General features: G+C 40.2%; 9 protein-coding genes and 1 pseudogene across 14 annotated transcripts; 7 read left to right on the forward strand and 3 right to left on the reverse strand.

Annotated features, from left to right (window-relative positions):
- Positions 1-4,290: 4,290 nt before the first annotated feature.
- LOC124863988 (importin subunit alpha-1-like) lies at positions 4,291-8,354 on the forward strand. The gene is made up of 11 exons (XM_047358588.1): positions 4,291-4,422; positions 4,650-4,755; positions 4,839-4,979; positions 5,696-5,784; positions 5,872-6,140; positions 6,232-6,326; positions 6,502-6,765; positions 6,967-7,200; positions 7,579-7,761; positions 7,860-8,009; positions 8,094-8,354. Exons 2-11 carry the CDS (start codon positions 4,699-4,701, stop codon positions 8,181-8,183), a joined length of 1,572 nt encoding a protein of 523 aa, XP_047214544.1. The 5' UTR covers positions 4,291-4,422; positions 4,650-4,698; the 3' UTR covers positions 8,184-8,354.
- A 2,615-nt stretch (positions 8,355-10,969) lies between these two features.
- On the forward strand, positions 10,970-76,379 carry LOC124864966 (E3 ubiquitin-protein ligase SMURF2-like). The gene is made up of 20 exons (XM_047359912.1): positions 10,970-11,157; positions 11,377-11,473; positions 38,299-38,337; positions 40,320-40,428; positions 45,602-45,735; positions 50,987-51,052; positions 52,774-52,858; positions 53,058-53,141; positions 53,589-53,797; positions 56,607-56,691; positions 61,198-61,356; positions 61,462-61,509; positions 65,015-65,216; positions 67,718-67,821; positions 68,350-68,464; positions 68,918-69,096; positions 69,222-69,480; positions 69,565-69,766; positions 71,858-71,933; positions 74,016-76,379. The coding sequence occupies exons 2-20, from the start codon at positions 11,422-11,424 to the stop codon at positions 74,113-74,115; spliced, it is 2,307 nt and encodes a 768-aa protein (XP_047215868.1). The 5' UTR covers positions 10,970-11,157; positions 11,377-11,421; the 3' UTR covers positions 74,116-76,379.
- Positions 76,380-77,881: 1,502 nt separating this feature from the next.
- LOC124864700 (probable ATP-dependent RNA helicase DDX5) lies at positions 77,882-83,397 on the forward strand. Of its 2 annotated transcripts, none has more exons than XM_047359574.1 (13): positions 77,882-78,083; positions 79,082-79,247; positions 79,332-79,428; positions 79,512-79,645; positions 79,738-79,803; positions 79,979-80,120; positions 80,209-80,369; positions 80,462-80,634; positions 80,715-80,825; positions 80,913-80,974; positions 81,063-81,122; positions 82,282-82,516; positions 82,641-82,819. In XM_047359574.1, exons 1-13 carry the CDS (start codon positions 78,037-78,039, stop codon positions 82,672-82,674), a joined length of 1,488 nt encoding a protein of 495 aa, XP_047215530.1. In that variant the 5' UTR covers positions 77,882-78,036; the 3' UTR covers positions 82,675-82,819. The 2 variants fall into 2 exon arrangements, with proteins under 2 accessions (XP_047215530.1, XP_047215529.1); XM_047359573.1 differs by having other exon boundaries at positions 77,926-78,083; positions 82,282-82,503; positions 82,641-83,397.
- Positions 83,398-89,545: 6,148 nt separating this feature from the next.
- On the forward strand, positions 89,546-104,148 carry LOC124864629 (envoplakin-like). Its single transcript, XM_047359477.1, has 22 exons — positions 89,546-89,689; positions 93,084-93,183; positions 93,290-93,444; positions 93,584-93,707; positions 93,824-93,955; positions 94,042-94,083; positions 94,173-94,334; positions 94,486-94,593; positions 94,710-94,805; positions 94,901-95,011; positions 95,742-95,888; positions 95,989-96,143; positions 96,237-96,334; positions 96,429-96,601; positions 97,474-97,652; positions 97,747-97,885; positions 97,979-98,172; positions 98,257-98,407; positions 98,526-98,609; positions 99,978-100,127; positions 100,231-100,323; positions 100,431-104,148. Exons 1-22 carry the CDS (start codon positions 89,649-89,651, stop codon positions 103,890-103,892), a joined length of 6,096 nt encoding a protein of 2,031 aa, XP_047215433.1. The 5' UTR covers positions 89,546-89,648; the 3' UTR covers positions 103,893-104,148.
- Positions 104,149-110,173: 6,025 nt separating this feature from the next.
- On the reverse strand, positions 110,174-112,826 carry LOC124864628 (serotonin N-acetyltransferase-like). The gene is made up of 3 exons (XM_047359476.1): positions 112,328-112,826; positions 111,226-111,380; positions 110,174-110,939 (listed from the first exon to the last, which is right to left on the reverse strand). Exons 1-3 carry the CDS (start codon positions 112,482-112,484, stop codon positions 110,571-110,573), a joined length of 681 nt encoding a protein of 226 aa, XP_047215432.1. The 5' UTR covers positions 112,485-112,826; the 3' UTR covers positions 110,174-110,570.
- A 4,442-nt stretch (positions 112,827-117,268) lies between these two features.
- Positions 117,269-124,087, forward strand: LOC124863903 (WW domain-binding protein 11-like). The gene is made up of 12 exons (XM_047358458.1): positions 117,269-117,453; positions 118,727-118,813; positions 118,943-118,974; positions 119,059-119,152; positions 119,290-119,486; positions 119,782-119,915; positions 120,729-120,883; positions 120,974-121,198; positions 121,326-121,451; positions 121,541-121,822; positions 121,938-122,123; positions 123,044-124,087. The coding sequence occupies exons 2-12, from the start codon at positions 118,750-118,752 to the stop codon at positions 123,697-123,699; spliced, it is 2,151 nt and encodes a 716-aa protein (XP_047214414.1). The 5' UTR covers positions 117,269-117,453; positions 118,727-118,749; the 3' UTR covers positions 123,700-124,087.
- A 159-nt stretch (positions 124,088-124,246) lies between these two features.
- On the forward strand, positions 124,247-132,068 carry LOC124864512 (probable ATP-dependent RNA helicase DDX47). The gene is made up of 12 exons (XM_047359319.1): positions 124,247-124,435; positions 124,643-124,736; positions 127,658-127,846; positions 127,928-127,999; positions 128,203-128,321; positions 129,537-129,608; positions 129,705-129,821; positions 129,920-130,066; positions 130,170-130,307; positions 130,398-130,468; positions 130,579-130,708; positions 131,715-132,068. The coding sequence occupies exons 1-12, from the start codon at positions 124,313-124,315 to the stop codon at positions 131,868-131,870; spliced, it is 1,428 nt and encodes a 475-aa protein (XP_047215275.1). The 5' UTR covers positions 124,247-124,312; the 3' UTR covers positions 131,871-132,068.
- A 3,469-nt stretch (positions 132,069-135,537) lies between these two features.
- Positions 135,538-228,396, forward strand: LOC124864239 (myosin-10-like). 2 transcript variants are annotated; one of them, XM_047358927.1, is made up of 43 exons: positions 135,538-136,972; positions 139,904-140,281; positions 148,616-148,772; positions 187,406-187,433; positions 191,250-191,352; positions 192,871-192,900; positions 198,327-198,419; positions 199,984-200,047; positions 202,768-202,866; positions 203,311-203,454; positions 203,564-203,659; positions 204,388-204,506; positions 205,281-205,433; positions 205,572-205,745; positions 205,826-205,999; positions 208,347-208,461; positions 208,836-208,898; positions 212,226-212,419; positions 212,891-213,012; positions 213,703-213,772; positions 213,916-214,076; positions 214,182-214,290; positions 214,374-214,505; positions 215,251-215,457; positions 215,604-215,741; positions 215,910-216,033; positions 216,120-216,291; positions 217,791-218,003; positions 218,081-218,225; positions 218,315-218,521; positions 221,727-221,831; positions 221,923-222,075; positions 222,158-222,406; positions 223,253-223,465; positions 223,555-223,767; positions 223,887-224,048; positions 224,133-224,261; positions 224,391-224,479; positions 224,749-224,872; positions 225,030-225,238; positions 225,322-225,430; positions 225,531-225,703; positions 226,078-228,396. In XM_047358927.1, the coding sequence occupies exons 2-43, from the start codon at positions 139,937-139,939 to the stop codon at positions 226,229-226,231; spliced, it is 6,033 nt and encodes a 2,010-aa protein (XP_047214883.1). In that variant the 5' UTR covers positions 135,538-136,972; positions 139,904-139,936; the 3' UTR covers positions 226,232-228,396. The 2 variants fall into 2 exon arrangements, with proteins under 2 accessions (XP_047214883.1, XP_047214884.1); XM_047358928.1 differs by lacking the exon at positions 208,836-208,898 and having other exon boundaries at positions 135,541-136,972.
- A 16,074-nt stretch (positions 228,397-244,470) lies between these two features.
- On the reverse strand, positions 244,471-245,821 carry LOC124864892 (annotated as a pseudogene).
- A 9,856-nt stretch (positions 245,822-255,677) lies between these two features.
- Positions 255,678-259,844, reverse strand: LOC124864593 (matrix Gla protein-like). 4 transcript variants are annotated; one of them, XM_047359432.1, is made up of 5 exons: positions 259,725-259,797; positions 257,098-257,185; positions 256,967-256,996; positions 256,373-256,466; positions 255,678-256,207 (listed from the first exon to the last, which is right to left on the reverse strand). In XM_047359432.1, exons 2-5 carry the CDS (start codon positions 257,156-257,158, stop codon positions 256,042-256,044), a joined length of 351 nt encoding a protein of 116 aa, XP_047215388.1. In that variant the 5' UTR covers positions 257,159-257,185; positions 259,725-259,797; the 3' UTR covers positions 255,678-256,041. The 4 variants fall into 4 exon arrangements, with proteins under 4 accessions (XP_047215388.1, XP_047215389.1, XP_047215390.1 ...); XM_047359433.1 differs by having other exon boundaries at positions 257,098-257,182; positions 259,725-259,789; XM_047359434.1 differs by lacking the exon at positions 256,967-256,996 and having other exon boundaries at positions 259,725-259,844.
- Between the last annotated feature and the right edge of the window lie 28,514 nt (positions 259,845-288,358).

Here is a 288,358-nt window from a genome sequence, read left to right on the forward strand (position 1 = left end):
ATCACAGATGTAAACATATGATGCCTTAATACCAGAGTTCCTTACGGTTAGGTTGAACAGATGAAAATACAGATAATATCCAGTGTTGTTTTTTTATAAATGCACAGTGAGAATGAAAGCACAGCTGGGTAATGATGTGTAAATTTCCCCAACAGGATTTAACATGATACATAAAAAGTGCAGTTAAGAGAAAACCTGGAATTCTGCTTTGTGTGAATTTGGGTTGTCATCACAAGAATCTTTCTGTAAACATTATGGCAGATGAATGACTTATGACACATTTTGACATGGATATTTAAATAATTTAAGTTGCAAGGGATTGACCTTTAAATGTCTGAGCCAAACCTTGACTGAGATAACCCCCAAATAATGATGGATACTGCCTTGGATGGCAAAATTGAAGGAAATTGTGATGTGAGCCCCGTTTCCACCAAAAGCCCCAGGATTTGTTTTACCCAGGTAATAGGAATCCCATGGAATCATGTTTTTCCTTTTCCATTACCACAGACCATTTATTTAAATCAGCCTACTGACGTATGGGGAAGTTGTGAAAAAAAAACAGCATTACACCTTCACTCCAGCAGATGACATTACTTCTTTACTCCGTTTAAAAGCTAATAAATCCTTTTTTGTGTGTCAACTGATGAATAATAGATGATGAACAGCTTTAGAATTATACAGTTGATTAATTCCTTTAGTTATTCCTTAAGTTGCACTGGATCCATAAGCAGGAAACGTTTAAATCATTTTACAATGGCCAGAGTTGTTGCTTTGGTTCATTTCCATCTGATTGTACAAGATGCACCATTCTTAAAATAAGCAAATGCCATATTCTGCTTTTATCACTGTTGATGGTTATGTGACGGCCAGTACAATGGCATTGCTTGCAGTCTGAATTCACACTACATTACCAACTACAAACAAGTTTCCTCGTTCTAACTGCTGAGTGATGGGAATTTTCTTTTACTTCCTTACTCTGGTGTTGACTAGAGTGATGGTAACGGTTAACCACAGGTTTGTGCATGATGGGGCTGTATGGTGATCATTTTCGGTATTAGTAGCAGGTGAAGCAGCAGTTTTGCAGCAAACATTAGTATTTGAAAATCTGTAAAATGGAACCTATTTACCACCATGTAGTTTTTAGAACTGCTAGGCTCAAAATAAGATCCTTCAGAATGAAATTTGATCATTTTAAAGAAGTTGGGCCCTGGATAGTAACGATCACAGGTCCCATTAAAAGAAGCCCATTTGTGAGCCCAGGTCCAGTTAGTAACCATCCAGTGTGAGCATAATAGTAGTGGGCTACCATATGGACTGGGTCTGGTCACAAAAGGCTATGCATCACAATATTTTCAAGGCTGCTGTTATCCCTTTTACTTGTAAACCTTTTGAACAACACTTTTTCCTTTCACTCAACATTCCATTAATATGCTTAGATACAACATTCTGCCAGCCAGCTTAGTTTACGATGACTTTTTGTGGCGTACCCTCCCTGTCAGTGGTGTGAGTGACTGTCTTCTAGAAAATTGTCAAATCAGAAATCTTCCCCATGACTATGCAGGACATAACATAGCCATGACTTAACATTTCTGTACATACATTTTTAGTGGTTCTATGATTATCTTATTTTCTGAGTAACATAATTTTTGTTTTTATTAGTTGTAAAGCATACTATTAAAAATACCAGAAATAATGCTTGAAATATATTACTTCGTGTGTAATGAATCACTACACTGTATGATTCACTGTTTGAATTTAATTAATGAAATAATTTAAGAAAATAAACCAGAAATAAACCTGTTAGCAGTAAGATTCTACCCATATTATTTAGTCAGAGAGTTTACCAGTGTCATTTTGACAATGGCTTACATTCCACCATCAGCTGCATATGATGTCATCAGCTCAGTTCTTGCTAAGCTACAGACAAAACTCCTCAATGTGTTTGTGGCAGTATCGAAGGATCTTAATCACACCTCACATACACACGAACTTCCAACGTTTCAACAGTTTGTCAGCTCTTCTACCAGAGAAAACAAAACGTTGGATTTATTTTCATGCAAATGTCAAGGAATCATACATCTCTAAAGCAAGACCTCCTCTAGGCAAATCAGATCACAATCTTGTTTTTCTCTGCTTCAAATAATTGTTCAGAGGCAACCTGTAATGAAGAGACCTGTGAGAAGATAGTCACAGGAACTTGAAGAAGCCCTGCAAGGTTGCTTTAAGCTATGGACTCGGATCCACTGTGCCAGCCACATGGAGAGGACGTCAATGCCATGACTGAGTATATCACTGACTAAACTTCTATTTCGATAACATCATCCCCACCAGAATGGTGAGATGGTTCCCCAATAACAAACCCTGGATCACCAGTGCCCTGAAGGACCTGCTTAACAAGAAAAAAGAGCCTTCAGAGAGGGAGACAGGGAATTATTGAGGAGAATGCAGAAGTAACGTTAAGTGAAGACAACGGACAGCAAGGACGTGTACAGAAAAAAGCTGGAGAGCAAGCTCCAGCTAAACAATATCAGAGATGTGTGGTCAGGGATGAAGAAAATCACAGGCTTCATCTGAAGGAGGATCAGACAGATGGAGGTCTGGACAGAGCCACTGAACTGAACACATTCTTTAATAGGTTCAGTTCAGAAACAAGCTCAGCATCCTCCTCTCCTGCTCACAGTCAAACACACAGCTTCCCTGTCACACCTCAAATGTTTTATCTTCCACCTCAGCCATGAATCCTTCTGCTTCTACACGTTTATCTTCACCAAATTCAACACATCCCTTTGCGTGTTTCTAGAAGTCAGGTGAAGATGCAGATGAGAGATGTTGGCCCACCTGAGTAAGCAAACAGTAAACCATCAGGACCCCCTTCAGTTTGCTTATCGCTGTGGAGTTGGAGTTGAAGATACCATCATACACCTGCTTCAACAAACCCACTGTCATCTGGACAAAGCCAGCAGCACTGTGAGGATCATGTTCTTTGATTTCTCCAGAACATTTAACACAATTCAACTTGATTTACTTTGTCAGAAACTCCAGAACACTCAGGTGGAGGCCTCAACAATCTCCTGGATCAAAGACTACCTGGCAAACAGACCACAGTTTGTGAGACTGAAGGGTTATGAGTCTAACCAGGTAGTCAACAGCACAGGAGCACCACAGGGGACTGTACTCTCACCATTCCTTTTCACTCTGTACACCTCAGACTTCCAGTACAAGACAGACTCCTGTCATCTGTAGAAATACTCGGATAATTCTATAGTCCTAGGGTGGATCAGAGATGGACAAGAAGCTGAGTATAGAGCACCGGTGGACTGCTTTGGTGTAGAAACAATCATCTCATCTTGAACGTGAATAAAAGTAAGGAGATGATTGTAGATTTTAAGAGACAGAGAAACAGAATTAGGTCAAACTCTATTTCCATCATGGGAGAAAACGTGGAGGCGGTGAAGATGTATAAATACCTCGGTGTTCACCTGAACAACAGACTAGAGTGGAGATGCAACTGTGAAGCCATCTACAAGAAGGGACAGAGCAGACTGTACTTCTTGAGGAAGCTTAGGTCCTTTGGTGTTTGCAGCAAGATGCTGCATATCTTTTATAAGTCTGTTGTGGAAAGTCTGATTTCTTCTGCCATCATCTGCTGGGGAAGCAGCATCAGAACCAGGGACTTCAAAAAGCTCAACAAGCTGATAAAGAAGGCTGGCTCTGTTCTGGGGACTCCTCTGGAGATCATTGTACAAAGGATGGCTTTTAATAAAATGAAGAACATTATGGAGAACCCTGATCATCCTCTTCATGAGACTGTCCTACAACAACAGAGTGTCTTCAGTCAGAGGCTTCTTCAGATCTGCTGTAAGACGGAGCGCTACAGGAGATCCTTCCTGCCCACAGCCATCAGCATCTACAACGGCTCTTTGAAGAAGAAGACCTACATGATATGATCTACAACATTTAATTTCATTTGGGAAGAAGAAAGTAATTTCGGATTTAACTTTACTGAAAAATCGACATTATAACTTTGCAGCTATTAATAAACAGAGGTATTATTGTAGACTTTCAAACAATTAGTCAACTTGGGGATATAGGAGTGTCTTTGTTGAATAACTTCCTGTTAGAGAATTTTTAAATATTTAGGTTGAACCTTTCGATCCTGGAACAGTTTGGTGTCGCAGTGTAATCATAGGCTGCATTCACACTCAACTGATCCTGGATCAGGGCATACTTTTGTCCATATCTCGCGATGCTATCGTGAAGTGACTGCGTTTCCTGTGACGCATTTGATTTTTTTTCAAAACGACCAATGAACGGCTGTACATGAGTGCTTTGACTCGAATGGCCCAATCAGAGGTCCCGCTGCAGGAATTTAAAGGTCTGTGCGACATTTTGTGAGTATCATAGCGCCTGTTCTAGAACTGGGTAAGTTTCTTCTTTGTTGTCATCTTAAAGGTTTTTCTTTTCTTTTTTGAAATGCTTTTTTTTCTACGGCTTTCATGTGATATTAACTTTATTTTCTTCATTGAAGTGGTAGATTATTTTCAAATTTAAAAGTGGTGTGCTCGTATCCGTACGTTTCCCGTGCCATTATATCACGATCTAATTCAAGCAAAAATGATCAAGCGATATAAAAACTCATGTTTGTGCAGGTATTACACCACTACAAGAGGTTCTCTCTGCTGTTCCTAATCTCCCAACATGTCCGAGAACGTCGCACGCCTGAACAAGTTCAAGAACAAAGGCAGAGATGCCAACGTGAGTTTTAGACTGGAACCAAACCAAAGCTGGACGGTACCGAATGGTTAATCCATAACACGCTTTATCTGAATTTAACGCAGGAGCTCCGACGCCGGAGAGTCGAGGTGAACGTCGAGCTTCGAAAAGCCAAGAAAGATGACCAGATGTTCAAGAGGAGAAATGTGGCCACAGCCCCCGATGAGGCGACTTCTCCCCTCCAGGAAAGAAACCAGAACTGTCAGGTGAGACTTTTCAGCCCCACGTTGATTCAATTTTGAAACGTGATCAAGTGACAAAAACATCAATGTCAAGCAGCGTGACCGGTCCAAGGCAAATTGCAGCGGCATAGGGACCTCCAGGCCAGCAGGGGCACCTCCATGAGGCATGACTTCTGGCACAGAGTATACATTTTAAAACTTTAAAATTTTTCAATGTAATTATGAAGGCAAACCTATTTTTAAAATTTACTCCAGATATTATTTTACAATTTAAAATGAGTGGCGAATGCACTAGTTGTGATTGTATAGGGGAGAATCTTCATAGTTTTATAGGTGTGTAATGAAGGGCTGTGTAAAATCACAGCTGTTGGGTCCTTTTTCTCTCTACATTCGACCAAAATGAGTACGTCTGAAACAAAGCTGCCTCAGATCAATTTACTATTAAATGTTTTTGCCAAGCTATGTTGTAATTCCTCAGACTAATTTGGTCTGTACAGGCAAAGTGAACCGAAGGAGGTTCACACAGTACAATGTAAAATTAACAACTGCAATATGAAAAGGGACCCTAGCTTTGACATAATAGAAATTTAAGTATTAGTTTAATAATACAATATGCAGCTCTAATTGGCACATTCCTAGCGCTGGTTCTGATGTCTGCTTATATAGTGCTGTGTGTGTAATATATATTGTGTCGTTTAATACTTGTTTTCCTTTTATGTTACTCCTATGGTAATCATCAGACCTTCAGACAGTGGACTGTAGAGGAAATCGTTGCCGGACTGAACAGTGAAAATCGTGAGGCCCAGCTCCAGGCAACCCAGGCTGCACGGTAATGGGTCATTTAAAGCATGTTGGAGCTGAAAATAATAGTTATAAAAATTAAAAAAAACACGCAACTTTAATGCCTCTGGTACAGGAAGCTGCTGTCCCGTGACAAACATCCTCCCATTGACCAGATGATAAATGCTGGTCTCATACCCAAGTTTGTCGCTTTCCTCGGGCTGAACGACTGCCCTCCTATTCAATTCGAGGCGTCTTGGGCTCTGACAAACATCGCCTCCGGGACGTCTGATCAGACAGCTGCAGTGGTGGATGGTGGGGCCATTTCTGCCTTCATCAGCCTGGTCACCTCCCCCTACCAGCACATCAGCGAGCAGGCGGTCTGGGCACTTGGAAATATTGCTGGTAATTATTATTTATTTATATATATATATAATTTTTTTTTTTTTAAGATTTTAACTGCAAATTATTTACCTGTGCTTTTACTTGTCTTTAGGTGATGGATCAGCTCTTAGAGACAAGGTGATCAAGCATGGTGCAGTGGCCCCTCTGCTCAGTTTGCTGGCAGTGCCTGACCTGACTGTATTCAGTGTAAGTAACAGTTTCTTGTTTTATAAAATCTGTTAAATTACCAAAACCAGTTTTCAGGAAATGGTTGAAATCCTTTGGTAATTCACCTCATCAGACTCTAGGTGGTGTCCTAATCTAAATCTTTCTCCTCCATCCCAAACTGACACCTGCCCATCTTGCTCTTGATTCATCACAGCCTGGCTACCTGAGAAATGTGACCTGGACTCTGTCCAACCTCTGCCGCAACAAGAACCCCTCCCCACCTATGAGCGCGATCGAGCAGATGCTACCCGCCCTCATCCATCTCCTGCAACACGATGACCTGGAGGTGCTGGCCGACGCATGCTGGGCTGTGTCTTACCTGACAGACGGTTCTAATGATCGCATCGAGGTGGTGGTCCGGACCGGTTTGATTCCTCGTCTGGTGAAACTGCTTGGTTTTCAAGAGTTGCCTGTAGTTGTACGTATAAAGTTTTGAAACTTTGACAAATATTTTTTTTCCCCCTCTCATCATCCTGAACAGTCATAATTTTATTTATTTTTGGAAGACAAGTGAATGAAGAGCAGGATTAAAAAAAATCTACATCTAGTAGAACATCCATGTTGATCCCAACTTTAAGATTTCACCTGGTTCTTCATCCGTTTTTCTCCTTTCTTTAAGACTCCAGCGCTCCGTGCACTTGGCAACATTGTGACGGGCACAGACGAGCAGACCCAAGCTGTACTCGACGCTGGTGCCCTAACTGTGTTCCCTCAACTGCTGCGCCACAAAAAGGCTAACATTCAGAAGGAGGCAGCCTGGACGCTGTCCAACATCACAGCGGGAAAGGACGCCCAGATCCAGGAGGTCATCGATGCAGGCCTTGTTCCGTACATGGTCGATATGCTTGTGCGAGTAGGTTCTCTGTGCTCTTAAGCAACAATATATTTGTTCCTACACGATGCTGGTGTGAAAGTAATAATGAAGTGTATTTATAGCACTTTGTGGTTTGAACCTTAAGGTTAGAAAAAACTAGTTGGGGAACTACCTTGATACATAAACTGGCAATTTCTTTTTTTAGTTTTCTGTCAAAGAACCTGCAGCACATTCGTTTTCTCCTATTTGGTTCTTTGGAAAATGAAAATGGCAGGTCAAACCTGAAGGAAAACAATTTATTGGTATTTTCCAGCCTTATCAGTGCATCTTTACTATACATTTTGGCTTCAGAGGTAACAGAAGGTACATTTCCTTTCTATTTATGTTTGGCCTTCTTTGGTTCCTTATTCTCTGTAGGGTGACTACAAAACCCAAAAAGAGGCTGTGTGGGCAGTAACAAACTTCACCAGTGGGGGCACTGTTCAGCAGGTGGTCTACCTCGTCCAAGCCAATGTTCTTGAGCCTCTCTTGAATCTGCTTTCCTCCAAAGACAGCAAAACTGTTCTTGTCATTTTGGATGCAATTACAAATATCTTCATGGTAAGTGCACCATCAAACCAAAATGCAATGATCATGTGATTATATCTGTATGTTCACATGGATGATTGTTATAATTCTTCATGTATGTGACCTTTCAGGCTGGAGACAAAATTGGAGAGTCGGATAAACTGAGTCTTATGATTGAAGAATGTGGTGGGCTGGACAAGATCGAGGCACTGCAATCTCACGAGAATGAGATGATCTACAAAGCTGCACTCAACCTGATTGAGAAGTACTTCTCTGAAGAGGTGGGTAAATGTTGTTTGAACATTTGTTTATCCTGACGTGTGAAGACTGCATATAATGTGTGTTATTGTCTGTTTTTATTAAAGGAAGCCGAGGTGCAGTGTGTGGTCCCTGAAGCTACTGAAGACGGTTACGCTTTCCAGATCAGTGAAAACCAGAGCACTTTTAATTTCTAAATGACTTGTTCCTTTCCCTCTGTACTGTACCTCCACTGCTACAGTCTGTTCTGTGTTCATGTGACTTTTTGCTAATATTTGTATGTATTGTACATACTTTCTATCTTTCTTTTTCGTTTTTTTTTTATAAGGATCAGAACAAGTGTGTGTAAATAAAGTTGTTGGATCATGTTTGCTGGTGTTTTTAAAAAAAAAAATTTTTTATCACATCTTAGTGAGTTCTGCATTTAAAAAAAAGCTTTTAAACATGACCAAGAATTTAATTTATCTTGCAACAAATTTGAGAAACGGAGGTAAATGTCTGCTCATAATATTGGGTCTATATCAAGTGCAAAACCTTTGAAGTTTAGCCATTTGAAACCGATCTAAATATTAATTGAATTTAGGTGTATTATAACAGATATTCCTATATCATTTAGTTTTTCTGGTTTTGCATTTAGTTTAGGGCGTTTGTATTCCTGGACGTATGATGGATCGGAAATGCTTTTCAAAAGTCAAAGGTCTTTTTGTTTGTTTTTTTTAATTATTTCTCGCCCTGTATCTCCCATATTCCCATCATCTAACCAGCTTCCTTGCTAAAAGAAAGCATAAGGAAGTGGTTATTTAAACAAAATATCCTTCAGAGTGCTCATCTTTTTAATTGCGTATTGAAACACCTGCGAATTGTCTGAAGTGTTTCATCCCTCGTTACATATTTTATTTGAGTTTCTAAAAGAGACCCATATAAATGAAAGGGGATGCAGCTGGATTTTATGTCGACTGAAGAATTGCTGATAAAGATGTTCATTTTCAACCCTCACAATGACAAAATTATTCATACTCCTGAAGATTTACAATTTTCATTCAACAGACCTTTTGTTTTTCTAATTGAAAATGAGACGGACATCTCTAAATAACTAAATGCAAAAGAATCAAATTTGAAAGTTCCGATTTTCCAAAAAATGTATAAATGTTAAAAGTGCAGTATGCCCTCAATCAATGGAAAAGTCTTTGTCATTAAAGGAATCAAACCCTTCTTATGATGGCTAAGTAGTTTTTTGCATGTTTTGACATCTTCGCAGTTGAAAAGGCCTCTTTGTCATCACCCTAATCTTTAGCTCCCTCCACAAATCATCAGATTCAAGAATCAAAAATGTCCATATTACTTACAGTTAGAAACATGTTGGTAAAATAAAATGATGACTTTAAACCTAAATCTGCCAGGGATATGAATAATGTTGGACTTCACTGAATTTCTAATTTCAATAATATAAAGCAATACTAAAACAATCTGTATTTAATCAAATGAGATATTTCTGAAGAACACATTGTAGAAAGATAAGTGAGTAAAAAAAGTGGGTAAATTCTTTTAACAATGGTTTTTCTCTTGAACAGTTTCCCAGTTTGCCACATTACAGACTGCCACATGATGTATTTTATGGGGATTTTATGTGATTGGTCAACAAAGTGGTGCATATTTGTGATGTGGAAGGAACATGATACATGGCTTTCAAAATTTTTGTCAAATAAAGATCTAAAAAGCATGGTTTTCCTTATTCTGTTCACCTAGATTTGTTTTTGTAATTTTTTTTGTAAACACTGTTGCAATTACAGTTGTGATTATTTTGTAGGAGGCGCTCAGTAGGAAGAGTAGTCGTCTTGCAATCAGAAGGTTGTGGGTTCGATTCCAGCTTCCTCCTGCTATATGTCGATATGCCCCTGGACAAGGCACTTAACCTCAAGTTGCCTACTGATTTGCGTATCGGTGTATGAATGTGTGAGCGTTAGTGAGTGCGATTGGGTGAATGTGGCGCTAGTGTAAAGCGCTTTGAGCGGTTTGTATAACTGGAAAAGCGCTATATAAGTTCAGTCCATTTACCATTTAGTGTGTCTAAAGCTCAAGCTCAGTCTGAGAAGATCTGTAAAAATAAATTTTATAGTCTTGCTACAGATTGTTTATTCAATTTAGATCTGGACTTTGACAGGGCCATTTTAACACATAAATATTCTTTTATCTATACATTTTCAAGCAGATCTGGCTGTACGTTTAGGGCAGCGATGTCAGAAATGTAGCCCAAGGGCCATTTGTGACCAAAATTCAAGAATGGTACAAATTTGGTCCACCAGCACATGCAGCTGAGCCAGATGAACACTTTTAGAATAATTTACACAACCCTTTTCTACAAGAATCCAACTGCTTTGTTTTGATAAAACAAAGCACGTTTAGTTTATTGTTGAGCAGCTAAAAGAGAAAACTTCAATAAAAAGAGTTTTGAGTTTTTTCTTTCAAATTTTTGTGGCCAATAAGTGCTTTCCACTTCTCAATTTAAGGCAAAAACTTTGGTCTAGTTTAGCGTCGCTCTCCTGTAAGGTCTTCCTTTAAGCCGATCCCAATTCTCACAGGATTCCTTTACGGATTATCCTATATTTAGATCCATCCATCTTCCCATCAACTCTGACAATCTTCGCTGGCCCTGTGAAGGGTGCATCCCCACAGCATGATGCTGCCATCTCCATGTTTCACCGTGTGAAATGTATTTACGCTATGATTTATTAATTTACTAATTAGATGACTTCTGAAGGCAATTGGTCGCTCTGGATTTTGTTTAAGGGTATCAGATTTAAAAGGTCTGTATAGTAACGCACATCAGACTTCAGATTTTTTTTTTTGTACAGCTGAAATTGTTCATTTAGTGTTTATTAATTTGAAGTGTTCCGCTCGTCACCATCTAAAGCGCACACTGACCCCTGTGTGTGAGTCATGGCTCTGTGCCACACGTTGAAGAAATGTCTGTCTCCCCCAGAGAGTGCTGTCGTCACCGGTCAGCTCGAGAAGCGGGACCTACCCCGGAGGCTCCGCACTTCAGCCGTGGAGGAGCTGAGAGGAGTCCGGGCCAGTCACAGAGGCTCTCTCTGAAGATGTGAAGATAAGCACCGCCGGGACCCCTCAGCAGCCCGCCTACACGTCCCAGCATCGGAGGAGACATTTTTTTTAGTTAAGACAATCTGCAGCTGGGGTTTTTACATTTACGCTCTTCCCTAATTTTCTTTCTTTATAAATTATTATTATTATTATTTTTTGGCATTTTATTCGGGGTCGCTTTGGAAGTTCTGTCCACATCCGGGCTACAATGCTTTGACTCCATTATTGTCTAAAACTGGCGGAGAGGTTCATTAAACCTTATTATTATTATTATTATTTTTCTATATCCAGCCATACGTTTTTAGCAGGCGCAGTGAAGGCTTGGATCAAGAGGAGATGTCTAACCAAGGAGTCCGGCGGAATGGCCCCGTCAAACTGAGATTAACAGGTAGCCAACAACGCATTTTAAATGCCCAAATATATTCCCACACACTTAGCTAGGGGAGGCTGTGTGTATTTGCTGGTGGAGGACACTTCCCATGGGCCATGGAGTTGGCTTTTCCCTCTTGTTGTTGCGACACTTTCTATAAGAGCTATAGACTAATTTAATTCTGATTTTATTTAACACTGTTGGTTTAAATAAGGAGGACCGGCGAGACGGAGCATAAGAGAGTACTGCATTCTGATATTATTGTTCTTGGAAATAGTCTGAGCCCTGCGATTGTCGCCAGTATCCACCACCAATAGTCATAACAAGGCTCCCTGGGTTGCGCTGCTCAGTGCAATGCAATGCAATGGCGTTGTTCTGTCAATAGGCTTAATAAGAAGCGGAAAATGAGCACATCATATATATTAAATTTCCAGATAAATAAACATGTGTGCTTGCCAACTGTGGCACCGCTCTGCTAGACAGACGGCTTCCCATTTAAAGTTGGCTAGCTTAGGTTAGCCTAGCCAGTTAGCTCTAATGAAGCCTTTCTGCCAGGTTCAGGTACCAAACAGCTCCACAGGTCGCTAGAGTTTATAACTGGTCCCAAACAGTGTGCAGTGTCCCCTAACTGGTAGTTAAAAGAAGGTCACTTTAAACCCTTTCTTGCAAAGCAGAAGGTATTTTAGGAGCATTTTCAATAGAATTGTATGTCAAAGCAAATTATTTAATCAGGAAACGCATTAAAATAGATTTTAATTGATGCCACGTATATAAGTTTTGAAAGTTATAATTCTGGGACTTTTATTTATCTGTTTCCTCTGTGTCCCAAAATCACAGAAAATTGGTTAGTTTTTAAAATTTTGTTTGAGGCATTTCCATAAAATTTTAGGAAAAAAAGCAACTTTGATAAAGATCTACCTTTTTAAGTGGTTAAAATGAAAATGTCAGTTATGTGGCTTTTAATGTCTGTTTTAATCCACCTCAAGGCGAAGCTCATTACTGTAAAATATAAACATTTTCTTTATCATCACCGTGACAGGGCATTTTCTTTGAAAAATTCATTGCATCATTTTAAAATAAAACCTAATTTCAGTCCTGCAGTTTAGATGTACAATTTATTTCCTGAGTTTGATGGGTATGTGCTCACATTTCAGATCACTTCAGATTCAGTTTATATGTGCTTGACAACATTAAGACTATTTAGTTTACTTAAATATTTGTGCTCCTCTACAGGTTAATCAAACAGTTTGTTGGACCAAAATGTTGGCAATAAACCTCAGCTATGTCGCTTACAAGAATGAAATAAATTGGTAAAAAGTGATGTCCTGGACCTGTTTACCTTATCATTAGAAACCCTTGAAACTTCAACAGGAAATGCTCAAAGCCTGTGTAGCGGTTTTCTTATTATACCGACAACTCAAAGCACTTTCCTACACAAGTCGCATTCGTCCAACTGCACTCGCACAGTCGTACCCTGTTAGGTAAGCAACTTTAGGTTAAACGGATTGCCCGAGAACGCATCAACGTGTTGGTTGGGAGGAGCTGGAATCAAACTCACGACCTTTTGATTGCCAGATGTCAGTTCCAGTAACAACCCTAGAGCGATCGGCTATTTGAAAGCTGTTTTGCTGTTTGCATGTAGATTACGATTTAGGTATACTTGCGTAAAAACAGCTTCGGATAGTATTGCGTCACCACACACTCTGCCACCTACTGGTCAATAAGTGGAAGTTTATAAAACATTTCCTCAAACCTGCAGGGCCAGTTCTTCTATGGTATGACACCCCTTTAGTCTAAAAAATATTCTTTCATCAACTGATGATGTAAAACTTATTTAACTTTCTACAGTTTTAAAGAATTGATTAGGGATTCACATTATTTCGGCATTAACATCAGCATCGTCATTTTTAACTCATCTGTATCAGTCCGAAAAGTAAAACTGGGCCGATATTAATAATCGATGTTTATTTTCATCTTGTTGCTGTTTGCATATGTGTTACTGGAGGGGATTGGCCATGTGGTATCTGTTTGGGAATGTGACAGTGATGATGATTCATCACAGGATTATGGGGGGTTTAGCTGAAGCAGGTCAGCTACGTCAGCGGTGTGGTTGTTTTTTCACGATTTCGAAAGGGTAGAGAAATGTATATAAGATATACTATATTGGTAAATATCAGTTATTGGCCAGGTCTGTGTTTAAGTGTGTTATTAGAAGATCAGCAGTCTCGTCTGAACCATTGACCTACTCTCACCTCTACGTTATGATTCATTGTAAAACATAAATATATGAGCACTCTGCAGCAGCAGGCTGTTGTGCAAGTCTGTGCGGACATCTCTCTCCCTCCTACTCTTCTTCAGCCATTTGGTTCGTGCCTTTTTAACACAAACCATAAAAAAAAAAAGTAAAAGGTTTTCATGAGAGCTGTTTGGTGTTTTGACTGGGACAGGGGTCACACAGCTGCCCTTTATTTGATCTACGGCCAGGACCTGACTTAAATCCCATTAAAAGGATGTCTGGTTCCACCAGGAGGGGCCGAAATAAATGTTTAAGCTGGTGCTGGTTCTGATAGGAGTAAGTGAAGCCAAAATTCAGTAACTGTTTTGAGATGACACTTAATGAGCATGGTCAAGGACAGCAAGCTTTCGACACTGTTTGTTCAGTGTTCAGTGAAGCTGAGTTTGATGCGTGACCTGGGTGCACGGCAAAACGCTGCAGGAACTTTCAGGAAAACTCCAACATTTTCCACGACAGAGAGAGGTTGAAAGTCCAGAAGGGATATGGCAGAGCAACTTCATTGTACTTCTTTCAGCCTTCCTGTTATCTGCTAAAAGCTTTGCTCTCTCCTGGTCTCTCATAGCCTGAATGAATCTCAAAGGAATCTTTTTTCTTTCTGCTCTCGGTGGAAGAGGACGCTTTTCTCTGTCTCCCGCACCCTCCCATATCTACCCTGCTTCAGCTCTGTGTCTTGTCTTTCTTTTTGGAGCCTCTTTTTGCATATCTTCCAAAATTCTGAGTTATGGATTTGGTCAGCTGGTCTCCCAATGCAAGTGACCCAGCTTATTTGAATGATGGGACCACAGCTGCCTCATACCAGCGACCTCAAGGATTAATATTGTCATTTTTCTTCTAGCAGAGGATGAATTCCTTACCACAGAGGACTTAATGAGCTAATTACCTCTATTAGAAAGATTGGATTAGAACCAGCTCTTACCAGTAAACTCCCAAGGATTATTGTCATTTGATTTGTTTTTCTGTGTTTGATTTTCTGTATCATTGTAATGTTTTTCCTCATGTACAGCGATTTTAGTGCCTTGTTGCAGAAAAGCGCTATATAAATAAACTTGACTTGACTTGACTATGGATGCCATATCTTTTTACCCTTTCATTCACATTCTATAATGTCAGTACTTGGGTTTTGTCTGATTTACAGATGAGTTGTCTAGATGCTAAAGCTCACATATAGAGGGTGGGAATGTTGGAAAGGAAAGAAAAGGCTGGAGACAACGTGCTATAATCCCAACCAAATTCATTATTGCATTATTCAGCAATTTTAGCTCTATTTCATGTATTCCTGTTATCATGCAGTCCTAATTCTTAGGTGTTAATTTGTGTGTCCTTCAGTAATATCTGGAACTTGATGCATCGCTACAATATTTCACAATATTTAATAAAGTCTCATACAGCCATTTGTTTCACTGCAGCCTTGGAGGGCCAGCAGTAGTCTCCTGGTGGAAGGCTAAGAATGTGACTCTTAACGTGAGTACCCAAACCCCCCCCCCCCCCCCCGCGACTTAAATCCAACATTTTTATGAACAGCTGTAATGTTTGCTTGTTTTTTTTGGTTTTCGCTCAATCGTTTGCTGCAGTCTTGGCCTAAAGGTGATTGGATCTGGAAAAATACATGATGTCAGTATCTAATTGTAATTAACTTCGATTGCTTTGACAACATGTGAGGATCAAATCCCTCCCTTTTAGAAGTACTACTTATATTTATGTTTTTATTTCTTTGTTAGGCTGTGAATAGGCTGGTATGAGAGACTTTGGATCCATGATATTATGCCAGAAGTTTAAAATAAATCTAATTCATTTTATTTAAAACAGTAGAGCAACACTGAGTTGTATTGCTGCCAATACAATATAACATTTATTATTATAGTTATTTTATCTATAACTTTTCTCATTTTGAGTTTGAAAATATAAATACCCAATTAATGTAGTAAAGGTTTCCAAGTGCTTATGTTTATTTTATAATATAACATCTAATAATCTATATTTAAAATTGAAAATGTTTATGCCTTTTTGCCATGTATATGTTTATGATGCTTTTGTTTTCAGCTAGTGGTTGTTTGTTAAGAGTGATGGGTGATGCTCCATTATTTTCAACACTATGACTGTCAGGTTCATTTATGACCTAAAAGCTTTCCACGCAGTCAGACATGTTTGTTTTGTACCCTTGGAACAGTTTAAACACTGGCAGTGTGCAGCAACAGGTGGGGGAGGGGCAGCGGTTCTCCATACAGCCAAGAAAACTCTGCTCACTCTTCCATTTTCTCATTAAAGTTACTCTAAAACGTAGGAATGACATGGCCGAATATTTTCAAGCTGTAACAGTGTTAACACCTTGATACCGGTGTGCGTCCCGTTCAGAGGTGTGCACATCTGTTGTACGGCGCTGCTAAATTTTCTTCCCAAGGAGTTGCAACATCACTGCTGGTTTTCTTTCATTTGCAGTCCAACTTATTTATTTATTTTTTGACACGTAGCCGCTTTATTAACGTCTCCTAAGACAGCCCGCAGATGATGCGTCGCTACATCTGAAGGGGCTTGTAGCTGTTTGTCTTGTAGGCGTCCATATGAACCAGATGTTCCACATGTTGGTCAGCTACTAAGGTGGAAAAAATTGTTCAAGCAAGCTGCTAAAACCAACACTTTGGAACAAGACTCACCCCCCGACTACTGCTGTACAGCTGATCGCTTCTATGTTATGTCTCGTGTAAACACGGTTAATAGCGTTGCATGCTCAATCGTCTGGGGCATACATTACACCGTGAAAACATGACTCATTGCTTTGTGTGATCATTCATAAATTCTCCTTTGGGTCTTGGAGTGGAGTGTAGTAATGTGTGTGTGTGTGTGTGGGGGGGGGGGTGACTGGAGGCAAAGCCACACAAAGCGTCTGGATGGGATTAAGCCTTTGCAAAAAAGAGAACCTGAAGCATCAAGACTGATGTGCTTCAGAATTACAAGCTCTTCTTTCCTGCCATTGATTTTGTGTTCAGATCCACATTCTTGACATTTATTGTTGCGCTGCCTGAGCTTTTCGTTTACATGCGACTTGTCGAGCATATGGTTTGCTCATCGGAATTCTTTGGCACGATTCAGATCGGAGAAGAGAGCGATCTCTGTGGGATTCCCTAAAATTCTCCACTCGCATTCCCACCTCTTCCTCTCGGAGTCCCTCCAGTTCTTTCCGACTGGAAGCTTCTTCCCCTCTCAGACCAAAGCACATTTTACTCCCACCCATACTGGCTGTTCCTCTGGATGCTGACTCTGATTCTGTCCCATGCGTTCTGTGGCTATTGCTTGTCCTTATTTTTTATTTAATCCCAGACGATAAGAAGTTGGTGTTTCTGCAGCTGTTTCTACATACAAGAGGAACCAGCAATGTTATTTTGGATGAAAACCTTGTAAAAAAGTCCTGTCTGTTAGATGACTGACAGTTGAATGGGCACAGATGCTGCCTGAGAAGAAAACAGACTTGTTTTAACGATGTAACAAAGGCCTCTGGGGTTTCACACAGGCCCCGCTGTTTGGTTTGGACTGAAAGGCTCTAGGTCTCTCCTGTTTGGTGCGGGTCCCCACTTTTTGTATGCCTCTTAGCCTGACTGTAGTCTACAGATGGAGGGTCTTTGGATCTTTGTTGGTTAAGAGGAAGATTTTCCTGCAGCTGTGCATAGAGGGGGGTGTGTGGAGGCACAGGACCTGATGATCAAGGAAGTTTTAATGTGGTCTGTGCTGGCTCTTGGGGCATTCATGTGGTCTCAGTCAGAGCTGTGTTTTTTACAGAGTGGCTGTATGGAAGTGATTTGAGTTCATCTGGGTGTTCAGACAGGATACGTTGTAAATATGCAGTGATTAGCTACATGTGGTGAGCCGGGCCTCACTGCGGAGATGCTTTTTAAAGGAAACATTTCCCCTTTTTGCTGTGAGAAGTTGTGAAAGGAAACTAAGCGATCTTGGAAAAAAGGAGTAAAATGAGGGTGGGAAGTCTAAAATTCAGCAGGCAATTATTATTCATACACAAACATTTGCCTTCCCCCCCTGCTGAGAGCCTCCCATTAATTTAAATAGGTCCACCAATTAATTGACTGACTGGAGTTGGCCTCCCTGTTGGTTCAGCTGCTCCACAGTGATGACAAAGCTTTCTGCGCCTGTTCTACCCTCAAGCCCCACCAGCAGCCCCTGAAGGAGACCATATGCAGTGGGGCGGGGAGGCAGAGAGTGGGCAGCTTCCTTCAGAGGAAATGCTTCCCGACCCAAACATTTGTCTAAACGTCACCTTTGACAGGTGGGAAGCAGAATATTCCAGAATTCCCCATTTAAAGTTCACCTTTTAATAATAAATGGAGAAACTGGGCTCATATTACCTTAGAAGGATGTCAAAAATGTCATATCCCTGGGTGGCTTACAGGTTTACCCTGTCTCACTATGACCTGTGGTGCATGAGCTAGTTGAGTGGGTGGCACGTGTAGTTGAGGGAGGTCGTAGATCATCAACGCTTCATAATGGCTGCTTTGTTATAATAATTTGAGAACCAACAATAACTTTCTGTGTTCTTTTTTCCTGTCTCCAATAGCATCTGATTGAAAGAAAATAGCAAACCTTTTTATAGTAGTACAGGTCAAACCAGGTCCTTTTGTTTGGTGGCAGCAGAGTTAATGAATACAAATGCAAGCAAATGTGAAAATGTGTTATTTTTCTTTCACTTCACAATAAATTTGTCCTGGTATCGCAAATAAAATCCCAGTGAAAAAGTGTCTGAGAGCATTTGCAAGGCAATGTGTGTCATGTTACAACTGTAGTACAGTCCAGTTGTTGGTCAAGGCGTTCCCAGGCCAGCTGAGAGACATAGTCCCTCCAGCGTGTCCTGGGCCGTCCCCTGGGCCTCCTCCCGGTGGGACGTGCCTGGAACATCTCCCAAGGAAGGCGTCCAGGAGGCATCCGGTATAGATGCCCGAGCTTCTCACCCTATCTCTAAGGGAGTGCCCAGCCACCCTACGGAGGAAGCTCATTTCAGCCGCTTGTATCCGGGATCTCGTTCTTTCGGTCATGACCCAAAGTTTATGGCCATAGGTGAGGGTAGGAATGTAGGCCGACCGGTAAATCGAGAGCTTCGCTTTTCGGCTCAGCTCTCTCTTCACCACAACGGACCGGCACAGCGCCCCCGTTACTGTGGCAGCCGCACCGATCCGTCTGTGAATCTCATACAAATATGTAAAATATAAAAAATCATCATCTGAGCGAATAAATATGACAAAGATGCATCTCTGGGCAGGAAATCATGCTGTTGCTCCCCCCTCCAGCAGATGAAGGCTGATCATACTGGGCGCTCTACGCTCAATGCTATAAAAAGACTTGAGTGGTATGAAAAAGGTTGGACTGTGTCTGCTTTACCCTCAGTCACATGGAGGTGTAATTTGTAGAAAGATCCATGGGGCTGAGGAGAAGCTCTCATCCTTCTTGGGGGGTCTGGGTGAGACCCTCTTCAAAGGCCTTCTCTGTTAACCTGGCTGTGGTGGTTAATGGGTCAGAATTGCATTAGCGGTGAATGCGATGGAGGGAAGTTCCACTGAGAGCTAAATGGATATTTTGCTGCTGGCTCTTCTTCCATCCTCTCTGCCTTGCTCTGTGCACATACCACTCTCACACAGCTGTGGCCTTGCCCTCATTTCTTTCCTATCTCTTCAACTAGAAATCTCTTTGAAATCGCACTCGGATTTAGTGCTGTTGTTTTCTTTGTTGATGTTGTGTTTGTGCAAACCCTGTTTTGTTCTAGAGCTCTGTTTGTTTTTAGATGGACTCTTTCTACTGATGCAATCCAGACATTTTTTAATTTCTGGAAGGTCTTCGGAGTGTGGATTAACTTATTAATTGAACTCTGTCTTTTCCTCATAGTAACCAGTACATGTGATCTTTCTGTGTACATTTTAAGGAGTGCCTTGCAGAAGTACTTCTACATTTTTAAACCTTTTCACTTATTGTGGCGTTACAACCACAAACTAATCACTAATTATCCATAGATGTGAAGTGGAAGAAAAAAATAATGCATCGTTTTCAAAACTCTAAAAGTGTTACACGTCTTTGCCCTCTTCCTCCTTTACTCTGACACCCCTGAAGAAAACGCAGTCCAACCAGTTGCCGTTAAGAAGTCACCTAACTGGTAAACATAAACCTCCTGTGTGTAATTTATTCTTAGTTTAAATGCATGTGTTTATATGAGGACCCAGATGGTGAAACATGGTGGTGGCAGCATCATGCATTCTGCCTATCAGGAGAAAACCACCATAAACATGTGGCAAGAGCTACAATTGAATGGTTAAATCAACGCATCTCGTGTTTAATATGAACCTAAATCGAATGAAGAATGTTGGGCATGACTTCCCCCTCTAAAATCTTACTGAGCTTGAGCTATTTTGCAAAGAATAATAATCAAAAATGTCTCTTTAGATCTGCTAGTTGTTAGAGACACACCCCAAAAGACTTGCAGCTGAATTTCCAGAGAAAGGTCTTTCTACAAATATTAAATTAGGCGGCTGAAAACAAACGCTTGCCGCAGTTTTCAGATTGTAAAAACTTTGTGTCGGTCCAACTGTGAGCAGCTCCAGCATCTCCAGCCGAGTCTTCTATGCTTGTGTGAGTGGCTGCTGCTCTTTTAATACACTCTTCTTTGGCTTTGAAATTGAAACTCCAATTGTAAGCCTCCTTTTTGTTTGTGGGTGATATCTGAAATTATTTTCCAGTCCATCCAGTGTGCCCAGTTGAGATGCCTCGGCTAGTTTACTAAATGTCTTGCTCGCTCTGATAAACGTCAGCACATGCAAGGGTCATTTGACTTTTCCTAGAAACAGGGGAGTTGTCAGGGTGGCCCGGGCTGTTTCCGCCCAGCTGTCTGATGGAGAACAGCAAACTGGGATTTATTCTTGGACACCCTGACTCTGCTTTAAAACCCGGTAGAGGCTCGAGTCGTTATTGTTAACTCTGACTCACCTGAAGCATATGGAACGTTCTCGTGTCCCCTGTGTTACTGACCGAGGGATTGTTGATGCAAAAGCAACAAGATGCAAACTGACTGGACACGTATGCCTGTGCTTCACGTTGGAGGGGACAGCAACAGAGGAGAGATGTTTATATTCACATAAGATCACATTTCAAATGGCAGCTCTGCTTAGGTTGAAAAAATACACCACAGGATTGCTGCAATGTAAAAAAATAAAATAAAATAAAACATATAGAGCACATGCACACTGGAACATATGTATTTAACCCCCCCACTCCTCCCTGCACAGCGGTTACTACACATCCACTTGAATATCAGTTTCTTTTTGAGAGTGAGTGTCATGATGTGTAACCGTCTGGTTGGTAAAGGTTGTGGTTTGCTCCACAGGAAGGCCGTAATGAAACGATCCTGCAGATCAAAGCTAGACTAGGAGTGCCTGATGATTCACCTCTTGGCCAGCGTCTACGCAAACTGTTATCAGTCATAGTAGGGAAGGTTGATTCTGATTTGTCTAACAGTGTTGCAATAGATGTGGGACTTAACTGTCTGCTGCTCTTTCAGGCGCAACATCAAACCAGATGTTATCATTTTTCCATGTTTTATTGACTGGAGTAAATGTATGTCCGTTGTTTGTCATCCATCCAAAATTCGTAGCTTTGTGTTTACAGCAGAAATTTCAACTTTGGCAGATGTCAAAATGCAGGCTACTAAGTCCGTTGCAAAAGTATTCATACCCCTTGAAGTTTTTCATGTTGCAGAAAAAAAAACAACTATTCATTTAGTTTGAGTTTTTATGCAATTGGACCAAAACAAATTAGAGCCAAAAATGGAAATAAAGAGAAAAGTAGACAAGATTTTTAACATGTTTCACAAATAAAAAACTGAACAGTGTGGCATGCATTAGTATTCATCTCAGAGTTATTAGTTAATTAGATGAAGGTCGGGGCTTTGACTGGGCCAGTCTAACATATTAATATATTCTTTGATTTAAAGCATTGTATTGTATGATTAGAGCAGATTTCCATGTATTTATCTCCACTATTATTTCAGTGGCTCTGACGAGCTTCAGTGTTCCTGCTGAAGTAAAGCATCACTCCAGCATAAGAGTTTTGTTTATGATAGATCTGTTTTGATTTACTTTTTAATAAAAAACAAATTGCAAATTATTTATACCCTTCTCAATAATCAATGGAAATTATATATTTTTCAGCATGTTTCCACTGGTATTCGAATGATTTGTTCCTTAATGATGAGCTCCAGGACCGAGGACGGTTGGTTGCTCTGGATTTTATTTCGGAGTATAATATTAAAAGGATGAATATACAAATACAACCCTTACTTTTCAGATTTTTATTTGTGAGAAATTTTGGGAACCAGAGACCAATTTCCTTCCACTTAACTATTATGTGGTGCTGTGTTTTTGTGTATCACATAGAACCCCAGTAAAACACATTGAGCAGCATGAAAAAACGTTTAAGGGAAAGGTCTTTTATTTGGGTCAGACATGACGCTTGCTAATAGTTGCTTTATAGATGACTGGGCGCATTGTTAAAGCTGATTATTGCATGCAACTACATGCCGCGTCATTCAACTGTGCCTTTTGATCAGCAGACCACCTCAGTGGGTTAATCATGACAATTACTTTAAGAGAATACTGCACATGGCAAAATACGATGACGAAGTGCTTTATCTAATTGCAGTGTAGCGTTTCGTCTCTGATTATGGCATGAATGTTGTTCAAAGTCTTAAAGTTCAACAGATCTATTGGCAAGTCAGACAGCAGAAAATGGGAAAACATGGCTGGGTGGTTGTGAAGTAACACTAGTTGCTAAATCATGCTCTGCAACAAAAACTTCCAAGGAAAGTTGGAGGACAGGGAAGCAAAGTAGCATTTTTCTGGCAATAATTAGGTAAGCGAGGTGGCCATCCAGTTCTCCTCAACAGGATGGTAGTACTATTCCTGCAGCTTGATCCTCTATCCACCACAGTTACATCAGAGGGGGTGAGGAGGCCAAGAAGCAAGGAAAGCCACGCAGCCGCCCAATACAGGCTAGGTCCCAGCCATCGGCTCTGCAAGCTTGCCTCTGCTCTGCTCGTTGTTTTCACTTCCCTCTTAGCCATGATGGTACTGTGGAAGACTTTACTCGCCTGGATGACTTTCTGTTGGACACGTTGAATTGTACACAGTGGAAAGAGAGAGTGATGTAGTCTGCAGGGGTAACAGGAATGCCACTGCAGATTGCCATTGTGGCATAGTTTCCCACTTTTTGGAGCTGAAAATGGGGAGAGGAGTTATGCAATTACAGTGGACTGTATCTTGGAAGGAAAAGGTGACGTTAGATGGATGAATTGTTCTCACACTAAGAATGTAGGCAGCCTCTTTCCTTTCACATGTGTGGATGTGTGTGGTGAGCTTCTCTATGTTGTTGAACAGGTTTGTTAAAGAAGTTTAAGTTCTCCATATGTCCAGTTGCTATTGTACAGCTTTGTACCTTCTCTCTGTTTAGGGGTAGGCAAGGTTGGAGGGCAGTTTCAGTTTAACTTCGCTGTTTTGTTCAGGTTCTTGATCTGATGTGAGCAGACTTCTTCTCACAATTGACTAAAACAACCAGGAAACCAATGTTTTAAACTTCGTTTCCTGGTTGTCTAACTGTGATCAACACTGTAAAACATTGTGTTGTGATGAATATAAACAGTCTGTCTTTTTTTTTTAACCAGTTTTTTGTGACTTAGAAAACTGTGTTGTTCATCAGGAAAACTGCTGTCATTGTTAGAGACGCACCAATTAATCAGCCAGAGGTCAGACTCAGACAATGTTCCCTCGATTGGCTGTAATTTATGATCAGCATTTTAAATATTAATTAAATGCATCAAAAATGTTATTTCCCACTATTTGTGTTCCATAAAAACATTAACAGCATGTAGTTTGCACTTTTTTTGAGTCTGATTTAAGATTTTAGGTTAGATACATACAATAATGTATTCATCAATGCATGTATTGAGTAGCATATCATTTTTTGGTATTGGTAGTGAAGGATTGTGGGGCTTGGATTCACTGACTGGGAAAATATAGATTTTTAAGTTTCCCAATGGCTGGTCACTGGCCAAAGAAAGTTCAATTTAGGCTGATTCCTTTCACATTTTCTGTTTGTGTTTTGTATTAATTGGACATCAAATGAATCTAGGGGTGTTTTATCATCTGCTTGTTTCTTCTAAAATGCTCGATTGCTGACTAGATGGTTCTTTCACTTTCTCACACAAGACACATGCAAAGACAATGGAGCATACTGAATGGGACAGTTTTTTTAAACTTGGAAAGTACAGTTTTTTTCCTAGGTAATCCTTTTTCCTCAATAAAGATGATTCACTGGTATATCCTGTTACAGCTTTTCCGTTCTATTTGTCTAAGTCTTGGAAATTACAGGTCTGTAGAAAGGTATTAGAGGATATTCCTGGCAGTTTGGGGTTCCATGATCACTTTGCTTCCAATGACTTAATAATATTTGTGTTATGTGACCAAAAGAGGTCTTGTCAGATTTGAATATTGCATAAGTGGATTTGTTGGGTTTAAGAAGCAAGCCAATGAGATATATGCCTGTGGTTGTAAGTCAGTGTGTGGGTTTTGTAGAGCTGGACTGGGTTTCTGACACCCCAACTTTCTTCCTCTTATGCTTGACTGAACTAAGGTTTGGTGCTGTAATAAGATTTTTAAGAAAGGTGGCTACTTTTGAAGAGAATTGGTTGGCAATGATTTACTTACCCCGTGTATCATATGCAGCTTAATCTCTACAAAAAGTGTTTGATACACTGGAAAAAATTCCCATGACCTCTGTGTGTATGAGTGTTTCTGCAGCGTTGAACATATACTTTGCTGTTATCTCAGCTGAGCAAATAGAAAGTATGCAATAATTAATTTTTTTGCAAAAAAAAATAGGATTCTGTTCTCAATATACTTACAATAAACTACACACACTATGAAAAGTGTTTTTTTTTCCCTTTAACTGTCTTCATTCAATATTTTTATTACACCTGAGGAAAGAAGGTAGACCGATTGTTATCCTATTCTTCTAATTCAAATTAACCGTTAATGATACTGAAAATAGCTTGCTTTAGTCTTCCTGCCACAATATAACTACACTGTGTTAACTAACCACAACTACAACAACCACTCTAAAGATTGTTAGCACAATTAGGTATGTTGCAATCACTGATTGGGAAAAAAGATCGTAAGTTTTTGTTTCCAGACAGCTAATCATCGGTCAGGAAAAATAAAAATCAGCCGATTCCTTTCAAGATCTGCTGCTGTTTCTGCTACTAACAGTAGTATATCATTAAAATAGCAGAAGAGTGAAAAGGGGGCCTTTTCCAAGATTCTTTCTGTCGCAACTTCTCTCAGATGTTGCTTTGATTTAAGTGTGGAAGACATGACCACTTTCCCTAACTCTGCTACCTTCTCCTACTACTCCAATTTTGTGTTATTTGCTGTTATTTCAGCTTTTAACTTTATGTTCTCACTCAGGTTTTTATCTCCCTAGAAGCTACACCTAGCCTGGCTTTGTTTTTAGCTGTGACACCTTCCTGGAGGGGGGCATGGGCTGAGTTACTGCTGCAAACAACTTCATTTGGTCCTTCTATAGATGATACACTTGGCCCTGACTTTCAGTGTTTAACCCTGTCTCTCTAATAGACATAGCTCTTGGCTGAGCTTCTACTATGACTAACTGTATATTCTCTCTTTCATACTCTAGACCTGAAAACTGGTTCAGAGTTTTTCTGCTTGGCTGTCTTTCTCTCCTAGATGAAACCATTAAAGGAACTACCACTGCCTTTAACATTTTACTTTTCTTTCTCCTAGAAAGTACTCGTGGATCAGTGCTTCTGTATTCTTTTGTGTGTATGCTCTGTTCTCTCAAACCTCCAGTCAGTCGTGGCAGATGGTCGCTCACACTGAGCCTGGTTCTGCTGGAACTTTCTTCCTGTTAAAGTGGGGTTTTCCTCTCCACTTTCGCTACATCCATGCTCAGTGTGAGGGATTGCTGCAAAGTCGATGCAAGCGACTGTCCACGGTCACTACATGCTCATCCAGGAGGAGTGGATGCTGCAAGTCAGTGACTCGATGCAATCTGCTGGGTTTCCTTAGATAGAAATACTTTTAACCAATTTGAATAATAAACCGAATTTGACTTCGTCTTTTCATTGTTAGGATTAATTGGATGTATGTACCTGACTTGCAATCTGTATGATTTGACTGAACTGACTTTGTAAAATGCCTAGAGATGACATGTTTTGTGAATTGGCGCTGTATAAATAAACTTACCGCCAGAGAATATAAAAAAAACGTACTTAGTCAGGGAGGGTATTTGAGTAGTTTGCACAGATTAACATCTAGGAAACAACAGAACCCAGTATTTCCCAGCAGAACATTGACCAAAGCATCACACTGGCCCTGTCATTCTAAGTTCATCCCTTTGTGCCTCGTCCTTGACTGGTACAGTACTCCAAAACACATTTAAGCACCCTGAATTTTTTAAAATTTTTTCATGTTACAACTCTTTAACTTGAATGTATTGTGATATGTATTCAACCCCCTTTCTTCTGATACTCCTAAATAAAATCCACCACAGCTAATTGTCTTTAGAAGTCAACTACTTAATAAATGGAACCAACCTTTGTGTGATGTAGTACTGTTAAATTCCTCATCCTGTAATGAGTTTGACATAACTGTAAACAGGCCAAGGCATGGCTGTCCTCCTGTACTGAGAAGAGCTCATAGAATCAGTCAAGAGACTCTTGGTAACTCTCGAGTAGGGGTCCTGAACCTTTTTGGCTGAGAGAGCCATGAACGCCACAAATTTTTAAATGTAATTCCGTGAGAGCCATACAATATGTTTAACACTCAATACAAGTAAATGTGTGCCTTTTATGTAAGGCCAACACTTGTTAAGTCTCTGAATTCTTTTTAACAATGTTGTTATGCTGTTGCTAACCAATGATGAATAAAGTACTTCTTACCATTAATGCTACATAGTAAGGTTAAGCTTCATGCAGGCGTTGAGACTTCCATCTGTTAAACGTGATCGTAAGTTGGTCTTAATGTTCTTTAGATGTGAGACTGCTCCACATGCATACGTAGAGCCAAACATTGTCAGTAAAGCAATATTCACACGCTGCAGTGTGTGGTATGTAATGGGAAGCGCATTCCAAGTTTTGACAATCAGCTGGTCCACGGGTTGAAGTATTTTAATTTCTGTCCCTTTGTGTTTGCTCGCCAACTCTGCTTGCTGTCGTGCAAGTCTTTCCAAATCTTCATTCGGTGACTTGAACTTATTCACCCACATGTCTGAGGGCTTCAGGTCCTCAGCTTGTAGCTCAAAATCTCTGACGGAGACACTGGGGATGTCACTTGGGTCGGCGCTGTCCACTGCACACTTGTGTGGATGGGTGATGAACTTAAAAACATGAGTGCGCTCACCAATTTCTCCAAAGCGCGCTTTGAATGACTGCAGGAGATTAGATGTGAAGCCCACTAGCTGCAGGAGATCAAGATGTTGAGCAAGGTCACTTGCTGTGCATGCATCTTTAAACTCCCAGTTTTTCAAGCTGTAGTAAACAACTTGTTTCAATGTCGGCAATGAAGAGTTCCAGCTTGTTTTCAAATGCAAACACTGCTTGTTGAAGGGATAAGACTGTATTACCAGTGCCATGCATTTTCACATTGAGCTTTTTCAGACGTTCATTCATGTCCACAAGATAGTAGAACTCCAGGAGCCACTCAGTGTTAGCTAACTCAGGATGCTCGACGTTTTTCATTTCAAGAAAAGTCCGGATTTTGCTCAGATAAGCTGCAAAACGGCTGAGCCCCTTCCCTCTTGACAACCAGCGCACATTGCTGTGCAAACACAGACTAGGATAATTATTCCTAACTTCATCCAGCAGTGTTTTAAACTGGCAATCATTTAAAGCTCGGGCAACAATAAAGTTGATCACCCAAATGACCAGCGACATCACCTCACAAAAGCGCCTCCTGATGTAGGATGCAGTGAAAACTTAGGATGAGTCTCTTTTCATATTCACGAAGAAACGCTGCAAATACTCTGTTTATGCCCATCATGCACGGAGCACCATCAGTACACACCGAAATAAGTTTATCCATCTGTAGATTTTTTCCTTTAGCGAACTCAGTGAAAGACTTGAATAAGTCATCCCCTCTTGTTGTCCACTTCATAGGCAAGACATCAAGACTTTCCTCACGTAGTGTGTCTCTGACAGCATACTTTGCAATCACGCTGAACTGGGATAAATGGTTTACGTCTGTTGACTCATCCAAAGCGAGAGAAAAGAATGGTGCTGCATTTATGTCCTTCATTTGTATTGCCTCAATTTGATTTCCTATCGTGATGGTACGATCGTGAACAGTTTTTGCCGACAGAGGCATGTCTTTTGTTTGTTTCATTGTCTTTTTCCGAAAGTCATGAAAAAGTTCATTGGCAACATCAAGCATGAATGTTTTTGCATACTCCCCATCTTTGAATAGGTTTCCGTTTCTCACAATTGCTAAAGCACCAGCAAAGCTAGCCGAATTCCAGTCATTTTGTTGGGTCCAAACACGGAGTTGCTTCTGATTAGCTTGCACTCTGCACAGTAGCTTTTGACAGGCTTTCTTCCAACTGTCCCCCGCTGGATATTTCAATGCAAATGTAGTATGGCGTGTGTCGAAGTGTTGCTTTATATTTGACATTTTCATCTATGCAAATTTTATCATTGCATATTAGGCACACTGCAGAACCTGCTCTCTCCACAAAGGCGAATTCCTCTGTCCATTCTTGCTGAAAAGTACGATACTCCTTGTCTTTTTTTTTTTTTTGGCCATCTTCTTCGTCGAAAGGGTTTCTGCAATTATCTAGCTGACTACTTGATTAAAAGAAGGAAGTTTAGTCCCTGACCTTACAATGACCCGTGTACGTTATGCATTATCCAATAAAAATTTGGTGTTGTCCCGGAGGACAGCTGTGATTGGCTCAGCCAAATGCAACTATGAACATGAGCGGTAGGAAATGAATGGATTGAAATAAATGAGAATGTTTTATATTTTTTTACGTTATTATTTTTTTTATTAAAGATTTGTCTGCGAGCCAGATGTGGCTCGCGAGCCATAGGTTCCCGATCCCTGCTCTAGAGGAACTGCAGTGAGCTACAGCTCTGGTGGGACAATCTGCTGAGAGGACAGCTGTTAGCCGTGCATTTTTTCTTTTATGGAAAAGTGGCAAGAAGAAAACCACTGCAGAAAGAACGGCACAAAAAGTCCCCCTCGTAGGGGGCCAAATGGGACCAGATCTTTGAAAAAGATTTTAAACTCAACAAGACTTTTACATGGCATAAAAGATATAACAAGAAAACTTGTTAGAGGCTGTTAAAGACTTCACTCTAAGTGATGTCCATAGACCTTTTGTCGTCTGGTGTCCCATGTAAACCCTTTCTGTGGTGGACAAAGGTCAGCGTGTCCATCCTGCTAGACCTGAATTTATACAACGCTTTATATAACCAACTTTTTTTTTCTTTTAGGTTTCTTTCAGTTTGGTTTATTGTTCACTTATATAGTCTTTTAACGTTAAAGTAATATTAGACCTACTCCCGATAAACTGTGCCTTGTTCTCTCTGTGTATTAGGATAAATAGTTGCATGTCGGTGAGCTTGTTATGCATGGAAACTCCGGCACTCTTCTAATACTAGCCTCCATCTGCTGCAGGCCCAGAGATAATGATCTACAGAGACCGTGTGCAAGACTAAACACTGGAAACAGACGGGGAGACAGTTCAGACATTAGTTAGACAGATAAAGAAAAGCTTGACTGGTACACTTATCAGCAACAACTTGGAAATCTACATTGTCGTCTGTGCTCTTCTTTCAGGTTTTGAATCCAAGAAACGGTCGGGAAGGAATGGGAAAGGGGAAAAGGAGGTCCTTTTGTTTATGGTGTAACATTGTTGTGCATGAGACTGCATGGTCCTCCTGAGCCTGGAATCAAGACAGGCCAGACAAAGAGGCAGACAGGCAGAGGAAAGGTTGGAGAGCAGGACAGGCGGGGAGTAGCTGGGGGAGTAGGTTTCCTGAAGATGCCTCAGACATGTCTGTTGCGCGGTCAGTTCATATGACCGGTGAAAGCGGGTGGACAGGAAGGGAGGTTCAGTATTCAGTCAACCTGAGCTAGAGGCCTGAAAATATTTGTTAAGGTTCAAACATAATTACAATTTCATGCAAGAAGATGAGTAGCTGATTTTCTGAAAGGCTCCTTTCTCTTTGACTTCCCCTTATAAAGCCGCATTTCCAGCTAGTTTGGACTGCGGACATAGATGGGAATGGTGGGTTATTACCAGACAGTCATCTATCTTCTCACATCCCCACTTCCCTCACCTCATAGGCTCCAGTGTAAGAATGAACCACAATGTAGCAGATTAAAGGGGAGTCCTTACTTTCCCACAGGGCTCAGCTTCTTTCCGATGATGTTTTTCTTCTTTTGTTTTAATGGGCGTCAAAGTGACTGCAGAAATGGCTGTATATGCTGGAATCCTAGGAAATGAAAGCAGATTCTTACTTTCATCTTGACTTGATTAGTGATCGCTGCCATGGCGACACTTCCTCCTCCCTCTCCCTTAGATGTCACATGACGCTTCCCTCCCCAGGTGTTTGGCCAGCGCCTGGCAGCCTTCATTGATTCGCCTGCACAGTGAGACTCTTTGTGTCAGCCTGGGAGAAACTCTGCCATCCTCTCCCCACAGATGGGACATTAACTCTGACCACACCGAGCTGCTGTTAACATTCAGAAATAGTTTCTTTATTAAAGACATTGAAGGAAGGAACAACTCTAATGTGGCCCCTGATTGTTGGCTGGACTGTAATGTTAGTTTTGCTTCCCGACTGTCCTCAGGGAAGTGGTCCTGTTTGGACTCCAGTGTGAAAAGCCATTATGTCATTAAGTTGGAGTCAGTTAAGCAGCCATTGAGAGATTACGCTCAATACTCCCATTTCCTTTCTTATTTACTTGGTTGTATGTCTGCTAGGTCACTGACAGATTATGGATTTGCTTCTAGCTTTAGTGGTCTGTAATTCTGCAGGTGATTAGCCCACAAGCATTGCATCATTTATGCTAACATTTTGTCATTCCTGTTATTGTGATAAATGACAAGAAACCTTTAAAAGCTTCTTTTTTCGTTGTAGCTTCAAATATCTTTGCCACTCGTTGGCCTTCCTGTTTTCTGCTCCCCGCCATGATTCCCTCCCCATCTGCCCTCATCCCCATCCGTCCATGCTGTGAGTGGAATGAGAAACATGGGCAGCACAGAGATGCCCTTCTCTCAGCTTTGCCTCAATACTTGCTGTCGCCATGACAACTGAGGATTTTAGATGGAGGGGAACTAGGATGGATAGGGCAATGTGTCGCTTCTTTTAAATTAGTGTCTGCCTTTCTAAGTGTTAGCAGAGAAGAAGTGAAAGATCTTGAGCATATAGGGATGAAGTGCTCTTATTACTTTGCACAGTACTCATCTCATTGTTGTTTCTTACCAGCTTTGCAGATCTACGGACTGACATTTTTGCCCATTTGTTCAGTTAGACTGGATGAAGAGCATCTGTAAAACAGCTGCACAATATGTCGAATCACAGTTGTGCAATAGACTGTTGAGATATCATCCTTGGCAGGTGCCATGCTTAAACACAGCACTTCCCATAGTATATTTAGTGTCTTGGATGGACTCAGGCTTTCACTGATTTCCACAGTTTATTAAAGATTTTAGGGACCAATATCAGAAAACCCCTGCAGAAAAATTGTCCTTGTGATGATGGAAAAAAAGATTAGTGAGGAAAACATTGGTTTCGCAGTCAATATTGTCATGGCAACAATCAGCAATAGTAATAATCTGTTCCTTTTCCTAAAATTGCATCACCTGACTTTGTTAAAAGCAATTTTCAAGTCTAACCACAAATTCTCAGATAGAGCTAGGTCTGGATTGACTAGGCCGTTCTTACAGATGAATATGAATTGATCTCAATAGGCAGTACATATGACGGATGTTATTGTCATTGTAAAGGGTGAAAAATAATTGGAACTGGATTGTTTGGGAAAATTCAAATTTTTTCGGTCAACAAAATAATGTGAGGGTTTGACAAAATCACATCGTATATATGGTGAATGGTAAATTGCCTGAACTTTAGGGACTTTACAAAGTGCTTTAAACTACAATCAGTCATCCACCCATTCATACACGCTGACAGTGGTAAGCTACGTTGTAGCCTCAGGTGGGCTGGGGCAGACTGACAGCAGTGAGGCTACCATACAATCCGCGCCACCCGACCACCATCAGCAGGCCAGAAGTGTCTTACCCACGACTGGCTAAGACGGGACAGAGCGGGGGTTCGAACCATCAGTCCACCCGTTACAGGAAGAACCCCTACCACTGTTGCCACTGTCGCTCATAAATGTATAAAACCAATAAGTATCAATTGTTGAGCTTAGTCAGGAGCTGCAGTTGCTATTATTCAAAGAAAATGTCGTCGGGACCTCCCCCTAAACACTGATGAACCACAGCATCTTTGGTTTGACACCAGTTCAGCCCCACTCAACATAAACACTACAACAGGCTCTCATTGCTGCCAAAAGCATTACGTTATACAGTAAGCCAAGCTAGGACACTACCGTTGGATAGAATTGTTTGATTAACAATGTACTGCAACAGTTTCCCTTTATGATAATAATGTGGTTTACTAATGAATTTACATGGGCAGATTTTTCATTTTAAAATTAAAACTAAACCAAAATTTTCAATATTAAAATTGTCTCCAACCTCAGCCTTAGCAGTATTCAGTGTCTTGCCAGTGACTTGTGACAAAAAGCTTTGTGGTAAACGGAGGGCTATAACTGACCACTCAACACAGCAATCACCTCCACAGACAAACTAACAACAGCCTGTAGCTCATTCCATTGTCCCTGTCAATAAGTAATGAAATCAGTGGAGTTGAAGAGGAGAGCAAGGTGTCTCTGGACCAGGCGTTCGCCTGCGTGTTCGTGAAGAATGCGACAGAAAGTGATGCATATCAGATGTTTTCGATGTGAGGTGGGTTTCACTAGAATGTTACACATTCCCAGGGATGTTTGTGGAAAGAAACTTCCTCATTTGTGGAGCTTGTTCTGCAATGCCGTCACCTCTCACCACCCCTACCCTGACTTGGCTGTGCATCCAGCTTAGTGGGCTGTTTATCCTTCTAACTCAATTTCTTTAATCTCTCATTGGGAGTTGTGCTTCAGTGTGATTTTTACACCACACATATGTAAATATTGATGAGAGTAAAGTTGATGATTTGTGTGATTTGTGGACATGGTCCTTGAAAAGTATGTCTTCCAGCACTGTTTTTGTTCTAGGTTAAAGTGATTCATAGTGACATTTGACATGGTGTGAGTGTCTGGGTATGTGTGGCATGGAGTGGAGGGGAAGGGAAAAAGGCAGGGACTCATGACTGAGTAGCTTAAGCTCCAGCTGCTACTATGGGTTAATGTTTATGTTTGTAAAGCTGGAGGATTTCCACCTGTGGACTAGACAAGCTGGACCTAAAGAAAAGATTCCATATTCCCATTATCAGTTGACTCTGGTTTGTGTCAAGTCAAATTTATTTCTAAAGCCCATTTTATATGACAACCATGGACTCAATGGGCTAAAAGCAAGCATTACACATAATAAAACAGTGACAAAACAATAAAGATAGCACATTTCAAGTACCATAAAATAAAAAAATAAAACAATGTTAATAAAAACAAGAAAGAAAAAGATTTCTAAAGCTAAAACATAAGCCTAGTTATAGGCTTATGTTTTTTTGCTTTTAAAGCTGGACAATGTTGAAACTAATCTGAGGGATGGAATTCCAGAGAACCAGACCATAATGACTAAAGCCAAAAGCTGGTCTTGAATTGATTTTAGGTATGACCAAAAGATGCTTACTAGAAGACCTTAATGGCCTGTCTGGGGTATGATCAATGAGTATCCCAGACATATAAGAGGGTCCAGACCATTTAAAACTTTAAAAACAATTATAAGTATTTTAGAAGTATCTCAGTCTTAACAAGGCTCATGATATCAATAGAAGCTGATTATGTACAGCTGTGTATCATTTGCATTTGAATTATAAGAGATACCATGGTGTCTAATCGTGGAACCAAGGGGAAGCATATATAAATTGAACAGGAGAAGACCCAGAACCGATCCCTGTTGAACACCACAGTCAGTGTTAACCCCATCAGATTCAAAGTTATTAATTGTAACAGAAAATATTCTACCCATGAGATATAAAGACAACCAATTAAGAACAGGACCATTTAGACCTAAAAGATGTTCAAGACGCTTAAGGAGTATAACGTGGTCAACGGTGTCAAAAGCTGCTATGGTCAAGGAGAATCAGGACAGAGATTTTATGTTGGTCAAGACTAATTCTCAGATCCTTAACAACTCTAACCAGCGCTGTTTCTGTACTATAATTGGTTCTAAATCCAGACTGGAAAGTATCAAATATGCATATGAAGTTGACGATACACCACTTTTTCAAGTAGTTTCCCTAGAAATTGTAGATTAGAAATGGATCTATAGTTATCCAAGGAAAGTAGGTCCAGTCTATTCTTTTTTAACAATTGTGTTACAAGAGCATGTTTAAAAATTCCAGAGATTAAGGAAGCATGGACAATGTCAGTCACACCATCCACCAAACAACCAAGGACATTTTTAAACAACTTGATGGGTATGGGGTCTAAGGCACTAGTTGCAGAACTTAACTGGTGTATTATTTCTTCTAGCTCATGTCTATTTACTGGAAAGAAATTGGAGAAAGTTATATTATATTGAGTGATTTGCATGAGGGGTGAGGCGTACGGACCAAAGATTGTATTACCAACACTATTTCTAATTCTGCCAATCTTTGACGACTGTGGCTCAGTAGGAAGAGTAGTTGTCTTGCAATCGGAAGGTTGTGGGTTCGATTCCAGCTTCCTCCTGCTGTATGTCGATGTGCCCCTGGGCAAGGGGCCCTTAACCTCAAGTTGCCTACCAATTTGCGTATTGGTGCATGAATGTGTGAGCGTTAGTGAGTGCGATTGGGTGAATATGGCTCTAGTGTAAAGCACTTTGAGCGGTCTGTATGACTGGAAAAGCGCTATATAAAATTCAGTCCATTTACCATATCTATTCACTAAAAAGTCACATGAGGGCACAGAGTTTGAAGATAAATCAGAAGCACAAGGAGAGTCAGAATAATGTGACTTAATATTTGAATATCTTATGTGAATTCATGAATTCATTACTATTTCAGAACAGATACGTCTTTTGACGATTTTGTGTCTAGGTACATATCGTATTCCATCTTTGATACCGGAAAATATACAAAAATTATCAGAAACAGCTACATCATAATGCACTTTAAGATAGATTTTAGACCTCTGGAAAAGACCAAGCCAAGAGTGTGACCCAGAGAATGAGTTGCCCAAGCAACATGATGTATGAGGTCAAAGGTTGATAAACTGAGTTAAAAAAGTGTCAGTGTGGTTATCTACATCTATGTTAAAATCGCCAGAAATATAGAATCGAACTCAACAGCTATCCAGGATAAAGGTTCAGCAAATTCAGTTAAGAAACCAGCTTTATGTCTTGGAGGATGATAAACAGTAGTTATTAAAACAGGACTCGATGTTTCAGAACAAAAGCTATATACTCAAACAGTAAGAACCAAATAAGACCCGTTTGTATAAAAGACTGTGTGATAAGATGGCAGCAACACCACCATATTTCTTGCTTGCCCTTGAGCAATGTACAAATGAGAAATTTGGTGGAGATGCTTTAATTAATTCAAAGTTGCCATTGTCACCAAGCCAGGCCTCGGGTAGAAGGAGGCAGTGAAGCTTATGAAATGTTATAATGTCATTGATGATGAAGGTTTTATTTCTCAGGGATCTAATGTTAGAAAGTTCAAAGTTGAGAGGACTCGAAGGCTCTCATGCATCAGCCACGGTTGACTGTAACTTACAATATAAAGAATAATCAGGAATTGATGTTTCATGATCAGAAGACACACGGGCAGGACCCTCATGATTAGAACTATTGCTGTTGATGAGAGGCGTGGAAAACTGTACTGGGTCGTGCCATGGTAAACATCGGAATAAGCTAAATGCAATAAATTGAATAAAGTTTCTACATAGCAGCATTGTTCCCTTCTGATTTAAATGTTGGCCATCCACTCTGTAGAGACTAAAGTTGTTCCAAAAGTAGTCAAAATTTGAAATGGAGTCAAAGCCAGTAGCAGAACAGAAGTCTTTGAGTCCAAGATGGCGACTGTAGAGACGAGTAAACCGTTCAGAGGTTTTTGTAAGAGTAGGGATTGGGCCAGACATGATGCAGCATTTTCCAAGGCTCTCAATAGTGTACCATAGTGATGTGCGGATTGATACTGAAATACCAATACCTCCGATACCAGATCTTTGTGCTCTAGAATCGATTCTCAAATCAAAATATGGATCCTTTTGATACTTCAGTCGGTTTAGGTAATGTATATAATTACAGGAACACAGTGGAAAGAAACTAAACTATTGAGATCTTGTCTAAATTATCCGGTTGGTGGGAACTATGTTTCTTCAGCCTGGGTAAGTGTGTAATGCCAAGCAGCGTACTGTTGCTGCCCAGTCAGTCACTCAAACACAATGGCAGAACGTGAACTGACTCGTGTGGAGCTATTCCAGCTTCCAAAACAGCCGCAGTTTATGGAAACTCGGTGACGAGCTGGGGCAACACAACAAACATTGTGAAACACCTCAGGCTAAACCACAACATTTATGATAAAACAGACAGAAGAGGAGGACTCAGTGTCAGGAGCTGCTAAGAGGGATGTCTCTGGTGGAGGCCTTCGGTACTGCAGGCAGGGACTATCCAGGTACAGACAAAGAAAATGTGGAACAGTGCAAGCAGGACTAAGCACTTGCTGTTGTTGCTGTTCAAATAAATTATTTGAACAACATTAATTGTTGTTATTATTATGGTTATGAAATAAGGAATGAAATAAATTCATGCTTAAGCAAATAGCTGCATGAGTTTCAGCTTGGAGTAATATGTGTATCTCTGAGATCATCTCATAGGCAAAAACGTTTTGATTCAAGTAAGGTTTTCTAAAGAATTGATTCTTTAAATGGATTACATAAACTAGGTGTCGTTAAATTATACAGAGCATTGCAAAAAAAAAACAGCAGTTGTGAACTTTAAAAAAATATATACGTGAAAAGAAGGATAAAAATAACATTTGATCTATAAATGTATACATTGTTATTTACAATCAGTCTAATTTGCTTTAACTGTTAAATCAGTGTTTTAAAATGTAGGTATTTATAAATTTGTGCAATAATTGTGGCATTTAATTATTTAATCAATGACTTAATCTATTATTATAAATAGCCCATCTTGTGACAGTGCAATGGTGTCCTTGTTCATCTGTGTATTAATAATTGAAACACAAATTTTCTATAATTAACTTTTAATTTTTGTACAAAAATGTAATAAGTGACAAATAGCATGGAAACTATTAGTTGGAAGAGACTATTCTACACACTAGAGATAACAGTTTTTTATTATTGTGAAAAGTTACCAATTTTAAATATGTCAAGTATAAAACTGAAAAGACAATGTAAGTAATTTTGTTATTTACAATCAGTCTAATTTGCTCTTTTTAGATTTACCAGGCACATTAGGTGTATTTGCACAAAGTATCGGATCGGTATCGGCAATATCAGCCTGAATTTTACTCGTTATCGGATGGGAAAGGAAATCCGTGGCATTGAACATCACTACTGTGACAGAGGGATTCCAAGTCTGCGCGAAGTTTGGTGGAGCTTCTATCCATAATGTCTTCAGTCCCCAAGTGTGTTATGGCAAAGTTTACAGTTTAATACTGATTAACAATTGGTTATAAAATTTCACAGTCAGTCAGTCAGTCATTTTCTACCGCTTATTCCATAGTGGGTCGTAGGGAAGCTGGTGCCTATCTCCAGCAGTCCATGGGCGGGAGGTGAGGTACACCCTGGACAGTCTATCATAGGGCAACACACAAACAACCATGCACAGACTCATTCACACACCTAAGGGCAGTTTAGAGAGACCAATTAACCTAACAGGCATATCTTAGGACATGCCTGTTAGGTCACAATTTGTTCAACGTATTTTATTGAGATTTTATGTGCCAGACCAGCACAAAGTAGGGCGTAATTGTGAACTAAAAGGAAAATGATTAATAGTTTTCATAGCAGGATTAAACTCTCTGCTGCAGGCAAGCTGGTTGTGATGGAGACCTGGAGACTAAACATGTTTTTTTTCACCACCTTGAAACCTGGAGAATGTAGACTTTGTTTGTTCCAGTGGAAAAAAAAAAACAGTTTCACCAAAATAATCATTACCTCAAAATCTCCTTTAATTACAAAATTTACTTTCAAAGCAGTATCAATGCTTTCATACTTGTTTAGTTTATTCTAATGTTTGACTTCTCTTTCTTTTCTAGTCCTGTGTGCCAAAAACCTGGCAAAGAAAGATTTCTTCCGTAAGTATCTGAAGTCTGCAACTGTTAAGTTTTAAGTTCCTATTTGTAGATTTTTTGTTTTGTAATCTACTCGAGATGTTCCCTTTTAGACATGTGGAGATTTGATACATATGCTGTAAGGTCCTTTGATTCTGAGGAAAATGAGCCTGATAAAGTGTCTGCTGTAGACATTAACTGCTCTCAAGGATCTGCATGTCTGGCCATTTGAACATATATGGATACTTTTCTCCATATGTCCTGAAGTGAAGGAGATTTCTGTTTTAGAGCATTACACTTAGCAATAGAGTTTGTCTCTTCAAATCATGTGAGCTTAATTTTGAAGTATTGCTCAATCAGATGCTCCTCCTGCTAATGATCTGTAAAAACCCTTAAAAAAGACAACATTTTAGTTCCGGTAAATAATCTTACTCTGAAGTCACAATATCCTTTAAGTACAGATGCTTTGAAGTTTCACAAATAATTTGATTAAAGAACATCGCACACTTGTGCCTTTAGTTGTGTCAGAATGCATTCTCTCTTTTAAACCCAGAGGTTCAGACACACTGATATCCAAAGCACTTAGTGGCTGTTCCTCTTACTTTAGAAAGGTTTAAGCTTTAACTGGAGTACAGTTTTTGGGGCAAAAGGTTAGGAAAAATAAATTTATTGTCCTGAACAAAGTCACCAGTGGCACAATTATTGGTACCCCAAACACGAACTTCTAATCCCCCTGGGGGGGGGGGGGGGGGTGCTTTAAACAGGATGGAAAAGCTCCTCATGCTTACTCTTAGGCCTGAAAGATCTGTCATGATCTGGGCTTGTGTTTCTTCCATAGGCCCTGGGAACCTTGTTAGAGTTTAAAACATTGTGAGTTCTGAAATACCCGATTTCTAAATCAAAATCCTGTGGACTCCTGCAAAAAAACTGAAACTGCATTGACACTGAATCTTTGAACGGAATAATGTTCCAAAACACATGGCCATATCAACAATCACAAAATCAGCCTTCTCCCAAGACCTTCCCAGTCCCCAGACCTAAATCCTATAGAACCCAGGTGTCTGGGTTTTTCAGGTTCTCCATTTCCTGTCTTTTCTACAAAGTATTATCAGCAGGGACATCAATAACTCTGACACCTAAACAGGTTTTATTCTCAAAGTCGGTGTTGAGTAAAATTGTATTTTTCTACATTTTTCAGTGTGAGATTGTGTTACAGAAAACAAAGCATTTTTTATACGTTTATATGTTTAGGAGCATTCACCCCGAAGGTTTTTTGGTTTTTTTAACTGAACCATATGTTCAGAACCTCTCATAGTTTCGGATAGTTTTTAATTACAACAACAAAAGGGAAGTGTCCTTTAACCCCCAAGATTCAGTTTTCTCTGTTTATGCACGTTGTAGCATGTTAAATGTAAACAACAGTGGATTTGTTTTAATATATTATTCGTATTTCTCCTCTGCTTCCATGCTGGCTACAGCAGCAGAGCAGGGGGCACTGATGCATTATGTTGAACTTAAAATGTTTCAACTGTGTTTCCTTAGACTAACTTCATGATCAAATGATGATCAGATACATAATACGATGGCTTGCAAGAAATTCACACCCCTTGAACTTTCTCCCATTTTGTCATAGTGTAACCACAAACTTCAGTGTTTTCTCAAGACTATTAGCGAAAGACCAACACAAAGATGTCACAAGACTTCCAGCTGAAATTGCACTGATAGGTGTTTATATAAAGGTTTTGAGTCAGGGGATCAGAATATAAAAGCAAACCACACATAATATGAGGAACAAAATCAAAAACTATGCATTTATGATTATTTTTCAGCCAAAATATGTCGACATTTGTGGTTGTGAGAAAATGTTCAAAGCACATTAATAATTTTTATGCCACTGTAAATAAATCCAGCTGTACTTTTTAGAGAAATTATAGTTTAAAAAAAAAAAGGTTTTTCAAATATTGCAGTTTTTGTTGATGTGTTCACGTTCTTTTGTCTCCTTTCAGGCCTCCCTGATCCTTTTGCCAAGGTAGTCGTGGATGGTTCAGGCCAGTGCCACTCAACAGACACTGTGAGGAATACGCTCGACCCCAAGTGGAACCAACACTATGATCTGTGAGTCCCAGTGGATTTTTTTTGCCACTCCTGACGTCTGTTTTCAGAGCTTAAAGTCCTACCGACTGGTTTATGCCTCACACCTTGTATGTCTGTCTTTATTTAATCCTAATTTGTCCCAGGCAAAGATGGGAACAGATGAAAAGAGTTCTTGCATCTGGTCTCCCAGTATGTAGATCCTTTACAATGACGTCACAACTGTGTCTAAAAACGTCCCCTGGAGCAGAGAGGGCTGGGATGTCTACAAATACTATTTTCCTCCATTGACTGAAACACGTGTATGTCTTGTGCATGTTGCGCCATGGTTGCATTTTCCCAAAGATGGTCTGGCCTGTGAAAGCAACCTGGAAAAAGTGTAGACAGGGAGTGTGTGAGTGAAAATGTGAGAGTGAAAGTTTCCAGCATTCGCCCGGTGTATATCCAAACCGTCGGTCGTGGCCAACAACGGGGAGGAAGCATGTGTCTCAGTTTGTTTGGTTGCCACGGATACCAGATCCTCTGTCTCTGCGCAGCCATTAAATGAGCAGCTCGTGTCGCATCAGACAGGAGGGGAAAATGTCACGTGCGTGCTCACACACCTTAGGGATGATCAGACAAGAGAGGGGAACGGCTCGGAGGAAGTTCTCTGCATTTAATTCGTCCCATGGGTCTGCAGATACGGTTGACTGGGATTTATGTGAAAGCAACTTTTCTGAGCCAGTGATGCATTTCCCATCAATGCACACTGTTTCACTGGCTGTCAGTGTTACCTCTTGTGGCTAGCTGATGGATTCTAAGGTGGTGCGGTGAAGGAAAGAGGTTTCAATTATCCAAGATCGGCCTCACTAACTGTCTGCAGCCTCGCTTATTTAAAATCAATTTTCCAACACCTGAGATTTTAGTATCTGAATGCAACCTTGTGCGTTTAAGCTGCTCGCAGCTGCTCATTTTTCCAAATAGTATTATGTGAGGGTCTCGAAATTTTGAGCGTGTTTGTGTGTATCTGTCCAGGCCTGTGGTTTCACTGGCAAGCCACAGGCAGCAAACTGGCCCATGAACTGTGACCTTGTAGCATTGTTGCAGGATGTGGCCTGCATGCCAAAGATAGTAGACATTGTCTGGTTTCTTTTCTCTCACACTCAATCTCCCTGCACCAGGTTTGTAAAACGGACCTGTACAAACCGCATGACATGGTGGAGATTAACTAAATGTACACATAATAGCAACCCCCATTTGTCAGCCTGCAGACGGCAAAGATGCTGTGCTGATCTGTAATGAAATCATTTCTACGGACGGCCAGCGTTCATTAGCTTAAACTGTTCGCCGCTCTCCTGGGAGTGTCCAATTTATCACATTAGGCTAATGAAGAGTTCTTCAGATGCTGTGTTAGCAAACACTTCCAGTGTTAAGTGCTCAGTGTAATCTAAAGTTATGCACACCCACTAGTCCGGCCATTTCCCTGTGACCATCTGAGCTGTTTTCTATGTTAAACTGCTAGCTGTTAATTTGCAATAGTATTATGAAGCCAAAGCAATGCGTCTTGCCAAATAAATGTATTTATTATATATGTATTTCTTTGCGAGGCAGTTTAATTTTGGTTTTTCCATTTGGTTTATAAACCATGAAAGTGTTAAAATAATGCTCGAGCATAATTTCAAAATTTAAAATAGCAGTTATATGTATTGTTACCCTGAGGTTGGATAAGAGCTAAAAACAGTGCCTTGCGAAAGTATTCGGCCCCCTTGAACTGGTCAACCTCTTGCCACATTTCAGGCTTCAAACATAAAGATATAAAATTCTAATTTTTTGTGAAGAATCAACAAGTGGGACACAATCGTGAAGTGGAATGAAATCTATTGGAATAAATTTCATTCCACAAGGTCCAGATTTATAGTGACTTGCAAAAACATTCATAAGCCTTGAGCTTTTGTCCCATTACAACCACAAGTTTATATATATTTTATTAGGATTTTGTGTGGTGGAGCAACACAAAGTGGTACAAAATTGTAAATTGGAAGTAAATTGATTCATGGTTTTTCCCCTTTATTTTACATAAAAATCTGAAAAATGTGTCGTGAACTTGAGCTCCATTTATTCTGATACCCCAAAATAAAATCCAGTGCAACCAACTGCCTTCAGTAATCCCCCAATAGTTAACAGAAACTACATGTTTCTCCAGGGTTTCTACACAATCTGGAATTTGATTTCACTATTTTCCTGGTCTGGAAAAGTATCGCAAAAGCTAAAATGTGCTACAGAATGAAAATATTTGAATTTCTCTTTTTTCCTCCATTTATTGCCTTCCACGATTGTTTAAAAGGTGTCCTTCCATCCTTCCTTCTTTGTGTTCTTCCATCCGTCCATCCAGTTTATTGTTTTTGCAGATTACATATTTAAAATTATAGTAAACCTCAGTATTTAATGTGGGAACTGGGATCTAGGAAAGTCTGGAATGTTTACATGAAAAATGTGTAGCAGCCTTGTTTATCTCAGTGTAGATACAGGTGTCGTGTGAAGATCTCCGAGGTTTCTTAGAGGGCATTAGTGAACAACCAGCATCATGGAAACCAAATAATGTCATGTTTTTCAACTGTATTGCAAGCTTTGAACGTCTCACAGAACTCTGTTCAATCAACATCATGGAACAGGATGGATTGAACAACTACAAAATAATAGACATGGCTGTCCAACTAAACTCGCAGGCCAGGCTAAGAAGGCATTAATCAGAGAAAAAACCAGGAGGTAACTCTGGAGGAGCTTCAGAGCTTCAGAGATCCACTGCTTAGATTGGTGAATCTGTTGACAGGAAAGCTATTAGACTTTTACTCTTCTATAAAGACCATATTTGTAGAGTGTTAAGATGCTTAGCCAAAACTCATCTCATCTTTCATCTGTAGTCGTCGTTCTGCACAGTATTTACAGAGGGGGAGTTTATACTAATACACTGCACACATTTTTTTATTTCCTTCCAGTTCACTGTTGTGTTCTAACTTTGTCTTGATCTAGCTCCTGATAAAAAATAGATTCAAGTTTGTGGTTCTAATGTGACAAAATTCAAGGGGTATGAATACATTTGCAGTGCAATGTACTATTTTTTTGTTTTTATGATGCAGCACTATGGACTATTAACGTCATAATTAACTGTTTATTTAAATGCATAGAATTGAATTATGGCTCTACAAGTACCGCTCCACACTGTACTTGTGTCAGGTTCTGGTCCCAACTTGTGAAAACTAATTGCGTTGGTTTCATATTCCTTTTATTTTTAAATCATGTTTAAGGTTGTGGGTTTTTTTGTTCCTGCATTGTTTTCCTGTCACTGCGACCAAACATATCTCTAAATTAAATTGAAATGGTACATCTTGCTCTAAAAATGTGCTGCTTTCTTTTTGGTCGAGCTTAAATTTATCATCTAGACTCTGCATGTTTTTATTGTCTACAACTGTGTTAAAATTCTTAGCCAGTCTGATGAGTTTTACAACATGAAGGCCGATCCAAATGACTGGGTTTCTGGTTACATTACCTCCCTCCCATCATGTCTGCCTGACAGAGCAGCTCTCTCACATCGCACCCCAGACAGGCATTTGGCTACGACCCAAAACGTCCAGACGTCTTACTCACAGCCCCATTGTTCCGTATCCCTTATGGTAAGCAGCAGGATAATTGCATGGGATGCAGCTCTGCAAATCGTTAAGATGATTCGTTTTAAGCAGAGGGAGGAAGCCCATACGAGACGATGTGCAACAACAAGTTTAGATGCTGACTTTTTAGGTCAGCCTGGCCTGACACATGAGGAGAAACCCATTAGAGCACATTAGGGCTAAAATCCAGAAGTAGACAGACATAAACATAAAATAAACTGACTTTTATCTAAATATGTCTGTCATTCCCAATATGTATCTTGGCTGCTCGGATTTAGTTGAGTTGCTGGGTTGTGTTTATTTATTTTGACTGACCCAGAGAACCGACCCGTTGATCTAGTAAAGTTGTTTTTGCCAACAGCAGTAGCCTGGCTAAGATGATGGCCATGTTAGTCTATTAGTTATTGTTGGTTTTTCTTGTTAGGAATTAGTTGCAGTATTACCATGATTTTATCATTTATTGCTGGAATAGATTATGTGCAATAGTGTTTATTTGTACATTTCAATATTGTACTGTGTGCAACTTTTCCCCATTTTGTCACATTACAACCAAAAAGTTAAGTGTATTTTATTAAAAAGTCAAAAGAAGAATTATGCACGATTTTCAGTTTTTTGCAAATAAAAATCTGAAACATGTGGTGTGCTTTTATACTCCTTCCTCCTATGTTAGTACTTTGTGGAAGCAACTTTAGCTGCAGATCTTTTGAGGTAGGTCTCCACCTGCTTTCCACATTTAGAGACTGACATTCCTCCTTGCAAAGTAGCTCAAGCTCAGTCAAATTGGCTGGAGAGCATTAGTGAAGAGCATTTTGTAACCCGTGGCATTGATTAGCTGTTGGATTTAGATCTTGACTTTGGCTGGGCCCTTCTGACGCATGATTTTATCTAAAGCTTCTATAGTAGCCCTGGCTGTTCAGGGTGATGCATCTAGAACACCTTCATTCATATGTTTGCTGTGTGTTCTGTGATAAACCGCTGAGCCCTTCACGCTGCATGGACATGGTCATTTTTGTAATTGGCAATATTGTCAGTTACAACCACTAAAAGGAGGCCATATAGTTAGAGAGTTGTTAAAATAATCTACAGTGGCGTGTTATAGGAAAAGCAGATGAAGTACAGTTAACGTGTCGCTCTTCAGCATTACACTGCTGCTCTTTATCTGTCTTCCTACAGTCCTGCCCTGCTTTTCCTGGGGAGTGCTGCTCGGAATGTTATAAATAATTCAAACGTTCAACATTTGCTTGCCATGCTCAGTCGCGTACTGAGATGCTCAGGGTCAGACTTACACATTTACACCCACTGACTGGAAAATCCCTCTGAGTTGCAACACCTTCCTCTTCCTCGTCTGTCTCCGTGTCCCAAGAGTGTCTACTGTTGCCCTTGATCCAGAGCTTTGTTTGTGGTCCCTCATTGTTGGAGTTGGTCTGGAGGGGACATCCTGAGTGAAAATCATGATAGATGTTGCTAACACATTGTTGTTGGACCATTAACCTTCGTCGTAATGTTGTTTATGATGTGTAAATAAACATCTGTTCTTCTCTGTTTCTCCTCAGGTACATCGGGAAGTCAGATTCAATCACCATCAGTGTGTGGAACCACAAAAAGATTCATAAGAAGCAAGGGGCTGGGTTCCTGGGCTGTGTTCGCCTTCTGTCTAACGCCATCAACCGCCTTAAAGACACAGGCTGTAAGTATCAGTGAAACTTTAAAGGGGACATATCTTGCTTTTAAATCCTTCCTTTTCTCACTTAAATCATTCAGTTGTGCTCTATATAAAGTGGAACTGTGATGATTTGGTCTGAATTCCTTGTTATTGTAGCTCTCGTTTATTACGGCAACTGGTTTTGGTGCAGTCTCTTTTTTTGTTTAGATATTTTTCGGCACTAGAAGCCTTTATTTTGATAGTAGGTAGACAGGAAGGAGGGGCAAAGAGAGCGGGAGACATTTGGCAAAGGTCACTGGGTCCGGGACTTGAACCTGGGTCATCCGCTTCGAGGACTATAGCCTCTATGTGGTCGCGCGCTTAACCCCTACACCACCAGCGCCGCGCCTTGGTGCCGTCTCTTTAAATGCTATTGAGGCACTTCACACCCCTTGCCCCTTGAGGTCACAGAGCGCTTACCCAGTGCCACAAAAACGGTATAAACAATAAAAAACTGTTAATGTAATACTATTTAAAACACGAGTAAAGTTCTGTCCTCAAGGAGCTACAAGCAGCACACAGCCCTAACACAAGCAGAAGGAACGATGCTGCTGCTATCAAAACAACGGCCAGGACGTCATATCAACACACATAATAAATTCATGTCTAAATTAAAGTTCGTTGTCATTTTTGCATTATTTGCACCTGACCGCTTTGCTGCGTCCGTCGTTTCCATAGACACAAGGAACTGACCCCTTAATCAGATGAAGTCTTTCAGCAAATCCTTCCTGATACTGGCGAAGGTTGCTGAAGAACTCATCCTTGAAGTGGGGGGGAAATGAGAATTTCTCCACTGATGTGAGTAGATTTCCATGAAAAATAAAATTTAACCAGGCTCTTTCAAGAGGTTCTGATGCCGGGGACGGTGTAATGAATTGTGTGGGTTAAAACACCCAACAACCGACCCAAACGTATCCTTCAGTGTACGCATACTTGAGCTTGGACTAAAAAATCACAGCAAGAAATAAAATTGTCGGATAAGCGAAACTGATAAGCTAGAGGTCCATGACCGTATTTAGCTGTTCTGCAGCAAATACTGTGACGTAACAGCTGGAAAAATGTAACAGATGGTAGAGAAAACAGAACAGTCTGTATAATATAACCCAAACACCTGGAGAGATTAAATTCAACTTTTCTGCACTCCTACAGACTCCAATTACACAACTTAATGTATTTAAAGGCTTTTGCATGAAATGTCCCCTTTAATGTAGCAACCAGTCTCAGAGCACCTGCATTTAAACATTAGTTTTTTCTCTGGTTTCTAGTAGAAAAATAAATATAATTAGATTTATATTTAGAACGTATTTTCTGTTTACCTCTGAATCACATATGGTGCAAAAACGTGTAAATGTTTAATTCTGACTTTTAGAATTTCTAACAGGATGATAATTATCTTAAGACTCATAGATGAACTGAACTTCATGAACTAATTACCAGGCATGGCTGGTCACCAGTATCAAGGTATACCAAATAGGCATAAGCTGGATGAGATTCCACATGATGCTGCCATCCCCTTAATTCACAATTGTGATGGTGTTCTGTGGGTTCCATGGTTCTCCACCTTCCCTCCAGATGTAACGATTTTAGCTTCATCAGAGCATAGGACATGTCTCCGGCAATGTGGGTCTCTGTCCCGGTGTGCAAACTCTAATCTAGCTTTTTGTGAAGCTTTTGGAGTAATGGCTTCTTCCTCACTGAGGTCAGTGCAGGACGTCTTCCAGTGTGGATGATGACATTCTCTCATCAGCTTCAGCCAGGACCATCAAAAGATCTTCTGCCTTTGTTCTGGGGTTCACATGCACATTTTGCACCAAAACGTTTTCATCTCTGTAACACAGAACCAGCCTCCTTCCTGAACATTATAATAGCTGCACATTCCAGTGGTGTTTCTACTTGCATATAACTGTCTGGACAGATGAATGTGGTATTTTCAGGCATCTGGAAGTTGTACACAAGGATGAACCAGAACCAGACTTGTGGAAGTCCGCGGTTTTTTTTTTCTTCTTGTTTTCTGATATCTCGGCTGATTTTTCTTTAAAACGAAATTTCATGATGTCAAACGAGGACGGGGCGTGTGTGAGGTGTTGCCTTAGAATAAATCCATAGATGTGCATCTAGTCGAATCAGAGGCTAACAAAGGCACGACATCATCATCATCTGGGCCTTCCCAGGTTGTATATAAAGGGAGTGTAATCTTGGTGTATGTAAACTTCTGCTTTGTAAACTTGCTCTTATTACACAAGTATTAAACATTTCTGTCTCCCGTTATTCTGCCATTTAGATCCATTTGTTCCACCTTTTCTATCACAGTGTGTTGCTCAACTTGGCCTCATTAGTTTCCTCTTTAGAAGTGTAGAACTTGTCCTGATACCGTTTCTTTGGTACCGCCTCAACTGAAGTTTCAAACAAGCCAATCTGCCGGACGAAACACTTGTTGACATGAACATTGTCTTTGCACGCACACAATAACTTGTCATATAAAAGGGTTTTAAGTTTTGCAGTTTCCGGCATAATTAGTGATATTGATAGATGGATGGCATTCTGCGGATACCTGAGCATGTTTATCATCTGCAAGCTTGAATTTTGAGTTTTTTCTGTCCCAACCAGTGACGTTCTGTAGCAATCAGTTTTGTGACTGCACCCATTAGATATTTGAATCTTGCACAAAAAGCGTTCCTCAAACATTTGCGCTACACACCTCTGTTGTACTTTTTAATATTAAGTCACTTCCTGTTGATCTGTCTGCGAAGTTGATATAATAATCACAAGCACTGACCCTGCTCACATTGAAAGGGTGGTAAATTAAATTGTACCATAGAATATTAAAGAAAAATGGCAATAATGTCCCATCCTTCTCAGTAAGCCTGACAGAGGCATAACTGGAGTGTGTGAGGGTCTGTTCCTGCCAGAACAGGAAGAGCTGCTCACCATCACCCTGCAATTACAGTAAAAATGTCTCAGAAGCTAGCTGGGTAAATGAGATGGAGGCTTCAGGAAATATTTAGCTACAACACAGCAGTCTGGAGGTTATTTTTTGCTGGTGAACTGGTACCTGCTCTGTGGCCCTGCGGTCTTGTTGGCTGAACTAGGAAAGAATCTCATAACTTTTCCTAGAAACTCCTGACACTGTTTTCCTGAATTGACACAGGAAACCTGAAGTTTGTGCAACAGCTGTGAGTGGTTTTGCTTTTGCATTTCCCCTTTTTTCTCCTGGCCTAGACCTCGTCCCTTGATTTCCCGTTCAGTCTCGTCCATGAGGTGGCAGAATGTGTATGAGCACACACACACAAGCGAAATGCCATTGTGACTAACCTCCATCTCCGTCTGCCGATCTAGACAACCGGTCATTTTGCATAGACATACATAATTGTACAGCTATTTATGTGTAAGCATAGATTTGTAGTTTTCTCTCTGTTGTGGTCCTTGTCATTCTTGTTTTTCCTGCATTTACCGCCAGTTGGCGTTTTGTTCCTCGACAAACGCTGGAAACGGCTCTGCATCGACTGAAACATTTGTGTATAATTGCAGAGTCTTTGCTTGACTATAACATTTATTTATAATGCACAAACTTAATTGTTCTGGTTTTGGTCTATATGACTGCTGAAGTATTGAAATGGCCTTACAAAAGTATTCATACTCCTTAAAGATTTTCACATTTTGCCCAGTTACCATAAGGAACTTTAATGTTTTATGTTTTCAACCAACACAAAATGATGCATCATTGTAAAGTGAAGTGAAATGATTTACATGGGTTTTCTCTGTTTTTCTCCTCTACTCTGATGACTCTAAAAAAAACACTGCACCCAACTGTACCTAAAGGCTTAATTGGTTGCACTGATCAGATGAGACCAAAATTGAACTTTTTAGCCTAGATGCTAAATCCTGTGTGTGGCGGAAAAAACACCACACATAATCTTAAAAATATTATCTTTTTAGGACACCTGGTAGTGGTAATATCATGCTGTGGGGATGCTTTTCTACAGAGGGATCAGGGAAGCTGTTCGGTTGACAGGAAGATGAATGGAGCTAAATACAGGCTAATCCAGGAAGAAAACGTGTTGGAGACGGGGGCAGAGTTTCACCTTACAGCATGGCAACGACCCTAAACACACAGCAGATGTGTGTGTTAGAAGGAACACAAGTCAGAGTCCAAACCTAAATCCAACTGAGAATCTGTGGCCAGATGTTTACAGATGCTGCCATCCAGTCTGACCAAGCTTGCGCTATTTCAGTCTCTAGATCTCTAAAACTGTTTGCAGCAAAAGGCGGTTCTATTGAAAACCAGTGCACACCACACTTTTCAGAATTTTATTTGTATAACATCTTGTAAATTATGTCTTGTTTTCCTTCCACTTACTAATTTTGCACTACTTTGTGTTAATCTATCCCATAAAGTCCCAGTAAAATACAGCTTTGCGGTTGTTTAAGGAGAATTAATGGTTTTCCAAAGCACCATGTTTGTTTGTTCTTTAAAAATGTTTTTTTTTTACTGTGTGAGTATTTACTGCTTTCTCTGTGGCTGCTGACCTTCCACCAGCCTTGTGACGATTTGACCATTGCCTGTTTTTGTCCATGTTCAGTCTAGACAGTCATCCTGGGCTGATCTGCATGGCACCCAGACAAGAGAGAACAGATAGTGACATTTTTTATGTCTGGAGGCAACTTGGACATTTTATTTATTTATTTATTTTTTGGCACTGTGTGTATTATTTTTTTTTCCGCCTGATCTCTCCGCCTGTCTCCCTTGCTCTGAAATTCCACAGACTTTAAGAAGTTCAGACAAAGAGTTTCCAGACTTTGGCAGAAGTTCGTGTCCATGCCAAGACTGAATGGAATAGTGCACGCTTTGTACTGAAATTTGTCAAACGTTTGACCCCTGCATTTGAACTGAAGCTTGGTGAGATTTTTACAGCCCGCGGCTGTTCCGCAGAGCGGACCATCTGTTCTCTGGCACAGCCAAGCTGTGGTTTGCAGACAGACGGAATGAGAGACGGATAATGAGGGAGAGGGGAACTGACTCTGAGTGATGTAAATGATACACAACCATGGGAATCATCCAAGCATGGGGAATGAGTCCAAACACATGCTGGTTTACATGTATCTCTCTCACGTGGATCCTTTCTTCTCTTCCAGTCCTTTCCAAATTGTTCTCCACTTTTATCTCTGTTTTCATTCCTTTCTGTCTGATTGTGTTATTTTTCACTCAGTGCACTTCTTCTTTTTTGCTTTTGAACAGACCAGAGACTAGACTTGAACAAGTTGAGCCCCAACGACAGTGACACAGTCAGGGGGCAGATTGTAGGTAAGTACAATCTGTTTGAGTTGTAAATTAAATCTGTATTCTCTGTACACATCTCCTAAAATATTTATATGTTGGGGTTTGTGTTGGTCGCAATTCCAATTTCACACTAAAAAAGTTTGGAAAATCTAGCCTTTAATTTGATTATATTTATTCAGTTGGTGGAAAGAAATCTGTCTTAAGAAAAAAGTGGTTTTAATTAAATTGCTGTCAGTTGACATCACTTAGTTTTCTCTTGTAACATTTCATACAGAGAGAAGGATCCAGGAGTTAGGTTTGGGAACTGTGGTGACCATAGATGAAGATTTATTTTTTGTTTTGGGGAAGCTGTTCTGTGTTGATTTGGCCAAAGGTTTTGGATCGAATATTTTTCCAAAATAATGAAGCCAGTTTCATAGAGGCAACCAAATCTTTTTAAGTTATAGTAAATAAGAATCTGTTCTTAATAACATACCCGTTTAATTAAAGATTAAATTAAATCAGACAAAAGAAAAATGTCAAATCTGATACCAGTAGATTTTTAAATATCTTTTTTAAATCTACTAGTATTTCCAAAGAGTTCATGAACCATGCTCTATGAGAAGGCTACCTGTGTGTTTGGAAGTGAAACAGGCCCACAGCATAACACATCCTCCACCCTAGCTAACCGAGACGTCTTTCCACTTATCACACATTCGTCCTTTATTTCCTGCCAAACTCCACCTGGTGTTTGTTGCCAAAAAGCTCAATCTTACTCTCATGTGATTAAAGCCACATCCATTCTTTTAGACCGATGAAGCCTTACATACATCTTCATTACTTGAATAGGTATGTTCACTTGTCTTCATATTGAAGAGAGAAATGGCCCTTGGTGTCACGCAGAATTTAAACCTCAGGGAAATAGGAAGAGTATTTAATAGAAACTCAGATTAACTTTAAAAAAGGGAAAATTATAAAAAATAATGTTCATGTTTTTATTTAAAACAAAATTATTACATGTACCAATAGGTTTGGTGCAGGTTAGTTTATAATAAAAAAAAAGCAAACAAAACAAAACAAAAAGGCTACTGTGGCTCAGTGGGAAGAGTAGTCTTCTTGGAGCCTGCAACTGGGTGAATGTAGCTGTAGTGGAAAGCACTTTCAGCGGTCAATATGAATGGGAAAACGCTATATAAGTTCAGTCCATTTATCATTTTTAACAGGTATTTCTTTACGCTGCATTTTGTTGTTCTTCATTGAATAAATATACTTAGGTTAAAGTTCTGATTTTTTTTTCTCAAGTTTTTATGCAAAATTACGCTGCTGCAATAAAGGTTATTTTAATACTGTCTTGACATTTTTCCACGGGTGTCTATAAATGTTGCCGGCTTTTATGTTTACAGTAGGAACCAGAAGCGCAGCTTTATGTATTTCTCTACTCATTGAAAGTAACTCTGTCCTTACCGGGTCTTTTGAGTAAATACAATGAGAGTTACTATAAAGGGTAACTAAATGTGTATAACATAGTTGATAAAAAAATCTAATTCTCCCTGTAAAAGAATAACTATAGAAATATTGTGTATAAAATGCAGTCCTATTTGACCAGATGTTCACCAAGCTTTTGATAAGATCTAACCCCTTTTCCTTGTTCTTAAAAGAAAAACTATATAGCTCCACTTTGTTTTTGATAACATATCATTGCCCTGGCTGGGATCTGCTGTCTAGTAACACTAGTATTTGTATCTGTCTCCCATGTGTTCTTAAAGTGAGCCTTCAGTCGAGGGACCGCATAGGGTCAGGAGGTCCCGTGGTGGACTGCAGTCGGCTGTTTGACAATGATCTTCCAGATGGGTGAGTAAGAGGCAAATCTCTTCAGTTTCTTTCTGGGTGTTGCAAATCATACACAACACACGTTCGCTGCAAGTACAAGCGAAGAGATATTAATGCAGAACTGATGTAAGAACGCGGGGTTGGCGTGTGGTGAAAAAGATCCGCGAGTCTTGCTTCAGTGTCGGCTCACTGCTGCGTCTGTGTATGTTTCTCCTGCCAGCTGGGAGGAGAGAAGGACTGCATCTGGACGAATCCAGTACTTGAACCACATCACACGCACCACACAGTGGGAGAGGCCAACCAGGTGAGTACACTTAGCAGGCCCCAGAAACTTAAACCAAGACCTCTTTCATCAAACACCAGGAGGTCCATGGAAGACTTCATGTCTGACCTCCGTGATCCCAAATTGAAAAGACCCTGGTGAGAACTGAAGTGGGTTTCAGAAAATGTGGTGGAAAAAAGTGTGACAAATTGCTCCAGGTTTAATGATGTGGACAAGCCAAAGAAACCTTGGACTTAATGAGAGTGGACATAGTCAGCTGTTTTTATTTCACACTTCTTGTGGATCTTGCCCTGAGGAAAGTTTTCCTTAGAATTTTACCATTGCAGTTTTCCTCATTGGGTTGATCTTCCTTAATCCTAACTGTTCTCTCACTTTTTTATAGAGGTACTATGGCCATCTTCATCCCCCCTCTAAACTCTTATCTCCTTCTTCCCATTGGTTGTTGGACCGTTTTACACCGACCCTCAGGCCTGCATCAGAGTATTCCAGCCCTGGACGGCCACTCAGCTGCATTGTAGATGAGAACACCCCTGTTAGCACAAATGGCGCCACGCCCACCACAGCATTACCTGCCAGTGACCAGCGGGCCCAGGAGAGGCGGGTGCGATCGCAGCGGCACCGCAACTATATGAGCAGAACCCACCTGCACATGCACCCAGACCTTCCTGAGGGATACGGTTAGTGGGACGGCAGCCCTACAGTGAATACACACACTTTATTTAATAGAGATATTGCATACACAGTTCAAATCTAAAGTTTAGTTACGGTGCCTTGCAAATGTATTTATACCTCTTGAAATTTTTCACATTTTCCCACAAATATCAATGTATTTTATCTAAATTTTATGTGCTAGACCAACATAAAATAACATAATACTGTAGTGAAAGGAAAATTATATATGCCTTTTAGGTTTTTTTGACAAATAAAAATCTGAAAAGTGTAGTCTCCGTTTGTGGTTGTTCAATATTTTGTAGAACAACATTTTTTTCTGCAATTACAGCTGCAGATCTTCTGGGATATGTCTCTACCAGCTTGCTACATCTAGAGCCATTTGTTGCCCATTCTTTTTTTTCTGCAAAGTAGCACAAGCTCTCTCAGATTGTAGAGAGAGAGTCCGAACATCAGTTTCCAAGTCTTGGCAAAGATCTTCAGAAGTATTTAGGTCTGGACTTTGAATAGGCCATTTTAACACATGAATATAATCATATGGTACTTGTACTGGTGGTACTTGACTGCTTTTAGTGACATTTTAGGACCAACTATTTATAAGGTGAAAGTTCAGCGGGTTAGCTGTAATGTAGAGCTAATAAACCAAAATAGCGAAAAGACGAGTCATTCGGCAACATTCATGGGTGTTTCAAACAAATGATACTCAAAACGGAAGTGAACCAGAGATCAAAATGAACTGACAGAAATATTCAGTGGCTAATAATGCTTTGTTACCATCAACTGTTAATACTTGACCAAGTTCTAGCTAAACGTTAAAAAAAAAGTAGAATTTGCCCATTTTTAACTGCTGTTAGTGATACAGGCCAAAATAACATCTTTGTCAGTAGATGCTGTACATGTGTTCATGTTTGGGAAATATTTACTGGGATACAAGCTGCAGGAAGTGCAGACAAAACAGCATGGCAGTCATCCTGGCCTTCATGTTCAATGAGAAGCTTCAGTCTACACATTCAGTACCCATGAATAAGGTTTTTTGTGTCCAACTCCAGTTATAGTACAGTAATGACCTGACAGTATGCTAGAATTTGGTCAGCTGGCACTTGTTATAAAACATTTGACCTAAACCAGTCCATTGTGAATCTGTTTGTATTTTTATGGTTGAACCTTCACCCCAACCTAAAGTCTTTTACAGCCTCTAGCAGGTCCTCCTCCAGGTTTGTCCCATATTTAGTTCGCATTGTTCACATAGTGAAAGTTAATGAACATTTCATCTTCTGGAACAACTGGAAAATCTTGACTGAAATTGAACACATGAGTTGAACAAAATATTAGATCTGCCAACCCTGAGTGTTGTTTGAGTTGTTATCAAAATAAGCATTTTTAAAGTTTCCCAACAATCCTGCACCCGTTCGAGGGTTTTAATAAAAAACAAGAAATTGGAAATAGATGAAAATCACTGTCATGTCCTCAGAGGTTTTTGTCTTTGCGTGTTAAATGCCTCTGCCTCGGCCAACCTGCCTGTCCACAGTGACCAGAGTGACCCAGCTAATCAATGGCCTGCGTACTGGCTCTGTTTTAGACAATTTAATTAAACTGATGTTGCTGTTCTAAGCTTGGCAACAGCTCACCACCCACACCTCCTTCCTTATTCAAGCCCACAGTAAAACAATCAGAAGCATTCATGTAAAGGATGGCACACAGACAAGCTGCAGTCTCTCCTTGAGGTCCAGGAAAGTTGTCTGTGGGGCTTTGGATCCAAAGAGAAGGAAGTGTAACTCAGCTTTGCCTTTACTCTTTCAGATTAGGCGGCTCCCTAGGTCTCCGTGCTTGTTTCCTTATCATGCTGACTCTTTATCAGTGTCTCTTCTACCAGATATGCTGTCTTCTTTATTTATTTGACAATTAATTATCATGATGGGGTCATGAGAATACACAGCCTGGCCCATTTTATATGGTCACATAGCCACCATTTGAAAGATCACTCTCATTCGTTCGCTGGGTGTTCTGAATGTGGAATTAAAGAATTAGGATTCATTCATTTCCCTTTTTTAAACACAAGCCAGAATAAATCATAATGATTCAGCCTTAATGTTGTACAGCAATCATTTCTTTGCACTGTGGAAACAAAAACAGGGAAGTGTAACTGGACCCTGAGGGTATTTCCTGTACCCTGTGGTTTCACGGCTTGATGCCAGCTATCCTTGGCATGGCTTGGCTCTCTGTGTAATAGTCCTGGCATGTCTGAGAGGAAGCATTTCATTGGCTTAATAAATGAGCAATGTAATGTGTAACCCTGATACCTGGAGTTCCCATAAAGCCTTGCATTAGCTCCTACATGACCTAGAGATGTCACCCTGCGTGTTGAACATGCAGCGCTCTTGTGAGTCAAGTGTGGCTGTGGAAGGTCACCTGGGCACGTGTAGAAGCAGGGAAGACAATCTCTAGAGATGGCAGAGGATGCCTTCCTGGCAGGAGGCTCAATGGAAATATCTGTCAGGCTGTGATGAATGAGCTCACCATCTGAAAGCTTAGACTACCACCCCCCCCGGTCTCGTCTCCTTTCCTCTCCAACGTTCCTCGCACTGTCTCTCACCTCCTCTCTCAGCTCACTCTTTCTGACTGCCTGTTGGGATCTCACGGCTGACTCAAGCCGTTCTTTTATCTCCATCTGTCAGATCACTCTCTTACGTAGACATATTGTGCCCAATCTGTCTGTAAGTGGAATATGAACTAAACTCTTGCATTTTGAAAGCTGTTTTAATTCATTGTTGAGGCAACTTGATGAACCTCTTTCATTGTTTTAATGTCTTCTCACAGAGCAAAGGACAACGCAGCAAGGTCAAGTTTACTTCCTCCACACTCAGACAGGTGTCAGCACATGGCATGACCCTAGGGTACCCAGGTATGATTTACACAGTCACCAATATTATTTTGTACATAATATTTTATATTTTCATTTAGCTCTTGAATAGTAAATGCAGGAATGTTTGAATAGGATTGTCTACACCAGCAGTTCTCATACTTGATGTTCAAAGGTCCAAATCGGATTTCCTATAGGTCTGGAACAATTTTTGTTGAGCTTTTTTTGCTAACATACAAACAGAGGAAATGGTCTACAACTGTTTGTTTTCATTTCAGTTCAATTCAGTTTTTTTTACAGCGCCAATTGAAAACACATATTGTCTCAAGGCACTTGACAAAATCATTTCAATTGAATCGTACAGATTTCAAGTCAGGTACATACATTCTAATTAATCCTAACTATCAAACAGTACAATCGGATTCAGTTATTTATTCAAATTGGTTAAAAGGTTTTCTATCTAAGGAAACCCAGCAGATTGCATGCAGTCAGAGACTTGCAGCATTCACTCCTCCTGGATGAGCTTGTAGAGACAGTGGACAGTCACTGGCGTTGACTTTGCTGCAATCCCTCATACTGAGCATGCATGTAGCGACAGTGGAGAGGAAAAACTCCCTTTTAACAGGAAGAAACCTCCAGCAGAACCAGGCTCAGTGTGAGTGGCCAGAGAGAACAGAGCAGAGACAGAAAAATAACCCAGAAGCACTGATCCAGGAGTACTTTCTATGGGAAAGAAAAGTAAAACATTAATGGTTGTAGCTCCTTTAGTGGCTTCATCTTAGAGAGAAAGACAGCTAAGCAGATGAACTCTGAATCAGTTTTCAAGTCTAGAGTATGAAAGAGAGCACATACAGTTAGTCACAGTAGAAGCTCAGCCAGTAGCTATGTCTAGGAGAGACAGGGTTAAACACTAAAAGACAGGACCAAGTGTATCATCTGTATAAGGTGAGCATTAAGTTGTTGGTAGCAGCATCTTGGCCGATGTCCCTCTCCAGGAAGGTGCCACAACTAAACACAGAGCCAGGCCAGATGTAGCTTCTAGGAAGAGAAAAAACAGAGAGAGAACATAGAGTTAAAAGCTGAAATAACAGCAAATAACGCAAAATTGGAGAGTAGTAGGAGAATGTAGCAGAGAGAGTGACAGTGGTCAATATGTTCTCCACCAGCCTAAGCCTATAGCAGCATAACTACAGAGATAGCTCAGGATAACCTAAGCCACTCTAACTATAAGCTTTATCAAAACAGAAAGTTTTAAGTCTAGCCTTAAAAGTAGACAGGGTGTCTGCCTCACGGACTAAAACTGGGAGCTGGTTCCACAGGAGAGGAGCCTGATAACTAAAGGATCTGCTTCCCATTCTACTTCTAGAGACTCTAGGAACCACCAGTAAACCTGCAGTCTGAGAACAAAGTGCTCTGTTAGGAATATATGGAACAATCAGATCTCTGATGTATGATGGAGCTAGATCATTAAGGACTTTATATGTGAGGAGGAGAATTTTAAATTCTATTCTGGATTTACCAGGGAGTCAATGAAGGGAATCTAAAATAGATATGATCTCTCTTTTTAATTTTCATCAGAACTCTTGCTGCAGCATTTTGAATCAGCTGAAGGCTTTTAACTGCATTTTGTGGACATCCTGATAGTAAAGAATTACAATAGTCCAGCCTTGAAGTAACAAATGCATGGACTAGTTTTTCAGCGTCACTCCTGGACAGGATATTTCTAATTTTGGCAATGTTCTGGAGGTGAAAGAAGGAAATCCTAGAAACCTGTTTAATATGGGATTTAAATGACATGTCCTGGTCAAAAATAACACCAAGGTTTTTTACTTTATTGGAGGTCAATTTAATGCCATCCAGGTTAAGTGATCGACTAAGCAGTTTCTTTTTTAAAGACTCTGGTCCAAAGACGACAACTTGTGTCTTTAAAGTCATTATGTCTTCCAGACATGCCTGTAGTCTATCTAACTAGTTGGGCTCATCAGGAGTTTTGGATAAATAAAGCTATCATCAGCATAACAGTGAAAAAGTATCCCATGCTGCATGATAATATTACCTATTTTTGACTGTAAAGTGTACCAAGTGTACGAAAGCATTTTATAATAAATCTTCAGAAAACCTGAGATGCATTTAAAGCTTTTGGATAGCTGTTAGATCCTAAATGTCTATCTGGTATTTATAAATTACTTTGTAATTAAAAAGGTAACCAGGTTCTTTACAATAAAAAAAAGAAAACCTCGGCTTGAATTGCATCAGCGTTACATGGTCTGGGATAGTGTTAGGGTTACTAACCATTAATGATGTTTAGGATTAACCAATTTTTTGTCTATCCAGGTTTCTGGACAGTCTTCTTTGCTCCAGCAGGGGGTTGTCTGGGTTTTAATGCTGCTGTAATGTTCTAACAACACTTCCTCTAACATTTTATTAACATTGATTATCATCCATCTTTGCCAAAATCTTTGTTTATGAAAGAAAATCTCTGGTAATGAGCTTAACTCTGTGGCCTCTAGTTGGTCATTGCGAACCGAAAACATCCACAATCTCACACTCTCAAGCAGTATCTGACATCAGATTTATATCGTTTTGCTTTTCTTTTCTGCTGCCCAGTCATGAGCACTTCTACTGCTCCCTACTTTCCCTCGTCTCCCCCCTCGCCCTCTTTTCAGCATCGACTCTAATAATATTAAAACCTGTGACTTGCTGCCAGTTCACTGTTGGACTGATACGAGTGTCTGACCTCTGAGGCAATTCTGCTGCAGCATCACCGTGCAGTTTGACATCCTCCGTCTTGGAGTGTGGAAGGAGTTGCTATGATGTCACAATCGCACAATGGGACAGTCCTGTACGATTTTGTTAAAATTACACTGGGTGTTGGAAGCTTCTAGCTCACATAGCTTTTGTTTATTTAAAGGACTGTGTGACTCAACACATAGAGCAACAAAAAGTCTTCAGTAAACATGCGTCTGCTTAGGATCTTTGCACAGAGAGATATGGTAGGCTAACATTTACTTGATTCCTCTCTGTTTTGATACGACTTGTTGATGATTAGCCTTCAACGTCTTCTCTATCCCAATACATTCTCTCTTCTAATGTGAACATAAAAGGAAACGGTAAACTGACACATAGGCTATGTTCACACTGCTGGCCAGAGTCACCCAAATCCATTGTCCTTGCCCATATCTGACCCATGCCAGGTTTTTAACGACAATATAAACATCACAAAGCTTTTTTTAAAATTATTCCAATCAGACCCAGGCCACTTTAATATGTGGTCCTAAATCATATTACAGTTTAATGTTTTTTTTGAAAGCCGTCTCCGTCTGAACTGATATCATCTAACATTGACATCATTGCGTGTGACAGACTCATAATTTTCCGCCAATGGAGAAGGGACGTGGCAAGAATAAATATAAGCAATGGGATGAAACAAGCAGGACAGATGCTGTGGCGGGTGGTCTATTTAATAATCACATGCTCATATTGTTTTATGGAGTTGAAGATTTCAGCTGCCTCTCTTTCTTCACTCTGTACAGACAAATGCTACTTACATGTGCATCAACATTATTTACAAACATCACAGTAGACATCGTTGATTGAGCTATCTATTATTTTGTCAGCTCCTATTTCACAACAAGTTCAGATCCAAACACAAACGTTGACGTGTGTAGCATCCATATTCTCTTCCATAAACACAGCAGGCTTTGATTGGGGTCACTTCTTCTTCTACACATGCCGGCTGTTGATTGTTCACAATGCACTCTGATGGTGGTCACATAAAAATTTTTATGCAACCAACCACCCAAAAAAAATAAAAAGTTGAGCATTAAGAGCTGCAGTCTAATCCTGCGACATTCCATGTTTTCCTATATCGAATTCCAGGATTATGTTTTCCTATTTTGCAACGTAGTAATCACTGTGCTCTTAAGAAGGGAGTGGACGTGGCTTAGATCGAGTTGCCTTAAAGTCCAGACTTGACTTTCAAAATTGCTTGTCTACATTTTCAATGCCCAGAACAAGATGTACCTATAGAAGGCTTATCCCTGATCCTCTTTTATTACTGTAACGTCGAGGCTGATTATGCTATGAGAAGACCCATGTCATATTACACTCCTTAACTGTGTACAAAAGCCATGAAAGACGTTGGGATACATACCCAGTCGGTCTCACCCTGACCCTATCAGATGCTTCAGGCATGTGGGTCTTGTTGATTACTGTATTCCGAACGAATGTGCGTGCAAAATATCTGCTAATGCTTTTCAAGAACATGCCTCAGTGGGCTCCCTTTACATCGTCATAGCTCTGCTTTGGGTCTGCAGAAGTTAGCCTCAGTGCTACAAGCCTGCTGACATTTCTGAACCTTCTGCTCTGTGTTTCAATCTAACTGAAAGAGGCTGTGATCAGTAGTAATAATAAACATGAAAGGAAGAGAACAGATCAAAAAGGGGTTGCCAGACATCTTGGAGTTCAGTTGTTCAGTTAGCCTGAGCTTTTGTATGTTCTAAAATGTAAATCTGTTTTGCTGCTGTGTGCTCCTCTGTTGTATCTCAGAGACCTGAGCAATGTGAACTGTGAGGAACTTGGTCCTCTACCACCAGGATGGGAGATCCGGAACACCGCCACAGGGAGGGTTTACTTCGTTGACCACAACAACCGAACCACGCAGTTCACAGACCCACGCCTCTCGGCTAACCTGCATCTAGTTCTAAAGTGAGAGCTGTGCTTTTTCATTTAAACATCAGAAAAGCAAGTGATATCAAAAAATAGGTCATGAGATGAAAGATTTGTTTCATTTTTTGTATTTTGTGCCTTCAGTCCAAGTTCCAATGGTTCTCGAGGAGGCAGCGAGAGTCAAAACGTCAGGTAAGGATTGGGTTGTATGTCAGCAGTATGCTTTAAACACAAAGAGGAACATACACATGGTTAGACATCCATCACACACATAGTTACTTTACCTCCCTGTGAGTCCGTGTTTCACACTGGAGCACCGTGCCAATGTCTGTTCGCCACCTGTAGAGGTTCAGCCCTCAGTGTAGTCCTTCTGAGCAATTGCCCATAAGAATACACACACACAGACATGTATACATGGTACAGGCTTCCCACATCCTTTCTTTCCTCATGATAATTCAGAAATTCCTCAGCCCTACAGAGATTTTACTCATAAAAGCGTTTTAGCACACAATCCGTCACAAGGCTGCCTCTGGCCAGACATCAACTAGCTGACTGGAAACCAAGGCTGGTGTGTCTGTGGCTTAGGAGCGTCTTATGTCCAGGAAACAGAGCATAAGTCCTGTGCCCAAGTCAATGAATGAGCTGGATTTGTAAGTCTATACATGTAGATTTATGTGGATCGGTTCACACGTGTGTGCTTGGCATTTGTCTGCATGATTGAATGCTCAGTGTGAAAGTTTCTTCCCTTGTGCAGCTGAATCACACACTTATATCTGTTTAATTGGGATTTTATCTGGTAGACCAACACAACGTAGCACACCATTGTAAAGTGCAAAATGATACATGGTTATAAAACGGTTTTGTAAATGATAATCTGAGAAGTGTGGTGTACATTTGTATTCACCCTACTTTACTTCGATCCCCCTAAAAACAATCCAGTGCAACCAATTGGCTTCAAAAGTCGTCTAAATACAAGTTATTGGAGTCCAGCTGTGTGTAATCTATTCTCAATATGAATACAGTTGATCTGTAAAGACCCTTTCATCAGCATTTTAGGAGACGAAGCAAATATGTGGAAGAAGGTGCTCTGGTCAGATGAGACTAAAATTAAACTTTTTGATGTACATGCAAAACACTATTTGTGGTGGGAAAACTAGCCTCCTGAACACACCATGAACACTATGTAAAATGGTGGTGGCAGCATGATGTTTTGGGGATGCTTTTTTCAGGAAGGACAGGGAAGTTGGTCAGAGCTAAATACAGAGTAATCCTGGAGGAAAGGCAGTTGGAGGCTGCAAAAGACCTAAGATTGGGCCAACATTACACCCACTACAGTGGATTCTTTAAGATCAAAGCATTTTCATGTATTTGGTCCAGTCAAAGTCCAATCCTGAGTCCAATTGAGGCTCTGTGGCAGAAGTATTTTGCAAAGAGTGGGCTAAAGATTCAGTCTGCAGATGTACAAAGCTGGTAGAGACCATGACCTGCAGCTGTAATGGCAGCGAAGATTTATTCTAGAAAGTATTGACTCAGGGAGGAGAAATACACATGCACGGTTCACTTTTTTGTATAAAAAGAAAAGAAAACCCTACATCATTTTGTCTTCTGCTTCCAAATTACACACTACTTTGCTTTGCTGTATCACATAAAATAGCAGTGAAATATGTTAAAGTTTGTCTCAGTATGGGTCCCAGCTCCAATATTTAGGATCTGGTAGTTTGCTTTCCTTTGTGCCACAAGAAAAACTGTAGACAAAAACCTTTACACCTCTGTGTGTTTTCTTTCTATGTTTTCTTTTTGGGTTTACTGCACGCTCTTTTATTCCCCAGTTTCAGTCTGGAGGAAATGTCTTACCTCAACAATATCATAATGTCTTGTGAAGAATATTAAACTTGAGCCTGAGAGTTGGAAATCTTGATAGAATTTAACTGGAACCTGCATCAGTCCTTACCGTTTATATTAACTGTGCCTAATATTATCTGTTGCCTTTTCTGTTTAGTTTCAGAGCTAACTTTGAAGTGACTCTCTAGCTTGTGACAAACATCTGGAAAGTATATCAGTCCTCCTGGTTCTCTGTCAAGACATCTGCCTTTTATCAGCCCAGAGATTATAGACATTTTCACCTCTCATGTGCCGTCATCCCACAAAAATGTCAGATATATATAATGTCCATCAAAGTTACAGTTTATAGCTCTGCATGGTTTTGGTTAAGAAGTCCCTGTGCTGTTGCTGTCTTGTTGAATCCAGGCTGCCTTTCTGGTTGAGGTCAGTGTCCAATAGGTAACTGAATCCATGTCTGCTTTTAGGACCTGGCTGCAGGGCTGCCTTTGTGTACCGTCACATGAGAAAAAGACGTCTATTTGGAGACATTTGTGATTGATCAAATTGTGCTATTCTTTGGGGATAAAAAAAGAGAGTGCCTTCAAGTTACATGTTCCAGTCATGCTCATCAATAAGCAACTGGAAAGTGAACAGAGAGTTGCAGGGAGTGCAGCTATGAGAGACGGAGCAGCAACATTTGTTTTATGGGTGAACGCGCAGAAAGAGAGAGATGCTCCGTGCCTCCGCTCATCTCCTCCCACTCTAAGAGCGGTCTGCCGTGTTTGGGTGCTGTCAGCAGAGTGCCCTTCCTGCCTCCCGTCCCCTTTTCGGTCTAGTCAGCAGGAAATAAAGGGATTCATGAGGAGGTCTCGAGCATCCTATGGGGCCATGTGGCTTTCTAGGATAGCAGGAAGTGATTAGATTCTGCTGTACAGACCCCAGAAACCAAATGTTGGGACTTTGATCTAGAGAAATGGCCACTGTGGTAAAGTGTAATGCATTTTGCTGGATCGGTGGATATATTAACGTCTAAACCAACTCTTTACAACTGGGTCCTGTCTGAAGGTCATTTATTACCACTTCCAGTTAGTTTGTTGTTCCTATTTAACAACAGCTGCATAGTTTATTTTAAAACCTTTCCTGTAGGCATGAAATCAGGAATCAGTGCCAGCATAGTGTAGCCATGCCAATGGAAAATGCTTTAGTTTATCTGTTCAACCATAAACTCGAATATTTATTAGAGTATCACAAAGTCAAATTGGACCATGTTTAGTCTCTAGGAGTTAAGAGTATGAGTTGCCCCCTGCTGGTTATTATAAATAATGCATGCTTTGAAAGTCTATTATAGTACCTTGCGGCTTTTACAGTGTGTGAATACAATCTACTTTATTAACACACGTCAGTTTCATTAATTCAATTAGATTTCACTTGGCAAAGGATATAATATACATCACAATAAAAATTTAAATTGGCACTCATTTGTTTTTCCTTTTGAGAATTATAATTACATGGGGAAAAACCCAGGGAATCCAGTAGATTCAGCATTACTTTAAGCAACCTCTGACCAAAAAGGAATTTCTTACCTTTTAAAACAAAAAACATGGATAAATGATGAATGTTTAATCTTGGTTAAGCTCTGTTTTATAAAGAAAATTGGTTTTATTTTAAAGTAGCAGTGCAGGTTAGAGGTTGCCGCTTTTCTTGCTTATATTCCCCAAAATGTACATTAGTAAAAATGACAGATTCTTTTTTAATCTTCTTATGTTGGGTGTCTTATCTTTTTTTCACAAGCAATAACATTTTTCTCCCTTGTCTTGTCCATTTCTTTCCCTGCCTGGTGTCCTTTGCGTCTCTGGGTTTCTCTTGTGGCTTGCAGTCGTCAGAACCAGACAAAGGATCAGGCCCAGCAGGCTCTGGTGTCCCCCGGTCAGCTCCTGGAAGAGGCAGAGTGTCTCACCGTGCCCAAATACAAGAGAGACCTCGTTCAAAAGCTTAAGATCCTGCGTCAGGAACTGTCCCAGCAGCAGCCTCAGGCCGGCCACTGTCGCATTGAGGTGTCCCGCGAAGAGATCTTTGAGGTCAGCATATCATCTAGACCTTCCAAAGCATGCCTGTTATATGCTATATTCACAAAGTAGTGCACACAGTGCCTTGTACAAGTGTTTATACCCCTGGGCCTTGTCACATTTTGTCACATGGCATCCACAAACTAAATTATTGTGGTCGTACCAGCACAGAATAGGACATACTGTTGTGGACGGAAAATGATGAATAGTTTTGAAATTTAAAATAACAAACTAGAAAGTGAGGTGAACATTTACATTAAGCCCCCCTTGAGTCAGTACTATTCAAAACACCTTCCAGTGCAACAACAGCAAGTGTTTTGACGTATGTTGCTACCAGCTTTGTAAAGACTTCACGTTTTGACCATTTTCTTTGCAAAATGGTTTAATCTTAGTCAGATAAGATAGTTTCCATCAACTCCAGCTTCCCTTTGTCTGCTGAAGAAAACTATCCCTACAGAATGATGCTCTGACCACCAGGTTTCACTCTGGGGATGGTGTGCTCAGGGTGATGCACTGTTACTTTCCCCCATCTCATAGTGTTTTTTCCATAGAAGGCTAAGTTGTTAAATTGTGGTCTAATCTTAACTGAGCACCTTCATAAACACATGTTCCTTCTTGCACCTTTGACCATAAAGGCCAGCTTTGTGTAGTTCAAGATTGATAGTTATTTAATTCTCTCACCTGAGCTGTGGATCTGTGCAGCTCCTCCAGAGTTACCATGTGCTGCTTCTCTGATTAATGCTTTCCTTGCCCTGCCTGTCAGACAGTGATCTGTGAGATGCACTGTCCGCTGTGTTCCTTGGTCTTCATGATGCTCTTTGTTCTCTAATGTTCTCTAACAAACCTTTGAGGCCTTCACAGAACAGCTGGGTTTATACAGAGAATAAACGGCACACAGGTGAATCAGATGGATGTAGTCCTCTAAAAATAAAGAAATGTTTGTTTTAGTTTTAAGTTCATTTTCCCATTATTGCTAATAAATGTGTCTTTTAGACAGAGCAACCAGTTTTTGTTGTCTGTGTACCTCCAAAGAATTGCCAGTCATCTTAAACTATTCTTCTCCTCCCCTGCTCCTCTTTACGTTCTCCACTAAAGGTCGGTGCCCCACGCTGTCTAACTGTGAGAACGTTTCTCTCCCTCATTGTTATCTATGATGTGTGAAGGTAACTCTGCTCCAAATCTAAACCAGACCTCTAGTTTATGAAAAGTATTTTCTCAGTGGGGGCAGTGTTTTTTTTTTTTTCTCTCTGCATCTAGGAGGTGCAGGGCCTTGAACAGAACACCACCTGCAACAGACTGCATGACCCTCATAAAATACGCGCTGGAATGTGCTGGAACAGCCGCATCTGTCAATCTGAGCGAAGACATTTTTGTTGGCTGATCTTAACATTTGTGAGGGTGGGAGGATAGTGGGGTGGGTGTGGGTGGGGTTATAGCAGGTCTTAAGGGTTCAGACAGACATATCTGCATAGCTTCTCCAGAACAATTCAAGCAGTAAATTATGCCTCTATAGAAAACTCTTTGGTGATGTCTCGATGTTTATTTTTAAAGAGTAGATAAGACATTCCCATTTCTCCCACAACACCCATGAGTTTGTCTGCTCCATCCTGAAGGTATGATGGAGCCTGGCAGAGGAAGAGGCAGTGTTGTTAGAGTCTTAAACTTGTGTTTGTTGTACCTTCCTCTAATCAACTTATAGTGAAGCCTCCTTAGTAACGATGTAAGCTGTTTGCACGTGAGGTGAACACAGGCAGAGGCGGAGATCTTGCAGCCTCAAAATAGAGTTAAAAAATTAAAAGTGCTGTTGATACGGTACCGTAACTTTCTTGTTTCTTATGCCCCTTTTCCCTAGTCCCTACTCAGCACGGTTTGGTACAGCTCTACTCGCTTTTTAGGCTTTTCCATTAATATTTTAATATTTTCCAGCAGTGTACGGCAAGAGGCGGGGTACACCCTGGATAGGGCGCCAGTCCATCGCAGGGCAACACAGAGACACACAGGACGAACAACCATGCACACACACATTCACACACCTAAGAGCAATTAATAGAGACAAGTTAACCCAAAAGTCAGACTGTGGCCAGAGCACCTGGAGAGAACCCAAGCATGCACAGGGAGAACATGCAAAACTCCATGCAGAAGACCCGCCAGCCGGGATTTGAACTGAGGACCTTCTTGCTGCAAGGCAATAGTGCTACCAACTCCAACACCTTGCAGCCTTTTATCTTTTATTTTATTTCCTCTAAAGTTTGTATATTTATACTTAATATCTGTATGCTGTGAGCGTGTGTAACCAAAGTCAAATTCCTTGTGTACACAATCTTGACCAATAGAGCTGATTGATTGTGAGCTGATCTGTGCCTTACAGAAGGACGTGCATCACCGTCTGGTCAGTTAGAGAAGTTGAATCCTTGGCTCAGTGTGACCATCGCTTTATCCCTTTACAAGGACTAAAAGAGATTTTTCTTTGATATTTGACTGAGTTTGATGAGGCGTGTCTGTCTGTCTTACAGGAGTCATATCGGCAGGTGATGAAGATGAGGCCAAAGGACCTATGGAAACGGTTAATGGTGAAGTTCAGAGGTGAAGAAGGCCTCGACTATGGAGGAGTAGCCAGGTGAGCAGGGCCAATAGTTACAACCTTTTTAATGTTGTTTTTTTGCCTGTTATAGCCAAGTAATTGGTCTGAACAGGCATTGCTCCATCATATCATATACAGTGGCTTGTAGACGTATTCACACCACTTGACATTTTGTTTCAGACCGACCACAAGCTTCAGTGTATTCTACTGGCATGGTCTGGGATAGAACAACACAATGTAGAGCAACACTTTGGAGTGGAAGGAAAATTATACTTGTTTTACAAAATGTTTCACAAATAACAATCTGAAAACTGTGGTGTACATTTGTATTCAAGTCCCTTTACTCTTGATACTCATACATAAAATTCAGTGCTACCAATTACCTTTATCAGTCCCCTTGATCAATTAATAAAGTGGAAGTGAAAGAAAGCCATAAGAAGTCCTGTTTGAATATTTCCTCTACTTCTCACACTTGTACTAGGTTTTACATGCCACTGTGAGTATATTTTCTCACCTCCATCACTTTCACCACCTAATGTGCACCCTACTTTTTGTACTCTGCAGGGAATGGCTCTATCTGCTGTCGCATGAGATGCTGAACCCATACTACGGCCTGTTTCAGTACTCCCGCGATGACATCTACACACTGCAGATCAACCCGGATTCTGCTGTAAATCCTGTAAGTTACACACTGGTAAACATGGCTGTGATAAAAACGGCAGAAACAGCAGCTTCCAGAATTGGTTCCCCTCAGATTTATCTTTTTTAGATGTTCCTTTATACCATTTGAACCAGCTCAGTGTAAAAACTAACCTTTTGAAGCTATTAAAGCAAAACTTTTAAAAAATATCTTTTTGAGTAGTCACTGGCATTGATGAAAAATAATTGAATACCATGCTGGAAATGTGCAACTTTAATCAAACACCTTTCATCAAAGGTAGATCCGACACTATCAGAGGCCACATAATATTTTATCTTTCACGTTTTTATCAACAGTTTCCATTAGACCATTGAACTGCAGCTTTCTGTTTAGTTGAAATGATCGTGTAAAACAATGTCTGCATTACTTTATGCATAACATGCATCCTGTTTTATATTAAAAGTAAAACAATTATTTTTTTTCTCCTTGCAGGAGCATTTGTCGTACTTTCACTTCGTCGGCCGCATTATGGGGATGGCTGTGTTCCATGGCCACTACATTGACGGGGGTTTTACTCTGCCCTTCTACAAACAGCTGCTGGGTAAACCCATCACCCTGGATGACATGGAGTCTGTAGATCCTGACCTGCACAACAGCCTGGTTTGGATCCTGTAGGCGTCCTTTGTAACTCAAACATGTCTAGACCATCACAACACATTTCTCAGGGTTTTACTCAGTGTTTGTTTTTCAGTACATACCCTTTTAATAATGATTATGAATGTGATTCTGCCACCAGGGAAAATGACATTACAGGTGTGCTGGACCACACCTTCTGTGTAGAGCACAATGCGTATGGAGAAATCCTCCAGCATGAACTCAAGCCGAATGGTAAAAGCATCCCTGTCACACAGGACAACAAGAAGGAGTATGTCCGCCTCTACGTCAACTGGCGCTTCCTGCGAGGCATTGAAGCCCAGTTCTTGGCCCTGCAAAAGGGCTTTAATGAGGTCATCCCTCAACACCTGCTCAAAGCTTTCGATGAGAAGGAGCTGGAGGTACTTCGGTTTTCTTCTCCATAAGTTTTTCTCATCGCGTGGCTTCTTTTAATCCATCACACTAAACGGTATCTCTACCTGTAGCTGATCGTCTGCGGCCTGGGTAAAATAGACATCAACGACTGGAAGTCCAACACGCGGCTGAAGCACTGCACTCCGGACACCCACATTGTTAAATGGTTCTGGAAAGCTGTAGAGTTTTTCGACGAAGAGCGCAGAGCCCGACTGCTGCAGTTTGTCACAGGTTCCTCCAGAGTTCCTCTGCAAGGTTTTAAGGCCCTTCAAGGTAATTCACACCACATACATAAAATATATAGCTATTCCAGGTTTAGATGGAGATGGAAAAAGAAAATAAAACTATATTTTGAGAATTTATTCCCTATCTCTTTGTCTAAAAGTTGTTTCCATTCATCCATCCATACATCCAACCATCCATACCTCCAACCATCCTAGAGTTTTCCCATCTATTTTTTTTTATCCATCCTCCCACCAATAAATCTCTATCCATTAACCCTTCCATCGTTCCGTGTGTCTATTCTTCTGTCCGTTCATCCGTATATCTACCTTGTGACAGTTTGTGGTCTTTTCTGGTTCCACATTCAAAACCTTCCTGCTGTTTGCCATAAATTTGTGGAGAAGTTTTCTTTTTATGTTAAAAAAGGGTTAAAAAGGACTGAGACTTTTTTTTATACATGAAATATGTTAAAAAACTCTGGTTGAAATTGTGGGAAAATGTTAATTAGTTTGGATCACAAGTGTACAGAGTTGAAGAGATGTAGCTCTAAGACGCACTGTCGAGGATGTGCACTGAGAAGTGTTTGGCTCCCTGTGTGCATCTGTGTCTCTGGGTTGTTGTGATCCGGGATGAACCCTCCGTCTGAGCGTACTACTATGGTTCAGTGGGTCCATCCTGGCAGACAGGTCTGACCAGACACAGAGCGCCCAGGCTTGATGAGTACAAGGTGATCCACTGGCAGATAGTACCCTTCAGCACCTCGTGTAACACGATCATCTTTTCTTGGGCCAAACATCACAAACTTAAAAGGTCTTCCAAATAAAGTAGGACTTCAGTGGATTGACATGAAGCAAGTTAATGGGGAGATCTGGAGGTAGATAAATGCAAGAACTTAACAGAATCATCTTCATACAGTGTCTCGTGGTCATGCCTCTTAAGCTTTTTCACATTCAAAAAAGAATGACACATATTCAGCCTTTTTTAATCTGATACCCATAATGCAATTGTGTGCAACCTAAGCTGAAAGACAAGGAAAGCATTCACCAGAGAAGCAGCCAATTGTAACTCTGGATGAGTTGCACAGATCCACAGCTTGGGTAGGGTGATCTGTTGGCTACACAAATATTAACCGCACACTCCACAATTCTGGTCTTCTATGGAGGCATTGCTAAAACGTTAAGGAGGGCTGTTTGCATTATACCACAAGCCATGTAAGGGGGGGTCAGTAAACATGTGGAAGAAGGCTGAACGTTTTGAAGCTGTCCATTATGCTGAACACATTATCCCCAGGGTGAAACATGATGATGGCAGCATCGTGCTGTGTGGATGCGTTTCTTTACCAGAGACAGGGAAGCTGCTCAGTTGATGCAAGAATATCAGAACGTGCAGAAGCAAAATCCCAGGAACATTTCTTGAGGTTTTTGGTTGTAACGTTAAAAGGTTCAAATGCTATGAAAGCTTTTAAAGGGTGTATATTGTAGCAGAATAAAGCCATTTGTTCTTAGACACCATAGATGATTCTGGAGAATGTTGGTATATTTAATACGTTTTATGTTTTATTGACCAAGTCCTGTTTTTGTTCGTAATTAAGTGGGATGTAATTATTATTTCTGTTATCACTGCCTGTGTATACTATGGCTTTTACTTGCCTCACGTAAATGTCAGCATAAATATTTGCATTTCTATCAAATAATCATCTTTGTTTTTGCTTAAACTGATCAACTTTATTTAGTTTAAAGTGTAGACTGAAGGTTTATTGGGTGGATAGAGACACACATACTTCATAGTGCCTATAGGCTGATTTACAAAATGTATCTGTTGAACTGATGTTAATTATACTATACAGTTAAGGCATTACTCAGACAAATAGTTTTTCGATATTAAGATGATCTTTTTCCTTGTTTGGTGACTGTTGTTTTGTGTCGAGCTTATCACACAGATGGAAGGTGAGGATGTGCAGAGGCTGCTCTGGTGGTTTATTCTGCAAACATAAATGCTTCGCTAATTAATCCAATAAACCCAAACACAGTAACAGTGTGGTGTTTATATTTCTTGAGTTTTTGAGTTGGAAGTCACATAAATCCACAAACTGAAGAAGTGATTATTTTTAAAATATTTCTCTAAAAACGATTTCCTTTGCAGGTGCTGCTGGACCACGACTCTTCACTATACACCAGATTGATGCCAGCACGAACAACCTGCCCAAAGCCCACACCTGGTGAGGCACCCGTCTGTTTTATAACAGTTTCTGGTCATCTGACACATTTAAGATTGATTAAAGGAGGTATACTAAATAGGGACATAGAGCTCTCTCCACATTGTCGGCACCCAAAGACCATGGAGACTTGTAGATGGAAAAATGCCTTAAAAATAATCATTGCAGCATAACGTCATTCTGAAAAATTGAGAAAATACCAGCCTTTGATTTTGGTATACCCGTACTCGTCGTCTTCCTCTTTATCCGGGACCGGGTCGCGGGGGCAGCAGACTCAGCAGAGACGTCCCTCTCCCCAGACACCTCCTCCAGCTCCTCCGGGGGGGGCCCAAGGCGTTCCCAGGCCAGCCGAGAGACATAGTCCCTCCAGCGTGTCCTTGGCCGTCCCCTGGGCCTCCTCCCGGTGGGACGTGCCTGGAACACCTCCCGAGGAAGGCGTCCAGGAGGCATCCGGTATAGATGCCCGAGCCACCTCAACTGGCTCCTCTCGATCTGGAGGAGCAGCGGCTCTACTCCGAGCTCCTCCCGGATGGCCGAGCTCCTCACCCTATCTCTAGGGGAGTGCCCGGCCACCCTACGGAGGAAGCTCATTTCAGCCGCTTGTATGCGGGATCTCGTTCTTTCGGTCATGACCCAAAGTTCATGGCCATAGGTGAGGGTAGGAACGTAGACCGACCGGTAAATCGAGAGCTTCGCTTTTCGGCTCAGCTCTCTCTTCACCACAACGGACCGGCACAGCGCCCCCATTACCCTTTTCCGATCGAGAACCATGGCCTCGGACTTGGAGGAGCTGATCGCCCCAGTGCATGCTGTAGGTCTTGGCTAGAGGGGGCCAGCAGGACCACGTCATCCGCAAAAAGAAGAGACGAAATCCACTGGTCCCCAAACCAGACCCCCTCCGGCCCTTGGCTGCGTCTAGAAATCCTGTCCATAGAAGTTATGAACAGGACCGGTGACAAAGGGCAGCCCTGCCAGAGTCCAACATGCACCGGGAACAGGTCCGACTTAGTGCCGGCAATGCGGACCAAACTCCTGCTCCGCTCGTACAGGGACCGGATGGTCCCTAGTAAAGGGCCCCCGATTCCATACTCCTGGAGCACCCCCCACAGGGCATCACGAGGGACACAGTCGAATGCCTTCTCCAGGTCCACAAAACACATGTGAACCGGTTGGGCAAACTCCCATGAACCCTCAAGTACCCTGTAGAGGGTATAGAGCTGGTCCAGTGTTCCACGGCCGGGACGAAAACCACACTGCTCCTCCTGAAGCCGGGGTTCGACTATCGGTCGGACTCTCCTCTCCAATATCCAGACGTAGGCCTTACCAGGGAGGCTGAGGAGTGTGATCCCCCTGTAGTTGGAACACACCCTTCTTATGAAGGGGGACCACCACCCCAGTCTGCCAGTCCAGAGGCGCTGTCCCCGACCGCCACGCAATGTTGAACTGTGGTATATTCATTGGAAAAAATCCCATCTTTAAACAACACTGCTTTTTACAGATCAGCTGTGCCGTACTCTGTTGGCACCCACAGCAATTCCTACAAAATAATTGAATCTGAAACATTTTTTAATTTATACTTTACTTATTTTACATCGATCAGAGTTTCTGGTAAGTAGTAACCCACGTCCTTGGAGTATTTATATTAACTTACTGCGATGTTGAGACCTGAACCAGAAACATGAAAACTGGTCTTCATGGGGTTCAGCTTGATGATGTCCAAATCTTTAGATAAACCTTCTTCTGTGGCTCTCAGTCTTCAGACATTAATCCTTTGGAAACTGTGGGTTGAGCCAAAGAGAACATAGAGAGGAGGCAGAACTCTGGACAATTTATAGAGATTGTCCAAAGAGGAATGGTCAAAAATTTCTCTCTATGTTTGCTCCAATGTTGTGAAAGCTTAAGAGAAGACCAAACGGCTCGTGTGAGATGCTGCAGAAATAAAAAGCAGAGTTTTTTTTAAGACTTTCACATCTTTCACAGCAGTGCCCATAAGGCGCTGTCATTCTTGCTTGCAATTTATGTCAAAATGGAGTCTCAAACTCGTTTGGACTGATTTTCCTTGTATCCCGTTCTTTTTCTCCCCAGCTTTAACCGAATCGACATTCCTCCCTATGAAAGCTATGACAAATTGTATGACAAGTTACTTACTGCCATTGAAGAGACGTGTGGCTTTGCTGTGGAGTGAATAACCGACGCCCGCAAAACTCAACAACAACCAGAAACTACTGGGTTTGACCTTAACACGCCACCGACTACAGAACAAGTCATTCAGTCTGGGGCGAGGTGAAAGGGGCTCTTACTCTGACATGTAGCCAAACTAAAAGGGAAGGACACCAGAAAAGGGGTTGTTTATAAACCCTCTTCCCTTAAAATCATTGTTTTTTAATCATTGAAAAGGATTTTTCCGGCTGCTGATAACTCTGACTATTTACTAACTTGTGGAACCTTCAGATTTTGCTGGCTCTTCTTTTTTTTCAAATTCATTTTAGCATTTAATAATAGACCTTTTTCTCCATGTAGCAATGCTTCATTTTACCAAGCAGAACATGAGCTCTGTCCGCTCTGAAACAAAAATCACATTTAACGGAATAATTTGTTTGCTGCAAGCAGGGATTTATACAAGTATTTGACAACCGCCTGGAAACGCTAAATCTGGATGCAGAGTGAGCATAATTGGAGCCCCGAAGCGATCCCACCGGGGGCCATCGGTGTTGCCAAGGAGGTGACGTGTGTGCAGATGAGAAGGCAAGGCTTGATACTGAGCTGCAACTGACTATTTACAACCTTCTCCAAAGACAGAATCAGGGACCTGCGCTCCTTGAAACCCCGATTCCCACATTTAAGAGCTGGTTGTGTTTGAAAATGAGTAAATGAATGAATTACTTGGAATGTGATATTTTTGTATATTGGGGGAAAAACAATGAGAAACAATAAAATTCTATGTAATATATATAATTTATTGCTATTATGTTCCAGAAACCCCTTTTTCACTGTCTCCGAATCAAACAAAATGTCACCCGTTATTATTTAAGTTATAGAAGCCAGTTTGTGGAAGCAGACGTAAGCTTGGCTGAATCTCATGAAAGTATAATGTGGGTTATTGTGACAGAATCTCTACTACCTTGTCTTAAAGGCAAAAAAAAATCACCGAATGTCTGAGTGCCATAATCATTTTGAAGTAAATAATCTTTGCAAACATTTACTTGACCCTTTAAAATCTACCGATTCTTTTATTATTTTTATTATTATTTCCATCTTGGGGCTTTATATTTTGGTGTGATGAGCAGTCATTTGTAGCTGGGCTATATTCATGCAACTGGCAGCAATCTTAAAAGTATTGTCTCAGAAGAGCACAGAGTTCATCATTATCTGCTTCGTGCTTCCTCCATGTTAGACGAAAAGGAAGAAACCTCTACTACCTTTCAGCCACGTGGTGCTAAATACCATTTACTTTGATATATAATAGCAAACCTTTTCACTGACACACTACTGCTTAAAGTGCACATGCCTCTACTCATGCTTACACCTGTTTTGTTGGCTACAGGAGGTCCACCTGGCCACATTCTCAGGAGCTGCCATATGTAGTGTGTAATATTTAAAACTAATGCTGGCCATTTGTCTTGATTCTTATCAACGTTAGAAGATTAAAATGGTGTTTTGCATTCATATTTTCACAGCAGACAAATAACATTATCCATAAGCAGTACTCATTTAGTTTTTATTTTGCATGTGTCCATTTGTGCTTTGGCTTGAAAGTTGACTGAATGAGACGAACTCATGATTCAGTCCTATCTAGGATGTTTTGTTGTTGTTTTACAGTTAAAAATAAGTTTCTTGAATGTCTTTATAAAGATGCTGCCTGTTGAGCAATCTCTAAGACCGTGGACTGTTCTGATCATTTCCATATACTTAAAAGGAATCTTTTACAAATGTTTGCAAAGTGAAAAGTGTCCTCAGATGGTGCTTTGTACAGTAATGAGATATTGTTGATATATGTGGATCAAGCAAAGTGTAATTTATCTTTAACTTAAGTAGATTTTTTTTTTTTTTGTTCAATTACGATCTGCAAAGAGGAATTGCACACAAACAAGATGAGGTTGCTGTGAGTATTTAATGGTGATGTCTGCAGCAGATATTAATTCACCCTTTTTTTTTTGAGTCCAGTGCACAAGCTGATCCCAGCGGATCACCAAACTTTCTGTTCTACACTACATGGCTAAACCACCCCACCCCCATCCCCTGTTCACTTTTAATTAAAAGGTCAAAGTTAAAAGATGTTATGTTTTGTTTTTTCTGCCAAACAACCTGATCCACTAGCAGGACTATATTACTCATAGCCAACTGATGCAATTTTATGTATGTTAACACTCATTTTGTAAGAGTATCTTATTTTTGTGTGTAATTAGTTCTAATTAAACTTGCCTTTGTCTAACATTGTAAGGCCTTGTACAACATGTCCTGTCTTTTCTTTGACTCCTTTTGTTCCAAGAGTGCATAAACAGTTTATGCTCAATGTGCTTAACAAAGGGTATAATTGGCGTGCCATTACATCTATATAGCACATGGTCCCTTCTACTCAGTTTGTACTCACTGATACCCATCCAGGTTTAAAAGTCAGGTAGACGGTGTCAAGTAAAGCTTTTGTTTCATCAATATGCATCTAGGTTAGCAAAGGTTAAACTGTGCTTCCACACAATAGTTAGACAAATGTATCATTTTCCTACCATAATTTAAAGCTTTTGGTCGAAAAATTAGTATGAAATGAAAATCTAGGTTTATGGAGTCAAAAAAATTCCTGGGAATATATACGGGTTATTTTAGTTGATTTTCTTTTGTGAGTTTAAAGATCTTTTAAGGGAAGTGGTAACCAATACGAAGACCCTTGTAAAGATGTTCATACCTTTCGACCTTTGTTAACATTTTGCCACGTTACAACAAAAAACGTAATCCATTATCTTATAATTTTATGTGATCCAAAAAGCAGCGCATAATTGTGAAGGACTTTTAAGTTTTGCCCAACCAGAGACCCTTTTCTCGGACAGTTTGTGACTTGTCTTTTAATTTGACTTTATTGGCTAATTATAGGTGACTTCTGAAAGGAATTAGTTGTACTTTATTTTATTTAGGGGTATTGGAGTAAAGAGAGCTGAAAACAAATACCACACTTCAGATGTTTATTTGTATAACATGTTAAACTATGAATCATGTTCTTGGGACTATTACATAACATCCTGATAAAATACATTAGAGTAGTAATTAGATAATTTAGTAAAAATCTAATGGGGTATCAATACTTTTACAAGGTAATGTAGAAAGTATGTCCGAGGTTCCATTAAAATAAAAAAGGAATGTCTGAAATTGTTCATCTTAATGATGAAAGTGATGCGTTATTTTTTTTTAAAATAATTTTTCCAAACGTATATTTGTTTAATATTTACTTAGGTAGCTGCTTTTCTTGTTTTACACATAAGCATTTGAAGCAACTTAATAGAAATGTTAGTATTTTTCCGAACCAAAACACTAACGTTAAACAAAGTCTGGGTTGGTCCTGATTGCGTCATTTACTGTAACATGTGTAGGCATCGGAAGTAGGTCGTATCACCCCCTTTTTCATCTGGTACATATTCATGCGCTAACATTCGTTGCAGTGAAGCCATTAAGCCAACAAAATATAATATCCAACAAAGTTTTTTACTGCGTTGTTTTAACAGTAAAGTTGTTCAATTGCAGTAGATTTTAATTGTACTCGATCATCGTATAAACTGCGTCTTTCTCTTTGTATGTCTGTGCGTGTTTGTTTAGGTCCTTACGTTCTTCTTTTCCCTTTTTTGAAAACTGAAGGTGCAACGACTCCAGTATACGAAGACCGTACGTCGATTTTATGGTGAAAATTATGTAAAAGTTGTGATATTTCTTTGTTCTTTTCGCGTTTAGGATCGAAACTGGTGCGGCGGATGAATCCGTCGGAAGTACGACTTTCTGTCTCAGATAAAAGCCGGGCCTCATTTCGCGTTAACCGGCATTTCAGCACCACTGCCGGGCCGTGTTTTCTATCCGAAGCCGCTTTGTATTTATAGTTTTTTAACTTGTACGTTTTGTTCACAATATGCCTGGATATTCCGACCGAGATCGCGGCAGAGATAGAGACAGAGGGTAAGTCCGTGTTTTATTAAATTTGTATTTATTATTTAGTATACTTTTACTGTCGCGTGACATGGCTGACGATACTTCAGACAACTAAAAGTGTTGCGGTTGTATACTAGTTTCCCGATGCCACCATATTTACCACACAGCAGTTGTTTAAGTTCTCAATAAATATAACGTGAATGTTTTATTTTGGGTTTTTTTTTTTTAGCTTTTCGTCGCTCCGTTTAGCCTGAGGCCTTATCTGGCCTCGTGCCCCGACACCGCTACATTTCGTTAGCTTCAGGCTAACCTTTGCTCAGCCGTTAACAAGTCTATCCACTATTGTGAACTTTCTCAAAAACCAATTAACATTGTATGAATGCGTTTACTTGTTTCTAAATTCCATTTTGTAACTGGGTTTGAGTTATGGCTGATATTCGTTGCGGCAGAGATACGTTATGGAGACCGGCTAATATGCTCTTTTGGCTCGTCGTCTTTCTGCCATGTGGCGGCGTTGGGAAGCGGACACAAAATGCCGGCAGTATTAAATTTTCTTCCCGGTTCTCTTCGGGATGGAAAAACTCAATGGCGCGAAACTGGTTTAAGTGTTTTGTTTACCATTTTTTTAATTTATTTTTTTGCTCTATAAACATTAACAGTGTGGACCTTAAGTGTAGGGCATCTTTTTTGTAATCTTGCAGTTTTTATATTTTTACAACTAGCTATAGCAACAAATGACATTGTGTCATTAGTCAACAAGGCATGCTACTTACAGTCCAGTTTTTAATAAAAAACACTTAAGTTGTATGTTTGTTTTTTATCACCCTAACTGTCTAATTTTCTTGAGGTTCACAGTATCCTGTTTTTCCTCACTATTTTTAGTACTTGAACTGGCTTTTGCTAAAGTTCAAAAAGCTTGATCTTGTAAGTTTAAGAAAGGAAAATCATGGCATAAAGCCATCATTCTTAGGTTAATTAAAATACTCACTCTAGGATTCTGGAAAATGACATTTTTCTGTCTGCAGTTATGGCAGTGGACCACCCCGGTTTGGTGGGAGCCGTGGTGGGGGTGGAGGAAAGTTCGGCAATCCAGGTGAGCGGCTGAGGAAAAAACAATGGAACCTGGATGAGCTCCCGAAGTTTGAAAAAAACTTTTACCAGGAGCATCCTGACGTCGCCCATAGATCACTGGTATGTATAGGTTATGTAATGACTATAAACATGGTTTCTTCTGCACTTTGCAATAATTTCTGACCATTGACTTTTCTGTTGCAGCAAGAAGCTGAGCAATACAGAAGGTCCAAAACTATTACAGTGAAGGGGAGGGACTGCCCAAATCCCATAACCCAGTTCCATGAGGCAAGCTTTCCCTGTAAGTTTTAAGGGAAATGTTCAAAAAATGATTTAGAAGGATGAAGATGTATTTTAAACACTTTCCCTATTTAATTTTCTAAGCCTATGTGGTGGAGGTTATCAACAAACAGAACTGGACAGAACCAACACCTATTCAAGCTCAGGGTTGGCCTTTGGCTCTAAGTGGCAAGGACATGGTTGGCATTGCACAGACTGGTTCTGGCAAGACGCTTTCTGTAAGTCGCATGTTTTCTTTGGCACATGGCATCATTTGCAACGAACCCGCAGCATGGATCGTTGCTAATCAAAATGTTGCTTTTCTTTGCAGTATCTTCTACCTGCAATTGTACACATTAATCACCAGCCTTTCCTGGAACGTGGGGATGGTCCAATTGTAAGTTAAGATTAGTGCTCTGTCTTAGATCTTTAAGTTCTGCATTTCTGTTTTGAAAGTACTCTCATTCTGGCTAGACTTCTTGTCTGAAATTTTCTTTGGCATGCAAGTACTTTAATACACTACAGTTCAATACAAATCCCATTTTTCTTCAAAACTATTTTCTTCCTGACAGTGTTTGGTGTTAGCCCCCACTCGTGAGCTGGCCCAGCAGGTGCAACAGGTGGCAGCTGAATATGGCAGAGCTTCTCGTCTGAAGTCCACCTGCATCTATGGAGGAGCACCAAAAGGGCCTCAGCTCCGTGATTTGGAAAGGGGTACAGTTATATTTGTCTCTCTTTCACAAACTGTCAATGTAAAGTGTTTGAAAGAGTTTACCTCTGACAATGTATTTAATAATTTCAGGTGTAGAAATTTGCATCGCCACTCCAGGCAGGCTCATTGACTTCCTTGAGTCTGGGAAGACTAACCTTCGTAGATGCACCTACCTGGTGCTGGATGAGGCAGACAGAATGCTGGACATGGGATTTGAGCCACAAATCAGGAAAATTGTCGACCAAATTAGGGTAGGAGTCGTTGTATTCAAGCCTTTAGCAGCTCTCCTGCAGAGACTTGGCTAATGTGTACAATTTGGCTAACTGTTTGATTGTTGTTGCAGCCTGACAGACAGACTCTGATGTGGAGTGCCACTTGGCCCAAAGAGGTTCGCCAACTGGCAGAAGACTTCCTGAAGGAGTACGTTCAGATCAACATTGGTGCGCTACAGCTTAGTGCCAACCATAACATCCTCCAGATTGTGGATGTTTGCAATGATGGAGAAAAGGAAAACAAGTAAATACTCGGCCCCTAACTGCAGATTGTGAAAACAGGGAACTTAAGGAATTTTTAACTTGATGTACATTTTCTTGTAGGCTAATCCGTCTGCTTGAGGAAATAATGAGTGAGAAGGAAAACAAGACTATCATCTTTGTCGAGACAAAAAGGCGGTGTGATGACCTGACTCGAAGAATGAGAAGAGATGGGTATGTATTGAAATTAATCTAGGACCTATAGAAACTTATTGATGCCTTTTTTAAGATTCTCAGTATAAATAACTTTATTCCATTCAGGTGGCCAGCTATGGGAATCCATGGTGACAAAAGCCAACAGGAGAGGGACTGGGTTCTTAACGGTAATGATCTGTTTATCTTGTGAAAAAAAAAATGCTTTTATTATAAGAAAAATGTAACTAATGTATTTCTTTCTTTGATGTTCTTTAGAGTTCAAATTTGGCAAAGCCCCAATACTCGTCGCTACAGACGTTGCATCCAGAGGCTTAGGTCTGTATCCTCTAAACAGTTTTCATGCGTTAAATGATTTCTAAAAGAAAGTGTTTGCTTTCTTTAACACTTCTGCTTCTTTCTGAGTTTCTCCCCTGACCTGAAGGAGCAGTCTGTGTGGCAGGGCCTTGGCATGACAAGCCCAGGTATCCAGAGGGGGAAGGAGGATTCTTGGAGGTGTCCAGACTGGCGAGGCACGGGTCTCCCAGTCATGCATATGTACAGAGGTGACCAGGCCCAAACGAAGCATAATGTGCTGGCCTGCCTAAAAATGGGGGAGATTGAAGGCTGGCCAAAGTTCCTCCCCCATGTTTGTTTTTTCTTCTGGCCATGGTTTGGACTGCTTCACACACCCAGGTCTAACTGTCCCAGCTAAAAGCCCAGCTACACGGCCTCCTTTTGCCTTGCATGTACGTTTGGATTCGGCATTGCAAGTCATTTGAGCCAATCAAACTGTTCTAGTGACTCTTTTGAAGCATGGTTAATGATGCAGTTTCATAAAGATCAGCCTGAAGAGCAGTCTGATCATACCTTCACCTCTGTAATGACATGGCTACTGGCGCTTTTGGTGACAGTGGGACATGGTAGTTGGACACGGTTGGACAAAATCCAAGCTCACATTTCTCCCTCGCCTGCGTTTCAAAGTCATGTCGAGACCTGCCAACGAGAGACATTGCGCTGAGTATGGAAAAAGATGACTTGCTGAGATGGGGTTGACCTGTAGGCTTCCTTCCAAGGGGGTCTGGTCTACAGGTTAACGGCACAGTGTGAATTCAGTAGCCAGCAAGGAGCTACATGGTGGGAGGGGTTGGGTTTTTTTTTTTTTTTTTTTTTTCTGGTTACTAGGAGGAAGTAGTTTTGTAGAGACTCATTTTTAGTGACAATGTGAGGGTTGTGCTGCAATGGGAATGGATTATTGAATGCATACTCCTACAAGGTAAGGCTTTTGCTCAGTCTATCGGAAGCAAATGGAGTGTGCATCATTTCTTTTCCCACCGTAGTCTCCTCATGCAGTTAACGCTAGTCTTTTCCAGCCTTCAGGTTTACCAGGTCTTCCAGTGATGGGACTAACTTTTTCTTTTTGATCTGCTTGTTGTGTTGGCTCTGGCACACACACAATGTGTTGCCCTCCTTTCTGCCACACTGCAACATCCTACAGATGTGGAAGATGTGAAATTTGTCATCAACTTTGACTACCCTAACAACTCTGAGGACTATATCCACCGCATTGGAAGAACGGCCCGTAGCCAAAAGACCGGCACAGCCTATACCTTCTTCACACCCAACAACCTGAGGCAGGCTGGGGACCTCATCTCTGTCCTCCGGGAGGCCAACCAGGCGATTAATCCAAAGCTCCTCCAAATGGCAGAAGAAAGAGGAGGTAAATCTAATTGGTGAGACGCAAAAACTGTGCCGTAAATGGCAGTTACTTTGTTTCTGGGTGGGATTAAACATCAACTTGGGTAAATAAAAGGAGTCGACAAGGAATTGAGGATTGTGGTTTTCTTTATTTTCCAGGTCGTTTCAGGGGCGGCAGAGGTGGAGACTTTAGAGATGACCGTCGGGATAGGTATTCTTCTGGAAGGCGGGATTATGGTGGTGGTGGTAGGGATAGAGGTTATAACAATGGACCAAGCAAGAGTTATGGCACAGGTTCTCAGAACGGTGTCTATGGAGGCGGTAACGGCACAAGCAACGGTTACAGTGGAGGCAATTACAACAGCAATGGACAGTCAAACTTCAGCAACAATCAAACAGGATCGTTTGCTGCCCAAAACAACTTTCAGGCCCAACAGTTTGCTCCCAATAAGCCTGTCGCACAGAATGGCACAAGCCATACTCAGTTCCCGTTCCCTCAGGGACAGGCTCCTCCTCAGCATCCCCCTCCTCAACACCCCCCTCCACAGCATCCTCCTCCGCCGCTGTTGCCATACTCCATGCCTCTGCAGTTCTCTCAGTAAATGTCCCACAAACTTGAAAGAAGTAATTTATTGCGTTTTGTCTTTTAAGTTCTACACCTGATCTGAATTTTTGTATTTACACAGCAGGGTTGTGTCAACATTTGAAGCCTTTTAAGATCTGCAGTGCAGCAATAGTTTTGTTGCACACCTATTTTTCCTGTATTTAATTTGTTACATTCCCCCGAAATATTTAGTTTGTTTTGTACCAGATGATTACAAGTGTATTTTGTTTTTCATGTTTAGCATTCTAAGTGATGTTCAGCTTCTCGTTGAAAGTGCACTGCATGATCTTTGAAATAAAACCCTACAAAAGATGTTTGTCTGCATTCTGTCCTTGTTCCTGATCTTAAGGGAATGATCAACCCTTGTGCTACCTATACTGTCCAGCAGGTGTCATGCTTCCCAAAGCTAAGAGCAGAGACTAGGCAATTGCATTGCGCGCTTTCAATGGGGTTAGTAATAAATTGGCTCAAATGTACAGGTCCTTCTCAAAATATTAGCATATTGTGATAAAGTTCATTATTTTCCATAATGTAATGATGAAAATTTAACATTCATATATTTTAGATTCATTGCACACTAACTGAAATATTTCAGGTCTTTTATTGTCTTAATACAGATGATTTTGGCATACAGCTCATGAAAACCCAAAATTCCTATCTCACAAAATTAGCATATTTCATCTGACCAATAAAAGAAAAGTGTTTTTAATACAAAAACGTCAACCTTCAAATAATCATGTACAGTTATGCACTCAATACTTGGTCGGGAATCCTTTTGCAGAAATGACTGCTTCAATGCGGCGTGGCATGGAGGCAATCAGCCTGTGGCACTGCTGAGGTCTTATGGAGGCCCAGGATGCTTCGATAGCGGCCTTTAGCTCATCCAGAGTGTTGGGTCTTGAGTCTCTCAACGTTCTCTTCACAATATCCCACAGATTCTCTATGGGTTTCAGGTCAGGAGAGTTGGCAGGCCAATTGAGCACAGCGATACCATGGTCAGTAAACCATTTACCAGTGGTTTTGGCACTGTGAGCAGGTGCCAGGTCGTGCTGAAAAATGAAATCTTCATCTCCATAAAGCTTTTCAGCAGATGGAAGCATGAAGTGCTCCAAAATCTCCTGATAGCTAGCTGCATTGACCCTGCCCTTGATAAAACACAGTGGACCAACACCAGCAGCTGACACGGCACCCCAGACTATCACTGACTGTGGGTACTTGACACTGGACTTCTGGCATTTTGGCATTTCCTTCTCCCCAGTCTTCCTCCAGACTCTGGCACCTTGATTTCCGAATGACATGCAGAATTTGCTTTCATCTGAAAAAAGTACTTTGGACCACTGAGCAACAGTCCAGTGCTGCTTCTCTGTAGCCCAGGTCAGGCACTTCTGCTGCTGTTTCTGGTTCAAAAGTGGCTTGACCTGGGGAATGCGGCACCTGTAGCCCATTTCCTGCACACGCCTGTGCACGGTGGCTCTGGATGTTTCTACTCCAGACTCAGTCCACTGCTTCCGCAGGTCCCCAAGGTCTGGAATCGGCCCTTCTCCACAATCTTCCTCAAGGTCCGGTCACCTCTTCTCGTTGTGCAGCGTTTTCTGCCACACTTTTTCCTTCCCACAGACTTCCCACTGAGGTGCCTTGATACAGCACTCTGGGAACAGCCTATTCGTTCAGAAATTTCTTTCTGTGTCTTACCCTCTTGCTTGAGGGTGTCAATAGTGGCCTTCTGGACAGCAGTCAGGTCGGCAGTCTTACCCATGATTGGGGTTTTGAGTGATGAACCAGGCTGGGAGTTTTAAAGGCCTCAGGAATCTTTTGCAGGTGTTTAGAGTTAACTCGTTGATTCAGATGATTAGGTTCATAGCTCGTTTAGAGACCCTTTTAATGATATGCTAATTTAGTGAGATAGGAATTTTGGGTTTTCATGAGCTGTATGCCAAAATCATCCGTATTAAGACAATAAAAGACCTGAAATATTTCAGTTAGTGTGCAATGAATCTAAAATATATGAATGTTACATTTTCATCATTACATTATGGAAAATAATGAACTTTATCACAATATGCTAATATTTTGAGAAGGACCTGTACAGCTGACAAGTTATCTAAAATTAAGGGGGAGGCAACAAAACTTAGAAGGAAACCATGATGCCAGAGTGCCTTGTTTTTATATATATTTTAACTGCTACATACTCAAAGCGATATGCATTTGTAATCAGCTCTTCCAAATCAACTCAAAATGCCTTTTGCTGAAATTACAGCACATTTGGCTGGTTGGTTGAACTCTGCCCTCAGTGGGCTGAAACCCCAAGTTCACTGAATAGTGGGTACATTGTTTAAAGGTGAGGGGTGGGATGTAAGATGTGGTCATGGGATGTGATTGTAGCTCTGATTTCAGGATGCTGGCCTACAATATAGTGAACCTCTGCCTCACTCAAGTCCCTGTGGCAAATTTAAGTTTTCAGAAGGATGTGAAGTTCAGTTTTTATCTCAACTAGAGCATTTTCTTCCAAAGGTTTGCTGTGTGTCCTTCCTGGCCTGTGGCAAGCAGGATGTCTTTGCATTTACTTTTAAGTGAGCCCTCATTCTTTTAAAGCTGAATTGTTGGACCAAAATAAACCTGTCAATCGATCCTTCATGGCTCAGCTGTATTTATACTTGGATTAAGTTGCACACAAGTGGAATCTTTTTACTAATTAAAGACAACTGATTGCTTTGGATTATATTTAAATATAGCAGAGTAAACGGCTGAATACAAAAGGCACAGACGCCACACTGTTCAAAATGAATTTAAAAACCATGCATTCATCAATACCTTCTAATTTACTATCATGTGATACAACTACTTTGTGTTGATTGATCACAGTAAATCTTAATGAAATACCTTGAAGTTTGTGGTTCCAATGTGATAAAATTTGCGAAAGTAACAGTATCGTGAATGCTTTTGCTAGGTACCAGCTGTGTGCGCCAGTTGTATAGCAGGCAAAGCTTGTTTTCTTTAGCAGTTATACCAACAGAGTATTTAAGCCAAAAGAGAATAAATTTTTTTGGTCGCTTTGACATTATCCACTCTGACCAACACTATCTCCCATGCTGTTTTAATTGCAGGTGGGGTCAAAGGTCCAGGCCAGGAGCAACTACCCTCTTCACTCACCTTTCCTGTCCTTCCTGTTTGATTTCAGTTCCTCATACCTTTATCCTATCTCCTTAACCCCTCCCTCTCCCCAAAGGTATGAAGGTGTTGGCTTTAAAGAGTCACTGTTGTGGGTGTGCGTCACACACCCACTTCAAGCATGAGACGGGTCAGCATGCTGGACTCATTTCCACTCATGTGGAAAGAAGTCGCATTGAGCTGCTGTCAGCTGCCTCTTGTCAGTTTGCTTGACAATGTGTGCATGTTTGGTTTTAATTCAAACTCACACAATCCCACATGAGATACTGAGCGCTCTCGTCTGTGTTATCAGCCATGGTTTCTATCAGTTCATTTGACAGCAGGTGAACCTTGCTTTCCTTAAATTGGACCTTGAGTCTTGGATGTCTGCACAGGGCGTGTTCATTATTAGTGGAGATACATGGAAATTTAGCTACCCTCAGCTCAAAGAGTTGTGCTGATCTTCAAAGTTTGAACACATAACCAAATCGGCCAGTTAGATCTTTAAAATCCAATAGTTAATCTTCCTTCTGATGTGTTATTGCAAATATTTAGTTATGTTAGGTGCTTATTTTGGAACAAATTGTGTATCCTTTAACTTTACTTTCTGTTTTTGCTCATAATTAATTTGGGAGAAAGTGTATCATGATACAGCCATTATGTGAGTAGTTATTCTACATTCCTTTACTATCTCTTTTGCGAAAGCAGAGAGTTATTCATAGACCCGTTTCACACTTCACACATTCTAACCTGTAGCTTCTCCACATCACCTTGAACAATGCATCTCCATGGTGAAAGATGGTGATGGCAGCATTATGCTTTGGAGATGCTTTTTCCGTGCAGGGACAGGGAAGCTGGTTAGAGTTGATGGATGGATAGAACTAAATACAGTGGAAAACTGTAAGGAAAACTGATAGATGCTACAAAAGAATTCAATTTAACTAAGAAGTATGTTTCTAATAGGAAATGAAAAATGTATAATTTACATTTCAACAATGTACATCCACATTACAAATACGTTTTGACATGCCATGTTTATTGGCATGTCAAAAACGTACATCCTACTTAATAAAGGGAAAAATCTTTATTAGGATTACAGCGATCAAACCCTTCTTATAATTACTGAGCAGCTTTTTGTGAGTTTCTACTGCTCTTTTGATGATTTATCTTTGCCAATGAGCTCCAAGTCTTTGAGGTTGGAAAGCCTCCTTGCTATCACCCTAATCTTTAACTGCCTACACAGATACTCTATTAGATTCAAGTCAACACTCCGACTGAGCCACTTGAAAATGTTAATATTACTTCTAGTTAGGAGAAACATGTTGGTAAAATTGAAGGGTTACTTTAAACCTAAATCTGCCACGGGTATGAATAACTTTGGGCTATACAGGTCCTTCTCAAAAAATTAGCATATTGTGATAAAGTTCATTATTTTCCATAATGTAATGATGAAAATTTAACATTCATATATTTTAGATTCATTGCACACTAACTGAAATATTTCAGGTCTTTTATTGTCTTAATACGGATGATTTTGGCATACAGCTCATGAAAACCCAAAATTCCTATCTCACAAAATTAGCATATCATTAAAAGGGTCTCTAAACAAGCTATGAACCTAATCATCTGAATCAACGAGTTAACTCTAAACACCTGCAAAAGATTCCTGAGGCCTTTAAAACTCCCAGCCTGGTTCATCACTCAAAACCCCAATCATGGGTAAGACTGCCGACCTGACTGCTGTCCAGAAGGCCACTATTGACACCCTCAAGCAAGAGGGTAAGACACAGAAAGACATTTCTGAACGAATAGGCTGTTCCCAGAGTGCTGTATCAAGGCACCTCAGTGGGAAGTCTGTGGGAAGGAAAAAGTGTGGCAGAAAACGCTGCACAACGAGAAGAGGTGACCGGACCCTGAGGAAGATTGTGGAGAAGGGCCGATTCCAGACCTTGTGGGACCTGCGGAAGCAGTGGACTGAGTCTGGAGTAGAAACATCCAGAGCCACCGTGCACAGGCGTGTGCAGGAAATGGGCTACAGGTGCCGCATTCCCCAGACCTGGGCTACAGAGAAGCAGCACTGGACTGTTGCTCAGTGGTCCAAAGTACTTTTTTCGGATGAAAGCAAATTCTGCATGTCATTCGGAAATCAAGGTGCCAGAGTCTGGAGGAAGACTGGGGAGAAGGAAATGCCAAAATGCCAGAAGTCCAGTGTCAAGTACCCACAGTCAGTGATGGTCTGGGGTGCCGTGTCAGCTGCTGGTGTTGGTCCACTGTGTTTTATCAAGGGCAGGGTCAATGCAGCTAGCTATCAGGAGATTTTGGAGCACTTCATGCTTCCATCTGCTGAAAAGCTTTATGGAGATGAAGATTTCATTTTTTAGCACGACCTGGCACCTGCTCACAGTGCCAAAACCACTGGTAAATGGTTTACTGACCATGGTATCACTGTGCTCAATTGGCCTGCCAACTCTCCTGACCTGAACCCCATAGAGAATCTGTGGGATATTGTGAAGAGAACGTTGAGAGACTCAAGACCCAACACTCTGGATGAGCTAAAGGCCGCTATCGAAGCATCCTGGGCCTCCATAAGACCTCAGCAGTGTCACAGGCTGATTGCCTCCATGCCACGCCGCATTGAAGCAGTCATTTCTGCCAAAGGATTCCCGACCAAGTATTGAGTGCATAACTGTACATGATTATTTGAAGGTTGATGTTTTTTGTATTAAAAACACTTTTCTTTTATTGGTCGGATGAAATATGCTAATTTTGTGAGATAGGAATTTTGGGTTTTCATGAGCTGTATGCCAAAATCATCCGTATTAAGACAATAAAAGACCTGAAATATTTCAGTTAGTGTGCAATGAATCTAAAATATATGAATGTTAAATTTTCTTCATGACATTATAGAAAATAATGAACTTTATCACAATATGCTAATTTTTTGAGAAGGACCTGTACATAGACACGGTATTCTCCTAAAGAAATGACTCAGTAATGACAGTTTTGATTTTACATAAAAATAAAGACCAAAGCAAAAATATCAGTTATGTAATAATCAGATTTCAGCACCTGTTTCCTGAAATGTGATTAAAAAAAAAAGCTTTCTAAGAACTTAATCCATTTGACACTATCAGAAATAAATGCATGACAGGTAAATCTCCAGGGATGTAAACTCGGCGAGGGCAGCGGAAGGAGAGTGGAACAGGTTGGCCCGGTCTGCACCGCTCACTGTTGATGACACACCTACACCTGCTGGCCTGGGAGGAGCTGAGACAGGTGGACGCTCTTTAATTGAGAGGTGGGGGGATGAGAGACACCACGGGTGAACAAGAGGAGGAAGAAGAGAAGAGAGTACAGTGCTGGAAGAACCACAGCGGCACTCAGATTACGGCGACAGGTCCCGACGGGCTCCCAAGATGTCGAAGAAAAACGAATACAGCCCTGCGAAGATCAACAAGTGAGTTATGTCTCAGGTTTCCTGGGTGTGTGTGTGTTTGTCCCTTCATTTGCCCTCTATCTTAACACCTGCTCATGCATCATTTTTACTCATGCAGAGAAATGCTTTTCTTGTTTGTCTGTGTATGTACTATGGTCCAACTTATGCTTTCAGAGGCCTGTTATATAATAATAATAGGCAATAAGAGAGCCACAGAGTTTACCGTCTGTCTCCATAATACTTGTGACTGGAAAGCCAAAAACAATAGAGGACACGTGAAAACTCAGCTTTGTGATGTTTGCGACAGTTACACGTTCTCTCCTCTGTCGTTGATTCCTTCACCTAGGTTTTTTAGTATCTTTGCCCAAGAGGTAAATCATCAACCTGCACTGACTTATCAGAGCCAATTCTGGTGCCATTCAGCTCTTCTGACTCGCCGTTACAAAACGTCACCAGCCTTACGCAGCCAACATGGGAGCCTGGGCCCTATAAGGATTTTGGGCTTTGGCTTAGAATAAGCTTCTTGTATAAAATATAACCCACATGGGTAAAAGCAGTTATGAAAAAGATGTAGGTTTTAGCTCCTAGTTTGGCAGCTACTGTTTTCTAGTGCTTTTTTTGGCATCTAGACTAACTTAGATCAGTTCTCGTTTAGAATATTTGTTCTTAGTCATTTTAGACTAGTCAAATTAGAAGTAAATTCAGGTTCCTAAGCACAGTTTGTGATCCCAAATGCTTTATTCTGTTTCTAGTAATTCAAAAATAACAGTTTCAGTGCTTTCTTTGCTGGCAGCTAAACCAGACCTGATTTAGAACGACCTTTACTCAGTTGTCTTTAACCAACAAAAATTGTGAAATTGCCCTTTATTAATTGAGAGTTTATTTGCTCTGGGTTCTCTGTCAGTCATTTAGAACGTATTAATGTCTAAAATGTTAAACTCAATTTTGGCTTAATCTGTGATTAAAGTAGTATTTGATTTAAAAAGCAAAATGATTAAAAAAATTTAGATTTTATATTTTAAAAAATAGTGTATAGTCTTGAAGCTCAAACATATTTCCATACTGAGTTGTTTTTTCTGTGCTTATCCAGACCAGATAAACAATGAAAGCTTTTATACATTTTTTTCCCAGGCTTTTTAGGAATGCGTGAGAACCCTGCATTTAGGACCCATTTGGGTCCTACGTTTTTACCCAGAGTTATCCTGTTTTAAACCTATACAGCCAATTAACATGCAACCAATAAATGTCATGTAGATAATCCCGTCTGGGACCCATTTCCCACCCATATGGGGCCCATATGCAAACACTGGACTGTGACAAATAGCTGGCTATCACTGCTTTACAACTACATTAACTGACTTTACTTGCTGAGTATTCAGAAAAACGTTGGCTCTGTGAACAGGTGCAACCTGTATCTCTTCTAGCTGTCACCTTGGGGGGGGGGGGGGACACATACTCTGAACATGATTAGTGTTTCATCATGGGGTGTGGTGCATGAATCCGCAAAGGAGTGGCACTGCAAAGGCTCCTGTTTGTCTATAATGACACAGTGACACCATGAATGGATGAATGATGATGATGCAGGAGTGTGTTGTGAGGCAGTTGCAATAAAAACAAATTCTGTCTCTTTGCAAGATAGCTTTTAGGAAGTAATTAGTTCATTGGCATAGAGCCAATTTAAATCAAACTGAAGTGTTTGCCCATTTTGCGGAAATACATTCCTACTGGGGCACTTCCACCACTCAAAATACGGCAGAAAGTCAGGATGCTTGGAAATGTTCGCAAAAACTGACTTAAAATAGACACATAAAATTGGTGTACTTCTAATACTGCAGCCAAATTGTAGTGGTTAAATCCATTCTAAATCCCAAATTTATCCATGAACAGTTAATATTAAATATTTATAAAAGTTTGTTTAAAACAGCTAAATTAGAGTAAAAGTTCCTCAGTGACTTCCTGACAGACACAGTTACATTCCTGCTGAGGGAGTGATTAGAAAAGAAAAAAAACCATTTGTCACCCTTTAGTCTTCCTACTCCAACCTATAATGTCGAACTTTCAGCCCAGTAATAACACTGCTTTGTTTAGGTGTAGTGTGTGGTATGTGAAGGAATGCCATTAACACACACACATACACACACACAAACACTCAGACCACATTCCTGACTGCTAAACAAGAGAGGACGGTGGGGGACACTCCCCTCCACCCAACAATATGACCTCTGGCTCTTAATCCGGGCGGGTCACGATAAATACTTTGCTCTCATGTCTTCACCAAGAAACAATCATAAACCAAACAGACAGAGCAACCAAACAGGTCTGCTCGAGGTGTTTATGAGGAAAGAACTGAGCTGGACTGACCAGGTGTTTTTCTTCTCGATGGATGTCAGGTCTTAGTCACAGTGCACATGATACAAATGCAACATTGCTGTATTTTATTTGGATTTTATGTAATGGACTAATACAAAGAGCATTATTGGGAAGTGGAAGGAAAATAAGAAATGGTTTTCTAAGATTTTTACAAATACATATCTATGCACATCTATATCAAGCCCCCCTGAGTCAGTACTATAGAAAAACCTTTCAATGCGATTCCAGCTTCAACTCTTTAGGGGTATGTCTCCATCAGCTTTGCACGTGCAGATGACATTTTGACTATTCTTCTTTGTCAAATAGCGCTGGCCCATTTAGATTGGGTAGAGAGTGTCTTTGAAAAGTACTTTTTAAGTCTTGCCGCAGATGCTCAATTGCCCTTAGGTCTGGACTTTGGGCCATAATGACTAATGAATAGACTTTGAGCTAAACTATTAAATTGTAGCGCTGGCTGCATGTTCATGGTCATTCTCCTGCTGGTAGTTGAACCTCCACCCCAGTCTCAAGTCTTTTGCAGCCTCTAACTGGTTTTCTTCCTGTATATAACTGTATTTAGCTCCATCCGTATTCCCATCAGCTCTGACCAGAATTCCTCTCCCTGCTGAAGAAAAGCATCCCCACAGCATAATGCTGCCATCACCATGTTCAGGGTGGAGATGGTATGCTCAGAATGAATTAAAAGATTAATAAGATGGACCATTAACTAATTAAGTGATAGAAGGCACTTGGTGGCACTGAAACGGATTTCAAGGTATCAGAGAAAAGGGGCTGAATACAAATGGCACACTTTTTAAAATTTTTATTAGTAGAACATTTAGAAAATCAGGTATCGTTCTTTTCCTTTCTAAATCACCACTGTGCTCTACGTTGTGTTGTGTATCGCATAAAATATCACCAAAAACACACTGTAGTTTGTGGTTATAATGCCCAACCAGTTATATATATTCAGGAGTTTGTTAAAGTAAGATAGTTTTTTAAACATCCAATTTATGAGCAAAAATCTGGCTAATTGTAATGACGCCCTATGACTGTTTCTACGCAGGCGGGAGGCAGTTGAACTTTCTTCAGTGATCAGTCGCATGCAGAAGAATGCAGACCAAGTGGAGAAGAACATCCTCCGAGCTGAGGAGCTGCTGGGTGGGGTGAGAGACCTGACCTGCTCTGAGAGCTGGTGCTTTCAGAGCAGAAAATCTATTTGACCAACTCATTTTCGGCTGGAAAATGTCTATTGTTTCTGCTTCTGTTTAGGACAAAGCGCAGGATGAGAAGAGCAAGCAGCTCCTTCACCAGCAGGAGAACTCAAGGAACCTGAGTCAGGCTGAGGAGCTGCTCAAGGACCTTTTCCTGGACGTGGGCAAAGCCAGGAAGCTGAAGCACCCGCAGGCCTCTGAGATAGAGAAAGAGTATGTTTATCCGGTAGCACCTCTGATTCATCAAACCACAAACAGACATCAGCATCTCCTGTTGTTTTCACATTCCCTTTTACTGCTTCCAACTCAAGTTCTCCGCAGAAAGAAAAACCTATTTGTGTTTTTTGTTCAGTGTGAAAAACCTGCATGATCGCTGGGCTAAGAACTGCACCATCTACAGAGATCTGTACGACCAGGTGCAAGACTTGGAGCTGAAGCAGAAAATTGACTGGGGCCCTGTACTTCGAGAAAAACAGGTCAGTTGAACCTGAACATTTCTTCGAGCATGCTTTTCTGTACAGACTGCTATTACTTACAACTATGTTTTTACAATGAGCTTTAATTTAAACTTTGAACTCTCTGTGCCTTGTAGAGCCATATAATGGGAGAGGAGTACGGCCCTAACCTGTGCGACGTAGAGAAGCAGATCGCTGAGCACAACATTCTCCACCAGCAGATTGAAGCCTACAGCAGCCAGCTGCAGCCCAGCTCCACAACTTCGCCGGTAACAGCACAAAGCAAGACATGCATGCTCTCTGCAGAACTGTTCGTATGTCAGAGCACTTACCAGTCTCTCCTTTATGCTTCCAGGAGAATTACAAAGCCTTCAAAGAAGAATACGTCAAACTTTTAGTGGGTTGCATGTTTTTTTACAAGTCATTTGCCTCAAACATTCGCTAGGAGTGTTCTGGACCCTCTGTCTTTTTATGCTCTGTGTGCAGGAGATCTCCAAGCTCAGGCACAACCACCTGGCCTCTCTGTATGAGTACATGCAGAGCTGCAGCAAGGAGCTGGTCTACCTCTCCAGCCAGCAGGAGAAGATTCTCAACAGAGACTGGAGTGATCGCATGGTTGACACCTCAGGAGTCCGCATGGAGTACGAGGTGAGGGAGAAAACCAGATGGACCCACAACCACATTGCTTTGATCAGTACAGACCACATCCAGCTCATGTGGCACCCAATTCAGGGGTTTGTCACTTTTATAAATATACCAACTAATGTGTTGTATATCCTGTATCTGTGTTTGCATACAGAAGTTCAAAAGCAATGGACTTCTGGCACATGAGCGGGAGGTCAACCAACTCCTGGAGGAAGGGGAAAATCTTGTTCAGATGAAACACCCTGGCTGCCCAGCAATAATAGTGCGTGTCACACACCAGAGGCAAATTTCTCTACTTGATGCCACAATAGTTGCAACATAATCTAGCTGGATTTTAAAAGGCAGTATTTAAATTATTTTTGTGTGGTTTTATGTCAGATGCTCAGGGACAAAGTGCAGCTGGAGTGGCAGTCCTTCCTCAACTTGTGCATAGCACAAGAAATGCACCTGGAGAACGTTGACAACTACAAGAAGGTAGAGGGAATGGAGCATGTCAGCAATGTTGAAAACACACCTGCCTTAGCAAACATTTCCATCTGAAGTTGTTAAGGGGTGACTCTTTAATGTAGTTCCAGCTGGATGCAGATACACTGTCCGAGTCTCTGCAGAGACTCAACTCCACCTTGGATCCAAAGTTCCTGAACAGCAAGAGCAACTCAGAGATCCTGCTGGCGCTGGAGGTACTGCAGGCTTTTCTCTTGACAGGTTGCTAATCCATGAACATAGTATGTCCAACATAAACTATTGCATAGTTGAAGTGGAAGGAAGATGATTCTGTTTTAATCTCAGTATACATACATCTGCTCTTCTGGCCTTAAGACTGGGGTGGAGGTTCACCTTCCAGCAGGACAATGACTCTAAACATACAGTCAGATCTTTTATAAAATGGTTTAGTTCCAAACATATTGATGTACCATAATGGCCCAGTCAAAGTACATACCTAACTGATATTGAGAAATACACACCCTTCTTTTTATTTATCCATTTGTTTCATTTTCCTTTGACTTCCCAACCAACCATGCTTTGTTGGTCTGTGACATAAAGTCCCATTAAAATACACTGAGGTTTGCGGTTGTAACCGCAGCTGTACTCTCACTTACTGAGACAAAGAAGTAAAACAAAAGCAATTTGCGAGACGTGACCGTGTCCAGTTTAGCAAGATCAATACCCACTATTTAGGTGTTTTTCTGACTTGCTGTGTTTGTTTAGTCTTAGTTTTACTTTACTGTTTTGCAGATTTCATACATTTGGGGGATTTCTTTTATATTTGTACAGCTGGATATTTAAAAATGTCATGTTTTTAATTGAATCAAAAAGATTGTCATACTGCTCTGTCTTCTAAAAGCTGAGGTTGGAAATACTGTATGCTGGATATAATTTCTGTTCTATTTAACTTAATAACAAATAAAGGGAGATGAACCATCTGTGAAAAGGAATGAGCAGCGTGTGGAGGCCCTCAGGGAGCTAAGCAGCATTGTGGCTCCTCTGAAACTGCGCAGAATCCAGCCCACCAAACCCACCATTGCATTGTCCCTGTGTGATTGGGCAGATGAAAACGTAAGATGTCATCAGTACTCATTTGGTCACAACGGTGGGCTGTGAGAATTAAACAAACAGTGGTGAAATGTTTTTTTTGGGCATGTTTGTTCCAATGTAGGGGTCTGTGGAGCGTGGTGTGGAGCTGATCCTGAAGTCCAATCCAGACAATAAGTACTGGGAGCTGGAGGACAGCAATGGGAGGACCACAAGCCTCCCAGGAGCATGTTTTGAGATTCCACCACCTAATCCAGAGGCCCTTGAAACTATGAAAAGGTGCAAAAGACAAACTCTCTAGTTACTTCATTCCCTTTGTTTTTGATGTTTTCAAGTCTGAACTCTGAATTCTGATTGCATTTCTTTGTCTAGCCTCGACAGAAAACTGGCAGACCTGAAGAAACGTAGATCTGCACTGAGGGACTCCCTGAAAGCCTCCACAGTGGAGGTGATCCGTCCCCAGAAGGCTGGTGAGAGAAAAACATCTTTTCACACACTGGATGAAGTAAAACCTGCAAAGTTCAAATTGTCAGAGTACACATTTCTGCCTTTTCTCCTCACCAGCTCTTTTTGAAAGTGCACCTGAGGATCCAAAACTGACAGAGCTCAACAGTGATATAGATAAGATCAACAAAGCTCTGGCGAGGAATGAAAAAGAAATCCTGAACAGATTGAGGACCTCGCTGGACACCAGAGATCCCATTCAAGACTTGGAAAAAAGGCAGCAAGAGAATGAGGTGAAGATATGTTGGAATACAGTGCTGTGAAAAAGTATTTGCCCCAACAGATGTCCTTTGTTTTTTGCTTTTTTGTCACATAATATCAGATGATAGCATGAGGAAATGCCTTTTACAAGAAGAGTTTTCAAATAATGACTTCATTTATTAAGGAAACAGACTATCCAAACCAATCTGGCCGTATGTAAAATATATTTGCCCCCTTGTTAAGACATGACTTAACTGTGATTAACCACATTTATGGTTCAATTTCATTAACCACACCTAAGCCTGATTACTACCAGAGCTTTAAAAATCAAGAAATCACTTAATTAGAATGTCTCTGACAACATGAAGTAGGCTAAAAGATCTAAAAAAGCAACATGTGAAACCATTTCTAAGGCTTCAGGAATCCATGAAACCACAGTTACAGCCAATCTCCACAGATGGAGAAAACATGAAACTGTAATTTTGGACAGGCCTTGTCAAAGTCTGGAATTAAATCCAATTGGAATCCCGTGTCATGATCATAACATGGCCACACAACAGGAGAGTTGGCCAAAATTCCCCCACTGCGATGAAAATGATTTATTACCAGTTATCGCAAATGCTTGATGGCAACTTTTGCCAACAATGGTGACACAACCAGTTATTTTTTTAGATGGGGCATGTAATTTTCCCCCATAGGGCCGGGTTGGTTCAGGTAGCTTTTTTCTCTAAATAAAGGTAATAATAGTTTTTGTATTTACTCAGGTTATATTTGTCTGATATTAAAATTTGTTACATGATCTGCAACATTTAAATGTGACGAAGACATCACACCATATGATTGAATGGGATGATCAATAATGTAAGAAAATATTTCATTTTAAAACATCGTCTCTGTTCTGTAGAAATCTGCTCTGACTGTCAGAAAGCTGGAGTCAGACAAGTCTGCCATCCAAAGAGAGGTGGATCCAATTCTGCTCAAGAAACCTCTGGGACCAAAGGCCTCCATGCTGCCGCCGAAATTCAGTGATGCCAACAACAAGATCCACAACATCAACACACTTATTGATCTTTATAATAAAAAGTAAAACTGTTTTTTATAAACCAAAGATACAAAAGTGCACAGAGTTTTAAAATGTTTCTGTTCCTAAATGTTCCTCTTTGTCTCTCTTCACCAGAGTAACAGCCTCCATGTTCCTGGAGAAACAGTTGGAAAAGACTGAGGTCACCGTTTCTTGGTTTGAGCAGCAATTAACTAAAGATGGGGTCATTCTTGATCAGCCAGATGTCCTTCAGAGTCGCACCAAGAAGCTGCAGGTGTTGTATTTTATAAAGCAGCAAAATACAGGATAATTGAGTTGTAGTGATCTTTACATTTCTTCTCGTTTTTTTGTCATTTCTTTTGAGCAGAATCTGCAGCAGGACGTTCTCCCGAAGAAAGAAGAACTGAACAAGTTAGGCAAAGATCTGGACCTGACCAAGCAAGCATGCAGCACTCTTCAACAGAGTCATGACGAGTACTGCCCTGACATGCGCCGCCAGGAGAGTCAGGTGAAACTCCTGAAGAACCGTTATACGAACATCAATAATCAGCTCCAGGAGAGGTGAGGGGATAAAAAACCAACCACCCGTGTATCTTACCTACATCCCAGCGCTTTGTTACATTAACCATTTTTTTATCGCCTTAGGTTGACTCTCCTTAAACAAGCATCCTACAAAAATCAAGAGTTTAATAATGTTGTTCAGTCACTGGACTTTTTCTTGCTCAATTTGCCCGATAACTCAATCAAACCTACTGATGGTCTGGGAGAAATAAAGACAAAGGAGAATTCCCAAAAGGTAAAGAGTACTTTTTATTCTATTTCTTTCTGTGTTTTTTACATAAAACACACAATCTCCAATATACAACTCCCTACAATAAGTAACTTTTAATGTTTGATCATGTTTTCTTTTTTAGAGAGTGATGGAGGACATTCAGAAGAGATCTGGGGATATAGCCCGACTCAAGGATCTGTCCAAAGATCTGCAGAGAGTTTTAAATGTGAGAACAATGAACATTATTTTATATTCACAATGCTGTCACAATATTTCTCATTCTGCTATGTACGTTGATGTATCACAAAACACATGGTACATGCACTGGACCATACAGACATAAGGCATGTCTTTGAAGTTTGTGTGTGTGTATGTGTGTCATTTTTGATGCATTCCTGTTTTGTATAGTGTGTATGTAATGCGATGAAGGGTGTAGAATTTACAGCGTTGTACTTAATTAGGACAAGTTGCATTTCTTTTTCTGTGACATCGCAGTTTTATTTTTTCCATATTTAATGGGAGGGTTGCCGAGGGTTGGAACATTTCTGGTAAAGCATGGATATATAAAAGACTGGAAACTTTCCATAGTAATTATTGGAATTATGGGAATTTTCTGAGATTAATACCATACAACAAATATATTTTCCTCATCATATAATCAAAACCTACTTTACTTTATTTAACTAATGGCCTCAAATGTGTGGCTTCAAATGTTAAATTTAAAAAATGTGACTATGTCAAAAATGTGACCTAAATAGTCCAGGTTACTGAAAATCATTTGTGCTTGTGATGGAGGAATGTAAACTGCATGTAGGGGGTGTGGGCTCAATACCCCTGCTCTAAGCAATGTCCTATTTAAATGCAATTGTATGTAATATAGATACACTCAAGTGTACTTGAGTGTATCTGGTTGTTTTAGTCAAGATTATGCTAAAATATATTTAAATTTCCTCATAGGAGCAAGCTTTAATATTTAAAATTCTGGGTTTATTCACATTCATTTCCATAAAGTCCTGTTCATTCCAAAAAAAAAAAAAACGTTCTAAACCCTGAAAATTTTGCAGCCCCATTTAAGCATCAACTGGCAATTGGGAATATAAATTCGATGCTCTGTAAGTCCCCTTAAGTGGTCAAATAATTATTAGCTGAATTTTTGATAAAGTAGGTTGGGCTGCTGTCAGTTGGAGCCACTCCAAGCATTAGCATGCTGAACTGAATAAATCTTCAACAATCCAAACTTTAGCAGTGCAGCTTGAGTAATGTTATTAATGGATCATTGCTAAGACATCTGAGTAGCACTTGCGTAAATTCCATAGCAGTGATGCCTATATAGTAAATATAAATAAGCATAAGCACATTTGGTGGTATTTTTTTGACATGTCTAAAAAATCTGTGGCAGCCGGCTGGTGAGGAAATTCTGTATGTATGTTGTACCATCAAATACCTAGAAAGGCGAAGCCGGAGTCTTATTTAAGCTCCTGAAACTCAAGGCACATTAGAATAATGGGGTATTAACATCCTGTAGACAGTTTTATAACAAGAGGTAGACATGCATATCCAGCTACTCAATCCGTCCTCCTATTTCCCTTTCCAGCAATATGAAATCAAGTCAAAAACGTATCGTGGCACTTTGAATGATGATGATGATGAAGAGGACAATGAGAATGGTGAAGATGAAACCTACAAGACAACAGCTTCAAAGAAACGTCTAACATCAACTCTGGCTCAAGACGTGCAAAGAACGGTGGGGTTTCAGGCAGCTTTAAAAGAAGACCAAGATGATTTAAAAATACTCCGAAATCTTCGTCAATTTTGAAACTAATACTTCTCTTTTGCTTTTGGTGCAGGAGAAAGACCTGCTGAACCGCTTCTCTGAGATCTCGGCTGAAAACAACCAGCGAATCAGTCAGTTGGGGACAGCAAAGAACATCGTTGCAATGGTAAAAGATCACAAGAAGTTTAATATTCATCCATAGAGTTTTCCTATCCCAAGATTAGTTTTCTATTTAACCACCTTGTGCTTTGTTCTCCCGTCATTCATTTGCAGAGTAAAGAGAAAGTGAGTCAGGTGGCTGTCAACCATCAGCTGCAGCTTCAAAGTCAGCAGAAGAACTTGGTGGAATCCGATAGTCTGAAAAAGAAATTAGATGAAGAAATGAACAGGCGTTTACATTCTGAGAATAACCTGGAAGCCTACCAGAAGAGGTTTTTGTCTCTAAAGCACAGGCGAGGAGTGGAGAGGTTGGAGGAGAAGGACGTGGTGCAGTATTACCGTGAACCAAAACTGGAGGCAGAGCTCCAGTCCCTAAAACATCGCATCCAGGAGGAAGAATTCAGTAGATCCAGAATCAAGTCTGAGATAGAACTGATCAATGAGAAGATCGTCACAGTTGAACTACAACTGACCAAAGTGGAACCTAAACTAGTGACCAAAGTGCTCACTGAATATGAGAGAGACCCCAAACTTGATAAAGAAGCGGCTGAGATCAGAGATGAGATGGAGAGAATCCGGATGGAGCTTCAAAAAAGAGAGACTGAAACAGTCCACGTGAAAACTGAGCTCACGGTTCTGGCTCAGCAGAAACCAAAAATCAGGGAGAAGGTTGTCAAAAAAGAAGTGGTGAGACTGGAAAAAGAACCAGAGATGCTAAAAGCTGTTCTAACTTTCCAAGGTGACATTGCAGAGGAGGAATTACGCTGCAAGTCTCTCAGCGATGTAATTTTTAGCACCAGGTCCCAGATTAACACACTGGAGAGGATCATCCCATCCATTGAACCCAAGATCGTTACCAAAGTTGTGAAACAAGTGCAGCAAGATCCACAACTGATAGGTGATTCAAAGAAAATAAGAATGGCTTTGGAAGAGGAAAAGGACGAGAATGCTATCCTGATGAAGGACCTCGCCACCCTTCAGCTTCGCTTTAGTGAACTGGAACTGATGAAGCCCAAAGTGGAGGTCAAAGAGATTGTCAATGAGATCTACAGAGTTGATCCTGACACTGAGGTTGAGCTGGTGCGCCTGAAGAAGGAGCTACAGAATTTGAGTCGGAACCGTTCAGACCTTGAGAAAGAGATTGACTCGGTGACAACAACCCTGACTACACTACGCACCCAGAAACCCAAAGTGGAGTACAAGGAGGTGACCCAAGAGGTCATCAAAGAAGAGAAGAGCCCAGAGGTTATGAGGGAGTTGCAAAGACTGAATAACCAAGTCTCCCGCCTACAAGTCAACTATGACACCACATTGGAGCTGCTAACCCACCTACGGAAGGAAAGAAATGAACTGAAAGCTGAAAAATCTAAAGTGGAGACAAAGTTTCTGACAAAGGAGGTCATCAAGTATGAGAATGACCCTCTTCTGGAGAAGGAGGCTGACAGACTTCGAAGAGATGTACGAGAGGAGATCCATCAACGCCGACGTTTGGAGGAATTTTTCTTTGAACTACAGAACCAATACATTACGCTTGAAAGGCAGAAACCAGAGCAAAAGATTGTCACCCAGGAGGTTGTTCGCCTTCAGAAAGACCCCAAGCAGATTCTGGAGCATGAGAAGTTGAATAAGACCTTGGACGAAGAAATGAAGGCACGCAGAAAACTCGAATTAGAGGTCAGACAGCTGAGAGCACTGATTGAAGAGAAAGAGAGAGACTTGGCTAAGATGGATGATCGCCAAAAGATGATCCAAATAGAGTCTGAGCTCAGGCAGATCAAGGCTCGCATTCTTGAACTGGAGAATGCTCCACCACCTGTTGAAGAGAAGATCATCATTGAGGAGGTCCTGAAAGTGGAGAAGGACCCCAAGCTGGAAAAACTCACTGACGGTATTCGTTTTGAAATGGAGAAGGAGAGCAACAACATTAGCCGTTTTGAGAGAGAAATTCGAAACCTCAAACTGAAGTTGGAGATTCTGCAAAGGGAGAAGTCCGTTGAGAAGGTTGTTTACAGAGAAGTTGTTCGTGTAGAGAAAGACCCAGCAGTTGAAGCTGAAAGGGACCATCTCAGAGATATTGTAGCACAGGAGAGGAATCAAAGGCGAAATCTAGAAGACAGCCTCCAGAGCATAAACAACCAAATAAACCATGTGCAGACATCAAGGTCCGTGACTTCTCAGGAAGAGACAGTTCTCATCACAAGCAGAGACGCTCTGCAAAGGGAGAAAGAAGATCTCCTCAAACAGCTTAAAGCGCTGGAGTCTGACAGGCAAACCACCACCATTACCTTCCAACAACAGTCCAAGCTGATGAGCGAGAGGAACCAGATGGCACGCCAGAGAAGTCTTAAAACATCCTCTGAGATCCAACGGCTGGAGAAAGATATCCTGAATGAGAAGGATAAAATACACCAGAGGGAGACCCTCATTGCTGAGCTGAAGAAAGGCATAAAGTCAGATGATCATTCAGAAATACACAGAGAGATAAACCTCTCAACTAAGATCACCATCCTGGATCCAGAGACCGGCAAAGACCTGTCTCCCTATGATGCTTACTTACAAGGAGTAATTGATAGAAACTACTACCTTCAACTGTCTCAGCTGGAGTGTGACTGGGAGGAAATCACTTCAACCGGTCCAGATGGAGATATAACGGTTCTGCAAGATCGACAAAGTGGGAGGCAATACTCTGTGAAGGATGCTCTGAAGGAAGGTTGCCTGACTCAATATGACCTGGTCCGCTACAAGGAGGGTAAAATACCTGTCTCTGAATTTGCCCTCCTTGTTGCAGGAGAAAGGCCTCAACCTTATGTTGCCCCAAAATCCACAAGCAAGCCCATCCCATCTTCCCCTCTGAACTCCATGCCTTCACCCTTAAAGTCTTCTTACACCAACCTGAGCACTCAACGCAGCAGCAGCAGTTTAAACAACCTTACTCTTCCCACAGGAGATGATTCTTTCCCAATCTCTGGCATATTTGACACCACAACTGATACCCGCATGTCTGTGAGAAGTGCTCTCACACGCAAATTCGTTGATCCAGACACCGCAATGAGGCTGCTCGAGGCACAGTCAGCCACTGGCGGGATCGTCGATCTGGGCAAAAAGGACAAACTCTCTGTCCACAAGGCAGTTGACCACGGCCTAATCGACTCAGGCCACATGCAAAAGCTACTAAGCGCCCAGAAGGCTTTCACTGGAGTCGAGGATCTTGTGACAAAACAGCGCCTGGCAGTGGGACTGGCAGCACAGAAAGGCTACATGACTAAAGAGAACGCCAAGAGGTACATGGAGGCCCAGTACCTCACAGGTGGGTTGGTGGACCCCAGTAAGGCAGGCCGTCTAACTATCAAAGAGGCGCTTGCAGCAAATCTGATTGACAGCACAATGGCTAATGAGCTAAAAGATGAGGCTTTGCACTCCAAAGAGCTGGTTGACCCCATCACCAAGGAGAAGATATCATACAAGCAGGCTATGGATCGGTGTAAGAGAGATGTAACTACTGGGCTTCTGCTGCTTCCTGTTGCCTCAACAGATGCTGCAAATGCTCCATCCTACTCTAATTACCGCTTCCTTTAACAACAAAATTTAAAAAGAGATTGAAATTATCTACAGCTTGTGGTGCTAGGCAAACTGACAGGAGAGGAGAATCAGAAATGTTTATGCATATATCAGATGAAGAAAAAAACATATATTTTGGTGGGAATGTACTCATGGATTGTTTTTCTCTGTAATAGTTCTGGTTTTCTGTAAAAATAAAGGTGTTTTTGTCATACCATTTGTCATATCATAAACTGTTGCCATGCATATTCTTATTAAACTTAACCAGCTCACATTTGTTTTCTGATATTTGTTTATCATTTTTATTAAATCTGGAAAACAAAATTCTATTCAATACATAAACTGGTTTTTACTTGGAATTCTTTGGGAGATATTTGAGTCCGTGATGGAAACATCATTTAAAATCTCAGTAGATATTCTTAGCAAATGTACCTCTCCAACATCGATGTCCTGTGGTTGTCACAACAAACATGCTAAACTTCAGGGAACTGCAGGCATCCCATTATGGTTTTGTTTTTGATATCAACATGATGTCTGTCCTTTCAGTGGTGCATTTCTAGGAACGACTCACTCCTTATGACAGTGACATATCCTCTGGAACTCTCTGTGCTTACCTCAAGGTAAAATTCCTGTACTAGATGTACACAGCTTGTAAACTGAGGCGAGTCATAGGCTTGGAAATACAGGATTAAGGGTACAGATTAAATGTGACGCATGCATGTTATACATTAAGGGTAACAAGGACAAACTAACAATGACACTTTGGCAAATCCAGTGAAATTAGGACCACTGATCCTTGTTTTTGACCTCAGCAGATCTCAATATATCAGGAAATGAGTACTTCTGAAAGTACTTACTCATAGTTCATCTTAAAAGTAGAAGAAGGTATGGAACATATACTTTGTTTGGTTGCTATTTGATATTAATGGAGGAAATGTGTAAAAGACCCCATCTAACCTCTCAGAGAGGGTTCACAGTAACAGCGGCTGGGATGTCTGTCTGCTAGATTACCCGATGACTCCAAGGACTTTGTGTGATTATTACCCATGATCCTATCTGGACGGCTGAAGTGACCCCACTCTGTGTCGGGGGGATTGTTAAAGGATGATGGATGGGTCATCTCAAATAGAGCCAAAACAGCTTGGCATGTGATGTGTTTTGTTGTATTTGTGTCATTTTGTTCATTGTTTTTTATGAGAGCAAAGTAGCAACTCAGTAAAGGTTTTTGCATTTCTCTTCCTGATTGTACTGACAGATGTACAAGGCCCACAGTAAAAAGCTTGTTGAAAGGCCTAGAGTGCGACAGCATCCTATACACCACACAGATGTGCAAATAATTTGTTTTGACTAAACTGTTGCCTGACTGATGCACATAATAACTGACTGCTCCTTTTTTTGTTTTGCTTGATTATTATTGTTTTGTTTCAAATGCAGTGCTAATGGTACAAAAAGTGAGCATCTGCATTTTGGTCTCCATCAATTACACCACAAAGGATGCTGACAATGGCTCCAGTAACGATAATTGTGCCAACACCATATCTACTATTATTAAAAGTGGTGTAATCCAGTAAAACCTACTCTGAAATTTTCTTGTTAAAATGTATACCACCAGTCAAAAGTTTTAGAACCCCTTTCTCATTAAATTTTTGTCTTTATGTTTATGACTATTTACGTAGATTCTCACAGAAGGCATCAACACTGTGAATGAATACATATGGAATCATGTAAGCAAACAAAAAACTGTAAAATAACTTTAAATATGTTTTATATTTTAAATTAATTAAAGTAGCCGTCCTTTGCTGTAATGACTGAAATATTAACCTCTGGCCGTCTCTCAATGAACCTCTGGGATGTTTTTTTAAAACTCTTTGGAAAACCATTTCAGGTGACCACCTTATGAAGCTCATGGAGAGTATGCAAAGAAAGCAAAGCATTCTTCAAAGCAAAGGGTGACTATTTGGAAGAATCTAAAATATAAAATGTTTAGAATTATTTCACACTTTTTGTTTACTACATAGTTGCATGTGTTTTCATTCATAGTTTTGTTGTCTTTACAGAGAATCATTGTAGATAGCTGTGAAACTAAAGAGACCCATTAAGTGAGAAAGTGTATCTAAAACATTTGACTGGTAGTGTACATCAGTGTAGTATGTCCTATCTGTAAAGTGCCTGATACCTGAGGTATATTGGGATCTTAAAAATAAAATTGTAATGAAATAAAATTTTAAAAAGGCATAACGTCTATTTATTACTACCAGAAGTAGATACAAAAAAAACTAAACTTCTTTTTTCTCACACCAAAATGTTGCAGACCATAAAACAAATGTTCTTATCAGACAGTAAATGCAAAATGCAGCTTTCAAATCATTAGCCTAATAGCATAATTGTTAGTTAGCCTCAGTTATGCCTCAGTTATGCTATGAGGCTAACGAAATGATTCCTATTGCTAAGTGAAAAAAGCCCTTCAAACCAACCTGGCACTATGTGAAAAAAGTAATCACACTCTTTGCTAACTAATGAATTAACTATGATGACACTTTTTGGAAAGCTGAATTTATTATCACAAGACCTAGCTAGACCTGATTACTGCCTCCCTTGTCTCATTTAAGGTCAGTGTTCATGATTCAACAATAAGAAAGAGACTGGGTAAAAATGGCATCCATGGGAGAGTTCCATGGTGAAAATCAGTACTGACAAAACAAAACAAACACAAAGGCCCATCTCACATTTTGAAAAAACAACTTGTTGATCACCAAGAACTTTGGAAAAATACTCTGTGGAATGATGAGACAAGTGGGATTTTGAGGAGGGTGTGTACCCCATTTTGTTCAGCATAAAACCCACACTTATTTTAGAATAAGAACATCCTACTGACAGTCAAAATGAGGGTGGTAGTATAATGGCCTGTGGATTTGCTACTTCAGGCTCTGGACAACTTGCTGGAAATGATAGAACCGTGAATTTTTTTCTTCAGCAGAAAACCCAGGAGGAGAAGTTCCAGCCATCAATTTGTGACTTTAAGCTCAAGCGCAGTTACATTATGCAGCAGGATAACGAGCTGAAGAAAATCAGCAAATCCACCTCTGATTGTCTTGAACAAATAACAAAATAAGGGATTGACCTTGGCATATCATATATATTGGACTGAAATACTATTGATATTTAATGGGATGACCTTATACAGGGTGTTCATTCCCAAAAACTGAAAAAAGTTGAACTAAAACAATTCTGCAAAGAAGAGTGGATCAGGGTTCCTCCAAAGTGATGTAAAAGACTAATTGCCAAACATCACAAATGTTTGATAACAGAGAATTTTAATTTAATTAACTTTATTGAGATTTTAGGTATTAGACCAACATAAAATTGAGCATGATTTATAACTGCAAAGAAAATGATAATGTTCAATTCTATTTACAACCAACATGCATTGTTGTGCATTTGTATTGATCTCCCTTTAATCCCTGAAAATACCTTGCCTTCATAAATAATTTAACTAGTAAATAAAGTTTACCAATCCATGATTCAATCTCAGTATAAATCCAGCTGTTCTGTGTAGGCCTCAGAGGTTTGGGAAAGACCATTAGTGAACACACAGCCTTCTGTGTCATGGTAGCAGTTGGTCGAGGACCTGAATGCAGACAGAAGGCGGCCAGGATCATAGTAAGATGGGTGTTTAATAAAGCAAAGTCCAAACAAGGAACACAATCAACCAGCAGTCCAAAAAGAGAATACAGGGGCAACACATGAACCACAGAAGGAGTAAGAAACTTAGGACATCAGCAGAATAACAGGACAGGTAAACAGGAGAATCAGACCATTCCAGGGGTATAACTATAGAGAGGTGGTGTCTCTGGAATAAGGATCAGGTGAGGGTAATGAAAGGAAACTTGCAATGGCCGAGGCAATGAGTAACTGAGGGAAAAATTGACTAATGGACATGGAGTGAACATACAGTTAACAATAACTAAACAGACCTAGATAAAATACAAGAGGCATTAGAAATACCTAAACTGACAGAGTACCAGGCCAACATGCAAATCCCCATGTGTGAAGAAAAACTAACACTTTATATCACTCTAAACACATCATCCCATGTGGTGAAACACAGTGGTGGCAGCATGAGGCTGTGGGATCATCAAGGACAGGGAAGCTGATCAGAGTTGATGGGAATATGGACGGAGCTAAATAGAGGGCCACCCTGTTTGGCATTTCAGGGGGCTGAATACAAATGTTGGCCATGCTGTTCACATATGTTTTAAAATCATTTGAAAAAAACATGTATTTTTGTCATTCCACTACACAATAATGACCTACTTTGTGTTGGTCAATCACATGAAATCCCAATAAACTACGTTGAAGTTGTGGAAATTTCAAAAAGTTCAAAAATAAATAAATAAATATCAAGCAATTAGATTTGTTGCAAATATATAAAAATTTGGTGAAAGACCAGCAAAGACATGCACTATGATTTAAGCAGTAAATATATTTTGGTTTATGAAATTATAGATAAAAGTTATTTATTCCTTTAAAGATTCTAGCTTGATTTGCAGGAAACCTGGAATCATTTTTTTTTTAGTTCATGTTTGCAAAACTGAAGGTCTGGGTCACTTTTTAAAGGGGACCATTGCCTGCCCAGTTTGTCCTTCAGTAGAAACGAAGCTGCTCACCTGTCCATGTTAGTGGATTAAGACCTGGTTCTCACGGATTAAAGTTTGAAGCTCCACAAAGTTCTGCCTGCATGCTTTTAAGAGACAGCTGAAGGCAATCTGTGCATAAATCATGAAGAGCTCTACATGCTCTCCATGAGGGGTAGTGCAGAAATCCAGACGTTTTTTGACTCTATGTTTGTTAGTGAGGACACTTGCAAGACTTTATTTTGGTCAAAAGAAGGTAATATGTCTTTGTCTAAAAAACATCAACTCAGGAGCAGTTTTCATCTTAAAAAAACCCAATATAAAACTTTTTTTTGACATTTGTGTTGCTGCAACAGAAACAAACGTAGGACCAAAAGTCAGGGTGATTAAAATCTGCAGTGTACATGCAGGTTTATGTCAGGTCACTGCAGGCTAACGGATGAGTAGATCTAAATCCCCAGACGTTCACAACAGCTAAAGCCTCCATAATAGCGCAGCAGGACCCGGAGGAGCTGTTATTGAGCAGCTAAGGCCTGATGACTGACGTCAGTTCATAGTGTGGGAAGCCCTGGAAGGTGTTAAGCGGGAAACAGCTTACAACTGCCCCATGTTACACCAGTTATAGACACAGTTAGAGTTCAGCTCAACGCTTTATGTTTCTCACATAATAACACATAACACTTTCTATTATAATGGGCTATAATATATTCTTGATTTATTGTGTACATAGTAATATAATCCACACAATTTTGGATAATTGGCTTCAGTTAGAAACCTGAGAAAATGTGCAATAAATCAGTTTCACGTGTGTATTAAACCCTGAAAGACTCTATAAAGAACATTGACTTATTTCCTTCCTTTTAGATTCAAACAAGCTATTGCTGAACTTTGCAACTACCTTAATGCACACAAGACATGTTAACAAATGCACAAGTAATACACTTACTAAGCTAAACCTTGATGGTTCACAAGTCGTAAATAGGTTGGTTGTTAATGCAACCAGGGACGCCTCCAGGAGGTTGTCAAAAGGGCAGGCGGATGGGGGCCATATTCAATCTCAGAGTGCGAAACCAAAACCAAAAGCTATAACACAGGAATTTTATTTTGCTGCCATCATGTTTATTGAGGTTGGATTGAGAGCAGGTTTGGGAGAGACAGGCTTTTCAATGTGGCATACTATAAATGACAAAAAACATAAATAAATAAACTCAGTAAAACATATCCTCTACTTTCTTGAATTCATATTATTTCCCAGTTAAATCATCCAAGGGCCCAGCAAGTTTTTAGAAGTGGCCAATGTGGTAAAATTAGATTTTTTCTTTCCACTGAGGCTTGCTCAGCTCAATCCAGTAAATTATTTAAATTGCTTTACCCTACGTATTTGCCATTTTGTTCCACGCTGATCCAAATTTGGTAGCATCCAGACATCCAAGAAACAGCCGCACCTACGATTCTTTGAGCAACCCGAGGCCGATTGAAAAGCTGTTTGTTTTGAGACTTGACAGCCTCTCAGCTTGGATGAAGTTCAACTCTCAGCACAACACTTCAATCGGGCAGGGGTTGGGTGCTGGAATCGCACGTCCGTAGAGACCAGGGCAGCTTTAGTGAGAATTAAAACAGCAACAGGTCAGACCTTAAGTAAGGCACTCTTCTCTTTGTTCTGTGTGCTGTCTGGTGCTGGCAATGCATCACTCTTTCCAACTATTCCCTCTTAGGTTAAAGGTGTGTGTTAACATTTTGAATTAGGTGATAAAATCCTTTCCTTGCCGGAAGGTAGGATTTAAAAAAAAAATTATAATTCAGAGGATAAACAGAAATCTCACCGTGATTTCCTTTAATGTAATGTACAGAGCTACACTGAAAGGAAAAGTATTGATTTTTCTCAGGGATTAACATAATCTATCGTAATTTAACTTTGTTACACATTTTTACTAGAGAAGGAGTCGGCCCCCAAATAAAATTCGGCTCAGGGCCTCATACAATCTTGAAACGGCTCTGTGTGCAAGTGCCTGATTTCAGTAAAAAAATAAATAAATAAAAGAAACAAGAAAAGAGAACAAAGTCATACATCGACTTGCTCATCAGTCTTTGTGAGCGGCAGAGTCAGGGGATGCTGGGGGAAGCGGATCGCCTCGCTGTTGCGGCGCATGTATGCATGGCCGCTGATCGGGTACCAAATCTCAGTGAAGGTGAGGTTGGCCACAGTGATGGCACAGCGGCCCAGAACCTTGAAGCCTGACTTGCGGTAGAAGGGGATGAGGAAGTCCTCGCACATCAGCGCAGCTCGACGCACGTTGGGCAGGCAGCGCAGGTACTGCAGATAGCGCCACATCAAAATGGGACCTTTTCCCTGCTGCCTGAAGGTGCGGTGGACCGCCAGGACGTGGATGTGGACGGTGGAGCCGCGGGGCTTGTGCAGGGTCAGCGCATCCTGAAGGGAAAAAAGGCTAGATTTAAAATCAGTTTTAGTTTTAGTTTTTACCATGCTAATTTTTTTGCAATTATACAATGAATCCCTTAATGGACCCTCTTGCTTAAACTGTGAACAACAAACATGCACCCGTCCTCACTGAACATACATGCAAATAAGCAGTATGACATTTATTTAAGGTGCAAGCAAGTAATTAATGACTTTTTTATTTCTAAATTCTTATGCGCCCCCCCTTGAGTTTGATTTGCCTGCCCTAGATGGTGAGCCATATACTTGTAACCCTTACTGAGGTGAGCCTGTCCTGGTCCCACAGAGACCCGATGATGAACGCCACCAGCCGGCCCTCTTCGAACCAGCCCATGGAGAACTCCGGACACAACGTGAGGAAATGACGCACTTCATCCAGGTGAAGGGGGCACTCCCCTGACACTGAGATAAAAGCTGGAAAAGACAAAGATGACCACGATTTAGCATGAATTTTAAACACAATATTTATACACGTCTAAGTAAACATTTACTGAATATACCCAGGGTATCAGACACGCTTACATTTTTAAGGTAAGCTGCAAAAAAATCAGTAAAATAATGTTATGATCTGTGAATAACAGTTTATTTTATGGAACGCCTAATGGCACAACCCTTGCAATTCCTACAATGGAGGGCAAAAAGGGTCACAATTCAATCCATTGATAAGTTGATAAATTAATATTTAACAATATTTCCATATGTTGTAATGATATAAATAAAACTGCAAATATTTTTCTTTGATTTATTTCTATCAATATTTTATGAGTTTAAAGAATAAATGCATACATTAAACAAATATTGAAAAAAAGGGTATATAAATATTTAACTAATTTATTGAATGAATAGATAAATTACTAAATGTGAAAATAATTCATTAAAATGTTATTCACAGTGTGTTAAAAACATAATTGTTTAAGTATTTATTTTCTCCATCATGGGACGAATTTATTTATGAAGTATTTCATCTTTTATCTGAAGTCAGTGGGCGAGGATAAACGCGACCGGTCTGCAGTCAACCAGTCAGATCGGGTCTATTTAAAAAGCCAGTGGAACAGTTGAAATTCATTTCTAAAGGACTGTAGCAGAGGAAATTTAAAAAGCTACTTATGTAGTTTTATATGATTTAAGTAACTAATGGTTTTAATGATTTACCAGTCTATTTCATGAATTATTGACACATTATTTTTATTATTCTAATCATATTTATCATGTATTTATTCATTAATTAATTTGTTTTTGCATTCATTTTATTGGGATTTATTGTGTTTCTTAGAGTTTCATTTAAATGATCACATATATAATTATTTAATAAATGACTGTGAATGTGTGGCCCTCCATATAGAGCAAGCTGGCTCACTTACCCTCCCTCTCGATTTCAAACACGCTGATCGCATCCTGCGTGTTAAGCGGCCGCACCTCGCTTGCTGGGAGCGTGTGTCTGCGCTGGATACCGGGCGAAACTGAAGGTGAAGTCTGCATTGGCTTGATGAAAGGCTGAGAGCCCACCACAGACATCATACGAGTCAAATCTCTTGTCCTCCAGAGGAATCAGAACTTTTCTTTTCTCCTGGTCTCCCCCACCCCGCGCTGCAGCAGGATCACCTCCGCGGGGCCCTGCGAGGAGAACTGGACGGTCAGCGTGTGTATTTATGGTGCAGCTCAGTCTGGATGATTCACAGGCTGATTTGCATTTGAATATTTGCGGAATGAATGAAAGTCATAATAGCGGAGCGTTGCAATTAATCGCGATTTGTTTTAGTCAATCAATGTGGAAAAAGAAGGGACGATAATTACTGATTTCCAATAAAACGCCACCTATTTATAGCAGCTGTGTGACTGAAGTTTTAACAGTTCTGCACTGCAATTAATCAGCTCCCAGGCATTAAACACATATTTACTGACTGCAACCACAACAAAACCAAAGCAACACCAAGGCCGTGCAGACACTTACCAACGAGGACAAAGGTGCTGAGAAATATCAGAGAAGGTTGTAAACAGCTCTGCTTCTCCATGAGTGTCTCTCCTGTTTCCACTACAGATGTCCCTGTTCATTATGGGTTGATTATTTCTGTGAGTCACATGATGAAGGAGTATAGAAGTTGTTTCAATAACTTGGCAGCATTATCTCCTCACTAGCAGAGCACGTAATGTTGTCACTCCTAAAGGTGTCAGAAAAAACAAGCAACTGTTTTATATGACCCTATGGGTCCTCCTAGGTAAATACTGACAGCCTCCTCCAGGGATAAAGATCAATTTATTTTAATGTGACCTTCTCTAAACGTTTGAATGCACATGTCCAACTGTTCAATGTTACTTTTTGCTCAACTTGCTGCTCTCTAACGCTGAACAGCAAAATTCACATTTTGACATCATGAGACCAAGACAACAACTAATAATTGATCAACAGTACCTCACCGTTGCAAGGCTTCCAACAGAAGGTTCTCTAACGGAAATGGCCACTGAGCTTAGAGTGTCAGAGTGTCATCAGCAGGTTGCAACAGAGATACAGAGAGATTGGAAGAGTCACAGAAAGTCACTCAACTCCACGCACATTTAGGGGGATAAGATGCACCCAAGTGTCATGTCAGACCATTTTAAACGGTTTACATCAGCGTGGTCTGTGCGCTAGACGGCCTGCAAGTAAATGGACTTGACCACACCACCAGGCACAGCCATTATCGTCTTGCATTGGTTATCAAGCATTTACGCTGAAGGAGGGACCAGTGAGCCTCAGTACTGTTCTCTGATGAAAGTTGATTCGTGTTGAGCAGAAATGATGACCGCAAACGATGTTGGATATGTTAAGAAGAGCGCTATGCATGAGCCACTGTTTTCACTGGAGAAACATTTAGCAGTGGTGGTGCTACAGTGTGGGCAGATGTGTCTAGTCAATACAGAACTGCTCTATACTTTGTGAATGGTACAGTGTCAAGCCCATACTACCTGGATAGCATCATTAATCCAGTCATAGTTCCCCTGCATGAACAAGACAGGCCTAATTTCATCTTCATGGACCACAGTGCTCCACTCATTGGGTTCTCATCATTAGGGAATGGCTGCTGGAGACTGGGGTACCTGGAATGGAGTGGTTTGAATCCCATAGAAAACCTGTAGCATCGGCAGAGTCACCTTCTAGAGGCTCATAACTCTGTACCTCAGAACCTCAATGACCTCAAGGCCGCTGTTCAAGAGGAGTGAAATGCCATGCCTCAGCATACAATAAGATGACTTGTTAACAGCATGAGATGTTGTTGTCAAGCTGTAATGGATGCCCAAGCATGCATGACACGTTATTGAGACATTGACATTTCTTGTTGTGGGATACCCACCACTGTTGCTGGCTTTTGTTTCAATAAATTGTTTTGAGATGAGGAACTCACCATTGTATACTTCTACTTAGTTGCCCTACTTTTATGATATCATATCACTTTGATGAAATGATATGGGTATAGGTATATACAGGGGTTGGACAATGAAACTGAAACACCTGGTTTTAGACCACAATAATTTATTAGTATGGTGTAGGGCCTCCTTTTGCGGCCAATACAGCATCAATTTGTCTTGGGAATGACATATACAAGTCCTGCACAGTGGTCAGAGGGATTTTAAGCCATTCTTCTTGCAGGATAGTGGTCAGGTCACTACGTGATACTGGTGGAAGAAAACGTTTCCTGACTCGCTCCTCCAAAACACCACAAAGTGGCTCAATAATATTTAGATCTGGTGACTGTGCAGGCCATGGGAGATGTTCAACTTCACTTTCATGTTCATCAAAGCAATCTTTCACCAGTCTTGCTGTGTGTATTGGTGCATTGTCATCCTGATATACGGCACCGCCTTCAGGATACAATGTTTGAACCATTGGATCCACATGGTCCTCAAGAATGGTTCGGTAGTCCTTGGCAGTGACACGCCCATCTAACACAAGTATTGGGCCAAGGGAATGCCATGATATGGCAGCCCAAACCATCACTGATCCACCCCCATGCTTCACTCTGGGCATGCAACAGTCTGGGTGGTACGCTTCTTTGGGGCTTCTCCACACCGTAACTCTCTCGGATGTGGGGAAAACAGTAAAGGTGGACTCATCAGAGAACAATACATGTTTCACATTGTCCACAGCCCAAGATTTGCACAATTTGTCCTCTTTTGAACTTTGGTATGTCACCCATAATGTTCTGTGCATTTCAATATTTTGATCAAAACTGTGCTCTTACCCTGCTAATTGAACCTTCACACTCTGCTCTTACTGGTGCAATGTGCAATCAATGAAGACTGGCTACCAGGCTGGTCCAATTTAGCCATGAAAATGACAGGTGTTTCAGTTTCATTGTCCAACCCCTGTATATACGGTGGGGAGAACAAGTATTTGATACACAGCCGATTTTGCAGGTACTCCCACCTGCAAATCAGTAAAAGTCTTTAATTTTTTATCATAGGTGATCTTCAACTGTGGGTGATGGAATTTGCATTTTATTGCATGACATAAGTATTTGATACATCAGAAAAGCAGAACTTAATATTTGGTACAGAAACCTTTGTTTGCGATTACAGATATCATATGTTTCCTGTAGTTCTTGACCAGGTTTGCAGACACAGCAGCAGGGATTTTGGACCACTCCTCCCTACAGGTCTTCTCTACATCCTCCAGGTTTCGGGGCTGTCGCTGGGCAATGTGGACTTTCAGCTCCTCCAAAGATTTTTAGTTGGGTTCAGGTCTGGAGACTGGCTAGGCCACTCCAGGACCTTGAGATGCTTCTTACGGAGCCACTCCTTAGTTGCCATGGCTGTGTGCTTTGGGTCATTGTCATGCTTGAAGACCCAGCCACGACCCATCTTCAATGCTCTTACTGAGGGAAGGAGGTTGTTGGCTATGATCTCCTGATACATGGCTCCATCCATCCTCCCCTCAATACGGTGCAGTCATTCTGTCTCTTTTTCAGAAAAGTATCTCCAAAGAGTGATGTTTCCACCTCCATGCTTCATGGTAGGGATGGTGTTCTTGGGGTTGTACTCATCCTTCTTCTTCCTCCAAACACGGCGAGTGGAGTTCAGACCAAAAAGCTCTATTTTGTCTCATCAGACCACATGACCTTCTCCCATTCCTCCTCTGGATCATCCAGATGATTCATCATTGGCCAACGTCAGACGGGCCTGGAGAATTACAGGTCAGTTGGGAGAATCTGTGGACAAGACAGCTAGTCATATACTCCAAAAATCTGGCCTTTAAGAGTGGCAAGAAGAAAGAATATGGAGTAAACCTATGTCAAAATAAAAGTATTAATAGTTTTGTAGTGGCTATTGTGAAAAATGTTACGCACTGTTGCTTGTTCTGCTCTTTATAGACAAGTGTAACAAGCTGATAATCGCTGGTTAATAAGTTAATAAGTTAATGGGTTATCTCCTCGGGTAGTCTGCCAACTGTAGCTTTAAAACAAAGGTGTTGGACTGTCCGCATTTTGAGCTCTTGGAAGTCAACAGTCTAATTTGTCTTTCTGGTAAGAAAGAGAAACGTGCAGTAGCCATCTTTCAGCCAGCTGACTACCAGTGAGCAGCATAGGTGCAGAAAGCTCTTCAGTGCTTTCTCTAGCATCTAATTAAATTAACTTTAAATTTAAACCGTATTACCAAATATTTGAGTGGTTTAGAAATGTGTTTCAGAAATCTCAAACTTTATTTTGAAGTATTTTTGAAGTACTACAGTTTGGGACTCAGCAGTCTAGGTGTTTCAGAATTTGGGCTAGAGATTCTCAAATGCATTCCAGATTCCTGAAAAAACAAACACTTAAATAGCCCTTTACCAAACCCCTGAATCAGAAGATGTAAATCAGATGACGTCAGCCAACTGTTGATGTAAATAAAGAATAACAAATTTCATTTGGTTGTCCCTAAGGAAATGAGCCATATGGCCCACATCAAATACCTCCACTGGACAGGCTAATTACAAGAATAACCCTCAATCCTTGTTCATAGCTTAGTTATTTGGAAAAGTATATGCAGTACTGGCTGGTGGGTTACATTTGCTTAATTGTATTAATTAATTATATTTTTAATATATTTTAATTATTTTAATGGATGGTCGTGTCACTTGGTAGTATCTGCTTGTAGTTTCCCCTTCTGGCTACTAGAGGGCAGAAAGTTGTAACGCAGGATAGAACTGTCTGAAAAGATATTAAAATATATTTATACATCAGATTCGGGCTTTTAATAAAATATGTTTTATAAAATGAAATGAAAACATAGCCCTCACAAATCTAAGATAACAGAAATGTTTTTTATTTTTTCTTCGTGGTGACGTCACATTCGCCTTTCCGCTCCTGCGTGCAGCAGCAAACATGGCGGACGGCTAACACATCCGTTGTTTTAAAACAAGTCCTGGACGGGGATTTTTTCTTTAGGACTAAAACCAGTAACCTGTCCGTTGCTGTGTGTACCCAGAGGGGTGTGTAAGCTTCGCCGCGGCCTGTATTTATTTGCCAAGGAAAAGGTAAAGCCAGCGTTGCTTCCAGTTCTGCTGCAGTTGATGCTAACGCGGGCATAGCTTCAGTTGCATGCTAATATGACCAGCTACGACTTCTCAGCTAATATAGTTTAGATCCAGGGGGGTAATCGTTTTTAAAATATGTGCATCATCTTATCTCATCTGCACTGAATTATTGCGACTTGTTATTTTGACTTGGCCTGATTAAATCGTTTTAACATGTTAGCTGACGGTGGCTAGCTAACTGCCAAATCAAAGCGTGCAGTGGTCGAATCTTTACGAAGCTTCAAGTTTATCAAAACGTTTAACAAAATAACGGGACAATAAATGTACCTTATTGCTTGACTAGAATTTAGTTTTTAGAATACTACTAAACGTAGCAATCTATGTTTAGTTAACGTGAGCAACATGTACTGTAGTTTAAAAAATAATCAGATTCATGTGGTAAACTCATGTGGTAAATTCATGTGGTATGTTGGCTGACGCTGTTAGACCTGTATGTAGATCATTATAGTAGAATGAGCATTAAAATACCTTTCAAATGATACCAAGAGGATGTATGTAGGTTAGAAAATACGACCGTTATGGCTTTTTAAATGAATGCATTCTAGGCTAATTTATCTACCTCAATTTACATTAAAATCTGTTAAAATAATAACAAGACATTGTTTAATTCCTAGTTTGTCTTTTATAATATTTCCATGAAACGTTCAGGAAACATTCTTGCGTTAATATTTAATCTTTTTTCGCTGGCTACAATAAATGTTTGGTAATTGACTGCAATCATTCTTTACTATAATTACAGACTGTAATTCTGCTGGTATTTCTTTTTTAACGTAAACATTGTGGTTAAATTATAAATCAAGACACCATACTTTGCTCAAACCAAAAAAAGGCAATTGCTTACGGGTTAAATCAGTCGATTTCTGGTGTACAAGTACTTGAAAACATTAAAAGACTGTTTGGTTCAAACAGAGTCTAATCATCCTCAGGCAAATTAAAGACTTTTAACTTTGTGCTGTGTTGGTAAGAAGAATGAAAAGAAATAGATCAATTGTGTTCTGGTTGTGTTTTCTGTACAGAAACGGTCTGCTTCTTCCAACCTAAAATGGCAAATAAAATTTGGATACGAGTGGGTCCATTTGCCTGATCACAAATAAGCAGCTGCAGACTCAATGATAAAACACATGTTAAAGAAAGCTCCGATTTTTAATAGATTTGCATTGTGAACCTTGTTAATTGTGTTTTAACTCATCACTGGAGGTTTGATTTTTGGCAGGGTCAAGAAAACAAACTGCAAGAATGGGGCGACGTTCTACCTCCTCCACCAAGAGTGGGAAGTTTATGAATCCCACCGACCAGGCTAGTAAGTGTCAACCTGTAAATAGAGCTGCTTCGCCTGCCACTGACCTGTTTACCAACACTGGAAAAACATTTTACTGTATCAGTGGGTTAATGTGGGTGCAATAACTATTATTGTGTTCCGTTTTTACAGGAAAGGAGGCCAGGAAAAGGGAGTTGAAAAAGGTAAATACAGCCTTTAAACCCAACATTGACTTAAATGTACAAGGTGTTGCATTGAGTCGCTGACATTGTGAATTTGTTTGTTAGAACAAGAAGCAGAGGATGATGGTGAGAGCAGCTGTGCTGAAGATGAAAGATCCCAGGCAAATCATCAGAGACATGGAAAAGCTGGATGAGATGGGTGAGAGGGAGGAATGTTGTGCAGTAACGTGTTTTTGGGAGAATTTACCTTTTTTAGGTTAATGTCAATGAGTCCGGTTTTTGCACATTAAACCCTTTAAATGTCAATAACAATGGAACGTCTTTTTCGTTTCTCAGAGTTCAACCCAGTCCAACAGCCCTTATTGAATGAAAAAGTACTAAGGGACAAGCGAAAGAAGTTACGTGAGACATTTGAACGCATCGTCCATCTGTATGAGAGGGAGAATCCTGAAACCTACAAGGAGCTCCGCAAACTGGAACTCGAATATGAGACCAAACGAGGGCAGCTGGCTCTTTATTTTGACTCGGTCAAGGTACGACTCAACCCATGTGTACATTTATATCCTAAACATTAGGTAAACATTAAAACATCTGTTGGATGCAAAAAAAAACCCAAAACAGACGGCTGTTGTGGTGAATGTCTAGTCTATTGAAAAAGTCCTGTTTGATCCAGTCTAGCTTATTGGAAGCACTGTTACAAATTCCTTAATATAAATTATGAATAGATTGTGTTATGTTTGAGCTCTTCGTATCCGGGTTCAGCATTATTTAGTCCATGCCCTGTATTCTACTCATCTTCTGATATTAGATACATGATCTTTTGTTCAGAATGCAGAGTCAGTGGAAGTGGACAGCATCCCCTTACCCGACATGCCTCACGCCCCATCCAACATCCACATCCAGGACATCCCATTACCAAGGGCTCAGCCTCCCTCTATACTGAAAAAGATCTCCTCCTTTGGGTAGGCTCAGTTTGGTAAAGTTTTCACATCCTGATTTGCAAAAGTATTTACACCCCTTGGATGTTTCTATTTTTAACCACAAACCTTAATTTATTTTTGGGAAATTTTGTGAAAAGAACCGATGTATGATTTTCCGAATTGTGGAGCTGCAGAGATCCACTTTCAGGTGGGAGAATCTGTTGGCAGATTAGTCGTGCACTTGACAGATCTGGCTTTTATGGAAGAGTGGTAAGATAAAAACCATTATTGCAGGAAATCCAGTTTGGAAGAAGGTGCTCTGATCATAATGAGACCAAAAGAGACCTACATGCAAAAAGCTATGGGTGGTGTAAAACACTGAACAGCATCCCCATGGGAAAACCTGGTGGTGGCTGCCTGATGTTATAGGGCTGCTTTTCTTCAGCAATGCTTGTCAGAGTTGATTGAAATTTGATGCTCAAAGATGCTCTCCGTCCAATCCTTCTATTTTGCCAGTAAAAATTGGTAAATTAGGCTCTAAATGTGCAAAGCTTATAAAGACTTGCAGCTGTAATTGCGCTGAAAGGTGATTCTGCAAAGCATTGACTTAAGGACACTAAATACAAATCCTTGTCACACGTTTTAGGTTTTTATTTGCAAAACAACATGTAGAATTTCCCTTGCACTTACTTGGGTTGAACTACTAGATAAAATCCCGCCAACGTGCATTAATGTATGTGATTGTATTTTGATGAATGTAAAAAAGTTCAAGGGGTATGATTACTTTTGAAAGGCTCTGTATAAAGCTATAAACTGTTTGCCACAGAAGTAATTCTGTTTTTCTCAATATTTCAGCAAACCATCCTCTGGAACAGGACTGCCAACAGTTCCCAGTGTCCCGCGTTTACCTCCTGGGAAGAAACCTCCAGGACCCCCTCCAGGCCCACCACCTCCACAGGTGCTGGCGCTGTATGGCATTCCATCTCGACGAACGTACGGCACAGATTCAGGTAACATTCAAACAGATTCTGACCATTCTGACTTCTTAACGGGCTTTCTTTTAGATGTGTTTCATCACTTTGTTTGTTCTATTTGAGCAGACCCTTCCGTTCCTGGGTTAGAGAGGGACTCTGCCATGGATTTGGGACGAGATCGCGACAGCGGGAGTGAGAGTGACAGAGATCGGGATGATGCGGATGACGACAGCGACTCTGAGGAGGACAGCGACGAAGACGCAGATGAAGGAGCAAATGGAGATAGAGCACGTGCGAATCGGCAGGGTGATGACAGGGAAAGGGACGAAGACAGGAGCGAAAGACACACTGGTGAGTGTCACTTCAAAGATCCAGTAGGTTTTAACTCTTCAGCTGCCATAAGCAGTTTGTAAAACAGACGGCATGCGTTTTTGTTCGTTCACTGGTTCCTTCGTATATTGATGTCTGATTCCTGTAGGTCGCAGTGTTCGCTTTGCAGATATAACAGCAGATGAGTCCCAGGATGGAAAAAGAAAGAAAAAGAGAGTAGTGAAGAAGACGAAGGCCATTACTCCACTGCAGGCCATGATGTTAAGGATGGCAGGTACTCACCATCGCTACCTTGTTAATACATCTTATTATTGTTTAGTTTACATAAGAAGAGGTTGCATGCAATTTCTTTCTTATCTTCAGGTCAGTCAATTCCTGAGGAGGAAGAAGAAGAGGAGGTAGAAGAAGAATACACAGATGAGTCAGACGCCTCTGACACTGAGGATAGAGGGCCACAAGGGGACTCTCAGACCCATGTTATGGCCAATCAGCATCTGCCCCCTCCTCCTGGGGCAGTTGGACAGCAAGTACCTCCGCCCATGCAAGGCCCACCAATGACTGGACCTCCTCCACTAGGTCCTCCACCAGCTCCTCCAATGCGACCCCCCGGTCCTCCTTCTGGCCCACCACCTGCACCCCCTCCAGGTTTTTTTTTTTTTTTAGACAAAGCTTGGTGACATGGGTTGTTGTTTTTTTGGGTGTTGTACATATCTGCTAATATAATGCCATGAGTAATTTAGATATGTTCTGTCATTTTTAGGTGCCCCTCCATTTTTGAGGCCTCCTGGTATGCCTGGAGGAATTCGGGGTCCAATGCCTCGTCTCCTGCCCCCTGGTCCTCCACCTGGCCGACCACCAGGCCCTCCTCCGGGCCCCCCTCCCAGTCTTCCTCCAGGCCCTCCACCACGTGGACCACCTCCCAGACTACCACCCCCAGCACCACCCGGTAGGTTTATGTACAGCTCCTTGCGAAAGTATTCGTACCCCTTGAACCTTTTCATATTTTTCTCTGTTACGACAAACTTTGATGTGTTTTTGTTTGATGGCCAAATAATTCTGAACTGGTAGAAAGAGGACACAGTTTTCAATACTTTTACCAAAAAAATCTTTACTCTGATGCCCCTAAATAAAATTGTGCACAATTAGTTGCCTTTAAAAGTTACCCATGGTAACTCTGTAGGAGCTGCAGAGATTCACGGGACAGGTGGGATCTGTCAACAGGCCTTAATGCAGGGGTGTCAAACTCCAGTCCTCGAGGGCCGGTGTCCTGCAACTTTTAGATGTGTCCCTGCTTCAGCACACCTGAATCAAATATCTAGGTCATTAGCAGGACTCTGGTTATCCAGCCATTTGATTCAGGTATGCTGGACCAGGGAGACGTTTCAAAGTTGCAAAACGCTCGCCCTCGAGGACTGGAGTTGGGCAGCCCTGCCTTAATGGAAGAGAGGCATAAAAAAATCCAGTACTAAAGGAAAGTTGTAAAAGTCCCATTTAAAGTTTACTTCAAGCCATGTAGGAGACGAGGCAAACATCTAGAAGAACATTACGTGTGGCAGAAAAATAACTGTTCATCACTGTGAGCACACCATCCCCACAGTAGAACATGGTGGTGGCAGCGTCATGTTGTGTGGGTTTTTTTTCCCTGATCCTAAGCTATTTTAACAGATTTAGTAAAACCTTCAGGTTCTAGATGTGCTGAGCTGATAGAGAACTACCTCAAAAGGCTTGAATCTTTATTTGTAACTGAAGTTGTCAAATAACAAAATATTTTTACATGACACTTTACACAGAGGTTAAGAGGAATATTTTATGTAGTTTTCTGTATCTGTTTTCTTTAAATGACCATTTTTGTGTGTCCCTGTCCAGGTATCCCACCTCCTCCCCCAAGAGCAGGAGGCCCCCCACGTCCTCTTGCGCCCCCACTCACCATGTTTCCTCCACCTCTCAATTCCAATGTGCTCAGTGCACCTCCCAACATTGTTCCAAGGAAAGGCCCAGGTTCCGGCCAGGAAGGTTCACAGAGCAACATGCCACCCCCCGCCATGCCCATGCGACCTGGAATCATGCAGATGCCCCCTCCCCCAGGTACAGCTGGCGCCCCTGGCAGCCATCATCACGCGGCCACCATTGAAAAAAGAGCCAACATCACTTCCGTGGCGGGTGCAGGAGGCAGCCTGGCGGCAGGTGCTGGCGCAGGAGGGGCCACCATCTCAGCCAAACCTCAAATTATCAACCCTAAGGCGGAGGTCACCCGCTTTGTGCCAACGGCACTGCGGGTGCGTAGGGACAAGGGTGGACCAATGCCAGGGGCAGCGACCGGGCCCCTCGAGAAAGTGGGGGAAAGTGCTACAGGACGGAGGGGAGACGAAGGGTTGGGAGGAGGACACTGGCAGAAACAGCAAGCGGCTGCTCCAATGGGGTTGGTCCACCCATCCCAAGTGGGTTCTGTTCCTCAGCCTACCATGAAAACTAAAGACCAAGTTTATGAAGCTTTTATGAGAGAGATGGAGGGACTGCTGTAAGACTAAGGAGGGTCTTTAACTACAGAAGTGTTTTTCTTGATTGCTGTGCAGAGTTGTAGAAGTAGCTGTATTTAGAGCCTTCAGCAATATCATTTTCTCTCTGTCTGAGCTGTAACCATAACATTAATAATTTGATCCTAAATTTATATTAAAAATAACATTTCAATTATTGGTTATCTCAAGGCAACTGAACACTATGTGTTTTTATTTTTTAAATCTAAAGACTTGTTTCCTTCCAACAAGTTATTTGACCTCAGTGAAGCAACTTTGTGTAATTGATTTTTATTTTTGCTTTAATTATTGATCATCTAAATGGATCGGTTTTCAGAATGTCAGAAGCAAAGTGTGAAACAGTTGTCCTGCAGCCAAATAAAAATCGGTTCCAACATGTTTTGTGGTCATGTTTTATTGAAGAAGATATAAGCAAGCATCTTAAAAGAATTAATTTTCTGGTTATTTAAGGGTAAAGATATTGTTTAAAGTTCAACGAGACGTTTCTGTTATTAATAATGAAGAATCTATCGGAAAAACCCAACTTCCCGTCATCCTGTGGGTCGTGACGTGTTTCCGCATCTGCGCACATCGGAGGTGACCACACGTTGCGACGGAAAGCATGGAGGACCGGAGCCCGAAGGAAAACACAGCTCAAAGTGTGAAAGATTCTAGCAGTGATTGTGATGAAGAAAAGGTTAATAACGGAGGATGCGAGGAGGCAGTGAAGACTTTTAAGGACCTGGTTGGTTTCTTCTCACACAGACAATAAGAGAAGATTTGGTAGCAACAACGTTTTTTTCGGTTAGCTAAACCAAGCTAATGCGTTATGTAAACATTAGCTCCTCAATTGAGACATCCTTACTGTGTCATTGTCTGAAAACTGTTCGTAACGCTGAATAAAAGACATCTTCCATCTTGTAAAAGTGTACCCGGTATCTGCCTCCTGCAGGGTGTAACTGAGGTTCTCTGTGAGGCCTGTGATCAGCTGGGATGGAAGAGTCCAACTAAGATCCAGGTGGAAGCTATACCTGTCGCTCTTCAAGGTTAGAAACATGTTACCTCTCTTACCTTCACTGCCACATACACCCCTCACATTCCTGCAGATCTTTAAGTATATGTTTCCATGGGACAACGCTGACACTTTGACACAATGAAATGTAGACTGTGTGGAGCTTATATAAAAGTGTACATTTATTCTTCCCTCAAAATAACTAAAGATACAGCCATTAATGTCTGAACCACCGGCAACAAAAGTGAGTACACACCTAAGAGACTACATCCAAATTGAGCATTCTTGTCATTTTCCCTCCAAAATGTCATGTGACTCGTTAGTGTTACTAGGTCTCAGCTGTGCATAGGGAGCAGGTGTGTTTAATTTTGTAGTACATCTCTCGCACTCTCTCATACTGGTCACTGAAAGTTCCAACATGGCACCTCATGGCAAAGAACTCTGAGGATCTGAAAAGACGAATTGTTGCGCTACATGAAGATGGCCAAGGCTACAAGAGGATTGCCAACATCCTGAAACTGAGCTGTACCACAGTGGCCAAAATCATCCAGCGTTTTAAAAGAGCAGGCTCCACTCAGAACAGACCTCGCGTTGGTCGTCCAAAGAAGCTGAGTGCACGTGCTCAGCGTCACATCCAAATGCTGTCTTTGAAAGATAGGTGCAAGAGTGCTGTCAGCATTGCTGCAGAGATTGAAGAGGTGGGGGGTCAGCTTGTCCGTGCTCAGACCATACGCTTCACACTACATGAAATTGGTCTGCATGGCCGTCATCCCAGAAGAAAGCCCCTTCTGAAGTCTGTCCACAAGAAAGCCCGCAAACAGTTTGCTGGAACCATGTCCTATGGTCTGATAATTAATTTGTCTGGTTCAGATGGTCTCAAGCATGTGTGGCGGCAATCAGTTGAGAGTACAAAGATAAGTGTGTGTTGCCTACTGTCAAGCATGGTGGTGGGAATGCCATGGTCTGGGGCTGCATGAGTGCAACAGATGTTGGGGAGTTACATTTCATTGAGGGACACATGAACTCCAATATGTACTGTGAAATACTGAAGCAGAGCATGATCCCCTCCCTCCAGAAACTGGGCCGCATGGCAGTATTCCAGCATGATAATGACCCCAAACACACCTCTAAGACAACCACTGCTTTATTGGAGAGGCTGAGGGTAAAGGTGATGGACTGGTCAAGCATGTCTCCAGACCTAAACCCAATAGAACATCTTTGGCGCATCCTCAAGCGTAAGTTGGAGGAGCGGAAAGTCTCAAATATCCGCCAGCTCCGTGATGCGGTCATGGAGGAGTGGAAAAGTATTCCAGTGGCAACCTGTGAATCTCTGGTAAATAATGGTGGCCACACAAAATATTGACACTTCAGGAACTTTCATTAAGGGGTGTACTCACTTTTGTTGCCGGTGGTTCAGACATTAATATCTATATCTTGAGTTGTTTTGAGGGAAGAATAAATTTACACTGTTATATAAGTTGCACACAGACTACTTTTCATTGTGTCAAAGTGTCATTTTGTCAGCATTGTCCCATGAAAACATATACTTAAATATCTGCAGGAATGTGATGGGTGTACTCACTTTTGTGATACACTGTAGTTTTACATAGCAGTCCGTATAGCGTAAGAAAAACAAGACAGATTTAGCTTGATTAGAAACTATAACTTCTGACCTGATGTTAGTATATTGGTTTTACAAGTTAAAAAATATAGTAATGAAAGTTTTCATAACCCTTGAACTTGTTCCCTTTTTCCCACATAAAAAAAATGTTTCTAGTGATGTAATGTTACTGCCCATAGTAGTGCATAATTGTGAATAAACATCTGCAAAGTGTGATGTGCATTTATATTCAGCACCTCCATGAGTAAATATGTCTAGGTAAATAAGTTTTTTGGGCTACATTCCTTTCAGGTTTTGCTAGATACCTTAAAGACAGATTGGACGAAGAGCATCTGTCAGCATCAGTTTTCTACTCGGTTGACTCAGATTCAATTGAATTTTGGTCTGGACTTTGACTAGGCCATTCAAACACACAAATATGCATTGCTCTAAACTATTCCACTGTATCTCAGGCTCTATGTTGTGGATTATTTGCTGAAAGATGAATCTCTACCTGAGTCTCAATGTTTTTGCATCCTTTTACATGTGTTTGCCTCCACTCATCTTCCCATCAACTCTGACCAGTCTGATCAGCATCGGAGTATGCTGTTGCATATTTTATAGATCAGGCATACACTGGAGGATGATACAATGTCTGCTCTGTGCATGCTGCTGCAGTTAGTGACTGTTTTTGCTTGGATGTCACATACCCTCAAGAATGATCAGCCAGCCTCTGTGTGCACTGGCTTCTCTGCTTCAGTTAAACATCCCTCAGTCCGGCGCTACAAAACTATACCTGTAACATGACCAAATGAATACCACAAGGCCAACCCCCTCCCCTCCAGAAACACACACACAAACAGCAACAAGATGGAGATAAACATTGGTTATTAATACCAGCCAGTTTTACCAATGGGACCAATACCGATATCAATGCCGATATAATTTGCATTCCTGGCACTGGAGGATCTCTCAGTCGAAAGCTGAAATGAAAGAATGATCTAGAAGGCGCTAGGGGCGAGGTGGAGTAGATGTGCAAATATGATGGCTGTGAGCAATGTCAAGTTTCTCCACTACAAGATCTCTGGAGGCTGCTGCTTCAGCCACCTCATTTCAGCATCCTCCTTGTACTTCAAGAAATGAGCAAGTCTGAGCTCAGGGTTTAAAAAAAGATGAAATAAAGAATAAATCGTTTTTCTTCTGATTAAAGCTGAAACAAACTTTCAGTACGTTCCACCCTAAAAGTAAAACTCAACAGCCAATATATTGTGTCAGATGAAACAGTATTTGGTTCTCTGCAGTAGGGTAATGTGGCTCAGCTCTCTTTGTGTCCATGTATCCTCTTTGACCCGCAGGCAGGGATGTCATCGGCCTGGCAGAGACGGGTTCAGGGAAGACTGGCGCTTTCGCTCTGCCTATCCTCCAATCACTGCTGTCTTCACCTCAGAGGCTCCACACGCTCGTCCTCACACCCACCAGAGAGCTGGCCTTCCAGATCTCCGAGCAGTTTGAGGCTCTGGGCTCCAGCATTGGGGTTAAATGTGGTATGTGTCTGTGAGAGGTCACCTGGTTTGTTGTGGATGGTGAACACTCCTTGTTTGTAATTTGTCACACATCTGTTGCAGCTGTGATTGTTGGTGGAATCGACATGATGTCCCAGTCCTTGGTGTTGGCTAAAAAGCCACATATTGTTATAGGTAAGGGAATAGTTGTTTTTTCTGTTTATTGTTTATATATTGATGTGTTCTTTTTCTGAAGAGATGTGGTCAAAAGGCATGTTAATCGTAAAGAAAGGCAGAAACTTTGTGCAGATATCTATCAGCCATTAAGTGCACTGTTTATCTGCTTCTGTTCTGAGTCGTAACCCTTGTAGTTATGATGCTGATTCAATGTTTTTCAGCCACTCCTGGTCGATTGATCGATCACACGGAGAACACAAAGGGCTTCTCCCTACGAGCTCTGAAGTTCCTGGTCATGGATGAAGCAGACAGGATCCTCAACATGGACTTTGAGACTGAAGTGGGTCCTCACGGGAGAGTATTCACTCTCTTTTGACCTTTTCACATTTTTCACGTTACTACAAATTTAAAGGAAGAAGATCCATTTTTTTCCAAATAAAAATCTGCATAGTGTGACATGTACATGTATTTAACATCTTTTACTCTGATACCCCTAAATAACATCCAGTGGAACCAATTGGCAGACAGGTCCATAATTAGAAAAGCAGCAAAGAGGCCCATGATAACTCCAGAGGAGCTACAGAGATCCACACCTTGAGTGAAGAAACTGTTAAAAGGATAACTATTAGTCAGCCATTTGACAAATCTAGTCTTTGTTGAAGAAGTGCAGGAGTAAAGCTATTGTCCTGTTTGCAATTTGCCATAAGTGTAGGAGGCACCACAAACTTCTAGTAGGAGGCGCTTTGTTCAGATGAGACTATACTTTGACCTTCTGTCCTACAAGCAGCATGCTACATTTGGAGGAAAGCTAAAACATCACATCACCCTAAACACATCAAACCCTAGGGTGATAATATTTTTCTTCAGTAGGGACCAGGGCGCTGGTCAGAATAGAATGGAAGACGGATGGAGCTAAATGCAGAGGAATCCTGGGAGAATATCTGTTAGTAAACCTGAGACTGGGACAGAGGTCATCACCTAGCAGGAAAACGAATCGAAACATAGCCAGAATTGTATCAAAGCAACGTGTTAGAATGGCTCAGTGAAAGTCCAGACATAAACCCAACTGATAATTTATTGCAAGACTTGAAAATAGGTGCTCACCAACGCTCTCCAATCTGATTGAGCCCGAGCTATTCATACTCCCTAAAGACCTTCAGCTGCAGCAAAGGTAGTTCTAGAAGGTAGCGACTCAGTAGAATACACATGCATACCACACCTGGATTTCATTAAATATTTATATTGTGAAAACTATGTATTGTTTCCTTTCCGAAACCGCAAATATGTTGCTGTTTGTAGTTGTAATGTGAGAAAATTTGAAAAAGTCCAGATTTTATGAATACTCGATACAACTGGATTACACCGTGTTCTCTCGGCTTGTAAAAATAAAACTACACATTAGATGAACTTGCTATAAAATTAAACACCAGAGGAGCATGGATACATTATGTCACCTCTGAAATATGAATTAAATAGTGTAGATTTGCAGTCACATATCTATCACCTTGGCTGTTCACCCATTAAAATATATATATATATTTGTTTTTTTTTTTAGGTGGACAAGATCCTGAAAGTTATTCCCAGAGACAGACGGACCTTCTTGTTCTCTGCCACCATGACCAAAAAGGTAGGCAAACACTTTTAGTGAAATTCCAGATGGTGTGGTGCTTTCGGGGCCAGTATGGGTTTCCGGGCTCAGATGTTGTGTTGCCTTCACTGACAGGTCCAGAAACTCCAAAGAGCAGCTCTGAAAGATTCTGTAAAGTGTGCTGTATCCACAAAATATTCCACAGTAGACAAGCTGCAGCAATACTACGTCTTTATCCCTTCCAAGTACAAGGTAGGGGGTTATATGATGTGATCTTGTATGTTATCTACTGTAGTCTCATGTCTGGGCTTTTGTTCGTTGGCGTGTAAAAATTGTCTATGCTGCTGCAGGACTGTTACCTGGTGTCCATCCTGAACGAGCTGGCCGGGAACTCCTTCATGATTTTTTGCAGCACATGTAACAATGCCCAGCGGGTGGCGCTGATGTTGAGGAATCTGGGTATAACTGCCATCCCTCTTCACGGACAGATGAGTCAGGTAGACCTCACTTTGCTTTGTCCTATTGGACTGAAAATTCTGAAACATTGGTCTCTAAAACGGATCAGCTTGCTAAGTCATCTCTCTCCTCTCTTTTGGTCAGAATAAACGTCTTGGAGCTCTTAACAAGTTCAAATCCAAGTCTCGTTCTGTGCTCCTGGCAACTGATGTGGCGTCTAGAGGTCTGGACATCCCTCATGTTGACTGTGTCATCAACTACGACATCCCCACACATTCAAAGGTACGACAGGGTTGATTTTGCTGTAGTTATCCAAAGATTTGCTTCTCTGATAAAATTATAAGGGTTCTCGTTACCTGTCTGTCCTCACAGGATTACATCCATAGAGTTGGGCGAACAGCCAGAGCAGGGCGGGCTGGGAAATCCATAACTTTTGTGACACAGTAAGAAAAGCTTTTTTATTTATTTTAGCTGTGCATTCAGGTTTCTTTTCACGTTGTTAACTCCGTTCCAATCAAGTATTTACCTTGTCTTGCCATCTCTGATCCTGAAGGTATGACGTGGAGCTTTTCCAGCGAATCGAAAGTTTGATCGGGAAGAAACTCCCTGCATTTCCTACACAAGAGGAGGAGGTGATGATGCTGGTGGAGAGGGTGAGCGAGGCTCAGAGATTTGCCAGGCTGGTAAGTACCCCTCAAAGGATGCTCACTCTCAGATGTTGCCACAAACATGTAAACCTGGGTTGAGCTGTGGCTTGCCAATGTTCTGTCATGAGTGCTGTGCCTCTGATGTCTTCTAGGCTCCATTTCATTTTAATGCTCCAACCTGCAGAATTTTATTCAATCTGATTTAAATTTTTAATGGTATCCCTTTAATCGATGCATAGGTGCAACAATAATATATATTGACCGAATATTTTTGAGTGATGAATAAAAGGGTAGAATAGCTTCATGTTAAAACAATTCTTCCTTCAAATGTTAGTTAACATTAATTGAAATAAAGAAGTTCTCATTAGTTGCTATCAGTTTACTTAAATAATGAAATAATGATTAAACCAATATTTTAACAAGCTATAAAAAATTGAAATGGGTTATTTCCCTACAGCCCTTTTCTTAATAACTTAAGCAAATAGGTGGAGGCATTATGGGCACTTGTAGCTGTAGCGGGGTATGCAAGATGATGATTCTAGAAACAAACTTCCAAGACGAAAAAAAAACTAACTGTGATGAACCACAGGAGGAAAATGAGGTGAGCTCATCTTCAGGGAATCTGATTTTTTATACTTGGGACCTTCATCAGTCAGGCAGGTTATCTGTGTGGAAACTCTGAGCAGAACCGGCTGCTGAATTATGTCATGCCAGGTTGATGAACATCGTTATAGTTGTTTCCATCTCTGACTGTCCATCCATCTTCAGGATTCTTTGAGATTCATGTAAAGTGGGTGAATACGTTTTTTTTGTGGATGTAGATGTTTTCTAGACCCTAATATCTGTTCTCTTCCCCCCACATTTGGATGTCCTAAATATAAGAAAAATGTTCAGTAACTTTTTATGTTAACTTGGACATAATACAAAAACTATTACTTTAAGACGGCACTCAGTGATGTTCATTAAGGGGTTCCTACGCTCCCTTTAGGATGTGTGAAGATAATGCTACATATTTATACTATGCTTTTGGAACATCTTTCAGGAAATGAAGGAACAAGGAGAGAAAAGGAAGAAGCCCAAAGGTAGAGATGGGGATGAGGATGACTCTGAACAGGCGAGCGGAGTGAGGAAGAAAGTCAAAGGCGGTTCAGGAGGAGGGAGGAAGAAGGGTGGAGGAGCCTGGAGAGGAGGGCGCTGAAGAATGAAACTCATAATAAAATGTACATAACCACAACACAAAATGCCTCTCCTTTCTCTGATGTAAACTTTACTATTCTGACGGCTTGTTTTCCACACTTCATTTTGCAAGCTGACTATTTAATTACACAATAAGGTCTTTCTTTGTCCATGTATGACTTTTTTCCATTTGTAATAAAACGTTGCAGTAAAATCTAAATCCTGCCTGTTGGAGTTATGTTGGGCTTCAGATGCTGCATCCATTCAGAGAAATGAAGGAATGACGCTTTGCCTTACGGCCATTAATGTTTTAAACATTTTTTTTTTTTCTGACAAAAGTGTTAAGATACATATTAGGTATTATTCTCTACTTCTACAACTGCATAGTGGTGCTTGTTTGATGTGGATTTTGTTATAGAGCAAATCGGTGGCGGTTTTTGAAACAAGTGATATGGCTTCCCGCCCAGGGCAGCAGCAGATTTGAGGGTGGCTCGAGCATTTAATGTGAAAGACTACATTTACTCCTTGAATGAGTTTTCTACCAAGTGTTTGCATGTCCAGTCAAAGCAGAGTGGCCCCCTCCCCTGTTGAGCTGTGTTTAACACTGTCAGTACCTGATGTGTACCTGAGTATAGTGCTCAATTTTTAATACTTTCTAACCTTTTACTATTTCATTTTTATCTACTGCCTTCTGAAAAAATGAAGACAATCAAAGTCTGTTATTTTACCAAATTAATACATATGGAAGGTGTGTGATAATCTTTAAAGTCTGTCCGTCGTGTGGCCACATCAATCAGTTGTCAATCATCCTCAAATATCAATTGATACCTGATGTGTATTGCTTGCTTTTAGCCCATTGAGTCGATAATCGTCATATGAAATGGGTTTTATAAATAAATTACCAAATCATCAGCATACATCAAATGATTACTACAAAGGTTACTGACCATGCAACCAGTCTTACATTCATTTAACTTGACAGAAAGATCATCCAGATACAAACAGAAGAGAACAGGACCAATTATCGGTTATTATATACTCTTAAAATCTTACTCTCCTTAACTGCTGACTGACATATTTGGGCCCTGCTGAGCACTCTTCTTAGATTTTGATTTTAACTTGCTGTAAAGCAGAGTGCATACCTCCTTCTGTCTGAAAGCAACCTACAGGTCCTTCTCAAAAAATTAGCATATTGTGATAAAGTTCATTATTTTCTATAATGTAATGAAAATTTAACATTCATATATTTTAGATTCATTGCACACTAACTGAAATATTTCAGGTCTTTTATTGTCTTAATATGGATGATTTTGGCATACAGCTCATGAAAACCCAAAATTCCTATCTCACAAAATTAGCATATTTCATCCGACCAATAAAAGAAAAGTGTTTTTAATACAAAAAACGTCAACCTTCAAATAATCATGTACAGTTATGCACTCAATACTTGGTCGGGAATCCTTTTGCAGAAATGACTGCTTCAATGCAGCGTGGCATGGAGGCAATCAGCCTGTGGCACTGCTGAGGTCTTATGGAGGCCCAGGATGCTTCGATAGCGGCCTTTAGCTCATCCAGAGTGTTGGGTCTTGAGTCTCTCAACGTTCTCTTCACAATATCCCACAGATTCTCTATGGGGTTCAGGTCAGGAGAGTTGGCAGGCCAATTGAGCACAGTGATACCATGGTCAGTAAACCATTTACCAGTGGTTTTGGCACTGTGAGCAGGTGCCAGGTCGTGCTGAAAAATGAAATCTTCATCTCCATAAAGCTTTTCAGCAGATGGAAGCATGAAGTGCTCCAAAATCTCCTGATAGCTAGCTGCATTGACCCTGCCCTTGATAAAACACAGTGGACCAACACCAGCAGCTGACACGACACCCAGACCATCACTGACTGTGGGTACTTGACACTGGACTTCTGGCATTTTGGCATTTCCTTCTCCCCAGTCTTCCTCCAGACTCTGGCACCTTGATTTCCGAATGACATGCAGAATTTGCTTTCATCCGAAAAAAGTACTTTGGACCACTGAGCAACAGTCCAGTGCTGCTTCTCTGTAGCCCAGGTCTGGGGAATGCGGCACCTGCAGCCCATTTCCTGCACACGCCTGTGCACGGTGGCTCTGGATGTTTCTACTCCAGACTCAGTCCACTGCTTCCGCAGGTCCCCCAAGGTCTGGAATCGGCCCTTCTCCACAATCTTCCTCAGGGTCCGGTCACCTCTTCTCGTTGTGCAGCGTTTTCTGCCACACTTTTTCCTTCCCACAGACTTCCCATTGAGGTGCCTTGATACAGCACTCTGGGAACAGCCTATTCGTTCAGAAATTTCTTTCTGTGTCTTACCCTCTTGCTTGAGGGTGTCAATAGTGGCCTTCTGGACAGCAGTCAGGTCGGCAGTCTTACCCATGATTGGGGTTTTGAGTGATGAACCAGGCTGGGAGGTTTAAAGGCCTCAGGAATCTTTTGCAGGTGTTTAGAGTTAACTCGTTGATTCAGATGATTAGGTTCATAGCTCGTTTAGAGACACTTTTAATGATATGCTAATTTTGTGAGATAGGAATTTTGGGTTTTCATGAGCTGTATGCCAAAATCATCCGTATTAAGACAATAAAAGACCTGAAATATTTCAGTTAGTGTGCAATGAATCTAAAATATATGAATGTTAAATTTTCATCATGACATTATGGAAAATAATGAACTTTATCACAATATGCTAATTTTTTGAGAAGGACCTGTATTTTACAATCATGGCCATGGAGGGTTAGTGTCCTAAAAAGCTTGGGCTTACATGTCAAATCTGCAAAAGTTTTTGAATTGAATCACTTGTAAATCTAAGTTTAATGACTTTTACGTTTTCTAAACAAGTCATATGATTTGGGTATTGAGATTTGTTTTTTCTAAAATTTGACCCTACAATTGAAAACGTAGAAGACGTAGGGGTGTCTGCAATTACGTAATGAATGCCGATGACTTGATTTCTGACTTTATGATGCATAAAGCAATGGTACCACCTCACTCTGATTTACATTAAAATGTTTTTATTATCATTTATGGATGTACTTCTTTAAAAATGTCTAAATACGTGTAAGATTAGTTGGACATAATTTCAGAAAAGTCCACAGAGCAGAGCACAGCATTTTAAGCCCTGGGCCAGATCTGTCAATTTAGATGTTCTGGACCGGCCGATTTCGGTCTCTGTTTGGGCAGCAAACATTAGCATCCTCATGTGAGCACTGATGATTGCTCAAGCTAAAAAGAGAAGCTGATACTACATATAGAGGTTTTTTTTTTAACAGTGCAACAAAGGGCTGCACAATACATCCTTATTGCAATATGAATAATGCAAAGATTTGTTTGGAAGTCAGTATTTTGTTGGTTTCTTACAGCTGTCATGAATGCACAGTTTGCATGCCAATAAGAAATTTGGTCTTTTGGATGGAGCCTCAGTGCTGTGGAGGCTCCACACCTGCCACAGATGATGCTAAAGGTCATGGCGTGTTGGAGTAATATTACAATCTAATTTCCTGTCACCATGCAGCCCTTTTCTTAAGTATTTATTTACCAAAGTCAAAGGTTAGGTGGCTCTGTTTTTGCGAAACAGACTGCTGTTCTCAGGAATTACAGCTTTAATTAACATAATGACAAATGCTGTGAAATACATACAAGTTGCTCAATTCTTTTCAAAACCATAATTATTCACAGTAAGGCAATGCTATATACATTTTCAGTTGTCTGTATAGACTGTTACCTTTTATTAATGCAATAAGAGTTTGGAAATCATAACTTTTTGTGTAAATGTTTTATCCATCCATCCACCCACCCATCCATCCTTTTATCCATCTGCCCATCCATTCATTTTTCCGTCCAATTATTCATTCACCTTTCCGTCTATTTGTTTCTCAAACTGATTATTTCTCAGTTTATCTGCTTGTCCATTGTCCAGTTGTTTGGCCATCCATCCATCCATCCATCCATCCATCCATCCATCCATCCATCCATCCATCCATCCAAACCAGTCAATTATCCTGCCGTTTATTCATCTGTTTGTCCATGTATTTATTTGTTCGTCCATCTATCCATTTGTCTATCGTCCAACAATTTATCCATCTCTTTTAGATCTTTTTGTTTGTTGTCCATCATCTATCCATCCTCCCGTTTGTCCATTGTCCATCCCGATCGTTCAGGCTGGATATCCATCCATCAGTTAGTTTGTCTGGTTGTCCACACAGCTGTCCATCCATTTGTCCATTCGTATCTCTGTCTTTCCGTCTTTTTGTCCATTGATCCACCCGCCTGTCCGTCTACAACCCATTCCTTTAATTTACTATCCGCCCATTTATCTGTTCGTTAATTTTCCCATCTTCGTCCATTCATCCATCATCCGTTCATCTACACTGAAAACTCTGGAAATTTGAGTCTGGAAAAGTTTGCAATTTTGACTTGAAAAATATGTAGAAACCCTGGAGTCCCATTAGAAATCCAATATAGAATTTACTAGCAAACATCATGTGACCCACCGTAAGGAACTGGCCGAGGGCGCGTTTCATGGCTGAACCGCCACTGGAGCAAAGCAACAGTTGTAAGAGGTTTGAAATATTCATATCGTTTGTTCCCAGCAAATTAAGTCTTTGTGTTTTTACAGCCAATGATAAATGAAGAGGAGCACCGCAAGCTGAGAGCCCAATTGTTCCGAGGGTACATCCAGGGAGCGTGCGCAGTGCATAGATATTTGTGCGCTAGACTTTAACAACAAGGTCCCAACAAAAATGTTTCATTTTTTTCAATGTTTAGGTATACGTAGGAGCGGACTTCATCTGGTATATTTACAATGATCCCCTGTCCTCTAGTGAGTGGGCGGACACAGCGTCCTAGTGCTGGCGTATTGATCTGGGTGAAGTGTATCTAGGTGCGCTCGGTCCGTCGTAGGCGGGAGCAGCAGCGGTCAGGTCTGCTCCGGTTTGGAGAGGGGAGGCTCCTACTTCAGAGGCAGCTCTCTGAGCCTGTGGTGCGCCCTCACAACCCAAAAATACATGCCTGCATCTCAGAGGTGTGGAGCTGTTAGCTGCTGCTGCTGCTGCTGCATACGACGGCTACGTCCATCTGACCGCTGAGTCGCTGACAAACAACAGGTAAGTTTGTGCTTGTGTGGCGCGCGGGCAGGTTAGGGATGATGGTGCGCGTGGTGAGCGGACCACCACGACCAGTCGGTCTCCAGCAGGGAGAGGAGCTGCTTCGAGAAACTTCATTATGTTACTGTTTATTCTATGGTTCAGTTTAAACCCGGATTCTAGCGGCTGTAGTTAAAACACGTCACACAGGGCTGCTTCACTCATGTAATTGTTAACGGGGTAACAGTGATAACATTGTAACAGTGTAATAGTAGCAGTGCTTTACTTGCCTACTGGTAGCTTAATTGGTATAATTAACAGGTTCGCTAGGGCTAAACATAACGAAAAATATCCAAACTGCGTTGTTAGTTCACTTTTAACGACACATTTCATACACATTTTTCCTTTTTATCTACGGTGTATTGCACATTCCTGTCACCTATTTTGCGTTAGCTCGTTATAGCTGTGGCGCAGGTTTATTACTGCAGATAGAGCACCGTATGCGAGCAGCAACTTTTATTAGCCGAATGACGGCATTATGGGCCTGAAGGGGACAATTTACTACGCGGTGAAGTCTCCAGGAGGAGGAGGAGAGGGGCTGGATATGTGTGCCATCCACGACGCCACGGCTTCCCGTATGATCTAATGCATAAGCGTCTAGCCTACGCAGTATGCGCATTGCTATTGGGCAGGCCGATCCAATAACTCAGCCTCAGACCAAAACCTGCCATAAAAAGTTTTCATCTGGATTTGAAAGCTGCATTCCTTACCCACCCCGTCCTGTGTCTTTGGTGGCATTACATCAGGAAGAAGGCAAGAACTGCACACAACGGGATGTGTCATGGACATTTAATACCCAATTTACCTATTTAGAATAAGACCAGGATCTCAAAAAGTCAGAGGACTAGTATTTATTCCAAAATGAGGGATAAATCAACTAATGTGACAAAGAAAAGAGTTTTGAATGTTATGGAATAGAAAAAAAGTATGAATAAATAGAACATGAGACACTGGACGACAGACAAAATGTCAGAGAGGACATTAAGGCTGACTATAATGAGAGAGAAAATACCTGCTAAAGAGCAAAGTGACTAAATGGAAACAAAGATGGCGGCAAGAGATGCACTGATCAAGCATTCTGTGGCTGATTTCCGATCACGATTTTGTAAAGCTCTGACATGCCAATACCAATTTTTGCTGGGTTCTATGTTATTGCTAAAACAGTTCAATTTATCCAGCTGGATAAATTGAACTGTTTTAATTCATCCAGCTGAAGGTCCTGGGTTCTGGGACGTCCCTGGTTTCGAATCCCGGGCTAAGATCGTTCTGCATGGAGTTTGCATGTTCTTCTCGTGCATGCGTTGGTTCTCTCTGGGTACTCTGGCTTCCTCCCACAGTCAAAAAACCCGATGGTTAGGTTATCTCTCTAAATTGCCCTTAGGTATGAATGGGTGTGGGTTGTTTGACCTGTGTGTCTCTGTGTTGCCTTGCAATGGACTAGCGACCTGTCCAAGGTGTATCCTGCTTCTCGCCTGTAGACCGCTGGAGATAGGCACCAGCTCCCGTTCGACCCTGTACGGAATAAGTGGATCTAGAAAATGGATGGATGGATGGATTACTTCTTCAAAAATAATCCAAAGTTGCAGAGCTGTCTCTTCTAGAAAAATGTATAAATAAAGTAAAATCCTGCAGGTTATAGGAGAGAGGTAAACATGAATAAAATGGAAAAAAAAAACAAACAAACTACCAAATATCTCATTTACTCCTTTACCAGTAAATTATAGCTTTTCTTTTTTGCACACCTCAAAATGCCATGTGAATTACATAAAAATATATTTAGTTTTTCTTTTCATTTCAGTCATTTTAAAATAAATAACTCAGTGGTGTCCAAGTTAATAATTTGAAAAGAAAAAGCTCAGGTTTGCACTTCTGTGTTAGATTGTGAAGTTATCCATTCATTTATTGTAGCAATGCAGGGCCCTTAAAAAGCGTTTGTTTCTTGGTCGATCATCATTCACACAGTATGTGAGAGCGAGAGAGAGCAGTCAGTGCTACACAGCTCTGGAGTTAAACAAGGTTTCAGAAATACCTGGAAACAAAGAATGATTTAAGAGTTGTCATTGTAAACTGTCTTTCACATCATGGTAAAACAAAACGTCTTAAAAGTTTAGAGATATATCCCCACATCTTTCACTATGGTTCTTTTTCAACATATTCATCTCTTATTCGTCCACCTGGAATAAGTGCTGGTAAAAAAGCTGGGTGTTCCATCTTATCTGTACGAAACAAACTCCACATATTTACATTTGTGATGGTAGGACAGAGAGGTTCAGAGATTTTTTTAACCTCTGTTACCATTCTCCTTACTGTACACACTGGCTGGATAAACTTAGGTCACTATTCAGCCTATTTGTCAAAGGTGTTCCGGTTGTTTTAAACTTTTTAATTATTAATTATTATTAAAACAATCATTTTAATTATTTAAAATATCTATCTATCTATCTATCTATCTATCTATCTATCTATCTATCTATCTATCTATCTATCTATCTATCTATCTATCTATCTATCTATCTATCTATCTATCTATCTATCTATCTATCTATCTATCTATCTATCTATCTATCTATCTATCTATCTATCTATCTATCTATCTATCTATCTATCTATCTATTCCCATGAGAAAAGTAGAAGTAATGGATTATAAAAGAAAGAGTCCTAAACACTTAATAAATCCATCTTTTGTTGCAGTAACAACAAAAGATGGATTTATTTTAAGACTTTTTATACATATTTATAAGTGGCACCAATAATTGTGGATGGTGATATATAATTCGCCCTACTTTATCCATTGCAACATGTATAGTTGTATAATTCTGAATAGCAGTAAAATAAAGTTAATCTTAGTTGTAGCATCAATAATAATAACTCCGCCCCCTCTGCCTTTTACAGGTGTCTACATTGTACTGGTAAATCCCAGGGAAGATGTCCCATCGAAGTGGGCAAGAGGACCCGGAGCGGTACCTGTTTGTTGACCGGGCCGTTGTGTACAACCCGGCCACACAGGCTGACTGGATGGCCAAGAAGCTGGTGTGGGTCCCCTCGGAACGCCACGGCTTTGAGGCGGCGGGTATCCGGGAGGAGCGCGGTGAGGAAGTGCTGGTGGAGCTGGCAGAGAATGGCAAGAAGGTGGTGATCAACAAGGATGACATTCAGAAGATGAACCCACCCAAGTTTAGCAAGGTGGAGGACATGGCTGAGCTCACCTGCCTGAATGAGGCATCAGTGCTGCACAACCTGAAGGACCGCTACTACTCTGGACTCATATATGTGAGTGTTTAAGCCTGAAGGCTTTTTAAAAAATTGTGATTTGGGACACTTTTTCCTGGAGATCCCTAATTAGATTTTTTATTCATGGTCTATTTTAAAAGGTAATAATCTGTGTATGTTCTTGTGGAATTTGACCAGTTTTGGTCATCTGTCTTGTGGATTCTTGTTAATTTAGGATATTATTTTTGTAGAAGTAATTTTAGAAAGGGCATTCAATAAGTACAGACTTCCTCATAGAATGACTGACAAAGCTCGCATCCACCATAAAACCTCCAATCTCCTGCTGCCCATATATTGTTACCTTCTCTTTTATAATTATAGAAATATGAGTACTTTGCAAGACACTGTATGTTTTTGTGTTTTCTCAAACGTGTTCTTTGAATCTGAATCTGAACAAAACCTCATTAAAATGATACTTATTTTTTAATGGTCAAAGTTTATACTGTTTTTACACTGCTCTGTCCCCATGATCTTATTTCAGTAGAGCTGAAGGTTCTCTGTGATGTTCTGCTTGTGATGTCGACCCATTTAGTGGCATGTTTTCCAGAAATAGAATGTGGGCTATCACCTCAGAGACTCTGATTCGGGCACTGCAAGGCCGACTGTTGCACTTGCTGTTGTCCTTCTGCAGGACAAAAGATTCCAGCTGATTTCCTTAAGAAGTCAGGAACTATTTGGATGTTTTCATGGGACACTGCTGATAACATAAACAAAAAAATAGTCAGGAATATACAGAAGTAAGTTAATTTTTCCATACGATTTAAATTTGATCTCATTCCAGAAACCTCCTCGTCAGTTCTCCTGTAAACCAGGTTGAAATTGGTTTTGGAGCTTGTTAATTGTCCCCTTGCCGAAAAGAAATTGAAAACATGTGTCTGGCTGTGTTAGGTTTCTGTCAGGAAGAGAATCTTCCCCTTTCAGCTCAGTCATAGAAAACAGCCCCCCTCTGCTGTTCCTAACACTTTCCAGAACATTTACCCCCCCAACACCTCTGTAGGCATAATATAATGGCCCCCGCAGGGTGTGCTGTTTTTTGGGGTTATTGGAGAAATGTATTTTTCTGAATCATGCTCTAATCACGGTGAAGATGGTTTATTTTACTAAGGTTTATTTTCTTTTCTATTAATCACTCTAAGTGATAGCCCACCTGTGATCCGTAGTGACATCTTGTCCCGTGCTTTTGTTTTCTGTAACTCAGGAAATTTCATGAGACGTGAACAAATATTAAATCCTGCTTTTGGTCTGTATTACGGCACCAGCTATTGGCCAGGATGACGTTTTCACAATATTGGGACATTGAGTAAAAATAGATTTTCATGGTGTCGGTGTGTTAACAAAAAACCTTTAAACAAAACATTGATAACGTGATCTAACTGTTATTATTTCAAACCAAAATGGTGTTGCTGTTATTAAAATACTATAACATATTGATTATTACAATGATAATAATGTTATCTACAGTTTCTATTTAGTTTTTCATATATTGATACATTGACAGAAGCACACATATATACTAGGCACTCTCTACATGTAATAGCGATTTCTTAACACTTAGTATATTATAGCTTTTGCCTTTCTGCTCTTTATAGTTTGCCAACTGCAATTTCAAAACAATATGAAGTTTATATATATTTGTTCACTGTCAATGTTTTTCATACCTGGAAATATTGGGCTGGAAAGAGACTCTCGAAGCATGAAAAAAATCAGAGTAAAAATACCATGGCTTCAATGCTGTTAGCAAAACAGAATTAACCAAATAATGTGGAAAAAGAAAGATTTTAGCACTTTGAGTTGAAAACAAAAAGCAACAGTTACTTTTACTCCTGCTAAAATTGCACATTGATTCTTACAGTTATTGATAATAATATCTATAACATGTTACTGTTTTTTGTATTTGATTCATAAACTTAAGCTACAATAAAACTGAATAAAGATAATTTTGCCATTCTTCTCCTCTAACTGCGTATTAGGCTGATAATTAGTCAGGTTATCTGCTAATATAACCAGCCTGCATACTTCTGCTTAACACAATTGCCACCCAGCGGTTGTTTCAAAACAGCCTTACTGTAACAAGAGTGATAAGAAGTGCTCCTTTAGTTTTTAACTATAATATAAAAAATGCTAAATTTGTCTTTCTTGTAAAAAAGGGAAAGGTGTAGTAGGCCTTATTCAGCCAGCTGAAGGGCAGCAAGAGGTGGGTGAGGGGCAGCACTTTTGTTCCAGGCTCCACGTGACCACAGAAAACTCGGGTTATTTTGGCACTTTTTGTGGCTTTTAAAAGGATTTTAACCCATAGGAAGGATATCGTTGAAAATGTAATCAGTTTTGAACCTTTAACTTTTTTAAACCGTGGTATAATTTAAAATGGTAACCTGGCCATATCTATTTCCAAGCAGTCAGATTTTTATTTCTTGTGAAAGAGGGACAATGTAGTAGCTTTCTTTTAGCTTGCTGACTGGCAGTGTGCAGGAATAAGCGGGGAGAATCAACCCTGCTTGACTTTTCTTCGTACATACGGGTAAAAACTCAGTTGGTCTGGCACTTTGTCTTGCATTACATGAAAAGGACTTGAAACGTTTGGAACATTTTCAAACCATATATTTTTTAAACCTTGGTATGTCTTAAATACCACTCCATGGCTATTGCACCCACCTTTTTTCCTAGTTATCCTATTAGCATTATCAGTTTTCTACCCTATGCAGCATTCTAGTCTGCTTCTGGTCTCTGTTTATAGATGTGAAGTCAGTCAAGTCGTTGGGCGAGCTCTCTATCTGTAAGGTAGTGAGTCACAGGTCCCTGGAGTGCTACATGCTGGCTAACTGCACTCGAGTGGTGCTACAAGCAGGCCTTTGTCTTGTCAGATAAGCCTCAGCTGTCAGAAAACCTCAGCATTTCTCCATAGCAATAGGACTGTCTGTCTATCTGCTTCCTGACGCCCACTTCGATCCTAATGTGGCTCAGTCTCTCTTCTATCTCCATCAGCTCTATAGCTGTTCCCACTCCTTCTGCTTATCCAGTGTTTGACTCACTGATCTGACAAAACATTATTAACATACACGGCTTTGTTTCTTGGCATGTATCCGCACTCTTGCTTTCCATGGCTTTTCATTTATTGTTTAGTGTGAGGCAACAAAACGTCCCTCACATGGACAGAAACCTTGTATCTCCAAAAAATTTAACTTCTGCTGAAATGAAATAAACATCCTGCTTCTTAATGTAAATTCAATTGGAAGTGTATAAAAAATCCCTAGACAGATTTGAAGAGGGATCAGTAGTTACTTTTTGCAAAAAACAAAATCACAAAAATTGAGGTTTTTACGCAGTGAATGACAGCAGGTAAAGCTGCATAGAAAATAAAAATAAAAAAGCCATTTTATTATCACATTTTAGTGCCTTACAAACATATTGATATCTCTAAAACGTTGCCACGGTTTGTTATATTACTGTGGTTATGTTTGCTAATATCACTAGCTTCAATTGTCTAATTGATACATTATGTGATAGACCAAAATGAAGTAGTACATAATAGTGAAATGGACAAAAAGGATTACATTATTTAAACTTTTTAAAAACATAATTATTGACATGTGTTTGTATTCAGCAGTCTTTATTTTGATACATCTAAATAAAATCCATTGCAACAGGATGCCATAAGAAGTCACCTAATCGGTAAGTAGAGTCCACCTGGGTATAATTTAATCTCAGTATAAATGCAGCTGTTCTGTGAAGGCCTCAGATGTTTGTTAGAGAACATTAGTGATAAAACATCAGGAAGACCAAGGGACCCAGCAGACAGGTCAGAGAGAAGGTTATAGAGAAGTACAAAACAACATCCCAAGCTTTGAAGTACTGTTCAGTCAATCATTGGAAAATGGAACAATTGTGGTATACATCCAAATCTACTAATCTACATTTACAAGCTGGACAAAGAGAGCATTAATCAGATGAGCAGCATGATTTGGTTCTCCAAATTATTGGCTCAGGGGGCTGAATATTAACACTTTTGCAGGGCAGTGTATATATTAAAGCCAAATATGAGTTATTTCTACAAAATGTTCAATATGATGCAACACACTACCACAGTTTTTGTCTCTGTACTGCTAACATTCAAACTATATGTCACCAATGTTCTTGTAAAATATATTTAAAAATGCTGAAATTGTCCTGTTTCTGGTGCAATCATTTGATGTCATGCATCTCAGAGTTGTTGGTATATTTAAGATATGAGGTCTGAACATTTGTTAGCTTTGTTATGAAACCGGTGGAGCGCAGTCTCAAGGGAACGGTCAAAGTCTTGTGTGCTGCAAATAGATCAATGCCACAGTGGCGGCTTCTGCAGCCATAGCGTCGTCTTTATGGGGAATGTTCCTTTAATTTTGGCACGCTGACTGCGTGATCAGAGACGGCAGATGGGCTTGGCTGTTGTGCCTGCTGTTACTTGTGTGTTGCTCAGCTGTTACCAGGTCACAGCATCCCCTCCCGTGGATCTGATTTCACTGTGGAAATTTCACCTTCTCTTTCCTGGGCTAAGCAAGGCATAGCTGGTTGGCAGGCAGTGTTGAGTTGGTTGAATGCTCTTCTGGCTGGTGTAGTAAATGTAGTTGCAGCCACCCCGGCTGTGAAAACTCTCCATGCTGCACAGTTGAACAGAGAGAACAGAATAGACTCTATTTAAAGCAGCTCCAAATTACATTTTCATTAAAAAGAGAGTGCTGAGCTTGAATTTCTGCTCGGTCTCTCCCTCTTTCCTTCTCTAGGCTCTCTTCTTTGGTAGGTAGTAATTTACAGAATCGCTGAGAACACCACACACGGTTCGTTACACCTCTGCCTGTCATTCGAATCAGACCTCTGGGAGTTCTGTTAGCTGGATTGGTTCTGTACTTCTCCTTTCTGTCTGCCTACCTCTCTCACCACCTCCTTTTTTCCATCTCCCTTTTTTTCTGTATCAGCACTAAAGCATCAGTTGCTCTGTGCTGACTGAGGGGCCTAACTGAGCTGTTACATAATGGCTGCAGCATGCTAGCTGCTTACTGGTGCCCCCTTTACTGAATATGTGGCTGCTCAGTCCTCCAGAACCTCAGTCTTGAAAGTAGATTTAATTACTTGGGAAATGTAAAATTATACATTGCTTTGATGTAAAGAGTTTCATGTAAGGCATACCTTTTAAATTGTTAAATATTAGTGTTACTACTGTACAGGTCCTTCTCAAAATATTAGCATATTGTGATTAAGTTAATTATTTTCCATAATGTCATGATGAAAATTTAACATTCATATATTTTAGATTCATTGCAAACTAACTGAAATATTTCAGGTCTTTTATTGTCTTAATATGGATGATTTTGGCATACAGCTCATGAAAACCCAAAATTCCTATCTCACAAAATTAGCATATAATTAAAAGGGTCTCTAAACGAGCTATGAACCTAATCATCTGAATCAACGAGTTAACTCTAAACACCTGCAAAAGATTCCTGAGGCCTTTAAAACTCCCAGCCTGGTTCATCACTCAAAACCCCAATCATGGGTAAGACTGCCGACCTGACTGCTGTCCAGAAGGCCACTATTGACACCCTCAAGCAAGAGGGTAAGACACAGAAAGAAATTTCTGAACGAATAGGCTGTTCCCAGAGTGCTGTATCAAGGCACCTCAGTGGGAAGTCTGTGGGAAGGAAAAAGTGTGGCAGAAAACGCTGCACAACGAGAAGAGGTGACCGGACCCTGAGGAAGATTGTGGAGAAGGGCCGATTCTAGACCTTGGGGGACCTGCGGAAGCAGTGGACTGAGTCTGGAGTAGAAACATCCAGAGCCACCGCGCACAGGTGTGTGCAGGAAATGGGCTACAGGTGCCGCATTCCCCAGGTCAAGCCACTTTTGAACCAGAAACAGCGGCAGAAGCGCCTGACCTGGGCTACAGAGAAGCAGCACTGGACTGTTGCTCAGTGGTCCAAAGTACTTTTTTTGGATGAAAGCAAATTCTGCATGTCATTCGGAAATCAAGGTGCCAGAGTCTGGAGGAAGACTGGGGAGAAGGAAATGCCAAAATGCCAGAAGTCCAGTGTCAAGTACCCACAGTCAGTGATGGTCTGGGGTGCCGTGTCAGCTGCTGGTGTTGGTCCACTGTGTTTTATCAAGGGCATGGTGAATGCAGCTAGCTATCAGGAGATTTTGGAGCACTTCATGCTTCCATCTGCTGAAAAGCTTTATGGAGATGAACATTTCATTTTTCTGTACGACCTGGCACCTGCTCACAGTGCCAAAACCACTGGTAAATGGTTTACTGACCATGGTATCGCTGTGCTCAATTGGCCTGCCAACTCTCCTGACCTGAACCCCAATGGAGAATCTGTGGGATATTGTGAAGAGAACGTTGAGAGACTCAAGACCCAACACTCTGGATGAGCTAAAGGCCGCTATCGAAGCATCCTGGGCCTCCATAAGACCTCAGCAGTGCCACAGGCTGATTGCCTCCATGCCACGCCGCATTGAAGCAGTCATTTCTGCAAAAGGATTCCCGACCAAGTATTGAGTGCATAACTGTACATGATTATTTGAAGGTTGTCGTTTTTTGTATTAAAAACACTTTTCTTTTATTGGTCGGATGAAATATGCTAATTTTGTGAGATAGGAATTTTGGGTTTTCATGAGCTGTATGCCACAATCATCCGTATTAAGACAATAAAAGACCTGAAATATTTCAGTTAGTGTGCAATGAATCTAAAATATATGAATGTTAAATTTTCATCATTACATTATGGAAAATAATGAACTTTATCACAATATGCTAATATTTTGAGAAGGACCTGTATTTTAGTACCATGTAAAAAAAAATGAAAAAAATAAAAAGCTTACAGTGCCTTGCAGAAGCATATGCATATGTTGAAACCAGATGTCTACTTACATGGAAAATGACCCAGCCTTTTATTTCTTAATGTTTGACAATAAATCAGACTAAACGTTTCCTGTTATATGTCAGTACGGATTACTAAAATTGTTTCTATTTACCAAATACCAAAAATAATGAGAATTTAGAGTTGTTTTTTTTTTTACTTTCTTCAGAGTTTGTTTGTATACTTTAATGTTTATTAGAACTACTACTACTACTATTACTACTACTATTACTTCTACTACTCCAAAACATTGACTTATTTGCATTTAAGCCCCTTTGTAACTCATTTGACTTTATTCTTAGAGTAATTGTACATTTAGGAGACCCATTTGTGTCCAAGCTTTAACTTCTTGGTTGATGTCTTGAGATGTTGCTTTTGTGTTTCCATTAGTATTGCTAGAATTCTTTATAGCCAAACACTTTCATTTTCGTTTCATTAGATCACAGGGCATGTCTCCCAAAGTTGAGGTCTTTGTCTCTAAGTGCCTTTGAAACTGTAATCTAGCTTTTTATCTTAATTTTGTCTTTGTACGTTTAAAGATTGAATTTCTTACACATTCATCTTTGCGTAATAGCAATATCTCAAGCTCAGTCTGATTGGATCGTGAAACATTGCTTGGAAATGTGCCACAGATTCTCAAATGAATTTAGGTCTGAACTTTGCCTTGGCCTTTCTGTGCTTCGATCCAAACAATTTTATTGTAGCTCTGACTCTATGTTGAGGCTTATTGTCCTGCTTGAAGGTGAACCTCCACCCAAGTCTCAAATCTTTTGCAGCCTCTATCAAGATTTTATGCCCTGTATTTAGCTCCATCCATCTTTATATCAACCCTGACCAGCTTCTCTGTCACTTTTGAAGAAAAGCAACTCTACAGCATCATGCTGCCACCACTGTGTTTCACCATAGAGATTGAGTTTTCAGGTTGATGTGTAGTATTGGTGTTTCTCCACACATGGTGTTCTGTATGTAGGTCAAACAATGTAACTTTGATCTCTTCTGACTGGGGAACCTTCCTCCATGTGTTTGCTGTCCCAAACACGTGGAGGAAGGTTACATTCCTTCCTCCAAGGAAAAAAAAAGAAGAGTTGCCATTTTAGTGCTGCATTTAATCACAGTTTTCTCAAATCTGTGTGATGGTCTGTTCTCTGTCTGTCACTATGTTGCATGCCGTTTATAATGATGTAACCTCCTAAAAGTCTTGTTGGATTGATGCTGTGCAGATGATTTAAAAATATAGAAATGCACAGGTCCCTTTAAATCTAAAAGGAACTGATGATTAACATCTTCTCTGTATCCACTGACAGTTCTCCAGGGAGTTGAAATATGTCCTGGATGAAAATTGGATTAAAAAAAAACAACTATGTTATATACACTTTTTGTATTTGTAAAAAGTGATTTTTTGCTCCACACTCATGTTTTTGTTTGTTTTGTTTTATAATTACAGACATACTCTGGTCTTTTCTGTGTGGTCATCAACCCCTACAAGAACTTGCCCATCTACTCAGATAACATCATAGAGATGTACAGAGGAAAGAAGAGACATGAAATGCCTCCACACATTTATGCCATCTCTGAGTCAGCATACCGCTGCATGCTTCAAGGTAAAATATACCCCCACTGTATCATTAGATGCTGTGTTATTATTGTAGGTGTGCATTGACACCTTGGAGGTGTCATTTCTTAATTGTTTAATGTTGGTAATTTGCTTGGTGAGATAGAGAGATCTGTAAAGAATATTTTTTCTTTGCATTAGTTTATTCAGGTGAAATCACTTCCAGTAAAAGAGGGGGGTAACAGATCAACCCAGAAAACTGATATCCTTTTTTGTTTTAGAATAAGCTACATTATTACCCTCCATTCTAATCATCCAACGCTCCTTTCTAATCATCCAACCCTCCGTTCTAATCATCCAACACTTCGTTCTAATCATCCAACGCTCCGTTCTAATCATCCAACGCTCCGTTCTAATCATCCAACCCTCCGTTCTAATCATCCAACGCTCCGTTCTAATCATCCAACGCTCCGTTCTAATCATCCAACCCTCCGTTCTAATCATCCAACGCTCCGTTCTAATCATCCAACGCTCCGTTCCAATCATCCAACCCTCTGTTCTAATCATTCAACCCTCCATTCTAATCATCCAACCCTCTGTTCTAATCATCCAATGCTCTGTTCCAATCATCAAACCCTCCATTCTAATCATCCAACCCTCCATTCTAATCATCCAACGCTCCGTTCTAATCATCCAACGCTCTGTTCCAATCATCCAACCCTCCATTCTAATCATCCAACCCTCCATTCTAATCATCCAACGCTCCGTTCTAATCATCCAACGCTCTGTTCCAATCATCCAACCCTCCTTTCTAATCATTCAACCCTCCATTCTAATCATCCAACCCTCTGTTCTAATCATCCAATGCTCTGTTCCAATCATCCAACCCTCCATTCTAATCATCCAACCCTCCATTCTAATCATCCAACGCTCCGTTCTAATCATCCAACGCTCTGTTCCAATCATCCAACCCTCCATTCTAATCATCCAACCCTCCATTCTAATCATCCAACGCTCCGTTCTAATCATCCAACGCTCTGTTCCAATCATCCAACCCTCCTTTCTAATCATCCAACGCTCCGTTCTAATCATCCAACCCTCCGTTCTAATCATCCAACGCTCCGTTCTAATCATCCAACGCTCCGTTCTAATCATCCAATGCTCCGTTCCAATAATCCAACCCTCTGTTCTAATCATTCAACCCTCCATTCTAATCATCCAACCCTCTGTTCTAATCATCCAATGCTCTGTTCCAATCATCCAACCCTCCATTCTAATCATCCAACGCTCCGTTCTAATCATCCAACCCTCCATTCTAATCATCCAACGCTCCGTTCTAATCATCCAATGCTCTGTTCCAATCATCCAACCCTCCGTTCTAATCATCCAACGCTCCGTTCTAATCATCCATCGCTCCGTTCTAATCATCCAACCCTCCATTCTAATCATCCAACCCTCCATTCTAATCATCCAACGCTCCATTCTAATCATCCAACCCTCCGTTCTAATCATCCAACGCTCCGTTCTAATCATCCAACCCTCCATTCTAATCATCCAACCCTCTGTTCTAATCATCCAACTCTCCGTTCTAATCATTCTAGTCATCCAACCCTCCGTTCTAATCATCCAACGCTCCGTTCCAATCATCCAACCCTCCATTCTAATCATCCAACCCTCCATTCTAATCATCCAACGCTCCGTTCTAATCATCCAACTCTCCGTTCTAATCATTCTAATCATCCAACCCTCCATTCTAATCATCCAACGTTCCGTTCTAATCATCCAACGCTCCGTTCCAATCATCCAACCCTCCATTCTAATCATCCAACGCTCCGTTCTAATCATCCAACCCTCTGTTCTAATCATTCAACCCTCCATTCTAATCATCCAATGCTCCGCTCTAATCATCCAATGCTCTGTTCCAATCATCCAACCCTCCATTCTAATCATCCAACGCTCCGTTCTAATCATCCAACGCTCCGTTCTAATCATCCAACCCTCCATTCTAATCATCCAACGCTCCATTCTAATCATCCAACGCTCCGTTCTAATCATCCAACTCTCCGTTCTAATCATTCTAATCATCCAACCCTCTGTTCTAATCATCCAACGCTCCGTTCCAATCATCCAACCCTCCATTCTAATCATCCAACGCTCCGTTCTAATCATCCAACCCTCCGTTCTAATCATCCAACCCTCCGCTCTAATCATCCAACGCTCCGTTCTAATCATCCAACGCTCCGTTCTAATCATCCAACCCTCCGTTCTAATCATCCAACGCTCCGTTCTAATCATCCAACGCTCCGTTCTAATCATCCAACCCTCCGTTCTAATCATCCAACGCTCCGTTCTAATCATCCAACGCTCCGTTCTAATCATCCAACCCTCTGTTCTAATCATTCAACCCTCCATTCTAATCATCCAACCCTCCTTTCTAATCATCCAACTCTCAGTTCTAATCATCCAACCCTCCATTCTAATCATCCAACCCTCCATTCTAATCATCCAACGCTCCGTTCTAATCATCCAACTCTCAGTTCTAATCATCCAACCCTCCATTCTAATCATCCAACCCTCCATTCTAATCATCCAACGTTCCGTTCTAATCATCCAACGCTCCGTTCCAATCATCCAACCCTCCATTCTAATCATTCAACCCTCCATTCTAATCATCCAACCCTCTGTTCTAATCATCCAATGCTCTGTTCCAATCATCCAACCCTCCATTCTAATCATCCAACCCTCCATTCTAATCATCCAACGCTCCGTTCTAATCATCCAACCCTCTGTTCTAATCATTCAACCCTCCATTCTAATCATCCAACCCTCCATTCTAATCATCCAACGCTCCGTTCTAATCATCCAACGCTCTGTTCCAATCATCCAACCCTCCGTTCTAATCATCCAACGCTCCGTTCTAATCATCCAACGCTCCGTTCTAATCATCCAACCCTCCGTTCTAATCATCCAACCCTCCGCTCTAATCATCCAACGCTCCGTTCTAATCATCCAACGCTCCGTTCTAATCATCCAATGCTCCGTTCCAATAATCCAACCCTCTGTTCTAATCATTCAACCCTCCATTCTAATCATCCAATGCTCCGCTCTAATCATCCAATGCTCTGTTCCAATCATCCAACCCTCCATTCTAATCATCCAACGCTCCATTCTAATCATCCAACCCTCCATTCTAATCATCCAACGCTCCGTTCTAATCATCCAATGCTCTGTTCCAATCATCCAACCCTCCGTTCTAATCATCCAACGCTCCGTTCTAATCATCCAACTCTCAGTTCTAATCATCCAACCCTCCATTCTAATCATCCAACCCTCCATTCTAATCATCCAACGCTCCGTTCTAATCATCCAACCCTCCATTCTAATCATCCAACGCTCCGTTCTAATCATCCAACCCTCCATTCTAATCATCCAACCCTCTGTTCTAATCATCCAACTCTCCGTTCTAATCATTCTAGTCATCCAACCCTCCGTTCTAATCATCCAATGCTCCGTTCCAATCATCCAACCCTCCATTCTAATCATCCAACCCTCCGTTCTAATCATCCAACGCTCCGTTCTAATCATCCAACTCTCCGTTCTAATCATTCTAATCATCCAACCCTCCATTCTAATCATCCAACGTTCCGTTCTAATCATCCAACGCTCCGTTCCAATCATCCAACCCTCCATTCTAATCATCCAACGCTCCGTTCTAATCATCCAACCCTCTGTTCTAATCATTCAACCCTCCATTCTAATCATCCAATGCTCCGCTCTAATCATCCAATGCTCTGTTCCAATCATCCAACCCTCCATTCTAATCATCCAACGCTCCGTTCTAATCATCCAACGCTCCGTTCTAATCATCCAACCCTCCATTCTAATCATCCAACCCTCCATTCTAATCATCCAACGCTCCGTTCTAATCATCCAACTCTCCGTTCTAATCATTCTAATCATCCAACCCTCTGTTCTAATCATCCAACGCTCCGTTCCAATCATCCAACCCTCCATTCTAATCATCCAACGCTCCGTTCTAATCATCCAACCCTCTGTTCTAATCATCCAACGCTCCGTTCCAATCATCCAACCCTCCATTCTAATCATCCAACGCTCCGTTCTAATCATCCAACGCTCCGTTCTAATCATCCAACCCTCCATTCTAATCATCCAACCCTCCATTCTAATCATCCAACGCTCCGTTCTAATCATCCAACTCTCCGTTCTAATCATTCTAATCATCCAACCCTCCATTCTAATCATCCAACCCTCCGCTCTAATCATCCAATGCTCTGTTCCAATCATCCAACCCTCCATTCTAATCATCCAACCCTCCATTCTAATCATCCAACGCTCCGTTCTAATCATCCAACGCTCTGTTCCAATCATCCAACCCTCCATTCTAATCATCCAACGCTCCGTTCTAATCATCCAACGCTCCGTTCTAATCATTCAACCCTCCATTCTAATCATCCAACCCTCTGCTCTAATCATCCAATTTTCTGTTCCAATCATCCAACCCTCCATTCTAATCATCCAACGTTCCGTTCTAATCATCCAACGCTCCGTTCTAATCATCCAAACCCTCCATTCTAATCATCCTACCTCCATTCTAATCATCCAACGCTCCGTTCTAATCATCCAACTCTCCGTTCTAATCATTCTAATCATCCAACCCTCTGTTCTAATCATCCCAACGCTCCGTTCCATCATCCAACCCTCCATTCTAATCATCCAACGCTCCGTTCTAATCATCCAACCCTCTGTTCTAATCAGTCAACCCTCCATTCTAATCATCCAACGCTCCGTTCTAATCATCCAATGCTCCGTTCTAATCATCCAACCCTCCATTCTAATCATCCAACCCTCCATTCTAATCATCCAACGCTCCGTTCTAATCATCCAACTCTCCGTTCTAATCATCCAACCCTCCATTCTAATCATCCAACCCTCTGTTCTAATCATCCAATGCTCTGTTCCAATCATCCAACCCTCCATTCTAATCATCCAACCCTCCATTCTAATCATCCAACGCTCCGTTCTAATCATCCAACGCTCCGTTCCAATCATCCAACCCTCCATTCTAATCATCCAACCCTCCATTCTAATCATCCAACGCTCCATTCTAATCATCCAACGCTCTGTTCCAATCATCCAACCCTCCTTTCTAATCATCCAACGCTCCGTTCTAATCATCCAACGCTCCGTTCTAATCATCCAACCCTCCGTTCTAATCATCCAACCCTCCGCTCTAATCATCCAACGCTCCGTTCTAATCATCCAACGCTCCGTTCTAATCATCCAATGCTCCGTTCCAATCATCCAACCCTCAGTTCTAATCATTCAACCCTCCATTCTAATCATCCAACCCTCTGTTCTAATCATCCAATGCTCTGTTCCAATCATCCAACCCTCCATTCTAATCATCCAACGCTCCATTCTAATCATCCAACCCTCCATTCTAATCATCCAACGCTCCGTTCTAATCATCCAATGCTCTGTTCCAATCATCCAACCCTCCGTTCTAATCATCCAACGCTCCGTTCTAATCATCCAACGCTCCGTTCTAATCATCCAACCCTCCATTCTAATCATCCAACCCTCCATTCTAATCATCCAACCCTCCATTCTAATCATCCAACCCTCCATTCTAATCATCCAACGCTCCGTTCTAATCATCCAACCCTCCATTCTAATCATCCAACCCTCCGTTCTAATCATCCAACTCTCCGTTCTAATCATTCTAATCATCCAACCCTCTGTTCTAATCATCCAACCCTCCATTCTAATCATCCAACCCTCCATTCTAATCATCCAACGCTCCGTTCTAATCATCCAACGCTCCGTTCTAATCATCCAACTCTCCGTTCTAATCATTCTAATCATCCAACCCTCCATTCTAATCATCCAACGTTCCGTTCTAATCATCCAACGCTCCGTTCCAATCATCCAACCCTCCATTCTAATCATCCAACGTTCCGTTCTAATCATCCAACCCTCTATTCTAATCATTCAACCCTCCATTCTAATCATCCAATGCTCCGCTCTAATCATCCAATGCTCTGTTCCAATCATCCAACCCTCCATTCTAATCATCCAACGCTCCGTTCTAATCATCCAACGCTCCGTTCTAATCATCCAACCCTCCATTCTAATCATCCGACACTCCATTCTAATCATCCAACGCTCCGTTCTAATCATCCAACTCTCCGTTCTAATCATTCTAATCATCCAACCCTCTGTTCTAATCATCCAACGCTCCGTTCCAATCATCCAACCCTCCATTCTAATCATCCAACGCTCCGTTCTAATCATCCAACCCTCTGTTCTAATCATCCAACGCTCCGTTCCAATCATCCAACCCTCCATTCTAATCATCCAACGCTCCGTTCTAATCATCCAACGCTCCGTTCTAATCATCCAACCCTCCATTCTAATCATCCAACCCTCCATTCTAATCATCCAACGCTCCGTTCTAATCATCCAACTCTCCGTTCTAATCATTCTAATCATCCAACCCTCCATTCTAATCATCCAACGTTCCGTTCTAATCATCCAACGCTCTGTTCCAATCATCCAACCCTCCGTTCTAATCATCAAACGCTCCGTTCTAATCATCCATCGCTCCGTTCTAATCATCCAACCCTCCATTCTAATCATCCAACCCTCCATTCTAATCATCCAACGCTCCGTTCTAATCATCCAACCCTCCTTTCTAATCATCCAACGCTCCGTTCTAATCATCCAACCCTCCATTCTAATCATCCAACCCTCTGTTCTAATCATCCAACTCTCCGTTCTAATCATTCTAGTCATCCAACCCTCCGTTCTAATCATCCAACGCTCCGTTCCAATCATCCAACCCTCCATTCTAATCATCCAACCCTCCATTCTAATCATCCAACGCTCCGTTCTAATCATCCAACTCTCCGTTCTAATCATTCTAATCATCCAACCCTCCATTCTAATCATCCAACGTTCCGTTCTAATCATCCAACGCTCCGTTCCAATCATCCAACCCTCCATTCTAATCATCCAACGTTCCGTTCTAATCATCCAACCCTCTGTTCTAATCATTCAACCCTCCATTCTAATCATCCAATGCTCCGCTCTAATCATCCAATGCTCTGTTCCAATCATCCAACCCTCCATTCTAATCATCCAACGCTCCGTTCTAATCATCCAACGCTCCGTTCTAATCATCCAACCCTCCATTCTAATCATCCAACCCTCCATTCTAATCATCCAACGCTCCGTTCTAATCATCCAACTCTCCGTTCTAATCATTCTAATCATCCAACCCTCTGTTCTAATCATCCAACGCTCCGTTCCAATCATCCAACCCTCCATTCTAATCATCCAACGCTCCGTTCTAATCATCCAACCCTCTGTTCTAATCATCCAACGCTCCGTTCCAATCATCCAACCCTCCATTCTAATCATCCAACGCTCCGTTCTAATCATCCAACGCTCCGTTCTAATCATCCAACCCTCCATTCTAATCATCCAACCCTCCATTCTAATCATCCAACGCTCCGTTCTAATCATCCAACTCTCCGTTCTAATCATTCTAATCATCCAACCCTCCATTCTAATCATCCAACCCTCTGTTCTAATCATCCAATGCTCTGTTCCAATCATCCAACCCTCCATTCTAATCATCCAACCCTCCATTCTAATCATCCAACGCTCCGTTCTAATCATCCAACGCTCTGTTCCAATCATCCAACCCTCCTTTCTAATCATCCAACGCTCCGTTCTAATCATCCATCGCTCCGTTCTAATCATTCAACCCTCCATTCTAATCATCCAACCCTCTGCTCTAATCATCCAATGCGCTGTTCCAATCATCCAACCCTCCATTCTAATCATCCAACGCTCCGTTCTAATCATCCAACGCTCCGTTCTAATCATCCAACCCTCCATTCTAATCATCCTACACTCCATTCTAATCATCCAACGCTCCGTTCTAATCATCCAACTCTCCGTTCTAATCATTCTAATCATCCAACCCTCTGTTCTAATCATCCAACGCTCCGTTCCAATCATCCAACCCTCCATTCTAATCATCCAACGCTCCGTTCTAATCATCCAACCCTCTGTTCTAATCATCCAACGCTCCGTTCCAATCATCCAACCCTCCATTCTAATCATCCAACGCTCCGTTCTAATCATCCAACGCTCCGTTCTAATCATCCAACCCTCCATTCTAATCATCCAACCCTCCATTCTAATCATCCAACGCTCCGTTCTAATCATCCAACTCTCCGTTCTAATCATTCTAATCATCCAACCCTCCATTCTAATCATCCAACCCTCCGCTCTAATCATCCAATGCTCTGTTCCAATCATCCAACCCTCCATTCTAATCATCCAACCCTCCATTCTAATCATCCAACGCTCCGTTCTAATCATCCAACGCTCTGTTCCAATCATCCAACCCTCCATTCTAATCATCCAACCCTCCATTCTAATCATCCAACGCTCCATTCTAATCATCCAACGCTCTGTTCCAATCATCCAACCCTCCTTTCTAATCATCCAACGCTCCGTTCTAATCATCCATCGCTCCGTTCTAATCATCCAACCCTCCGTTCTAATCATCCAACCCTCCGCTCTAATCATCCAACGCTCCGTTCTAATCATCCAACGCTCCGTTCTAATCATCCAATGCTCCGTTCCAATCATCCAACCCTCCATTCTAATCATTCAACCCTCCATTCTAATCATCCAACCCTCTGTTCTAATCATCCAATGCTCTGTTCCAATCATCCAACCCTCCATTCTAATCATCCAACGCTCCGTTCTAATCATCCAACCCTCCATTCTAATCATCCAACGCTCCGTTCTAATCATCCAATGCTCTGTTCCAATCATCCAACCCTCCGTTCTAATCATCCAACCCTCCGTTCTAATCATCCAACCCTCCGTTCTAATCATCCAACCCTCCATTCTAATCATCCAACCCTCCATTCTAATCATCCAACCCTCCATTCTAATCATCCAACCCTCCATTCTAATCATCCAACGCTCCGTTCTAATCATCCAACCCTCCATTCTAATCATCCAACCCTCCGTTCTAATCATCCAACTCTCCGTTCTAATCATTCTAATCATCCAACCCTCTGTTCTAATCATCCAACCCTCCATTCTAATCATCCAACCCTCCATTCTAATCATCCAACGCTCCGTTCTAATCATCCAACGCTCCGTTCTAATCATCCAACTCTCCGTTCTAATCATTCTAATCATCCAACCCTCCATTCTAATCATCCAACCCTCCGTTCTAATCATCCAATTTTCTGTTCCAATCATCCAACCCTCCATTCTAATCATCCAACGTTCCGTTCTAATCATCCAACCCTCTGTTCTAATCATTCAACCCTCCATTCTAATCATCCAATGCTCCGCTCTAATCATCCAATGCTCTGTTCCAATCATCCAACCCTCCATTCTAATCATCCAACGCTCCGTTCTAATCATCCAACGCTCCGTTCTAATCATCCAACCCTCCATTCTAATCATCCGACACTCCATTCTAATCATCCAACGCTCCGTTCTAATCATCCAACTCTCCGTTCTAATCATTCTAATCATCCAACCCTCTGTTCTAATCATCCAACGCTCCGTTCCAATCATCCAACCCTCCATTCTAATCATCCAACGCTCCGTTCTAATCATCCAACCCTCTGTTCTAATCATCCAACGCTCCGTTCCAATCATCCAACCCTCCATTCTAATCATCCAACGCTCCGTTCTAATCATCCAACGCTCCGTTCTAATCATCCAACCCTCCATTCTAATCATCCAACCCTCCATTCTAATCATCCAACGCTCCGTTCTAATCATCCAACTCTCCGTTCTAATCATTCTAATCATCCAACCCTCCATTCTAATCATCCAACGTTCCGTTCTAATCATCCAACGCTCCGTTCTAATCATCCAACGCTCTGTTCTAATCATCCAACGCTCCGTTCTAATCATCCAACTCTCCGTTCTAATCATTCTAATCATCCAACCCTCTGTTCTAATCATCCAACGCTCCGTTCCAATCATCCAACCCTCCATTCTAATCATCCAACGCTCCGTTCTAATCATCCAACTCTCCGTTCTAATCATTCTAATCATCCAACCCTCCATTCTAATCATCCAACGTTCCGTTCTAATCATCCAACTCTCCGTTCTAATCATTCTAATCATCCAACCCTCTGTTCTAATCATCCAACGCTCCGTTCCAATCATCCATCCCTCCATTCTAATCATCCAACGCTCCGTTCTAATCATCCGTTCTAATCATTCTAATCATCCAACCTTCCATTCTAATCATCCAACGCTCCGTTCTAATCATCCAACTCTCCGTTCTAACCATTCTAATCATCCAACCCTCTGTTCTAATCATCCAACGCTCCGTTCCAATCATCCAACCCTCCATTCTAATCATCCAACGCTCCGTTCTAATCATCCAACGCTCCGTTCTAATCATCCAACCCTCCATTCTAATCATCCAACGCTCCATTCTAATCATCCAACTCTCCGTTCTAATCATTCTAATCATCCAACCCTCCATTCTAATCATCCAACGTTCCGTTCTAATCATCCAACGCTCCGTTCTAATCATCCAACTCTCCGTTCTAATCATTCTAATCATCCAACCCTCCATTCTAATCATCCAACGTTCCGTTCTAATCATCCAACTCTCCGTTCTAATCATTCTAATCATCCAACCCTCTGTTCTAATCATCCAACGCTCCGTTCCAATCATCCATCCCTCCATTCTAATCATCCAACGCTCCGTTCTAATCATCCGTTCTAATCATTCTAATCATCCAACCCTCCATTCTAATCATCCAACGCTCCGTTCTAATCATCCAACTCTCCGTTCTAATCATTCTAATCATCCAACCCTCTGTTCTAATCATCCAACGCTCCGTTCCAATCATCCAACCCTCCATTCTAATCATCCAACGCTCCGTTCTAATCATCCAAACGCTCCGTTCTAATCATCCAACCCTCCATTCTAATCATCCAACGCTCCGTTCTAATCATCCAACTCTCCGTTCTAATCATTCTAATCATCCAACCCTCCATTCTAATCATCCAACGTTCCGTTCTAATCATCCAACGCTCCGTTCTAATCATCCAACGCTCCGTTCTAATCATCCAACGCTCCGTTCTAATCATCCAACCCTCCGTTCTAATCATCCAACGCTCTGTTCTAATCATCCAACGCTCCGTTCCAATCATCCAACCCTCTGTTCTAATCATTCAACCCTCCATTCTAATCATCCAACCCTCTGTTCTAATCATCCAACGTTCCGTTCTAATCATCCAACGCTCCGTTCTAATCATCCAACGCTCCGTTCTAATCATCCAACGCTCCGTTCTAATCATCCAACTCTCCGTTCTAATCATTCTAATCATCCAACCCTCCGTTCTAATCATCCAACCCTCCGTTCCAATCATCCAACCCTCCATTCTAATCATCCAACGTTCCGTTCTAATCATCCAACGCTCCGTTCCAATCATCCAACCCTCTGTTCTAATCATCCAACCCTCCATTCTAATCATACAACCCTCTGTTCTAATCATGCATCATGCGTTCTGAACGCGCTTCATTCTACTGCAGGACGAATGAATGCAGGAAAATGTTAATCAGCTGACAGCTTAGTTGGCTACTAAAAAGTGAAGCAACAAAACAAACCAGTGTACCCACTCCATTACTCCTCTGTGTAGATGTAAAAGCATTTTAGGCTAATGTGGCTAATGATAACACAGGTTATGGTGGAACCAGAAGCTGAAGCTGACAAATAAGCAGTAACCCATAGCAACTTACCCTGTTGCTGTAGTTAATAACTAAAGAAATCGTTCTGTGAAATTGACAGAAAGACAGAAATTGTACTTGGCATTTGAATGGGCCAGATTATTGTTTACAGTGAAAAATATACTTTTTATGTGCCGGATCTGTTTTTTTTTTAACACAGTTTATTTTAGCATAGAATGATCCTCAGTAGTAAAATGTATTTGTATGTTGTTTTTGTAAATATATTTGTAATTTAATCATCTAATAAGACATAATAAAATAAAATAATTGCATGACTGAAACAATACAAGGATGCAAGAAGGATATTGACATCTATACTAAGTGTTATCTTGTCTACTCTTTTGGCAAACAGGAAAGTTACATTTCTAAATTATATATTTTTCTAAACAAAGGATGAATTGTCCCCTACTTATTGGTTTTGCCCTAATTAAGTAAGTTAAAATATTGTCATATTGTAACTTATATTTCTTTGTCTTAACTACAAGGAACCCTTTGCCTTCAAAAAATGTTGCAGCAGTTTTGAAAATGCTATAGAGTTTGAAATATTAGTATCGTGACAACCCTAGTAAGTTGATTAAGTAATCAGAGGCTGTATTACTAAAATCAACACTGCAAAAGTTGAGCAGAAGGGGTTTTGTTCTGACTGCATTGCTCATACTGAGATCATGGTCAGTTTTATTGGCTAGTATTGTGGTTCAGTTTTTCATTCTCTTTGAAAACCTTTCTCTAAAAGCCATTTTGTTATTTATTTACATATTTTCAAAAGTACATACGTTCAAATTCAGAAGGAAGAAAAGTTTTAGTGCTTATTTAAAGTGGTGACAGTTATTTAGTCAGTCAGTCATTTTCTACTGCTTATTCCATAATGGGTTGCGGTGGAGCTGGTGCCTATCTCCAGCAGTCTATGGGTGAGAGGCAGGGTACACCCTGGACAGGTCACCAGTCCATTGCAGGGCAACACACAAACTACCAAGCACACACCTAAGGGCAATTTAGAGTGACCAATTAACCTAACAGGCATGTCTTTGGACTGTGGGAGGAAGCCAGAGTACCCGGTGAGAATCCACGCATGCACGGGGAGAACATGCAAACTCCATGCAGAAAGACCCCCAGCTGGGAATCGAACCCAGGTCCTTCTTGCTGCAAGGCAACAGTGCTACCAACTGCACCACCATGCAGCCCTGTGACAAAATGTAAATAAACAACATAATCAAAATATATAAAATACAGCTTGTGTGATGGTAAATTATACACAAAATACAGATTATATTGGACTACCAAGCTAAATTCCTCTTTATTGATTGGTCAACAGAGAAAATAAAATGAATATAAGTTTTTGGGGTTGCTTTTGCAATGATGAGTGAAAGTTAATGGTAAGATAGTTCAAGTGAACTGCCAAAAATATCTATCTTTGTATGTAAGACATCAGTAAGAAATGATGCTGTTACCATGTTAAACCACCCCTGTGCTAAAGGGTTCTTGTAACTGACCCATTGTTGAAATATATAGTTTTTCATACAGCAGCATGTAGGAATATTGTACAGCATTTTACTATATACATGTAGTATATACCACGTGCCAAATAATAAATTTCCTCTAACAATGGGTTGATGTGCCAGTTTGAATTTGGCACATAAAACAGAATGGAGGGTTGTGACTGCGTGTGTAGAGTCTTACTGGATAGGACAAGTACAGATTGTGATTTATTTTTGCACAACTATGAGTCTCCTCCCAACTGTTTGCCTCAGTGCTCACCCACAATTTATTTCCCATTTGCCTCATAAATTGCACTCTGAATACAGGTCCTTCTCAAAATATTAGCATATTGTGATAAAGTTCATTATTTTCCATAATGTCATGATGAAAATTTAACATTCATATATTTTAGATTTATTGCACACTAACTGAAATATTTCAGGTCTTTTATTGTCTTAATACGGATGATTTTGGCATACAGCTCATGAAAATCCAAAATTCCTATCTAAAAAAATTAGCCTATTTCATCCGACCAATAAAAGAAAAGTGTTTTTAATACAAAAAACGACAACCTTCAAATAATCATGTACAGTTATGCACTCAATACTTGGTCGGGAATCCTTTGGCAGAAACGATTGCTTCCATGCGGCGTGGCATGGAGGCAATCAGCCTGTGGCACTGCTGAGGTCTTATGGAGGCCCAGGATGCTTCGATAGCGGCCTTTAGCTCATCCAGAGTGTTGGGTCTTGAGTCTCTCAACGTTCTCTTCACAATATCCCACAGATTCTCTATGGGGTTCAGGTCAGGAGAGTTGGCAGGCCAATTGAGCACAGTGATACCATGGTCAGTAAACCATTTACCAGTGGTTTTGGCACTGTGAGCAGGTGCCAGGTCGTGCTGAAAAATGAAATCTTCATCTCCATAAAGCTTTTCAGCAGATGGAAGCATGAAGTGCTCCAAAATCTCCTGATAGCTAGCTGCATTGACCCTGCCCTTGATAAAACACAGTGGACCAACACCAGCAGCTGACACGGCACCCCAGACCATCACTGACTGTGGGTACTTGACACTGGACTTCTGGCATTTTGGCATTTCCTTCTCCCCAGTCTTCCTCCAGACTCTGGCACCTTGATTTCCGAATGACATGCAGAATTTGCTTTCATCTGAAAAAAGTACTTTGGACCACTAAGCAACAGTCCAGTGCTGCTTCTCTGTAGCCCAGGTCAGGCGCTTCTGCCGCTGTTTCTGGTTCAAAAGTGGCTTGACCTGGAGAATGCGGCACCTGTAGCCCATTTCCTGCACACGCCTGTGCACGGTGGCTCTGGATGTTTCTACTCCAGACTCAGTCCACTGCTTCCGCAGGTCCCCCAAGGTCTGGAATCGGCCCTTCTCCACAATCTTCCTCAGGTTCCGGTCACCTCTTCTCGTTGTGCAGCATTTTCTGCCACACTTTTTCCTTCCCACAGACTTCCCACTGAGGTGCCTTGATACAGCACTCTGGGAACAGCCTATTCGTTCAGAAATTTCATTCTGTGTCTTACCCTCTTGCTTGAGGGTGTCAATAGTGGCCTTCTGGACAGCAGTCAGGTCGGCAGTCTTACCCATGATTGGGGTTTTGAGTGATGAACCAGGCTGGGAGTTTTAAAGGCCTCAGGAATCTTTTGCAGGTGTTTAGAGTTAACTCGTTGATTTAGATGATTAGATTCATAGCTCGTTTAGAGACCCTTTTAATGATATGCTAATTTTGTGAGATAGGAATTTTGGGTTTTCATGAGCTGTATGCCAAAATCATCCGTATTAAGACAATAAAAGACCTGAAATATTTCAGTTAGTGTGCAATGAATCTAAAATATATGAATGTTACATTTTCATCATGACATTATGGAAAATAATGAACTTTATCACAATATGCTAATATTTTGAGAAGGACCTGTATTGTTGAGGGAAATGCCTCACAGTGCACTGTAAGAAAATTAAGACTCAGCTTCCCTGTCTGTTGGAACGAGATGTTCTCAATAATAAAAATATCATGATGCATCCATAAAAATAGGGTTGTATACCGCCATCTCTTGTCATGCTTAACCGTCTCTTTTTCTCATCTGTCAGTGAAGTCACTGAGAAACTGAAGACATTTTTGCAGCATAGCATCAATGGAGTTGTGTCCACTGAAGTTGTTGTCTTGTCTCCTCACTTGGCAGCATGGCCACAGCAGGCCGACCTGTAGCCCCGTGCTGCTTCACATCCTCCTCTGGCACTGCTTCCACAAACTTGAGGACCTTTGCCTGCTGCTTTGAACCCATAATTTCTTCTTATGGCTTTTGTGTTGACATCAGTGTCACACTTTCCTTCCAACACCAAATGTAAGGTTTGAGGGTGAAGACACTTCCTTTTGTCTTTAGATTGACCAGGGCGGCAAAAATACACACCAAATCGAGGAATCACACCGGACCCAAAGTTGCTGGGCTCTGAATTATATATATACATAAAAAAAAAAAAGATTCTTCTTACCTTTTTGACATGGATTCCCCTTCCTCAACCACCAGAGCGTGAGAGGCACAAACTGTTTCAGACCACTCAGCCAGCTTTTAAAGCATTACAGCCTATACCACTGCTAATCAAAAGACTGTAGACTCCTACCTTAACTCAGAGATTTCCAAAAGACAGCAAAACATTTATAAATCTAGCATGTTCCATGACAGACAGAGACTGGACGCTCAAAAGGATGAAACAGAGCAACTTTCCTCTAATACATTTAGCCTTCCTGGACTCTGTTGAAGTCTTTGTCCCTTTGTAAATTCAACAAAACGTCTCCGAGGTTGCATGGATTGACGTGCTGTGTTTTCCAAAACTGCTAAAAGTCAAAGTGGTAATGGAGGAAAATAATAAGGACTCCTTGAAGCCTAGCTCCCTGTTGTAGCAATCTAATAGTTGGTCTTCTTATCTCAGTAAAAACATCCACAGGGAAGAGAGTCAATGTCAACTTTCACATTGTTGTGATAAAGTGTGGAAAATCATTTAAGCATGATCACAAAATTAGGACCTGACAGATGCAGGACAGTGACCCATGTTTGTTCGGAAAATATGGAACATGTCTGCTGTGCCACAATTCTTTTCCCTGACCTCTAATTCCCGGCTCATTCTTTCGGACCGTTTATAACGGGCAAAGCCGCCTGTGGAATGAGGTCACCGCTGCCCCAGCTCTCCGTACTGCGCTGTGCTAAATTCTGCAGGCTGAGTCATTGTCAAAGTTGACATAGCTGACTGAGCTGCCCATCAGCCTCAGCTGGATTCCAGTTGGAGGGGGTACCATGGCCACCATGGATACCTCAGTGTGTATCTCTGGGTTAGACCAAAATAACAATGCCTCTCTGTGAGGGACTGGAATTTAGCTGTTTGCAACAAGGTGCTTTGTATGTGAATATGGACACTGTCCTAATCTGATGCTGTCCTATAATGATTTGAAGCCTTAAAAATGTTTTTGCAATCTTCTGCTGTTACACTTGCATTCTTCTTTGAACTATTTTGAATACATGTTTAATTTAAATAAGTTTTCTTCTTTTTTTTTTTACCCTTCTTTCAGCCAGAAAGTTCTGGCTGGAATAAATAGAGAGAAAACTCCCCACATCCTGCCAGACGTTTTAGCTGCCTTTCACCAAACATGAAAACTACAAACCACAGCTCTGCTGCAGCTCAGTCTTCTTTGTCTCACTTTTCTTTATTCTTGAATTGGGAAACACAAGGGAAGAATTGTGAGGAATGTCCGCCTTCCTATCATGGCTCCATGTCAGGTTATAGCCACGGTTGCCATGGTTATCCCTCTCTTTTTGACTGTTTAACTTGAGATTTCCACCTTAATTTCACCTTTCAGCTTGTCAGCTAAAATAAATTGTGTCTGCATGCTTTTACTTATGTCTGTTCAGTTTTATCCATTTTTTACTTCTCTCTGTATTTACTGGTGCTATGTAAGGCCTCAGCAGACCTAGTCATTAGTTTATGGTAAAATGATCAAAGGAAAAACATTCATTGACTGGGTTATGTAACAAGACATTGATATGTTGAATGTTTTGCTGTTTGATTAATGAACACAAACACATACACCTACACCGGGTGCAAGATACATTTTAGTTTCTTGAATATGTTTTTTATTTCATAGCTGAATTTATGGCTGTATCTTGGTCCCTGAAGCATATGACTGGTTTGAACCTCTTGGAATGTTATGAAGTCCTGTAATTTCGAGCAACACAGATGGGACAACAGGCAGAACATGTTTGGAAACGACTGAATGAAGAGAGCGAGGGAGCTGAATTTCTGTGTATTTGGGGATTTTTATTTTTAATGGATAAACATATTTATAACTACATTTTATGAAAATTGTTGTTAAAGACAATTTTCTTGCTAAAAACATTGACCACCACTGTGGCTTCACCAGTTTGTGCTGTGATCTGCTATTCATATGAGTTATTCCATCTCTCATTCATATATAGTTTTTTAGTTATACATCATTAGACAGAGATAGATAGATTGTTTGGTCATTTCATAAAAATAAAACAACATTTTATCATTTGGCAATGCTTAATTGGTTGAATGATACAATATAATCATGTATTTAAGTTTAGGTTTATAGTTGAAAGAATAACATAAAGGTCCCTGAAAGTGTGTTCCCATGTGGGAAAGTCAGCAGATTCCCACCAACCCTGACCTCAAAGTCCAATATGACTGTCCTTTGTATTAAACTTAGTGATAGACACAGTAAAAAGTAGTTTTTATGCAGTTTTGATGATTTGTATCTCATTAAAAATGTATGTTGTACTATACAACCTTGTTGATTGAACAGGGTGTTACAGTGCTCAAAAGGACAAATTGCTGAGAAAGATACTGCCAATGGTTTGCTAGTAGATGTTAACCTAGTTGTTGAGCAGATCATTTAAAAAATGCCATTATCTTGAACTTGATACTGGAACATCAGCGTCGTCGGTTTACAGTCATTGCTAAATCCAAGTTTTGACTTCAGAGGTGAATAAAACACTTCATAAATAGCCAGTTCATTTGTATTTACTAAGTGAATACCAGCATTTTGTCTGTGTACCTATAAAGGCAGCCCAAGTACCACACACGGTCCGTGTACCACAGTTTGAAATACAAGAATTTAGATCAAAGTCTTCTCATGTGCAATTTGTCCAGTCAAAGTCCAGAACTTATTCTAGTTAGAAATCTGTGAAGAAATTGATGTTCACAGACACTCAGCATTGAATGTCATTGAGATTGAGCTATTTACTGAGGAAGAATGAGGAAAAAGTTCCATCTCTAGAATTGCAAAGTTTGTAAACACATACAGGTCCTTCTCAAAATATTAGCATATTGTGATAAAGTTCATTATTTTCCATAATGTAATGATGAAAATTTAACATTCATATATTTTAGATTCATTGCACACTAACTGAAATATTTCAGGTCTTTTATTGTCTTAATACGGATGATTTTGGCATACAGCTCATGAAAACCCAAAATTCCTATCTCACAAAATTAGCATATCATTAAAAGGGTCTCTAAACGAGCTATGAACCTAATCATCTGAATCAACGAGTTAACTCTAAACACCTGCAAAAGATTCCTGAGGCCTTTAAAACTCCCAGCCTGGTTCATCACTCAAAACCCCAATCATGGGTAAGACTGCAGACCTGACTGCTGTCCAGAAGGCCACTATTGACACCCTCAAGCAAGAGGGTAAGACACAGAATGAAATTTCTGAACGAATAGGCTGTTCCCAGAGTGCTGTATCAAGGCACCTCAGTGGGAAGTCTGTGGGAAGGAAAAAGTGTGGCAGAAAACGCTGCACAACGAGAAGAGGTGACCGGACCCTGAGGAAGATTGTGGAGAAGGGCCGATTCCAGACCTTGGGGGACTTGCGGAAGCAGTGGACTGAGTCTGGAGTAGAAACATCCAGAGCCACCGTGCACAGGCGTGTGCAGGAAATGGGCTACAGGAGCCGCATTCCCCAGGTCAAGCCTCTTTTGAATCAGAAACAGCGGCAGAAGTGCCTGACCTGGGCTACAGAGAAGCAGCACTGGACTGTTGCTCAGTGGTCCAAAGTACTTTTTTCGGATGAAAGCAAATTCTGCATGTCATTCGGAAATCAAGGTGCCAGAGTCTGGAGGAAGACTGGGGAGAAGGAAATGCCAAAATGCCAGAAGTCCAGTGTCAAGTACCCACAGTCAGTGATGGTCTGGGGTGCCGTGTCAGCTGCTGGTGTTGGTCCACTGTGTTTTATCAAGGGCAGGGTCAATGCAGCTAGCTATCAGGAGATTTTGGAGCACTTCATGCTTCCATCTGCTGAAAAGCTTTATGGAGATGAAGATTTCATTTTTCAGCACGACCTGGCACCTGCTCACAGTGCCAAAACCACTGGTAAATGGTTTACTGACCATGGTATCACTGTGCTCAATTGGCCTGCCAACTCTCCTGACCTGAACCCCATAGAGAATCTGTGGGATATTGTGAAGAGAACGTTGAGAGACTCAAGACCCAACACTCTGGATGAGCTAAAGGCTGCTATCGAAGCATCCTGGGCCTCCATAAGACCTCAGCAGTGCCACAGGCTGATTGCCTCCATGCCACGCCGCATTGAAGCAGTCATTTCTGCCAAAGGATTCCCGACCAAGTATTGAGTGCATAACTGTACATGATTATTTGAAGGTTGACGTTTTTTGTATTAAAAACACTTTTCTTTTATTGGTCGGATGAAATATGCTAATTTTGAGAGATAGGAATTTTGGGTTTTCATGAGCTGTATGCCAAAATCATCTGTATTAAGGCAATAAAAGACCTGAAATATTTCAGTTAGTGTGCAATGAATCTAAAATATATGAATGTTAAATTTTCATCATGACATTATGGAAAATAATGAACTTTATCACAATATGCTAATATTTTGAGAAGGACCTGTACCCCAAAAGACTTGAATACTAGGCAACCATAATAAAGGAACTGTAATTATGTCTTTGATTCAGTAAGCTTTCCAACAACCTGCATTAAACTCTGTTTCTCAAATATTAATAAATAGTTGGAGAATAAGGTGTATTCTGTCATTTTCTATGTCTAGCATCATGTGCCACAGCTCGCCCAGTAATATCTATTCAGCAGAGCAGAAATGTGGGTAGATAAAAGAGCAAAGAAGCAAAAAATTGTTTAGAAATGCAATAGAAGATGGCCATAGATACGGAATGTTAAAAGTTTTGTCTTTATAAGAATTTTCAGAAAGAAAGTGTAGCACAGATCTGAAAACGATAAAAACACAGGATATTCTCAGATATCAACTGGATTTGCAGTACAAAATAACAAATGCTAAGTTAAGGATTGAAATAATATGAGGCTAAAACCCAAAAGGCTGTGATTTAGGGGATTGGGGCAAGAACAACAGGATGCAGAAAGTGAAAGAGTTTTTGGGGAAGAAAGAAGAGGGTACAGGGGAAAGGCAAAGGGGGCGGCCAGTATTGTGCCTTACAATGGGCGCTTTGTGCAGTCTGAAGGGGGCTGGGATCATGGTGCTTCGAGCATGGATGCAGACAGGGAACTCCAGAGTTCTTTCCTGGGAAACGGGGCCTTTTGTTGGAGCAGTATGTGCTGCAGAGGAGGGCTGGTGAAGGGCACACCCAGGGTGTGAGTGACAAGACAGGTGTGTGTTTGGGACTTTTTCCTGTAGTGTTTGTACTTTTGCATCCAGGATAAATCTCCCACAGGAATGGAAAAGTATCCAAACAACATACCTTTACCGATGAACCTAAAGTATATCATCTCTCAAAGAATCATGCAAGAAAAAACTTAAACCAAGCACATGAGCAGATGCATATTTTATATCAGGCAGCTAAGGGCTTCAGATAGTATACAATCGATTTTCTTCTTCTAGGATTATTGGGCATCAACCACATCAGCTTGCAAAAATATCCATACCCCTTGAAAATTCTTGTGTTTTATTTTTATTTTTTTTATGTGACAGAGCAACACAACATAAGATGTAGAATATACTTTACAAGTTTACAAATAAAATGATAAAAAGTGTGACATGCATTTGTCTTCATTACTCCAACATCCCTAAATAAATTCAAGGCCAACCCTTTCAGAAGTCATCTAATACATTCCCAGCAGAAAAGCAGCAGTTCTGCACAAAGGTTTAGTTAGAGAGCAACAGTGTAAAAACAACCTTATTACAGCATTTAAAATATTTTTCAACAACAAACAAGTGAATTATCCAGATTAGCTCAGATGTTAGATTACAGGTTATGTCTGTCTACTTTTGCATGTGTTTTTACATATACAGTCAACACCGTATTGCTCTTAGTCACCTTAAATGCATAAGTTTTGTGTTTGAAAGAGCAAAGCTGTGAGGACATGATTTAAAAAGGGGGCTATGTTCTGTACTGCATTTGTCCTCAGATAGTTTTATCATGAGTAACGCGTATATGCCTGAAGCTTCAACAGATAGGATTACCTGTCTTATGCTTTCACTGCCCTCTTTCTGACACCCATAATTTACATCCTACTGAAGCCTCAGAAAACAGCAATCTCACTGCAAAGGACCGGGTTGTGAGTCATTGCTTCAGGTTTGTAGAAACAGTTTTTTTTATCTCCACATGTTACACTTTATCTAACCCAGTTTGACCTGGATAAGTCATATAAACTAGTTGTCTAACCTTTTGCCACATAGATTCATCAATCATTCAGGGCCTGTGGGCTCGTCGCTGCGGCTCCCTGGGGCTTCTGCACTGTCGCTGCTGGGTGGTTCCCCTGGGACTCTCCACTGCTCTTCTCTGGGGGGGGTTGCGGTAGTCCCGGCGGTGGTTCTCCTGGGGTTCTTGTGCTTTGGGGGGCCTTTAGATGTCTGTGGCTCGGATCTCCTCAGTGTCCGTCCAGGGACCATGGGGGAGGCCTGTGGGTCCTCACACTCAGAGGTGAATGTGGCTCAGTAGGAAGAGTAGTCGTCTTGCAATCGGAAGGTTGTGGGTTTGATTCCAGCTTCCTCCTGCAGTATGTCGATGTGCCCCTGGGCAAGGCACTTAACCTCAAGTTGCCTACCGATCTGCGTATCGGTGTGTGAGTGTTAGTTAGTGTAAAGCGCTTTGAGCAGTCTGTATGACTGGAAAGGTGCTATATAAATTCAGTCCATTTACCATTTGCATATTTTTGTGGAGAAACCTTGTATACAAAAGCAGGTGTTAAGCTTCAGGTGTTGACAGATACACAGATGTTCTATATTGGGCTGCACCTCTCACTAAGTACATTTTACATTGAGAATTACCGTGTACTATTTTGTATAAAAAAACCAAAAAATAAAAAAACAGCTGCAGGTGTATAAGCAAGCAGGGTGTAATCTTGTATTCTCTTCATCCTCCTTTTCTCCCGTTTTTCCCCATCTCTCTCTTTTTTGAGCTTCTTTTTTCCTTTTCATTTCAGTCTCCGTGTCCATAACAGTTGAAATATTCCCAAAGAAGTTTATAATAAAGTTTATTTTATAAATATCAAGCAGAGCTTTAAAGCATTAGCTGTGATGCTCCGCTTGTAAAAGTAAATCTGTTGGGCACTCAGACAACAATTCTGAGCGATACTCTGCTGGACAGGACACGGTAAAAAAAACAAAAAACAATAACATATAAAATGTATACAAAAGAAAAAAAAAAAAAAAGATTCATCAATCAGTTTTATCATACGGAGCCATGACACTGTTGACTCCCTGTGACTGTACTTCCTGCCAGGCTTCAAAGATTAACAGCGTGATATTGGATTTGCCAGAATGACATCCATGCTCACTTTCTAACACAGGAAAACTGCCTCATCCTTTTGGATTATGGCAGGCCTAGCCATCACAAAAACCCACCAAACAAGCCATTGGACGACTGCCATCTGCAATCGATTACATTGCCAAATAGCTTCTACCGCACCAGTGTATCTCCTACAGCAGCGATCTCTCTCCTTACATTGGGCTAAAGGCAACACCCAGCAGCATGAGGCTAATTTGTCTCCATCTGTAGGCTCTGCTCGGCAACATAAACAAAGCTGTGCACATAGAAAGGTCTGTCCTTAAGCTGCTACTTAAGACATCAGTTGTCTTTATTGTATTCAGCAGAAAACATTGGCTTTTACAGAGTAATAAAATGTACTGTGTTTTTATAATAGTACAATAAACAGATAATCCTTTCTGACAGTGACAAGAAGCAGTAGTTGGATGTATTGAAGTATGTCAACAGGAGACATTTAAAAAAGTTATCTGTGATGTTCCTGGTAAGACAATTCATTAAAATCTAAACAAGTATGGCTTGTTTGGAAGGGTTGCAAAAATAATTTCTCATCTCTACAAAAACGAATCAGATATCAAGACTTATGTTAGCAAGGTTGGATTTGAATAAACCACAGGACATCTGGAATAATGTCATTTAGAGAGATGAGAGCAAATTAGAGACAATTAGAGACGTTCACACATAATCTACAGCACCTTATTTGAAAAAAACCATACAAAACAGTTTTAGCGTAAACACCTCTCTCCCCCTTTTTTTTACATCGTCTACCCCTTGTTATAATTGAGGCCATCTGTCCAACAGCTGAAAACCGGCTACCATTGGGTCATACAACAGAACAGGAACTTTAATCACAGCAGCAAATCCACAACAGAATGGATAAGAAGAGGAAAGGATCTAGATGCTATATTGACCTAGCCAAGTCCTAATTGAAATTCTGTCAGTCCTTAAGAGCTGTGTAGAAACAAATGCCTGAAAACCTAAATGAACTGAAACAATGTTGTAAAGAAAGTGGGCCAAAATTCCTACAGAAATACAGGTCCTTCAGCACGACCTGGCACCTGCTCACAGTGCCAAAACCACTGGTAAATGGTTTACTGACCATGGTATCACTGTGCTCAATTGGCCTGCCAACTCTCCTGACCTGAACCCCATAGAGAATCTGTGGGATATTGGGAAGAGAACGTTGAGAGACTCAAGACCCAACACTCTGGATGAGCTAAAGGCCCGCTATCGAAGCATCCTGGGCCTCCATAAGACCTCAGTGCCACAGGCTGATTGCCTCCATGCCACGCCGCATTGAAGCAGTCATTTCTGCAAAAGGATTCCCGACCAAGTATTGAGTGCATAACTGTACATGATTATTAGAAGGTTGACGTTTTTTGTATTAAAAACACTTTTCTTTTATTGGTTGGATGAAATATGCTAATTTTGTGAGATAGGAATTTTGGGTTTTCATGAGCTGTATGCCACAATCATCCGTATTAAGACAATAAAAGACCTGAAATATTTCAGTTAGTGTGCAATGAATCTAAAATATATGAATGTTAAATTTTCATCATGACATTATGGAAAATAATGAACTTTATCACAATATGCTAATATTTTGAGAAGGACCTGTATTTCAGGCAAAATAAGTTACTGAGAAACGATTCCTCTAGAAGGTGTTGATACATGCGTTACAATTTACAAATTTATTTTAGTTCTTTTAACTCTGAAATTCTAATTCATGTGACTCACGTAAAAGCCAGACATAAACCTGTGTTTGCCAAATTTCTTAGTATGCAGCTCAGAGGTGTGTTTGGATAGAATAATAGATTATGCTGTGGATAACGACAGGGCATGTCAACAACATGGAATGGACTCCACCCTCCCCTTCTATTGTGTGAACTGAGACCACTGTTGAATGTTTTGCTGCTATTTGGACACTGCCGGTAATTTGTGGGAATGCACCACTTTGCTTACTGAACCAAAAAAAGTAGATTATGTGTGAGTGTGGCCATGCCTCTCTGGTCTCCATATTGCATTTCAATATTAATGTTTTTAGATTTCTGCTTTTGTCTGTATTGCCAGTCAACCTTCACATTATGTAGGAGCCACAACTATTCAGTCTAATTTTAAGTTTAATGAATATCTATTTAAGTGCGATGACATAAATGTTTGTGTCATTACGTCATTGTTAATATGGTTGGAACATATTTTCAGAGCTGTAGACACAAACTAAGCCCAGTGATGTTTATCTCATCTATCCTGCACCCCAGGTGTGGTTGTCCACTACATCATTCTCTTTCCCACAGTCTGCTATGTCCCCCCTTTTTTCCTTCCAGATTATTCTCATTTCACCCCTGCATGAAAAGCATTTGAAAAATGGGTTTTGTGGGACTTGAAAAGAAAATAAAGACTCCAAAAGCCCATCTGAATTCTCTCTGTAGAGTAAAGCTCAGCATAACACAAGTCTTAGAAGTCAAAGCCACGCTGACAGGACACTGACTAAAGTAAATCAATATAACATGGGAAATATTTTACCTACCATATGTGCAATAGCTTTCTACAATGTTTTGCTTAATCTTCTAAATGACATTTTCCTTCAGAGAAATTTCAAAGCCATTGTCACATTTTCATCTGTGTTTAGTTTGTTTTTCTTCTCTCAGCTAAAGCTTTTGAGTCTGTACTGAATTTCAAGTTTATTTTGTACTAAAGATCTTGTGTAAAAAGGAAATTGGCAGGCCTTCAGACTAACCTTTTCACCTGTAGCAACAACTAGCAACTGAAAGTATGAACAACAACACTTAAATGTAACTTGAGTCCAAAAGTATGCTTGTCAAATATTATTTATAACCTTCATAATAAAAGCTGACGTACTTTCTTGATTTTTCCACTGGTATTTTGACAATTTAACGTTGGTGATGAACTTCTTTTGAGGTTAGAAGGCCTCTTTGCCATCATCCTTATCTGCCTCCATAGATTCTCCATCAGATTCATACTGGGACTCTGGTTGGGCCACTCCTAAACATTAATATGACTTCCAGTCAGAAATAAACATATTGGTTGAATTAAAAGATTACTAAGATAACCTAAATCTAATAATTTAGAGCTTTACTGTATTATCTGAAGAAAACAGCAAACCTACCTTTAAATACAAAGGGACAAAAAGACAATTATTTTCTTAAATAATCTATCAATTCCTCAGAAACCCCTTGATTATATTTCTCTATATTTTCTTTTAAAATATAGCTGTTCTTCTTTTATTGGCTAATGGATAATTTGCTACCAAAGAAATTCTTTGCATCATATAAGGGCAAAATATCATTAAACTTCACATGCTATCTGCTATTTAGGATTATTTGAAATAATGAAGAGCATATCGTCTGTTAGTTGATTCCTTATTTTCAACATTCAGAATTTCCATGCAGTCTGGAAACATTTGGAAAGGTATTGAGCTTGATATAAGGGTTTTCACAGTTTGAAAATATGGAAGAAGAAGACAACAGAGTCTCTCATAGCTAAAAGTAATGTCCATCCGTTGGTCCATCCATCCAAAAGCTAGTGCTCAGACATTGCTGCTACTGAAGGTGTTGCAATGACTTCTGAGACAGTTCTGCTGCTGCTTGGGTGTCAGGAGGGTGTTGGTGTGTGGCTCTACTCCAAAGTGCTGCTTAAACCGTTGTTCAGAGTTTTTGAAGATCGGTTCTTTAAATTTATTATCAGCAATAATTCTCTTACTTGTAGTGGAAAGATGTCATATCACAGTGAACTTGTTGCAAAATTAAGAACATCTTTGCAGGTGGTGGAGACTAACACCATCTTAGATCAGGGAGGGTCCATGCCATTATAGAGTATTTAAAAAAAGTGATTAAAGCTAAAAATGCTTATAATAGTTTTTATTTCTACACAGAAACAGATTAGGAGCACTATACATGATTCCAAAGCAAAGCCTAAATAATTATTTGCAATTATAATAAATGAGAAAAAAATAATCTTAGGTTAAAATATAGCAGTGACTTCATTCTCGTTTACAAACTCACAGACATTTAAAGTATAAACTGAAGAGATTCTTAAAGAATGAGTTTTAAAGGGAATCACTGAGCTAGTATTTGTCACGATGTGTTTTGGTTTGGTATTTCTTTACGTTTATTCAGTCAGGGGTTTTTCTGTTTACTTCAGTGTATGGTTATTTTGTGATTCTTTGCTTCAGGTGTGTTTTCAGTTTCTTATAGATTTGTTAGTTAGTTTAGGTTTTGCTCTGTTCACTGGGTTTTTAGTTGTATTCTTAGATCTGTTATCTTCCCTTGTGTTCTGGTCCCTTGGGTTTGTTTACTGTTGTCTGGCTCCTCATGTTCTCGTTCCTCCCTAATAAGGTTCACCTGCCCTTCTGCCTTCCCACATGCCGGATCCACACCTGTGTCCGGTTTTCCCGATTACCAGCCCTATTGTTTTGTGTCCACCTTTGTCTGTATTTAAGTCTGTCTGTGTCCTTGTTTCCACGCGGTCTCGTAGTCTAATTTAGTCATCTAAGTCGACCTTGTTTATGATTACGCCTGAGATCCCGATTCCAGAACCCTGATTTGCTCATGTGCTGTGTAACCTGGATGACCTGTCTAGCAGCGTCTTTTTGTAAGTAGGCGTTCTGATTAAATCAAGATTCCAACTCACTCTGCCTTCTCTGTGCTTGTCTGCATGTCTGGTCCAGCACCAAACAACCTTATGGCAGTATTGAGTTGTATAACTACTGTTTCTGAGATCTGCTCCACATCTGTTTTGCATGGAGTCGACCATCGTCATGCACCTGGAAACGGGTATTCCAGCCAGGATGAAAGGATTATGTTCAACATTTACTCTGCATTTCATCTTTTTGCATCAGAAACAGTATGTTTTACGTCATCCCAGAGGTTACCTGTTGGATTAAGATTCATGGATTGGACTAGGCAACCAATAACACACTGGAACCAAAGTGCTGCTCGCCTACTGATATGTATGCTGTCTTGCTAAAACACCCATTTCAAAGGCATTCTTCTTCAGCGTGAGGCAACCAACGTGACCATTTATAGTATTTTTTGTTTTTCACTTTGCAGGGGCTGCTTCCCAATAGCTTGGCTACATATAGGTGAACACAGTGACAGTGCTCAAAGCTAACTTTATATCTTCTTTGATCACAGGAGCTGCTCAATGACTCTGTCTTTGCCATTTTGTCTGTTCATTTATCCATTGGAATTGTAGTTTTCGCTTTCTTCCTTGTCTTTTGGTTTTGGTTGCCATTTATTTTCGATCGTTGCAGCTCAGAATCTAACCCTTATCTGCACTTCTTTATGTTTTCCCCTCTCCACTAAACTTCATCCTTAAATCCGTCATCCTGCACCTCTCACACACTCTCCCAGGTTTTTCCTTAAACTCTGCTGTCATTTCCTCGAGGGTGGAGACATTCCTTCACCCATTATGAGCGTCTATTTATGTCCCTGATCTCAGCTGCCGACTGGTATCACAATCTGCAGCTAAATCACTGAAATATCACTACAGATTTATTTGCAAACAGTCAGCTGTTAAGCTGACCATATCTGTTAATAGACAATCTTATTTTAATTCCTTTTTTCCCTTTGTGGTGTTATTGAGCTGTGGTTGTCTGAGCTGTTCCTCTCTGATATCTCTATTTTTCTCTTTTCGCTCCGTTATTGGATCCCCTTCCCACCACACCCCCACTGTCTTTGTCCACACTCTCTTAAGAAGCATTCACTTCCATGAGGGAGCATCCTGCGAATGTCAGTGGAATTTACTGCTGTCTCTCCATTTGGTAATTTGCTGACGTATGAAACGTTTCGCCACACTACCTCACCATATATTACATTGTTACTTCAAATGTTTTGTCGCCGATTTGCAGAAACATAACTGTTAAATATAAAGCACTCAAAATACAAACAAAGAACCATAAAACCTTCCTGCATTTCCATTTACTGAGATTTTTTGCACCACTGACCTGCAGAAAACAACTCCTGTTTCATACCAAAGAGGTCCCTGTGCTGGGAATGAGTTAAATCCGGTCCGTCCAAATTCCAGCAATCACTCACACACTGAAACGTATACATCCACTCACCTCTGTGGGGCCCTCTGCCCTTCTGTTCCCCTGCCGTGTGAATGCCTAATTGACAGCTGATTCAACAGCCTTACCGCCATTGCAAATGAGTTATTTAGTTGCTCAGTGACTGTAAATGAACATACACTGGGTGGAAAGATGTGAAGCACAAGCTGAGCCAGAATACTTTAAATACTGCTTGTTTTTTCATTAATTTTATTTATTTCCCTAGTTTTCTTCTGCTTCCCTGTTCTGAAGTATATGTATTAATTAAAATTGGATATCTGATATATGTAACTTAAATTTTGCATTGCATTAATACTTTATTTTCACCAAATGCTGGCTAAATGTCTCATTGTTTAAGATTTCATACGACATACGACATACGACATAAAGTTTGGATTAGCTCAAAATTGGAAATGACTTGAGGATTTGCTCTTTGACACCGATTTGATACTATTTCAGGAACCTAAGGGACAGTATGAAAACTAACTTATTAAGATTTTAAAGTTTTCAGTCCTGCACAGTTAGAGCATATCTATCTTTTCTTCCACAAAGCTAATCTCTATATTTAATATATGATTGACTACTCTCTTATGTCCTCCTTCACACTAGCCAGAGACCACGACAATAAAAATCAGCTTGAGCATTGATGGTCTGTTTAGTGTTGGAGAAGTATGTTGGGGTGCAGAAAGAGAACAGTGCGATCCCTATTATGAGTAAAAGAGTGTGAGAGCTCCCTGAAAAAAACTACTGTGGCGGGTTTGTGCTTGTTTATTTTTGAGATGGAAACATATCAGGGTCTTGCGTGCTGCATAGAGGAGCCTGGTAGCACCAGTGTCAGTTTATCCTTAACATGTGGCATGTGCACACTAGTCATCAGATAATTTAATGGAGGAGTGGCCATCCTGGCCTAATGCCAAGGCTACAACATGACCCCCGCATTAGTCTGACACGGCTCCAAGTATTTTAATGTAACCCTTGGAGGCACAGCTGCTGCACGTATTGCATCCGGTCACAGCTATGGCTGCAACCTCAAAGATCTGACTCAATTGTTAAAATGAACAGTCCCCACCAATAAATACAGTGCCATGATCAGACGTCAAGCACAGAAAAGTCAGTAGGCGTTGTGCTTCCTGTGTAATATAGCCATTAGCTATGAAGAATTGCGCACATCTCCAAATTGCGCACATCTCCAAATTGCGCAGACTGACTGATTATTATCTATTATAGTTGTAATAATGGCAGTGCAATGTATAAAAAACTTCAGGCTTCAGAACCTCAATATGACTGATTTGGATTTTGTGTGCATGATACCCTCTGACTGCACTCACTGGGACATGTGCACAGATCAGTGTGCCAGATCATAAATATTGCTTAGGAGAGCACGCTCAGGGATGTCATGAGTATCTCCTCCTGCAGCCAATTAGTTTACTGGGAAATTCCACAGATTTGTAAGAAAAGTTCAAATATCAATGGGATTAGCGTTTATAGTAGGACAGTCAGAATAGTGGAAAAATCTAGGTGGGACGTAATAGAGCAGTGGTGCCTTTACACTAAAATTCCATGTTCCACATTTGCAGCATTCCAGCAGGGTTCAAACAATAATGGAGATCCTAGAGACAATAAGGGGGTCTCAATCCTGTGTAAATTGGGCCTTATAAATCAGCAGGTCAGACCTTAAAGAAAGCTGTTAAAACATTTTGTGTGATCACAATAAAGGAGGCTGTGTAGATTTTGAAATTGATGTCATTGTCTCTTCCGTGCTGTAGCCCTGAAGTATACCGCCATTGCAAATTGCTTTTTTCAAAACTAAATTTGTTCTTTGATTCCATTATTAAACAATGTGTGCAGAATTATGTATTAACTTATTCACTGCAAACAGGATGGATGTTATCACAGTTGTTCAGGCTTAATGTGACATTTATACTCTGCAGATCTCCACAGACCATGACACTTCCCAGGTCCCTACTTCTAATGTCTGGGAATGTGAATGAGCTCTGTCTCACACACATCCATACACACGAACCTGAACACACTCACACTTGCTTTAGTCCTCTGGTTTTAAGTAGCTCTGGACTCTGTTCAACCTCTGCTCTAAGCCTTTATGAGCAATTGGGGATATTTTTATATTACCTTTGTGCTAAAACAGTCGTCATATTCTACTGTGATTGGGGAGTTATGTGTGCATTAAAGTGTGCATCCATGTAAATGTTTAGGTAACTCTAACAACATGTAATAGATGTAAGACTAACTACTGGCTTCTGTTCAGGATTATCCCTGCGTGTAAAGAGGTTTCCATGATGCTTGATTTTCACTGTGTGCTGCTATGTTTTATGACTTCTTTTATGAAGCAAACTGTGCAAAGAGTTTGAGCTTCGATGTGGAAAAACTGGAGCACATACATCTGCCAGGATCCCAAAAAAAAAAAAAAGATTTTTATAGCTGTATGCAGCTTAGCATGAAATAGCATTTAATTTGGTTTTGTGAAGAACATATTTGTGTTGGAAAAAGGAAACTTGAGGATATAATAGCTATTGAATTTCCTTTTTTCTGTGTTGTAAGGCGAAAGGCAAATTATGCATGGTTTTCAAACATTTTTGTTACAAATAAATATCTAAAAAGTTTGCTGTGCATTTGTATGCAATCTTTTCTGGGTCAATACTCTATAGAGAATCATGTTTTGCTGCAATTGCAGTCTTTCGGTATATTTAAAATCCACCAGTGTTGCACAACCTGAAACTTTTGCCCATTCTTCTTTGCAAAATAGCTGAAGCTCAGTCAGATTCGATGGAAAAAAAGTCAAGTGTTTCCACAGATTCTCAACTGACTTTAAGTCTGGACTTTTACTGGGTCATTCTACCACATGAATATGAACAAAACTATTCCACTGTGTGTTGTATGCTTACGGCTATTTTAACTACTAAGAGGTTAATCGTTTATCTGCAGCCATCTTCCCATCAACTGTGCCCGACCTCTATGCCCCAGCTGAAGAAAAGCATCCCCACAGCATGATGGGGCAATTATTGACATATCATGCTTTTTCTCATGGACAATGTGTAAATGACAATATCGTGACTATTTGAGGATACAATTCCATAGCAGCCATTACCCATCTGCAACTAACTAGCTCTGTTTCTCTTAGCGCTTACTAAGAGGCCAGCTAGATACCCTGAGATTTCAGCGTTGGATGATATGTTATCAGATATGTTTGTAATGGAAAGGAGATCTGGATCAAGGATTGGTGAAAAGGTGGAGACGGTAAACAAACAGGCCTTTAGCGGGACGTCATCCTTGATGAAGGATCTCAGCTTAGCTCCTTTAAAACCTCCTGGGTTTGTGGAATCTCTGGTTTGGCTGCTTAATTGGCTAAAGGATGATAAACTTTAATATTGCGGCCCTTGTCAAAGGTTGGGTAATTTGGTTGTAAATAATTTGCTAAGCTGTGGCTTTGTAAAACATCTTTTATTGTGGTCTCTGGTGCTTTTTAGCCAATACTTGAGTTAATTTGAAATGGTCATTATATAACTTATGTCCCCATGAATACATAAAATGTTTTTGCTGATTATGATCTGGTTTCAGCTGGATATGTTGGGAAAGTTTTTATGGCTGTGGTTAGGAGTCTTCAAGGTTTTCTTAGTCAAAGTTTGAATGAGATGTTTTCTTTTCACTTCTGGATCTATGAACTGTGGCTGCTGGAAAGTTCAAGATCAACCCATCTAAAGTCACAGTATTTAGCAACAAATTAAGAACATTAGTACATTTAAAACAAATTATGTATAATTAACATGACTTATTAACAAATATTTTATTTTGTTTTCCTTCCTTAGAATTTCCTTCCAAATTATAGTGGTGAGTGGCAGTAAGAAGGAAAATAAAACCCATGAGCAAACAAAACGTTAGTTAGCCTCTTTTTTAAATGAAAGTAGTCATATTTGCTAGGAACAGGACCTCTGTGGGATGGAGAAAGGTGGAGGTAAGTATTCCACTGTGGAGTTTGATAGCTTGAAAGATATAAAGTCACCAAATGGGTTCTAAGGCTGTACAAGGTTATAGTTCATAAGGAGGGTAATGGAAATGATCTGGAGTTTTGTGGAGAGGAGGTTGGGGTACCGGGACTACTCTGAAATTTCAAGAATGAGGGTTTGATTAATTTTCATAGGGAACTTTATTTAGCAAAAAATACCACAAAAAATGCTAAAAAAAAATATTTATGCATGTGTCCATGAGATACAGAGCTTTACATGGCTTCCAATGTAGTTTAAGAAGTACAAGCTTTATTATAGTTTAGCCTGTGCTTTATCATCTACAACCACCTATGTTCCACTGTATATATCTGGAAATGGCTACTGCTGAGCTGAAAACATTGTTTCTGTAACTACCTAATACCTGAAATGAACTAAAACATTAGGCCTTGACATGTCACTGCAGCAGTTTTGTATAAGGAACTTTGTTTTTAAAGTTGATCAGTATCTTTTCACCCCCTGAATAATTGGCTGTGAGTTGCAGAGGAAATTATGAAAGCAACTAAAAGCAATAATAGTGCTCAAATTAAAACCATCTGTAGCTGAGAAAGAGCATGTTTCTAATCTTATCATTCAGGGTTGTAGTTTTGGGAGTAATCTGTCTTTGCACCATTCATGGGACAAAAAAAGGGAAATGAGAGCAACTGAGGGAAAGGTGAATAACAAAAGGAGAGAAGATTTAGTGAGGCGATAATAAGCTACTGGAAGAGAAGAGCATGTTCCGTTTTATTGGTTCACTCGAGCTTAGCCTGCAAGGCACCCTGGGTCAACTGGATTCAGGAGTTTGTGTACAGTGGCTTGCAGAATTAATCAAATCCCTTAAGCTATTTCCACAGTGTCACATTTCAACTAAAAACTCTGATCTATTTCACTAGGATTTTATATGACAAACCAATACAAAGTAGATCATAATTGTGAGGTGAATGGCATGTGGTACATGGCTTTTGAGATTCTGGCCTTTATGGAAGAATGGCAAGAACAATGTCATGGTTGAAAGAAAACCATAAGAAGTTTGCAGTTTGCTACAAGCCATGTAGCAACTACGTGGAAGAAGGCTAGTCAGATAAAACCAAAACTAAACTTTTTAACATGCATGTAAAATGCTTTGTGTGGCAGAAAACTAACAATGATCATTACCCTGACAACACCATCCCTATAGTGAAAGAAGGTGGTAGCAGCATTATGCTGAGGGGATGTTTTCTTCTGCAGGTACAGGGAAACGGGTCAGAATATATGGTAAAATAGATGGAGCTAAACACGGGGCAATCCTGGAAGAAAACCGGACTGGGATGGAGGTTCATCTTTCATCAGGACAATGCTAAACATACAGCCAGAGCTACAATGGAATAGTAACTTTTTATGTTACAATGGCCTAGTCAAAGCCCTGATCTAAATTCTATCAAAAATCTGACTAGACTTGAAAATGTATTTTTACAGATACTCCCTATCCAATCTGACTGAGCTTGAGCTGATCATAACGAAAAGAGTTCAGTCTCTAGATGTGAAAAGCTGGTAGATCTACTGTGGTTTTAAAAAGTTTTAACTCTATTGGGGCTAAGTACAAAACTCACCAGTCTTTTATGATTTTTATATAAAAAAAGATTTTTAAAACAATGCACACTTTTCCTTCCATGTCACAATTATACATTATGTTGTGTTAATCTCCTATGTTAGATTCTACTTTAGGATTTGTTTTTGAAATATGGCAAAATATAAAAATGTTTAAGTTGTACAAACACTTTGCAAAGTGACTGAACATTATGCATGATGCACACAACAAACATCTAATAACAACAATTCATTGTTTTTATGATAAATGTATATAGTTGACCAATGGACGCACATGCAAAGACTATATGTTTGACTTTGAGTTAATTACCAAACTTGGCTCTCAAAGGTAAAAAGGAGAATTTAGTAAAAATTTTGTTCTTGCAGCCATTTAGGGATTTTTTAGGGTACGCCTCAGCTCCAACTGTTTTCTGCAGAATCAGAGGAGGCATTTTATAAAACTAGATTTTACCTGTGGAAGGTGAGGATCTTCATTCTGGCCGACCATAGAGCTAAATGTCAAGATGGGGATGCTGGATTGAAGGTTGAATTAAAGTTTGGTTGCCAATCAAGGAACAAACTAAGGAGACTTGATAATATCTCAAAGTCAAATAAAAAAGTGTGAGGGCATCAGAAATATAATTGGTTAATAGGTAGTAGATTAATTTAGTCTGAAGTGAGTATGTGAGGATTTTTTCTTGCTCTTTTCTTTCCATTAACAGTACATTGTGAGTTTTATTGTAAAAACCGGTGTTAAATCTTTTATATACACACACAAGAATAAATTTTTTCCTCATCATTTGAAGATTAGAAGCATGTGTTAGTGTCACAGAATGAGGTCACTCATTAAATGCCTCTTCTGTTCAATCATGTAATTCTTAGCTGATGATGCTCAGAAGCTGTGTAGCGAATGTGTGTTTGGTTCTGATATTCATGGTGGGTTTCACAGTTCTCCATGTAGTTTTCCAGTGGGAGTTGTGCCTTTGTGAAAAACCTGCCTTTAGTACATATGATAACAATCAGGTCTATGGAGAGCTATGAAATAAGAACAGGAAAAGTAATCAAGCTTTGACTCATTATCAAGAGACACATCTTTAAATAAACAGCTCATTTATCATTCAAAACACAAGCTTGCATATTTGATTCTTAGTATTTTTGCAGATGTTTCAACTTGTCTGGTTTACATTTACATCCCCTGTGAAAAACAGGCTTTCAGTGTATATGGAAGCTTTTTAAATCAAATAATAATCTGCACATCTACACAGTCAGTCAGTTTTACTTGTTACTAGCTTAACAGAGGTTTACTCTTCAGTGCATGAAGAAAAGGTGATGTTTCTGGGAAAGATAGCCCCTTCAATCTGTATGAGCCACCTGTGTCAACTGACCGACATAAGTAAGGTGTGAGGAAAATGTCCGTGGAGCTGCCAGTTCTGGTAAACCACTCACTTCTTTGTAAGGCTCACAGACAGGCGTTGATTCGATAGGAGTTTTATAGCTGAACCCCCCTTTACTGTCTGTAAAGGTGCTTCAATACTTTAATGTTTTATCAGAAAGGTATTTATTCTGTATATATTACTAAGAAATTCTTTAGGATTTTCTTACACGGTGCATAGACTAGATACAAGAAGCTATAGATTAATTAGTTTTTATGTCTTACCTTGGGTCTCAGTCATAGAAGGCATAGTTAATATGAAATTCTTCCTTTTATTTCAATTAATAAATTTTTTTTTTACTCAAACCATATATATGGGAACATGTTTGCAATTATTAGTTTTGTAATCTCTAAGCAGAAGCAACATGGGCAAAGGAGGAACCCATTACGTGTTGGTGCTGATACAAACTGAGCATCTCTCAGTTTTATTGTGTAGCAAACTGCTACATCACTGTTTTCCTGATGGGGTTTTGTGTGTTGCAATCTGAAGGTTGTGGGTTTCAGCTTCCACATGTAGATGTGCCCCAAGACAAGACACTTAACCCCATGTTGTATACTGATTTGTGTGTCGGTGTGTGAATGTTTCCGTGTCTGTGACTGTCAGTGGGTGCATTTGGCTCTTGTGTAAAACGCTTCGAGTGGTTGGGAAAGTGAATTAATGTTTTGTCCTAAATGAATGTAAGCCTCAATATGATGCTCCAGTGTGTGTGTGTGTGTGTGTGTGTGTGTGTGGGCGGAGAGGCATTTTAATTAGTAAGCTATTATAATTTCTGACAAAATGTAATAAAAAATGTGCATGGCTTTATTTGTTTCTGAACATATATTTGACAAAACATATAGCTAAATTGTTTTGATAAGCTCACATCTTGCTGTTGTTGAAAAGGTTTCCATGCGGAACTGTTTGTGAAATGCTAGGCTAATATTAGCATGTTTACTCTCTGCTTTGATATGACTCGCTGATTTAGCTTATAACACATTTATATCTTTTGCAGACAAAACTTGGAAAACAGTTGTTGTCTTACTTCATAACATTTTTCCTTTGCTTTTTGTCTTGGTGAAAAACATTTACTGTTATAGAAAACTAAGATGGCTGCACGGTGGCGCAGTTGATAGCACTGTTGCCTTGCAGCAAGAAGGTCCTGGGTTCGATTCCCAACCTGGGGTCTTTCTGCATGGAGTTTGCATGTTCTCCCCGTGCATGTGTGGGTTCTCACCAGGTACTCCGGCTTCCTCCCACAGTCCAAAGACATGCCTGTTAGGTTAATTGGTCTCTCTAAAATGCCCTTAGGTGTGTGAATGAGTGTGTGTGTGGTTGTTTGTGTGTTGCCCTGCAATGGACTGGCGACCTGTCCAGGGTGTACCCTGCCTCTCGCCCATAGACTGCTGGAGATAGGCACCAGCTTCCCCGCGACCCACTATGGAATAAGTGGTAGAAAATGACTGACTGACTGAAAACTAAGATTTGTTGGATTACCAAGATACTGTCCAGTGCCTCTAATATGGTTTTGCAAGTAGTGAACATTGATAATAAGCTGTGAATTTTAAAAATCCGCTGCAGAAATCATGCCTGTTCTACTTGCTGGGGTTTCGCAGACAGCACAGGCAGTAATCAACAGCAGGTATCTAGAATTGAGATTCTTCAGGGGCCCAAAATAGATCATTAAAAATGAAATAATCAGGAGCTCAAGACAGTAGCTGAAACAAATTGAGCCATTTTCTAGCTTTTAGTTGAATAACTTAACGTTTTTAGCGATCCTGAGTGATTTTCTTCTGGTTTTGCAAAGTAGTTGTGCAAAACATAAATGTAATTAAAAAAGAAGCATTTCCCCTGATGGCACTGAAGTAGATTTGGATGAAAACAATGAATAAAAATTTTTAATCTGTTTGTTGAAACAAATTAAATTGTGAGATTTATCTGATTAAATAAAATGCCTATAAGTTGAGCGTTATTCACTCTATTTTTGGCTATTTTAATTGCCAATACATCATGCAGAAGAAATTCAGCACTATAAAAGATATATTTTCTCTATATCAGCATACACCTGGAAGTATTATCCAACATCCAAAATAAAAATCTACCAAATTCCCAGATTCCATTTGCAATTTGTACCCACGTGAAGAACTACTTCTTCACTTCTTAATCAGTGTGTGCTCTGATTGTAACAATGTGAAAAATGTTGAAAGTATGTTGTATGTAATTAGCATGTCTTGTTCTTGTTAAATGTTGTTTTTAATGTTTACTGTAGTGCACAGGAGGCCTTTGACAGTTGAGAGGTTACCCATTTCAGTGGGAAACACTAAACCTGTCATCTGGACTTGGAATGAGGTCTATTGTGAGGGATGGCTATAAAACTGTCAACACACTCAGTTAGCGTGACTTTGAAGCAGCATGTTAGAACTCTATGTCAGTAATAACTATTATGGATCATTTAGGAAGAATAAAAACCAGGCCTGGTTAACCTTTACAGTTTTATCTGCTGTCTCACCACTATGTTAGTAAAACAATTTGGTTTTCCTTTTTCTGTAAACAGATCGAGAGGACCAATCAATCCTTTGCACGTGAGTACTTCTCTCTTCTTTTCTTTGCTCTATTCCTGAGGTCGTGTCTAAGAACAGATGGTTAATATGTACCCTAAGTGGTTCTTGTTCTAGAGCTGCTCAGTGGGCTGGCAAATGAAAGGTTTAACAAATAGAGATTATTTATCACCTAATAGCCTTACTTACTGGCCTCAGTTCATGCTCTTGAACTGCTTATACAGGTCCTTCTCAAAATATTAGCATATTGTGATAAAGTTAATTATTTTCCATAATGTCATGATGAAAATTTAACATTCATATATTTTAGATTCATTGTACACTAACTGAAATATTTCAGGTCTTTTATTGTCTTAATACGGATGATTTTGGCATACAGCTCATGAAAACCCAAAATTCCTATCTCACAAAATTAGCATATCATTAAAAGGGTCTCTAAACGAGCTATGAACCTAATCATCTGAATCAATGAGTTAACTCTAAACACCTGCACAAGATTCCTGAGGCCTTTAAAACTCCCAGCCTGGTTCATCACTCAAAACCCCAATCATGGGTAAGACTGCCGACCTGACTGCTGTCCAGAAGGCCACTATTGACACCCTCAAGCAAGAGGGTAAGACACAGAAAGAAATTTCTGAACGAATAGGCTGTTCCCAGAGTGCTGTATCAAGGCACCTCAGTGGGAAGTCTGTGGGAAGGGAAAAGTGTGGCAGAAAACGCTGCACAACGAGAAGAGGTGACCGGACCCTGAGGAAGATTGTGGAGAAGGGCCGATTCCAGACCTTGGGGGACCTGCGGAAGCAGTGGACTGAGTCTGGAGTAGAAACATCCAGAGCCACCGTGCACAGGCGTGTGCAGGAAATGGGCTACAGGTGCCGCATTCCCCAGGTCAAGCCACTTTTGAACCAGAAACAGCGGCAGAAGCGCCTGACCTGGGCTACAGAGAAGCAGCACTGGACTGTTGTGGTCAAAAGTACTTTTTTCGGATGAAAGCAAATTCTGCATGTCATTCGGAAATCAAGGTGCCAGAGTCTGGAGGAAGACTGGGGAGAAGGAAATGCCAAAATGCCAGAAGTCCAGTGTCAAGTACCCACAGTCAGTGATGGTCTGGGGTGCCGTGTCAGCTGCTGGTGTTGGTCCACTGTGTTTTATCAAGGGCAGGGTCAATGCAGCTAGCTATCAGGAGATTTTGGAGCACTTCATGCTTCTATCTGCTGAAAAGCTTTATGGAGATGAAGATTTCATTTTTCAGCACGACCTGGCACCTGCTCACAGTGCCAAAACCACTGGTAAATGGTTTACTGACCATGGTATCACTGTGCTCAATTGGCCTGCCAACTCTCCTGACCTGAACCCCATAGAGAATCTGTGGGATATTGTGAAGAGAACGTTGAGAGACTCAAGACCCAACACTCTGGATGAGCTAAAGGCCGCTATCGAAGCATCCTGGGCCTCCATAAGACCTCAGCAGTGCCACAGGCTGATTGCCTCCATGCCACGCCGCATGGAAGCAGTCATTTCTGCAAAAGGATTCCCGACCAAGTATTGAGTGCATAACTGTACATGATTATTTGAAGGTTGATGTTTTTTGTATTAAAAACACTTTTCTTTTATTGGTCGGATGAAATATGCTAATTTTGTGAGATAGGAATTTTGGGTTTTCATGAGCTGTATGCCAAAATCATCCGTATTAAGACAATAACAGACCTGAAATATTTCAGTTAGTGTGCAATGAATCTAAAATATATGAATGTTAAATTTTCATCATGACATTATGGAAAATAATGAACTTTATCACAATATGCTAATATTTGGAGAAGGACCTGTATATGTAACTTATATAAATCTGTATACAAATCATGACTAGGGGATTTTTTTCCTTCTTTTCAATGTGGTTTTCCTATTTCTTTTATCTCTGTAAAGCCCTTTTCCATCTCCCTCTTTGCCTCCCTCACCCTAAGCGAGTTGCCCAGCTCCCATCATCCTGCTGTGTTGTATTTAAAGACTAGTTACAAATAGCTTTTTGCGGATGCAGGGCTGTGGAGTGGTTCGGCCAAATACTGAGAGTTATGAGTGTGGTTTGGTGGCCTGCCCTCATCCTCTAAGTCAGAGTGTAATTAAGTGGCACTTTCTTTCAGCCTGGCATGAGTCGCCAGTGACGTCAAACCCAAGCTGAAAAATACATCACTTCTTGATGATAATTAATCAGTTTTGCTACAATTGTTCTAAAAACAATGATTTCTGTTGAAAGAAAGGTTAGACATTAACATGTGTAGCATGTCATGTCATTAATGACATTTGCACACATTTGTAGAACTTTAATTAAAAATGTCTTCTTGAAAATCTTGTTAAGCATTTTCACAACGCACCATTCTTTTATGTATACAAAGTTATAATGTAGCATAACACCAATCCCTGCTACACTGTTAGAAAAAAATTAAATCATGAGGTTGAAGAGTTACAAGATTTGTTTTTAGTCAGGAGAAACTGCTTATTTGCTACAAGAACTACAATATCTCCTAAAGGCCCCCCTTAATGCCAGAATAAGTTTGTCCTACAGTCCCCAGAACCTCCAGGACTATTCAAATGTCTCTGTATTCCATAAACATTTGAAAACCTACGTTCATCATGATGGTGGTCATGCTACTAAACCTTTTTTTCTTAACCATAAAGGTTTTTACTGTCAGCTTTCACAGCTATCCTACTAAAATGCCACCACCATCTGCACCAGGATGTTCCTAACAATCTCTGGAATTGAGAGGTTTGTGTGCCTCTGCCATCAATTTCAGTGCTAAACAATGTTTGAGAGCAGATTAAAGCCTTATGCTTTTTCTGTAATTTTAGCCTTTTATCATGTTTATAAATGTTTATTTAGTAATTTCTTTTAGAAATTTAAAGGAAATCAAACAAGGTTGTACAATTTTACTTTAACCAATATTTACTATATAATTTCTGAAGTAAGAAAGCTTTGCTTTGTACCAGAGGAAATTTTTTCATCTTAGTGTTTTTTGTATGTTGTCAATTGTTCAACAATTTACTCTTAAACTGATCCTAGCAATGTCAATTTAGTTGCTAATTTTGGTTTGACTGATAAACTATGACTGAAGCATTTAGTCTTAGTTTATCAGCAAAACACCAGGAAATCTCATTTTACTTGAATTTCTTCAAGTAAAATGATCAGATGAAATATTTACAACTATCAGTATATTGTTTTCTCAAGCAATGCTCCAGCTTTTTCCGTAAAACTATGTTGCTTTAAAACCTTAAGCCAAATACAGATTGACGCCTAATTTGACCTACATTTTTAATCATGTGTTCAGCATTCGAGGTCTTGCCCCTTAGATTCTAGTGAATCATCTAAAACCTCAGTGTACTATGTGCAGTAGAACTAATAACCAGCTACACTAAAACCACTGGTATGTACCTAGATGTAGTGTTGCTGGCCTGATTTTGCTGTTGGCTCTGAGACCTGACTGCGGGAACTGTGGAAGGCCCTGCCTGTACACAGCTATAATTAGAGACAACCAAAAATCAGAGCCTGGAAACTTTGGAGACTGGCTCACAGACCACAGCATTCTCCAGTCAAACATGGACAAACAGGGGATATATATAAAAATCCAGATGATTTTGGTGTTCGTCCAGTCACTCTTTACCGCAATAGTAATGATTAAGGGGGATTTTGTTCATGGTTTTCCAATGGTTTGTTAGTAATTTGCAAATCTTTGGACAATTTACACATTTTCATGTCAATAATAAAACATTTTGCTGTTGTTTTTTTTCACCAATACTTCATTGGTCATATTTTTATCTACATGTTTCTGTGTAAACTGTTCTTTTTAGAGGAGAATCAGGAGCCGGCAAGACCGAGAACACAAAGAAAGTCATCCAGTACCTGGCCCATGTTGCCTCCTCACACAAAGGGCGCAAAGACCACAACATTCCTGTGAGCCTCACTGCCTGAATTTCTCCCCCTTTTTCCCTTTTAAAAATTATCCCATGTAAACTATCTGTATAAACAGATGCAGCTAAATGAGCCTTGGAAAATAGTCATCTGTTTTGGCAGTACCATAATCTGACACTGTAAAATTTAGAAAAATCCAGATCCTAATTTGAGCACGTCACTGGTGGCACAACCCCCAACAATTTAAAATATATATAACTAAAGCTGCTTTTTACTTTTTAATGTTAATCAGAATATCTAAGAACTTTTTTATTAGCTATCCAGGATGTCCTGTTTCCTTGGGGTATAAAAATGACACCATGCAAAGACCCATTTTCAAAAGCCACTGGGCTCTAGGTTTGACCAGAACCAGAATTTTATTTTGCCACCACGCATATTGAGCAAGGTGGTAAGGGAGTTAAAAAATCTCCAAAGCTCACTGTTAGAGAGCTGCAGCAGAGGGGCATCTTTGGTCTTGTTAAAATGTTTTTTTTTTCCCAGTGTGTGTGTAAGCATATTTTGAACGACTGCAAAAATATTCTACCCAAGGGTACAAATAAAGTGACCTTAAATCTTAACCTTTAGGTCACCAAGTCCCCATTATTAGATGTCATCTAGATGCCAAAATATACCAGAAAAAAAGCTCATTATTATAATTGAGACCATGACTTTAACTTAAAATGTGTTCTTTGGTCAGATGAGAATAAGTGTGAGCTTTTCAGGGCAAAAAACACTTCAGGTTTAGCATTAAAATAGGAATGAATGTACAAAAAAGTACTTCATTCCAAAGTGTTAGGTATGGTAGTGGACCTGTAATGCTGTGGGCTTCTTTCTTTCCAAGGGCCATGGGAACATTTTTAGAGGGCACTGCGTTAGGACATCTTTGAACTACCAGTCAATCTTTCAGCATAACAACTGGTTGAACATATATGGCCAAATCAAAACACAAATGGTTCACCACATACAAAATCAACAATTTTCCTATCTCAATCCCCAGATCTAAGTTAAGTAGTGGTGGGCTGAATAGAAGAGATTATAAGAAATTACCAGAGGGAACTATCTAGACTATCTGGAAAGATTGTGAAAGAAGAAAAGTATTTTCTGTCCTATTGGTGAAAGTGGGTTGTACAAAAAGCATGGTTAAACAACAATAACTGTGCCACCAGTGGTTAAATAAAAAAAATGTTTCCACTGAAAAAAGATTTGGGTTTTGTTTATTTTTTTGTGTTGGAACATATTACTGTAATAAAAAAATCAATTTTATTTTTGGAGTTTTTACACATGTAAGATTAAGCATTCATGGCCTGATTTTTTGGTAAGAAATGATGTAATAATCAGGAGCTTTCTAATGAGGTAGTGTGTTCTGGCTACAAAGCTCACGCTTCCTACCAGGCAGTGCCACTCTGGGACAGCCTAGCAAGAGCCGGACTGATGTGAGCTGATGTTCTGTTTTCTGTTGTTTGTGTGCGATATGAGCACTTCAGCTTTTAACACATGCATTTGTTTATCCATAATGAACAGCCCGATTCCCCCAAAGCATTCAAGCTACAGGCAAGTGGATCTCCCGACGAGTGTGTCATCTATTTTGATGTTTGTACTGATCGGCATGCCCTCCTCTTTGAATCTCTGGCTTTTCCGTAATGATGCTGACAGACTAATCTTAGCTATGATGTTATGAGGTATTTGTTTGTGCTGGCTCAGTCTTCTCACATGGTTTTTGGAAAGCCGTGAATCTTCCATTAAACCAACAGGCTCGTGATAGTAAAACAACATTTTATCAGTTGGTCCTGGTTTATTAAAACTGTTTGAAATGAAAGTTTGATGAGAAACATATGCCAGCCAATAAAAGCTCTTCATTAAGCCCTAATGGAGCCTGATGTTGAGCAGTGTGCAGATCAGATGCAGCCACACCAAACAACTCTCCTCCAGCTTCTTTATTTTCTATTTGTTGATACAAATTGAAGAATTCAAAACAAATTTTTGGCATATTTATGCATGTTTTCATTTTGTTAAATTTTTAAGTGCATGCCAGTAGTTAGAGGCCCATATAAACTGATGTTATTATGTGTTATAGTTAGGATCCTATATCTCAATGGTTTTTTTCTAGATTTCTGTTCTGTTGTGATAAAAATGTCTACTGACAATACCATCCTTTGTTTTTCTTAGTTTTAAGCAAACTCTATATTTTCTAGCTCACATTTTTTCTGCATGATCTGTGCTCCTGCTATTTTTCTTTTTCACCTAAATCAGAACCTAATGTTTTGCAAATCTAATAACTGCAGATGCAGAGAGTCTTTATGACTCCTGTAACCTAAAACATTTGGCTCAGACAGTCTTAGTACATGGTTATTAAGCTAAATTCCAGCAGCTGAAAGTTAGAAGCTGTTCCATAAGTGCCTCTGTGGGTCCTTGACCTAGCTGTGCCATCCACACTGACCTTCTTAATGTAGCTTTCCGTCTGCTTTGCATTACAGCTGCCTCTGTGCACAAGCCAGAGGAATGTAGGGATTGAGGGAGAGCAAAGAAAATGGTGGAGAAGTGGAGAAGACACTTAGACTAGAAGAGCATTGGTTCCCATGGGATGTTGCCATGACAATGACAACATCATTTATAAAAGCATGTACTGCTGTGAGTGTCCCAGTCATGGAGAATGCAAATGTGGCCAGAAAAGTACAAGGAGAGCAAATGCAATGTTTTTTTTGTATTTATGTATTGACACATGTAGGGTACCGAAGGACATCGATGCCAAAATTTACATAGCAAACAGTATTACACACTTAATTGGAAAATTTCTTTGCATATTATAAATCTTGTGTGAGCAAAATATCCGGTCAGAAAGATAAAGATTTGTGTTTAGCAGTGTGTTAGCATCCAACATTCTTAGAAAGGTCTTGTATAGTCTTTGTCTCCATGCCTCATTACTCTTTCTCAAGGCTGGACGTGTCTAGTTGTGCTTTTGCTACATAGAGTCAAGAGAGATTGAAATCTTTCTTGACTCCAAAAGTACAATTGGTTTTTATGTTGATCATTAGTCCTACAATTATATTTATGGGGTCCAGCAATGTTCACAATGAAACAGTAATCTGTTTTTAAAAGTACTTTTCAAAGACATGTTTGCAAAACGCCGTACAAGATGAGAAATTAATGATAAAAAAAGAACATAAAAAAACTAAAAGCACAGGCATAAAATGTATAAGACATAAAAGACAAAAAAGAAAAATATAATTATAAAGAAATACAAGTGCTAATATAAGCAATTTTTTGCTAAATAGATGGGTTGTTACCAACGTAAAAGGCTTGATCTCCTTTAGTTATACCAGTCTTTTGTGGGAAATGACTAACAAATTTGGATTTTGAGCAGAGTGAGAAACAATTGTTTAGTAAGATGATTAGATGTAGATATTAGATACTGTCTACTGGTGCTTGGCCTTTCACTGCTTTCTATGTGAACACTTAAACTAAATGTTTTAGACACACTTTCTCATTTAATGGTTTTCTTTATATTTATGATTATTTGCATTAGATTCTCGCTGAAGACTTTAAAACTGAATGAACAAATATGCAATTACTGTAAAAGAACTTTAAATATGTTTCGTATTTTAGATTCCTTAAAGTGATTCATTGCTGTGATGACTGAAATATTAACCTTTGGCCCTCTTTCAATGAACATCTGGGAAGTTCTTTCAAGGCTCGTTGGAAAACCATTACAGGTGACCACCTCACTTGGAGAGAATGCTAAAAAAGCAAAGCAGTATTCAGAGCAAAGAGTGGCTATTTTGAAGAATCTAAAATAGAAAAAATGTTCAGTTATTTTTACACTTTCTATAGTACATAATTCCCATGTGTGATCATTCACAGTTTTGATGCCTTTGGTGAGAATCTACAATGTAAATAGTCATGAAAATAAAGAGACCCATTAAGTAAGAAAGTGTATCTAAAACCTTTGACCGGTAGTGTATATCTTAAAATAAATTCTAAACTTAGTGCCAGTGTAACACATAGAAAACATGACTTACAGCAGCTTGCTTCTTAGAACATCTCAATATCCTGGCTGCAACATTCAGTTTGATTTGTAAATGCTTTGGTGATGTTTTATAGGCAAAATAAAATAAATTCATTAACCATTTTTTCAAGTTCAGCAGATTGCAAACGCGTTTGAAAGAGGGATGACCTTGGGGTGGATTTTACGTGAAAATTCAGTGTTAGGTTGTCTTGCCTTTTAAGAGAAACTCCTGTTGTTTAAGTTGGAGGAAACCAGTCCAAAGCAAAGCCAGAAATACAGGCCAGATGCCTACGCCTGTTGAGTAAAATACTTAACAGGCTGTATCAAAAACTGTGGTCAAGTAGATCTTTATGTACCTTTAATAGAGCAGAATTTATAGAATGCTGTTTTGACTGCTACAGTGCCTTGCGAAAGTATTTGGCCCCCTTGAACTTTTCAACCTCTTGCCACATTTCAGGCTTCAAACATAAAGATATAAAATTCAAATTTTTTGTGAAGAATCAACAACAAGTGGGACACAATCGTGAAGTGGAATGAAATTTATTGGATGTGTCAAACATTTTTAACAAATAAAAAACTGAAAAGTGGGGCGTGCAATATTATTCGGCTCCCTTGCGTTAATACTTTGTAGCGCCACCCTTTGCTGCAATTACAGCTGCAAGTCGCTTGGGGTTTGTCTCTATCAGTTTGCACATCGAAAGACTGAAATTCTTGCCCATTCTTCCTTGCAAAACAGCTCGACCTCAGTGAGGTTGAATGGAGAGCGTTCATGAACAGCAGTCTTCAGCTCTTTCCAAAGATTCTGAATTGGATTCAGGTCTGGACTTTGACTTGGCCATTCCAACACCTGGATACGTTTATCTGTGAACCATTCCATTGTAGATTTGGCTTTATGTTTTAGATCATTGTCTTGTTGGAAGATAAATCTCCGTCTCAGTCTCAGGTCTCTTGCAGACTCCAACAGGTTTTCTTCCAGAATGGTCCTGTATTTGGCCCCATCCATCTTCTCATCAATTTTGACCATCTTTCCTGTCCCTGCTGATGAAAAGCAGGCCCAAACCATGATACTGCCACCACCATGTTTGACAGTGGGGATGGTGTGTTCAGGGTGATGAGCTGTGTTGCTTTTACGCCAAACATATCGTTTTGCATTGTGGCCAAACAGTTTGATTTTGGTTTCATCTGACCAGAGCACCTTCTTCCACATGTTTGGTGTGTCTCCCAAGTGGCTTGTGGCAAACTTTAAACAAGACTTTTTATGGATATCTTTGAGAAATGGCTTTCTTCTTGCCAGTCTTCCATAAAGGCCAGATTTGTGCAGTGTACGACTGATTGTTGTCCTATGAACAGACTCTCCCACCTCAGCTGTAGATCTCTGCAGTTCATCCAGAGTGATCATGGGCCTCTTGGCTGCATCTCTGATCAGTCTTCTCCTTGTTTGAGATGAAAGTTTAGAGGGACGGCCGGGTCTTGGTAGATTTGCAGTGGTCTGATACTCCTTCCATTTCAATATGATTGCCTGCACAGTGCTCCTTGGGAGGTTTAAAGCTTGGGAAATCTTTTTATATCCAAATCCGGCTTTAAACGTCTCCACAACAGTATCTTGGACCTGCCTGGTGTGTTCCTTGGTCTTCATGATGCTCTCTGCGCTTTGAACAGAACCCTGAGACCATAACAGAGCAGGTACATTTATACAGAGACTTGATTACACACAGGTGGATTCTATTTATCATCATCAGTCATTTGGGACAACATTGGATCATTCAGAGATCCTCACTGAACTTCTGGAGTGAGTTTGCTGCACTGAAAGTAAAGAGGCCGAATAATATTGCACGCCCCACTTTCAGTTTTTTATTTGTTAAAAAAGTTTGACACATCCAATAAATTTCATTCCACTTCACAATTGTGTCCCACTAGTTGTTGATTCTTCACAAAACATTTGAATTTTATATCTTTATGTTTGAAGCCTGAAATGTGGCAAGATGTTGAAAAGTTCAAGGGGGCCAAATACTTTCGCAAGGCACTGTAAATACCTACTTTTATATTTTGTTAGCCTCATAGCCTAAGTCATATGACTTAGCCAATTACGCAATAAGGCCAACGATTTGCAATTATACTTAATATTACTATAAAAGAAATGGCTTTAGTATTCTGATATTAATAGCTGTTAATAGACTTTGTACTAGATTCATAACAACATCCAACCTTAGAGCAAGTCAGAGCCATGTGAAAACACACTCTGTTCGTTCTGGGCAATACAAAGTCCTCAGTCAGCTCAGAATACGATCCAATTTACAGTAGAAATAGTTTTTGTACTGTCATTATCATTGAAAAAAGAAATGATGTTAACTCTTGAAGAGATAACATTTTTTAGGAGACATTTTTAAGAATTTATTTAGTTATTTATTTAAATGTAACATGAGTGTCTCAGTCCATCATTTTGATGAGCCAGATTCAGCCATACAGGGTAATTTCCATCTGCAGTCCCTGGCATGTTCATGGTGTGAAACAAGATTAGAAAAAGATTGTGGCAAACCGGCCATTAATGCTCGTTCGCTACATACTATACAGTTTAGATTATCACAGTGGGATAATATGCAGGCCAGCAGAAACGTCTCCAAAGTAACCTCTCTCCATAAAACATTTAGAACAGCACCCTTATTTCAGTGCCTTCATAGTTTAACAAGGTCTCTCAAACTGTTTGGTTGTCTTGGCCCCTGAATATTGTTGAACTCGCTTGACAAAAATATCACTGTTCAGTTGATTTAAGTAAAGACAACAGAACCTTGATGAATTGTAGCTTAGCAAATTGACTTGGCTTCATTTTTCTCTTTTTGCTGTCATGAAATATTTATTTAGCTTCACATACCTGTGTGTGTATAAAAATACAGAATTATGAAAATAGTAACTAAAAAGTATTGGGAAGGAATTAGAAACATTTGGGAGCCTCTCATGTTTTTGTATTTGTTTACAGGGGGAGTTGGAACGTCAGCTCCTGCAAGCCAATCCAATCCTTGAGTCATTTGGTAATGCCAAGACAGTAAAAAATGACAACTCATCTCGCTTTGTGAGTTTAAATTATGTGTTTAAATGAATGTTTTCCTAATTTAACATATTGAGGAAGAAAATCAATTTTTCACCCCCACAAGATCAGTTTTTGATGAACTTCTATAACTTGGAATATGTTGATTAGGAGTGTGACAGTTCCTGTGGCATGAGACTCATGGTAATAAACAATATTCTCATCGAGGTGAACTCTGTCTAAGTCAGTTCTTTTCAGCCTGTGTCTTAACTATTATTACAGACCCTAGATATAACGATGGCAGCTTTAAGCTTGATACACCGAATGTAAGTTTGACACTTTTTTGTAGTAAGATAGAAAGTAGTTCTTGAGTTTCTCTAGTGTGTCTACACAACATATAAAGACTTTTCTTGTTTTACGAAAGCATTGAAAAGGTCTGCACCACTATTGAATCCCTTGTGGAGCAGCATTTTGTATACTCAACAGAAAACAAAATGTAACAGATAAGATACAAATTATTTGTTAGCACTATGAGACTAAAGCAACTAGCTAACCTGTACTTGATCATTTTGCCACAGTTATCATCTCTTTGTTTATTTAATATTACTTTAAACCTAAACATGGTAGAGATATTAATAATTCTGGGTTTAATCATATACTGGTCAAAGTTTAACTTGATTATTCTACACTGATTAATGATTCTTTAAAATACAGTTTGTGATTCATTTTTGGTAAAGGGGATTCTTAGGTGTAGCAAAAGTATAACTAAAATCTTATCTTGTTTTCTTGTGCATCATCTCATCTCATAACTTGGATGTTGATAGATATTACAAAACTTTTTTTTCTGTTTTCTTCTTCTTGTTTTATTTTCCTATTGTAATTGTGAAACAAACATTAAGAACATTAAGGAAATTTAATGTAGAGGATTCTGCAAAACACACATACAAAATATTCCTGTAATTGCTCAAATAAAACTTCAGGTCTCTTGCAAGCAGCAGAAAAATCCGGAATGTCAAGAAACTGTTTTTGATCAGGCAAAAATCTGTTGAAAAACCATGCAATATATTTTTGTTGTTTTTTTAATAAAAGGAGGTCACTTTGTCACCTTTTAAGGTTTTGTTAGGCTTTACAACATTTGAGCCACTAATTGAACTTGGTTTTGTGCACAGTAATGAAAACAATAATCGCCCCAAGCGTTTTACATTTCTTTGTGACTAAGTAAACCATGTAGTCTGGATTAAGCACCATGGTGGTCAGGTCCACATTAATCACAGGTGTGTCTGAAGAACCGCAGTGAATACTTGCAAACATAAGGGCACACGTTCCCACAGACTTACACACATTTGCTGTCAGGAAACCACAGGCATGCCTCAAATTCCTGCCTGACATGCTAACCTGGCACCTCCTAATATAGGCATTTTGGTTCCTCACTGCATTTTTGTCATGAATAAGAAACCACAGGGAGGTATGTAAAATACAGCTGAGCCCAGAAGGAGAAGAAATGTAGATGAATGAAAGATGCAAATCACATGAAGCCATAAAGTTACTAAATGGATGTATCGTAGTGATTTTGATTAATAAAGAGTTGTACATTTGTCTTGTTCTACAGGGGAAGTTCATCAGAATCAACTTTGATGTCACAGGCTACATTGTAGGGGCCAATATTGAAACCTGTATCCTTAATGCCAGGTCTGCTTGAAGGAGCTGAATGATGGATCACTGTTTAAAACAGAAGCTAAAAGGGGTGTTGCGTGGTGTAGCGGTAAGGTGGGTGCCTCATCCATATACAGAGGTCATTGTCCATGATGTTGCTGTCCTGAGTTAGATTCCTGACCTTTAGACCTTGGCTGCATGTCTTTCCCCCTTCTCTATCATTTCCTGTCTGGTAACTGTCAATAAAGGGCACTACTGCAAACAAAACAACGACACTTGAATTAAAAACAAGAGCTAAACCACAGGTGTGTTAAGATGCAAAAAAACAAGGCGTGTTCAACACATAATGTCTTTCTTTCTCTACATACATTTACTTAATCTTTTTCTTTGGTGAGAGAACAAATGGAAAAATACTTGTACTCGTACTCATCGTCTTCCGCTTCATCCGGGACCGGGTCGCGAGGGCAACAGACTCAGCAGAGACACCCAGACGTCCCTCTCCCCAGACACCTCCTCCAGCTCCTCCAGGGGGAGCCCAAGGCGTTCCCAGGCCAGCCGAGACACATAGTCCCTCCAGCGTGTCCTGGGCCGTCCCCTGGGCCTCCTCCTGGTGGGACGTGCCTGGAACACCTCCCGAGGAAGGTGTCCAGTAGGCATCCGGTATAGATGCCTGGGCCACCTCAACTGGCTCCTCTCGATGTAGAGGAGCAGCGGCTCTACTCCGAGCCCCTCCCGGATGGTCGAGCTCCTCACCCTATCTCTAAGGGAGTGCCCGGCCACCCTACGGAGGAAGCTCATTTCAGACACTTGTATCCGGGATCTCGTTCTTTCGGTCATGACCCAAAGTTCATAGCCATAGGTGAGGGTAGGATCGTAGACCGACCGGTAAATCGAGAGCTTCGCTTTTCGGCTCAGCTCTCTCTTCACCACAACGGACCGGCACAGTGCCCCCATTACTGCGACAGCCGCACCGATCCGTCAATCTCCCGCTCCATTCTTCCCTCACTCGTGAACAAGACCCCAAAATACTTGAACTCCTTCACTTGAGGCAGGAGCTCCCCTCCAACCTCAAGAGGACAAGCCACCCTTTTCCGGTCAAGAACCATGGCCTCGGACTTGGAGGAGCTGATCTTGATCCCAGCCGCTTCACACTCAACTGCGAACCGCCCCAGCGCATGCTGTAGGTCTTGGCTAGAGGGGGCCAACAGGACCATGTCATCTGCAAAAAGAAGAGACGAAATCCACTGGTCCCCAAACCAGACCCCCTCCAGCCCTTGGCTGCGCCTAGAACGGGGCCCTGACTCCATACTCCTGGAGTACCCCCCATAGGCCACCACAAGGGACACAGTCGAATGCCTTCTCCAGGTCCACAAAACACATGTGGACCGGTTGGGCAAACTCCCATGAACCCTCGAGTACCCTGTAGAGGGTATAGAGCTGGTCCAGTGTTCCACGGCCGGGACGAAAACCACACTGCTCCTCCTGAAGCCGAGGTTCGACTATCAACTGGACTCTCCTCTCCAATACCCTGGTGTAGGCCTTACCTGGGAGGCTGAGGAATGTGATCCCCCTGTAGTTGGAACACACCCTCCGGTCACCCATCTTATGAAGGGGGACCACCACCCCAGTCTGCCAGTCCAGAGGCACTGTCCCCGACCGCCACGCAATGTTGAAGAGGCGTGTCAACCATGACAGCCCCACAACATCCAGAGACTTGAGGTACTCAGGGCGGATCTCATCCACCCCTGAATCCGTGCCACCACGGAGCTTTTTAACCACCTCGGTGACTTCAGCCTGGGTGACGAAAGAGTCCAACCACGAGTCCCCGGCCTCTGCTTCCACCAGGAAATGCGTGATGACAGCAGGATTGAGGAGATCCTTGAAGTACTCCGTCCACCACCCGATAATGTCCCCAGTCGAGGTCAGCAGCTCCCCACCCCCACTGTAAACAGTGTTGGCAAAGTACTGCTTCCTCCTCCTGAGGCGCGAACAGGTTGCCAGAATTGCTTTGAGGCCAACTGGTAGTCCTTCTCCATGGCCTCATCAAACTCCTCCCAATGCCCGAGTGTTCGCCTCTGCCACAGCCCGGGCTGTGACACGCTTGGCCTCACGGTACCCGTCAGCCGCCTCAGGAGTCCCACAAGCCATCCAGAGTTAATATGTTGTAGAACCACCTTTTGCTGTAGCAGCAGTTGCAAGTCTTTTTGGATGTACCTCTATCAGCTTTACGCATCTGGAGACTAAGAGTTTTGCCCATTATTTTTTTCAAAATTGCTAAAACTCAGTCAGATTGCATGGAGAGTCTGTAAACATCTATTTTCAAGTCTCGCCACAGATTCATAGCAGATTTTAGATATGGACTTTAAGTGGACCATTCTATCTCTTGAATATGCTTTGATCTAAACAGACAATTAAAGGCAATTTGCTGTACCAGATTTTCTTTAAGGGTATTAGTAAATGGGGTCCAAAAAGAATGCACACAACACTTTGAAGATTTTAATTTGTAAAAGATTTTGAAAACCACATATGGTTTAATAGTTCATTCTTCATAGTTAACTTCCACTACATTGTATTGGCCTAAGATCCTCATAAAACACATTGTTTGGGGCTGTATTGTGACAAAATGTGAAGATTCAAGGGATATTAATGCTTCTGCAAAGTCCTGATTGTAGTTTTTTCTGAAAGGAATTTAATTGTTCAGATTCTTATTTCCTTGGTAGGCCTTAACTTTGGCCCTCAGATCTTCTAGAAAAGTCACGAGCCATCAGACAGGCAAAAGAGGAGAGGACATTCCACATCTTCTACCGCCTGTTGGCAGGAGCTGGAGAGCATCTTAGAAGTGAGTGTGTGTTTGTCCATTGCTTTAAGAGCCAGTTAGCATCAAAGCTCTAACAGCTACATTTCATTTGTGTGCTGGCAAGAAGCAACGCTCAAGATACCTGGTTTGGATTACAACAAATGCAACTCGTTTGTCGGAGCAGTTTGCTTTTAATTCACTCCATTAGCACATTGTTTCAGGGTGATGCGAAAGATATTTAGACGGCACTGAGTCCAAACAATGCTATGAACTGCTCTCCAGACCCAATCAACAAATTCTCAAAGAATGCCAAATTGTTACTGTGACTTTGTGTCTGTGTATGGGATGGGACTGAATCTAATGTGTATTTCTTTATATAGATTGGATTTGTTTGTTTTGTAAAGCGCTTTGAGATAAAATTTGTTGCAACTCTTCCTCTTTGGTAAAAACATTTTAATAAGATTTTTACTTGCCCTCTTTAATCAGCGGATCTGCTTCTTGAGGGATTTAACAGCTACAGGTTCTTGTCGAATGGTAACATTCCCATTCCGGGCCAGCAAGACAAGGATAATTTCCAGGAGACAATGGAGGCTATGCATATAATGGGTTTCTCCCATGATGAAATAGTGTGTAAGTACCACTTCCAGATGCTCCATCCACTTCTACGCCGCCCTTAGCTCAGTCTTACCTTATTCTCCCTGGGGTCAACAAATAAAGTTTTATTTTGCTCTGAATTCAGGCATGTTGAAGGTGGTCTCTGCCGTGCTGCAGTTTGGCAACGTTGTGTTCAAAAAGGAGAGGAATACCGATCAGGCCTCAATGCCTGAGAACACAGGTAAGCTGCCGATGGATGACGCTTCTCGTTGTGGATGATATTAGGGAACTTAACCCCATTTTATATCCGCACACTATTTTTTTGCAGTATATGCAGAATCACCAGGTTTTTCGCTGTTTTTTTTTCTAATTCAACATCATCTGGTGACCCTAATGGCTGAGATTGGCAGGGAAACATTCACTTGGAGAATCACTGGCAACAAATAACATAAATTTAGTCTTTCTTTAGACTAAAATGCTGAAAATGTTTGACTTTTATGTAACTAACCAGTCATTATCAAATGTCTGACTGATCACAAAGCTCCCAGTATCAAGGGAACGCTAAAGAAAATACATCATTTAGCTTTTTTAAACTATTTCAGGACAAGAGCCCTTAAATATATTGCTCCTGTGTAAGCAATTTAGAATTTGACCAATTAGCCAATCCCACTCCTATTGTATTTTGTATTGTATAATTATTGCTTTTATTATTTTTTCTGTTCATATTTTTTATTGATTTTTTACAAATGTTTTTACTGACATTCTTGCAGATAGCAAACAAAGAATTTGATTGTACAGGGAAACCTATTTCTGCAGTACCCAATCTTACCAGGTTGATTTTTATTAAAATCTTTTGAGCATATAATTAAACCAACAATCAGAAAGTAACTTTTTATACTAACTGCTGGGTAAGGTCTATATAGATATTACACAATATGTTACTCACTTCTTACTCTGTATGTCTTTTAGCGGCGCAAAAGCTCTGCCACCTGCTTGGCATGAATGTCATGGAGTTCACCCGAGCCATCCTCACCCCGAGGATCAAAGTTGGACGAGACTATGTGCAAAAAGCTCAGACTAAAGAGCAGGTAAAGCCCTATACTACTGTTGGTTGCCAGATACAATCTGAAGAATAGACTAGAGAATTTGTTGTTTCTATTGAGATATTCTCCCACCTGAGCTGTGGATCTCTGCAGTTCCTCCAGAGGTGCCATTGGCCTCATATCAGGTAGATGGTGATGTCTCGGTAGGTTTGCTGTTGTACCGTACTCTTTCCATTTTAAAATCATGTATTGAACAGTGCTCACTGAGATAGTTAAAGGTTTGGAAATCGTTTTATAACCTAACAAGCCTTCACAGAAGAGCTGTATTTATGTTGAGATTAAAATACACAGAGGTTGACCATATTTAATTGGTTGCTCTGGATTTTATTTAGGGTATTACATTACACTTTTCAGAATTTCAGTTGTAAAAAATTTGGAACACCATATATCTTTTACTTCCAATTATCCACTACTTTGTGTTTGTCTTCTGCTTGAAGTCTTTAATTAAACTAAATGCCTCATAATGTTTACATTTGCATGTCATTTTTCAGCTCTGAAACATGAAAACAGGTTTCAGTTAGTCCTTTTTTATCTTTTTGTTTAGACTACACCTTATGGTGCCAAATCATAACATATGTTTGGTTAGGTCTACCACCATCTGGCTGATTGATTGTCCCATTTAAATCCTTTTGTCTGAACTCTTACTGAGATAAATATACAGCTCTCCCCAGACTGAAACAGTGCTTAAATTTCTAAACGGTACTCAGATCACTTGAGGTTTGGCATTATTTATGGTGTGGTTTTGCTTTGTTAATGAAGGCTGACTTTGCTGTTGAAGCCCTGGCCAAGGCGACGTATGAGCGGCTTTTCCGCTGGCTGGTCCACCGCATCAACAAGGCGCTGGACAGGACAAAACGACAGGGGGCCTCCTTCATTGGCATCCTGGATATTGCAGGCTTTGAGATCTTTCAGGTGTTGATCCTGATGCTTTAATACTTACAAACTCTTTTGTGCACAATGCAAAGCACTTATCACTTGTAGTGGCTGTGTGAGGAACAAGGAACATTATAATCTGACTAACTTGAACTCTGCTTTTCCTTTATTATTCAGCTCAACTCTTTTGAGCAGCTCTGCATCAACTACACCAATGAGAAGCTGCAGCAGCTCTTCAACCACACCATGTTCATCCTGGAGCAGGAGGAATACCAGAGGGAGGGCATCGAGTGGAGCTTCATCGACTTCGGCCTCGACCTGCAGCCTTGCATCGACCTCATTGAGAGACCGGTCAGTAAAATACAGCCTGTCCATACATCTGAGTGTCTTCTTAAATTCTTTGCTGCTTTTGATGATGCATATCTTCTCAGAATAATCCTCCAGGAATCCTAGCTTTGCTTGATGAGGAGTGCTGGTTTCCCAAAGCCACAGACAAGACATTTGTGGACAAAGTGCTGCAGGAGTTAGGCACGCACGCCAAGTTTCAGAAACCGCGGCAGCTGAAAGACAAGGCAGACTTCTGCATCATCCACTATGCGGGGAGGGTATGTATATGTTGCTTTCTGAAAGCTTTCTTTGTGAGTTGGAGTTAGGAACCTTTTCAACAGCTTTAGGAATCAAAAGTTGCATGGATTTTATACAGTGACATTTTAGTCCCTCTCAGAGACTGAGATGTTTCCTTGTTTTCTTTGCACAGCAATTTTGATCCAGCCAGTTTTCCTCTGATGCACAGACTATGCTCCCCTTATAGCATAGTTACCCAGGTCTCAGTGTAAAAACAAAGCAACAGTTGTTGAACTGCTGCTGCAGGAAACCCACATCTGGTTCAGATCTGTATGAGATGGGGTTTTTGATGCCTGCTGGTTACATAACTAGACATTTTTTAATTTTATTTACTTTCACCTTTTTTTGGAGGTCTGGCATCTGTTAAAGTTAAACTGATCCTCCTCAATATTCCTGAGAAGGAGCCTGTCATTCACAGCACAAAATACGATATTACGTCTCGAGCGGTAGTTTAATCATGTTTTGCATGTTGTTTTTATTTCCAATGTTGCGCATATTTGCAGACACAAAGAAGTCACAGATTATTGGACCTGATCTATAATCACAAATATGTGAAATGCCAGATTCCGTTAGACAGCTGGATCCAGGAAAACCGTGGAGTTTAACTAAACAAATCCTGCATGACGGCAATACTGAAGAGGAAAATAACTGCAACATTATAGGGTTGTTTTTTAAAGACTCCTGATTATACCCACATGCACAATTTCCTCTTAGGGTGCTGAACGTGTCACTTAACTTCTGTTCTGGTTTTTTATTATCTAGCACGGTTTGTATGTACTGTGCCTTGCAAAAGCATTCATACACTTAAACTTTTGCACATTTTGTCACAAACAAGTATTTTATTGGGATTTTATTTGAGACCAACACAAAGTAGCGGAAAATGATACATGGTTTTCTAACATAAAAAACAGAAAAGTGTAATTACTTTATTAGTATAAATAAATATACTAAGCATAAATATAATAAGCAGCGCTCTCTCAGAGCAAATCTACAGCAAGACATTGCTATCCACCTTAACTGACATGCTGGTTTATTTATCGAAAAGGCAGCTAAGAGGCCTATGGTGACCCTAAAGAAGTCCACAGCTCAGATGGCATAATCCACAAATCTTCCCTTTATGGAGGAGTGGTCAGAAGTAAGCTATAAGTAAGTCCTATAAGTCCTCTTTGAAGTTTTTAACAAGCCATGTAGAGGACACAGCAAACATGTGGAAGAATGTCCTCTGATCAGATGAGACCAAAAGTTAACTCTCTAGCCTACATGCAAAACATGTGGAAAAATAAAACTCCACATCTCCCTAAACATGATCCCTACAGTAAAACATGGTGGAAGCTGCATCTTGTTGTGAGTATGACTTTCTGCAAAAGGCAGAAATGAAGCTGGACAGAGCCGATGGTAGATGAATGGAGTTAAATACAGGGCAATCCTGGAAAAAAACTTTTAGAAGCTACAAAGACCTGAGACTAGAGCAGAGATTTACCTTCCAGCAGGATAACGAATGGCCCAGTCAAAGTTCAGACATAAATTCAATTGAGAATCTGCAGCAAAACTTCGGACTCGCTGTATTCAATCTGACTGCGATTGAGCTATTTCACAAAGAAAATGGGCTAAAACGTCAGTCTTAATATGAGCAAAGCTTTTAGAGGCATAGCCCCAAAATCATGCAGCTACCAAATGCAGCAAACGGTGGATCTACCAAGTATTGATTCAGAGGGGCTGAATATAAATGCATTCCAGACCTTTGAGATTTTTATTTGTGCAAGATTTTGGAAACCATTTATCATCATATGCACTACTTTATGCTGGTCTATCATATGATATCCCACTAAAATATATAGAAGATTGTGAGAAACTGTCAAAGGTTTTTAGGGGTTTACAAACTTTTGAAAGGTACTGCAATCCAACAACAATTCTTTAATCATCAGCATCAAGTGTGGTTAGTTAATAAGGTTGGCCTGAAAGTTTTGCCCCTGTGATCTTAACCAGTCCAGATCTCCTCAAACATTATTTATCTGTGAAAGTCAGCTGTCACTGCAGACAGGTGAAACAACAGAGCACATGGTGATGATCACAGACTAAAAACCACTCCCATTGGGGTGTACTTTAAAATACGTGTTCAAGCTGGAGAATTGCCATAGAGAACAGACGTAACATGGGTAATATAAAAACTAGCATGTATAAAATCTGATTTTAGTGATGAATCATTTTCCATTTCTGCTTGCCAAACTGTAGAAATAAATCATAAAACAAGTTTTCTATAACCGAAAACCAAAAGGTTTGTTGTGCAGCTGCTAAAATAAATAATCCCGACCTGTTGTGTCTTAATAGGTGGACTATAAAGCAGATGAATGGCTAATGAAGAATATGGATCCTCTGAATGATAATGTGGCCACGCTGCTTCACCAGTCAACTGAGAAATTCGTGGCTGAGCTCTGGAAAGATGGTAGGTCTCTCATCACTTAAAGACTTCAGCTGTCTCAAACCTTTCCTGTTGATATTATTACAGCATTTTTTGGTTTTATCTAATCTTTAATAAGCTCAGATTAGATAGTAATTTTCATCTGGATGATCAGCTCCAACACAAAGCTAAATATTTATTTTACACTTAGTTATTTAAATATTTATTAATTAGCTTTTTAACCATGCACATAACTGTAACCAGTATTCGGACTAACATTTCCTCTTCAGGCCTCTTTCTAACATCTACTCAATGCGCTGATAACTTGTGCCTGAGGGAGTTTGAACAATGGGTGTTTGTGTATGCATGCCTACTTTCTTTCTCTCTCTCACGCCTGTCTTCTCTCTCTGTTGCTGTAGACATTCAGACGTTTCAGAGAGCCTCTTTCTATGACAATGTGTCTGGGCTTCATGAAGCTCCAGGTGAATGTTAGTAACAAGCTTTGTGTACTTCTTACTGTCTTTCATCACTAGCACCATAGGGCTCATTGGTTCCCTTTCCTGCCATCAGCGCATACATCAAAACGCATTCCTCTAGCTTTGCATGGCTGAGCTCTTGTTTTGGGTAAAGACTTGGGTACAAAAATGTTCCTCCTGCTTTTAATGGTTGTAGCTTAGTCAAATTGTGATTATTATAGCAAATACTCAGGTTAAAACTCTGCTAACATCTGGATGGTCCTTGGAAGGTCTTGGCAAAATCTTTTAGAACCAATTTGTTATAGTGTATTAGAGTCTTGAACTGTTGAGTTAGTCTTGGTTGGTGCCTAGAGTGAACATAGTGGGCAGCATTGGTATTGTAACCATTCTGTGGGTCCTGCACAAACCTGTAAGCCTTGTTTATCAGAGTTTGATGAAGGACCGGGCTCTCTGGCCTCATGTCAAAGCCACAACCTCATTACTCTGACACCGGCATGCAGTGCTTGCAATTAGTCACTGCAGTGGTGAATCTTGGTGGTGAATCTTGGTGATGTAGCTGTGATGTTCATCTCATCCTAGCCCAACTCTGATTTAACTCAAACCTGCAACTGCAAAGAATATTCTACAATGGCAACAACTACATTCCCACACAAGTCCCCTGCACACAGAGGTTGGAAAAGGGAGTCTGAGGAGAAGAGCGTTCTACTCAAATTGTGCGCAGGTTTAGCTACGTTGGTTACTGGGAAACCCATAAAAGCGATCAAGGTTGGAATTCCAGTGTAATATGCACATCAGGCTGTGAAAGAAAATTTAAGACATCATATTCAGCAATGACGAGAGAAGGGGAAGGAGTAAGAGGAGCAAAAAACGAGAGCAGTAGCTCATAGAGTTTGACATTTTAAAAGCTTAAGACATGATTTGCAGTTTGGTTTGCAGAAAACACCTTCACAGCAAGGCTGAAACTGATGGTTGAGGTACAGAAATGAATATTTGACATTCAATGAATTAGAATATGCATTCCGATGAGGCTCGGTTCTTTAATTAAAAGTACCTTTTGAAAATAATAACATTTGAGCAGGTATTAAACAACTCATTTAGGTATTAAAATGTTTTTTTTCTTGGTCTGATTAAATATTCTAATCTTAAATGTCGTGTCTTCATTAGCTATAACGGTAAATCCTCATATTTAAAAAAAATAAAGGCTTGAAAACATCAGTCTGTGTGCATTGATCTATTTGATGTATTTTACTTGGAAATTGAGTTACTGAAATTAACGACCTTTTTAATATTTTATATTTAAATGTATTGAATAAAACTGTATATAGAGAAATTCCACAGAATGAAGCAAGTTAAAGGAAATTTGGTAGTGCATATGTTGCAGGCTACGTGGTGATAGCATTGTGGTATGGCTTGATTGTTGAGATGCGTCCCGACACCATCTGAGAAAGTTGTGCTAGGCCTGGGCTGGGATCTGGTACCATCATGAGTACATATGGTAGGAACTTTAATAGGAATGTGGTGCTGATGAGATACATGTTATACAAGGTGAGGGTGCAGAAAACATACTCAGTGATTGGAGAATTTGGTGTCTACTGAAAGCAAAGAAACATGATAACTGCCTTCTGATTAAAGATGATCCAGGCCTGCTGTAACGGGTCACCCAGACTGTGGCATAGTCTTAGTCTCCTGAAAGGCGGCATATTTAAATGTTAAATCATTCATTTAGAGATCTTGTTTTTTTCTGCCCCAAATGGCTAAATATGAGGAAATAAAACATTGTTGAATCATCGCTGAAACACATGTTGACTGTAAAGTAGGCACATGCAATGCATTTAAAGCAATTAGAGCAGGGACTTTAGGAGAGCAGCAAATCTGATAAATTGATCCTTTTGCTTTCAGCAGTTTCATCAGAACATTTAGCAGATGGAAAAAAATGGTTCCTTACCAAGCTCACTGGCTCCAAGGATGATTTCAGTTTTTTTTTTTATATTCTTGCTGTCCTTTATTGGACCAAAAGTATGGAAACTTCTGCAGGCCAGATATCTGATCCAGATTTAGAACACGATTTACTTATTCAAAAAAATATGTGTTGCACAAGAGCTTCCACTTCATCAGAGATTAAAGACATTTTTTACATACTTGCTGAATTCATTAGTTCCATGTGGACACTATAGGTAATGGCATGTTATAAGCAGGGATATTCCTGGAATGTATTCAAGCAAGTAAATAATTCTTCAGATGTTTGGACATTCTTGATCAGATTTATAACACGGTAATAGCACTTTTTGATGCACCATGGGATTTTGGGTCCCATTTTTGTTTACATTATAATTGGGGGCATACACACAATGACAAACAATCAGTGTTTTGTAATATTAATAGAATAACAAAGCACTCCACAATAAAAAACAAAAAAAAATCGTAGCTACTAATAAAGAGCAAAACATTGCTATCCGATTAGATACTCATTTAGAACTACCATCAGTGTTGTATTTTCCTCCACATGTTGATAAAACCTCGCACAGCATCACTACATGCATCCCTTCCCCTGCCAGATGACTGAAGACATGAACCTAGCTGGCTGGCTGAGAATGGTCTGGCTGTTAACATTATGCTGAATTGGTTTTATTGTTCTGCTCTGATCTATTATTCAGTGTTGTTCTTTACAACGTAGTGAGTTACATTTTGCAGCTGTATGTTGAGTTTTAAAAATACCTCCGGCAGCCGCACTTATGTCCTCAGGGGGTTTCCATGATGTTACATTTGTTAAATTCAATTGAGAAAATGTATCCATGCAAAGTTCTAAAACAAATTTGTATTAAGGAAAATAAATGAAAGTATTCATTTATTTGGTTCCTATTTTTAAAAATATAAGTTTTCCTTTGGCTTCATAGTACTGTTTTGCATGTTATATCTCAAGTAGCCTCTTTGTGACTTGGTCGTATGCACTATATTGAAAAAGCATTGAACTGACAGAGAGAAATGGGCTTTTTACAAATGTTAACTTCTGTTTATTTAACCTTTCATAAACTCCAATGACTGACTGGTCTTCAGTCACAGCTCATGTGCCAATGTGGATTGTCTTCATGCTTTCATTGAACAAAAAGACTATAAAATACTTCTTAGCTCTTCATTTCAGTCTTTATTTGCAGCATTTCATTATGAACATCCAGATTTAATTTAAACATCAAAATTCTCACTTTGTTGGCTTTCTTTTTTGTAAATAACACAAGCAGATGTTTTTCTTGTTAACAGTATGAGAGAAAACTCACTACATCTTTTAATCTCTCATTAGTTTATCTTTTGTGTTTCCTGTTGATGTTTTATCATTAGTTGACCGGATCGTGGGTCTGGACCAGGTGGCAGGCATGAACGAGACGGCATTTGGCGCTGCCTACAAGACCAAGAAAGGCATGTTTCGCACTGTTGGACAGCTGTATAAAGAGCAGCTGTCCAAACTGATGGCCACGCTCAGGAACACAAATCCTAACTTTGTGCGCTGCATCATCCCCAACCATGAAAAGAGAGTGAGTCATTGTGAAAAGTGATTGAGAGTTGAATCATAGCATCTGTTGACCAAGCAGTTATGTTCTCTCACACACCATATACTGAAGAATGTCAACTATATGGAATTGTATCTGGATATCCACAGTCATATATTTGTAGGATATTTGTCGTTTGATGACATATTGTAATCATATAGACATAAACTAATATGTTAAACACTTCAGTATCAAAGTGATAAATACAGTATGAAGTTTAATCTGAAAGCAGACTATTTACCCTTTAGATAGTATTTCATAGCTTTTTAACTTCCTTTCATTTTATTTTGAACACAACATTGAGCTGTTATACTGTAAATATGGTGACACCGTTATTCATATATGTTGTTTTTATTTACTTATATATTTTTAGGATTATTTTGCCCTTTTATTTCCCAGTCATGTTTGAAATACACCAAACTAAATATACAATCCTTCTTTTCCTTCCCTCCTCAGGCGGGTAAATTGGACCCCCACCTGGTTCTGGACCAGTTGAGGTGTAATGGTGTGCTGGAGGGGATCCGTATCTGCAGACAGGGATTCCCTAATCGCATTGTTTTCCAGGAGTTCAGACAAAGGTAATCTTTTAGCCCTAATTTCTTTTTCATATTAAACATTTTTGATTGTGACGTTTTCGATTGAATCAGAAGGATCAGCTCGGGGTCCCAATCTCTGCATTTTTAAATCAATTGTATTGGAGTCCCTGACCAAACTCAGTACTGGTACCCAATGTCGGTCTACTGTCTGTGATTTTATCTCACTGTGTGTGTTCAGTCAGAAAAGGGGGTTAGAAACATTAGGCTGTCTGGCAAAAAGTGCTGTTGTGACAAAATATCTCATTGTCAAGAAAAACTGAGATGGCAGCGTTTGGAGTTTGGTGGGACGCACTCCAGATTCTACTGTGGACCATGTAGTCTCTGGGTTACTACATTTTAAAGCAAAAAGGGTTTTAAGCTATTGCTTTTAATAAAGTGCTGGACTGGGACTCAGAATGGACAAATGCTACATCACATTATATATCATTTGCATCCAGGGCATTATTTAATTTGCGTACATAATACAGATAAGGTGTGTAAAGCTTTTTGAAATAATCTAAAATGATAAAGAGATCCCCGCAGTATGCTTTCATTCTCTTGTAGAAATGTGATATCAGAATTTGCTTTAATGTTATTTTATCAGACAAAGAGGCTATGCTTGTCTTTTATCAGAGTTTGAGACTGTGCTTTTGTCTTCTGTCCTCACAATGGATGTCTCTATTCTATGTCCAGGTATGAGATCCTCACTCCAAATGCCATTCCCAAGGGATTCATGGATGGCAAGCAGGCCTGCGAGCGAATGGTAGAGACCGATTTATAATATTTAACATTTTAAACAACAGCCTGACAGTTTTAAGTCAGTAAATGAAATATATTTAAACATAATGTTTTAAAAAGAACACCCAACATTGTTCAAATAATCCTTAATCTTTGTTTTTTTTGTAGATTATAGCACTAGAGCTTGATGGCAACCTGTTTCGTATCGGCCAGAGCAAGATATTTTTCAGAGCTGGAGTCCTTGCTCATTTAGAGGAAGAGAGAGACCTGAAGATCACTGACATCATTATTTACTTCCAGGCCGTCTGTAGAGGATATTTGGCACGCAAGTAAGGACAGATTGTGACTATATGAACCATATAACCAAAGCAGAAAATATTTGTTTCCTGCTCTTTCACTGTTTGTCATCTTCATCTCTGGATGTGTTGCTTCAGAGCCTTTGCTAAGAAGCAGCAGCAGCTCAGTGCCCTAAAGGTCCTCCAGAGAAACTGTGCTGCTTACTTGAAGCTGCGTCACTGGCAGTGGTGGAGACTATTCACAAAGGTGCGTGCTTGTCTGTGTGTGCTTTGTTGTTTAATTTCTTTTTTTTTTTCAACCAGGATGTTTTTAATGCATTGTAACTGCAGGTGAAGCCGCTGCTGCAGGTGACCAGGCAGGAGGAGGAGATGCAAGCTAAAGATGAAGAGCTGGTCAAAGTGAAGGAGAAGCATATGAAAGTTGAAGGAGAGCTGGTGGACATGGAGAGGAAACATCAGCAGGTTATTTACTACTACAGCTTTAATCTTCAGTTTCAGTGGGAAAAATACTTTAATTTATACATATTTTGTCACATTCCGACCACAAACCTCAACGCATTTTTGGAGGACTCTATGTAAGACCTTTGTATGCTTGTGAAGTAAAAAAATGATACCTGGTTTTGAAAAGACTTAAACAAATGAATTGGGTACATACTTTTCCAAGTTAGCAATCCCACATCATGATCTTGCCACCAACATTTTTAACCATGGGTATGGTTTTTCCAAGATGATTTGAAGAGTTAGTTTTTCACCACATGTAGCATTTCACAAGTTTTATTTTGGTCTAATTTGACCAGAGCAACTTCTTACATATACCTGGTTCTTGGTAAACAGCAATTTGGCCTTCTTATGGTTTCTTTCAGGCCTTCCTTCTACAGAGGCCCACCGGTGGGCTCAATTTACTAATTACGTGACTTCAGAAGGGAGTTGATTGTGTTGGATTTCATTAATGGGTACCATAATAAAAGGGGCTAAATATAAGTGCAGGCAACACTTTTTAGATTATTATTTGTAAATAGAAATTTCTTACAGTTCACAATTATGCACTACTTTGTGTTGTTTTATCACATCAAATTACCTGTGAAATGCACTGAAGTAGGTGGTTGTGATGTTACAAAATGTGGAAACGTTTGAGACGTGTAAATACTAATACTGCACTACTATTAAACCAAGCAGATCAGAGGTATGAACATTATTTTTTGTGTAGTTACTGGAGGAGAAGAACATCCTTGCGGAGCAGCTTCAGGCAGAAACAGAGCTGTTTGCAGAAGCAGAGGAGATGAGAGCTCGGCTGGCATCCAAAAAGCAAGAGTTAGAGGAGATCCTGCATGACCTGGAGTCCAGGCTGGAGGAAGAAGAAGAGAGGAGTCAAGGACTGCAGAACGAGAAGAAGAAGATGCAGTCTCACATCCAAGTATGTGTCCAAAAGTTTTAGATGTGAGCGGGTGGCCAAGTTCTGGAGTATTACAGTCAGACACAATGAAATCTATGAAGCTCTGGATTATGAATAACAAAATGCTTGCTTGTTTGAACCGTATTAGCTGTAATTTCTGTTTGTAGGACCTGGAAGAGCAGTTGGATGAGGAGGAGGCTGCCAGGCAGAAACTTCAGCTTGAGAAAGTCACAGCTGAAGCTAAGATGAAGAAGTATGAAGAGGATATTTTACTGCTGGAAGACCAGACCTCCAAGTTCCTGAAGGTCAGAGAGACTGGTTGTCCTTAGTTTAAAAGAGATAAAAATGTTTGTTTTTTTAAATCTAAATGTTTTCTTTCTAAGGAGAAAATACTCTGACACAAGTGACTATATTCCAAGATTCAGCTTTTACTGCAAAACTTCGTTTATGCTGACCTGTCTGTGCTTCTTCAGGAGAAGAAGCTGCTTGAAGACAGAAACAACGAAATGACATTGATGTTAGCTGAAGAGGAGGACAAAGCCAAAAATTTGGGAAAGATGAGGAACAAGCAGGAGATGATGATGGATGACCTGGAGGGTAAATGACTGAATAGCAAAGCCGAGCTAAGAGAAATAAAACCTTGAATTTTCATATATTTCTATACTGTTTTAATCCCTATTTAGAGAGACTGAAGAAAGAGGAAAAAACCCGTCAGGAACTTGAGAAGGCCAAGAGGAAGCTGGATGGAGAGACATCCGACTTCCAGGACCAAATAGGCGAGCTACAGTCTCAGATAGAGGAGCTTAAAGTTCAGCTGAGCAAGAAGGAGGAGGAACAGCAGATGATGCAAACCAGGTGGGAGACACACTGACCCAGGATCAGCAAAGACGTTTGTGAATAAGTTTCAGCTAAGCTCCTTTTAATATACAGTCATTAAGATTCAGCTTTAAAACAAATAAAAATAAATCACAATATAATTATTTTGGACAATTAAAATTGGCTTTTTTTAAGGTGCATGTATGGAATGCTGAAAGAATCAACAGTTCAATGAAACTGAGCACACAGTCGCCACCCAGTGGAGACTTTCTATACCAACATGTGTTCAATTTGTAGACTCAATGACCTTTATTTATTACGTGAAAAAAATAAGAATACCATGCTCATTTTCACACAGATTTCAGGATCTTATCATTGTGGACGTGAGCGCCATGTTTTAGACTTTACACGCAGTTCTGTTCAACAGAGAAAACATTCTCTAACATTCTTGGAGAATTTCTAGCTCAAGCGTTAAAATAATGTTCAGAAGTTCTAATTTTAAGGTCATATGTTCATTGTGGATTTTTTAATATTTTTTATTAATTTGTTCTTTCTTGATTTACTTTAAAGATTAAAGAGTATGTAAGGTCGTGTCAAATACTGTAGAGGTTTTAAGCAAAACAAATTGAAATTCTTAGCCTGGATATTTATTTGACAAGACAATGGACAACAAACCACAAAAGCACATTTAGCATGTAATGAAAGACTTATGCCAACATCTAGAACCAATCGGAGGAGAGAACCTGGTGTTGCAGAGTCATAACATTGCAGGTGCTTTGTATTCTGGGGTCTTTGGGCACCGGGGACATTCAGGGATTGAACAGGTGATGGTGGAGAGTTCCTTTAAGGAGTATTGAAGGGGAGATGGGTCGGCCTTGGATCGGATGAAAATACCCTGTTGTACATGTCTAAAAAATCTTGTGACATGCTTTTGACCTGTGACTGTGGTGTGTAATTTTGCACTGGACAGTTGGATTTAGTTTGTTGCTCTGCAACTAGATGAACCAATCTCTCCTAATACCCATTAGCACCTTATCCAGCATTTCTACAGTGTGACTGTTAAGTAATCTTGTTTAGTAAGAATGCCATTAAAATACCAAAGCATTATGATACTACATTTGAGATTATTTGTTTGATGATTCATGGTTCAGGTTTTGTTTGTTTTTTTAGTGGGTCAGTCTTCTGCTGTGACACCATCACTTTAAAATCTGAGAGAAATGTACCTCTTTACGGTAATTTATCAGTGAAACAAATTCTGTGGGTGAGGTCACCAAAATTACTAGTAAATATTGGTGTGGTAAGGGAAAACTGGTTGTTTCCAGCCAGCAGATTTATCAACACCTGTCTGTTAGCACGCTGGGATTAGCCATTGTTTTGTAAATCTCACATGGAACTATGATCATTTCTGTACCCAAATCTACACCTGTTTTCGATAAATTGGGAATATTATGTTTTCTGATGGTTAACAGTTGACAGTTTAAATTGATGAAAAACCTGGGTCCTTATATATAGTTTTCATCATTTCCACTTCTTAACAGAGGAGAGGAAGAGATTAACCAGAAGAACAACGCTCTGAAGCAGATCAGGGAGCTGCAAGCCCAGCTGTCTGAGCTGCAGGAGGACCTTGAGTCAGAGAAGCATGCCAGGAACAAGGCAGAGAAACTCAAGAGGGATCTGAGTGAGGAGCTCGAGGCCTTGAAGACAGAACTGGAAGACACCCTAGATACAACTGCAGCACAGCAGGAGCTCAGGTAGCACTTTCCACATTTGTTTTCATTCTTCTTATGCAGGGTGAGGTTTTTGCTGACGCTGTCAGTGCTCTGTGTAGGACCAAGCGTGAACAGGAGGTGGCAGAGCTGAAGAAAGCCATTGAAGAGGAAATTAAGAACCATGAAGCCCAGATTCAGGAGATGAGACAAAGGCATGCAACTGCATTGGAGGAGCTGTCTGAACAGCTTGAGCAGGCCAAGAGGGTACGAGACTTTCACACAATCATCTAATACCACACCTAGCCTTGCTTTAGTATCTAACATCACAGTTGAATTGTTCTTTTTTAATCTAGTTCAAAGCTAACCTAGAAAAGACGAAGCAGAGCCAAGAGAGCGCCAACAAGGAACTGGCCAATGAGGTGAAAACCTTACAGCACGCAAAGACGGAGTCCGAACACAAGAGGAAGAAGCTGGAGGGTCAGCTGCAGGAGTTCATGGCCCGAGTCACAGAGGGGGAGAGGGCCAAAGTGGAACTGGCTGAACGCACACACAAGCTGCAGGTGATTGATTCATACTTGTAGCTTCATTTAAAAAGACTTTTTCTTTTCTGACCAATAAAGGTTTCAATGTTTTGATATGACCCTGACAATTCAGCTTAAAATAAATTTTACTGCTCTTCTGGTTACTCGCATGCAGACAAAACATATAAAAAGTTGTTCATCATAAAATGAGAATCATGTTATTGCTTGCAACGTCTTCAGATTTCAGCTGCTCTCTGCATATCTTTCTCCTACCTGGACCTCTGTATGGGTAGCACATTGCAAAGCAGGTGACATCACAAAGACAGACAGGAAATGCACCTGCCAATACAGTCTCTCCTTCAGTATTAACATCATTGTAGAGGGTACAAAACAATTTAAACTGTTTTGAGGGAAGACCCACATTTATTAGATCAACAAAATAAGGTGTGACTTTGCAAACTGCTTACAGATGAAAGGCTGTGATTTTAATACAGATTGGCTGCACAAAACGCAGGCACACACCCCCACGACTAATATTAGGAGTGTAGCTGACATAAAATCACCTAAGGTAAATCAGCAGCAGGGATCAGGGATCTTCAATCCTAGTTGTTGCTGTGGTCTGGACCTCGATCGAATACCATGAATCAGATCAGGATGCCCAGCGTAACAACAAGAGAAAAGCTGCTTAATAACTGCTGCCCACATATTTTCTTTCATAGTAAACTTAGAGTTGACTTTGTTGAATTCAAAAACTCATTCAACCATTAAAGCAACCACATTTATTTACATTTACAGTCATCAGGTTTTATTTACAATGTTCAAATCAAAAGGCAATGATGAACTGATTTTTATCCAGTTTAAAGCATTTTACTGATTTTACAACAACTGATATATTATGACGAAGTATTAGGGCCAGACTAAGAGACTGTTTTCGGGGAAATTACGAGAAGAAAGTTGTAATATTAAAAGAACAAAATCTTAACACAAGAATAAAGAATAAAGTCGTAGGCTAATATTATGAAAATAAAGTTGTATACCCCCACGTATACTCCTATACCCCAGATACTGGTAATAATTTGACGCTGATGTGCTAAAAGATTAAGAATGTCCTTGTGGCAATGAGCCCCTGTTCCATTTATATTGTAGATCCATAATTGTTTTTTGGTAGAGACACATGTGTACAGCATAGGTAATAACAATACAGCAACTGGTTTTTCATTTGGTTTATTTGTTTGCTTGGAAGGCGTGTGTGTATGGGCGTGTCATTCACTGGGTTGGAGGGCCTCATTTTGGCATTCCCTCCTATAAAAGGTGAACAGACAATAATGTTAAGTTTCTTCAAAAGATGATTGATTTTAGCTCCAATAGTATACAAGATTGTCTTGGGTTTTTTTTTTTTGGTAAACACTTACCTCTGCCATTTTGTATCTCCCAGCAGGTGTGCACAGATAAAACATTCCCCGGGGGTTTGCATACAAATTATTAGTTCTGGGATGGTACCAAATAGGAAGTGGATTAAGAAGGGGGTGGTTTGGCGAGATTATGCTTTATATTTTGATCTTGTAATAATTATTGGTATGAAATTAAAGTAGTTTTACTTTGTACGAGTTTGTAAATGTTTTGTTTTGTTTGCTCCTTATTTAATGTAAATATTGTTGTGGTGTTATAGATCTTCATTGGAAGCAGTCCTAGATATGGTTTCTTCCCATTTAGATTAATTTGTATTTAAGCAGTCTGTCATCCATTGTTTTGGGGTTGGTGGTTTATAACACGTCTGGCACCAAAATAAAAAGAAGCTTCCACGGATCATTTTTGGCCTTCCTTATTGCTGCCATTTTGGGTCCCACCTCCATGGCTGCTTGACCAATCTGACAAGCATGTGACAGTCCTTATTTGAGAAACTGATACAAAAGTATAACTTCACAAGATGCTTCCTCACGTTAACGCATGGAACACTGTGCTTTTTTGTAAGGGTTGTCATAAAAATTATTACTTTATTCTCATACTTTCCAAAAAATAAAGTCTCTTAGCTTGGCTCTAATATTCTGTCGTAGATACAGTACAGACCAGAAGTTTGGACACACCTTCTCATTCAAAGAATTCATCTGGCGCATCACCCCATCACTCTCCTTCTTGGTCAAATAGTCCTTACACAGCCTGGAGGTGTGTTTGGGGTCATTGTCCTGTTGAAAAATAAATGATGGTCCGACTAAACGCAAACCGGGTGGAATAGCATGGCGCTGCAAGATGCTGTGGTAGCCATGCTGGTTCAGTATGCCTTCAATTTTGAATAAATCCCCAACAGTGTCACCAGCAAAGCACCCCCACACCATCACACCTCCTCCTCCATGCTTCACGATGGGAACCAGGCATGTAGAGTCCATCCGTTTACCTCTTCTGCGCCGCACAAAGACACAGTGGTTGGAACCAAAGATCTCAAACTTGGACTCATCAGACCAAAGCATAGATTTCCACTGGTCTAATGTCCATTCCTTGTGTTCTTTAGCCCAAACAAGTCTCTTCTGCTTGTTGCCTGTCCTCAGCAGTAGTTTCCTAGTAGCTATTTTACCATGAAGGCCTGATTCACACAGTCTCCTCTTAACAGTTGTTCTAGAGATGTGTCTGCTGCTAGAACTCTGTGTGGCATTGACCTGTTCTCTAATCTGAGCTGCTGTTAACCTGCGATTTCTGAGGCTGGTGACTCGGATTTTTTCTTGCCATAATACAAATTCTAACAGTCTATTCAGTAGGACTATCAGCTGTGTACTGTATCCACCTCCTGCACAACACAACTGATGGTCCCAGCCCCATTTATAAAGCTTGAAATCCCAGTTATTAAACCTGACAGGGCACACCTGTGAAGTGAAAACCATTTCAGGTGACGACCTCTTGAAGCTCATCAACAGAATACCAAGAGTGTGCGGAGCAGTAATCAAACCAAAAGGTGGCTACTTTGAAGAACCTAGAATATAAGACATATTTTCAGTTGTTTCATACTTTTTTGTTCAGTATATAATTCCACATGTGTTAATTCATAGTTTTGATGCCTTCAGTGTGAAGCTACAATATTCATAGTCATGAAAATAAAGAAAACTCTTTGAATGAGAAGGTGTGTCCAAACTTTTGGTCTGTACTGTATATATATGTCATTTATTATTCTTTTTTTTTTGCTTGTTTTTATGTTGTGTTAATGTGCTAAACATTTTATTTAAAAACATTACCTGGTTTGAATCTGTCCATACAGACTGAACTAGACAATGTGTCCGCCCTGCTGGAAGATGCAGAGAGGAAGGGGATCAAGATGGCTAAAGATGTTGCTGGATTAGAAAGTCAGTTGCAGGACACACAGGTGAAGCTGAGTATTTCAGATTATTTGTCAAGTTAATTTTTCTTGAATCCTTCCTATTTAACTTGCAGCATTTGTGTTTATGTTTATATAGGAGCTTCTCCAGGAGGAGACCCTCCAGAAACTGAACCTGAGCAGTCGTATTCGCCAGCTGGAGGAGGAGAAAGCCACTCTGCAGGAGCAACAGGAGGAGGACGAGGAGGCACGCAAGAATCTGGAGAAACAGCTGTTGACTGTACAGGCTCAGGTAAGATGTGTGATTTCCTGTCTGTGTTTCAACAATATGCTGATTAGTTTTCTTCTGACTGATGGTGTGAATGTGTTGGCAGCTGTCAGAGAGCAAGAAGAAGCTTGAGGATGATGTTGGGACAATAGAAAGCCTGGAGGAGGCAAAGAAGAAACTGCAGAAGGATCTGGAGCTGTCGAACCAACGTCTGGAAGAGAAGACAATTGCTTTTGAGAAGATGGAGAAGACAAATACTCGTCTTCAGCAGGAACTGGATGATCTCACTGTTGACTTGGATCATCAGAGACAGATTGTCTCCAACCTGGAGAAGAAACAGAAGAAGTTTGACCAGGTTAGAACACTTTATATCATTAATATTGTGTAGGCTTGGAAAAGTATTCATAAGCCTTTGTTAATTTTTGTTTGTGTTACAACTACAAACTTCAGTGTATTTTATTGGGATTATGTTTTATATTTTGTCTTTTAACAAAAATGCTCATTATTGTGAAATAGTACTACCAACCACCTTCAGAAGTCACTTAAATAATTTATACACCTGAGAGCAAAAATTAAATACAAAAAAACCAACTAATACTGAGTATTGCTTGGCCACACCATCCCCATGGTGAAACATGGTGGTGGCAGCATCATAATGTAAGGATGTTTTCTTTGGTAGGGGCATCGTTTATGATTACAGTTGCTGGAACAATGGATGGAGCTAATTACAGGGCAATCCTGAAAAAAAGGTGCTACAGTCTGCAAGAGACTTGAGGCAAGGGTGGAGTTTCCCCATCCAGCAGGACAACAACATTAAACATACATTAAGAGCTATAGTAAAGATCAAAACATGCTCATTTGTTGGAATGGCCTAGTCCATGTTTTGACCTAAATACAGTTCAAAATTTGTGACAAGACCTGAAAAGTGTCTTTCACAGACGCTCTGCATCTAATCTGACTGGAGAATGAGCTAAAATTCAGTCGCTAGATGAGCAAAGCTGGTAGATCCATTCCTCAAAGATCTCGCACCTATAATTGCAACAAATGATGTTCAAGGGGTTTGGTTAAGAATGCCAGATTTTACAAGGCGCTGAACAAGTTGTCTTTTTGAATACCACAAATCACTCTTTTTTTTTATTATTTTAAAATTTGTAAGTTCTGAATATAATTTGCAATATAATTACCTTAATCTCATCTGTAGATGCTGGCTGAGGAGAAAAGCATCTCAGCTCGTTATGCTGAGGAGCGGGACCGTGCCGAAGCCGAGGTCAGAGAGAAGGAGACCAAAGCCCTGTCCATGACGAGAGCTCTGGACGAGGCCCTTGAGGCAAAAGAGGAGCTGGAGCGGATTAACAAGCAGCTCAGAGCTGAAATGGAAGATCTGATGAGCTCAAAGGATGACGTTGGCAAGAATGTGAGTGTCACAACACTGAGATTTTAGAGCATGTTTTTTCATGTATCCCTTTGTTTTATATTCGTTTTTAATCCCCATGTATTTTGCAGGTCCATGAGCTGGAGAAGTCCAAGCGCACTCTGGAGCAGCAGCTTGAGGAGATGAAGACCCAGCTAGAGGAGCTGGAGGACGAGCTGCAGGCCACAGAGGATGCCAAGCTGCGTTTGGAGGTCAACATGCAGGCCATGAAAGCCCAGTATGAAAGAGACCTTCAGGGACGGGATGATCAGAATGATGAGAAGAAAAGAGCCCTGGTCAAGCAGGTGCCAAATTAAATCCCACTTTTATGCTACTGAGTAAAAAATATCCTCGAGTTAACCATGAAAAGCGCTTGTACGTCTCCTTACTCCTTTTCTGATAGCTTTAATGCCCTCTCCTGCAGGTGCGAGAAATGGAAGCTGAGTTAGAGGATGAAAGAAAGCAGAGAGCTTTGGCTGTTGCTGCCAAAAAGAAGCTGGAGATGGACTTAAAGGATATAGAAGGACACATAGAAGGAGCCAACAAGGCTCGGGATGAAGCCATTAAGCAGCTACGCAAGTTACAGGTGAGCATTTTATCTACATTTCATTACGTTGGAAGTGATACTTTGTTCCTACATCATTCATACTACTTCTATTGTCTACTTCAGGCTCAAATGAAAGACTATCAGAGGGAGCTGGAGGACACCCGAGCTTCTAGAGATGACATTTTTGCCTTGTCTAAGGAGACTGAGAAGAAACTTAAGAGCCTGGAGGCGGAAATTGTTCAGCTACATGAGGTCAGGGCAGCCTTACATTCAGGAGTTCTGCAGAGCTCCTTTTGGTCTTCCTGTGTATATGTTGTTAAATTTGTCTTTCTTTGTGTTTTGGAAGTGAAATTGCAACACAATTCCTTTTCTGCTTCACAGGATCTGGCAGCTTCTGAAAGGGGTCGGCGTCATGCTGAGCAAGAACGAGACGAGCTGCAGGATGAGATCTCAAACAGCACTTCTGGAAAGTAAGTGGGATAATGCTGTGGAACACATGGCAAAATAAAATAACCTTTTTTAAATAAGCGTAGGCAGAAATAACAGTCACGTGGTATTGGTGATGACAATAATATATTGTTTAATTCAGATTGACTAGAGAGGTTTTTGTCAGTCCTCAACAATAAAGAAACTTTATCTGGACATGACTCCACTGACTTCCAGGGAAGCATATGGAAATGTTTGGAATACCCATAATGAAGCTTTTTAAGGTCACTTGATTTTTAACTTGTTGTCTCAGGGCTGCTCTGATGGATGAGAAGAGGAGGCTGGAGGCTCGAATCGCCCAGCTGGAGGAGGAGCTGGAGGAGGAACAGGGCAACATGGAGCTGCTCAATGACCGCTTCAGGAAAACAAACCTGCAGGTAAGAAGTTTTGGAGCTGCAATCTAATGACTGATCGTCTTAATTCTTCTATGTGTTTCTTGCATTAAACTTTTTAAGAATATTAAATTGTGCCAGCATGACCTGTTTATTACCTCTTTTTTTCTCATTCTGTGTCCTCATCTTTCCTTTTTTTTAGGTGGACACCTTGACTACAGAGCTGAGTGCGGAGCGCAGCACTGCACAAAAGAGTGAAAATGCCCGGCAGCAGTTGGAGCGCCAAAACAAGGATCTGCGTGTCAAGCTGAGTGAGCTGGAGGGGTCGGTGAAAAACAGGTTCAAGGCCTCCATCACCGCTCTGGAGGCCAAGATAGCACACCTGGAGGAACAGATGGAGCAGGAAGCCAGGTGGGCAAGAGTTTTAGTTTCCCCTTTCTTACACTGAGTACTGATCTAGTCAACAAAAATAAACCATTGGTTCTTCACTAAAGGGAGCGGGCAGCAGCCAATAAGATTGTGAGAAGGACAGAGAAGAAGCTGAAAGAAGTCTGCATGCAGGTGGAGGATGAACGTCGCCATGGTGATCAATTTAAAGAGCAAGTATGTCTGCCTCTAATTGTAATACTTGATGTGATAGGTTTTTATCATGATTTCTGGTTATTAAGGTCTCATATCTTAATTCTCCCTTCCCTGTGCGAAGCTGGAGAAGGCGAACTCCCGCATAAAGCAGCTGAAGCGGCAGCTCGAGGAGGCAGAGGAGGAGGCCACCAGGGCAAATGCCTCTCGCAGAAAGCTGCAGAGGGAGCTTGATGACGCCACAGAGGCCAGCGAGGGTCTGAGCCGGGAGGTTCACACTCTCAAGAACCGTCTCAGGTGCAGTCTCAAAAACAATGATCTTTCACTGTTTATATCTAAATGACAATATGTGTAAAGAGTTGCTTCTGCCTGAGTTGGATTTGGTGCAAAATGCGCAACCAGTAAAGCGTTTTTACAAAGAACTTTCTCCTAAACGATGAAACTCCACAAAACCTCAACCAATAGTTCGGGCTAAATCAGAAAGTAATGCCTCCCTACCAGGGCCCTTTTCTGGGCTAAATTTCTCCTCTGCTTATCTGTTTTAACCCTGGTGAATACAGTGGAGAAGACGTAGGGTAATAATGGCCCCGAAAACCATCCTGTTTCCTTGTTGATGCTCCTGCCTCCATGTCAGAACCCTATGTTTACCTCCACTCCACTTCCTCCCACAGACGTGGCGGCCCCATAACCTTCTCTTCCAGTCGCTCAGGGCGACGCCTGCTGCAGGTAGAGGGAACCTCCTTGGACCTCCTGTCAGACGATGAGCTGGAAAACAAGATTACTGACAACAATGCGAATGAGACCCCAGCTCCCCAGCTGGAGTAGGAGAACCTATCATCTCTCCTTTATACATATCACTAAACCACAACAATCATTCAGACTTTACCTGCTTCAACAGGGACCCTCTTCTTCCTTCACCACTTTAGGGTTTCAGTGAATTTTCCTACAGCTCCTCTGTTAATATTTCCCAAATTATTAACCATGTTATTTTAGCCAGAAACCCTTTTATTGCTCACCTTATCAGATATATCTTATCTTTAGTAGACACCAGCAGTTGTAACCCCAACACCCTCATTACCACTCCTCTGAAGTTTACTTCAGCAAGGCACTACTCTGCCTTATCCTCCTGTGTTTAGTTACAGTGTTGTAGGCAAACCTTTAGAACTACCAATCCTAGCTTGTAGAGGGTGCACAGGTTGGTGGGCGATAAATATTGTTTGCTGGGGCAGTGATTAGCTGTTCAATATGGTCCCAAACAATATGCCAACAGCACTGCAAAACAGGGAAATTATTAGACAGGAGCAGATTGTGATACAGTGCCTTGCAAAAGTATTTAGAAAAACACTGAACCTTTCCACGTTTTGTCACATTACAACCACAAACATTGTATTTTGCTGGGATTTGTGAAGTTGAAGCGACTTGATACATAATTTGTATCAGTACTCAGTACTTTGTAGAAGCTTTTGCTGCAACTATAGCTTCAAGTCTTCTGCGGCATGTCTCTAGCAGTTTTGCATATCTATAGAATTAAGGTTTTCTTCTTTGCAAAACAGTTTAAGCGATGAGAATATCTGTGAATGGATTCTCAATTGCATTTACTTGATCTATACATTGACTGGAACAGTTTAATACATAGTTATGCTTTGATCTAAAGCATTCAGTTGGAGCTCTGACTGCATGTTTAGGGTTTTTGTCCTACTGTAGGGTCTGGTGCTGCCTCTAACTAGTTTTTTTACAGCTTTGCCTTGTATATACACTATATTGCCAAAAGTATTGGCTCACAGCCCCAAATCAATGAATTTTGGTGTTCCAATCATTTCCATGGCTGCAATTCTGGTTTTCTCATCTAACTATGAACACACTCCTAAACCTTGCGGGAAATGTTTACAGAATACTTAAAGTTGCTGTTGCTGGCAGCGGTGGGTCCATCAACCTTATAGATTAAGAATAGCATGTCATCAAAGTTCATGTACATGTAAAAGTAGAGAGATACATTCTTTGGGCAATATAGAGTAGCTCCACTCATCTCCCCATCAACTCTGACCAGCCCATCTGACTGCTGAAGAAAATAATCTCCACAGCAAGATGTTGCCATCACCTTGTTACACCATAGTGATGGAGTTTTCATAGTGATGTGCATTGTGTGCACTGGATTGTATTCCAGGCATCAGAGTAAAGGAGGCTGGATACAAATGTACACCACACTTTTTCTTACGAATGAAAATCTTAAAACCATGGACCATTTTTCTTTCAGTTTACTATTATGCACTAATTTTTGGTGATCTATCACATAAAATTCCAATTAAATAAATTCATGCTTGTGGTTTTAAGTTGATAGAAGGGGAAAATGTTCAAGGGCACTGTATAAACAAATACCATCATGAGTTTATTTTGTCATTGATTTACCTAATCCAGTGTGAGCATCTTGTAAATTAGTTTAATTCTGTCAGTTGAGCTGTAATTGAATAGTGTTTGATCAGTCCTGAACTAGGATTGCTTGCTTTCACATGAATATGGAATTGTGACTGTGTGCTGCCTTCTTGCTCTTTTCTCTAATGCTCGACAGTAGGTCAGTGTTGAATCGAACCTGTTCAGTGTGAGTGCTAAAGACAGCAATCGTGCCCCATGTTATCTCACTTTCTTCTTCTGTGCCTTTCATATTCCAGAAGCTGCACATCCATTTGTATCACATATATAGTTCATATATTGAACCATGTATAATGTCATGAAGATATTTTCTTAAAAATATCATAAATTTGCATATTTAATGAAATATATGTCTCATCCTAGTGAACGTTTTCCTTCGGCGTTGTGACCTTTATAAATGATATGTCAGTAGTGAGGAAATCTTTGTAGATGGGTGCTATGACTTTTCTTATTGATAGCTTTTGTACGTTTGGAGTTACTAAGAAATGTAAACAGTCAATAGGTATCAACTGTATTTATATCTCTGCTATTGTTTACAATACAAACTGCATTCATAATCCAAACTGCTCAGTATTGCACATTGATCACCTACACCTCTACTTTTTAATCACAATGCCAGCCACATTTATTAGCATCTCTAGTGAAGATGTGGAAAAAGCCTTAAAATAAAATATTTTATTGCAATGGTATAATCTCACACTGAAGAATTTTGAAACGCACAACCTTCAGGTTAATTATGGGAGTAAAACTTCTATGTTGACAAATATTTCATTTTTGAGCCATTTCACCTTTGGCTTCTAAAACCCTTTAAAGTAGAAGTTATTGAAGCATTTTTAAAATGTATTTTTTGCTTTTTTAAGTTGATACAGAATTGAGACTTATAATTTTTACATAAATATGAAATAGTATAACATGGCACTGAGGCCTTTTTAAAGGTCTTTTTGTTCTAGGAACATAAACATAAATATTTGGAGTTTATAAAAGGTTAGTGGGACTTAGTTTGTTTGACAGGAAACTTTGCAGGTGTATTTAGGGTTAAACAAACTGGTTACGTTGAAAAGCTCTTTATGCCCGTTAAGTACGGTGGAAGATGTGTGATGCTCTGGGTCTGTTTCTTTTCCAAGATCTTAGTTACGAGTACATGGAATCATGAACTCCTTGAAATACCAGCAGCTTTTAAATACCAGGATAATGATCCACAATAGTTGACCAGATCAACACAAATGGTACACCAGACAAATAATCAACATTCAAATATTGTTGTCCTACTGCAGAAAAAAGGGGGCTGCACCAACAATCAATAGTGTAACAAGTTACTGTCAAACCAATGTGTTTGATAAATAATTGTCTTAACATATGATTTTTACCCAAATGAATAAATGTACCTAATGGTGATTTTTATTATTTTCAGAGTGAGGTTAAACTGCTGAAGATTCATTTCTTACAATACTTTTTAACACAGCATGTTTATTTACGCAACTAACTCACTGTTAGTGTTGAAGTTGACTGGTTGTCATGGAGCTTTCCGACCCACATGCAGAATCAGCCAGGACGCGAGGTAAAGGTAAGTAAGTTTATTTACAAAAATGAATTCTGAACTTCAATGATCTGGACAGGATCACCAGGATCCTGACAGAAGCTTACATTGAATTGACTTTTCATTAGATTATTTTTACCATTAACGTGTTAATTTTGATCCATCCTTCGTCTATACCTGCTTGTTCTTTCAGGGACTGTGGGTGGGGGAGTTTCTGGTGCCTAACTCCAGCAGTCATTAGGCAATAAGCTGACAGCCCATCGCAGGACAACACAGAGACACACATGACAAACAACTTTGCAAGGACACACTCATACCTAAGGGCAATTAAGAGAGACCAATTCACCTAATAGTCATGTTTTTGGTCTGTAACAAGTGTTTAAATGAGTTATTATTAGCTGTCTGAGCTCAGGAGAATACTTCCTCATGTGTTTGGCTGGTAGCAGGGAGCCAAGCGGGATAACAGGAGTAAACGTGAGCTGAAGACTGCTTTTGAGAGTCACAGATTATTGCTACCACGGAGCCTTAAACATTTAAAATGTAGAGCCAGACCATGAGACATCCCGAACAGGGGTAGAAAAGAAACAGGTGAATTTGTGTCAGGATTGCCATGCCAACATGCTTTCAACCCTGAAAGGTTGTCTCTTTTTACCTTGTTGCCACTTGGCATATTATTTAGTGTTTAGACATTAAGAAAGATACATTTCATGTAGAGGATTTAAAAATCACATTTCCTCTAAAATGCAGTGACTGTAAAGAGTAACACAGAGAGAGGTTCAACACTTCTGGATATAGAAACCATGTTCTGCAAAATATAGAAGTGTTTAACTTTTCCCAACATATAGTGGTTGCAGGATTTAGAAGTGTATAAAGTGTAAAGCTGCTGGTTTAATACTAAGACAGTTTTAATCTTACTAGATCTGAATCTGAATGCATTGGAGTAAAGCTATTGAATATCATGATAAAAACATAATTTCTATTTATTAATTCAGTCAATAAATAAAATTTATTGGAATTGAAAACTTTACTTATTGTCACAAATGTTGCTATTTAGGAAAAATGTGATTAATCATGATGATTCATTTTTTTAATCAGTTCCCACCTCTATTTTTCCTAAAATTACGATCACTGTCATTTCAGACTAACTTGCCATCTAAGATCATGTTACACATTTTCTTAAAAAAATATGTAAATATTTTTTGTAAACATCACTGTAAAGTTTGACATTTTGAACTCAATTTATTTATTTTGTTATTGATTTCTAGACTTTGGTTATTATCTTCACCATTTAACTGTATTCAGTCAGCTTTCTCAAATCCTCTTCAAGGATAATTTACATTTATGCAGCTAGTGGCTTTTAAGCTGTGGCATTATGGACATTATTGTTTTTGAAGATAAAAAAAAAAATCAAAAATAGATCAATCGACTCATTTTCTGAATTAGGCCTATTTGAGTGGTTACATTTAATGTATAAGCTTTGCAGGTTAGGGTCTGTCATTCATACCACTAACAGATCAGCAAGTGGGATGGCAGATGCAGAGTTTCTGAAGTGAAATTCCTGGTTTCTTGACAAACGGCTTGAAAGGATGGGACACAAGGTGGCACATCTCTTCCTTCCTGTGATGGCTGAAGGCTGCTGCAGACGGCTACAACCTCCGCCCGAAGAACAGCACCCCAACATCCAAAACCTCCACTGATACAGTGGGTTAGAGGGATGCAAAAATTCTTCTTCGACATTAAGTTTACACTTTACGGTACAGGGGTAACTCATCCCACAGCATGAAATACATACATGTTACAGTGGACTTCTGTGTTTCCCAGTTCAGCAGGTTGTCTGTCATGACACATTGAACATACTGTATACCAGTTCATCATCATGTTTAAAAATGCATATTCCACAAAAATGATCATTTAAACAATAAACATGGGCTGCACGGTGGCGCAGTTGGTAGCACTGTTGCCTTGCAGCAAGAAGGTCCTGGGTTCGATTCCCAGCCTGGGGTCTTTCTGCATGGAGTTTGCATGTTCTCCCCGTGCATGCGTGGGTTCTCACCGGGTACTCCGGCTTCCTCCCACAGTCCAAAGACATGCCAGTTAGGTTAATTGGTAACTCTAAATTGCCCTTAGGGGAATGAGTGTGTGCATGGTTGTATGTGTGTTGCCCTGTGATGGACTGGTGACCTGTCCAGGGTGTACCTCGCCTCCCGCCCATAGACTGCTGGAGATAGGCACCAGCTTCCCTGCGACCCACTATGGAATAAGCGGTAGAAAATGACTGACTGACTGACAATAAACATTCATAATTTAGATGTATATGATATATAAAAATGTCATGTTACAATATTGGAGATTTATGTTTACTCTGTACTAATTATACAGTGCTATGAAAAAGTATTTGTCCCCTTAAAGATCATTTTGTTGTTTTATTAGGGAAACAAGCTAACCAAACCAATGTGGTCCTGTGATCAAAAAGTAATAACTCCTTCAACTTAACTACAACTACTTCCATCAAGCATTTAATTCAGCCTGTTGAAGGTGGCTCCACATCATCATAACTATGCCGCTCTGAAACCATCCATCCATTTTCTAAACCTGCTTCTCTCGTACAGGGCTGGTGCCTATCTCCAGCAGTCTACGGGCGGGAAGCAGGGTACACCCCAGGCAGCCCATCATATGACAACAGATAGACACACACTCATAGCTAAGAGCAGTTAAGAGACACCTATTAACCTAAGAGTTATGGCTTTGGACTGTGGGAGGATGCCGGCGTACCCAGAAAGACCCCATGCATGAACGGGGAGAACATGCAAACTTTGTGCAGAAAGAGCCCAGGCCGGGAGTTGATTTCTTGCTGCAAGCGAACAGTGCCACCTTGCAGCCCCTCTAAAACCATAATCCTTTATTTATTGGGTCATTCAGAGGTGGATCTACTGGTATCCCCCGTATCATTGTCCTGCTGCATTAGCAATTTGAGCTTGAGTTCAGGGTTACACACTGATGGCTAGAAATTTATATTCAGGATTTTCTGCTAGAAAACTAAATTGTGTTCTCCACTGAGGTGGGATGTGTTGCTTTTTAAAGTATTTTAGCCTACTTCATGTTGTCAGACAGGTTCTTTTGAATTGATTTCTTGACTGTACAAATGTGAGAGTAACCAGGCCTAAGTGTTGCTATTAAACTAGATCTCAGCTTTCTAAAAAACATTAGCTGATCACAGTTACAGAGGTTTAATACTACTACTAATAATAGTTTTAGAAAGGTCCAGGTTGGTTGGAAAACGTTTTTCACTTAATAAAATCATCTGTTCAAAACTGCATTTTGTATTTAATAGGGTTATCTTGGTCTGATAATAAATGTCTGATGACTTCAAAAAGCTAAACTAAAAGAAATCTGTAAGAAGGCAAAAAAATTTTTACTGCACTGTTCAAATCCTACAAAGCACCACAGAATTGTACTTAAGACCACGTTTAAATTCAAAGTTTCTTCTTCTTGAAGCCTCAGACTTTAAAGCTGCTAATGTAATAAACCTAAAAACAATGTAACAAATGTCAGCCATGGTGGTGGCAGCATCATACTGAGGATTTGGACGGCATTATGAAAAATAAGGACTACTGACAACTTTTTCAACTTCACCTCAGATCAAAAGCCAGATTGTTGACACTTGGACTCAGTTGGGAGTTTCGACAGAAGAATGATCCCAAACATACATCCAAACCCATTTCAGAATTCGATGAAGCGTGCTTACAATCAGTTTCTGGAATGGCCCAAAACCCTCAATGCTGCAGGGTCCCATCTACAACAGCAAGGGAGGTAGGTGCCACTACTTTTTGTGGACTATAGCACAACATTCAGCACCATCATCCGGCACAGACTGGTGGACAAACTGAGGAACATTTGACTGCCACACTACCTACAGGTGAATCCACAGCTTCCTGTCAGGTTGCAGCCAGAAGGTCAGACTGGGTCAAGATACATCTTCGGCCCTCATAGCTACACTCAGCACAGCTAGAATGTAAGGGAGAGGCAATGCTGGTGTTTGCACATTAGCTTTTATTTTATCTTTTCAACAAACTACTGCTATTTTTCTATTTTAAGTCAATTATTTATTGCTCATGCACGGACCAGATAACCTTTTTCTCAGTTTTGTTGTACTTGTGACAGTGACAATGAAGGATATTCTGATCCTATTAAAAATGTATGGACTGTGCTAATAAACTATGCCAGTACCAAGTACCAACCCATTTAAAAACACAAAACATGCTGCTGTGTCAGAAAATGAAAAAAACTTGAGTAATATCAAATCCTGTCCAGTAGATGTCGCCGTTTTTATTAGTAGCACCTGCAATCTTCGGAGTCCTTTTTAAAAAGACTTCAAATTAGATACAAAGGGCCAACTGAGTTTCTGTTTTAAAGCAATTCTATAAATTGTTTAGATCATCATAAATCAGAGACTGATTGCACTTCTGCGTACAACACACACTCTGGGAACTTCATTATGTTCACTGTCTGAAAAACATGCTCAGCAGTAGGCTTGTTATTTCTGTCTGCTGCAGCCAGAGACTGAAATGAATCTCAAAATTCCTAAAGCTGGACTTTTTATCTCCAAGATGGAATTTAAAGCTCTCATTTATGGGCAAAACCAATTTTCTTTCAGCTGCCGAGGTTTTATTAAAGAGGTCCGAATTTACTTAAATTACTGGCCTCTCAAATTGGCTGTGGTTGTAAATAAGACATTTTTCTTAATCTGTCCTGCCTAAACACTAAATAAAATTAATATAAAACAAATGTTTCTTACAAACCTTTACTCGTTTACTAGGGGGAAATGACATATAGTTCATTTTCATCAAGTTGGAGGGTCAAGTTTTTGTGATTGAAGTCTTTTTCAAGTTTTTATTCAGTATATTACATAAATCAGAAGAGATGCAGTTAGGATATAGAAAAATGCAAGGTGATAGAGATGGTATGAAAACAAACATTTTTTTCTATCTTTTTTCATTTCTGAAAGTTGATGACAGTAAAACTAGTCTTTAAATAATATAAGGAAGATTTTGTTTTTCAGGAAATGTTGCTTGTTCTTCCCTTTTAGTTCTCGACACCAAAGAGAAGACAGACTGGTTAGATAGCTGAGGTATGGGTAACATTTCTGGTCAAGCATTGTTTCAGTGCCAAAACCCCACAGGTTTAGGAAAGGTGAAAGCTTGGCTGCGTTATCAGATTACTGGGATGAGTATTTTTAAGCTAAACCAGTTTTGCTCGTCTTTGTTTAGTGTTTCTGACGGAAACCCAGAAAATCCCCAGTTAATCCAAAATTCCAGTTTGAGATTATGAGTGCTCTGGTGTTTTTAATATAAAGGGATCCTTTCAAACATTCCCTTAAATGCAGTAAATATTTTCAATTTTACTATTGATCACTCTGTTGTTAAATATTGTGCCACCACTAACATTATTAAATGGATCAGGAATTTCTCTTTAAATGCCATATTTTCCTGTATTTCTTCCCATTCTCACTTCACATACTGAACAGTTCTTAATGTCTTTATAAAAAAAAAAAAAAACATAACACAAAAAAATTCAATTCTTGTTTTATGATATCCAAAAAGGGGACAGGTCTGGACTGTAGGCTGGTTAGGTTCACTTGAACTCTTTCGTAGACCTGTGCTATTTGTTGTTTGGGAGTTTGTGCTTCAAAGTAGCAAAACATCATATTAATGGTTATATGTAGAGTGCTTTGCAAAAGTATTTATTTTCCTTTTAATTCTTCCACATTTTCACGTTATAACCACATACCTCAATGTATTTTATTGGAATGTTTTGGGATATATCAACACAAAGCAGTGGCTAATTAGGAGGTGGAAGGATAGACAATTTTGTTAGAGACCATTAGTGAACCATCAGCATCGTGAAGATCAGGGAACACAGCAGACAGGTCAGGGATAAAGTTATGGAGAATTTTAAAGCAGGGTTAGGTCACTGTATTAGCCCAAGCTTTGAACATCCCCTGTTTTTAAATGATGTTCAATCCCTCATCTAAAAACAAAAAGAGTACGGCACAACTACCAAAATATGGCGGTTCACATAAACAGACACACTGGGCAAAGAGAGCGTTCATCATAGAAACAGCCAAACGACTCATGGAAAAGATGCAGAGATCCACAGCTCAGGTGGGAGACTCTGTTGACATGACAACTTTTAGATGAGCTCTCCTACAATCTGGCTTTTATGGCAGAATGACAATTAAAAGGCCATTGATGAATGAAATTCAGAAGAACTTATGTTTATAGTTTGCCACAAGCCATAGGGTCACAGCAGGCCTGTGGAAGGGGCTTCTACTGCCAGATGAATCCAAATGTGCACAATGCACATAACCCTGAACACATCATCCCCACTGTGAAACATGATAGTGGCAGCATCATGCTGTGGAGATGCTCTTGTTCCACAAGCGCAGGGGAACATAGAGTTTGTCTGAAGATGGATGGAGCTAAATACAGGGGACCCTTAAAGAAAAACTGTTAGAGGCAGCAAATAGTCTTGAAATCTGTAGAGGCGGTTCACCTTTCAGCAGGAACACAACATAAGCATACAGCAAGGGTACAATAGACCACATTCATGTGTTAGAAAGTCCCAGTCAAAGTCCAAACCTAAATCCAACTTAGGGGGCTGAATGCAAATGTGCACCAGACATTTCAGATTTTCAGATTTATCTGTAAATAATTTTGAAATGCAGGGTATCATTTTTTTCATTTCACAGTAATGCACTGGTTTGTTTTGTTCCATCACATAAAATCCAAATAAATTTTTCTGATGTTTGTTATCATAACATGATAAAATGTAACAAAGTTCAAAGGGTATGAATATTTTGCAGGCACTGAATTAATCAACAGTAAAGGTGTGTTCACAAAGATTTATACACCTCCAAACTTTGACAGATGCTTCCTTTTAAACTGTTTGATCCGTCTTTGGACTCAGAGAAAGACGGCAGCTTAAACTGTTAAAGCAGAAATGAATTGTATTCGCTGACAGGTTTTTCAAAAGTGGTACCATGTTGATGCTGCATGTTTCACCAAAGGTGAATCTGGTGTTTTACTGGCAGGAACCAAAAACACGCTGGCTACTGAGTAACAAAGAAAAGCCAGTCCAGGAAGTAGGTCACTGCTTTAACCTGACAATGACAGGTTAAAGCAGTGATTTATCCAAATCCTTAACACTCGAAACTCCCCTTAGCTTCTTTATATATAAAAGCATCAAAATTGCATTATCCAAACAACACTAAGTATGTAAAGAGCCTCCCATATCCAGATAGGTGGTGTAGCAACAACAATGAACATCTGTAAGCCTATCTATCAGCAGTTACACATCTTCACACTTTAATGCAGGCTAAAAATAAATCACTGTTACAGGAATCAACCCCCACCCTGGTGGCGTCAGTCTTCTGTTCCCTTCAGCCAACACAACCTATTCAACAGGTATTTCCTTTGCTCTTTAAGTTGTCTCACCTTAATAAAATGCCATTGTGATTATTTTTCCTATATACAGCTATGCACCTACAGTAATGGTATCGCTGGCCAAAATGTGTAAAATGCTATTTCTATTTGCTGCTCCTCGAAACAGGAAGACAAAAAACAAGCTATTCAGGTAAGGCAGATGTAAAGGGAAAATCACTACTTCTCTAAACTTGCAAAAATTGCATCTAAGTTAGAGCAATAACTAAAAAGTTTTAAACATCTGAACAAACTTAGCTGCACAAAGACCCCTGTTTAACTTTCCACCACATTGTGAGCAGCATGGTAGGGGAGGAAAGGAAATCTCCACAGCTCACTGCTTGAGAACTGCAACAAAAAGGGCGTCTTATCCAGGAAAAAGCCTTTCCTGACTTACCATTACAAGTGCAAACATGTGGAGAATGCTAGACACTTTAACTGGAATGTTTTGGGCTTTGTGTGAGCTTCCCAGCAACAAAACACTTAGAGGAATGGAAGAGTTTGGTGTGAAACAGAGGATGAAGAGGTAGAGAAATATCTCATGGTAAGTATGGTAGAAGATCTGTAATGCTGTGGGCCTGTTTCTCTTCCAAAGACCCTGAAAACATTGCTTGAGTGCATGCCATCACGAACTCATTGAAACACTGTAGTCTGCCAGTAAACTGAAAATGGGTTGTCATTGGGTCTTTTAGCAGGATAATTACCCAAAATGGAGTGAGACAAGAGTGCATTAGAAAGGTCCAGGGAGTCTTGTGGATGTAAAAAGACCCATTTGCAAATAGGAATCGTCAAAGGATTTTTACTATGGAATTGTTGCACATTGGTTCTAATCTCTGCACACTCAATCACACTCAATACAGCCTTGACGTTGGCCCTTCTACGGCATAAGAGACAAAGGACTTGGTGGACTAACCAAAAACTCTGCTCCAGTTTCTTTACAGTATTATCAGCTGCATTTCCATTTTTTTTGTCCTGCTGAACAAGCATTCCTGACAGCTCACCCCAAGATCTGATTCATGCATTCCTGATCACTTTCTTATTGTTCCTGTTTCCATCTAAAAACACTGCAAAAACATGGCAAGTAAAAATTGTTGTGCTGTTTTCAGGAATCACTCACATAAATATCCTTCAAGGGAAAAACATAAACTCCTTTTTCTTTATGGGAAGCCAGTTACCATTGTATCAACGTACCATTATGTTGAGATGTTGTTTAATCATGGTTTTGTAAAGGATCACCTTGACTGATTAACCTACTTTCATGCCAGGAAAGTACCAGTTGTTCCAGTTTCCCATTTACAGCTGTTGATTGCTCTGACATCTCTAGGTGTGAGCATTTTTGAGGTCAATGGGCAGATAGAAAAACATTTATTACATCTGTACGTAGTGTAATCCACTTTTCAAACTGGGGTTTTTGTGTGTTTGGATAGCTAAACGTGTCACTGTTTCCATCTATACTGTTCATGCTTCAGAACTGTTTAGAAAACACGATTAATTTTCCCTGTTCTGGATAGATATACTGCTTCAGCTTTGTGATTCTTATTTATTATATTTTTATTTCAGGATGTATTGTACAATATTAGTGGGTAACATGCCAAATCTATGTTATGATAGAATGTGACAGACTGGTCCCATCTTCATCAGAGGTAACCAAAGTTCTGCATTAACAAACTTCCTGGTACCAAAGAGTCATATCAAGACATGAACTTATGCCTCTTAGCTATATTTCCTCAACAGGTGTCAGGTCTGGACTGCAGGAAGTTTAGTTTAGCTCCTGGATTTTCACAGCCGGAACAAAAATGTAAGCTTTTTTTGCTATGTTAAAACCCACCACAACACAACAGGAGCAGGAAAAACACACACATTACTTCTTAACGTACTTAAATGAGTATATAACCTGCTACAGTGCCTTGTGAAAATATAAAACCCCCTTTCGAACCTTTTAAAAGTTTGTTACAATAAAACCACAAACTCACATTAATACCAAAATAATAAAAAGACATATTTTCATTATTTGTATTTTATGTGTTAGACCAACAACTAAAAATGTAAAAGTGTGAGAAAAATTATACATGGATTTTAACTTCCTTGTGTCAATACTTTCATGAAACACCTTTTCTGCATTTACCATCTTGGTCTAAATTTTTCCGTTGAAGCTCTGAGGATACGTTTGGAGTCGATGTCCTGCTAGAAGGTGAACCCCTTGTCTCAAATGTTTTACATCCTCTAACTGTTTTTTTTCCCAGGATTCTCTCTGCATTCTTTCCAGCTTCTCTGTCCTTGCTAAAGAAAAGCAACCCCACAGCATGATGCTGCCACCACAAGGTTTTGCTGTGAAGATTGTTTGTTCACAACGAACAGTGTTAATTTTTCCACCTCACAAAGCATTTCACACAAAGGGAAAAAAGTTCAATTTTCTCTGTTTTTGATCGGAGCCCCTTCGTCCACACAGTTGCTGAGCCCAGAACCTGGCTTGGGGTAAACTGCAAACAAAACATCTTGTGGGTTTCTTTTGCCACTCTTCCATAATGGTCAGAATTATATAGTGCCCCACAAATAGTTTATTGAATAGTATAGTTTCTACAAATAGATTCTCCAACCTGCATTGCTGTTCTCTGCACCTCCTCAGAGTTATTGCTCTTGTCTAGTTTTCTGATTAATGCTCTTCTTGCATGGCCACCCCATTTAGGTGAACAACCATGTCCTGATAGGTTTGCAGTGGTGTCACTCTCTTTCCATATTCAGATGATGGATTGAACAGATCCCTCTGAGATACTCAAAGCTTGGGATATTATTTTAGAACATAACCCTACTTTAAGCTTCTCTACAGCTTTCTCCCTGAACATTTGATTCACAATTATATATAGATTATGTGTATCATATTCTCTTAAATGTGTGATGTGTGATCAGTCCAACAGTCTTAGACTGAGAGATCTACTTTATCAACCATTTCAGGGAAATGTTTTAACTCTGTCTTTGTTGCATCTCCTCTGCACATCTCCTCTTTTCAGTCTTGTTATCTTTAGTTTCTCTTATTAGTTTATTTCTTATGTTTTTGCATTTATGGAATATTTAGGTTATTACCAACTTCTGGTATGCATTTCATGTCAATGAGTGCTTTAAAAATACACTATATGCATCATAAACCATATTGCCAAAGAGAATTGTATGTCCCTCCTAATCCCTAAATATACAGGTCCTTCTTAAAATATTAGCATATTGTGATAAAGTTCATTATTTTCCATAATGTCATGATGAAAATTTAACATTCATATATTTTAGATTCATTGCACACTGACTGAAATATTTCAGGTCTTTTATTGTCTTAATACGGATGATTTTGGCATACAGCTCATGAAAACCCAAAATTCCTATCTCACAAAATTAGCATATAATTAAAAGGGTCTCTAAACGAGCTATGAACCTAATCATCTGAATCAACGAGTTAACTCTAAACACCTGCAAAAGATTCCTGAGGCCTTTAAAACTCCCAGCCTGGTTCATCACTCAAAACCCCAATCGTGGGTAAGACTGCCGACCTGACTGCTGTCCAGAAGGCCACTATTGACACCCTCAAGCAAGAGGGTAAGACACAGAAAGAAATTTCTGAACAAATAGGCTGTTCCCAGAGTGCTGTATCAAGGCACCTCAGTGGGAAGTCTGTGGGAAGGAAAAAGTGTGGCAGAAAACGCTGCACAACGAGAAGAGGTCACCGGACCCTGAGGAAGATTGTGGAGAAGGTCCGATTCCAGACCTTGGAGGACCTGCGGAAGCAGTGGACTGAGTCTGGAGTAGAAACATCCAGAGCCACCGTGCACAGGCGTGTGCAGGAAATGGGCTACAGGTGCTGCATTCCCCGGACCTGGGCTACAGAGAAGCAGCACTGGACTGTTGCTCAGTGGTCCAAAGTACTTTTTTCGGATGAAAGCAAATTCTGCATGTCATTCGGAAATCAAGGTGCCAGAGTCTGGAGGAAGACTGGGGAGAAGGAAATGCCAAAATGCCAGAAGTCCAGTGTCAAGTACCCACAGTCAGTGATGGTCTGGGGTGCCGTGTCAGCTGCTGGTGTTGGTCCACTGTGTTTTATCAAGGGCAGGGTCAATGCAGCTAGCTATCAGGAGATTTTGGAGCCCTTCATGCTTCCATCTGCTGAAAAGCTTTATGGAGATGAAGATTTCATTTTTCAGCACGACCTGGCACCTGCTCACAGTGCCAAAACCACTGGTAAATGGTTTACTGACCATGGTATCACTGTGCTCAATTGGCCTGCCAACTCTCCTGACCTGAACCCCATAGAGAATCTGTGGGATATTGTGAAGAGAACGTTGAGAGACTCAAGACCCAACACTCTGGATGAGCTAAAGGCCGCTATCGAAGCATCCTGGGCCTCCATAAGACCTCAGCAGTGCCACAGGCTGATTACCTCCATGCCACGCCGCATTGAAGCAGTCATTTCTGCCAAAGGATTCCCGACCAAGTATTGAGTGCATAACTATACATGATTATTTGAAGGTTGACGTTTTTTGTATTAAAAACACTTTTCTTTTATTGGTCGGATGAAATATGCTAATTTTGTGAGATAGGAATTTTGGGTTTTCATGAGCTATATGCCAAAATCATCCGTATTAAGACAATAAAAGACCTGAAATATTTCAGTTAGTGTTCAATGAATCTAAAATATATGAATGTTAAATTTTCATCATTACATTATGGAAAATAATGAACTTCATCACAATATGCTAATATTTTGAGAAGGACCTGTAGATGTTCAGATCACTTCCATGGCCTCAAGTGTAAAAATATAACAGCACATTGACATGTGTGAAAGAATGGGTCACTCTCAAAAGCATCGTGAAGGAAGGAATATTACTTTTAGTTGTATTTAAGGAGTTGGGCTGAGCCCCTTATTTCCAGGGAATAAAACTTTTATTGTTGCACCATATAAAGACAATTTGGACAGTTCTAGAGCTCTAGAACTCTGTTGGAACAATTTAGGGATGATCCTTCCAGTCCCAACATTAGGGAGCACCAGTGCAATGAGCAAGGTCCATAGGGACAGGAATGAGAGTTTGGTGAGGAAGAACTTGACTGGTTGGCATAGATTCCTAGCCTCAATGTGATAAAATTCTTTTGGAATGAATCAGAGAGAAGATTCAGGTCTTCTTTCCAATATCAGCGTTGGGTCTCACAAATGAGCTTATTTAAGAATAGTCACATATTCCCAGAAATACATTCCTGTAATTAAAGTTCACATGTGTATCATCTGGAGGATGTTGCTGTCACAGAGTGACATTTTTGGACTCTGTTTGTGGCTTTGTGTTTGTTTACCTTTTGCTTAGATGTTTCTATTTTGGTTTTTGCATCATGTTTTCTTTTCTCCCTCTTCCGCCTCCTAGTGTTTACTTCTTAAGTTCTTTTATATGTTCTTATTACTTTGTATGGTTTATTATTATTATTATTATTATTGTAATTATTATAGTTCTTGGTCTTCCCTGGATTCTCTAATTTTATTTCTCTTTAGTATCTTTGTGGTTAATTGTGTTTTATTTGTTCCTTTGCATTCTTCTTGTTTACTAGTTTATTTTCTGTTTCCTTTCCAGTTAATTCAGTCAGTGTGGTTAAGTTTGTTTACTTTTGTATTTTGTATTGTATTTTCTTTATGGGTTCTTTGTTTGTTCTCAGGTTGTTATTGTTGTTCCTATGTTCCCTCTAGTTTCTCTGTTTACTTTAGTCATGATTATTCTAGTTTTCTTATTCCCCATTTGATTATTTATCTTTGTCAATAGGTTTGCTTGGTCTGTGTTTCTGTTTATTAGTTACTTTGCCCATGCTCAGTCTTTATATTTGTTTCACCTGTTCCTTCTGCCTCCCTGCCTCCTTGTCACACCTGTTCCCGGTTTTCTCTGATTACCTGCCCTTTGTTATCCCTCAGTATATTAGTTGGTTTTGTGTCATTGTTTGTTGCTGGTTCCTTGTGTTTGTCACACCTCGTTCTCAACCCACGTATTTGTGCTGAGTTTTTTCCATGTGCCTGCAGAACCTCTTGTAAGTTTTTGGATCAGGACTTTGTTTGTATCTGCAGAGCCTTGTTTGGTTTCTTTTGAAAACCTCTGGAAATAAAGCTAAAACTTTTTACAACATGCTGCTGCCCAGCTCTTGGTCCGCCCTCAAACCACAATATGACAGTTGCATCTCTCAGGTTCCGTGTCCCATCTTTGTTAGAAATCTTTCCCAGTTTTTCATCTCAGGAACATTTCATTCAATTTTCACAGTTTTTTCAGCCTCACAGCTTTTTCTTTTGTCTTCCTCTCTTCTGGTGTCCTCATTTTAGTCATTAGCGTGTAATATGCTGTCATGATCATTTACAATAACTACAAACAAAATGTGTGAAAAAGCAGCCATGTTATAAGTAATTTTTAGTAATCAATTTTCAGTAATCAATGGAAAAATTGTTGTTAGCTTTACAGCAATAAAATCATTTTTAGTGATGAGTTCCAAGTCTTTCAGGAAGGCCTCCTTGTCATCTCCCTAATCTTTATTCAGCACCCCAACTGCAATTTAACCTAAATTGATTAGGTTTAATTACTCTACACCTAAATCAGGGATATGAATATCTGTATATGTGTTTACCTCAAAAGATGAATGGTGGTTCTTTAAAGCATTCACTCCTGCTGTGTTGTGGTTGCAAAGTAATTTTGCAGAAACATAACACTGAAATAAAATACACAGAGGTTTGTGGTTGCAGCATCTGTTTCAAAAACACTGTCTGTTTTAACATTTCTATCTTTGTGCTGATGTGCTGCAGGCTTCCTAGTAATGCATTAAGAAACCAGTTCAATTGGGAGCTTTGATGCTGGGAAACAGAAAGCATGCAGCAGAAGTGGGTCACTGTTTTTAGCCAGTTAAATTGCACAAGATGAAAAAATGTCACAGCTTGACCAAAGCAATGTGCAATTTCATTCTGATGCAATATGATTAATAATAAAAGAAACACTGTTCATAGAAAAGAAGAATGCTCTGAACAGAAACTCTTTACGTTTATCCTTTATTGATAACGTTGTAGCAGCAGGTTTACAAGTGCTAGTTGCTTAATTGTATACATCAACAAAGACAACTTATAATTAAAATTATAGTTTGATGATTGGAAAATTTGTCTGCACATAGATGAAAAATATATACAGTTTGAGCACAATGGTAAGCGTAGATATACACTACCGGTCAAAAATTTTAGAACGCTTTTTTCACTTAATGGGTCTCTTTATTTTCATGACTATTTAAATTGTAGGTTATCACCAGAGACAACAAAACTCTGAATGAAAACACATGGAATTACATAGTGAACAAAAAGTGTGAAATAACTAAACATTTTTATATTTTAGATTACTACAAAATAGCCACCCTTTGCTCTGATGACTGCTTTGCTCTCTTAGCATTCTCTCCATGAGCTTCATGAGGTGGTCACCTGAAATGGTTTTCTAAAGAGTCTTTAAAGAACTTCCCAGAAGTTCATAGAGAGAGGTTAATATTTCAGTCATTACAGCAAAGGGCAGTTACTTTAAGGAATCTAAAATATATAACATATACAAAGTTATTTTCCAATTTTTGGTTTGCTACATAATTGCATATGTGTTTATTCACTCTTTTGATGCCTTCATCGAGAATCTATGTACAATGTAAATAGTCATAAACATACAGAAAACCATTAAATGGGAAAGGCGTTCTAAAACATTTGACCGGTACTGTATGCCAATATTTTAAATCGCTTACTTTCCAATACTTTACGTCTTGTAAGGCTTTATGCCTTTTGCAGCAGGTTTAATTTCACTCAGCCTTATCGATCAAGAGTCAAACAGTCTTTTTAGCAGTTGTGTTGCTCCTCTGCTGCCTTGGACTGTCTTATCAACATCTTCATGTAAAACACAGGTGACAGCTGACAGGTGTCCAACACCTCCCTCACTGTTGGGGACATTTTAAGTCTTTCATTCGACACATGCTTCTCCTAACAATGATTCCTGATGCTCTATACCGTATCGCTCCTTAATATTGTCTTTTGGCTACATTTTCTCCAAAGAGGGGACACACAGTATTACATTTCTGTCACATCACTTCAATTTGAACTTGCAGTGTGGTTATTATAATGTGGTTATTATAATTAGTTTATTCATCACCACTGGATCTTTCTTCTGCATCATCCCACAAGCTGTTTCTCCGATTGCGAAAATTCTCATCTGCCTTGCACGTTTTGCTGCAGTTCTTGCAGATACGCACCGGTTTGTTGGGGTTATTGTGCTCAATGATGGCTCGACCCTTGGAGCACCCGTTGCACACCACAAAGCCGCTTTTTCTGCAGTGGTGCCGCCGGTTGGTGCTGGTGAATGTTGCAAAGCAGCGCATGCATTCTGGGTGGCATGGTTGGGGATCCAAGTTTTGGCAAGCGTGAGGTTTGGTTGGAGGACTTGCTCCTGCAGGAGGGCCTGCTGGCAGGCCTCAATGTGGGCAATCCAGGCTTTCTTCTCCTCGTAGGAGGGGGCACAAACAAAGAAGGACTTGCAAGGTGTGCAGATTAGTCACTGGTGCTTAGAATCTTCGCCATCCTCCATGTCTTCCAGCTTGATGTCCTCTAAAATGACACACATTTTATGCAATCTTAATACAACGTAACATGAACAGTTTGGCCACTATCTAAATTTACTTTCGAGTGATCAGCTGGTGTCTGCATTTGAGTGACTCACGTAAAAGGATGACCTTCTGTTTCTTGTACCAACGGTTGTTCATGAGGATGCTGCCGTACACGAGGATATCACTAAAGAGGAAGAACGCTTTCTGCTCCCACTTCTTGCGACCCTGCTTCATCAGGGTGCCCTCGCCCACCAGAACCCGATCTGGTATGGAAAGCTGCACCCCTGATGGACTGAAAGCACTCTCCACTTCTTTGATCCGTTTTCGATTCTGAGTTTCAGAAGTCAGTGCATCCATAATGCCAATGTTATGTCTGTTGCTGCAGCAGCAGGAGCAGCGTAGTTTGTGCAGTAGCAGCAGCCAGAGTAGCGTCCTTAAATACATTTGCTTCCTGGTGACGTCAGAGGAACTTCCCAGGTGGAGGCCACAAACAAAGAAGTTATGCAACCAACAAAGACAACAAAAAGGCGCGGATACATAACTAACCATGATTGTTTTCTATTCCTTAAATCTCTGAGGTATTAACCTCAATAAAATCCAAATGCAAGTATTTATCAGATTTTCAACGTTAATTCAACACTTCAGCAGTTCCTAATAAACCCTGAGGGAAGTTGTTCCATATGTGGATGAAGAAAATCATTGTAGAGTTGAAGTTTGAGTTTAAACGCCATCAAGCTTAACTTTAATTTAGCTATTTCAAATTGTTGGTGGTACTTGATGACAGCCTAAGGTAGTAATGAATTTTATTCAGGTGTGCTGGAGCAGAGCTATATCTAAAACATGAGAGACTTTGGGCCCAGAGGACCAGGGTTAAAAAACACTGATTTAGAACATAATCAACACAAACACAACTGAAGACCAAAACCTAACACATAAGGATCATGACAGTGTAATGTGCAGTGTTAGTAACATATTTGCTGTGTCCCTTACAGGACTTCTTATAGCTTTCAGATGCCCTAAGCTTATGATATTATTTATAACTTTACTCTGCTTTAAACTTCCTCAAAACCTTCTCCCTGGCCTGTCTGCTGTGCCCCTTGGTCTTCATGAAGCTCCTTGCTCACTAATGTTCTCCAACAAACCTCTGAGGCCTCCACATTGCAGCTGGATTTATACTGGAATTAAACTGCACAGAGGTAGACTCTATTGACTTCTGAAGGTTATTTGATGCATAGGATTTTATTCAAGGGTAACAGGGTTAACGGAGCTGAATACAGAAAATATGTCACATTTTTACATGTCATGTAAACAGTTAAAAACCATTTCTAATTTTACTTTCATTGCACCATTCTGCACCACTTCATGTTGGTCTATCACATAAAATCCCAACAAAATGTCTTCAAATTTGCGGTTGTAACGTGACAACATGTGAACTATGTGAGCTTATTATAGTTACCGCTGTTAAAAGTTGGCTGTGAAAAAGCTTGATTATCAAATCTGGTCTCTGGGTTGCAAAGATTTGTCATGCTGCTTCAAGTGCATGACAAATGCACTTGAAGCAGCATGGTTTTTTGGCCTTTTTTTGTGGCCTTTAAATGCCTTTTTTGGACACATGCACCTTCTATTGCCTACTCAGCCTCAGTGAGGAACTTCCTCAGCTGAATAAATGAACATGGATTGTTTATTAAATCTACAAATCAGTCGGACCCATAAAACCTGAAACTTTAGAAAAATGGGTTTTGCAAGTGTTTCTTTCTTTTTGTCTGATAAAAGCATTTTTTTAAATCAGTCGCAATTCTTAAGAAACCACAGAGGACAGATGGTTTCTCAAAATAAGCATTTAAGTGTCAGGGACTGATATTTCAAGCAAACTTTATTATCAGATTAAAAAATGTTTGGACAGATACTAAAAACATTTTTTTTTTATTGTGATGCTGCACTAAAGTGTGAGAATGAGGAAAAAAGAGAAGAAGTATGTAATGCTGGGAGATGTAACTCTGATCCACCCTCACTGTCTCCCTTTGAGTTTCACTCTGACTCAGCAGTTATAAATATCTGACATTTCTCATACTGGAAACTTTATCTCATTTTTTATCTCTATTATCTTTGCAAAAGGAAGTAAAGAAAACAGCAAATTAGCACAAAAACATGTGCGACAAAAACCCCTCTGGCCTGATAGTTGAGCAGCATCTGTCAGTAATTGATCTGTCTGTTATGAGTAATGGTCCAGAAATATTTCAACCATACAGGCTGGACTGCAGATGTAATGTTTGCTGTTTGATCAGAGCTTTTACTGTCTGAACATGCTAAAACTATATTACATTGAATAATGTTTCAAGGGGCAGAACCTTTCAAAATTTATATCAATATTCTGGGAGTTTTGTGTTTTGGAAAATGACCTCACCTCCTTTGTATGAAACATGTCAGATACTGAGGATTGCACAATGCTTTCACTGCAGAGGTTGTCAAAAATAGATCTGCAGGTCACGAACTAATCACTGATTTTTCAAATGCCTGCTGAAGTTTAGCTCTATAAAATTCCGCTTTTACCCATAGAGGTATGGTGCATGGGCATGTAACTGTGCAATTTCCGTACCTGCCAGGATAAACAACAGCATTATTGAAATGGTCCAATCATGCACTACTAAGCAGTCTGCTGAATGTTTCACTCTAGTACATCATTACTTGAAGGCGAACAAACAGCAATGGGTAATAAGACAAGCTGGAGTGCTGAAGAGTTGGAGATAATATAAGATTCACTAACTATATGGCACCAAAAAGCAAACTAAAGGCACTTCACATGACAGACAGGCTACATCCAGTTAGTTACAATCCAATTCAGTTCAAATCCTTTCAGGTCTGTTTAATTCAGTTAATTCAGATTCAAGGCCAAATGCGCCAAACTGAATAGGTGTATGCATTTATAAGACTATTATAAAGAAGTTGTCCCACCTATTGCCAAAGGTATCGGGTCACACCACCAAATCAATGAATTCTGGTGTTCCCATCACTTCTATGACTGCAGTTGTATAAGGTTTGGTGTGGAGAAACCTGACTGGCCTGCACAGAGTCCTGACCTCAACCTTTCTGAACACATTTGGGGTGCATTAAAGAGGAGGCTGCAATTCTGGTTTTCTCATCTAACTATGAACACACTCCTAAACTTTGTGGAAGATGTTCACAGAATAGTTGCTGTCAACGGTGGGCCATCAACAAATTGGACCTTATAGATTAAGATTCGGAGGGCATCAAAGTTCAGACACATACATTTGGCAATATAGTGTATCTCGAACTGTAATCAGTTTGGATGAAAATATGTAACTCAAATTCAATGTAAAAACTGCATTTTTCCAGGTACCATTTTCCTATTTGAACAAACCACATTGTAGCACTAAAAATATATCCAGAAATAAAGTTGACTCATGCACCTCTGAGCAGAGTTTCACTATGGCCCGAGCATCTGCAGGGTAACCTTACCAAGCCATGCAAGGTACTACAGTATTAAACTAACTTATTTTGACAGATTGAACTTTAAATATCACCTGTGTACTCCAAAGCAAGTTCAGTTATTAATGGAAGCATCAGCAGCATTATCAGCTTTTAATAACATAATATGTTGCAGGCACAAACAGTACAAATAAAGATAATTTGCTTTAAAAAACATCAGAGAGTAAACAACCAAGAAGGAAAAGTTGGAAACCAATCGCTGCAACAAGCTGATCTAAATCTCAGTGTTATATAAAAGTACCTTGCCAACCAGGAAACATTTAAACCGTCAGGTCGGGTTTCTGTCGGTCACGCAGCTCCCTCAACAACAAACTTAATGACAAGCTTACATCATCTTATTAGTGTATACCAGCAATTGATTTGGACAGAAACGTTTTTTTGTTTCTTTGCACACCCAATAAGGCAGTATTTGTAGCACTAAAGCAAAAACATGCAGAGGACAGGTGTTTTTACAAACTCATCAACAGAATTTAACATTTAAAATTATATATCAAGCATTTTATGTCTCATTTTATGTCTCATTAGACTTGTATGTATGTGAAAGATTTGTCTACCAGCATCTTTCAGTGACTCCTTAATGTGTCAAACTGTTGGCTCATACAGAACCACAATAACATCTGAGAGCTTTTTATAATTCTCCAACCTTATTTATGTAAGCAGTGGAACCTTAGTTCCATAGTTCCCAAGTGAATTTGCATTAAAGGGGAGATATCATGCTTTATAATCCTTCCTATTCAAACAGTTGTGGTCTATATCTGAATTCCTTGTTATTGTAGCCCCACAGGCTCCTCTTTTACCTCTGTTTTGTGGAGCGTCTGAGAGCAACTCGTTTTGGTGCCGTCTCTTTAAATGCTGTTGAAGTACTTCACACCCTGCCCCCATACAGGTCAAGGAGCACTGAACTTTAACCTGTTCGGCCATTTTTGTAGTTTAATAACAATTATCTAGCACCACAGAAACAAGATAAAAATGGCAAAAACAATGCTAAACTGTAAAAACACAGTATGGTTATATCTTTATGGAGCAGCACACAGCACTGAAATAAGTAGAAGGCACGATCCTGCTGCTATCAACACAATGGCCAGGATGTCATATCAACACACAATAAATTCATGTCTAAAATACAGATGTCATTTTAGTGTTATTTGCAGCTGACTGCTTTGATTCCTCTGTCGTTTCCATAGACAGAAGGAACTGACCCCTTAATCAGATGAAGCCTTTCAGCAAATCCTTCTTGACACTGGTGGAGGTTGCTGAAGAACTCATCCTTGAAGCGGGGAAATTGGAATTTTCCCACTGATTTATGGGTAGATTTCAATGAAAAATTACATTTTACCAGACACTTTCAAGGGTTCTGATGCTGAAGGATGGTGTAATGAATTATGTGGGTTAATGCACCCAACAACCGAGCCAAACTTATCCATTTTCAGCGTAGGCATACTGGAGCTCAGACAACAAAATAAATATGGTGGATACGTAAAATTGATCAGCCAGAAGTCCATCACAAGATTTCGCTATTCTGACGTAACTGTTGGAAAAACGTAACAGATGAAAACTAAACGGACTGAAAAATACGACCCAAACAGAATACATCGATATCTACACGGCACCTGGAGAGACTAAATTAAACTTTTCTGCACTCCTACAGACTCCATGTACACAACAGAATGCATTTAAAGGCTAAAAAAAGGATTTGGTATGATACGTCCCCTTTAAACAAGGATTATATGATGGTTGCAAGTTATTTCTGACAGTCAATAAAGCTGCTGGATGTCTACGTTTGTTTATGCAAATAGAGGTGTAGCAGCATGAATTGCATTGACCTGGGGGAACTGTGGTAGAGAGAGTGTTGGCGTCACGGTCGGATTTGGAGGATCAAGGCACCTGGGCTAAAGCCTGTTTTGGTGCCCTTCTCACATAGTTTGTTTTAGGCATGCACTGTACAAAATATTGCTTCTTAGGTACACATCAATGCTTTTAGGCCTTGTCCAAATGAAAATGGGTTTGCCGATGCTTTTCATGTCCTTTTGAAAAAGTTTATCTTCAAGATGCCATGATTTGTACTTCTTCATCTGCTGCCATCAGAAAAACAGAACCAAAGCAGAACCAGCAGACTGTTACACAGCTTTCTGCCTGAAGTTGTTTAAATACTGAACTGTTAACATAAAACACTTTTTGTTGCTGTGCTTGCTTTATGTGACTATATCTATATTGTGATTTAATCTATTTGTGTTTTGCTTGTTTTAATGATGCTTTCAGGCCCACCTAGACTTGGTTTAGTTACTTTATTAGTTAGTCACTTGTAAAGTAGCTAACAGTCTCTACTAGAGATTCTACAACAAGACATTGACTGGAGACTGGAACTGGGTGAGTTTCAGGAGTAAGAAACGTTGGGGAAGGAATCTATTTTGCGTGGAGGCGTGTTCATTCAGGCTGCCTCAACACAGAGCTACACCACAGCAAAATACAGGATGATGATTGTATTACAACAATGTTGCTTCATTCTACAGTTTTTAAGGAGACTATATTTGTCAATCCTCCTCCTGAGGAAACTCAAGGCAGCTGGATTTAGCCTATGAGCCCTCATCTCCTTTCACAGATGTGTGGTACGGCTGTGGTTCAGTGCTGGATACGACAGCTTTTCATTGTGTAATCAGAGCTGGCAAGATCAGTGGAAGTAGTTCTCTATCCATCAGTGACATTTCTATCAGCCACTGCCTTGGGTTTGCATCTTCTCCCTTACCATGTGTGTGTGTGTGTGTGTGTGTGTGTGTGTGTGTGTGTGTGTGTGTGTGCGTGTGTGTGTGTGTGTGTGTTTGCATGTGTATATAACATTGTGTGGATCAATACCTGACAGAACACCAACATTGTGTGGACATGTTGTCTGGTCCACACAAGGTTAAATGGGTTATGTGGATGGTGGTTTAGGACTTTGGTTTTGGTTAGGTTTAGAGAAAGAGTCAGGGTTAGGCTATAGAAATGAATGGAAGTCAAAACACTACATGTGTGTATCTTATTGTTTGTCTCTGTGTTGACCCTATGTTGGATGTCCAACCTGGATGGGGTGTATCCCATCTCTCAGCTTTAGGCGGGAATAGACAATTCTGTGTCATAACCTGGAGGATTTTAATGAATTTGTAGATTTTCAGTGATGCAGGAAGAGAGAAAGAAAGCTTGCTAACTATTGTCTATTTTTGAGAAATTTCCATTGAGACCAGGATTGTTTTTGCATTTCATACAGATGTTCTTTATCCGTTTTAATGCCAGGAAATGGTATAAAATAAATTTGTCTAAATTAAAAGACCTATACACACTCAAACTTTTATACATCCAATACAAGACACAGGGGACATCTAGTGGCCAAAACATGTCAAATCGAAGTGAGTGTGATGCGTGGTTCATGTTTTGTCTGGCTGATCTCAAATCAGCCAGGAGTTAGAAGTTGGACTTTTAAAAGTTTTTCATTCAAAGCAACTGCGGTCTGGGCCTCGCCTGACCACTCTTTGTTCCAGTTTTAATGTTGGAGATTTTCACTAAGTTCCCGCCTCAGAGTTTATGAATCTTTGTTAAGATTTGGGGCGATCAGCTGCTAGAGCCTAAAGGGGCGTGGCTCCACCGTTTTATCAGCTGATGGCTGCAATCGAGACATCAGAACACCAGGAGGATTTCTCTTTAATTTTAACCCAAATTACACATTTTGTCCATAAAACTACTGGTTTGATCTTCATAGACACTAAATGCGCATATATGTTTTTCTTTTATTATTATTGTTAGGTAGTCATTTTTATTCCCTTTGTGTAGAACGGTGCTTGTTAGTTAGGTGATGGTTTTGGACCAGAATAATGGTATATCAGAATTATTTGGCTTCAATAAATCTTCATATATATAATTAAGAGAAGCGTTTATGTTTATTTCATGCAAGAGTGATTTTTCTAGTACCGTAGAAGATCCTCCATCTTCGGTGAAGTGATTGAATAAACAGTGACAGTTGGTGGTTTTGGTTAATAATTAGTAATTATTAAAGAGCTTTGAGCCCATAATCACAACACCAGAGGACATCTCTGATTTCTATTCATAAGTAATGATTTTTGGTTAAGAAATTGTTTTTCCTCAAATTATGATTTTAAATGATAATGTTTGATAAATATTATTTAATCAATAATCATAATCCTTACCTACGTACAATTGTGTTTTTGTTTCTCAATCTAGCAAATGGGAGAAATGTTGAAAATAAGATCTACAAAAAGTGAGTGGCAGTGATTTGTTACATTTTATTGAACCTTTAAAAAAACTGGTAGCTGGCAGCCTGGGGAGGTCAAAGTTTTACAGTAACCACAGGCTTTTTAGATTCAGAGCATTCGGTCCAAATGGCAGCAAGAATCATACATTACAAGCTGAAGAAGAGAAACCTGCCATCTCTCATGATGCGACATATTTTTAATCTGAGGGCTTTTTTTTTATTGCAAACCGCAGAGACTCACCACAAAGAGAAGACAACATTTATAAGCCAGAGCTCAGAGGACTTATAGAATATGGACAGAAACTGGAACATGCTATAATTAAAAACAGTCCTTTGCAAGATGTTTGTTTTGTTTTGAAAACTATAAATATCTAAGTTTTAAATGTTATTATTAAACTGCTGCAAGGTCATGGGGGGGGGGTTATTTCTTAAGAAAAGGCACTTGAATTACTAGAATTTTTAATATGAAAATATTTTTGCTTGAATTTCTTAATTTGTCTCTTTCCTTCTATAATTGTTTTGTTTTTGTTTAGTGGATGTTTAGGTTCTTGACATATCCTGACAGACAGTGAGGGGTGTAATTTCACTGTCTGTGTTTGTATTGGGGCCGTCAGGCACAGGCTTTAGGATTCAACTTCCGGACAACCTTTTAGGGTTTGTGGGCGGCGCGCCTTTACTCTGTGCTAACTGTGCATGCAGCAGGAAAGATGTCAACACATAGATCTGCTCTCAATTATTTATGCTGAGTTTTTAAAGATGCTTAGATTTTTCTCTTATTTATGCTTGTTTTTGCTACTCTGCTGGATTCTGATGGAAATTATGACACTTTATTTGGAATATTTACACTAAAGTGAAGGTTTAGTCTATTTTTTTATGTGTGGTTTAATCATTGGTCCAAAGCCTTCTCTAAGCAGTTTTATAGTTGAAAGGTGACGTTACAATAAACTCATCAAATTTTCCACATTTCTTTTACTTTTCTGCTCTTTTACTCTATCAACTCCAGTTAGTATTAAGATTGGTAAACATGAATAGGTTCCCTGCAGACAGGAATAAGATTGGACAACTCAGACATGTGGTGATGTAGACTCTACATCATGCTAACCAGAGATCACGTATTGTTATGAATTGGGTTTGTTTGGTTTCGGGTTTTTTCTTTATGTTTTTCACATTTAAGGCTTTGAATCTTTCTTCTGTTTATTATTATTATTATTTATTATTATTATTATTATTATTATTATTCTTGTTAGATTTTTGAATCATGTTTCTGTTTGTTTTTTTGGTCATGCTTTAGTTTTGTCGTCTTGTTCATGTTTTGTCAAGTTTGGTTTTCGGATCTGGTTATGCTTTTGTTTCATGTTTTTCTAGTTTCTGTTAGTTTGTGTTCAAGAGTCTGTTTTTTGCTCCAGCCACGTTTTGTTCTTCTGTCAATTAACGTTATCCGGTTCACCTGCACCTAGTTAATCTGTCTTCTTGTTTCACCTGGTCACACTCCATATATACACACCTGTCCTGTTTATTCCTCGCGGAAACATTCACAGATCATTCTCATTTCTTGTTTTGTGGATCATGCCAAGCCTGTCCTCACTGTCAGTTTATTGTTTTGTTCCTGCCACTTCTGAGAGTGACTTTTTGTTTTTTATTAAATCGTTTTGCACTTACCGTCATGCTGCCTACTAGTCTGCATTCCGGGGTCCTCTATCTCGCAAGCCCTAACACTTATGGGGTTCCTCAAGGCTCTATTCTTGGGACAATTTTATTTAAAATCTACTTGCTTCCCCTATCTCAGATAAAAAGATTATTACCACCTCCTTTACAATATATATATATGCTAATGGCACACAACTCTGCATTTCTGAGCCTCTAAAAAACTGCAATCACCTTCAGTCACTGAATCAGTTTTCCATAAAATCAATATGTGGATGTAATGGAATTTTCTCCAGATTAATACTGAAAAGAGAAAAATCATTGTTTTTGGTCTGATACTGATAGGTTGTGATTATAGGCAACCAGAGAAAATGCATAATTCTTTACTGAGGTTTATTTGTACTTACAGTAAACATGAATTATGACTACAGCACAGACACAAGCATAAGAAATTATTAAACTAATAACTTGAAAATAGGATTGTTAATATAACTATAATGATATTTCTCTATATGATTACAAGTGGTAAATTTGTCAATTTTTACTATAAATTTAGAATGCTATTCTAGAAGAATTTGACAACAGAAAATCTTCTCTGCAAATATACAGAAAGGCTCATCCTTGGTAAATAGACCTTCCAATCTATTGATTTGAGATCTATATTCGGCATTAGGGGCTGCCAGGGTGTACCATGCCTCTCATTCAATAACTGCTGGAAATAGGCACCAGCTCCTCCAAAGCTCTTGGGTGGGCCCTGCTGGCACCAGGCAGCTGGTTATTCCAGGGCTCGGCTCTGTACCTAAAAATTTCATCAAACTCAGGTTGAAGAAAGAAGTTTAATTTTTATTCTTTCAAAGAAACAAAAAAATCACCAACAACATAACTGGCCTAGATAGATAATGGGTTATATAACAGACATTTCATTCTGGTATGTCTTGTTCATGTCAAAAAGGATGGGACTGCATGATGATAGTAGATGACACTAAAATGAGATTACATGTGAAATGAGATGTTAATATTCATAATCATGATAATAGGATTCAAGCTACACTGGAGTCCTGTATTTTCCAGGTTTTTCTCTACTGACAAAACTGAAAAAGGTACAAGAGCATAAATTATACAAAACTTTGACAGATGTGGAGTGAAGGAACAGGTGATATAGAGAGTATCACCTTGACACTCTAGTTTAGAACCGACGAGTCACGGTCGGTCTGTAGGACTGCTGCGGAAGGTTTCGGGTTCCGAAGAATCTCTGGTAGGCCTGCTGGAAGCCAAAGCGATAGGCGTAGAAGCGACAGGGATTGTGGTCTTCACAGGTCTCTGCACGGATCTCTGCAGGAGACTTTCTGTTCCTAGAAATGGTGGAAGAGACATATCATTCTAATCTTTCATTTGCCCTAAATCGCTGCCCTTGTATATTTGCATTTTTGTCAGAAGTCTTAGTCTTATCTTAATGCTGAATAGTCTAATCTGTCCAAGATAAAGTTATATGGTGTGTTTGCATGCCTGTGGTTTACCTCATGTCGTACTGGTTGTAGCGGTTCCCTCTGGGTGGGGTACGCCTATTGCCCGAGAAGAAGGAGTTGGCTCGATTTCGAGGCACAAATAAATCTGGAAACACAAAACTTCCCTAAACGGCAATCCGGCTACAATCATGTAAGTCAGTCATACAAACTGTATGGCTTAAAAACTTGTTCATGGGCAGTGGAGGTTCTTGATACGGGCCATTTGGGCAGCTGCCCAGGGCGGCATTAGAAATAAGAGAACAAAGCATCAGATAAAAACTGAAGTTGTATAAATCTGTCAGTTAAATAAGATTTCTGTTTTATTTATGCATGAGCAGTCAGTGAAGAGTAAGGAGACTATTTTATGTGCTTTGTGCAGGACTGCACTACATTTATCCCGCCACACAATTTGTTACCTTTCGATTGGTTGGGAGCAGCAGAAGGTGGGGCTCACCCTGGGCACCATTCATATAAGAACCTCCACTGCCGATGGGTGATGATAGTTAAAGGTAAAATGAGCTTGTAAATGTTTGATATTTTATGCAGGTTGTGTTAGAAATGCATGCATGTTTTTCCAGGTACTGAGATTTTTTAACATTTAATCACCTTCATGAGATTCATTGCTTTCATGAGAATCTAAAGGAAAAACATGAAGTTGGTTAATCATGAGTGCTGAACACAAACTGAGGAAAACTGCTGAGTGGCTGCACAGTGAGGATGTTGGGGATATTTTGTACCATAGCAGACACAGAGGGACACCACAGCGCAGAGGGCCAGGAACTGAAGGAGGCTCCTCATCTTGGGGGTGTTGGACCTTCGTCACTGCTAACACAGAAGAGAGATCATGTGTTTCATTTTATTAGGACATATGGCTGAAAAAAACAAAACTGTTTCTGATATTCACCTGACGCCTTAAAGCACAAATATTAAAAATATAAGAGTGTCAGTTTTCCTGAATTCTTTTATAAAAGGTACTGTCCTCCGGACAGACATTTAAGAATAGTAGTAGTGGTAAAATAGTAGTTGTAATAGTTCAATTCCTTGTCTATATCAACTTGTCCTTGTAGGATCGCGGGGGAGCTGTGCCTCTCTCCAGCGGTCATTCAGCGAGAGGCAGGGTACACCCTGGACAGGTTGCCAGTCCATCACAGGTTGTAATAATAATACTAATACAACAAAAGATTGTGTCCGTTGGGACTACTAGATAACAGCTGGTAGACCCAGTATTATGGGTTTGGGGATTACGCCCATGCGAAACCAGCCTAAAGACGTTCCGATGTTATTTCAACCCACATGTAAAGACCAAGGAGACTGCGGCTGCTCGGCAAGACCCTGCTTTTTTCTGATATATATACATTGCACAGTCTTGCTTTCATAATGTTTTTGCTATTCTCTTCCCTAACCTGACTTGTATGCACATTGTTTTTGATTTAACTGTCTGACTGGAGGTGAGCTAGTTCCCTTCTCATGGGGTCATGCTGTTTGTTTAACTTAGTAACAAGCAGTTATCCTCTATTTTTATCCAGAAGTTTAAAGGGTTGAAGTTGGAGGACCTAACAGTACAGTCCCTTTGAGTTAGAATTTTAGGTGGAAATTTTAGATCATTTGCGATTTTGACAATTTATAGCGTGCTGCCTGGTGGCACAGTTGGTAGCATTGTTGTCTAGCAGCAAGAGTGTCCTGGGTCCAACTCCCAGCCGGGGCTCTTTCTCAATGGAGTTTGCATGTTCTCCCATTTAGGTACTCTCTGGGTACACCCCCTTCCTCCAACAGTCAGAAAAAAACCCATGACTATTAGGTTAACTGATCTCTCTAAATTGCCCTCGGGTATGAATGTCTCTGTGTTGCCCTGCAATGGACTGGCAGCCTTTCCAAGGTATACCCTGCCTCTCACCCGTAGACCTCTGAAGATAGGCACCAGCTCCCTCGTGACCCTGTGCAAAAGAAGCAGGAATAGAAAATGGATGGATGATTTATAACTCATTTAATCTTTTCCACATGTTATTATAAGGCTCCTTTAGTTAACATATTGTTATTGTTCACTGGTGTTTGAAAATAGAGAATACAAAGAAATACATGATAAGTAGATGTACTCATGGCATATCAATTACTAGATCCAGCTGGTTCTTGAACTTGATACTGAAACCTGGGTAAGATGGGTTTGAACTCATTCCCACATTCAAATTCCAACTGTAAAGGTAAACTGGATGCAGCATGAGTTGCAACCAGCACTTGGTTCTGGTTTACAATTTCTGGTTTACGTCATTAAGGTTATGTTGTTCCGGGGGAAGAAGCGGTAGAAAATGACTAACTGTTCCAGTGCCACTAAAGGCAGCCCTTTTACCACCAGTGGTACGTATATATTTTTAGGACCACAGGTTTATGGCATACTTTATGAAACACATTGGTGTGGAATGTCTGAATAAAGGCAGTGCAAGCATGGTATTTATTTGGCCAGAGGAAAAATTTAAAACGACTGAACTAAACCCAAGATTGATCCCAGAATTGTGTTTAAGCTCCAGTTTTATGGAAAGAGACATTGGAGAATAGCTGTGGCTGAGAGGAGCTGTGCAGCTGCCAGCTTACTGGGTCCAAACTCATTTTTCTTAACAGAGTGTAACCATAAACTGTTCTAGCTCAGACACATGAACACCCACAAAGCATATATCTACATGCAAAAGACAATCACAAGATTGAATGAGTCAATATAAAGCATTTGACACCTGCATAAATACTTACACCAGATGTCTGAACACATGAATGCGCAGCAAGGCACACGTGTGCTGTTCTTGTGTGTGAGCACTGCTGACAAAGTTCCTCTGCTTGTGTGATTTGGAAGGAATTCTGTCTCAGCAGCCTGGCTTCTCTCGCCATCAATAGCAGCTTTCATTATACATGAACTCACACATCAAACTCAGGTCTTCACACAAACACGCAGACTGTACACAACTATACACACAACATCTTCTGCACCTGAGGCATTTTCGGTTCAAACTGGGTACAGAAAGAGCAGGCCTGGAGCTAAAAATAAGCTTCCAATAACTGGCAAGGACATAAAGACTTGTGTGAATGTTTGTGTATTTAGAAAGTTTTATGCTGGTCTGGTTCTCAGAAAAGGTTTCCAGCCTTCTTACCTGCTGTCAGAATGTGGTTCACCTCATGCAAAGAGTCAGCCTGAAGCAACGTCCAATGCTCTTATTCCACAAAACGTTGTTGTTGTTTTATTTTTTTTAAAGATTTGCAAAAATCTCATTTGCAGAGTGAACATCAGATAATAAAGGAATGTTCCTCTTTCTCTGTCTAAAAGTTAAAACGGATCAAAGATTTAAATTCAGCTGTGAACAAGAAGCAATAAAGTACTTACTGTGCAATGTGGATGAAAGGAGAGGTTTTGGAAATATCTCTCAGTATTTACTCCTGTGAAATATTTCCTAATTCCCTATAGCAATGCCTTTATACTCCACACATCCCTCCACCCTTTCATTTTTTACCTAAGGACTCCCTCCCCTCTGCCGCCTTCTCGTTCTCCTCTCCTCTCATACTATCAACCTTTTTTCCAGCATTTAATCAGACCACAGTATTAGCTCACGGTCTCACTTACTCCCACTCCCAGCACCCAACAGGACAGCACAGGGCTGTAGTTGATGGAGAGGCCAGGAGAAATTGAGAAAAACAAGTTGGGGATAAACAGAGAGAAGGGAGGTTGACAGAGGGCCGTCTAACCTGCTTCATAGCATGTACATGATAATATTCACCCCTGTTTGCCACCATGGTAGCAAAACATGAAAAAAACATCCACCATGTGGGCACAATATGGATTGCTTGCACCCAAATGTGTCTGAGAGTACAGAAAACATCTACTGTTAGCTCCCTACTGATATATATGCACATTTAATCATAGTTGTTACAGATATTTTTGTGGCCATTATGTATCATAATTGTTTCCTCTTGCTCTATGTCACCATGTTAACATGGAGGAGAAGGTTGAGTTCCCCTATGATCCTAGGGGCCATGTAGGGTCTCCTAGGGCAAATTAGCCTCAGGGGAGGGGTCTTACTACCCACAATTCAAGAACCTTATGAAGCAAGATCAGAGAAACAGTCAACCTCAACCAGATTAGGTGGACAGAGGTACTTTGCTGGAGCAAAGCCTGGGAGGTGGGCTGACCTCCTGCAGATGGGGTCAAGACTCAAGCTGAAAAATCAACCAGAAGTCCCAGGCAAAGGCAGGAGCCTGGGCATGCCAAGTCCTGGATTTCTAACTAGAGTCTAGTGACATGGAATTTAACCAAGTTACAAATACCGTGTTTTTTTTTTTTTTTCCAGTGGTGCAAGGATGGAGCAGGAAATGAACGGTTGGATTGGGCATCATTTGCAGTAATAGAGGCGCTTCTCCAGTCTGTCATGGTGAAAAAAGAGGTAAGCCAATAAACTAACTGTCTAAATTTTTACTTTCATCTATGGTCATAAGACATGGATCATGACCCCTAGATTGAGCCTCCTCTGGTCTGATGTGTGGGAGGAGCACAAAGTGGAGTCACTGCTACCTTAACTGACTCCAATGAGTCATTTAAGGTAGTTTGGGCTATGGATGAATCCTAAAAGCCTCCCTTTGGACCATTTTTAGGTACCTGAAGGGGAACCCATGGTAGAGTCAGAAATTGCTGGATGGGCCATAAATGCTGCTTGACCTATAGCTCGGGGTACCCTTGAATGAGCAAAAGAATCCCACTGAGGAACGGATTGTGTGGTTTCTGTCTGGTTCCTCAATCTTTTACTTAAACAACCTAATCTCAGACAAGCAGAAGACAATGGATAAATGGATGTACCACCAACTTTTAAGGTAATCTATGAAATAAGTGTGACGTAAAGATATAGACAATAATGAAATTTTGAACAGCATTGTTAAAGAAACAACAAAAAATAAAGAAAGAAAGTAAAGACATGGAGAATATCATTCTGGGGGAGTCCCAGGGTGTTTCCAGGCCAGAAGGGATATATAGTCCCTTCAGAATATTCTGGGTCAACCTAAAGGAGGGGAGAGCATACAGGTTTTATAATGTGTCAATATATGTGCACCCCACTCTTGGAGTCATTTATCACTTAACAAAATGACCATATGTAGAGTTTTATAATATTTTGTCATGATCCTCTAGTATTACATGTTCAAGTTTCTTTCATTTTTGTTTTTTCATTTCCATGTGGTTTTCATTCTCTTAGTGTTGCCATTTCCTCTCTTTGTTTACTTATTTCTTGTGTTTTATTACATGAAATATTTCAGTTAGATTTTTTCCTGTGTTTTCTCTCTGCTCAGATTCTGGCCATTACTCTTCTCTCCCTCAGGTCCTCTGCCTTAATTGGTCTCCGCTGTTTCTCATTTCCACCTGATTGCTCTCACCTGCTTGCCATGCCTTCTTCCCACTTGCTCCATGTATTTAAGTTGTCTGGTTGTCTTTACTCAACCATTTGCTTCATGCCTTCCTCTGCCACCTGGTCTGCGTTCTGCCCTGTTCTCCGTTTGAGCTCCTTGTTCCATTTGTAAGTTCGTTCGTTCGTCATCTTCCGCTTATCCAGGACCGGGTCGCGGGGGCAGCAGACTCAGCAGAGACGCCCAGACGTCCCTCTCTCCAGACACCTCCTCCAGCTCCTCCAGGGGGAGCCCAAGGCGTTCCCAGGCCAGCCGAGAGACATAGTCCCTCCAGCGTGTCCTGGGCCGTCCCCTGGGCCTCCTCCCGGTGGGACGTGCCTGGAACACCTCCCGAGGAAGGCGTCCAGGAGGCATCCGGTATAGATGCCCGAGCCACCTCAACTGGCTCCTCTCAATGTGGAGGAGCAGTGGCTCTACTCCGAGCTCCTCCCGGATGGCCGAGCTCCTCACCCTATCTCTAAGGGAGTGCCCGGCCACCCTACGGAGGAAGCTCATTTCAGCCGCTTGTATCCGTGATCTCGTTCTTTCGGTCATGACCCAAAGTTCATGGCCATAGGTGAGGGTAGGAACGTAGACCGACCACTAAATTGAGAGCTTTGTTTTTCGGCTCAGCTCTCTCTTCACCACAATGGACCGGCACAGCGCCCCCATTACTGTGGCAGCCGCACCGATCCGTCTGTCGATCTCCCGCTCCATTCTTCCCTCACTCGTGAACAAGACCCCGAGATACTTAAACTCCTCCACTTGAGGCAGGAACTCCCCTCCAACCTGAAGAGGACAAGCCACCCTTTTCCGGTTGAGTACCATGGCCTCGGACTTGGAGGAGCTGATCCTCATCCCAGCCGCTTCACACTCGGCTGCGAACCGCCACAGCGCATGCTGTAGGTCTTGGCTAGAGGGGGCCAGCAGGACCACGTCATCCGCAAAAAGAAGAGACGAAATCCACTGGTCCCCAAACCAGACCCCCTCCGGCCCTTGGCTGCGTCTAGAAATCCTGTCCATAAAAGTTATGAACAGGACCCCATTTGTAAGTCCTCTTGTTAATTATTAAACATTGTTTTCCATTATTCCTCTTCCTCTGTGTTGCCTGCACTTGGGTCCAACTGCTAACCTACCATGACATATTTATCCTAAAAGCCATCGACAAGAGAAATGATTATGTGTTGTCTGAATTTTCAAAGTGTTTAATGTGTTTAGTCACATTAGATGGACTGATAAAACCACTGAAGATGAAGTAGTTCAAGGTTTTCTGGGCATACCTCACTAGGAGGAAACCCAGGGGCAGACCCAGATTACCATGGACGGGGATATATTTTCTTTCCGGTCTGTGGAAACCTTAGAGTCCAACAGAATGAGCTGAACACTGTTGCTGGGTAAAGGGATGTCTTGAGAGATGTCCGATGGATCGATGGATGGATGAATGGATGGATGGATGGATGAATGGATCCTCCATCCTCAGAGTTATTCTGATCATCACAACATGGATACTTTTGAGAGACAAGCTCCATTTTATGAAGTGAACTTGGGGAAGGGGGAGGTATAATTACTGCATCATACTGTTTTACATGAGAAGCTCTACGTCAGGTTAACCCAATTAATTTTTACGACTGAATTTGATGAAGCTGTAAAAACGAGCACTTTTTTGGCAGCAGAAACGTTTTAAAAATGTGGCATGGTGCCTTAAATACATAAAGAAAGAACAAGCAAGAAGAAAAAAAACATTAGAACTTACAATGGAAGTTGTCCTTTACAAACCTATGATGAGGGATTGGAGTCCCAACATTCATCTTTTATTAAAACTTTAAAAGAACCCCCCCCATAATTTACTAATCAACCATATGGTTTGCCTAAGACCACACATCTCTAAACTATGAAATAAATAGCCCTGTACTTTGGCCCCACTGGTTAGCTTAGTTGCCTCAGAGGAAGAGTTTGTGGGTTCAATTCTCAGCTGAGGTTTTCTAAGTGGAGCTTGTGTCTTATCCCCAAGCATGTGTGGGCTTTCTTCAAGTACTCCAGCTTCAAGCCACAGTCCAAAAGTATGTGTATTTGGTTTAGGTTTGATTGCAGGGGTTTGTTGTGTTAGATTTGGTCCTGGGATGTTTTATAGAGAAATGGTTGCTATTAGACAGCAAAAGCTAAAAGAAAGACTATCCAAGGAGACCTCAGTGCATGTCTTTTTGTAATTAGTAGCCCCAATGACATGTGCACACAAATACTTTTTCAACTAATCATTGATAGTCTAAAAAACCAAAATCAATTTAATTCCCTTTAAAACTTTCTTTAAAAACTACACTTATTGCTGATAGCTCACACAATGTTTCTAGGGACTGGAAAACCCCTACTTTAGACAACTGGATACACTCAGCAAAACATGCTAAATATAATAGTTTTGGATCTTTAGACAAATCCAGAAAGGAATTCAAACCTACAGTAGAAAGATTTTACAATATTCAAAACTCTGATTAAGTGTTAAAAAAAAACTAACACTCTTCCCAAGATGTTTTTTCCATTGTACCCGTGTGCACTTCAGTTTCTAGATGTACTGAATTTAAAAACAGTCTGCAAACACTAGTTAACTTTGACCTAAATCTCCATGTATAACTTTAAAGGCTTCATAAAAAAAAAAAAAAAAAAAAAAAAATACTAAATGACTATTTTACTTTGTAATTGTGTCACTTGGACTGATCTAAAGTTGTAGCATTTATTTGACAGACATTTATTTAACAGATCCTCACAATCCCTAAATAAAACCCAAGACAACTAATTGCCTTTAGAAGTCACCTAATAAATAGTGTCCACCTGTGTGTCCACCTGTGTGCAATTTAATGTCAGAATAAATGTAGTTCTTCAATGGAGTCTTCAGAGGTTTGTTAGATAACATTAGTAAACTTTTCAGCATCATGAAGATCAAGGAACAAAGCAAAGAGGTCAGGGAGAAAGTTGTGTGGAAGGTTGATGCTGGGCTAAGTAATAAAACACATCCTATGGTTTGAGGGTCTCGCCAAACACTGTTTAATCCATCATCTGAAAATGGAAAGAGCATGGATAATTGCAAACCTACTAAGTCATCATTCTGATCTGACAGGCCAGGTAAGGAGAGCATTTATCAAAGAAGCAACAAAAATGCCCATTTTAACTCTAGAGGAGCTGCAGAGATCCACAGGTTAGGTGGTAGAATCTGTCAAGAGGACATGTATTGATCATGCACTTCCAAACTTTGACTTTTATGGAAAAGAAGAAAGTGATTACCAAAAGAACGCTATAAGATGTCCCATTTTAAGTTTCAAAAAAGCAATGTAGGGGACACAGGAAACAAAATGTGGAGAAAGGTTGTTCTTCTTTGGCCTGTGCTAGTGTGTAACAGAAAACAAACAGCACACATCAGCCTGTACACCCCATACCAGCAGTGAAACATGATGGTGACAGCATCATGCTGTGGTGATGCTTTTTGGTAAGCAGGGACAGGGATTCTGTTCAGAACTGATGTGAAGACAAATGGAGCTCAACACATGGCAAAACTGGAAGAGGCTTAATACACGGCCTGAGGTTAACCTTCCAGCAGGATAACAGCTGTAAATCTGCAGCCAGAACAACAATCAAATCATTCAAATCAAAGCAAACTCATGTTATGGTGGCCTAGTCAAAGAATCTGTGGCAGTTGAAAATTGATGTTCCAAGACCCTATCACATCTGAGGTTGCACTATGACCTTAAACAATTTGTTGAAGAAACTGAATAAATCTACTAAATAAATCTAATATGTTAAACTCATATATTATGAAAGTAGCCGGGCTGGGCTGGCTTTACCAAAAATTATCTGGCATGTCTCCATCTCAGAACCTTTACTTGCAAATCTTCAGCACGCTGAATGTGATATGATGGGGCCTAAGACAACATCTCTATGGAGCATATCTTAGAGTTATGTAATACCACATCACAGCTGCCTCAGTCACAGAACTCGGTGAACAGTTATTTGAACGCAGACCCTCGCCAAGAGCAAACAAACTGAATAGGGGATGCCTGTGCCAGGAAACTGAAAAATCCAGACAGACAGATAAATACTAGGACAGTCCTGGAAGAAGATAAACTCTCACTATCTGATAAAAAGGGAAACAAGAAGGTTAAAAGAATGACAAAATAAAAGGGAGACAAATGGAGACAGAAAGTAGAATTTGTTGGATTGAACACAGTAGGATGGAACAATGGAACATCTGAGCAGCAGTTTTGTCGGTACAACACATTTTAAGTCCCTTTTTTCACCAAAACATACATATGCCAAAACAGTGGAAGGAAATAAAAATCAATGAGAGGTGTAATTGTGTAGATTTTAGGCTATTTGCAGGGTTAATGAAGAGTTTAATTTTGAATTTGCTCCTAATTTCTGAGGTTTTGGGTTAGATGAAGGCAAACTAACAGAAATGATTGCATGAAAAATAAATGCACAATGGTAAATTTGTACTCTTTTCCCTTCAACATTCTTGAAATGCATTCCTTCACAGTCGTGAGACGGTGTTCCTTTCATTTCCTTTTAAAATATTCCAGTCATTTGGCTTTCTCCCACTCCTTCTCATGCACCTGGAGGCATGTTCTGACCAGTCCCCCCCTCAGTCAACCGTCCAAAGACCGAGATGGAAGATAAATGAGAAACAGAGGGATGTGGTAAACAGGTGAGAGTCAGCCGGCAGGGCGGTATATGACTGCTGCGTTTAATGGTGCTCATCTGTACGGCACCTCCCAAGAGTAGGAGCGACCTGATGCTATCAGAAGGAGATGGGTATGGAGGGAGAGGTAAACACATGTGAAAAGAAATTTAGAAAAATCAACGCCTGTTGACTTTAAACATGTGATAATGAGATACATGTCTGTTCATGAAGTTCTGGAAAGAGGTGGAGGAAGGCGGGTAGAAGGAAATAATGAGCTTTTGAAAACAGGAAAACTGCCTGGAAAAAATGAAGTAATGAGTTTTGACTTCATTATGAGGCTATTACCACAAATGTGTAAACTATCCATGTAATGTCTGGGAAAACACTATTTGGGCGGCCTTGCATTTCCCTCAGTGGGTGAGCAGGTCTACCTCAGGTTGCTATGTGGCTCAGTTGGTCTGAGTGGACACAATGCAGACTGACAAACACTGATCCGAAAACAACCCTCTAAAAAAGGAAACATGTTCTCTATTAATAACATTTCTTCTATTTTTAAGCCTTAACTCTTAACCTGATGCAGCCGTCACTGACTTTTCACTTTCTGTGCAAATAAAATGAAAACATCACGGGGTGTGTGGCTCAGACAGAGGCCATGATGAGGCCAAACTGCTCTCCCCCGTCTGAGGGATGCGAGAGGGGTGGGGCAGAGGGCATGGACAGACATGGAGGGTATGGACAGACATTATTCAGGACTGTCCTTCTCAGATGGAGATGTCAACTTGTGGTTGTGAGTTTTGCCATGTGGATGACAACAAAACTTGATGCAGATTTATGGATGTTGCAAAGCACTGCTGGTCTCACATATCTTTTGCATTGTCCTTCCAGCGCTTAGCTCCAGTTTGCATTATTTTGGGTGAGGTTGGCCTATTGTTGTGGTCTGCCATTCGTCACTGAACAGCTCTTAGCTTGACCCTAACCCTGAACCCATATTACTATCAGAGACCTTTCTAGGAGCCGAAATCCTGGACAACATAGCCCCAAGGATAGTTGGGCTACTCACACTACTCCACAATGTTTTGGTGGGGATTCTTCAGATGATTCATGCTTTCACAATTTTTAACATTAAATATCTGAAGTGTGGCATGTATTTATGTTTAGTCTCTTTTACTGTAACACCCCTAAAAAATCCTGTGTAACATTGGGTCTGCCTATGTGTGATTTAGTCTTGGTATAAATTCATCCATGAGGGCCTCAGAGGTTTGTTAGAGAGCAATAATTAACAAACAGCATAATGAAGTCCAAGGAACACAGCAGACAGGTTAAAGATACAGCTGTGGAGACGTCATCTGAAAATTGAAGGCGCACAACAGCACAATTGCACACCTATCAAGACACCATTGTCCACCTAAACTGATATGCCACATAAGGAGAGCATTCATCAAAGAATCAACCAAGAGTGTTATGGTACCCCTGGAGGAGCTGCAAAATTCCACAGTTTGGGAGGGAGAATTTATTGCACAGGACACATATTAGTCATGCACGCCACATATCTGGCCATTATGAAAGTGTAAAGATGAAAGCCATTGTTGAAAGAAAGTCATAAGACGTCCTGTTTGCAGTTTGCTACAAGCAATATATGGGAAACGGCAAACATGTGGTAGAAGGTGCTCATTTTTGCAAAATGATGTGAAAGAACGAGAGCGGTGGCATAATCATATTGTGGGGATGCTTTTCATCAGCAGCAACAAGGAAGCTGGGATGATGAGTGGAACTAAATACAGGCTAATTCTGGATGAAAACATTTTAGATGCCACAGAAATCTTGAGGCTCGGTTTGAGGTTTAACTTTCTGTATAATTGTTTATTCTACAGTTTATTTTTAGCTTATCAATGCTTGAGAAATCTTGCTCCTCTGCACCTCAAGTATCTACTCCAGCCTCATCTTCCTTCATGGGTGCTTAGATCAGCCCATCTGCTTTTAGTTGTCCCAGAAACTAGGCAAAACTTTTATAGGAAATAGAGCCTTCTCTGTTATGGCTCCCAAACTTTGGAACAAACTGCCTTTGAAAAGTCAGACAGGCATCTTCGCTTCCTATTTTTAAGTCTTTTTTAAAAACATCTTTTCTCAAAGCATTTGACCAGTTGTGAGTTGACTCTTCTTTTGTATCTATTGTATTTTATGTGTTTTGGATGTCTTGTTCTATCTTTTATTTATTTATTCTAGTTTGTACGGCATTTGGCGAACTTGCTGTTAATAAACGTGCTTTATAAATAAAGTGGATTGGATTGGAAGGACCTCAAGCATACAGCCAGAGCTACAATGGTTTAGATGAAAGCATATTCATTACTTTGAACAGCCCAGTTCAAGTCCAGACAGTCTTTGGAAACATGCAGAGCTAGCTATTGAGCTATTTTGAGCTAGTTATGCACACCACACTTTTCAGATTGTTATTTGTAAAAACATTTTGAAAACATTATGTTGGTATTTAACATAAAATCCCATTAAAATACAGTTTGTTGTTGTAATGTGACAAAATGTGACAAGGTTCAAGGGGTGTGAAAACTATTGCAACGCCCGGTAGTTTACCAAATCAGGCATAAATATACCCTGTTTACAAGGAGTATTTTTCCCAGACCCACCTCTGTGTCAGGCTTCCACCACTTGTAAGTGCCTATACTGACTACCTTTTTAAAGCAAATTGTCATCAGTCAAACATTGTCTAGGTGGGACCAACTAAATTTGTTTATGTGGTGGCACTGCAAAGATCTGGTATCGTTTGGTGCTCCAAAATCACTCCTGTTTACTTTTAATCTTTCTGATCTTTGAACTGTCAAGCTAAGTGGTGCTTTGGGTAGAAGCAAGAGCTTCATGAACACTTTTAAATGACTTGTTTCATTTATTTTCCCTCCATCTATTTTAATCTCCCAAACCCGCCATTACAGAAATTAACAGCAGAGGTGAGGTCTTGATATCAACTACAAATGTCCAGGATTTGACTGAAGAGGTGCTTAGCTCTGCCAATTCAGTTGTTATTTTAAACACGCTAAGCTCAACTATTTATAGGAATTTAATGTTACATGAAAAGTCAAACGGGGGATTTTGTCAGAATTTGTGTGTATCTGACTGCATCTATGCTTGTGACTGTGTGTGTTCATGTTTTTTGTTGCTGCATAGCTACCTACTTTTATTTCTCAAAGGAACAGTAGCCTTTTTTTTTTTTTTTTCGATAGGCTGTTTACTTAAGCTCAACCCCAAGCTCCCCACTGCTCTTCTAGTGCCAAATCTAACAAACAGGCCTCCAGGACATGCAACCAGCACCCATCTAACCTGTTAGGAATTTCACTTGGGCTCTTACAAAATTCCAGTGAATCAGACAACCTTCAAAAGCTGACTACATAAATAAGTAATCCCAGACAACTAGATATTTTCTCTAATCCACTGTCTAAATGTTGTGTCTTTCCTATCATCATTTCTTCTTTGTGTCCTTTTCATCCTTGTTTACTTCCTTGTATACTTCCTTCTGTTTTTTCTTCCTTTGTGTCCTTCCTTAATTTCTTCCTCATAAACTTCCTCCATTCTTTCAGTTTTTCATTCATTCATTTTGCCCCTGTGCCCTGTCTTTACTTCCATTGTTCCTTTCTTTCCTACGTCCTACCTCCTTTCCATCTATCCTTCCCTCTTTCCTCTCATCCTTTTGTCCTACCTCCCTTCCATCTGCTATTCTTCCTTCCCAGTATCTTACCTCACTTCCATTTATCCTCTCTCCATGTCCTACCTTCATTCATTCTTTCATCCCTTGTGTCCTTTCCTTCCTTTAGTTAAAACCCCCTTTCTTCCTTGTATCCTAATTCTCTTCCTTCATTCTTTCCTTCATTCATTCTTTCATTTATTAGTTTGTTCATTTATTCATTACTTTGTTCCTTCCTTCCTTCTTACTTCCTTCAAGTCTGTGTTTTGCCAGTTTTGTATATAAACTTGCACCGTAGAAATATCTGGCGTAAATCCAAAGTACTTTATATGCTAAAATAAACGTAACAAACTGAAAACTATGGAAAGTTGACTCACTTTTTTGTGGTTTATATCTGCTTTCCTTGGTTTTGTGCAACTTTTTTGTAAGGCAAAAACTGATGTTTCAAATTACATGTTGTCACTTTTTTAAGATCCCAGACTTAAAGTTTAAAGTTGCACAGCAAGTGGTCCAAATTATATATAAAAAAAGTGTGCACTCGCGCAATAAATTTGCTATGTGCTTCTAAAGGGCCTCCAAACTTGGTCAAACTCATTCGGTTGACTCACTTTATCTGTCTTCTTTTCCAGCCGTCGCTCCGGCTCTCTGTCTTTTCCTCTCTCCGCTTCCAGCTGTCAGAATCTCTTGCCGTAGTGTGTTTGCAAAAAACACAACATGCCAAACTGTAAACCAACACAATGACAGAAAACTAGCTTGTGACATGCAGGCACCAACTAGCACAGAGTGGTGAAGAGGCTGCTGACAGCCATCTACACTCTCTTACCTACACTTGTCATCTTGCTTTTTTTTAACAATCAGTAAAATAGAAGATAAAACATTAGTATCAATGTTGTGCTAACAATGAACAATTTTTCAGATTACAACCACAGCCTTCAATGTATAGTATAGAAGTATTATAATAATAATATTTTATGTGACAGACAAACACAATGAAATGCATAATTGTAAAGCTGATGGAAAATGATGAACAGTTTTCAAAAGGTTTTCTAGATACAAATCTGAAAAGTGTGTTCATTGTTCAGCCCCATTCGCTTTGGTACTTTTAATAAAAGAAAATAACTCTGGATTTACTCTTTCCACTAAACCACAGCCACGGTTATTTCATAGCAACCATTAAGTGGGAGAAGGTGTATTTTTAAGCAATTGGTCAGGTAAGGGCTGTGGACAGAAATCCAATTTATTGGTCAAGTAGTTGATAAACAACGAGAGACCATGACAGAATATATGTAGAAAGCAACTCTGCAACAGTTGGCATATATGTAAATACAAAATGAGTCCAAAGCATGACAGAAAAACCTCTGTCGTCTGCATATCAAGTCTGTAGTTTATGCAAGTAAACCACTGACTTTATTCATAGCAGGCTCCGGTATGTATGAAGTGTGTATAATAGAGAGCTGTGGTTAGACACGGTGAACTGAACCGCAGAGACCTGCCTTCTTTAACCCTTTTAGCAAGAGTCACGAAAAATAAAAACAGAAACAGAATTTTTTTAACATCTCTCCTGGAATGAAAGGACGGGATCTGGCAGAGTGAGCTTGACTGCCCCCTGCTGGGCCAAAATGGTAATTGTTACTAGAAATTACTGGAATCTGAATGAATTTTACTTTATCACTAACACTGTAAATATGAAAGAAAAGCATGTATTATTAACAGGGACTGGCCCAGTAGTTCGAGAGTATGAGCTCTTGTTTTACATTATATGATTATTTATGACACAGAATATCTTTAGGGCTTTCTCTGTTGTTATTACATCATGGTTCCAGGAAGGTGTGTTCCCACACGTTGCTGCATGAGTGTTTAACCCAGCACAACTCTCCTCTGAGGCCGATCTTCAAAGCCTTTCCCCATCTTTGGGCTTTTATGCTGTTGGGCTAAATGAGAGTCTCGCTGTTAGTTTGTCTCCCCGGAGCGTCTCTGACCTCTGCCTGACTGCCTGAGATATGCCGACTGAGACTCGTAATGAGATATTAGCTCTGATGGAGGTACCTGGGGAAGGGAGGACAGTCCATCTGTTCTCTTTTTTCTCTTCTCTTTAAGCATCACTTCAAGATTTTTCCCTTGTTTTTCAAGTGTGGCAGCTTCTGTGTTTTACTCTTTGTTCTGTCCCTTCACCCTGGTCATGTCATTTCTCTCTCTCTGATTTTCTGGGGGACCACAGTCAGTCTTTCCTGTGCCGTGTCCCCGTTTTGCTGCAGTATGAGTGGGTGATGAAGATAATCGTCTACATGCCTACAGCTGGGATTTGAGCTCAGAGGAGATTTTAAAGTTCATTGTGGCTCACAGGAAGCACAATACGCTGCAGCAGAGTGGTGGTTGAGCCATCTCAGGCACAAAGATCCAAAAATATCTCCTCGTGGTCTGAACAATCTGAAATTGTATTGTTTTTTTTTGGTAAAAAGATATATTGTTTTACAACGTTTCTCCATTAATAGGCTGCCGTTTGATATTTTGTCTTCAAGGTTGATAAGTTAGAAGCAGGAAAAATATTCAATAATGAGTGAGTATGATAAGGGCCAAATTGTGAGATAGAAGGGTCAGACCATCTCCAAAACTGCAGCTCTTCTGGTCTGTTCACAATTCACAATGGTCAGTATCTTCAGTGGCAGATGAGCCCCTCCTTCTGCCACATCCCAAACAATCAAATGCATTTAAATTCTGGGGTACCACCCAAAGCATGTAATAAGTCCCCCATTCTTAGCAGCTAGCAGGAGGCATAAACTACCCCCATTGGCTGAACATGAAAGAAAGTAATAGAAACTTCAATACATAAGACTGTCTAATCCCTCCCTGAGCAACTGCCCATCACAAAAACCACCACTGATTATATATGAAATGTCTAAGAAAGGAACAGTGGAGAACAGCGACAGGGCAGATGGCAATGGCTCATTGGTGCATGCGGATAGCGAAGGCATGGTCTTGTGGTCTGATCCAGCAGACAATCCAATATAGCTCAAATTGCTGAAGAAGTTAATGCTGGATAGAAAGCTGGGAATACACAGTGCATTGCAGCTTGCTGTGTAGCCGCAGGCCAGTCAGGATGCCTATGCTGACCCCTGATGACTGTGACCTCTTTCAGCAGGAGAATGCTGCCCTGTCACAGAAGGGGCTCTGGAATGGTTTGAAGAGTTTGTCAACCCCCTCAAACTCCATGTTCAAGAGGGTTGACAAACTCCCTCAAACACTTGGCCTCCAGATTCCCTACATCTCAATCCAATCCAGGAATTGTGCTGGACAAGAAAGTCTGACCAATGGAGTAAGTCAACTTACAGGACTAAACCGATCTACCACAGATACCACAGCACATTCAGGGCTGTTTTAGTAGCAAAAGGGGAACCACCACATGATTAGCTAAGTGGCTAAAAGGTTTTGTCTGTCTGTGTGCATTGGCAGATTTAAAAACATGTTTCAAATGTGTTTAAACATGAAATGAAGAGCAATTTGTGACACATTAAGGCCTGTCATGTCACTGAAGTACATGTATCTCACATTGAGCCCCTGTTTTGTATACTGTGTTTGTATTGGATAAAGGGTGTAAAATTTAGAGTTCTGTTGGGTCAGGACAATGCAGCCTAATGTGCCTCATCCAGCACATAACAAGGTAACTGAACTTCTTTTGATTCTTGAAGATGTTTGGCATGTGATGCAAAAGGTTTCATTAGTTCTGAAAATGGGTTGCCAGTATCAAGCTTATATGTTGTATTCAGAAAATTCACACTAACAGGACTGTCAAGGTCCCTAACGAGGTCATTCAGATTTGGTCCCGTTTGGTTCAATGGTCAGGTTGTTGTCGAGGCTGACAACACTGCACCTTAAGAGATGTGACCAAATCAACTTATATGTTGCCATCATTAGGTGACACATTTGAATCATAAAGAGACGACTTTAAAGTCCAGCTGCTTTGTAATAGAAACCAAGCAGAGATCAGGTTACTTTTACCATTATATTCCAATCTCATTTCTCATTTTATTTATACCTAATGATCAAGAGTGTGAGGGGGTTTTAGTAGTATTACAACCAAAGAGATGATTGATAATTAACTACGATCTGATACACAGTATATGCATTTGAAAGTATTAATACAAGAAGGCATTTTCTACCTTAATGATGACAAAATACTCAGTTCAAACCTAATAGCTCAAGCCTAATAGCGAAGCCTAATAAAAATGAATTATATCTGAAAACATTTTATCCATTCAGAGCATTACTCATGAATGATTTATTAGTTCAACACCTAATGTACTCAAGTTCCTTATGCAAAGCTGCCTTTGCTTTTCCCTTTGGAAAGACAACCTTAGAATGGAAATGCAGTTGGTTGTGGAGCCATAGTCGACACCTTAGGAAACGTAAATAGTACGTAAATGATTTCATGGTTCCTTGCAAAGAAAAAAAAGGTTTTAAACACGGCGAATTGAAAGTTTCATGTGTTGGCGGGGGGGGGGGGGGGGGGGGGGGGACTTCCCATGATGCCACTGGCTGTATAAATGTATAAAAGCACCCCCCCCCCTTTCCAATGGTCCGATCTCTTCCACACAGCTTCCAGAGGGACTGGATAGTGGGGAACAGCGCACTAATGTCTTTTTGCCAGCAAAAAGACATAAACTCTTCAAACTGGATCCAAGGATGGCATAAGATCACATGATCATATGCACTAAGTTAAGTACTGAGGAATTACTGTCGGTGTACCCGGTAGATTCATTCATGAACGGGGAGGTACAAGCATTGCTTGACTGTTCTCTCTGAGATCTGCAGAAGCGAACTGTCTCCAGAGAGTTCCCAGCACAACGCCGAGTGCAGCAGTTTCCCAAAGAAGGACCGCATCATGGCAATTAACGTGCAGTGTGGTCAGCTGACAGAGCGGGCCCCCAGCCACTGTTCCGGAGGTTAGCTTGAAGCTAGCCCTTTGTTCACAGAACCAGTGTTGCCAGATGTACGATAATTATCGTATTTGTATGATAATTTTGCTCTCTGTACAATGCACAATCAATATTCCTAAAAAAGGCCAAATGTACGATAATTTGACCATTCCGTGAATGTTTGGTTGTAATCAGTCGTCATCAGCCAATTGCCAAAGTCTGTCGGAGTTTTTTTGTGAACCCTGAAGGCATCTGTGTCCGGATTCGGGAACAGATGCTGGAAATTCCAGCCAGCCGTGCTTTTCTAAATGTGACCTACGTGTGACATGTATGCGTTGGCCTCAGAACAACGGCCATGATTGGCAGAATAGTCCACTGCACCCGCCTATGATTGAGGAAAAGAAAAAAAGAAAAGAGGAAGAAGCAGAGCCCAACACTGTGGGGCTGCAGCTGTTGATAAGTCCATTCCGTACTGACGCCTCCAAGCTGCGAGTGCCTGTTAGACGATATTCAACACATCAACAGACTTGTTATTTTGGTTATGATGAGTGTATGATAATTTCCCTCAAAATACAATAATTTTATGTCTCTAGTACGATAATCCTACATTTCACACCTGGTAACACTGCACAGAACTATCTTCAAACTTTGTCGTTGCCTGGTTCAGAGGTTAGGTTTGGGCAGAATAATAGAGAAGGATTTAGATTGAAGTGATGTAAATGTTTTTCATTTTATGAAATTTGTTTTTGTTTTTGTGAAACTCAGCTATTTTAGTGCTAGCAGAATATCTGCAGCACACGTGTTCAGTTTTGTGTTCTGTGTTTAACCCTTTTATTAACGGTATTTTTAAAGGTGTGTGTTTGATTCTGGTGCTAAGCTATCAGCTTCTTTGTTAGCTTTAACTGCTAACGGCTTAGGACACGTACTTGCCTGCTAAAGAATATTTACCTAGAAAGGTTTGTTAGTTTTCAAGCTAGTAAATAATAGTCCCTAAACATTATTTTACTAAATTTGATAACTAAGTAAACACCATTAAGCCCCAATTTCTCCAGAAAGATTTGGCTCTTTTCCAAAATATTTCCTTAAATATTTTACCATCCCCTTAATAATATTTATTTGAATATTATTTTAATAAGTAAAGGCAGCTAATGAGACACCGTTGAGAATTAATCATCCAGAAGGTTGGTTTTATTCTGCAGATCATTCTTTAAAACATTATTTTATTAAAATAATATTTTATCTGATCTTGCATTGTGAATGATTGTCTAAGTTATTTCCAAGACTAACTTAACTTCATTTCCAGGTTCTTCAAGATAATCCTTGGTTCTCAAACATAAACATTGCATGGTAATGTTGCATCACTCTTTCAGTCATGGTTTTCAACCATCTTTAATCAACTTGTTTATATTGTACATAGCCCATTAGTCTTCGTTATTCTTTAATTCTGCTTGGTAGATTATTTGGATTATTTTAGCATAGTAAAGAGTTTGTTAATTGAAATATGTTTGACTTTGAGTTGACTTATTTTTTTTTTTATAAATTCTTGTATTTTAAGAAATTGTGTGAATTCATTCCATGTGTGTGCAGAGTTTATGCTGTTCAATAATGTCAGAGCTCGTCTCACACCTTTCTATTTTGTCCTAATACCATCGCCTTATTGGGCTGGCATTCAAAGGACAACCCTTAACAGACCGAAATATTATTTGATAAAATATTAAAATATTAATATTAAATAATATTCTCAGATTCATAATCACAATAAATAGCAGGACATCTGGTTAAGGAACCTTAGGGTCTCGTCTCATCTTTGAGTTTTGCAGATGATGTGGTTCTCTTGGTGCCTTCGGGCCATTATCTATATCAGTTTTTATTTTTAGCTGAGATCATTCAGTCTGAGACCATGGCTCTCAACCATAAAAATGGATTGCTCCCTCTGGTTCTTTGGTCAGGCAGAGGAGTAGTTCAGGTATGTTGAGATATGTCATGAGAAATAATAGGATGGACCAGGATAATAGATTATTTGGCAGTCCTTGAACCATTTTCCTTCTATAAATTCATCTGGGTGTTGCTCCAGTTCTTTGACGTGAAGAAGGAGCTCACCCAAAAAGGAAAGTTCTCAATTTATCAACCTTCCTACATTTTGACCCTCATCTATGGTCATGAGATATGGATCATGACTAAAAAATGACCCTGTATACAAGTGGCTTAAATGAGCAGGGTGGAAGAACACATCTGGGGGAAGCTTGCAGTAGAACCATAGCTTATCCACATCGAAAAGAGTCGGCATCTGATAAAGATGTCTTCTGGGTGCATCCCTTTGTAGCTTTTCTGGGTATGTCTTACTGGGGAAGACCCAAACAACGCTGGAGGGATTATGTATCCCTTCTGCCCTGTTAACACCTTCTGGGACCTCCTTGATTTTGGGTAAGAAGAAGACAAAGATGAATGAATGACTTTTGTCAGACTTCATTCATAGATACAAAGGAACTACAATAACTTTAGGTGTTTTGTATTTTTTTACATTGAAATATTCCATATTTATTCAGGGGTATCAATGTTGACTTACCACGTTCCGTAACCACTTTTTAAACTCAAGAGTCAACAAAACAAATGAAGATCATGAACAACAGCCTGTTCATTATAAATAATGCACGATGATTTGGAGGTTTTTGAGAGAAAACTCTTGAATATTGGTTTACTAATTGCATATTACACCTAATTAATGAATACTTCATAATGACTAATTCAGAGCTAGTGTGCTTTAGACGCTGGTTAAAGGTTTATTTTGGTACAATAAATGGTGCTCCCTATATAAATTTTGGAGATATATAATATTGCCAAAGGTCTTGGGTCACTTTTTTATATATTTGGATGTTCCAGTCCCTTCCATGGCTACAGAGGTATAAAATCCATCATCTGGGAATGCAGACTGCTTCTACAAACATCTATGAAAGAACGAGTTGCTCTCTGGAGCTCAGTGAATTCCATCATGGTACCGTCATAGGATGTCTCCTGTAGAATAAGTTCAGTCAGTTTCCGTGCTACTAAATATTCCAGTCAATTTGTAATGGAATTATAAGAAAGTTTAAGTAATTGGTTAACGACAGCAAATGGTAGGCTATGTAAAAATCACAGTGAGAGGTCAAATGAGGCCGAGGTGCATAGACATTGCCAAATTTCTGAAGTCAATAGCCACAGATCTCCAAACTTCCTGTGACCTTAGTTTTAGGTAAAGAACAATGGATAGAGATCTCATTGAGTATGTTTCCTTGGCAACCAGCTCAGTCCAATCCTTACATCACAAAGTTCAATGCAAAGCGCTCGTTGCATTGGAATGAAGCACCCCACCTCTGGGCTCTTCATTAGACATATTCTCTGTCTGGCAATCCAAAGGACAAACCTGGGTTTGGCAATGACCTTGAGAAGGGCTGAAGGGTAAAGCTTGATGCAGCGGGCTAAGGGTGTGGGTCTGTGTCCCTTATTTCCAGGAAAGGTGGATGTTGCTTTTAATTTCAGCATTGATGTGCACTAGTGTACAAAGCAAGGTCCACAATGACATAGATGGGTGAGTTTGCTGTGGAAGAACTTGACTGGTCTGCACAGAGTCCTGAACCGAGAGAAAGCCTTGGGGATGAAGTAGAGCAGAAACTACAAGCCAGACTTTCTTGTCCAACATTAGTGTCTCACCTCACAAATGCGATTCTGTGAGCAAATACAGAAGTAAACAAATACCTAAACCTTTTGGAAAGCCTTTCCAGAAGATTCGAAGCTGTAAAAACCACAAACCGTGAGACAACATTATATTAAAACCTTTTAATTGAAAATATGATGCCAGTAAAGTTTGTGTTAGTCTAAAGGCAGACAAAACAGGGTGCATTTGGTGTAGAAAAACTAAAGAACACTGTAAAGGCAGATGTAATCATTCTTTGTGTGTCTTTGTGGTCAGTTCTTCTTTATAAGTTGTGGTTTTCCTGTTGAAGCAGAACTCTGTTGCTGACAGGTGTTAATGTGAGGGATTAAGACATATTCAAACACGCCAAATGTTTATTAATTCCGCTGAATATCAAAGCTTGTAAAATGATTTTTTTTTTTTAAACCAGCATATTTATAAACCAAAGCCCTTGAGTGTGTTTACCTAATGCAAAAAGAAGCAACTGCATCCTCAGCAAAAATAGGGGGAACAAATCTTTTAAAAACAATTGTTTGAACTGCAGTTCAGCTGGTGATCATTGTTTTTATTATTATTATTTACATAAACTAAACCGTTTAATACAGCATTCCTACTTTAATTGTTCTCTTTGGCTTTGTAAAGTTAAATGCTAACACTTATAGAGTCCGTATTGAGTGAGGGAGACATAATTAAAGTGTGTTCGCTGCGTTTGTCATTTGTTTAAAAACGTGCAGTTATTATCTCACAGCTGCCGAAAACTTACAGGACCCATAATGTGCCTTCTTCAACACCCCTCTCAGGTTTTAATAACAGCCGGAAAGCCTCCTTCCCTGCATCACAATGTTATAGAGTGCTCATAAGTATTTATGAGCACATTACCGAACAAGCTGGAAATGGGTTGTTTAGATAGCCTAGGGCGAATGTGGTAGTGGAGGTAAATAATGAAACAGAACAGATTGGGAATTTATGGGCTACAACTGAAGATACTAATGTAGAAAAACAAAACCAAACAAAAAACATGCCTCTAATCTTATTCATTAGCAGTAAAGGGAGTTATATTCCAGCGAAACGTGAGCATGTGGTCTGTGGTAGTGGGAAAGTAGGACGAGATGTACACAGAAACATGCTGATATGATTGCTGCCATTAATGGTTTTAACATTAAGGAAGCAGGAATGATGATGTGGCTGTTATAAACATGTTTCCCTTGCGGCATCCTCCCATTTAATCCCAATCCGACAACCACTGCATCATTTACAATGTCTGCAGGTAGAGGAAATCTGTATGATATACAGTACAGACCAAACGTTTGGACACACCTTCTCATTCAAAGAGTTTTCTTTATTTTTATGACTATGAATATTGTAGCTTCACACTGAAGGCATCAAAACTATGAATTAACACATGTGGAATTATATACTGAACAAAAAAGTGTGAAACAACTGAAAATATGTCTTATATTCTAGTTTCTTCAAAGTAGCCACCTTTTGCTTTGATTACAGCTTCGCACACTCTTGGCATTCTGTTGATGAGCTTCAAGAGGTAGTCACCTGAAATGGTTTTCCAACAGTCTTGAAGGAGTTCCCAGAGATACTTAGCACTTGTTGGCCCTTTTGCCTTCACTCTGCGGTCCAGCTCACCCCAAACCATCTTGATTGGGTTCAGGTCCGGTGACTGTGGAGGCCAGGTCATCTGGCGCAGCACCCCATCACTCTCCTTCTTGGTCAAATAGCCCTTACACAGCCTGGAGGTGTGTTTGGGGTCATTGTCCTGTTGAAAAATAAATGATGGTCCAACTAAACGCAAAGTGGATGGAATAGCATGGCGCTGCAAGATGCTGTGGTAGCCATGCTGGTTCAGTATGCCTTCAATTTTGAATAAATCCCCAACAGTGTCACCAGCAAAGCACCCCCACACCATCACACCTCCTCCTCCATGCTTCACGATGGGAACCAGGCATGTAGAGTCCATCCGTTCACCTCTTCTGCACCGCACAAAGACACGGTGGTTGGAACCAAAGATCTCAAACTTGGACTCATCAGACCAAAGCACAGATTTCCACTGGTCTAATGTCCATTCCTTGTGTTCTTTAGCCCAAACAAGTCTCTTCTGCTTGTTGCCTGTCCTCAGCAGTGGTTTCCTAGCAGCTATTTTACCATGAAGGCCTGATTCACACAGTCTCCTCTTAACAGTTGTTCTAGAGATGTGTCTGCTGCTAGAACTCTGTGTGGCATTGACCTGTTCTCTAATCTGAGATGCTGTTAACCTGCGATTTCTGAGGCTGGTGACTCGGATGAACTTAACGTCCGCAGCAGAGGTGACTCTTGGTCTCCTTTCCTGGGGCGGTCCTCATGTGAGCCAGTTTCTTTGTAGCGCTTGATAGTTTTTGCGACTGCACTTGGGGACAATTTCAAAGTTTTCCCAATAGTTTGGACTGACTGACCTTTATTTCTTAAAGTAATGATGGCCACTCGTTTTTCTTTACTTAGCTGCTTTTTTCTTGCCATAGTACAAATTCTAACAGTCCATTCAGTAGGACTATCAGCTGTGTACTGTATCCACCTCCTGCACAACACAACTGATGGTCCCAACCCCATTTATAAGGCTTGAAATCCCACTTATTAAACCTGACAGGGCACACCTGTGAAGTGAAAACCATTTCAGGTGACTACCTCTTGAAGCTCATCAACAGAATGCCAAGAGTGTGAGGAGTAGTAATCAAAGCAAAAGGTGGCTACTTTGATGAACCTAGAATATAAGACATATTTTCAGTTGTTTCACACTTTTTTGTTCAGTATATAATTCCACATGTGTTAATTCATAGTTTTGATGCCTTCAGTGTGAAGCTACAATATTCATAGTCATGAAAATAAAGAAAACTCTTTGAATGAGAAGGTGTGTCCAAACATTTGGTCTGTACTGTACATTCAAAGGAAGATGCAAGAAATGCTCCATGTGTTGTGTACCATAAACACAAAGCTGGTTCCACCTATCAATCCAACGGATTACTTTTCAGGATACTGATGAGCTTCAGGGATATTACTGAAATACTTGAGGAGTGGTCGTCTAATCAAAGCACATGCTTTCACTCTCCAGACATGTTGAGCTCAAGAAGATGTCAACATGTATTGTGCCTTTCAAAAGTTCGGAGGGCTGTTAGAGAACATTAGTGAACAAACAACATCATAACGACCAAGGATTACAGGTCAGCAGACAGGTCAGAGAAAGTTATGGAGAAATCTTAGATGGACCAAGTTATCCAAACAACATCACAAGGTTTGAATATCTTACAGAACACTATTAGATGTTCAAACCTGCGCATGTGAAAATGGAAAGACTGAAAAACTGCATGGCCATCCACCGAAACTGACTGGCCAGGCAAGAATAGCATTGATCAGAGCAGCAGCCAGGAGGTCCACTGTAACGCTGGAGGAGTTACAAAAATACAAAGCTCAGGTGAGACATTCTGTCTACACTGCAACTGTTAGTTGTGAGCTCCACAAATCTGGGCTTAATGTGAGAGTGGCAAGAAGAAAACTATTGTTTAAAGAAAGCAGAGTTCTTTTTGAAGTTTGCCACAAGACATGAAGAGGATGCGCAAAACATGTGAAAGATGTTGGAAAAAAACTAACTATTGAAATGACATGAACACACCTTTCCCAGAGTAAACCATTGAGGTGGACGCTTTATGCTATGGGAATGCTTTTCTCCAGCAGGGACATGGGAACTGGTCATAGCTGATGTAACGATGGCTGGGGTGAAATACAGAGCAAGAAATAAAAGGAAAACTCATTATAGGCTGCAAAAGACTTGAGACTGGGGATGAAGTTCACCATCTAACAGAACTAAACATAAAACCAGAGCTACAACGGATTTAGATCAAAACATTTTAATGTGTCAGAGTGGCCCAGTCAAAGTCTAAACCCGAATCCAAATGAGAATGTGTGGCAACCCTTGAAAATTGATTTTCACAGATTCTCCCCAGTCAGTTTGTCTTTTTTGTGCTTGGGTTGCTTTAGCATAATTAGTCTCAAATAATTGCCGCTGATTGCTGTTTCTAGGACTTTCAAGCCCACTGCAACATCTTCCACCCACACCATCCGGTCTTGTGCTATGAAAACAGCAATATCTTTAAATCAGAGGCATCCAATTAGTCTCACCCTCTGAGAAGCAAACATTACAATCCACCTAGTGTCCTCTACTAATAAGACTTAAGGCTCAGATTACACCTCCATGCTTTATCCCTATCTGTCCATTTAACTTTCAGATCTAGTGCACCTTACATTCTCATTCTTGATTCTTTACCGTATTGCAGCTCCTTGTTTGTTGCTCTTTTTCAGTAGCCTTGTGCTTTAATTCAAATGTTCCTGCTCACATGTATCCAGTCCTTCATCTTCCAGCTGATTTGCAATAATAATTTCGTCTTCAGTTTCATGCCTGCAGAGTTAGAAATGTATTATTGTCATTATCATTATTTTTATTATTATTATTATTATTAGTAATAATTAGTATTATTACTAATACTATTTCTCACCCTCAGCTGCCTTGATAGAAAATAAGGACCCTTTTACTATTTTACATGTCAGTACATAGTACTCCACAGGAGGTCTTACCATTAGATACAAAATGCAACAACAAATGCAACATATCATATTGTATCTCTAAAAAAAAACTACGTCAACAGGAAAACAAACAGGCAGTGCTGAGGAAGACAAAGTTAAAAGGCTTTACGAGCAGGAAAGGGAGCGTCCACCAGAGGGCAGTCTGGAGGCCAGAACCCTGCTTTGATGGTTTAGATAAATCTCTAATTAAGCTTAAATTTGATTGAAAGACTAAAATCTTTTAAGGGCTGCACGGGAGTTGGTAGCCACGCAGTTGGTAGCACTGTTGCCTTGCAGCAAGAAGGTCCTGGGTTCCATTCCCGGCCGGGGGTCTTTCTGCATGGAGTTTGCATGTTCTCCCCGTGCATGCGTGGGTTCTCACCAGGTACTCCGGCTTCCTCCCACAGTCCAAAGACATGCCTGTTAGGTTAATTGGTCACTTTAAAATTGCCCTTAGGTGTATGAATGAGTGTGTGTATGGTTGTTTGTGTTGTTGCCCTGAAATATTCTGAAGTCAGAATTTTGTAGTCAAAAATAAAATAGAAGGTGTTCCCCTGATGCTGGAATTCCAACATGGAAAGCTTTAAACCCCTGTCCAACGTAAAGCTCACATTCACGAATTGCACGACTTTAAAGGAGAATCACTTTGTAAAGTTTTATTGTTTTATGGTGTGGATGAAGTGAATGCAGCCACTACGAGTTTGATTATATTCAGCCCTTGAGGTTGACCTTTGGTCTTTTTTGGAGAGAACCTAAAAATGTTGGACATGTTGAACTAAAGAAAAATATTTAGAGCTTCACTGGCCAACATGAGGTAGATTGTAGGGGAACTTTTTTTATGATTCTTAGGAATTTGTAATTTTAATGTATTTTAAACCAATGATATATTGCTTGGAGTTGTTGTCTTTTGTCAACGTTCTTCTTTATAAACCTTAGTTCCTGGTTTTATTAATCACCTCCTATGTTACTCCTTAAAATATTCTTCTGTTGTCTGCTGTTTACCCAATCTCTCCTTCTATGTCTGAACCCTCTTATTAGTATTCCTGAAATTCACATTGCCTACCTGCCACCCGTGGCTTGTTCCTCGATATGTTTGAGTCCTTTCACAACACTAAATCATGACAGGATGTCTATGTAATGTGAAATTATTTTATAGTTTATTGTGCAGCTTCAAGATTCTTACTAGATACTTACATCATGCAACCATTCGTCTTTACATCATAATGACTGGTAGCTCATCCAATTATTATTAAATAATATTAAGAAGTGTATGAGTAACCTCTGATGTGTTCAATCAAAACTCTAAAGTCGGAATTTCTCAGTCAAAAATAAAATAGAAGGTGTTCCCTGATGGTTGAATTCTGATATGGAAAGCTTTAAACCCCTGACAAACCTAAAGTTCACCTTCAATATGGCTACCACACATATAAAATGTAGAGAAAGTTGCAGGAATCAACTGTTATTTGCACGTTGATTGTCTGTATGTTATATCTAATAACTACTTGTAGCAGTATTGAAACGGGAAGCTTAAAGGGAAATATTGAAAGATATGAGAGCAAGACTCTAATGGGAAATACAGTACATGTTCTTGGCATTATATGTGCTAATATTCCTCTCATCTGTACTATCACCAAATAATCAATCAATCAATCAATCAATCAATCAATCAATCAATCAATCAATCAGAACAAATCAAAATAGAGAAACATCCTGACACTCCGAGGGTACAGTTGTTCAAACATTTCTTTATCAAATCTTTGATTTGAATATATATTTTAGATTTATTTTGAGCCAGTGGTTAAATTTGATACAATACCTGTCTTCTTGGTCGCTGGCAGATAAAAGAACAGAGATATTTTATAACCACATAAAATCAACTCATTTGGAAGACTGACTGGAGATGGAAGACTGACAAGAAAGGTTTGATAAGTTCTGTCGTGGTGCATCGTGGTCAGAAGTGAGAGTTGCTGCTATGAGAAAAATCCCACTTTCAAACTGGGCTCTTAGAGTATGATCTACAACTTTGCACTGGTTCACCAACATCTGACTCCATACTGAGCAAACCAGACAGTCTGAGCTTCCTGCCTCCATTCATTCAGGGCAGACATGCTGCCACATGATTTGTGATGGTTGACCACATGACTAATATTAGCCAAGGTGTTGGGTTATAAAAACAGTAACATGCGCATAAACATAGATGTATAAATAAGGTTGAAACTGTTAGATGTTAAAGAAATAAATGACCTGCTTTTTAAGTTTGACAGTTTACTTTTTTCAACATGATCCTGAGATGTTAGATTTGGATTTTCTTTTGTGAATGTATTTTGACTCTATTTTGTTGTTTATTTTGTTCTTCAGGTATTGCTTAAGTGATGTATACATGTTTACTATTGTTAGATATTTACCTTATTAGCTGTGTGTTTTAGTGTTCTTTATACATTTAGTTATTTTCCTGCTAGACTTACCTGGATTTCTCAGTCTTTCTGCTCCATTCATGTTAATTAGCCTCCCTCCATCCGCTGCTCTACCTTTTCCTCTCTGCCTCAGCTGCAACTCATTTCCTTTTATTTGTTTATCTGGTTTGCCTGTCATTTCTCCACCCTTCCTCAGTAAATGTGCTCTCTGATTTTTTCTGTTCCTCGCTGGTTTCTTCTGTTGACGGCATGTTCCCCGTCGCTCAGCTTCCCTGCCTGTTTCTGCCACGGTGGTTCCTGTCCTGTTTCCTCTGTGCCAATATTGTAAGCTCTTTTCTTATTGACTTATTGACCTCACTTCATCACTCTGCCTCTGATTTGTCAGCATTTGAACCCTTTATTAAACCGAAACATGACAAAATAACCTCATGGTTCTTTGTTACAAAATCAACATGTGTCAGTCCAGAAGCTGTAAGGCGCAAGACTTTTCAGCTTTTATTATGTAGGGAGGATCTTTCAAAAAATACCCATAAGTTATTTTTGCCTCATAAAGATAAACATTTCAGATGTCAAGAAAAAAACAAAATAGTCTTATCCATAATCATCAGTTTATGTACTTCAAATAAATGGAGAAATAAAATCATAATCTTTTCACACACATTTTCAGTTAGAGGCATTCACAAATATGTTCTCCATCAGTTTAGAGATCTATAATAACATACAAGCAATAGGTCTCATTTTAAATATCCAAAATGAAAAAAATAGTTTCTGATTATCTTTAAAATCAGTTTGGACTTCCATAAACTACATTTGAACTATTAAAATGTGATGCGAGATATCATTTTCTGAGAATAATGTTAAAAAGCATTTTCAGACCTGATAAGGATTAACAACAATATTCACAAAGTTATTTTTGGTGTCTGATTGAAATTTTAATGGGATTGCCTTTTATCTGCATCTATGGTTTATCCATTTCTTTCTGTGACACTAAAGCCAGGGTCCAACTTCATAGATCAAAACTCCCGATATTTGGTGCAACATGAACCTCTGTGTGCGTTCATTCTTATTTTTGATGATGACTTTATGGCTGTAGGGCTGCTCAGTTGTTCCCCGCTGCATTGTTTTTTTCCTTTGCCACGGTGTTTTCACTGCGTTCCCTGAGTGAAATATGGAAAGCAAATGAGAGCACACCCACACACTTGCTGCAGTGCACGTCGCTCCCAGCTTAGCCTGAGAGGAAAATGATAACAGGATTTGATGACAGAGCAGACCTTGCTGTGACTGATCTGAAAAATCCTCCTCTTATGTCACAGAGATTCAGTATTTTGGAGACTCTGAGATGTTTGAGAGGGAAGCAAGAGATTGGTGGAGGGTCTGCCAAAAAATGAATCTTGCTAAAAGCACAGTGTACAATGCCTTGTACAAGTAATCAAATTGTTTTGAACCTTTTCACATTTTGTCATGTTACAACCATAAACCTTAGGCAATGTTACTGGGATTTCATGTGATACATCCAAACAAAGTAGTGCATAATTGTGAAGTGGAAGAAAAGTCATACATGATCTTTTTTCCAAATACAAGATTGATAAGTGTGGCATGCATGTCTTTTCAGCCCCCTTTAAACCGTTGGACTATTTGCTCACTCAGTTGTTCACAAAGAAGTGAACCCCTGCCCATTATTGCTTGTGAATGACTGAGCCTTTCCTTTTATACCCAATCATGACACTTACCTGTTTCCAATTAACCTGTTCACATGTGGGATGTTCCAAACAGGTACTGTTTGAGTATTTCTTGACTTTCCCAGTCTTTTGTTGCCCATGCCCCAGCTTTTTTGGAATGTGTTGCAAACATAAAATATAAAATAAGTGAATATTTGCCAAAAAAAACCAAACAATAAAGTTTATAAATTTGAACATTAAACATCTTGTCTTTGTTGTTGGTAACACTGTTGCCTTGCAGCAAGAAGGTCCTGGGTTCGATTCCCAGCCGGAGGTCTTTCTGCATGGAGTTTGCATGTTCTCCCCGTGCATGTGTGGGTTCTCACCGGGTACTCTGGCTTCCTCCCACAGTCCAAAGACTTGCCTGTTAGGTTAATTGGTCTCTCAAAATTGCCCTTAGGTGTATGAATGAGTGTGTGCGTGGTTGTTTGTGTGTTGCCCTGCGATGGACCGGCGATCTGTCCAGGGTGTACCCCGCCTCTCGCCCATAGACTGCTGGAGATAGGCACCAGCTCCCCCGCGACCCACTATGGAATAAGTGGTAGAAAATGACTGACTGACTGACTGACTCTCTTCTGTTTTTATTTATGTTTCATACAACGTCCAAACTTCATTGGAAATAGGGGTGTATATTTAAAGCTCTTGTCCTGCTGGAAAGTGAACGTCCACCACAATCACAAGGGTTTAGGAGCCTCTAATAGTTTTTGTTCCAGGATTACAGCAAATCCATCCTCCTAAAAACTCTGACTAGTTTCCCTGTCGCATATCCATAGTATGATGCTGCCACCACCGTGTTTCACTGTCAGAATGGTCTTTTCCCGCTTATGTGACGTGAACATTTTCAAGGGGTCCGCATACTTTTGCAAGGCACTGTATAAGCACCAGATAAACCTTTACGTTTAAAAGTCCATTCCTTTTAGTTTG

Source organism: Girardinichthys multiradiatus, chromosome Y (assembly GCF_021462225.1).
Source record: "Girardinichthys multiradiatus isolate DD_20200921_A chromosome Y, DD_fGirMul_XY1, whole genome shotgun sequence".
In the NCBI taxonomy this organism is placed as follows: Eukaryota; Metazoa; Chordata; class Actinopteri; order Cyprinodontiformes; family Goodeidae; genus Girardinichthys; species Girardinichthys multiradiatus.

Excerpts from the sequence above, each read along its gene's own strand:
- LOC124863988 (XM_047358588.1), top strand. The coding sequence starts at position 4,699 with ATGTCCGAGAACGTCGCACGCCTGAACAAGTTCAAGAACAAAGGCAGA. Across the intron at positions 6,141-6,231 it reads GGCACTTGGAAATATTGCTG|GTGATGGATCAGCTCTTAGA; the intron begins GTAATTATTATT and ends ACTTGTCTTTAG. Across the intron at positions 7,762-7,859 it reads CAATTACAAATATCTTCATG|GCTGGAGACAAAATTGGAGA; the intron begins GTAAGTGCACCA and ends GTGACCTTTCAG.
- LOC124864966 (XM_047359912.1), top strand. The coding sequence starts at position 11,422 with ATGTCTAACCAAGGAGTCCGGCGGAATGGCCCCGTCAAACTGAGATTA. Across the intron at positions 11,474-38,298 it reads CGTCAAACTGAGATTAACAG|TCCTGTGTGCCAAAAACCTG; the intron begins GTAGCCAACAAC and ends TTTCTTTTCTAG. Across the intron at positions 65,217-67,717 it reads CCCGCGAAGAGATCTTTGAG|GAGTCATATCGGCAGGTGAT; the intron begins GTCAGCATATCA and ends TCTGTCTTACAG.
- LOC124864700 (XM_047359573.1), top strand. The coding sequence starts at position 78,037 with ATGCCTGGATATTCCGACCGAGATCGCGGCAGAGATAGAGACAGAGG. Across the intron at positions 80,121-80,208 it reads GCTCCGTGATTTGGAAAGGG|GTGTAGAAATTTGCATCGCC; the intron begins GTACAGTTATAT and ends TAATAATTTCAG. Across the intron at positions 80,826-80,912 it reads CGAAGAATGAGAAGAGATGG|GTGGCCAGCTATGGGAATCC; the intron begins GTATGTATTGAA and ends TATTCCATTCAG.
- LOC124864629 (XM_047359477.1), top strand. The coding sequence starts at position 89,649 with ATGTCGAAGAAAAACGAATACAGCCCTGCGAAGATCAACAA. Across the intron at positions 93,445-93,583 it reads GCCTCTGAGATAGAGAAAGA|TGTGAAAAACCTGCATGATC; the intron begins GTATGTTTATCC and ends TTTTTTGTTCAG. Across the intron at positions 98,173-98,256 it reads AATAATCAGCTCCAGGAGAG|GTTGACTCTCCTTAAACAAG; the intron begins GTGAGGGGATAA and ends TTATCGCCTTAG.
- LOC124864628 (XM_047359476.1), bottom strand. The coding sequence starts at position 112,484 with ATGATGTCTGTGGTGGGCTCTCAGCCTTTCATCAAGCCAATGCAGACT. Across the intron at positions 111,381-112,327 it reads GTTTGAAATCGAGAGGGAGG|CTTTTATCTCAGTGTCAGGG; the intron begins GTAAGTGAGCCA and ends TGTCTTTTCCAG. Across the intron at positions 110,940-111,225 it reads ACCAGGACAGGCTCACCTCA|GATGCGCTGACCCTGCACAA; the intron begins GTAAGGGTTACA and ends TTTTCCCTTCAG.
- LOC124863903 (XM_047358458.1), top strand. The coding sequence starts at position 118,750 with ATGGGGCGACGTTCTACCTCCTCCACCAAGAGTGGGAAGTTTATGAAT. Across the intron at positions 119,916-120,728 it reads AAAAAGATCTCCTCCTTTGG|CAAACCATCCTCTGGAACAG; the intron begins GTAGGCTCAGTT and ends TCAATATTTCAG. Across the intron at positions 120,884-120,973 it reads AACGTACGGCACAGATTCAG|ACCCTTCCGTTCCTGGGTTA; the intron begins GTAACATTCAAA and ends CTATTTGAGCAG.
- LOC124864512 (XM_047359319.1), top strand. The coding sequence starts at position 124,313 with ATGGAGGACCGGAGCCCGAAGGAAAACACAGCTCAAAGTGTGAAAGAT. Across the intron at positions 124,737-127,657 it reads TATACCTGTCGCTCTTCAAG|GCAGGGATGTCATCGGCCTG; the intron begins GTTAGAAACATG and ends TTTGACCCGCAG. Across the intron at positions 130,469-130,578 it reads TCCATAACTTTTGTGACACA|GTATGACGTGGAGCTTTTCC; the intron begins GTAAGAAAAGCT and ends CTGATCCTGAAG.
- LOC124864239 (XM_047358927.1), top strand. The coding sequence starts at position 139,937 with ATGTCCCATCGAAGTGGGCAAGAGGACCCGGAGCGGTACCTGTTTGTT. Across the intron at positions 218,004-218,080 it reads GCAGCACAGCAGGAGCTCAG|GACCAAGCGTGAACAGGAGG; the intron begins GTAGCACTTTCC and ends TGCTCTGTGTAG. Across the intron at positions 224,262-224,390 it reads AAATTGTTCAGCTACATGAG|GATCTGGCAGCTTCTGAAAG; the intron begins GTCAGGGCAGCC and ends TCTGCTTCACAG.
- LOC124864593 (XM_047359432.1), bottom strand. The coding sequence starts at position 257,158 with ATGAGGAGCCTCCTTCAGTTCCTGGCCCTCTGCGCTGTGGTGTCCCTC. Across the intron at positions 256,467-256,966 it reads AAGCAATGAATCTCATGAAG|ATTTATTTGTGCCTCGAAAT; the intron begins GTGATTAAATGT and ends TTGTGTTTCCAG. Across the intron at positions 256,208-256,372 it reads TACAACCAGTACGACATGAG|GAACAGAAAGTCTCCTGCAG; the intron begins GTAAACCACAGG and ends CACCATTTCTAG.